Genomic DNA, 241,163 nt, shown 5'->3' with positions numbered 1-241,163 from the left:
ATCACGATTCCATCCTATCCTATATCGAACCTACTGCCCATTACTCAACCCACACATCCCTTTCAACAACTGCAGGTATAATGCTCTCTGCGAGCTTTTCGCCCCATAGCATAAACACATATTTCATTTTGACGATATGAAGAATATTTCCGCCATATTAAGGAAACCCGTAGGGCGCCATGCATGCTGTTCAACATCGCTCTTGAGGGGGTGATCCGACGAGCGGGCATCGAAACGAGAGGCACGATTTTTACCCAGAGTAGCCAACTTCTAGGCTTTGCAGATGACTTCGATATCATAGCCAGGAACTTTGCGACGGCGGAGGTAATCTACGCCAGACTGAAAGCGGAGTCTAGGAGAATTGGGCTAAAAATAAATGCGTCGAAGACCAAATACATGAAAGGAAGAGGCTCAAAGGAAACAAATGCGCACCTCCCACGGACGGTAACCGTTGACGGCGACGAACTAGAAGTGGTAGAGGAGTTCGTGTATTTGGGATCACTGGTGACCGCGGAGAACAACACTAGTAAGGAGATCCAGCGGCGCATCCAAGCGGGAAATCGGGCCTACTTTGCCCTTCGTAAAACGCTACGACCAGGAAGCATACGCCGCCGCACGAAGCTAACAATGTACAAAACCATTATTAGACCGGTAGTTCTTTATGGACTTGAAGCCGTGACGATGCTTACGGAGGACATACGCGCCCTTGCTGTGTTTGAGCGGAAAGTGCTGCGGACGATATTTGGCGGAGTACAAACTGAAAGCGGAGAGTGGCGGAGGCGTATAAATCACGAGCTACAGGCACTGCTTGGGGAGACTCCCATCGTACATCTAGCGAAAGTTAGCAGGCTACGGTGGGCCGGACACGTCGTAAGGATGCCGGACGACAGTGCGACGAAAATAGTACTCTTCAACAACCCCACCGGCACCAGGAACAGGGGGGCCCAACGTGCACGATGGCTCGACCAGGTCGAAAGCGATTTGCGACTTCTGAGACGACTAGGGAATTGGCGACGAGTGGCCCAAGACCGAGTTGAATGGAGACGAGTGCTTGAAACAGCACGAGCCACCCCGGCTCTATGCTGCTGAAGAAGTAGTAGGACGCCATCGCCTAGACTATTAATTCTGAAGTGGACTGTGAGCGAGTCAACACGTACCCTAAAGTACGGAAATAAATATGTCCGTTCTTTTTATAAAGGTGCCGTAAGTGCCAAAGTGCCGAAGGGATGCTACACTGGTCGTCGTTGACCGCATCCGTCATTCCAGTCACCCAAAATAACCCGTGGGAGAAAGGCCACGGATAACCGCCAAAGAGCCGCGTTACCCAGGAACCGGAGCAGTGTCCATCGCGAGGTGTCCTGAGCCGACGGGATTGGTGGAGAAAGTGAGTCTGACCCGTTCTGCGATCCAGTCTTTGCGGAAGGTGTGAAAGGTCGCCGGATACACCCATTAGGGGTGCATTATTGGGTGCACATAGCTTCACCGATCCCTTTTTTGTTTCTTTACAGACCCGCCCTAACCTCGTAGCTCTGCCGACGCCATCGAGTGCTAAACAAAAGAGGGGGGATTCACAATACCCTGGATAAGACGAAGCTACTGGTGTTAAATAATGTTTTATTCCCGTAAGCGGGCCAATTCACAAAAATCCAGTTACACTGAGCTATAAACCAAACAGAGCAGCAAACTTTGTTTCTCTCGAAATCAGAATTTTATCACTTTGTTCGGTCTAACTTGGCGCCCTCCCAGTTGGCCTCGTGATAAGACGCTGGTCTAATAAGCCAGTCGTCGTATGTTCGAATCTCGGCTGGGAAAGGCTGTTAGAATCATTAGGATCGTAGCACTGACCCCGCACTGTCCTGTATTCTAACAGCTGTTTGCGTATTCTGTCGTATAAAAAACAGGAGGTCAAATTTCGATAACGGAATTAGCACCCAGGCTTTGCTTTGTTTCGGTCTGACTTAACACCGACCAATTTGAAGTCCAATGCAATTTTAAGTGCAATTTAAATCCAATTATTATCCCGGTCTAATCTCATGATTTTAGGTTCAACTTCAAGTACAATTTCAAGTCCGATTTCATTTTAAATCCTTTCAAGTTCAACTTCGCGCTCGATTACACGACCAGTTGCAAGTCCAATTTAAAACCAGTTTTACCTTTGTTATACTATAACAAAGGTTTAGGAATTGGTCGAAAAACACGAAATTGATCCGAGGCCCGGAGGGCCGAGCCACATATACCAATCGACAGGGTTCGACGAACTGAGCAATGTCTGTGTGTGTGTGTGTGTGTGTATGTGTGTATGTATGTGCGGAGCGCAACTTTTCTATCGCCTGTTTCTCGGAGATGGCTGAACCGATTTGTTCGCTATTACTTTTGTTTGAAAGGTATTATTGCCTAGTATATCACTATTGAATTGTTTCGAGGTCCGACATTTCGTTTAAAAGTTATAAGTAAAAAAGTAAAAATTACGTGACACGATTTTCTCCGTACCCAAATGACCGATTTCAACGATCTTGGTATCGAATGAAAGCTCTTGTTAACACTAAATTTTTCGGATAAATTTTATTGAAAACAAACAATCAGTTTAAAAGTTATGCTTAAAAAACCTGTTTTGACAAGGTAATAATTATCGCCTGTTTCTTAGAAATGACTAAAGCGATTTAGACGCTATTAGTCTCATTTGACAGGTAACATAACCTAATAGATCACTATTGATTTGTTTTTTGATTGGACGTTTAATTTGAGAGTTATGATCAATTGAATACAACACATTAAAATTTACAATAATTTATAACGATTTCATCTAAGATGATTTATCTAGTTTGAATTATTTTGGCATCAAATTAGAGATTTTAATGCTACAAATATATCTGCAAAATTTCAGAAGAATCGGTTTTGCCGATCAAAAGATATTAACCCTCCAACACTCGCGCCGACTTTTGTAATTCGGTTACTCGTGCGCACAATGGTCCAAAGCCAAAAAGACATGCGCATTAGAATTTTGACTGGGAAAACTTGGTTTTAGGTTTATGGAACCTTCGGAAGAATTTCTTGAAATTGAAAGTTCTATCGTCTGGTGCAATTTAAATTTTGATTAATCCCCTTATAAGTGAAATAAAAAAATTATTTTTCTTCAGTTTCAATATAACACATTGATGTGTTCTGCAAAGTTTTAGAACATATTATTACAAGAAATTTTGTTGAACACAGTAACCTTCTATCTATTAAGCGAAGAGAGAAAAATCTTATTCATTGTATATGAATTTGTAAGATCAGTTTTTTCTATTTTAGCTCTTTTTGTAATTGTTGCATTCCTTTTTCATGTATTACAAAATTGTATAAATAGTAAAAATACACAACTTTGATTAATATAGTATACCTCCATGTTTGTTTGTTTAGGTACTGTAGAACTTTGATTAAAAAAAGCCTTAATTTTGACCCAGAATGACTCGACTACCAACAGATACATTTTAAACATTTTATATTTGCTAATTATGTTGCTGCATACAGACACCATTTTTACATATGAAGAAACGAGAGAAACTTCCAGGGCCAATCGCGATACAACTCACATGCTGATTGCTTCGTTTCTGTGATGTCAGTTTATGCTGATCTATTTGCCCAACAATTTAAAGTATTAATGCATAATTATGACATTTTGCTCATAACAAGGTAATTGAAGAACATACGTTAGTTAAGCAGAGATTTGTAACTTTATAACAATATGGCATTCAAAAACCTACACGTGTTGTACAAAATGCAACAGCGTGAGTAATCGAAGGTTAATAGAAATTGATGAAATTTATTCAAGAAAACTTTATTGATATCAATCAAAAATAATGGCGTTACAGAAATTTATGCGTAGTTCAAAAACCTATGAACTAGACGTTTACTACGCAATGTATATGTTAAAGAATAATATTTCCTCTTATAACTTGCTTTTACTTGCACTTACTCAAATTAGAAACAACCAGCTTACCCTTACTCAGTAATTTCATGAAAAAAGGATCTATCAAAATTTATAGGTGCTGCTATTTTGTTCAAATTTTGTAAATTTCCAAAAATTCCTTATTAAATTTCCAAAAATTTAATGAAAACCAACGCACCACGCAACGTTAACCAATAGATGAATTATGTTTCGAAGACGTGTCGATTTCTATCTCAAATAGCAAGTAAGACCGTATAACAAAGGTTCCTTTCACCACTAGGTGGATTAAATCGGGTTTTTTTTTTCATTTCCAATTTTAAGTAAAGTGATTGGTAGAAAACTCCAACATGGAAATTTTTAGAAATATGTTTTCTTGTTTGTCAATTTCCAATCATTTAGTTATAAATTTTTATGACATTTTTTCCTGTGTGGACTCATCACTGCGACCAATATAGTTGATTTATTGTGATACCACCCGGGTGTTTGCTGTATGACCTGCACCTGCATTTTTGCTATAATCGCTATTGAATGAGCGACATGCTTATTAAATTTTATGCGTGCTTGTGTGCAGAAATGATTCCTCCTCAGAAGAAAAAATGAGAAGAGAAATATTCAAACTGTGCTCAGTCTTCAACGCGATTTATTCTTCTCCGTTTCATTTTGACTCTTCTCTTTCTTGCTGAACGCGGTTGTATGAGCAACCGCACATTGCGCTACTCATTGAGGAGCAACATAATGTTAATACACTTTGAATACGTTGATGCGTTGCGCTGACGTATGACAACTACGGGTAGTTTTAACATAGGTAGTGCGTTGAGAAAAAACGACGATTGTAAATAGCGGCCATTGCCATCAGAAAAAATATTAATCCATTAATGCAGTTGAATCATGATTTAGTATATTCAGTTGAGTTTGGCTGCCCAAACTTTGAACACAACTGCATCATATGGTTAGGCATGTCACAACGGCAACAGTGCGAAAAATGTTATGTAGAAATGACAACATTGGAATTCCCATGCACTTGCTTCTTGACGCGCACCTACAGGAAAGTCACCTACAGGAAACAAAGGTAATTCTCTGCTAAGATTCAAAATTTACCGACGTTTGATTGCCTTGACGCCTCTGAGTCAATAGTTTCTGTACGCGCACCGGTTGTTTCGTTTTCACGCTTACTGCTGTAGCTACCGAGAGGACCGAGAGCGAAACCGACAGTTTCTCATTTAAAGAGCGCAATAAGAAGTTTTTCTGCGCGTCAGTTTTTCTCTTTATGTTTAGTCTGTTTCTCATTGTGTGGATTTATTTCTCATTTCTGGAAGCATTTCTGCTCATTGGGGATACTTGCAACACTTTTGAACTTTGACTTAGTATAACTTTCGAAGTATACCGTTTAGGTCCAAGTGTAGGTAGCCAAAACTTGTATAGTGGTAAGTACTTTTGATTTATGATTATGAAAAAAATATAAACTAAATAAATCTTTAGTATGAACCAAAAATAGGGGCGTTGCAAGTTACCCAGTAAACGGGGTTACTTGCAACATTTTTCTGATTTTGCGCTTCTTATAATTTTAAATCTGATTTCAAACCGCGAATGACTGTTTGTAGTTATTTTGGATGTATTTGTAGTAAAACAAGAGATACTGGAGGCGTTTTTTGTTTCCCAATTTTGTTTATCGTTTTTTTTAAGATATTCGATGAAAATGCAGCATGTCGGCGAACTCCAAATGGCCGTTTCAAGGCACGTGGATTTTTTCACAATTTTAACCATCTGGAGATGGTGGTAGACAAATTAACATCATACAGATGCAAACTTACTTTGTACATACTGTCTATTACGATACTTTTCTTTTTTACAAGTGCTGCAAGCCGCGCCATATTGGAAGTAACAACACGAATTCATCGTTTCTTCTCCAAGTTCAAAATATAAACAAAGCTCAAAGTTGCTATTTGTTAGCTTATATGATGCACTTATTGTGCACAGGAACCAAACAATAAAAAATAATTCCATGTCAATGAGCTGAAGCAACTTTGTACATCCATTTTTCCTACTCTGAAAGTGAAATTACTTTTCAATCGTATAAAAACAAGCAAAACAAAGATGTAATGGATTAAACTTAACTAAACAATAGGTAAACGTCCCTTCTTTAAAATGGCATTGGGTACAAATGGTTATGTTAACAAACAAATGCGTTAGAGCTGTCAAAAGCGCGATGCGCCAAAGTGTTGCAAATAATTCCGGTGTTGCAAGTATCCCCGGATGCCGGTACTTCCCAGGCAAGGACATCAAAATGGTCTAGGTTTAATCGCGGTGTTAAGAAATCTTGTTGAAATGAGGAAACTTTGTCACTTGTTTTGGCTTACTTTCCAAGCACAGATATCATATTGGTATAGGTTTAGATCATCAAAAAAAACCTTCTAACCAATCAAGAAGCGAGAATTCTGGTAAACATAGGTTCATTATTTTCAGTTTTTCAATAGTTCAACATCAAGAATCCATACTTTTCTTCATTTCGGCCAATTCTTAGAAGATTTTCCAATCGATTATTGTAACAATATTGAAAATCGGTCGGGAAACCACTAAGCTATTAGCGTTCAAAACCTGACCACTTTTCGAAAAAGATTTTTTGGAATTACCCCCTATACCAGCTACCTTCCTGAAAGACGTAGTCCTACATCAAAAAGACGGGAGATAAAAAGGAAAACCGGATTGAAAGGGAAATGTGAAGCCAAAAACAGAATAAATTTAAAAGAAGAAAAAAGGATCACACGAATACAAAAAACAGTTCAATTTGAAATAAAGTTTTAAGCCCAAATTAGTCCAAATTCAAGTCTAATTTAATGCCCTATGTCAGGTTCAATTTCAAGTCCAAACTAAACTCTAATTTGTGGTCCAGTTCCAAGTTTGATTTCTAGTCCTATTTCAACTTTACTTTTAAATCCAATTGCACCCGAAAGTATGGAGTTTTCAAGCTAACCGGTCGGTAACATCACAAGGAAAACAATATCTTTTCTATTTACAGTTTTGACTGAGAATAGAAAAAAATATTTTACGACTAGCAACGGATCCTATTTCCACCATCCCAATAATACTCGTAATTTTCCATGATCCATGATCGATTGTCGTCGAAAGTATCGTCTTGCAATGAAACCGAAAGTTCCATTATAAAGTGGAACAACAGATGCCTGGTAGCGGAGGTCATCGGCACTACCACCGCACCGGGACCAATCCTAACGATCGATGGCTAACTTGGTTCAGGGACAGCTTTTCTCCTTCTGCCATTTGCAACGAATTTCAATGAACACTGAGGTGAAGCAAAAACTTGTCCAGCGTCATCATTGTGTATTAGGGCTTCGATAGGCTTTATGATCATTGCTTCATCATGGACCAATGTTGGTTTCACAAGCATACGTTTGTTTTGTCCAGAAACATAAATGAACCGATCGCTCTGTGGCTTTTTGTTATACAACTATTGAAGAAAGGTACGGATTCTAATGCTCTATATATATTTTGCACAACCAATGTGTCAAACTCGAAGATGTGAAATTAAATTCAAACATCAAGCATCGGGAATGTAACCAAAATAGGACAAGATACCCCACCAGCCTGCCTGCGTCGGCCAACCGCTTTGAAACTCTCGAACATAATCGCCCAGCTTTTAATGTGCCTACTCGGCTGCCTGCAAAACATAGAGCTTTGCGACATGTTTGTAAGGTTTTCTATTTATCTTTCACCACATCTTGCATCTCTGACCGCATCCAAACGAAAGTGTTGATGTGTTGTGAATATTTAACTTAGTTGCGAGCGGCTTCTCGTTTTGAACATATTGGGATTAGAGCTTCGGCGGTTGCGTTGCACCGTTTACGACATTTCTGCTAGATCAGTACATATTTAGGTGGTTAACGCCAAATGGTATATGTTGTATCATTTCAAATATTTACCGCAAATAATGTTGTAATGTATTCTTGCCAGATAGTAGGTTAGCTTTATACGGGTATATTATTTTTGGAAAAATGACTCTGATCTGTAACACTGCTCATTTTTTAACATTTTTATTTTGAACTGAATCTTAAACTCTCATTCAACGTGTTATAAATCGTGTCGAACCAGCTTCATTTCATTCATGAATGCGTTTTTAAACGCACTGACAAATTTCCGCACTACCAGACACCCAAAGCTATTACACAACGCAGCCAGCCGATGTCGATCGAATCGGGCACATTTGTACTCGATCGGCATCGGGCCAGCAGAACCGTAAATTCGCGGTCAATTAGGCAAACGCGGCCAGCGGCGACGCCTCGAACGCCACCTCATTGAAGTTGCGGTCGTTGCGTTGTAAAATGAAAATAATCCGTTACTTTGGTGACGACTGTTTGCTTCTTCGTGTTTTGCCAGCAGGGATTCGAGAGTGGTAGGTGTTTTGCTTTTCTTCCGTCATTTAGTTCCACGCTGGACAGATTTTTTGAACAGTGACACGTGTTTGTACCGGTAGCAGGCAGTAAACCGATCAACCTGACCGATCATGACCGGTGACAGTTTTTCACTTTTCATCCACATCACGTGTCTACCTCTAACCATTTTTTTAAACACTCATGTTTGTTATGCTACTATCAGATATTGCGTACAAAAGTGTGAAATTTCTCTCTTGGCTAATGTAATACGTTGGTTACCATTCGGTTTCGCCATTCCAGCTATGAACCGGTTAATTTAAAATCTCGATACTATAGGTAAATCCATGAATATCTGCCTGCAGTTGCAAAACCGAAGCCTGTGGGTTACGAAACAACGTTTAATTGAGATGACAATGAAAAAAATATTGGATTCGCCCTCTCAGAGCTCTGTTCCTTGCAGGGTAGGTGGTTTTCCGATATGTCAAACACGTGAAGCAGCCATGCTGGATGTAACCCTTGACAATAAAATAATTTATTTATAAACAAAGTATGAAAAATTTAGTTTTATTTTCACCAAATTATGTCTCTCGATTCGTATGCTCGAATCTGGACTGGAAGAGACTGTTAGAGTTAATGGAATCGTAACACTAGCTCCACTAGTTCAACTACGGCTAAATAAAATAGACCCTACAATGGTCTTCAGCCGCTTGTTACGGAATACGAGCAACCTTAGTAAAGATCGAGTAATCAATCCCGGTGGTAACTAAAGTAGGGGCAGGGAAGCAGACACTCATGCCAATGCTGAGTGTCAGCACGGGGAGTAGGCTTGCCACCCAGGAGCGTCTGTCTCCAAGGCAGGAGCGGATCTTGACGGCTTTACATTCCTCAAGTGAGTGCTTAGGAGCGGCATTTCCATCACGAGACCTGGTAGCGTGGTCCTAGTAAGGCAAGCCTCCATAAGCAACGATTTTTTTCCTTGTTGGGAATCGTAACGATTACTACGAACATTGAAACAAACAAGGATCGGATCTTCAATTACAGCATCATCAACGTGCACTACCAGCACGAAGGTAGACCTGATGGTGAGAAAGAAGCGTTCTACGCGTAGCTGAAGACAACGTAATGTTACCACGGAACGTCAATATCGTTATCGGAGAAATAAACGTCCAGGTCGATAGGACGGCCAAAACTTCGCGGCTTCCCGAGGCCTGTTGATTCGAAGCTTTTTCTTCCCACGCAAAGATAAAGCTTGCTTCAGATAATATTGGAACAAAAACAATTACGTGTATTTCAGTTATTTATTGTTGAATTCAAGATCTTTTCTTACACAAATGTAGCATTTTCTTCATACTTTGAAGAAAAAATACAGATAAAATTATTCGTCACAGTTTCGAAGGAATTCTCGAATTTTTCCTGTAATATGGCTTATTAGGCTGCGCACACTTGCTTCGGCTTCGGCTTCGGCGTTTTGGCTATCTTGTTCCACCAGGCCTTCATCTGATTGATGTCTTTGACAACTTTTCCCTTTGGAGTCTCCTCTCCATGATTGCCCAGTATTTCTCAATAGGGCGGAACTGGGGGCAATCGGATGGGTTAATGTCTTTCGGAACAAACTGGACCCGTTTTTCTACATACCATTCTTGGACGACTTTGCCGTAGTGACAACTCGCCAAATCTGGCCAAAATATCACGGAATGATGGTAGGATCGAATGAACAGCAAAATACGTTTTTGGAGACACTCCTTTTGGTACAGTTCCGACGTCATTTTCTTATTTGTAACGAAAACTTTCGTTTTTCTGCCACAGCTGCAAATGCCCGGCCAAATCATAAATTTTGGTGCAAATTTGTAGGCAAACACCAATTTAAATTTACCTGGAACATCCCCCCGAGCCGTTGCCAAGTAAAATTTTTGACCTGACATTTACCCGCAGTCAGCCTTGACATAGGTTTCATCGTCCATCAGAAGACACCCGTCGAATTTGGTTAGCATCCGGTCGTATAGCGTTCGAGCATGGATTTTGGCCACACTATCCTGTTTAATAATTCAGTTTGGCTGTTTGCTAGCTCGATATGACTTGATTCCTTCCCGGAGTCGAATTCTCCTCACGGCACTATGGGCAGCACCGAATTTTCTGGCCAAATCACGGTCCGACAGATTGGAATTCTTCGTGATGGTCTTCAAAATCTTACCACGCAGTTTCCTGTCCGGCAGTTCCACTCCGATGATTAGCTTGAGGCTTCCGAATCGTCGACAATGTTTCCTTATACCATTTGATAACACGCCATACGGTATTTCTGGGCAATTTCGACTGTTTAGCTAACCTAGATGCAGACCACAGTGGATTTTCCAAATAACTGTGCCCAATTTTTTCCCTTCTTTCGGCTTCCATGTTGTTTGTTTACAAAATATTGTCGTTTTGCAGAATGTCAAAAATACATAGGTGAAGCTAACAAAATTTCCGACCCGTGGGTTCCAAGAACTTCCAAATCCGTCCACCAAGAGCGCCACAATATGAGCAAAAGTTTGTTCCAATTCTAAATGAAGCTTTATCCACAAAGCACCCTCCCAGATAACACAAAATCGTAATAGAAAGTTCATAATAAATCGTTTTCATGTCAATTTCACATTGGAATTGTATAATAATTAGAGTATGTCAAATCGAAGTGAACCAATAAGTTGTTTTGCAGTCGTCCGTGCCTTCATATACAATTCATGACTGTGAATTATAAAGCTGTATAGACGATTGTAATATTTGATTATATCTTAATCATATATTCAGGAGTATTTAGTTGCGTGTTATAAAAACTACGCAAAATAGAATTACAAATAATTGTCAAAGCTTTCGCACGTATATCGCCTCCACTTTGGTACATATATGTTCTTATATGACGTGAAATATAACTTTTTCGTTCAGATACGATTTCGTAAATCTCAGTTGCAATTGGGTCCTAAAGCCCTATGTCGTTTTTAGCTTGAATCGATGAGGTTAGGGTTAGGAACACATATTTTGATATTCAATTTTATATTTTTAGGCTATTGCCGTTAAAAACCTTTTTTTTTTTAATTTTGTGAAATTTTGAACAAAAAATAAACATTTGGACAACCTTATATAGACAAACTATAGTTGTGCATGGTTGTGTCAAGCGGTGTCTAGACAACACGAATTATAAAAAGAAACCATAGTATGTCTTGAAATGTCACGGAAAACTTTTTGTTTACCTTCACGCTCATGTGTGTCAAAAAGTCAAAAGTTGCAAAGTCAGGAAATGGCTTGGCAATCGCGACCTAAAACATTTTCTGAGTTTACAGCTCATTTTCCGGTTCCGGTCATCTCAGTTTAATTAAGGCCTTTATCAAAATCAGCAATAAGCGTAGTGACTGCACTTGGCCACAGCGTGGATGGCTTCAGTTTTCGGATGCAACACCCGCCATCGAGATGCGACCGTGTTTAGTTAGAAACGCACAGAAATTTTTGGTCTGCCGTTCTCCCTACTGCTGATTCACATCGGAGTAGCAGAACATACCAATCTGATTGATAATACGGTGCCAGTTTCGGTTGGCGTTTTTTTTCATACTGTTCTGCGGGGTCGATTGTACCGAGATTATACTGTTGGCCATCAGTTTGACATCGTTTAGTCATTCTTAACGCAAACTAGATTTGGACAAAGTCTAGCACCGTGAATCGATGGATTGGAATACATTGCCCGAATCAAAACTTTTATCCGATAACTAGTAGGGTAGTTGATCCAGTAGTTGTGGTAGTACCAATAGTTGCGCTACTATTCATTATTAATGCATATTTTCGTCACCGTAGCATTTTAGGTAAAACAATTACATTCATTATATAAAACAGGTTTTTAGAAGTATTGGTAGTTAGACTACACAATTTAAAATTAAAGCATTATTTGCTAAAATGCCAATTTTCCAAAATCCAACGCGCAGTTGGAGCGCACAACTATAGGCGCTCATCTATAGTTTTGCTACGATGTTTTTTCACTTAGCAACCTAGCAATGTATATGGAATAACACAATTAAAGGAACATCAAACTTAATTAAGGAAACATTAGCGCAACTGTTGGTACAATATAATTGAATCGGAAAATTCATTTTTTCTTTATAAAACTTCTCGTACAACGAAAGCAACTGTCTTGCCTTGTGACAAATACCTTGTATTTGATAAATTTATATCCCACAAGCATTAATTGAAGCATATACCTCAATAAACAAGCAAAATGAAGGTATATTGTGCTTAGTGGCGCAACTAATGGATCATCTACCCTACAAATTTGATGTTCCACTTCCTTACGACCAGCAAAACGCAGACAAGCACAAGAGACAACTGCGAAGCTGTAAGCTGTAACTGTCAAAACGATCAGCTGCTCTAATGTCAAACCAGAGTTGCCAGTGAGAAAAAGTTATCATTGTTGCCAGAAACGTGTTATTTTCGTTATGTCAAGGAAGATTTCTAATGTCAAGGGAGAATAAATTACAATATTTTTGTTTTTTAATTTTTTAGTGCTCTGCATCTTTTTAAAAAAGAAAAAACTATACTCTGGTAGTCATAATGGGAAGCTTTATCGTTCCTTCTAAAAAAATCATCTTTTTATCACAAATTTTAGGACCCAATTGAGATATACAAACCAAATGGTTTAATGGGCTGGAGATCACTTAACCAACATACAATGCACCTGATTGGTCACGTTTTCATAAAGAGCCGGTTCTTCTCTGACATTAGGAACATTACGGGAACATTACATATTCTTTACGGGGTCCGGAAATTGGCTCTGACCATCACCTAGAATCAGTATACCTATGTGCGCTCAAAACTGTCAACCGTAGACCAGAAATGTCAAAGCCGTCCTTCTCGAGTGAACATTAGGCAGCTAGATAACCCGCAATCTTCCGAGAACTACGCAGCACTAAGGTAGTAGGTAGTAGTAGGGGAAAGCCACCATCATTTCAAGGACTTGCCAATGTATGTGGGTAGAATTACAGTAGATCCAAATTTGATTATCAAATGAATTTCACACTAATGTTGTTACAGAAGGGCCAAAAGGGATTGGGCGGACCCACAAGCAGAGGCACTTGTGCGCATTCCGGGGTTATAAGAGTCGCCTTCCAGCATTAGGATCCTTCCATGTAATAATCAATTTCGCTGTACCAACTTTAACCCACGTGATGATTTGTTTGTTTTGAATTGAGAAGTGCCATATTTGCTTCAGACCTTAAGGATTCAGGTTGGCAATCCACTCCGTCATCCAGCTATATAGCAGGAGATGCTTCATAAGCTAAAACGAAAAAAATAATTAAAATAACTTATTAGGCTTACCTGTTAGCTAGGCCGTGTGGCTTCGCCGTCTGCCCAAAACCGCGGTTTTGAGACCAGGCAGCCGGGAACCTCCCAGCAACGCACCTCCTAGCTTGGCTACTCAATACAGCATTACCAGGTATGACCACGTGGAGGCGCTAGGTAGGGGCTTGGGATGGCTAGAGCTATATTGGACGCTCTTCATTTGCCTTCCCCATTGCATACCCCGAGAACTACGCAGCACTAAGATGAAGAAACCCGGGGTATACGAAATGATTGGCTTGACAGGGAACCAACAAGCGGTGGCAAGAAAATAATGGTTTGAAAAAATTATCCGAGCATTGTCACTAGGGAGAACTTGGTTAGATATCAACAAACAAGAAACCAATTAACCCCGACCCTGAAGAGTAAAAACACCAGAAGAAGGGTAGAAATCATGAAACTGGGAGCTCGCGGCACAGCGGATCGAGTTTGGCAGAAATCCTAACAGGGTCTGTGCTGCTTCATCGTAATTGCCTAATCCTGTTCTATCCAATACAAATTATTACAAATATTCACATTTTTTTGACACATAATGTAAAATTATTAAGTTATTCGCTGAGATTTTAGTTTGTTGGCTATCATACGGCCAAATTTCCTTCCAGAACGAGACAGGGCGCTATATCTCTGCATATTAGTGTTGATAGGAGGAAATGCTTATCAACTTAAGGACTATACTGGGCCGTATGAATAAAACAGTTTATACTTTTATTCATACGGCCTATTGGCACACTTCATTGTGCCTGATTTTTAATTTCAGGTATAATAAATTTAAGTTTGTCACTAGGTTTTCAACCCACCGTAAATCTCGCATGCGGATATTTCTCGACATAAATTTTCAAACTATGGTTCATTATGTAGTACCATTACCATTATATTTCATTTATAAAAAAGTTGTATTTTTGATCTTAATTTTCTTAATTACTGGCTTTACACGAAAATTTCCGAATATCCAGGTTAGTCTCATATAACCGGTGCTTACATACTGAGAATCTTTTCGTATGGAAATTTGGCATCGTTTGCTTTCGTGTCTCGCTCGTTGCATTTTTCCGACAGCGGTTGTTTTAGAACGCCATTTTGAATTCATTTGATCACACTTAGCAATGGTGCGTTTACAAACCGGAACTTTTATTGAAATCTCATAAACGTGCATTTTAATCGTAGAATCGGTTACCTAGGAACACCGCGCGTTATTTCTATCATATGATTATCAAATATTAAAAGTTTGATAGCTTTTACACAGCTTCCTAATAAAGTAGTCAGAGTTTTTAAACAAGTTCTATGATCGAAGGATGCCAAAAGGTATATCGCGCAGTCAATGTTTTCGATTTAATTGCCAAAATAAACCCGTTTCTCTCAGGACAGCTTTCGTGCATAGCAACAAATGTCTATCGGTATTTGATAACTGACCGCGCGCGATTTCGAACGAATCGAATATGTTGATAGCACATAACTTTCGGTGCGGTAAACTGATTTCTCGTAGTTTTTTCCTCTATCGGTATGTCGGATCTCCACTAGCTGTTTCGCAATAACCACGTAACCAAAATCCTCCTCAAATCGTACGCGAAGTTCGAATGACAGTGATATCGCACCACCTGCCTCGGTGGATCCAGATCAATTCCTTTCTACTAACAGCAACTCCTTCCTGTGACACTTGTGGATGATGCAGAGGATTCCTCGGTCTCTAGTAGCAGCAAGTGTCGGACTAACATTCCTTCCCCTCCCAAATTGACCTGCATAGGCATGGCCAGCTTTGCTATTGATCATCACAAAGAATTAGATCACCAGAAAATGCACACTGAGAATGATCTGCTACTCCCAAGCATCATTCTGATGGTTCTTTGTGCAATCTCAGCTGATCTAGATCAATCGCGGGCAACTCACGGGCGGTCAAACTATGCTATGCTATGCAATCATACGGCCAAATTTCCTACCTTTTTCGTGTAAAAAAGAAAAAATGTCAATAAATCGTTTCAATTCCCGTCATTCATAAAACGAAAGTAATTCACGTAACCATTTGTCGTCATTCTGCCGCCGAAAACTTTGCAATACTGTAGAATTATATTTCTCTAGCCATCCCAAGTCCCTACCTAGCGCCTCCACGTGGCCATACCTGGAAATACTTCAATTTGTATACCATTGAGTAGCCAAGCTAGGAGCTGCGGGGTCGGCCGGTTTTCAATTCCTAACCTTGCAAATGTAGTTTTAGGCAACCATTAAACCACACGACTTTTATTCAAGTATTATATGATTTAAACTAATATTTTTGACAAACTAAGCTATTTTCAGAGAGTAAAATAAGGCACTATATCCTTGGTCAATTGCAGCATGGCTTCTGGTCTAAATGCCATTAGTTCATCCCCGAGGGTCCGGAGTATCACCTAACATTTATTAGCAAAAATACTCCCAACGACTGTATCATCTATGTATATGGGAAGCGTTTGGTACGGGAGGTCCACGCTTTCTTCCTTGATTTCAAGGAGTTTAATGGAATTAGGTATTTTTTCTGGTTCCACTTGATTCTTTGGAATTCTCTCTGTGCTACATGCTGCGCAGTTGGCCTGACCGTCGACAAGAAAAATGATTGATTCAAGTAATCATCATTTTCCAGGATGCCTTCAAGAATTGGCTGCGTTATTGTGAGATTAGATTAGATTAGATTAGAATTGCATTTCTCGTGCCGTCCTCAAATACATACGCGTTATTCTCTTATTATGATTGTGGGTTCAGACAAAGGAAAATTTGGATGGACGGTTTTAAGAATTGTACGACGAATTTAAAAAATGAAGTCAGTGGCGTAATTTCAATAAAATGCTTATAATATCGTTTTTTGGGGAAATTAAAGTACTCGGATCGGAAAGTAAGTGTGTTTGAGACTCAAATCAGCACGAGAACTTTTGGATTATTCGTTAAAATCCATCCAAAAAATGATTAAAATTAAGGTGGCTTTCTTGATTTCGACGAGAATTATCACTAAACCCTATAACGTGCCACAACTTTATTGATTTTAAAGCAGTGTACGATACAGCCCGTCCAGAAAAGAACAGTACGTCGAAAAGAGAGGTACATTTACAACCAAAGATAGCCAGCTCCTAGACTTCGCAGAAACTTTACGACGGCGAAGGTAATCTACGCCTGAAAGACGGAGTCTAGAAGGACTGGGCTAAAAATAGGTGCGTTGAAAATCAAATACATGAGCAGAAGAGGCACAAAGAAGAAAAACGCGTGCCGAAATTGTCCAGTACTCTAACAGCTAACAGCGACGTCTATTGAACAAGAACAGAACTTCAAGTTTCGACATTTCCCTCCCCGCTTTCTTTATCAACAAACAACTATCTTTTCAAAAGATTTATTTCAAGAACGACCTCAAATCCGTTCAGTGGTTGTTGAGTGAATAGATTGACAAATTTAGGTAACGGTCTCGGTCCCATAAGGTAGTGGCTTTACCAGTACTGGTTGTCAAACCAGTATCTTTCAGTATCAAACCAGTAAACTAATATCTTTTTGAAAATAATACAAACAATGATTCTGTAAGGAAGAAGTAACAATATTTGCTCTCATATTTTACAAAACGATTATTTCCCTTCGTTTTTACTACCACCGGCAATACACATACTCGATGCCATTGGCCCCAGAGGTCCACAACGGTAGATGTGAGAAGACCAACGCATCATGAAAATAGGACAGCATCCACCCACCAAACCCACCACGCGCAATTATATGTTTAATGTCAGAAATATTACCAAATCATCTACCGATCGCCAGAGTAAAGCAACCGAGCTGGCTTCCATTTACCTGATAATTTTATAATGTACAACATTGTGTAATGTTAATTATCAGGAAAATAACGAGATCTGATTGCTGCCAAACTGCGAACAACTCTACAAGCACTCGGATGATTCGGATCGATCCGCTATGAGCCTGGCATTTTATATTTGATTAAAAACTTTGACTTTGTAAACACAATTCGCTCAGAGTGATTGAATTGTGCGTCGTCCTTACTCCTTAGCTCCTTATGAACAGTTTTATCAAAACTGATCTACAGCATTCCACTGATACCAATCATCGCCGAACATAATTGCATATACCCACGAAATACATCCGGTAATCATAATTCACTTACTCGTCCATCCGGGGGTCAATCGTATTCAGCTTTGTCTAGTCCGCAAGTGTTACGCCAATACACTACAGATCTCCGCCACCTTTCCGGCGGCCTCTCTTCTTCTCCACTCAACAGACAACATTCCAATGGACCAAACAATTCAACTTGGAGCCAATTAACACAGTGTCGAAGTCGAAACTGCTGCTTTTAGCAAGGAATGCACGGTAGGATGTCTAAGCATCAACAGTTATTATAAATTTTTCAACTTTTAATAGCCAGCCAGCGAATTTTTACTTGTCTTGTAATTTATTTTATTTCCAAACTTTATTCAACAATAAGTGCTTTTATTCAATCTTTCTTGGTCACCCTATAACATAACATCTGAGGTGGCAGTCATCGGTTTTGGAAACTTGTTTCTTTTTGGTGTTTGAGCATACATAACGTACCTGCATCACATTTACATACTTCATTTCACTTTCAATCGATAGGATAGGTTTCGCGTCACTCTTTTTTTTACTTCCTTTCCATCAATGAATATGCTCTCCTCTCCATATCGAATGCATCATACATCATAAGAGAGTCCATAGGTTTCTCTTGTTGACGTTGAACATTTTGAAACAATTGATTCGAATTGGTAGTGTCCAGGTGTTCTCATCTGCGACATACCAATGCGGTTTGCATTGCAGACACATGCTGCTTGCACAACAATAACGAACTAATCCACCAAGGCCAGGCGCAATTTTCGATGGCGTACTCCCAAATGCAAACCGTGTGAAGTTCCGGTGGTTAATGAAAGTTGAATGTGACAACCTGGTGTGATGGAATGTTGCTGGTCGACGATGGTGGCCGTTGAATGTTTAGTTGCGAAATCGGTGATATTGTTTCGTCGATAGGCGCATCGATTGAATTTTGTTAGAGATTTTGCGGCAAGCAATAAAAAGTTTTTCTGTCGCGCTTCCTGAATAATGATGTAGGGGTAAGTGTTGGATTTGGATTTCGCAGAGTACCATGCCTTAATCGTCGTACGTTAGAAACCTTCGACCTGTTGGGATGAGGAGATTTTGTCATTTTTTCTGGTGTATTTCCCAAGGACAGTCGTCAAATTGATTTTCTTCGACCTGTTGGGACAGGGAGATTCCATCACTTTTTTTCTAAAAGGAAAGTAATCAAAATCACTGTAAACAGATGATGTATTTATGTAATTATCATAAATGTATGGGAGAATTTGAACTTGGAACTTTTTGTTAACTTTCACTATTTAGTGATTGAAAAAGATAACATTTATAAGAGCCACATAATTGCTACATTTATTAAGAATCGATCGGAGACCATCAAAATTTATTCATAATTGGCAGTACTACAGGGAACGTGACGAATTTTTGCAGTAGGGTAGTTTGCCAATTGTTGCTCACCTCCCAATTGTTGCCCACTTCTCGGTTTTTGAATAATATCTGAGAATATCTATATTATCGCAGCACTCCAAACAATCAAAACACAAATATATTTCATTACCTTCAAATATGTGTAAACATGATTGTTAGCAAACAAATATTTGGAATAGTAAAATTACCTCATAAAATCCAACTCTTAGTAGAGCCAAAACACGTCGAATGCTTACAGTGTGAATTAAGAAATCACTCATCAAATTTAAGCTTATAGATTTCAACAAAAAGCAAATTTACCCCATATTACTTCGTATGCCTTTCAAAATACCCACATTCATAATGTTTGATTAATTAAATAACTAAATGTTACTATTTTTGTGTTCTAATGCATAGTGGTTAATATTTGGAAAAAAATTAGGATTTTGTCCATTTCTTGCACACCATCCGCAAATGCCGCTAAGCTAGGCCCTACTGTACCATTCTTACTTGATCCAACTCTTATTGAAAATTTACCACTATTTGGATGTCGGATTAAAACAATACCAATAATTTTCGATTTCTCTGGAGACTAAATCAGCAAAAGCCTAATGATATTACCAGCGTGTAACAATTTTCGTGAATAGAAAATAATGTTCGTATCCGTAATCCACAGTCGATTAACGGAACAATGTGTGCGGACGTTTATTATGAGAAATTCTGGAGAAATGAACATAATAATGCAAAACAATGCTTCAGCTTCTATTAAACAGAGAAAAAAGTTATGTTGTTGCTAAAAAAAACTTAAAAGTCGAGGTTTTTCTTATACGCTCGAATGTAAAAAATCGAAAAATTTTGCATTTGAAAAAAACCAAATCCCAGCCAAAAACGTATACTGCATTTAAATTTGAAAAAGGAAAGATACCGGAAAACAAAATTATATTAATTAATTTTAATTTTGTTTATAGGACAAATTTCGATTTTAGTAACGAAATAGTATCCCTGAGACATAAGATAAACTGAACGTTCCTGCCTTAGGTGTGCAGCAATTGGCAAATTATCCTAAATCACATGTTTTAGAAATTTAACACCAGTTAGTCATATAAGCGAGGAATGCTTTGTGGTTTATTTACTTTCGTAATATATGGGAATTGTAAATTATTTTATTCAAAAGAATCGCCTTGATTTTCAATGACTGTTGATAGACGCTTCTGGAAACTGCCGCATGTACGTTTTACCATGTTTCGATCCATAGTCATCACCTCGATGATCTTAGCTTTGAGCGACCTAAGCGTGGCGTGAGGCGTCCTATTGGTATCCCGCTCGACGAAGCCCGACACAAAATAATTCAAAGGATTGATATTGGGACTGCTAGTCAGCCAAATTTTCTACTCCAAAAACACCGGAACATTTTCAGCAAACCATTTTTGTGTTTTGTTGGCATTATGAGCAGATGCTCTGTCTTGCTAGAAGATGAAATTACGACCAGCAGCAACCTCTCTTATCGACAACAGCATCCTTCAAAGCTTTCAGGTATGCATCGGCTGTTACCTTGTTCAACGAAATACGGAGGCATTACATCCCCCTCGCTGGAGATTACGCCTAGAACCATCACAATCACCATCGGAAACTTTATTTACATGACGATAGGAACCTGACTACTGAGCCACCTGTCATTCTTTCGATTCGCCTTTTGGTCCTGATTAAAGTCGTTTTCATCAGAGAAAAGGATCAGCATCATTATGATGTGGATGTCTCAACCGACTCGAAAGTTTTTTAGTTTTCGCCAATCGCCGTGATTTGGTCGCAGAGCATCTATAAATTGACCTATGCGTAGCGCATACGACTTATAACAAAGGTTGACCATTACACGCCGGATTGAGAAGTAAAAAACCCGATTTTCCGAGCCATAGACCTCGCTGGATTCTTTTTAATCATTCTTTTCCTTTTTCTGACCCTGTTCCGTTCAGTAGTAATGGAACGGCACTTGTATGCCTTCCGGGTAGGTGTGTAGGATAGCTTATCACTTTCCCAAGCCTTCTTTATATAGTACAGGGTGTTCAATAAGTTCGAATACAACTTTCGATTTGTTTGTACTGATCTAGCGTGTTTAATCTGTTTCACATTGCGTTTTCCCAACGATTATGGTAGAAATCCGATCGGAGAATGAAATATTTGCTGCTTGCAACTGCCAACTGAATCAAACCACCAAAACAATAACAAAGAGCAGGGCAGCCAGTGCACACAAGCTCCAACATATTTAAGGTTTCCAGTTCAAATTAAAAACTAACCCCGTTAGTTTGCATGAGGAATCGTTCAAACGAACGGGGATCCACTGTATTGGTGTCGCCTTTAGGTGTCGACTGAATGTCACATGTTATTTGTTTACCGCGCAATGAAGGAGTACCGCAACGTCGGAGTAAAGTTGTTAGCGAGAAGTGAGTGACCTGGCGACATATTTCGGCGGTTGAAATCCCACGGGGTGAAGCGGAATTTCATCTATAACACCATCCGTCGGTACCGGGAGACGGGCTCGGCCAAGGACCGTGTTAGATCCGGGACGCCAGCAGCCATCAAAGTGGTGAAAAAGCGGGTTCGTTGAAAAATGAACCGCTCGATCCGGAAGACCGCTGTTGACCTGAATGTGTCGATCGGGACTGCCCACGCCATCATGGCGAAGGACAAGGGATGCAAGAAACGCAAGGCTCACGGGGTAATGGAGGCTACAACGAAGAGGCTGGACACAGCAAAACTGACTTTCACGGCACATTGGTCAGGAGTTCGTGTTTTCTAATGAGAAACTCTTCATCAACTCTTGCAACAGCCGCACAATGTTCAAAATGATCGGCTGTGGGCGCCGACGTTGGCCAGCATCACCATGTCCCACATAAACATCCCGCGGTTCCAGCGCGCCGCGTCGGTGATGGTTTGGGGGCCGTATCTAAGCGTGGGAAGCTTCCACTGCTGTTTATCGAGAAAAACGTGAAAATCAACGCCGCGTACTACAAGACCGAGGTTCTGGAGAAGGTTGTCTCGATAAGACTTTGTGGCCTCCCAGCTTCCCGGATTTTAATCCCCTGGACTTTTATGTATGGTCGTATATGCTGGCCAAACAGAGCGAACATAAAGTGAGCACTATGGACCAATTTAAGAAGCGCATTTCCAAGATCTGGGACGAGATGCCCACGGACCAGGTGCGTGCCGCGTGTGATTCTTTTGAGAAACGTCTCAAGCTCGTCATAAAGCACAAAGGGGGGGAGGGGGAGTGCATCCATCGTAAAGTTCGTAAAGGTTCTCAATGAACACTGCTTCAATAAACATTGACTCAGAAAAGAATATCTTGTATTTTCATTTTTTAAACACATTCTTAAAGTGTATTCGAACTTATTGAACACCCTGTACACTGTTCTTTTCGACACTTTTACCAACCGAACTATCTCCTTTACGCTTGCTCTGGCGCGCCACAAATCGTTCTTAACAGTGGAAACTACAATCTGGCACAAGCGGCTCGGACACTAACATGAAGTTACAGAGCATGCAAAAACCATGGTTGAGGGACTCGATTTCAAGAAGAAAGCAGTGCTGAACAGCGTGATGTGTATCAAGGGCAAAAGAAAGAGGCAGCTCGTTTACCAAAGAAGTTTTGGGCAGAAACTTTTCCACGGAGGCTTATCTGGTCAACAGATGTCCGACGAGGTCTCTGGAGTCAGTTACGCCAGAAGAGGCGTGGTCCAAACGGAAACCCAACCTGCAGCATTTCAAGCTCTTCGGGACGAAAGCGATGTGTTTTATTCCGAAACAGAAGCGCAAGAAATTCGATGCGAAGTCCGAGGAAGCTATTCTCGTTGGATATACGGAAAACTGGAAGGGTACAGGATTTATAATCCAGTGATGAAAGACGTATTCATCTATGTGAAACAGCCCGACGGCAGAGCTTGGAATAACCAGCTCAGCGAGGTGTTGCGACTAGTGATGGGCAAAACAGTAGTTTATCGTTATCGCGATATCGTTTTGTATCTAATATCGGTATCGCTCGATATCGGATTTTAAATTATCGATATCGTACCGATAACCGATATTTTAATGAAAAACAATTTTCCACAAGTTTTTTAACGGTAAGTAGAAATTTGCCCATATTTAGCAAAATATGGAATCATCTGCTGTTACATTCAAATTAAACTAAATTTAATATGCACATTTGACTACATGCATCCTTATAGTTCCGAGTCCTTGAAAAATGCTCCGAAGCTTTCGTAAAATGCGACTTTTTTTTTTGATTTTCGAGTCTTCGAGTTGTTTTTTATCTAACTGGATACTTTTCCAAATAAACTTTTAAATTTACTGTGTTACCTTTCAAAAGAACATGCACCTTTTTTACGTCGTAGTACTTGTTCTAACAAAGTACGACACCAAACCTCCGGCATTTGATTTTTTAGTTCACGAGTAAAACTTTTTAACAATGGCTTAAATAGAATGCGTCGGTTACTTCTCTAAGATGCAAACACACGTTTTGCTTAAGCAAAACGAATGAGAGTTCATTTTCCTTCGCCTACAAAGTATAACTCTCATTCACACACTCAAAATAATCCACACGTCCTTTCCACGTGAAAAATCACGTAGATTTCTCCACAGGGAGTTACGTGATTTTCAGCTGATTGTTATTAGGAAAAATAATAAAAGCTAAAAAAAAAAAACTAGATGGAAAATATTCACAAAACTTTTCCTATAATTTCGACGTGAAAATTATTTTGAGTGCAGCATACAAGATTTATTATCGATATCCGATATATTTCTGACGCTGCGTATCGGATATCGTATCGATAAAATATGCGCGATAATATCGATATTATCGGATTTATCGATATCGTCCCAACCCTAGTTGCGACGTTGCGAGTCTTTGACCTGAGCAAGTTGAAGCTTGAAGCAGAACCCTTGCCTGTATTTCTTTATCCAACGAAGAAAAATGACGTTCGTGACTGTAGATGTGGATGATTTTCAGATGTTCACTAAAGATGCAGCAATGAAAGTCCTGAACAATCGCATCAAGACGAAAAATCTAGGAGAAGCATATAAAAAAATCGCACCGATGCTGTAGTAAAAAGGCAAAGCATAAGGTTAACTTTCGAAAACGTAATGTTGCACCTAGGCTTTGCTTTACGCACGGACGAAGCAACGAAGTGTAAATGGAATGACGAAGACGCATGACTTATAAACTGCATGCGATTCTGAACAATCAATTGGAACGTGCAGCTAATTTACTGCTTTACATCTTTATTGAGATTAGTTTGATTTACTATCAAAATGACATACAAAAACTGGTTCAGAAATTATCAGGCTTTCAGGATAGTGTCCTAGAATTGAATAGTTTGCATGTCGGCCCTTAAACTTTAATCTTTCTCTTTCCTTCCGCACAATAACAAAGACTTACCACAGCACGAATCAGTCCGTCCGATCACGATTGTTGTTTAAACTGGCAGGCTTTAACTGCGATCAACTGCAGCAGCACGAAAATCGGCGAAAAAACTTCACTGTATTCCAATCCACTCTGACCGGACAGTTTCATGCACACCAGATACTTAAAACCGGCGGTCAGCAGCAGAAAGTGCACACTCCAGGATAGCCGATGCATCGCCTGGCGATGTTTATTGCCCAGATACATTCGGATGCCGACGATAACACAAAAGTAGGCATTACAAAAATCTCCACAAAACAGCGGCGAAAACATGACCAACCATTCGCTGGTACTGGTTGGACCGGCCAGCGCACCACTGGTCACCTTCACCGTTAAGATAATGCTAAACACCAGAAAGGCGAGCAAATTCACCAGGATCTCGAACTGCGTTATACCTATCCACTTGACCACATCCACCAGCTTGAAGTAGGTTTTGATCTCCACCTCATCGGACATCTTGCGGCGGGAGGGTGCTATTTTCGCAATGGTGGCGGGACTGAGGAAGGCCGCTAAATCAATCTGCTGATTGAGCGCAATGATGGCTAGCTTTGTTTTGTCGGTGATAAATTAGAGCTGACTCCAGAGAGACAAAGGTTGTTACGCAGAGGAATTTGATTGTTTTTGTCTCACAGTTCGATACAGACGTATGTGTAAACAAGAATTCATTCGACGTTGTTCACTAAAATCATCGTCGTCCCTCAGCGGGTGTAAATCGTCTAAAAACCATCTCTTATTAATATTTTAAACCAATAGAATCAACATTCATTTATTACCAGTTACTGTGATCGTTGAAGTGTTCACCTCGTAGTTGAAGGCGTCAGGATATTCTGCCTTGATTTTCAAAGCCAAATTAATCCCTCGATTGATGGCCCTTCCCGTGCAGTGAAGAAAAACTTCCCCGATGGGGGAATTCAATATTTCTAAGCTCTTTTTGAATTGAAACTGTAATAACAGAAAAAACACTTTAGCTTACACTTAATATCAATTTAACTAGAATTTACCGTAAAATCCGACTTGTAGGTTACGTAGATGTCGTTCTCTCTAGTGTAATATTTAGGTAGAACACGCTTCTTCAGAACGTGTCGATCGCTAAACTTCCGTCCTGATCCCGGATTGGACGAATTACCAATACGTTCGGTTTTATCGTCCAAATGCACCTTACAGTTGCTCGGCTTGAGCTTTCTCCGGTTGTTGCTCCTGTCACTGCAGGCAGGTGTTGATTTTAGGGAAGTGCTTTCTTCGCCATAACTTATTTCGTCGGACATTCTACGTAACGGCACGGGGGAAATTCCATTCGAGGTATATCGGATCAAACCGTTCCCTGATGTATGAGATGAATCAAAAATTCACTAAGTCGAAGTCTTCACTTTACACTTTGCAAAATAATAATTTTATGTGCGCAGGCTAATAATAATGTTTTCTCGACCTTCTCAGCAGCAGAACAACAGGAAGAAAAAGAAAACTGTTTTTGCTTTTGTTTTATAAATCTGACAGTTTATTTTATGGATTTTTACCTCTTACACTCTGATGAAAATATACCCAAGAACGTCAAGTAACAATTTCAGGCTGGTTATCCAGCTTTTTACGAGCCATAATGGCGGACGTGTTCGTAATATTTGAACAGCATTTTTGACATTTCCCTAATACATCGCACGTTTTCTTTTCGCACGTTCACTGTAAAACTAAAGGAATGTACGGAAAGAAAACGTGCGATGTATTAGGGAAACGTCAAAAATGCTGTTCAAATATTACGAACACGTGCGCCATTATGGCTCGTAAAAACCTGGATATAGCTGGACATCAAATCTGGCACTCTTCTCTTGCAACACTACCGTGCTCTTTCTTTCGTTTACGCCAAAGAAGGAGAGCAAAAATGTGCGAAATGTAAACAAAACTATTACTCCTTCTTTTGCGTAAACGAAGGAAAGAGCAACACTGCCGTACAGTAGAGTGACTATATACAGAGTGGCGACAATGTCAAAATTGGAATGATAATTATCTGTCAGTGTCATTCCAATCGAGCAGACGACGTATCCAACGCGTATGCAGGAAAGAGAAAGAAAAACCTTGGAAAACCGCATTGCATACATTTGGGATGACTTGTCGCCACTCTGTATATACCCAACAAACATTTTAGTTGAAGAGCAGTTTATTCAACCATTATACAGCTAATTTCCAGTAAACAAGCGCTTGATAAGCTATTATACAACAAAAATGTTTGTTGGGAAGTCACTCTACCGTACAGGAGAAGAGTGCCCAGTTTTGATGTATGCATAGTTGTCAAAAAATCAGAGGGGTTGTGTACAAGACACGACCGCATATATAGGTGACGTAGGACTACGTAAGTCTCTTTGTAGTGATAGTAGCATGTATTCATGCTTGTAATCATTCTATTCTTCATATATACATGCTATATGCAACATATATACATGCTACATGCGTTGTATGTAACATTTATCAAAGTAGTAACATTGCATACGTTCAATTCTCAAAAGATTGTGCATTTGAAAACAATTTAACAAAATCAAGAACACAAACTATTGCTTTCCTGCTACCTTACTGAAATTAAAGATTGATTTTATTATCCATGGTTTCCCACGTTGAAGGGATTTTACCAATTCAATCCTATTTTATCAACAGCACATCTTTTCACTAATTCACTTCTAATGAAACGGCAAGCATGCGTATTCATACAGAGTCGTATTATAACCGAATACTACAGCTGTAGCACATTTTTCCAACACAGATATCAAATTCGCCGAGGTTTAATAGTCTCACAGTAAAGAATTTGCGAACTGTTGGGACAACGAACTTGTGTCATTTTTCTGGCACACTTCCCTAACACAGACATCAAATTGGACTAGGTTTAATCGCATTCGTAAGAAATCTGTTGTCACGAGGGGGCTTTGTCACTCTCTCTGGCGTACTTCCCAAGCAAGGACATCAAAATGGTCTAGGTTGAACCGCATTGTTAAGAAATCTTGTTAAAATGAGGAAATTTTGTCACTTGTTTTGGCTTGCTTCCCAAGCACGGATATCAAATTGGTATAGGTTTAGATCATCGTAAAAAATCTTCCAACCAATCACGAAGCGAGAATTCTGGTAAAACATAGGTTCATTATTTTCAATTTTTCAATAGTTCAACATCAAGAATCCATACTTTTCTTCATTTGGGTCAATTCTTAGAAGATTTTCCGATCGATTGGTATAAGAATATTGAAAATCGATTGGAAAACCGCTGAGCTATTAGCGCTCAAAACCTTTCATTTTTCGTGACGCTAGCATTTTTCGATTTTTTGGAATGACACCCTATCTCAAAACTTGCCGTAAGACGTAGTCCTACGTCAAAAGATTGTTCGCATATTACGAACACAATTTATAGCGTCCTCCATTATCCAGCTTTTTACGAACCATAATGGGGGACGTGTTCGTAATATTTGAACAGGATTTTTGACATTTCCCTAATACATCGCACGTTTTCTTTCCGCGCGGCCACGGTAAAACTAAAGGAATGTGCGGAAAGAAAACGTGCGATGTATTAGGGAAATGTCAAAAAGCCTGTTCAAATATTACGAACACGTCCCCCATTATGGTTCGTAAAAAGCTGGATAGCGCGTAAAAAGCTGGATAAAAGCGTTTGATCAGCCTGAAATTATTACTTGGGATATTTAAGCGTGTGTAACCGTTTTGCATACTCATACTATTGCTAAAAATAGATAAGCGTACAGAAAAACGGTGAAACATGGCAGAATCCATCTCCTGAAGGTAAACAGTCTGTGCGTGTGCCGCTCGAAAACGAGTTTTCTGATTGTTCTTTTGCTTCGACGCGTTTCTGTCTGTTTTTGCCAGTATAAATTCTTATTTCCGATTACAATCAACGAAAATACTAGTATAATTGGTATGTTTCTTTTCAAAACTAAATGAGAAACGTTGGCGATTGTGATTTTGAATTAATCATTGCTCAAAATTATCTATCGCGCTTTTAGGTTACGCCATGGATTTCAGTGCTCTTCTACAGCAGGCTCAGAAGCTAACCCATGAGACCCAGGTTGCTGACGACCTGCCACGGGTAGAGCGCACCCTGCCGCAAGTCCTACAAGCAACACAGGAGCTGCACTCCCGAGTATCCCAAACTGGAGCACAGGACATGCAAGCGTAAGTATTTTCCTAACTTGCCGGTGATTAGTTTTTTTTACATACTCCGTTCTGCACAGACATATCCTGCTGGGACACAAAGGAATAGATTTGCCGAAAATTTCCCAAAAGCTGGAAACATTGAGTTCGAGAAAAACGTTTGAGCCGCTAGATCCGATCGCAACGACCGATATTCAAAGTTTCCTGCGGAACGAGAAAGAGAACGCAATTTTGTCTGTTATAGAAGAGGTGCACAAGAACTCTTACCAGGCGGCGCAGAACCAGAAATGGGAGCATACCATGAACGATTGGAAGCTAGAGAAGGTAAAGCTGATGAATGCCCTGATCGGTCCGTCCCAGAACTGGATTGACATTCGTAAAGGGCCGGAGCCGACTATTTTGAACGAGAGTACTTTCGGAGGTCGTTCGTCGATGAATAATCAAGAGGTTGCGTACGCCCGAGAAGTTTACGAGTATAACAAACTGGTCAACGAAGGAGCAATGCGACCGTCGCTTGTGCAGCGGTTTGCTGTTGTTGCGGAAAACTTTAACGACTCCAAGGTGAACGACATTTGGGAGATTATGAAATACATGACGAATGTAACTCCGAGCCCAAGAACGCAGGATCCACTGAGAACACGTAGCACTCAGACGCAGTTTATCGAACAAGCGAAACGCTATCTAGAGAATCGATACAAACTGTTTATGGAGACGGTCATTTCCGAACATTTGAGGGAAGCCCAGCGTGGTGGTGTTCCGAGTATATTAAATTTGGTCGGTTCATTTGTGGGACTAAAGTTTGCCAATCAGAACAATTCGAGCTTCATTGGACTCCAGGATGGACACGTCGATGGGAAACCGTTATGGCCCATGGTTTACTATTGTTTACGATGCGGGGACATCGCTTCGGCTCTCAAGTGCATGCAGATGGCCGGACCAGGGCATGATGATTTTATCGCTGTTTTGGAAGAGAAAAGTCGAAATCCGGGCCAGAAAATTAACCCGAAACTCGAACTGCAGATTCGTATGCAGTACAAGAGGCAAATCAGGAATGCCATTGATCCGTACAAGCGAGCCGTTTACTGCATTATCGGTTGCTGTGACATTCAGGAGCAGCATCCGGAAGTCGCCAAAAGTTCGGACGATTTCCTGTGGATTCAGCTGTCGCTAATTCGCCCCGAGTCTGATGACAATTCGGAACACCTAACCTATTCCGGATTGCAAGCGATGATACTGGAACAGTACGGAGAGAAACACTTCAACGCTAACGAGCAGCCACATCTGTTCTATCAGGTTTTGGCGTTGACCGGTCAGTTCGAGGCGGGAATCGAGTTTTTGTCACGATTCGAAAAGTTTCGTGCCCATGCAGTGCACATCGCCCTGGCTCTGAATGAGCTGCATATGATTGGTGGACCAAGGAACTTACAGGAGCCGCTACGTAAGTTGATTGATTTTAATAATTCCGGTAGTTCGTTTCTAAGCAGTTTTTTCTCGGTATTTTTCTACAGTGTCCGTTGATATCGAAGATCCTCAGCCGATGCGGCGACTCAACATCGCGCGTCTTATAATGCTCTACGTGAAAAAGTTCGAAATAACCGATCCAGCTGAAGCACTGCAGTATTTCTTCTTCCTGCGTAGTCTGAAAGATACCGAAGGACGCAATCTCTTTCTGGTGTGCGTGTCCGACTTGGCTATCGAATGTCGGGACTTTGATTTGCTGTTTGGCAAAATGCAACGCGACGGAATCCGCTCTCGGGGGTTAATCGATCAATTCGAGAGCAGCCATATCGATGCTGCCATGGCGTGCGAACTGATTGCGGAAGAGTTCATCAAGAAGGGAATGTTCGAGGACGCTATCAAATTGTTCGATTTAGCAGGTAATCACGAACAAGCTTTGCGCTATACTTCCATCATCCTTTCGCAAGTGGTTCATCAGCCGAATAAGCCTGGCTCTTTGCGGGAGCGTATGCAGCGCGTCGCGCTGGAATTCACCGAACGATATGTGGGTGCCGAGAAGCACTGCGATCCACAAACCTGGTCTTCGTTTGCTTTGCTGAAAGAGTTGGTTATTTTCTTTGATAACTTCCACAACAAAAATTACCAGCCTGCACTAGAAGTTCTAGAGAGAATCAAACTAGTTCCGCTGAAGATGTCCGATCTGGAGGCATGCGTACACAACTTCAGGCGACTAGGCGGTGTAGTATGCAAAGTGATTCCCGATTTGCTGCTTGCAACTATGGATATCGCCTATAACAAGTACAAAATGCTGAAGGGCAAAGATGTCGCTAAGTTTGACGATGCCGGAAAGGAGAAGGTGAGTGGAAAAGCCAAATATAGCTACAAAAAAAACTTACGTTTTGGTATATTTTCTAGCAACTGACCTATCTTCGCGAGCAAGCGAAGGCTTTGACTAACATGGCAGCGACCGTTCCTTATCGAATGCCGGGCGATACCAACAACCGTCTGGTCCAAACGGAAATTCTCATGCACTAATAAAGTTTTTGAACACAAATGTTTCTTTATTAACGTAGAATATATTATTAATAATTTACTTCTGAAGACTAGTCACGCTAAAGCCCTCGTTTAGCCCATTGTAGCGCCCCTCCTTGAAAGCCTTGTAATCGAGCATCATGTCCTTGAAGGCAAGAAAATCGGTCAGCGTATAGAGCAGCTCGAAGATTTCCCCATCCAGTTGCGCCTTTTTGTTTTCCAGCTCAACCGCGAACAGATCCATATCGAAATAGCTCATTCTGCGGTTCAGATTCTCCACTATGAACGATTCGACAAGATTGGTGTATTTCTGGTAGACCTCGGTATAGACAATTTTATTTTCCTCGCCCGTTTCGAACAAATGATAGTAGCAATCCATGAACTGGTTTACCATATCCTACAAAAGGGTAAATTGCGACTAATCATAAAACATAAATTTTAGAAAATCTCATTACTGCTAACCTGAAACTCCCCTCCGATTACGACATCTTCGATGTGACCAATCACGGTGTCGAAGTACTCGGTGGAATTTTGAACCCTTGGAAAATTTTCTTCAAAATCCATTGTTTTAAGGGTTTAATTTTTTCTGATGATGGCAGGAATCGTCACGTTTCACTGAAGATTGGTTGTCAAAGCAAACAAGTCTTTGATTGCTTAACCCTGAGGTAACCAAGGAAACTTCCCCCATCGTCGAGTCGGTTGGCGTTCAACAAGTCGCCGCTTGTGGGTGGCACGCACGTGGAAATCAGTGCTGCCAAACAGCCGTAACATTTCTGGTGGCTGAATAATGACAAATTAATTGGCGGATTGCAGAATAGTAAAAATTGAAATCAAACTATTTTAATATAATTTTTAGTGCTAGGCAATGATCCTTAAATTAAGAATAAACATAGGATACCGCCCGTGTGCTGCTCTTTCGTTATTGACCATGGGAATAATGAAAAAGCATACTTGAGACAGCACACTATTCCTCATTGTGTAACCTCCTCAGGTCCCTGCATGCTGATCAATACCGACCCCGGCCGCATCCGAATGCAAGTTTTGGTGGGATAGAAAGGAATGTTAGTTCAATACTTGTTGCCTCTAAAAAGCGGGGTATCCTCTGCATCTTTACAAGCATTTTGCGAAAGGAATTGTTGTAAGTAGAAGGTGGAGTTAGATAAAGATCCAGAAGTTTCTTAGCACCGACTAACTCGGATATTCGATTATTTCAATCGAGTAATGCTAGATGCTACAGATATTGTAAATGAGTTATCTATTCATGGCGGCACACGATGTGGCGTCTTAAAATGTCATCGAGACATATTAGAATACCTGACTCTTCTTCTATAAACCCAATTATTGCTGATTGCAAAGAAAATTATCTAATCAATAAGTGCGTAATCGCTCATAATAGTGCCATTTTGGCTTAAACCGTTTCGGTCTCTTCGGCGCACGTATTGATTGGAATAAATATAACGAAAAAGTGCGCCGAAGATACCGAAACGATTTAGTGCAGGATCGCACTTTTGTGCGTTCAGACGTGTACACGTTCAAAGAATGTTACCCCACCGCATCGAAAACGGAGATCGTGCGGCACTTTGTGGACGCTGGATACGCCCGTTCCGGCATCTACAACATCTTGGCACTATTGGACAACAATCAGAGCATCGAAAGAAAGCCCGATTCCAGACGGCCGACGACCCTGAGCGACAAGAAGCTCCAAGGGATGCTGAAGAGGAAGACCGAGGGAAAAGTGGCTACATCGCCAAGTGCGCTTGGCCGAGAGATCGGTCCAACCGACCAAACAGTGAAAAAGTGTTTTTTTTTTAATCCGAATCCGAAGTTCGAATCCGGTTATAATCTCAGATTACAGCTTGGTTCGACTCATGCACCTTCTTGCATTGGACAAAAGGTAGGAGTCACAATGACTAGTTGTCAAGCATAGCTACCAAAACCCGCCTCCCCCCTTCCTTCCGCCTTCCCCAAAAAATTTTCATTTCTTTCCCCTACCATCCCTTCATCAATTGTAGAACCATCGTTTCAAAAAAATATTAATATATGTATGACCTCATTTCAAGGTCAAGACTAAAAACTTGAGATTAGTGAAAAAGTACCTGGTGAAAACGGACATACATGTCAGGAAGCGGCAGTCCCGTCCACTGGTCACTGGTTTACAGGCAATAACACAGCGGCCGAATAAGACGGTCAAGACGATTTTCCCGGCCAATCGCGACGGGGCCGTGGTGATGGATGGCAACAACTGGCAGGGCACTCCGTATTCTACTTCCCTCATGAAGGAAGTGAGTTCCGAGGTGAAGTTCATTTCACACACCATCAAGTTCCTCAAGAAGGTGCTGCTGTGGCTAACCGTCACCGAGAAGGGGATGCCAAAGCTGCTATTCTTTCGCTCCGGATTGGCCGTGAACAGGAAAATTTAGAGTACAAAGTGCCTGCCGGAAGTTGCGTCGTTAATCAAGAAATACCATAAGGGCGAAGACGCAGTGTTCTGGCCGGATCTGACGTCGGCCCACTACTCGAAACGATCGTTGGAGCAGCTGAATATCGAAGTCGGCGAACCCGCCCAACGTCCCAGCAGCGTCCCATCGAAAATTTCTGGGCAAACCTGAAGCGTAAGATCTACTCTAACAATTTTGTCGCGAAAACTTAGGAGTTGATAAATAAAACGAAGAAAGAACTCAAAAACATGCCAACACGCAAGGTTTCGTCCGCCATGGCGAATGTTCCGATTAACTGCCGGAAGGCACCTCGGAAGGACGTAGATTTTTTTGCAAGTAAGCTAATATAATTACCTTCCATGGGAAATCAAACTCAATTATGTAGCTGTCTTAGTTTTTTTATCACCATCCGAAAAAAGTCCATTTATTTAATGAATACGTTAGTACCACTAAATTACGCGCGCAAGTTTAATGCATCGACAACGAGAACTACCCGAGAACGAGAACGATCGCACGAAACACAATCGTGTCCTCCAATTTTAGGACTGCAATCCTGCTGCAGCTCTCCAGCTACGATGTCCACGTATTGTTTCGAGTAGGGCCCTAGCGCCCTAGCATTCCAAGTACCAAGTCTCTTTAATACCTGTTGTTCTCTTTCGTTCGCGTGGGTCCATGGGGTTTGTAAGAAGTAACGCCAACAAACCAGTCCTTACTTAAGCGCCAAACAGAATGCTGTGTCAACGCATCCGTCAGCGTCAATTTGACAGTAACCCCATAGGAAAACTGTCAGAATTACGCTGAAGGACGCGTTGACGAAGCATTCTGTTTGGCCATTTACTCCCTGATGTATCCATGTCCGCCGGTTCGGCAGAACAAAGGGATAAAATAAGATATCTCCACTGCCGATGGTTACCCACCAATGGCTTTTTTCTATCTTTCGTTAGGCCAAGTTCTCGTGAATAGCCCGGATGTTGTTGGCTAAGCTGCGTTGCCAGTGTGCCTCTGGATCTACCTCTAATACGCTGTCCTTACGGATTTCAGTCGAGTGCTTCTCTGTAGATCTCGTTCGCTCCTTTCCTCAAAGTGTGTTTAATCAACTTCCACCTATGTTCAAGAATTTCTGTTGTTAATGACTGTTGATGACATCGTTCCTCGTTGGATAGCCAGTTGTCTATAGACCTATACCTGCAGTGGTGAAAAGCTCCACGTTTTGCACGCGTACTGCAACGACTGCAATACAGATTCAACGTTAGAGTTTAAAATTTTGGTTTTGGCATATAATGCTCTGGTTTGAGTCCCATGTTTCGCAGACCTTCCCTGACACCCTGGCCTTCCTGAGCCATGTGGCTATATCCTTCTTGGTACCACCATCGGGCATTGTCTGGCTACCAAGATATTGGAAAGCGTCCAAGTGCACAACTTGTTGTCCCGCTACTATGAAATTGGTGGGATTGTCAGTGTTCACTACAATAGACTTAGTTTTTGCTACTTGACTGTGAGACCTGCTGCGTGGGAGCTTTCGGAGAGGTCATCTAACTTGCAAGACAATGTCATTCGTCGGCTAGGTCGAAGGCAATCTTCCATTTCTTCTACTGTCAATCGCTTCAACTGAAATATCATCCATAACGATCAGAAACAGAAGCGGTGATAAAATGCAGCCCTTTCTCGTATCAGCAGTAACCCTCATACTAAGCCTCGATAAGATTGACTACCCAGGTAACCAATAAGCATTAAAATAAGCAGTAAATCAGCCGTTTATCAGCATCCCTGGCGTTTTATACTGCAGGTTGTTGTTTATCAGCTTTTTGACTGCATAACGGTTGTAAATTGGCATCCACAATTCTATTTAAATTCTTCTTGTTGGTAACTAGCTGCAAATAAGCATTGTCAGCACTATAAGAGGGCTAGCAGTGAAGTAGCCGCATATTTTGCCAAAATAGCATTTAAGGCAACTTAAATGCGTATTGGCTTGCTTTTAAATTGCATTGGAAATGCTTATTGGTTACCTGGGTAGCTTCTTTGGAACTCATTTACATCCAAGTGCGCCCCAGATGTTTTCGTGGTTGATTCGGTCGAATGCCTTTTCGAACAGGAACAGTTGTGGTCTCCCATATTGCTATTTGCTGAATAGGTAATGCATTATTTGGGCTGACAAATATGGGTCATGCGCTGATGATTTTGTAGGTCACTGATATTTGACGCTCGAAAGAGTTGTTCAAAGTGTTCAGTTCATTGCTTAAGCTCTTGTGTGCGATCAGTCAGTAACTGAGCAGCTCTGTCCTTGAGCGGCATCTTTGTATTCATCCTGGCACCACTAAGGCGGCGAGAAATATCGTACAACAAACGGATATCACCATTGGCGGCGGCGGTTTCTCTTTGTTCGGCTAGGGAGTAGTGCAGGCTAGCTTGTCCCGCGCCCGCCTACGAGCACGTTTAACAGCCCTCTCCAGTTTGGCGTATCGTTGACGGGCAGCTGTCTTAGCCGATCTGGTCCGCGCTCGCTCAATGCCGGCTTTTGACTGTCTCTCCATTCGTCGATCATCCTCCAAGTTTCATCCGATATCCACTCTCTTCACTCGCTGCGCAATAACAAGGTGACAGTCGGATGCGAAATCCTTCTCCTCTTTCAGCTGATGCAAATGTGGTAAATTTGGTTATTTGTTCTGCCGTTGCGGGAAACCCACGTTACCTTTGGTGCTGGTCTATGAGGGATGAGCGTTCCACCATGTTGTTATTACTACAAAATTCTGTAGACAGCTCACCGTTTTCGCTCATGTCTCCTAGGCCATGGCGTCCCATGACGCGTTCGAAGTCGCCCAAGAGGATTTGAATGTTTCCCTTCGAGATTTTCACAACCAAGCTGTTCAGCTGGCTCTAAAAACTCTCTCTTTCTCCTGCTGGTCGGCAGTATTCAGAAATCTGGCTACGATTATTCTCAGGCTCAGGCAGATTGTTCTTCATCAGGCTCAGTAGGAATTTAACTCCTTTCTCTCGAGTAGCATCAATACCTTCAATACCCAGTAGAAGTCATGCAAATGTGTTTAAATTATTAAAAAAAAATTGGGAAGCAGAAAACGGATATTAAACTCGGTCTCAAGAAACAATGATTACAGTGCTTTTTTTATTCTCAATTTCTGTTTCTTAGCATAACTATTCTATGTTTAGAAGTTTACTTTTTCTTGCGCTTTGTGCTTTCTGAATCTGCAAACAAAAAAAAGACAGTCGTAAATCACAAAAACATAAAACAAATTAAAACTTAAACCGTACCTTTTTTACTTTTTTTATGTAGTTTCCCTTCTGGCTCCTGCGTTGTTGACAGTGCACTCTTCCGTTTAGTCTTGCCATCACCCCCGGCTTGTTCTGCACTTTCCAGGGCCGCTACACTGAATCCTTCGATGTACGGGTCGACCAGCTCGAACACCAACCGCTGGTGCTGCACGTTAGTCGAGTCCAAGCTCAAGCGTACCGTAACCGGATCAAACGCGTGAAACTCTACATTGCCGCAGCGCTGCGTCTGCGATTCTTCGCTGTACACGAAACTGGGACCGTTTTTCAACTGTTCGCCGTTTTTACCTGCCACATAAATGGTACCCTCCAAACCGTACTTGGGAACGATGACCTGGATAGCGTTCTTTTTTACGAACAGAATGTAGCCTTGCTCGTCTTCGGTTTTGTTTCGGAAGAACAGATGAGTGTGTAGGGCCACCGATGCACGACCCGCATACTGTGCCATACGGTTGCGATAGTTAAGGTTGTTGCACAGTTGCGAACTGGCTTGTTTGTCCAAAAGGGCCGGGTAAGTGCTATCCGCTCCAATGCAAGCTGCTAGCAAGCGATGAACAATTACATCCGCATAACGACGAATTGGCGATGTGAAGTGCGTATAAATTGGTGAAGCTAATCCATAGTGGAAGTATTCCGATTGCTGAATGGTTCCACTGATGAAATAGACCGCTTGCATCATGCAACGTGTGGTCAGAATGCGTAGCAACGTATTGAAATAGGGATTGTCCGGTTTGACGGCATTGTCCAAGCTAGTCGCCAGCTCTTTTCCGCTGGAGGTGATTATTTCGAAGCCCTGGTATGAAGCAGCCTTTTTCAGTGGGTCGAAATTAGCGTCCGGTGGGCAGGGATGACGACGAAGCATAGCGCATTCGGGGAATTCCTGCTCGATCTTTTCTGCAACCGAAACGTTTGCTAGCAACATAAATTCTTCGACCATAGAGTTGGTTTCGAGCATTTTCTTGGCGACTACGTCGATTGGATCGTGTGTTTCACTGTCGATACTGAAGCGAATTTCCGGCGACGCCAGGACCAGGGCGCCGTTATCGATACGGCGCTGCTTCAGCAGCTTAGCCAGTTTGTTCAGAAGTCGCAGAGACTTGGCCGTTTGGTTTGTCTGTGTTGGATCGTCTATAATTAGCTGCGCTTCCTGGTAGGTTAGCGCTGCCTTCGATTTAATTACCGATTTGTGGAACTTCGTGTGCAATATTTTCGCGTTATCATCCAACTCCCACACACATGAAAATGCCAAACGTTCTTCGTTGCCTCGTAGAGAGCAGAGATTCGAACTCAGAACGTCCGGCACCATATCAATGCGCTTATCCACCAAATAAACAGTCGTAGCTCTGAGACCGGCTTCCTTATCCAGAGGCGTTCCCGGTTTAATGAAATGCGTAACATCAGCGATGTGCACACCGACTTCTATATTTCCATTATCAAGTCTTCGCGCGTGAAGTGCGTCATCAATGTCTGTACAACCGGGCGGATCCACTGAACAAATGGTAATGTCCCTGAGATCAACCCGTTTCTTGTATTCGTCGGGATCTACGCTCCAGGGTAATTTTGGTAGCTGGTTTTGAATTTCGACCGAGAAACTTCCGTGAGGTACGTCGTGTTCCAGCAGAATTACTTCATTTTCGGTGTCTTTTTCTCCAATTTCTCCCAGTGCGCGAACGAAGTGTCCAATAGGGTACTTTGAGTGCCTCGGCCAATAGTCGATAGCAACGACTATGCGTTGGGAAATCAACGTCGCCGATTGACGTGTTTCAATACGAATCCTTGGTACATTCCTATCGGACGGTACAAACAAATGTCTAGTGGTTTTTGCTAGAGGATTTGCTGCTAAAATGCCACAGTATTGACGCCATTTACGTTTGATAATGCCAACGACCACAGCGGTAGGTGTTCTTTCGCCGGCAGAACCTTGCTTGAATTCCGGATCCGCCGTTTCCACCTCATCGTCATCCACATTTTGTTCATCCACCAGAACCACTCCGCTGGGGCATTTCCACTCCTTTTTCGGCAGCATTCGAATAGCCACCACGTCCCCATCTACCGCTCGGTTTAGATTCAACCGACCCTGAATCAGAACTGGTTCTTCGTAGCTTTCCACCCGCACATTACCTTCCAAGAAATTATCACGAGATGCAAAGAAAGTTCCCTGCATGAGTTCACCCTTCTTGATACCCTCATGAATCTGCGATACGGTTAAATGCGACGGAAAAATAATTTTTGATTCATCCTGCCACTTCTCAGTGTTGAACACTTTATCTCTCAGCTCCGGATGTGCGGTCAACGATCCGACGTAGTCAGCCACCGACGAAACCAGCAAACGTTCCTTCTGTGCCCGATTCCTGTTTTCGGCATCATCGCTCAATATTACAACCTTCAACTTACTCTTCAAGTCCGCCTGCCGGATGTGTTGACCGTACCAGAGCGCAGCTCTGCGAATCATCCGATCGTTCCGATCATTGGCTGACTCACCGACATCCTTGCTGAGATAAGTATCCCGATGATGTTCGTTCACAAACGTAAAAAATTTTCGCCCAGGATCGGCCAAAATCTTCTTCAGCCGCTTGAAAATTACCGGACTCCGATGTCGGACCTCATCCAGCACCGTGCTCAGCACGATCACGTTCCGGATGGCATCCGACTCGAGAAAATCGATCTGATACAGAATGATGTTCGTGTCCAACATCAGATAGTGCGGACAATCGTACAGGCTGCTTTCCCTACTGGGGGTCGCATCCAAGCTGGTTCGATCCGCCGACAACGTACACAGTCCACAGGAAGCGATTCCGCACGCTATGTCATCCCGAAGATAGTGCTCGCGTACCACCTTGATGATGCCGCCTGTCGAAATGAAACACTGCACGATAAGAAAAATAATCGGACAATGTACCGAAACGCACCTTTTCTAGTTTTCTTCATAAAAACCCTGTTGGTCAACATAATGCAAGCCTAAAGGCAAATATATGCCAGTAAAAAACGCAAGGCTCCGGTCGCGTGGCCGCAACAACAGCTTCGAAAATTGAAAACAAAATAAACTGTAAGTTGATGATGTATTTTGACAGCTACACCGTTATTCAGAACTTCACGAATATCATCCTTAAAATTATGTTGGTAATTTTAACTCTTTCGATTGTTAATTTTATTAACAATTTTGGTATTTTGATAGAATTACAGTTGAACGATAAACAAAAATTTAATAAACACGCATATTGTTATGAAAATGAAATTTGTTTAAATATTTCTTCAAATTTTTAAATTAAAATTACCAAAATTATCAAAAGAAAAATGCTGTAACCTATACACGATATTGACAGCACAGCATGGAGATACAATAACCCGTCAGCACCAGCCATTGCGCCCGACCGGCCGCAACACGCGCAACCACCCACTCACAGCACTTCCAGCACAAAAGTGAAACGTCAAAGCCTGGATTCATGTTTTTGTTTTGATTTGCGTGTGATGTAGGTACGTGTAAGGGAATGTAAAAAAGTTTTGCTAAAAAATACAAAAAATATTGCCGTATTTTCGACCGAAAGTAATTCGTCGCAATTTTGTGTGCTGCTGCCGGCTACCGACTTGTGTTTGCCTGTCGTGCTGTTGAGTGTGATGTTGAAAAATTTCGCTAGGTTTTGTTGAAGACAAGAAGAAGTGTTGCGCAAAACAGTGCGGTGTTCCGCAGGATTTGAGCAAGAAAACAGCTAACTACGAAAGAATCTATGTACTAATGTCGTGGCTTAAGCTCAACGATAGTTTGAGTAAGGTGAAGGGCCAAATCACGAGCTTCGCGCAGGAAGTGTTAGCCGAAGGTATCGTGAATGAATCGGAACAGCAGGACGAAGCTGCTGGGCGGTTCAATCCGATTGTGGAGCTCGACCAAGCCCAGGAGAAAGTTAAACAGCTAACGGGACTTTGTGCGACTCAGGATCAGGAGGTAATGTTTTATTCACCAGCACACTTGTTTTTTTGTTTTAGGTGATAATCATTGCAATTAAATTTTCTCTGTATTAGAAACAACAAAAAATCCCTGAATCATAATATCGGGTAGCTACTACTCTCTTAATCCACTACCTAAATAAAATTGTATATATGTAACTGCATGTTTTGACCGAGTCTTGCTGAGGTGCCCCTGATGGCGCTCGTCTAAATCGGTGTGCTTAGGGAGCATGGAGCAGCCAACTTTCTAAGATTAACCTTGGTTCTAGGTTAGCAAGACATCGTGGATAACGAGCGGGCTCTTCTCCACAACTGTTAGGGTCATTCTGATTAACCGACTAGCTCATCTGATCTACTAGTCCTTGGAAGGAAATTCTCAATATTCCCGGTACGTGTAAGTGATGTTGCTTACCGACCAATTCCTTTTTGGCCCTTCATAAAACTGACCTGGAGAATCACGACTTCAATTGATGTAACTTTACCGATTTTTTTAGTTAAATTGCAACTAGGTATCGGTCTTCTGAAAACCCTATCAATGCTGCAGTATGTCTGCTTCACGTTCTTTCGTTCTGTATTGAGCAACGATGAATTGCCACAGCGTAATCTTACCTAAGGTTCAAACAGTCGTCATTGAGTTTTTGGAATTCAAATGCAGATTTTGTGCTACAAGTAATAATTTTGTTCATGAAAATGCATCCATCTATGTAATCAAAAGAATTTAGTGAATACATTTTCATGGACAGAACTACTACTAGGTATTTGTAGTATAAAAACTGTCTGAAAGACAATAATTCAATAACGATTGGTTGAATTTCAAGCAGTCTCTTTAAAAATTGTGCGTAATTCAAGTAATTCAAGTTTCTTCGAGCATATTCTTTAACAAATCGCTCAGAGATAGAATCTTCCTCATTTATAGGAAAAACGACACGATAGCACTTGTTCATAAGATAGCAAGAATTCATTTTACCGTACAACAATTATCAATGTGATGTGCTCACTTATACACACTGTTGAAAAACAAATGAAACAAATGATGATATGTAAACTTCTCGAAGGCCTTCGAACGTGGACTTTTGGGTTCTATCAGGGTAGTCACCTAAGACCGCTGTTCTTCTTGCTATACATGATTGGTAATGATTTATTTCTGCTTGAATCCCCGAAACCTTGCTCGCTGATGTTCTCAAGTTTTTCTGTTCGATAACTTCCTCTATTGACTGTTTGTATTGCGCTCCAAGAAGACATTGATCTATTTCTGGAATGATTTAAAACAATTGGAATAGAATACTAACGTTAAAAAAAATGTCACATCATAACGTTCACCCAACAGTACAACCCAAATCGTCATTGATTGTTCGATGCTATCGACTGACCAGGACACTTTCAAAGATCTGGACCTTTGCCAAAATGAAACATTATCGGTTCGTACAGATTACCCTGTCTATAGAACCACCCAGGTAATCAGTAAGCATTAACATAAGCAGTAAATCAGCTGCTTATTACCATATCTGGTATTTTAAGCTGCACGTTGTTGTTTATTAGCTTTTTGACAGCCTATTCGCATTAATTTGGCATTCAAAATTGCTTATTGGTTTGCATTTGAATAGCATTGGTAATGCTTATTGGTTACCTGGGTAGATAACTCGGTAAAAGAATCTTGGGTTTTTTGAAAAATTCGATTTTCAAGGTTATTTAGGGGTCATCCCCTCTCAAGAGATCGTATCCGTTGTAATCGACCACCTCCGATTTCAACCAAATTTGGTATAATTGCCTATTCCGACCCCATATTTAATTTCTCAAAGTTTTGTATGGATTGAACAATCCCCCTTGCAGTGACATGCAGTGAAAAATGAGTATTTTCAAAAATCTGGGAAAAATGGAGAAGCGTCACTGCAAGGGGGATTGATTAATCCGTACAAAACTTTGGGTAAATGAAGGTGGGGTCGGAATGAGCAATTACACCAAATTTGGTTGAAATCGGATGTGGTCAACTACAACGGATATGATCACTTGAGAGGGAATGACCCCTAAATAACCTTGAAAATTGAATTTTTCAAAAAACCCAAGATAGAATATTTTAAGACCTGCGCTAAATTAATTGTTTTGATTAATACTAACATCCTGTGAAGAGAAATCTGAGGTGCATGTAAGTTAAATAATAAGTGCCTTCAGACATAGCCAGATAACCAATAAGCATTTCCAATGCAATTTGAATGCAAGCCTATAAGCATTTAATTTGCCTTAAATGCTACTTATATGCTATTTTGGCAAAATCTGCGGCTACTTTACTGCCAGCCCTCTTATATTGCAGGCAATGCTTATTTGCAGTTAGTTACCGACAAGAAGAATTTAAATAGAATTGTGGATGCCAATTTACAACAGTTATGCAGTCAAAAGACTGATAAACAGCATCCTGCAGTATAAAGTGCCAGGGATGCTAATAAACGATTGATTTACTGCTTATACTAATGCTTACTGGTTACCTGGGTAGTAATACACTTGCTATAAAACAATTTAGCTAACTATTATGTGACTAATTTGAGTTATTAGTAAGTTAATATAACTAAAAGTATCGTAAGTACGCTACATGGGCAACAGTCAGACATCAACAGGCAACAGTTCATCGTATCTCTACCTACATTTAGCGCTGTGCCGCCGGGATTAAATGACTTCGGTATTACGGTAGTCTTCGACTTCCTCACCACAGTCGAGTCATTCCTGCCAGCGAACAACAGCTGTCCCGGTCCTGCGTCTGGCAATACTGATCAAGTACGTGCGATAATTCCTATAACAACTCTTTCGGTGACGCCGTCCCCGTTTCGAGTTCTGTGTCTGATGCGCAACTGAATTCCTCCAATCCGATGCTGATTTACTGTCAGAACGTAAGTGGACTTCGAACCAAAATCGATATATTTTTTATTGATGTAACAGAGTCGAACTTCGATATAATTGTTTTTCGAAGTTTTTAGACATCATCATAACCAGCAGAACAGCGAAAAATCTCGTGGTGGAGGTATGTTGATCGTCATCTCTAACAAGCTGAGTTGCTCCATTGACTTATCCCCGATTTATGAAACACTTCAGCAGCTGTAGGCTCTAAAAGTCCTAATGGCCAATCGTTCTCCAAGCATCGGTGTATTATTTACCTTGCAGTCGCAAGGACTGATAAGGAGTATCAGCGGACGTATCGATTTAGCTGGAAATGTGTATTCTAGCGTCATCTAGCGTCGAATGACTTAGCACCAACGCTCTCACGCTTCCGCGGCTTGTACCGCACTCTTAGACAATTTCTGTTTCCACTGGCTGACACTGATTAAACTGATGTTAAACAGGAATTTGTTTATTTGTCGGTATAAAAATCATCGGACATGTGGTCTTAATGATAAAAGACACGTTACGCTGCGATAAGAATAATAGATTCCTGGACCGTAATGATCCTTCTGGTGCATATAAGTTAAGCTGTTGCAAAATATTCAGAACATTGATATCACCGGTTAAAATTTTCCCAATGAATACGGCTTGTACTTCGAAACTTTTTTGCTCCAATGTTTGTATTCCGAGTAGCCGGCAGCGATCTGTGTATTCTGGCAACAGGAGTTCGATACGCCATAGATGAAAGCGTAAAGCATGCCGTACATATCTTCGTTGCACGGCTTCAATTTTTGCAATCCAATTAGCGTTGAATGGACACTAAACCACTGAGTTAGACTCAAGAATAGAACGCACCAATACACAATACAGTGATCGAAGACAATTAGGATCCCGACATTCTCCAGTTATCTTGTAAATAAAACCGAACTGTCTTTTAGCCTCGGCAACTATTTCGTTGTAGTGTGGCCTGAAGGTGAGTGGCGTATCCAGAGTTGCACCCAAATCACGAATCGTATTTCCTCTAGCTACAATCTGACCACACATGGTATAGCTGAATGTAACCGGGTTGGACTTGCGATGGAATAAAATCGCACAACACTTCGCGATAGTGACCGTTAGAAGATTATTGGAATACCATTGCAGAAAAACGTCAACTAAGCGCTGGAGCGCTAAACAATCAGCACTATTTCTGACAATTTTAAATAGTTTGATAGCGTTTGCAAAAAGCATGCGGCAATTTTCTGGAAGCAGAAGCAATATGTCATTGATAAATAACATAAAGATCAGTGGTCCTAAATTGCTGCCCTGTGGAATGCCGGAGAGGTTCGAAAAATACTCGGATTGCACTTTCCCCAACTTCACGTAGAATATTCGTTCCAATAGATAGGATCGAAACCATTGTACAAGACTGGAGCCTACGCCAAGTTTATCCAGTTTGTCCAGTAATATGCTGTGGTGAACACGGTCAAATGCAGCTTTTAGGTCAGTATAGACAGCATCAATTTGGGCACCTACACTCATGTTTTGTAAACATTTTGCTGTGAACTGCACAAGGTTTGTTGCAGTGGAACGTTTTGGATAAAACCCATGTTGATCCAATGAGACGTAATGCCTACAGCTGGCGAAGGGGGCATCATGCATAATTGTTTCAAATACTTTTGGACATGCGCAAAGAGATGTGATAACATTTTTTACATTTTGTTTGTCACCCTTTTTGTGCACTGGAAACATAACTGAAAGCTTCCAACTTGTAGGAAATAGGTTCTGTTGAAGTGACAAATTAAACAGCAGACATAGTGGACGGATAAATATTGCAGCACATTTTTTCAAACTACATTATGGAATTCCATCGGGTTCGGGTTCGGCGAAAAACGAACATTTAAGTTTGTTAATAGCAGCTTCAACGTGACGATCAGTAATCGCGAGTAGACTGAATTCCAAGACGTTCCCATAAAGTGTTGCATAATTCTGTATTGATTTGCGCAGTTGTAGCAACAGAATCACGGAAATAATCGTTAACTAGATCTGATACTTCAGCATCTTTGGCTCGAGCAGCACGTTCCTCACAATCATGTAAAAGATTGTGATCTGATACTTCTCTTGCCAGTGAGCCCACCATACAACTTTGTTCAATCACCGAGGTGAGTGAACCTCTCCTCACGCACGATGCCAATGCGCAAGTTCTATGAGAAGGTTAACTAACTTCGTAAAGGACCGCAACCTGATATGTGCCGGGAAGCGGAGGTAAACCTGGTCACAAATGAGCGCGAGGTGGCCGACAGCTGGAAGCAGTTCTTCGATAAGCATCTAAACGGCGACATAACAGAAGGAGACGGAACGTTAACCTAGGAGTGGCTACAAACGATAACAGCGTGCTAGCTCCCGATCTCGAAGAGGTCCGGCGAGAAATAGAGCAGGTGAAACATAATAGAAGCTCCGGAAAAGACTAACTCCCGGTAGAACTCTACAAAAATGGCCAGGAATCGCTAGAAACAGCACTTTACTGGATAATTTCAAGGATTTGGGAAGAAGAGAAACTACGGGAGGAGTAGTTTGTCTCAGTTACAAAAAAGACGATCGGCCCGATAGCTGTAATTACCGCGGCATAATGCTGATCAACGCTGCCTACAAGGTGTTCTCCTAGATTTTATTACGCCGACTATATCCAATGTCCCAAACCCAAAGAGATTTCGTTGGGCGGTATCAGGGTTTTACGGAGGTCTGTGCTACTACGGATCAAATATTCACTCTCCGACAAATCCTCGAGAAATATGGGGAGCACAACGTACTCACGCATCATATTTTCGCGGATTTCAGGGCAGCATACGATACAGTTAAGCGCGAACAGCTATGGCAGATGATGCAGCTACCCTGGAACGTGTGATGTGCTACGTGCGTGTTTCGGGGGCACTCTCGAATCGCGCAGAGGGTTGTAGCACGGGGATGGACTGTCCTGTACGTTATTTAATATCGCTGTTGAAGGTGTGATCCGGCAAGCAGGTATCGAAACGAGAGAACGATCCTCGGCAAATGTAGTCAATTCCTAGCCTTCGCAGACGACATAACTCATAACAGCGAATGGAGCGTCGGTCGACGCTCGTTCCGCCAGCCAGCATATAGGTATTTTGTTTTGGCCGTATTTATTTCCAACTTCTCTGCTTCGCGCTCTAGTCTGCTAAGTCAGCGCTATTGATGTTCTTTCGACAATATCCATGTCATCGGCAGACGAATAGATTTAATTGGTTGAAGGTTGTGTCCGCGTTTTGATATCCGCTTAGTTTATAACGCCCGGTAGCACTTTGCTGAATCTCATGCACAAGAGACCATTGATTGACAAAACCCCCTTCGGGATTCGAATAATCGCGGCGATCCACCCCAGATCTTCGTAGCTCTTATTAGTTTGATCAGCTTTATGCAAAAGTCGTTCTCGTGATTTACCATAGCGTTTTACGGTCATTGATATCATACGCAGCTTCAAAATCAATGGAAAAATTGTGTGTGTTAACCCTGTATTCAGAGACTTTTAGAAGGACAGCCATATATTTAGTGAATATTTAGTCCAAACAGCTGATTATCCTTCAACGAAGCCGGAACGCAAAATACAACAAATAAATTGTATAAAAAAGGCCGTTGGCAGTTGACATTGACTACGGTGATGGCACAATTATTCTCACAGTCTAGTTTGTTGCTCTTCTTATAAATTGGGTAGATAATACCATCTTTCCACACCTTCGGTATCCAAAAGTCTTACAATCTGCCGGTGTAGTAATTGACTAGCCCTCGGGCCTCTTTAGCAGCTCCACTCCAATTCCATCCTTCCCAATTGATTTATTGTTCTTCGCCTGCTTTTTGGTTCCCCATAACTGTACCTATCTTTGAAATTGCTATTGCGGGATGCGCTAAATTTCTGATAGAACTGTTACTTTGGAAAAATGGCGTTCAATTTTCAATTAATTAGATGATTGCGTAAATCACGGGACCCCAACTGTTTAATATTTATAAGCAGGATTTAAAGGATGTTTTTTGCGACCGTGGTCAACCACGGAGTATAACTGCAACTGAAGTTATATTAAATAAATTTTATTCTAGTTCATATCAAATATATCTTTTTTTTAGGTCTGGGTACTAGAGCTGGAACTTAACTGGCACAGTAGAAAACATGAAATTGGTAGCCGCTTGGTCAATTGAGGATTTCGCCTTGAATGCTTGTCAAAATCAAGATACATTGAATAGTGAATACCCTCAGGTCATTTTTTACATGGTTTGTTTTTGCAATATAAAGAACGGTGCCCAGCATAGTTAGCTTTGCGATACGATGTTGGTCTCACAAGACAGTCGTCGTATGTTCAAATCACGGCCGGGCGTTGCTGCTAGAGCCAGTAGGATCGTTGCACTAGCCCCGTAATTGTCCTGCACGCTAAAGACCGGTTGTGACGTCTGTCGGTGAAGAAGGGTAATTTCTAAAGACGGTTATGCCCAAGGCTTTTTAAGAAGCGGTGCAACTTGGGAGATCAAGACCGGACGTAAAAAACAAACTGTAAGAGCAAAAATCTTTGCATGACGGCTTTTAATACCATCTACTTGATAGTCTCTAAGTAGACTGATTTGTAAGCCTGATAATTTTAAAGTAGTTTGGAAAGCCCAGCTGAAAGGTACAAATTCCAGGTTTTGGTATTCAGTAAATAATGCCTGCTGTAAAAATTAATTCTGCGGTATAGAAGTAAACAATATGTGTCCCATTCTAGCAATACTTTTATTAAGCTCAGAAGCTAAACAAAAAACACATGTAGCCGCAAATATGATCGAGAATAATATTCGCTTCTCGTTAAGGTCAATTGTATGCCTTTGCTGCTGACACGGTTAACATGACACATATCATCACAGTGCGGGTGGCCCTCGGAACCCTAGCCTCCAAGTATTTATTCTTCAACCCGCCGATCCGCGCTTCCTCAGGTGGTAGGAAAGGCAGATTAGTGGAACGAATCGGTGGTTTTGCCGCGCAGCCAGCAGCGGCACGGGATAATTGCCTTTTGCGCAAGCTTAAACGCAGTAATGACAGCGTATTATATCGGTACGATATGGCACCGAAACTGGCTGTGTTTTGTGCCCGTACGGTTGTGTAACCGACTGTCCAACGGGTATTTACCATCCGCTGATTGCTCCAGCACTTCCGGCTGTGACACATTCCGGATGTTGTTTCGTTGTTGCCCGGATCGGATACGATTGTAGTCCATCCGCTCTACAACATGACGATCTGATATCTGCCACAAATTATTGATCTTCGTTTTGTGTCCACTCTCGATAATTTCTCGTGAAATGAGGTTACCCGATGATACCGTTTGTGACATATTCTAGATCCAAGCCAGTTTGAAATCTTTACACAAGTGTCACGAAATACAAACAAACTAACACACGCGCGGATAAATGGAAAACCTCCTGGTATGAATCCCTCCTCCTATGTTCGTATTTAGGTTTTCAATTGATTCAGGTGCCTGCCGGTTCAATATGAAGCAACTGGCTGCTTCTTTAAAGGAAATTGATCGGGATCTAATCCACCATTTAGGTGCGACTAAATTGATATTGAAACATCACTAAAATACCAAAATACAATGAATCCACAAAATGTTTTACAATCGTTGCCCCAACATACATATATGCTAGACTTTCCAATAGGGTCTAAAAACTTGGCACGGTTAACGACTGTGCAGCGGGCTTGTGGGGAGTAAAATTATTCGTTATCACAAAAAGCGTTTTTATTATAACTATATTTGTGACTTTGTGTTCCGTTGGTTTCCTCCGCCATTCTACTGCCATCCACGGCCCAAGCGCAGTTCAATTGAATGGCGTCTGTGTTCGCATATGTGTAATTCCCACGTCCCTGGTTCCGTTTACGAAGCACCGAAGCCTCATACATGCCCAGCCACGGCCGGCGGACAGGTAGACCGACCTATCGCCAGTATCGCGCAATGGTAAATTTGTACAGGTGAACCGACCCCGGGCACCTTCTCGCGGTTCGCCGCGCGAGATAGCCATACAATGCTTCGATACGCGCAGCCAATGTCTCGCTGGGCGTCCCCATTTCAACCTGCAAACCGCACCGAATTAAAATTATGAACAGCTTGGTTCTCGGGAAACTATGCAGAATAGCAATTATTGCACAATATAATCGGAAAATTGTTGCGCTTTTTACTAACGCGTTGCTCACCGCAACTAACCACCATGCGTCGCCATGTTGAATCATTGCCCTGGTTGGAACAATATCCACTTTTTAGTATTATTTTTTTATATTTTTGACTCCGCTAGGTTCATCTGACGAACCACTCTGCTAGGTGAATAGAGCTAGATTTAATCTGACGTTCACGGTTACGATAACGAAGCTTATGCCATGTTCTTTCTTCTTCTCTCACCGCAACCTTTCGTTCACAGATTGCAACACTGCGCAAGCAAATTGCTGAATATCAACAACAACTACAGTGCCAACGTCAATCGCCGAAGCCGCCAACCGAACTTCCTGCGTCGGGTTCCAAGTTGGTAAGTTTTAAACACACATTCTGTTATCAGTTTTCCCGCAAGGAGCAACCGTTCCGTAAGGTGTTGATGGGTGGGAACCTTACCGAATAAGTCACGACGCGTATGCTTTAGCTACCGCAACGTGGAGTGAAAAATTGTCGCGATCATAAATTGAACATTGCTTTCAACTGTCATTTTTATCTACGCTTACCCGACCCGAACACACCTAGCGAACTATCGTGACCGTTCCGAAACATGCCTACCATCATCGCGGCACGCCATGACAGTTTTCCGCGGGGTACGCGCATCGTCTTATCAGTGTGAGAGCGTCGCCCTGCAGTTCTGTAGCATGATGGCACTTTGAAACGATTTTTTTCCTTCAGAATTTGTTCAGGAGCCCTGAATCGCACGGGAATTGCGAAAAAGTCTTTTTTTTGTGTGCGTTGTTATCTGTACCGCGAGTTCAAATTGATTATCAAAATGGGTTTGATTCTCATGGTTTAGTCTACAGTAGTAGTACAGTAACTGTTCAGGAGTTATTACACAGTAAGGAGGTCCAAAATTATGATTTTAGAAGATTTTTTTCTAAAATCTTTTCCAATAGTCTGTACAAATTTTGACACATATTATGGTAACTTTTAATTGCACCAAACTTTTAGAACTTTTAAAATGATAATCTTTTTAGGGCCGCATGTTTTTCATCTGTGGATATTTGGAGATTTTTTAGTTAGCGATGTGAATATTTGTTGACGTTTGACTTTTGGTTGGCGCAATTTGTTTTGAAAGATTGTTTGTTTTTGTGCCACTGCAATGATAGACGCATGCAAGAACTGTATTGGAAGAAAATATCAGACTTCGTCAAATTTGACGATCAATGGCTGAATTGATCAGGAATTTTTATCCAGCATATTTTGAAGTTATCGCTTCGATTCTAAGCTATCGATTAGATTATTTCCCAGTCTTTGTTTCTTTGGATTCAAGTTGATACCTCAAACATAATTGTCCCTACCCAAGTAGCACACGTTGTCACAATTGAGTCGCAGCGGCTGATATGCGACAAATTTAAATGTAAAACTTCGGTTACAGTAACCTAAAATATAACAGTTGTGTAACCGAAATAGCGCAACTTATGTAACTAAATCTGGTTGCATTAACAGTTACTCAATAACCAATATGTAACATGTATAGTTACAAAATGGTTACTATTGAAGTTACACATAAACTGTAAATTGACTTTCAATTAGTGGCAAATTAGTTATCTTGTAACTTTTATTGCATAGCGAAAATGTAGCAGGTTTATTATTTCAATCTATGGCTGTCAACGTCAAGCAGTAAATTTAACTGTTGAATATAGAAGAGTGTATAAATTATTATTTCAACACAAATTTTAATGCAGTTTCAAATTTATGGTGAAATGCATGATTCTAGCTTTGAAAAATTCACGCGCTCTTATTTAATATAGCTTTTCGTTACTTACTTCTTTGAAAAATTGATGTTTTGTAAATCAAATATAAAAATTTAAATTTTAATTTTTTGATTTTTTAAATTTATTCTTAGCAATAATGAATTAGTGGAGCATTCACCTAGAAACCATTAAAAATCAAGTTGTTTTCGCTATCACTTCTATCACAGTAAAATTCATAGCCATTTTGCCTTTGGTTCTAACTACTACACCATCGTCCTTGAAGTTTTGTATCGTTTTCGGCATATTGCATGAAATGATTTTAAGCAGCCATTGTTCATTGTTCACATTGTTGATATCGGGAAAAGGTATTTTTTAGTGATTGTTGTGAAAAGAAAGTGTTAATTTAATATCAAAGAATAGTTTCAGTTTGAATAAAACAGTTACCACCAGTGTTAATCATAGAAGGTTACATTTCAGTTACATTCTAGTTGTACGTCACCTTAGCCTTCGACCTGGTTACGGTATCGGTTATACGGTAACCAATATTAAATCTGTTGTAGTCACTTATTTCTTATGTCGTCATTTCTAAGTTACACTGTAACCTATTTTCATTGCCGGTTTCGTTTCGATGTAACTTGATCGTTTTGACGTTTGAGAATAATCATCATTTGTTTACTTAATACCAATGTCTGGGCGGAGACGATTCCAAGTACCATCAATTAAGTAAATAAACGCATTTACAAGAGCATTTCACAACCCGTGTACCAATTGTTTATCTTTACCATTAGCAATATTCTTCAGGTCTAGTTTTTCCTTAATCCGTTGTGTTTACAAGGAACAGTGAACAAATTGTTGCGAAAATGTTACTAGCCGACTTTTTTTGACTTCGTAACTGCTCGTAACGGAAAATTAACTGTTTTGCGACCAGCAAGTTGATGACAGTTTGGAAAAAGGTTTCATTTGTGTCACTTGATAACTATTTGGTAACTCGTAACTGAAAGGTGACTGTTTTGCGACGACCAAGTTGTTGACAGTTCGAAAAAAAGGTTTCAATTTGGTCATTTGGTAACTACCTGGTAACTTTGTGAGATTTTTGTCACTAGAAAACTAAAAAGTAACTATTTTTAATTTTATGTAACCTAACTCGTTACAAGTATCCTAAATGTAACTACTGTGCAACCTTTTTGTATTTTTTTATTTTTATTATTAGTTACAAGTGCTACTTGGGATATAGAATCGCTAGAAGAGTGCGTTGCGTTTTCGAAACGCTGGTAAGAAATAGGTTAAGAATCTTCGATATGTGTTCTTAAAACACGAAGAAATCTTGCTTTAGTTTTCAGCAGGTCGCATAAGCCATGCTAAAGGGTTAAAAACTTAAGCCAGAAATTACCCAAATAAGCTTTATACTCGAGTTTTGAGGGTCAGGCATCAACGTTTGATGCATCAGGGAAAATCAGGGAAAGTCAGGGAATTTTATTTATGGATTTGAGTCGACACCCTGCATGGGTTTATACCGTCTTTAGACATTACCCTTCTTTATCGACAGACTTCGCAGTCGGCTGTTAGAGCACAGGAAAATTACGGGGCCAGTGCAACAATCCTACTGACTCTAACTAGCAAGCACCGCCTAGCCGAGATTCGAACATAAGACGACTGGCTTCTTAGACCAGCATCGTACGTCGTACCTCGAAGCTAACTGGGTGGCATTCCAATCCCGCAGAAGTCACGAATGACCTAAGCTTTTAAAGTAGGTGTGAACGAAACAAAAAAAATACTTTCAATAGGATTCTTAAAAGTAACTCGAGAGTGGTGTCGTCCAAATTTACCCTATTCCATATCGTTACCGGATCTCAATTCCTTGGATTATTTTGCCTGGAGATACATACTCAGTGTAGGATATAGAATGAGTAATGATTAAAACGATTGTTCCTATTAACTCGCATTTTGAATTATTATTCAAAATTACCCAAAAGTAATTGTTGGGGACAGTTTTCGGGCCACTCTTTTAGCAACGTCGCAGATTTGATTGGACAGAGCTCTATAGCTATAATTTATTTTTGTGAATTAGAATTTAACGATTTATAAATGTTAAGGCAACTTACAATTTTGGTCTCCTACGTCTATTATTCTGCCTACCAACAAATAACTATTGAATCGCTAAATTAGCGCTGAATAATTCGTGAGGTTAACTCTTCCTTTTTTGCGTGGTGTATAAGAATGGATTGAGGTAACAAAACGGGGTATAATGATTGTGGTATAATTGTGACGTTCGGCTGTGTGACGACCGACGTGAAATGAGCAGGAGTGTTTCTCAGTTAGGCAGAGGCGTAGTGCCCCTAAAATCCCCCGACCCATAACGCGGGTCACAAGGCTTCTGCGTCCAGCGTTATCCAACTTCTCCTCGCTTGAGTTGGTATCCTCGATGCCCAACACAGCTATCTTCACGGCAGGTCTTCGCTCCGAGTTTTGACGATAGCTTTTCTTCTCGTCCGTCGAGTCCCTTCGTAGCAGACAATATTTTTCCTCGTAACCACTCATTGCGCGTCGACTCGTCCACGACGAAAACCAAGTCACCTTCTTTCAGCTGCTCCGAATCTTCTACCCATTTACTGCGATTGGCTATTGTAGGAAGATACTCCTTTACTCAGCGGTACCAGAATTCATCCACCAGACACGTCATTTGCCTCCAATTGCTCCTCGTCGGTTCTGCGCGTTCTGCTAATAGCTGTGGTCGCTGTGTTACTCCCTTTGAGCTTAGTTGGAGAAAGTGGTTGGAAGTCAGTGATTCTTGCTCCTCGTTATCCAATGGAACCACTGTGAGCGGCCGCGAGTTGACTATTTCTTCTGCTTCCATCAAAAGCGTTTCCTCATCAGGGTTTTTGGTGATCAATAGGCTGGCAAAAGCAGTTTTTATTGAACGGACTAACCGCTCCCATGACTCGCCCATATGTGCCGCGGAGGGCGGATTGAAAATCCATTTTGTGTTGGCGTTAGTGAAAACTTCCGACAGCAGTTCGTTGATATGTTTTATCTGTTCCTCGAGTTCTCGGCTGGCGCCGACGAAATTCGTACCGTTGTCGCTCCAGATTTCCAATGGGGATCCCCTTCTTACCAGGAAGCGTGAGTACACTATTTCTAGGTGCACTGCTCGTATGGTGAGACACGTGAACAATGCGACCCATCATTTCACGAGTAAACGTCCCACCTTGGCTTGCATAGGGCCGAAGCAATCAAGGCCGACGAACGAAAACGGTCTGACGAACGGGCTTAATCTCGCTTCCGGAAGTGGTGCCATCCGCGGAGTACATGGCTTCGCCTTCTTCACCTTGCAATACTTGCACAATCTCACCATCTTACGAAGCTGGGTGCGCAGAAACGGTATATGGAACCGCTGCTTTATCTCGTTGATCACTGTTTCTGTATTACGGTGAAGATACGCACTGTGATACCAGTCTAGCAGTAGGATCGTTAGCGGATGTGTTTTTGGCAGAATGATTGGGAACTTTGCCTCAAAAGGTATGAAACTAGCAGCACATAGTCGAGAATCCATACGAATCACTCCACGATCATCCATAAAAGGGGGTAACTTGTAGATTCGGCTTGATTTTTCGATCTTTGCAGACAAACCTTGACCAGCGACTGTTTTCAACGGTTTAACTTCTTCCGGAAAAGCATATTCTTGCACGAGACTCCAAACCGTGTCCCGGGTTTTATTCAGCTCGTCCTGCGTTAAATGGTCGCGTTGCAGTTGCTCTCCCTGTCGCTTTCGTCGCATGTTTCCTATTACTCGATGCACATATGCTAGTGCACGCCAAACTCGCTCGAATTTAGAGAAACGATTCCACTCGAACAACTCATCTTGCGATACGATGTTCTGCACCATACATCATTTTAGTTCTTCTGGAGTTTCCGCGGTTGCGTATTGTTGTGGCCACGACGCTTCGGGCTCTCGCAAAAACTTTGGACCGGTAAACTAGCGGCTATTTATTTAGGATGATTGGCCCGCTGGGAGGCATTTTGTAAACGGTTTCGAATGGTGATTACAGAAAAATTCGTAGTTTTGCTAGTATGATTCAAAATTCATCTCTAGGACATCCAGGATAGCAAGCTTATGCATCTCGCTCGTTCTCGTCCAGGGTGGTAGGTTCAGGATCATCTTTAAGCATTTGTGCTAAATATCTGAAGCGTTACCCTGTGTGACTGGCCTCAGCCCGACCAGACCGAGACCGCGTACTCTCTCGCAGCTTAGACGATATGTTTGTAGCCAGCCAGCTGATTCGTCAAGCTCAGTTTGGATGTTTTGCATATCATTGAGTACAACGATCGGATAAGTATGCAACATTTGTTGATAATTTTGGTAATATGAAACCACTGGGTGATAGAGTCGCCGAACCGGACACTTACGTTTCCAGCCAGAACCAGTTTTGGAGACTTCGAGTTTGGGAAAAGTATGGGCTGAGTTTTAGCCGCATTGATCAGAGTTCTCCAGCTCGTAAAGTATTCGGTCAGAGCATCCAGACCTCTCTAAAGTTTGCTGGTGAGGACACGTTTGACACGACCCGCGTACATGATTGCAGCTTCGTCCGCTACCTGAGAAAGGAGGTTTCACGGATCTATACGAATCTGTGACTTTACAATGTCTCGGCGTAGACTTAAGCATTACTTCAAGTCAATACGTAATGGTAGCGCATAGCGAACGCAACAAAAGAATAAGTACACCTTTTAATCTTCATTTTAACTAAATATGTGTTATACAGAATGGGCCCAGGATACTTCCTTGAGGCACACCTGCATGCAGGAATGTTACTGTTAAAGGATAGATAACTTTTTGACGATTTTGATAAAATACATCGGAAAATCGTGAGTCGACGCACAGCTTGAGCACCAGGCCGCCGTGACACACCTTGTCGAATACCTTTTCGATGTCCAAGAACGCCATTACTGTCGTCTTGGATACAGACTTGTTTCGCTAGACTTCTCAAACAGTTTGAAAAGGGGCCAAGGAGCAAGCTGATGGGCCAATAAACCCTTAGAAACAGCAAGATCTTTTCCCGGTTTCAGTAGGGGGATGACTAGCAAATTTTCACATCGAAGGGAAGTAGCCAAGCTCCCAGCATCTGTTGAAGAGGTTTGCTACAAAAGTAAATGTTGAATGTGCTATCGAAACTGGGGGCTTTTAAGTTACTAGGTCCCTTGGCATGGCCCATCAGCTGGTCAGCAACGATTTTTTCTTCTTCAGGTACCAAGTTGTCTGATGGATCAACTTCGGTGACTTCCTCGGCAACAGAGTACTCTTACTTGCTTACTTAACCTGGTGCGATGTCCCTCAGTATTTGACCTACATAATATTGTTCCGCTAACAAACTCGGTTCATGGCTGCCCATCTCCAATTTCTCGACTGTCCCACACTTTCCAGGTCATGCTCCACTTGGTCTAAACATCGAGCATGCTGCGCACCTCTGCGTTTGGTACCAATCGGATTCGAGGTGATAATCATTTTTGCGGGGTTGTTGTCAAGCATTCTCACAACATGTCCCGCCCATTATATCCTTCCAGCTTTAGTTTTTTGGGTACTGGATTCGCCGAAGAAATGCGCCAGATGACGTTCAAAAACTGCCATTGCTTTCAATTTGCCGTCGAGCATTGTCCATGTTTCGTGCCTGTAGAGGACTACGGATCTTATTAGCATTTCGTACATGGTCCATTTGGAACAAGGATGAAGTTTACCAGACCTTAGGGTCTTGTGAAGTCCGTAGTAAGCACGACTTCCGCCAAGAATACGTCTGCATATTTCTCTGCTACCGTTGCTATCCGACGTCATCAACGACCCGAAATATACAAATTCGTCTACCACCTCGAACTCGTCTACGTCTACTATCACACTATTGCCTATGCGAGCTGGATCGCGCCAGGTTCCTCCTGCTAACAGATACTTAGTTTTAGACGTATTCACCACTAATCCAACCTTTACTGCTTCACATTTCAGCAACCGCCTGGAACGTCTTTCTGACAATGTCCACGTCGTTAGCGAAACCGATAAATTAGCTAGATTTGTTAAAGATCGTACCCCGTGTTTAAAAACCCGCACGTTTCATAACAGCTTTTAACGCGATGTTGAACAGGAGACAGGAAATATCATCATCTTGTCGAAGTCCCTGTGCGTTTCAAATGTCGATAGTATCGTACGCGGCCTTGAAGTCTATGAATAGTAGAGTACTCGTGTAGGCTGAAAATATTCTATACCAGATTGTGAAACATTAAAAACGTCGTCCGCTTTTTCACTTGAAGTGATCAGTAACATCCCTTCGCCTGAGCCCCCAGGCATGACAGGACGAGGGCTTTGGCTTTTTTTTTGAGAATCTTAGTCATAGACCAGAATGGTTTCGAATGCGGTGGAATTTGTTGGAGATTCTGTTGGGATCCTCAATGTTTCTTAACTCTCAAATCCGCTCCTGGATAACTCTAGAAAGATTCTTTGTCATAGATTTTTTTCCGCCGGTCTCCAGTACGCTGGTATTGACATTGCACAACCTCATCAGATGTTTGCTGTTGGAATCTTTATGAAGAAAGATTTACATCTGCTGTTGTTGAACTGGGTTCGCACTTGCCCGGACAACGGCAATTGCTCGCTGGAGGGATTCCAGCGCCTGGTTGATTAGCTCTGGTTTATCTAGACAATGTTCGGAATCGATGTTGTCGTCGACGATACGTTGAAACTCAATCCAGTTGGTACGATGACAGTTTACCATATCGGTAGCGACAGCAAGCTTCAGCATCACAGGTCGTGGTCGGAGGATAGTTCTTCGAAAACCTCTGGTACTGCGGATATGACCACGATCGTTAAAAATATGCCCAAAATAGAGTGGATCCCCGATCTGGAGGTTCTAGTCGAATTGTCCGGCGCCAAGATGTTGTAGTGGCCGGCCTCAAAACCTTCCGTCGAGATGGTGTCATTCTGATTTGTTCTTCGAGAATCACTTCATGCCGAACTATGAGGTCACCGGCAATCATGTACATACTTCTCCCGCCGCTGACTCAGTTTGCCCAAATCGGATCATAAATGAGCGACAGTACCGTCCGGGCACTGGTTTTTTGGGGCAGTATACCGGTATTATGTTGATTGGGCCCAACGTCATGCTGATCTTCACTCCTATGGCTTGGATGACTTTTAGATTGAAGCTCGGCAGTTGGCGGAATTTTACGTTGCGCCTCACAGCAACCTCTTGCACTTGTTCGCGATCGAGTCTCAAAAGTCGAAAAACGGTAAGGTGGCCACTAACCTCTAGCTTGAGGTATTTTTCCATGACCACGGTAGTGATGAGCGACGTCGATCTTCTTCACGTTGAGAAAGTCGAGCAGTTCGATATGCTTGCTCTTCAGAGAGCAAGGTGAAATTGAAATTAGCTAAAAATGTGCTCTTCGATAAGCACCTTAATGGTCATATAACGGAAAGAGACGGAAGGGAAGTTAACCAGGGAGTAGCCAGTAGCTATCACGACATCGGCGTCCGGTCTTGAGGAAATCCGGCGAGAAAACGAAAAGTTAAAGGCTAATAGAACAGTCATAAAACCAGGCTTCATTCTCGGTTTGTTGCTCAGTAGATGCTCATTTGACTGCAGCACCACAGCGAAACAAAAGTCGAAAAAGTAGTGTAAAGGACAATTGTAGAGCTAATTATTATCTGCATTATTGTTGAAGAAAGTATAGTTTTATCTTTTGTATTTACGAAGCTATGTGAATGCTACCCCGTTGGTAGCCAAATGAGCGCTCTTTTTGCTACCAACGGAGTAGCAGCCACATAGCGCCGTAAATACAAAAGATGGAACTACACTTTCTTCAACAATAATGTAGATAATAATTAACTCTACAATTGCCTTTTACACTACTTTTTCGAATTCTGTTGTGTTGAGGCGCTGCAGTCAAATGAGCATTTACTGAGCAAAAAACTGAAACTGAAGCCTGCATAAAACCGACTCCCGGCAGAACTTTGCAAATATTGCAAAACAACGACTCCGACAAATCAATCTACAATGTAATGGCTCGAAGAAGGAACTAAGAAAAATCAATTGGAAGTAAATTAAGTCCCTCGAATGTTCATTTTCTTTATGGATCGAAAACCAACCGGAACAGAACCACTCCAAAACGTGTGATAGTAATAGATAAGACATTGTACGAACGCAACTGACAGTGAAACATAGCATAACATTCAATTTGTTTCTTCTGCTACTCGGTCGAGGAATATCGAAGTCGTTTTCAGGAGAACTCGCTGGAAACAGTATCTAAAAATTTTTGGTGGCAAAGATAAAACGTGTGGTCCAAAACAAACCAACTGTCGATGATGGGCTTGCTCCGGGCTACGTTCCGTGCTTATCATCATCGAACGTATGTAGAGTGTTCTGTTATCTGTGCCTTTCACCAGGCGGCGCGCGTTTTGCTGTCCTTTTCGCTCTTGCTTGCCCGGTTGGGATTGGGATCGTTTAGCCCACTGAAGATGTTTATTGCGCTTCGTATGCTCAGTTGTTTGCACAATGATAGCGCGCGTACCAAACAGCGAACGTCGTGGATAGCTGATGTAAGTTTCCGTTTTTTTTTTGAAGCTCTGAATAAAATTCACATTTTCTAGGGGTGATTCCTTTAATTCCCAGGTAATGTTGTCTAAATATTTATCCTGCACTGCGTAATGCTTCGAGTATGTTGGTATTGTCCGGGAGGAATACTTCAAGTCTTGATTAGTGTGCTGGTAGAATTTATTTTTCTGTGCATGGTTGTGGAGTTTACATACAAAGAGTATTACGTTACTACCCAGTACATATGAGGTATGGTTATCGTAGATTTACCCGGCTTTTACGCAATTTTTAACGCTCTGAACCCTGAACCAAACGCAAATATTGACTTGAAATTGATAAGGTAAAAAAAGTAACACTACCCATACGAGTAAGGTACAATATTAACTCAAAACTGCATCACCACATTATTGCAAGTCGTTTGGAAATTGCAGGAATTACATGCTAGGTATCAGCTCGAACTTACGTTGCTTACCGTAAGAATCACGAGCTCGGTTTCATATTGCATTTTATTATATTTGCAACAACATCCGACCAACTCTCAAAATGGCGGCCATCAGCATTATTATTAGCACCTGCTGTTAGCATGATAAAACTATCGATTTTTTCCGTTATCAGCTCACGATCGCTTTCCCCAAAACAATAATTTTCCTCTACCTTTAGTGGAACATTCTCCCCCAAAGACCATACATACGAGCGAGGGTGTTGCCTTACATCCGAGGGCTGTTATCTCGTAAAACCTGGTAGCAGGATCAGCAAAACTGTCCTCTGATTGGCCCGTTAGCTACAATTTTCCGTACCCTGCTGACATTCGTCACCGTAGGGCATCCACTCCAGTCCAGGTATAAATAGCCAAAACAGCTGCCCTCATTACGCATTCAAGTGACGGTTGATCTGGAAAATGTGCTGGTTTATATTACCTGTGTAGTGCAAAGTACCGGTTCGGGTTGAGTTCATGATTCGGGATTGTTTCCCGCTAAAGTGCCCCATAGGAAGTTGAGCATTTAGCCATCCGTGTCATCATCATTACCAGCGTCGAAGGCAAATGCAAGTGACAAATCGCGTATCCGGACTGCCGCAGAAGCAGCTAGCCATATCGCACACGCGGTGGGTAACAACACAACTTTTTTGCTTGTATATTTTCAATTTCGAAACGGTCTCTAACAGTCAGGGACGGCGGCGGTAGCCTAAGTGCTCGAAGGCCGTGGGTTCTTTAACTATTCAACGTTTTGCTAAATGTATGTGCACTATGTTATTGTGTTTAATGACTATTGTCGCCTTATGCCACTGCTGCTGTGCTGCTGTTTTGCCGCCCCCATCTTAAGGTACCGCCAGCATGGCAGCGCATGCTTTGTTTATTAACGTACGTGTAAAAACCCCCAAATGGCTACCACTCTGCTACAGCCGACTTCGCTGAATGCTGCATGTCACACTGAATAGATAAAATTTATGCGCGTGGCTTTGCGTGTTAAATATTGTGCTCGAAGGTATGGGGAAGCAAAAAAAATACTCCTGGCGCTGGTTCCAAGGGTCCAACGCGTATAAATGTTCATTCCGTTTTAAAAAGGTAGCAGAAAATTACATCCGTTCGTACAAGTAGACAGGAGGAAGCTTCACTTGACGTTTGTGCGTAAATAACTTGGGCTGAAATATGTAGTCTTAAATCGTTACCTGTCGGAGATTTGCAGCCCGAACGGGATTTATAGGACTAAGCTATTATTCTGAAGCAACCCGATCGTTCGAAGTCCGTCCAAAAAGTTGTGCGGGATGTGTCCACCCCGTTAGCTTCGAGGTACGATGCTGGGCTAACAAGCCAGTCGTCGTATGTTCGGATCACGGCTGGACGGTGCTGGCAGAGTTAGTAGGTTCGTTGCAATGGCCCCGTAATTGTCCTGTACACTAATAACCGGCAACGGAGTCAGTCGAAAAACAAGAGTCAAGTCTTAAAGACGTTTATACCCAAGGCTTTGCTTTTTACATAAAGCCCTGGTATAGCATGTGTCTATCACTACCCCACAAATTTAAAAATAATCAATCTAATCATTTCCTATTGCCTTTAGAAATCCGGTTCATTCAAACCAGTGATCAAATAAAATTCTATCGAAATTAAAGTTATTATCATCGATGCCTTCGATCATCGATCTGCTTCGAATGTGCTAATGTCGGCTAAGGAAATATTGAGTTTTATAATGGTCAGTAACAATATATAATTTTTAATAGCAATCTCTCGTTCTAACTGTGCGACATCGGCATGTCAAACTTTTACATGAAAAGATTCGCCGCTAGACGTGGGGTAACATGATATATCTTCTGCGACAACGCTACGAATTTTGAATGGGTTCTTGGTACTGTTTCGTTCATAGCTAAATAGATATCACACAATGCGTCAGTAGTCGGTATTGTTTCATACTTTCAAAATCACTGTATTTTTGCGGTTTGTGGGAGCCTGCTGCACAGACTCTCATATTCAAAACTCAAGTCCAGCTGAGTTCTATAAGTGCTTGCAAAGGCACAAAACCTAGTTACCTGGATATACTATAAAAAACGAGCGTCGCTTCAGAGCTTGAACAATTGTGGGTGAACATTTGTTATCGTTATACTGATATCTGGGTGGGTACTGTATACTTGCCTCCAGACTTCTCCTCTGATGTCACCGTTATGCAGAAACCGCAAATCGCAGTCCATCTGCTATTTGGGAACAATAATCAACCTGGGCTAGTTTGGAACAGCACAACCTATGGCCATGCGATACCCGATCGCTTCGAATGTACCTACACATGGTCTAGTACTACGTTGCTGGACGGAATGTCTTTGTTAAACATGCTTCTGATGTCTACAGTTAAAAATTACTGGTATTGAACAGTCGACCGGTTCATCGCAATATACTTGTTTTGAAGCCTACGACCCGCTTATCGATATCTACAAGCAACATGCACCGCTTTCAGTAGCCCTTATTTGAGGTAAAGTAGTTTATTTTCAAAAAACGGATTTCTCTGGGTTTCAAGAATCGCTTTTAATCATTGACTAGAATTATCTGTTAGAAGTTAGACGACATTAGTTCTTTCCCCCCGTCCTCGACCGAAGAAGAACTAATGTCCTCGACGATCTGCAGGGCCTGATGGAATCCCATCGATAGTACTAATATAATGTGCGAACGTCCTAGGTGCTTCATTGAAAATATTTTTTAATCAGTCACTGGTGCAGGAAATATTCCCAACCTGTCTCAACCCGTTAAAATATAGTAAATTATCGAGGAATTACGTCCTCGATTTGATTGGTGGAGTCCCATTCCGAGAGACCAAAGCATACATCCAGGCCGTTTTCCATGGACCAACATGGATTTTCCAGGCAGATCAATTCCGACAAATATAGCACAGTTTACTTCACACTGCATAAGGGCTATGGAAAACGGAGCGCAAGTAAATGCCGTTTAGAATTTGATCGCGTAGAATACCTCAACCTATTGGCGAAAATCAAGCGCCTTGGAGCCTTTTCCAACCTATTTGAGCATGAATTACAATGCGTCACGAACTTGTCGGACATACCACAAGGGAGTAATCCGGGACCATTGCTTTTTTATTATTATTTTTTAACGACGTCTGTAAGATAATACCGTCAGACCGATATTTAATTACATTATTGTACGTTCGACAGCTGATTACATCGATTTTCAGCGACATTTGAACGACCAACAATTGGTGTGCTCGGAACTTGCTTATCTTGAGTGTGTCGAAGTGCTCTGTGATCTCTTTCTTACGTATAAAGAAACCAATTCACTGGAATTATTTTCTACCTGGAGAACCACTCAGTAGATTGACGGTAGTCAAGGATCTAGGTGTACTTCTGCAGATTACATGCCCTTCAGGAATCATTGTTCCCATGTCGTTGTAAAGGCAAAAAAATTGGGGTTTATTGTAAGACTTGCCAATGAATTCACTGATGCATACTGTTTACGAGCATTGTATTACTCCCTTGTTCGTTCCGTACTAGAAGCTTCAGTTCCAATTTGAAGCCCAACCCCAGCTATTTGGTCAAACAGTATCGAAGCTATTTAAACAAGGTTCCTGTGCTATACGAAAAAATCTACCTTGGAGAAGCCTAATGGAATTACCATAATATATTGAGCGCTGAATTATATGTAGAGCCGTTTTTGTGGCATAGCTGCACACGAAGCCATGTGGAAACATATAGCAGCGATAGGCAGCGAACGTTCTGCTTATATTGCTGTTATTCCTTTCTATGCGAAAACCTTCCCAAAGAAAAATGAAAGCAAAAAAGACTCTTACCAGTTTTGATCGCCGCATCGTTCGGACTTCCAGTTCTGTTCTGTGACATAAGTCTAGATTGTGTGTGGTCAAAAATATATTGTAAACTTTGCAAACATGTATTATGTGTGTAGCCTTCCAGTTGGCTTCGAGGTATGACGCTGGCCTAATAAGCCTGTTGTCGTATGTTCGAATCTCGGGTGGGTGAGGCTGTTAGAGTCGATAGGATCGTAGCTACTGGTCCTGCAATTGTCCTGTACTCTAACAGCTGGCTGCGAAGTCTGTCGCATAAAAACAGAAGGTCAAGTTTCGATATCGGAATGTAGCACCTAGGCTTTGCTTTTCTTTGCTTTGCTATTAGGGTAAATGATTTTGAAATGGACCTAGTCGAATTCTGATCTTGAATGGACCTATTTTTAAATAAGAATTTTAGGATATAATTATCAAGTCTTTGTACTGTATTTAGCTTTTATGTTTATCTTTAATCATTTCTGAACGTAAATATACTAAAATTAAATTAAAATTATAGCCAAAACTACTTTATTGCCGCGTATTTAAAAGTAGCTGTTTTTCAGCGTTTTGGCAGTCACCATAGAGTATTTTCAAACTGTTACTACCCGGAACCCTTCTGGTTTGAAATAAAACAATACTCTTAAAATCATGCTAAAATATGTGTAATTTCAATTTAGGTATTTAAAAGTTCAGTAAAACCAGTAAAATCTTCAAATTCTTGAAAAATGTTAACCCCCTTTTTTGATCTTGAATGGACCTAGTATTGATTTTAGAATGGACCTAGTTTTGCGCTCCGAGACATCACTGCCGGTAGCTATCATTGCCTACCACCAACGAACACGCCGTTGTATATTCCATAAAACTGTTTGTTGTCACTATAGTATCTCCGTTTATAATTAATCTATAAGCACGGGATATTGAAAGTAGGCTTGATTTATAGCCTAAATAAAAACTTAATTATATTGATAAAACTAACTATCACTCATCCTTTTTCGTAGTTGCTTCATAGTGTTTGTATATTGTAGCCTCTAGTTTTGAAACTAAAAAGTCTTCCTAATTAGTTAGCTAACATATGTCATGTTATGCCTAAAATAATATAAACTTAATTTGTACAAAATCGGTATTGTACAAAAATTTTAACCATCATTGATTAAAAGATAATATGGATCAAAAGATAAGAGGGATACTAACTGCCTTCTGTTAAGGGGGCATAGTACCTTTTCAATTTTTTAAAACCTATATTTTTTGATTGATTATTTCGAAAGATTAACATTTTGACCATATGTGTTTGAAGTCGTTTGCATGAATTCCAAATATTGACAAAGTTACAGCTATTTGTACCACGCATGTCTGGAGCGATTAAACAACGAGTAAAAACTTCAACGTCGTTTTTCTCGAAACCAGATTTTGAAAGTCGGTACCATAAATATCTCAAGAACGGCTCAAGCAATTCTTATGATTCTTTTTTTGTTTGAAAGCCAACAAAATTATCTAGTGTTTGACCCATCCTTTTCTTGATATTGTAATTTTTGTATTTTTTAGAAATGCTTAAAGTCAATTTTTTCGCTTAAAAGCCATACTTTTATGTATTAATTGTCGCCATTTTGTTATTTGTTCGGATTCTAAAAAAGAATGGATCAAACACGAGATAATTAAATGTTCTTTCATGTCGTTTTGGAATTTTTCAATTCGGATAAGCCCCCAGCGCCAATCCATGGTACCGCAATTCATGATTTTTTTGAACGACTATCTTCAAGGAGCCGTAGGGGCAAGGGCCAAATCTGTTCTTGCTTTTAATATATACGTTATTATTTTCCATGCAAAAAGGTACGAAAAGAAGACAAAAACGAGAGAATTTTTTTGGACGATTTTCGGAAACTACGAATTCGAATTTTCATTTCTGTTTCGTGCTAGAAGTGTTAAGTACACTCATTTTTCGAGTTTTTCAGGCTGTAGAGCATACTGACAATTGATTTTATACTCATAGCCTACAAATTTTTTTTAGCCCCCCGATTTTTCAAGCCAATTTCCAAAGGGGGGGTGACAAAAACTTAAAAAATATTTGGCAAAGACCTTATATTCCGCCGATAAGTAAGCAGGTTGACTTCACATCACCTTTTGATCGATTGACAGATCGATTAAAAATCAGTTTAGTAAAATATTCAAAATCATGCAACTCGACTAACGTTGTACTACGTCATCCGCGGTCGCATCTTATACACAACCCCTCTGATTTTTTTCTTGGGGATGTAAAGTTTTCTTTAAGCACCTCTCCCCTCTGACTTTTGACAAAATTAATACCTCCTTGTCCACCGAAATTGAGTGACCCTGAGATCTAAAATATTCAACTGTACCAGATAGAAAATAGGAAGGTTCACCTATTTTATATCTGGTACAGTTCTTCATCGACTATCATTTAAAATTAAAACCTTGTATCTAACCTTACGTTTAAACCTAGTAGAATTACCAAGTCTAATTTTTTCAAGCACCATTTACAGTATGATTTCGAATTTGACAACAAATGCGTGTCGCCTATGTTGCCAAAATCGAAACCGTGGCAAAATCTAGACCATTTTTTAACTGAAAAAATTGCATATAAATGTGTCAAAAATTGAATAATTACCACTAATTAACGAATTTTTCACGATTGCAACGGTTTTATATTCAAAATGTTCGACAGGGGCTGTCGCAAACCTTTAGATACTTTGCAGTAAGACGTAGTCCTACGTCAGTAAAAGTCTGACCTTTCGAAATATGTAGTCACTAAATAAAAACTCGAACCCCACTGTACTTAATAAACTACGTTTAATACAAGTTATATTACATATTTTTAATGAATGGTTTAAATTTTTGAAACTAATAGGCGACATAATTTTTTTATGACGTAGAAATCGTTTCAACCATATCTGAACAACAGGTAATAATAAATTTCCAATATACAAATGTCACACACAGATACATACATAACGCATATCAAGTCACTGAAACATTGTTCAATTGTTGGGCTGACATAAAAACAAGACCCTCGGCGACTGTGACTGATTTCAAATTTTTCAACCGACTTTCATACCTTTCTAACAGAGTATAAGAAAGGTAAAAGCTGTTCAACCTTGTGTCCTATTAATAAATAGCAGTAGTATAGTTGTACTATTAAAAAAAAGTTCTTTGTTATTATTTTGTTCATTTACATGGAAGAAACTATGACAATCCAAATTTAGGTCCATTTCAAAATCAAAAATAGGTCCAATTCAAGATCATGTTGGGTCCATTCAAGATCAAAAATAGGCTTTGGCTAAAAACGATATATTTAATAAAAGTTTCATCAATTATACATTTTTAAAGTACTGATAATGTAGAAAAAAGGTGATACTTTCCAACAAATAGTAATATCACCACATATTATTTATAAATGACGAGTAAACTGAGCAGGAGTGCGAGTGGTGGTGTTAAAAAGCGCTAAATAGGTCCATTCAAGATCAATTACCCTATGTGTTGATTATTAATAAAGATGATGGGGTTTTTAGCCTCCTTGAGTATGGTCGATGAATGATCACCTCAACGAGGTTTTTCCCTTTAGGTCAAAAGATTACGAAATTTGTCTATTCGGGCATTTTTTGTCGATGCATTGTTTTTTAGCATCACATCTTCACTCTTCAAAATACTCAATATAAGGCCCTATTATGCAAGTCATGTCGAGCAACTCGACTCGACTCAGTCACTATCGAGCATCTAGTGCGGGGAGAATGGGCAGCATAGCAGCTTGATGCAGGTTGATAAAACAAACTCGTCATTTGCTGACAACTGAGTCCCTTTTGGCGGTCGACTCAGTCAAGTTATTCGACAAAATTGTGTCGCAAATGACTTATGAAATACAAAAAATTAGCCAGTCGAGAAAAGTGACACTCGACGTGGCTTACATAACAGGTCCCATACCCAAATAACAATTTGAAGTTTTATTACGTTCCACTAGTCGTTTTCATGGCCAGTTTCATAAAACCGCTAATAAAACTATGAGTTCCACCAGAACTTTCTGATGAGCGCTATAAAACTGCCTTCTGACCTGAGTGGGCCACTTCTTCAGAAGGTTTTCATAACCTCTATAAGAATCAGGTCATAAGCTGAAGTAGGCTTATCACGCTCTGCTGAAAGCAGCAACCGACTATGCTTTTCGCTGCTTGACAGCTACTACCATAATTTAAAGCATACAGCTTGCTCTGGTGAAAAGCTCAATCCGTCCGCCAAGTTTGTTAACTTGAAAATATAGCCGTGAGCAGAAAAGTTAAAATTTACTGTCAGATCATCCTAATTAATTTGGTTTGCAGCGATCATAATAAAATATCCCATAGAATAATTAATAAATTTTAGCAGTTTACATTGGTTTGCAGCAAATGCGCATAAAATTTTATCGTGCATATTGACATGATAGGTGGATAAAACCAACGCGCCATCGAAATTACGCAATTTTCGAAAACTGTGACAGGAAACCGAGTGATAATCACTTTCTTTCTACAAAACATTGTGTCTTGATAAAGTTTTCTTTGATTTGATTTCGGTGATTTTGCCATATTGTATTGTATCGCCACACGTATGGTAAGTGTATAAGAGACGTGGTGCAGCCCATTAGTTTTATCGTGGTAATATAAGCAACCACATTAAATTGGCTTATTAACAGTTTGATTATGGTTTTATAGCTAGCTACAACAGTATTTTGACTCGTATCCTCTGGGTATTGCGCAATACCATAATAAAACCAGAGGTAATGATTAACCCTCAATTGATCAGCCAAAAAATCAACGCTATCTGATTAACCGAGTACAGTAATTCCATGACAAAAAGTGCTCCGATTTGGCTTAAATTTTGCATGTTTGTTTTTTTTTTCAAAATTTATGACCTATATTTTTTATTTGACGCTCAGGGATCCCCCTTCTGACTTAGGGTGGCTCCAAAAAACATCACCCTTACCATGAGACCTTTTTTTTTAAAAAAAATCATAACTTTTGATGCACTCGACCGATTTCAATAATTTTGATAGCAAATGAAAGATATGATGATGAGCTTATAAAAAAATTAAATGAACTTTATGTGAAAAATATTGGATCGAAACGCAAATTTTTGCTTACTTATAAAATCATAGAATTTTTTTTATATTTTTTATGAAAGTCTGAGTTTTTTTATATAACATATGAAAATTTTAGCAACGTATCTTTTTTTTTGTTTCGGAGATACAAATTTTTAAAAAAATAGCTTCAATTATTTTTGACACCACCCTAACCCCGTAAGCGCAAAATAAATTATTATGATATAAAATTTTAAGAAAAGGAACAAGTACACCAAGTTTGAACTAAATTGAAGCAGTTTTTATCGTGGAATTGCCAAGTGGGTACACCTGTACCCGGTTGATCAAAATCTAGTAGAGGCATTCATTTCCGGTTTTTTGCTCAGTAGATGTTCATTTAACTACAACGCCTCAATGAAACAGAATTCGAAAGAGTAGTGTAAAGAGCAATTGTAGCGTAAATTATTATCTACAATATTGCTGAAGAAAGTACAAAGGGTCTAGCCGGTTTTCAATACAAAAAATGCCTCCGAAACTAATTAAATTATGCAATGATTCAAACAAAGTACTTGACCTGAGGAGCATTTTGGCAAATTTTCAAATCATTAGACGCCATCTTAAATCAGTAATGGCGGCTAGAGTGAATTTCATTTTTCGCAGTTTGCTCCGAAACCAATTGTCATAAAAATTTGAAAAAAATCACAGATGTTATACTCACTGCAGGACACATTTCCATTGTTTTTTGGAAATTTTCCGATGCGAATATCACAGTAAAAAAAAAATCAAAAAAGTTTTCAAGAGCATTTTTTCAGCGTTCCGAAGATGGCGCCGCTTATTTTTTTCTATCAAAAAATTGTTCAATCAAATGTATAAATAATAGGCTTTTTTTAAATTTTTAGAAAATGTGGAAGGCGGTCAAATTTTCTTTTGAAAAGTTCAATATTAAAATTGCTCTTACATGTAGTTCAGGAATACGGCAATAGGTTACTAAACCAATACACTGCTTACACTACTGGTAATTTATGATGGCTGGCAGTGCTTTTGAAATAAGAATTGTGTTTGTAATTGAAACTTTATGTAATTTTTACAATTTCACAGTAAAAAAAATTGAAAAAATTACAAAAATATTAATGAACATTTCTTTCAGTGTTTCAAACATGGCGCCGCAGATTTTTTCATCAATAGATTACGAAATCGATTGTGAGAATCATATATTTTTCGATTTTTATTGTAAAATAAATAATAACGTGAAAGATTATATATTCTAAACTTTTAGCGAGCATGCGAGTACTGTAGTATATCAGTGTCCATTTGCAAATTCGCAATGTTTCTTAATGCTCTAATAACCATTTGAATGTAGTGTGAGTTGATTTTTGGTGCAAAATGCTTCTCAGGTCAAGTACTTTGTTTGAATCATTGCGTAATTTAATTAGGTTCGGGGGCATTTTTTGTATGGAAAACCGGCTAGTCCCTTTATCTTTTGTATTTACCTATGGGGCTGCTACCCCGTTGGTAGCAAAAAACCGTTCATTTGGATACTAACGGGCTAGCAGCCCCATAGCGCCGTAAAAACAAAAGATAAAACTATAATTTTTCCAACAATGTTATAGATAACTAACTGACCCGACAAACTTCGTATTGCCAAAAATGAAACTGTGCTGTACATAAATTCTGTGGGCTACCCTCCACAGTGGCCGGCGCCTCCGACGGCAGCTCGCTGACAACAGGGGAGGGGAGGAGAGGGGTCTCAACTCACCATAGAAAAAAAATTTGCTTCCAAAAAACACCCACATGACAAATTTGTTTCTATTTGATTGATTAGTTCTCGAGTTAAGAGGAAATTTGTAATTCAGTTGTATAGGACCGCCACCCCCCCCCCCCTCTTCAAGAGGAGAGGGGTCATAATTCCTCTCCTAAAGAGGGGAGGGGTCACAAATCATCATACAAAAAAAATTTGCCTCCCAAACACCCACATGCCAAATTTGGTTCCATTTACTTGATATTTTTTGAAACGATGGTTCTACAATTGATGAAGGGACGGTAGGGGAAAGAAATGAAAATTTCTTTTTGGAGAAGGAGGGGAAGAGCGGTAAGAAAGGGGGGGGGGGGTATTGGTAGCTATGCTTGACAAGTAGTCATTTTGACTCCTACCTTTGGTCCAATGCTGGAAGGTGCATGAGTCGAACCAAGCTACCAAACCCCCCTCCCCCTTCCTTTCCGCTCTTCCCCTCCTTCACCAAAAAAAATTCATTTCTTTCCCCTACCGTCCCTTTATCAATTGTAGAACCATCGTTTCAAAAAATATTAATATATATGTATGACCGCATTTCAAGGTCAAGACTAAAAAACTTGAGATTAGCCATTTACTTGATTAGTTCTGGAGTTATGAGGAAATTAGTACCGTGAACGTACCATATTTTGCGCAGCTCCTAATTCTGCGCATTTTTCTTTATATATGTATTTTTCAACATTGTGCATAACTATGGCCATTATGTTATTTTTTTATAAATCTCTGTTGAATATTACGCCATTATTCACAAAAGGGCCATTATATTTGACAGCGAAATAAATTAAAGTGAAACTGAAAGTATTTTATATGTCAGAAAACAACATCGTTAGCGCCAACGCTAAAACTGTCCTTCTAGAAAATTAACAAAATTATGATCGAAATTCTTTGCAATGATGAAATTACCCAGCATAATTAGAAAGAATAATTAGTTTTAGTCATGTTTTAGGCAAAAAGAGTGATTGCATGCCTTGTTTTCGTTGGAAAAATGCGATGCAGTAGTGCGCAGATTTAGGCACAGATTTTTTATTCATGTTCCAAATTCTGCGCAGTAATGTATCCTATAAAGAAATCGCGAAAAAATACGCAACTTCTCCCAAATGGCTGAGGTGTAGAGGCATAGAAATTCAAGTAGAACCTTTAACTTGCATTGATTGGAATCCTGTGTTACGGCTCGGGGTCCGAACCTACGAACGCCAATTCATGGAACCATGTCTTCTGATTTTTTTGATAGTCGAACTTCATTGAGCTGTCAGGGAGTGGGGAAGTAGTTTCTATATGAAAACACAATTGTTAATATTAGTCTAAAGTATAATGTTCAGTATAGAGAAAACCCGAATGAACTCGCCCTTCACGTTATCGACAATAAAATATTTAAAATAAGCCAATCCAAATGATAATAATGTTCCTGTGCCACCTGGACAGCACAAGAAGGCCAGATCATGGATTTAATCATGGTAATGGCTAATGTCGGATTTTAGATGTGCTTTCAGCGTATAAAGACATAAACTACATGGTATGAATGTTTATTGTTACTTTTTAGGTGCGCAGAATTAGGAACAAACATGCGCAGAATTAGGAACATGGGCAAGAGAGTGCGCAGAATTAGGCACCGTGGATAAGTTTACAAAACGAAAGATATACTCAATTGTTGGTCGACTTTTAATTCCCATGTTTTTTACCATATATTATAGACCGTAGCACTACATGTTGCTGCTATCAACGTTATCAATTTAACTCTAGAATACTTATAATAGCGGAGGAATCATAAAAATGTCTTAACTGCGCAGAATACGGTACGTTCACGGTATTTCATTTGTATGGGAGCCTCCGTCCTAAAAAAAGGAAGGGCCCTAATTCATCATAGAAAAAAGTCTTACCTCCAAATACTCCCACATGCCAAATTTGGTTCCATTTGCTTGATTCATAATTCGAGAACTAAAATTATGAGGAAATTTGTATTTCAATTGTATGGCAGCCCCGCTCTTATAGGTGGGAGGGGTCATAATTCCCTTCCTAAAAAGGGGAGGGGTCTCAACTCACCATAAAAAAATGCCTTCAAAGCCACCCACATGCCAAATTTGGTTTTATTTGCTTGATTAGTTCTAGAGTTATGAGGAAATTTGTGTTTCATTTATATGGCAGCCCCCTCTTAGTGGGGGGAGGGGTCTCTAATCATCATAATAACCTTCCCTGGCTCCAAAAACCCCTACATTCATGTCGATCGGTTCGGTAGTTTTCGATTCATAAGGAACATACGGACAGACAGACAGAAATCCATTTTTATAGGTATAGATAATGAACTCTATAATTGCCCTTTAGACCACTTTTTCGAATTCTGTTTCGCTGGGGCGCTGTAGTCAAATGAGCATCTACTGAACCAAAAATCGAAAATAAAGCCTGTATTAGGCTTTGACGGTCCAAAACTCATTTTTTTTTCAATATGTTTCTAAATAAATAATTGACTTTATTCAAAACCCTCGAAATAGTGAGGAACAGGAGCCCTTAGACATTGTTTCAAAAAGAACATGCCGAAATCGGAGTATCAAATATGAAAAGGGTACAGGTGTACCCGGTTGATCAATGGAGGGTTAATACCGCAATAAAACCCATATAAAAAACTAGTAAAAACAAGTGGCTTTAGAATTGTTACCTGGGGAGTCTAAACAACAGGAAAATAAACTCAGTACTATCAGTACCAAGCTTTGTAACATCTTTAAACAAACCAAAGAAAAACCCATGGGAAATCTTCTCTCAGTTTTTCTATCTGAGCTTGTCATGTAAAGTTCATGTAGAGTTCAAAATTGTAAACAGTTTGTTTCTAACTAGTATTTCCGGAGACATACGAAAAGAATATATAAGAGGTAACAGACCCATTTTTCAAACAAAAAGCCGATTACACGTGGTTTTATTCTTTAGAGTTTTCCGTCACCAGGTAATGGAAATAATTTTTTTCCTGGCTTGCTGAAAAATTAACTTACGTCTTTACAAAGAAAAACCTTCGTTTTACGATGGTCCAAGAGATATAAATTTTTTAAACAGGTAATGGTCAGAAGAATTTATATGACAAAAATTCAGGAGCGTAAAGACACTTTATCGTGATTTTTTTATTAAAAGCTTAAGAATTAACATTTCAACGACTGAGAACTCTAATCGTGCACTTTAAAGCATACACATAATTCACTATGGATAAGCATTATGCATTATAACCGAATGAAAAAGTCCCTGCGCGTCACTTGAAGAGCTAGAAAAAAACACCTTTGAAACTAATTTTATTACCGACTCGTGATTTGAATAAATTTAATTCGGTGTCACCGGACCAGGAGGAGGCCGTACTCTTTGCGTTCCCCCTACCGACCGGGTGAGTCTGCAATTAATAGAGACAGCCGCTAATGGCCGTATGCGCGAAGGTGCATACGCCGGCGCTACGCTGCTTGGCGCTCGGTCACTCGGCAATCACTGCAATCTGACGCAACGTACCGTTGACAGTTGGTTGGTTGATTGCAACCGGCAGACCGGTCCAAAGGGTAATCATAATTTCTGGTCTAGAATGTACCTAAACTGAATTTAGGCTTCATGGAAGCGGAAAATAAGCGCGCGGCCTAGCGTCCATTGTGTTTATGTGCCATGCGCAACCGGCACTGCTTCAATTGGCCGAACTTTTCCCGCGGATTTTCCTCAATCAACTGAGCGTGGTTGAAAGTGTGTAGTGAACTATATGTCACACCGTAACGATAATCGTTTCTCGGCGACCCTCGAAAATCACTCGGGCATGAGCAGAACAATCCGGCCGCACCGTTTGGTTGCCTTTTTTTTTTCAAGTAAGAACTTCCTGAAGCAATTTGTTCTCCGGGTGTCAAATTCCGAACGGAATCACTGTTTAGTGCCTATGCCTAGTTCTGCGCCATGGTTTGCCATGCAGGTCGAACAGACCCACGTCATAAGACCGCAAAGAGACTGCCAACAATTAGCATGTTAATATTAATTATTATCGCTCCGAAGGCTAATGTGTGCAGCAAGCGCGTGAAATCTTACGTTAGGTCAATACATATAATGTGTAGGTACATACGGTTTGTCCGGTTCAGCTGGATATACTGCTATCTGTTGCCCATATTCTACAATTTTATGTTTATTTGTTGGTTACAAAAGTAGCTGGCAGCTAGTTTTTAAATTTAGAAAATAATTCTAGTTCCTAGTTACTTCGTACGTTATCACGTTACTATTTTCAACATTCCGAGCGCCATTGAACCGTCTCCGGGAGGCATTCATAAATCATCAGCGCCTTCGGTTTCTTGTCAAGTCCCATTTCGCACGCCATTATACCACCTAATTGTGGTGTGCGATCGGAGGGGTAGCTTGATTCCTCGCGCTGTCAACGATTTCGACACCAAATTGCATCGCCACCTGCGTCTCCTTCTGTAAATAATGCTAGCCATCAGCATGGTCTTCTATGATGCAGCTGAGCTGCCTGCAACTGAGTATGTTCGCTCCTTTGGGGGGAGGGGCAGAGCCGAGCACATCCTCCAGTGACATACCCGATAGGAACGGTGCACGCCGTAATTGACTGTTGTGTCGAGTGATTTTGATTTAATTTGCACCCCTGAACAAGCAACACCATCCGCGCGCGCCTGTGGAGCGAATTAAGCCGTTCACTTTACGCCGATAAGTCGGCTCCTCGGATGGTTGCAACGCTTCACTGACAGCCCCACAAGGCGTCTGATATGATTATGGGATGTTTCCACTTCCATGACATAGCGCACAAGGTCTTGCTTATTCAAATCAACGATATACAGCGACGAGTGCCGAGAGTTGTTTGTCAATTAGCTGTTATTGATGGTAAGGCATTTTTCAACCCAACTCGCAGCTCGAATCTCCTCCTGTGTCGGTTAGGCATCCTTCATCCTATTCATTCTGCTTCTTACCGGCTTATATCCAAGAGATTATGTGCGGATAAATGCAGTACATATCAGTCAATTAGTACAGTGGAGCCTTACTAATTCGACACATTGTTCCGATGTAAAGAACAAGCGTAAGATATATACAATACAATATACAATATACAAATACATATACAATATACAAATATACAATAAAAAATCATCTAATTACTATGGTATTACATGAACTAATAACGTGATTTGTAAGCATTTCAATGATACTGCAATTGACTCATTGAGATTGCTGTGGGTAAGTTGAATTTAAAATCTGGTCATGTTTACGATCTGAAAATATTAAATGGCCACAATTAATTTTCATCTGCGAGTCGTTCAGTTGCAGATCAGTACTGACACCTCAATCAGAACTTTATGACCGTCGTCAGCATCGTCATCATTACTATAGTGCTGGCTGCCGGTAGGTAGCCCTGATCGTTCGAAGTTACCTGAACAATATTCTAACCGCAAGACCTCAAGAATGCACTTTGTTTTAACTTCTATTCTTTTCAAACATGATAGATTAACTCGCTTGGGCTGAACAAACATTTTGCCCGTGTGCTGTGTTGACGTGCTGCCCTACTGGACGAGGCTCTCGCAGCTCGCATATTGCTTGCTGTTATCCACAATAGCTAAATGACTTAACTATAAACAGCATCGACATACTTTTCCAATAATGATTGTCGTCATCCTCTTCGGCAGCCGCTGCTTGCTTGCTACCTGCTGCGTCTCGTCAAGCCATGTGGATGTTTGAACAAGTGTTTCACGTGACGGGAAAAAACGCAACAGACTGGATGTAAAACCTCATGAAACGTTTGCACTGCTCGACAATACCTATACGATTTCATCATGCCCCACCGTTGAAGCATCCCACAATCGGGTCAGTTAAATTGAACATTATTGCGCAAAGATTGTTTCCTTTTTACCATATACATAAATATGTTTTTAAAGCGACGTGTACTGGCCGCCCTAATCGACTTGACATTTTTTACGCGTTTGTTTAGCATCAACCACTGCACTGTCAGCGGGTCGGGATGAGTGAGATTTTTGTTCGTCATTCATGGTCACAATTCAAAACCAGCGATTGAAATGGGCCTAAGTTCAAAAAGTAGACAAGTAGCTAGTCCAGCAAAGAATATCTCTCGCTTGCTTTGATTACATTTTGCACTTAAGCTCTTTTCAATTGTTGGTCTTGGATTAACAATTACCTCACCTGCATTTTCTTTAAGCATTGAAGAATTTCTGGGGTCAGTCCCCGTGTAGTAATTGGCATTCACGTCGGCTCCTAGCTTAGAGATTTTGGCCAAGAACAAATCGCGAACGATTCTATCAAATGCTGCTTTTGAATCCGTGTAGATAGTGTCAATTTGTTGGTGGCGTTAAGGCATTTTGAGGTAAACTATAGTAGAAACCGTCCTGATCGACCGAGATATATCGCGTACACTTAAAGAACAGGTAGTCATAGACAATCAGCTCTAACAATTTAGAAGCACCACATAGTGACGTAATTCCTCGATAATTTGCCAAGTTTTGCTTTTCGCCTTTTTTTGAATACAAAGAAACCGATAAGATTGTTTCCAAAGAGTAGGAAAAACTCCACTGAACACCGACTTGTTAACCTTCCGTTACTCGCGCTGTTGTATTTTGTACAACACTGGTAGATTTTTGGATGCCATTTTGTTTTAAAGTAACAGAACGATGTCAAACCAAAATGTATTCTTCAATAAACTTATTATGAACAAAATGACCTAATTATTTAATACATTAATGCTTTAAACTGTTCAGCAAAATAGATGAGCTTGAACCGAAATCACAGAAACGATGCAAGCGGCGTGTGAGGGGTACCGCACTTGGTCCGTACTGGAATTTTCTCTTATTTTTTCAAAAGGGAAAATGGTTTCTATATACAGCAAAGTTATTTAGCAATTCATGGTCATTCCGCAGGTGTGCAAAAGTTCATAATTTCGTGACTTCACGGCGCTAGTGTATGGGCTAGTTTTCTGAATGTGTTTTATCTACGGAATCTGTTTATTTGTATGATCCTGTTTTCAGAAAATGTTTTAGTGGACCAAAAATGCTAGGCTGATGAACGGAAGTATCCAATTTTCACACTATGTATCATCAATGTGCAAAAAAACTTTCTGACCATCCTGCCCAAGTAAATCAAAACACCACATCAGCCCTACTTCCTAACCACGGATCCTCACTTTCTGCCACCTGCAGAAATGGTATCATGTGGTGAGATGATTTATGTGAAAAATATCTAAGAAAACATGATAACTACTAGAAAAAAAATGAATCAATAGAATGCTACATCTTTTAGGAACGATAAAAGGATATTTCTGAATGCAGCAACTTGTATATGGCCGCAATTGTAAGATGTACAATTTACAGCGGGTTTTGGCGCCACCTGGTGACAAACTTATAAAATTTTATCCCCCAAACGATAAGTCTTAACCTACTGATTAACTTTGCTGAAGACAGTAACTTTCTAAATAGCCAGGATTCCGAGATATTCCGAGATAAAAAGTGTTGTACAAAATACAACGCGCGAGTATCCGTGTTACAAAAGTTGGCGCGAGTAACGGAAGGTTAAAAATCACGGAAAGCGGTTTTGACAACTCGGAACAACACTTTCAAGTTTACAGATTATATGCAATCTGGGCCTGCTGCATACGACGATTTAAGATTCTTTAAGATTTAAGATTCGACAATGTCTTCTGTTATGGTAAAAATTCCTAAATCGTGCCTTTCGGTACAAGCGACGTTGCTATTGCTGTTTCCAGATGAGAGGGAGATACAGCTGAATCAAACACACTTTCGAAATGAGTGGCGAAGAGGTTGACTAGGTATGTCCACCGGAGTGGACGCAACAGTTTCACGCAAATACATGGATAAAGGATAACCGTAGCTTTTACGTTTTGAGTTCACGAAATTCCAGAACGATTTTGGGCTTTTCCGTAGGTTTTCTTCCTATAGATATTGGGTTTACCTGCTGACAAGCCCGTTCGGCGCAGTCGTCTGCCCAAAGTGGCAGTTTTGAAATCAGGTAGCCGGGAATCACGCAACATCGCACCTGTTAGCCTAGCTACTCAATAGAGCATTACCAGGTATGGTCGCGTGGAGGCGCTAGGTAGGAGCTTGAGATGGCAAGAGCTATGTTGGTCGCTTTCTTGTTTACCTTCTCCATTTCATACCCCGTAATGCTAGAGTGTGTATCAATCTACAAAGAAGGAATTACAAACATGCAAATATCGGTATTTGCTCAGTCAAGCAGCACACACAAAACACAGCCATTTAAACCATCTTTTTTCTACTTTTCCTTTTTTCTCATGCTGTATTTCGTCAACAAAGCTCAATAGGTTTAAAAGTATTTTCGCACTGCTAACTGCTACGACATAGCATAAAATAAAAGAGGGCACACCACAATAGACCAAACTAATGGCCGCGGTGGTCTTTAGTCCCCAACACGAGAAAAAACGGGAAGCTTTCTGAACTCGCCTGGTGCTACCAGCGGTAGAACGTATTTCCCAATTCTTTTTAACATCATGGTTTGCAAGGTCGTATACTGAAAATGCTTTGCCTCGGAGTAAGAACGAATCACTTTGTCTTCAATTAATCAGCACTTTCGAATCGTCCATGCAAGCCCAGCATGGTTTCAACATGGCCGATACACGAAGCAATTATGCCGCCACAAATACTGCAACGAAGCACTTCAGTGGCAGCTGGTGGCTGCCAAACGTTTGGTTTCCAATGTTAACCAGTATGTCGGGATGTTTGGAGATCTTCGAACGTACGTGTACAAGATTTAGATAGCTCAGTCGATCGTCGAAACAGATTTTGTCCCAGTGCAGATGCGGATCAGCTCATTTTCCTTGGACATTTCACCAACTGACATACATAGGAAAGAAAAGCCTTCTATGCACAGCTGAGGGTAACGTACGACAGCTGGTCGCCACGCGATGTTAAGATCGTCATCAGGAATACAGTGGACCCCGTTCGTTTGAACGATTCCTCATGCAAACTAACGGGGTTAGTTTTTAATTTGAACAACTAGTAACCCTAAATATGGTGGAACTTGTGTGAACTGGCTGCCCTGCTCTTTGTTATTGTTTTGGTGATTTGGTTCAGTTGGCAGTTGCAAGCAGCGAATATTCATTCTCCGATCGGATTTCTACCATAATCGTTAGGAAAACGCAATGTGAAACAGATTAAACACGCTAGATCAGCACAAACAAATCGTGTTTATGTGCATTGTCTGCATAAGCAAATGATGTCACATTGAGTATAACGTTTGAACCATTTTTAATTTGCACGTCGTGCAAACCAACGGGGTTCAAATTAAAAAGTGTTCAGATTCAAAACGGTCAAACGAACGGGGGTTCACGGTACAAACATCCTTGGTTAAACATTCGGCAATTAGAACCCCGCGAGTTTCCGACAACTACGCGCATGTACTGGATGAAGCTCTACCTTTCTCTGTGGAGCTAGGTATTTTGCAACCGCAGTGCCAGGTGAAGAAAACTCGAGTGCACGAAATGATTGGTTTGACGGGGAATGCTAACAAGCGACAGAGAGGAAAACAGAGCTTGAGGAAACTGTCTAAGCATTATTATCACGAGGGAAAATTTGGCTAAGTATCGACGAGCGCGGAATGGGTTGACTGTAATCCTGAGCAGGGAAAAACGCCAGAAGGAGGACAGCTATCATGAAGAGCTAGAACAACTATTTCGGGCGAATGAGACGCGCAAGTTCTATAAGAAAGTGACCTAATCTGTGTAGTGTACTAATACTAATCTGTGTACTAATCTAATAGTGTAGCGACGCGGAAGGAAATCTGGTCACAAACGAGGTGGTCGATAAGTGGAACCAGTTCTTCGAAGAGCATCTCAATGGCGATATAACAGAAGTTAATCTAGGAATGCCTACAAACTATGACAGCGTACCGGCTCTCGATCTCAAAGAGATCCGGCAAGAAGTTGGTCAGCTGAAAAACAACGGAACCGCCGGAAAGGACCGACTTCCGGCAGAACTCTATAAAAATGGACAAGAACCGCTAGCGACAGCAGTTCACTGGATAATTTCAAACATTTGGGAGCAGATAAAACTACCGGAGGAATGTATGGAAGGTGTGGATTGTCCCAATACGCTGGTCAACGACGCCTACTAAGTACTCGCCCAGATTTTGTTACGTCGTCTATCCCCAAGATAGTCTCCAGAATTGTCGGGAGTACGACGTGCCCACAATACATATTTTCGTGGATTTCAAGGCAGTATACGATACAGTCGATCGCGAACAGCTGTAGCAGATAGTGCATGAGAAACAGTGAGGATGAACTGTCCTGTATATTGTTCAACATCGCTATTGAAGCTGTGATCCGGCGAGCAGGCATCGAAACGAGAGAAACGATCTTCAGCAAACGTAGCCAATTGCAGGTCTTTGCAGACCACCTCCATATCATTACTAGAAACCTTGGGACGGCGGAGGCAACTTACGCCAGACTAAAAACGGAGGCTAGGAGGATTGGACCACAGATCAACGCGTCGAAAACCGAATACATGCTAGGAAGAGGCTCCAGGAAGTGGTTAATGAGTTCATATATTTGGGATCTCTGGTCACAGTCGACAATAATACGAGTAAGGAGATTAAACGACGCATTCAAACTGGAAGTAGGGCCTACTTTTCCCTTCGCTAGGCGCTTCGATCAAGGAGCATAAGCCGTTGCACAAAGCTGACGATGTACAAAACGCTAGTCAAACCGGTAGTCCTCTACGGATTAGTAACTAGTAACTTTACTAAGGGAGAACACACGTGAACTTGCCGTGTTTGAACAATATGTATTGCGGACTAGTTTTGGCGCAGCGGAGAGTGGCCTAGATGTATGAATCACGAGTTCCCATCATACAGCTGGCGAAAGCTGTGAGACTACGGTGGTCCAATCACGTCGCAGGGATGCCGGACGACTGTGCAGTGAAATCCGTTCTCTTCACGAACCCCACCGGCACCATGAATAAAACTAGATGACTAGAGCAGGTTGAAGCCGATTTGCGTGTGTCGAGTCGATTCACGAATTGGCGACCCAAGTAACCCAGAATCGAGTGCAGTAGAGGGAAATTCTTGATACGGCAAGAGCCACTCCGACTCTATGCTGCTAAAAGTAAAGTATCAAATGTTAATCACATCAAGCAAAAATTTGCAACAAAATTGATAGTGAACGGAAAAACAACATATTTTTTACGCAAAATGGTTGCCAATGCTTCAATCCTCATCCACGGCCTTATGCATGGTTGATCCCGTTATCTGCAAAAGACAAGTGCGGGACTTACGGGACGTAACAATAACCCCTCTAAGGTCTACATCATTTTAAGCACCCGAAAATTTGCTAAAATGGCCGTAACATTTTTATTTTTCAATATTTTTTCATCAAATTTGGAAATTTTCACGTAAATCTTTTCTATTTTTATAATATCTACAAATCATGGCCATATGTCACATAGTTTCGGAGATATTCCGGTGTTCCTTGGAGGACCGCGTCATGGCTTTTAACGTGACGTCTTACGGCACGTAAAAAGATTTTGAGCGCTAATAGCTTAGCGGTTTCCCGATCGATTTTCTATATTTTTGCGCCAATCGATCGTAAAATCTTCTACGCATCCATACAAATAAAGAAAACTATCAATTTTTAGGCGCGCACTATTGAAAAATTGGAAATAATGAAGTACTGTCCGACTGGAAATCCTTGCTTCGTGATTGGTTGGAAAAGACGCCATCATAGTTCTCAGCACTCGACAAACTAGCGCTTAGTGACTATCCCATGTCTCTCAGAAACTATATGGCCAATTCCGGACCCGAGGAGATTTTCTTCTCTGATCCAAGCACGGTACGGATTTCGAAGGAACTTGTCCCGGACACGAAATTGGCCTCTGAGTGACCTAAGATGGTCGTTAATCGTTATTTTATCAAGTGCTGATTTTTTTATATGGGATATGACATATTTTACTGATGCTGAAATGCCCCTCTATCGGAACCGGTTCCGGATTCATAGTATCCCTCCGGATTCAGATGGCGCTCACCATAGCTTATAACTGCAGCAAAGTAACTGAGATGGCCACAGTCGATAAGTTGTTAGAAAAATCAACATGTTTCAAACTAATTTCAAATATTTAGCAACATTTGCTAAAAAAGTCATGTCGCGGTCCCCCAAGGAATACAGGAATTACTCCGGAACTATGTGACATATGGCCATGATTTGTAGATATTTTGAAAATAGAAAATATTTTCGGGGAAATTCCTAAATTTTGTGAAAAAATATTACAAGATAAAAAAATTACGGTCATTTTAGTAAATTTTTGGGTGCTAAAACTGATGTAGACCTTAAAGGAAAGGATAATGGTGCAGTTTCTTAGTACATTTCGTATTTAGTATTGCACCTTCAAGTGTAGATACAATTAAGTTTGCATTCCTTCGCGACTGAGTACCCTTTTGCTGTTCGTACCCAACCCACGTCGATCATCACCGTCATTGGTATCAGGTCAATCAGTTTCGTTGGAAAATTGTGCATTATCTGTCACAGCTAATTTCGCTTAACTGAATCGTACGCCATTTAGAAATCTACAAGCGGATGATGAGTGTTCGGGTTTTAGTCCCGGAACCTATCTAGGACACAGAGTACACAATTGATCCATCGTGAGGAGATTGCTTTTCTGACTCTCGAAAAGCAATTTGGCCTCATTAAATTGTTATCTGACAATCAAATTCAACGATATTGAAATATTGTAAATTCATGGTTATTCAATTGTAGAACCAACCATTGAGCCATATATGTGTTTGCAAAACTGTGTTTTTTGTTTACTAAGTCTTTATTTTGATGAGAATTGCCAAAAAATAACCCTTGAAAAATTATACCAAAATGTTATTTCTGATTAAACAGATATTCTTGCGTCTAACGAGTAATCAATTTTAAGCATGACATTCTATTGCATTATCATAAGCGGTACTTTTATTTTTACAGATGCGGGTATTTCGCTCCTCTGTGCTACTAGTACTTTTCAGTGTTCATGTAGTTTTTTTCAACTACTTTTTTTCAACAGAGTTTTTCAGTTGGAGTACTGTTATGGATCAAACTTCGAGCAATCGTATTCAAAAGTTTTCTAATTGAATTAAAATATGTGATTGTTATGGGGGGCATTTACCGGTGATGTATAATTAACACACTGAAAAATTAAAAATTACCGTCCATTCCGCGGTGACGAAATCGAAGTAATCGGGATTTTATGCTGGTTTACTGGCGGTTCGAACTGTCTGTCCGGGCCATACCGATTCCTTCATTTACATAATTCACAGATTAAGAACGTAACGAAATTAATAATGTCTTCATGTGGCTGCAACAATACGCACCAGACACTTGACAGCCAGCTCGTTTCTGTGTGTCATTTTAAGAGTCATTTTAATTTCCTCGGTCGGTCTTGGCTGCATTCATGCGTCCGCATGTACCCTAGCCTATGTAGGTACGACTCGTCACCGTTTGTGGTGAACTTAATTTTCCATATTTTTCCTCGATCTGCCCTGTTGCCCGGTGCCGCCGGATAGGCCGGTGTCTGCATTTTATTTGTTTCTGTTTCGTTCAAGGTGTTTCTCTACGGTTTTATGTTTGAACAGTGCAGTGTGTTAACTAAGCAGAACGAAGCGAAACGAATTGAAAGCGACAACTCGGCACTCCATCAGTAAGTGAGTGAGTGAGTGAATGAGTGAGTGAGTAAGTAGGAAAATCTGTGTGTTACTTTATGCCTTGTGGTAGGTCTCTCATCAACTTTTAGGATGCGAATGATGATGAATTAGATTCATGGTAACACTTTCAGGGTGGATATGACATGACATAGGTTAGCATGCTTATGAGCCACGCGGAGAACGAGGTGACTTATCGGTTCAGATTGCATGCGTCGTACTGAAGAAAAACACACAATCCGCAATTCATCGTAACTTATGACTATGAGATTAAACGTGTAATTAAATGCAAACTTAGTGCATTGTGGTGGTTTTCTGAGTTAAAATTAAAAGCGATGATTATAACGAATAGCAACCATTCTCGTATCGTTGGTTGGTTCAAAATGTATATGAAGAAAATTCATATTAAGATTCTCATATTATTAATTCTCCGGTGCAACTGGCCCTAGGTGCTGAGTCAGCTGTAGCATGTGTTCGAAAGGACGGAAGTGACGCATATGGGAGGGGGATAACATGCTCCCTGAATCGGTGGCGGTTAAACTGATGACCCCGTTATTTGAAAAAGCACGCGTTCACTGCACTGGCGGGCTGCGGGTTTTACGGGCTACGACGCTCGAATCTCGGGTGTCGCCCTGGAAGCCCTGAACCATCGGCACTGTTCAAACAGTTCACAACAAAATTCCACACTTAATTTAACCACTTTTCTGCTTCTAATTGTATACACGGTACGATGGCCCTCAGCGACACGGTATCAGACAAAAATGCCCGTTCTCGTGGTTTCGACTTACGCTCGGCCATGCGCTATCGGTCGTCGAAAGGAAACGTAAAAGCAATATGTTTCTTAATAAACATGATTTTAGTGTTTTACGAACTTTGTTTGCTCACACCGAAAGATAAAGTAGACTGAACACCAGCCAGCCTACCTGTGTGTCCGGGCAGTGCGTGTACCGTTTGCTTAGTTTGAAAGAATCCATTTTTCTTACTATAGTGAGTGATAAAAACTCAACTACAGAGAGAAAAAAGCAGCAAACAGTCGAGGAAAGTTAAGCAGCTCTGGTTCGAACGCTGGATTTCCGTTGCAAACCGCGCCCCATCCGCCAAAAGCGGAAAAGGAGCCGCCCGTGAAAGGCGCTGTAACAAGCGTTGTGTTGTTCGTTTCTAAATTTTCATATAGTTTTACAAATTCCTCCGAAGAGTGCCAGTTTCGTTTAACTTTTTCAACAAAGACAATCGATTTATAGTTTTAGTCCACATAGCCCCAAAAACCACCTCGATTCTAGCAACATGTGTTTGAGCTAAGTGAGACACAGACAGGTGACAAATATAGTGTGCCCGGTTCGATTACTGATCCATATAAGAGCAGTATAGAGTGGCAAATAGAAAACAATTTGCATACCTAATGATCCACAACCGACACAGCTTGAAAGTCCGTTTGCAGTCGGAACGAGCGTCTGCTTGCCAAAATCGAGAATATAGTCTATTTCTTCAAGTGGGATTTTTTTACATGACTCACACTTTCCGCCGAAACGAACTAGTTTTGTAGTGAAATATTTAGTCGGACACAATAGTATCTTACTTTTGTTGGGTATTGTGTTCACTTGACTTCCTTCTAATAGGTATGAGATAGCTTAGGACGTCTGTAAATTGTTCGGCAAAGACAAGTATGTTACACTTTGTTAATATTTGTTAAAATACGAAAAAAAACACCGCAGGAAGTTTTAATCAATCGATGCAAAAACCTTGTTAATCTGTCCAAAAACTTTTTCACTTTTTAAATTTTGATTTTACGTTTTTACTTGCCTCTAAGACGTAGTCCTACGTCAAAAACGCTTGTAAGGTGGCTTTTTTCATGACTTTAAACTATAACTAATAACATAAGAAAGAAAACAAAAATTAATGTTATCCTTTAATTCTGCTACCATGTCTTACTGTCAACGGGAGAGATCAAAATAAGGCTTTGTTTAATTTTCGCTCTAGGGATTTTCGGAAGGTAAACGGATGTACATTGTTTTAAAATCAACTACAGTACCCCCCCGCGAATCTTACACCCAATAATCCGACGACTGGATAACCCGGATCTCGCTAATCCGGAAAATTCCAAATTAAAAAGCATTGCACTTAGCTTCATTCAACCGAACACTGCCTTTAATGGGGTCTTCATTTGGGTCAAGATGTTACGCATTCCAACTAAATGGAAAGGGTAGGGTAAGACGGGATAAAAAGGCCCAGCGGGCTTAGACGGACCACATCGATTTCGAATAGAAATCCTTAAATTTTTTGCAATTACGCTACCGTACCTTCTTTGTTAACGTATTTGAATACTTTCGAAACACTCTGTGGTGATCGACCACACGAAACGTCAAAATTAGAAAACGAAGTATTCGCTCGTCGTGATTTTGTGTGATCTAATTTTAGCAGCAACAAATTTAAGGGGCTTTTGCAACGGAGTATTTCGACGTTTCTCCGTAGTGCTGACGTTTTTAAAACGATTCCTGTTTTGTGTGTGTCGAAATAAGCCTATAAAATAGTACGGCTTAAGTGAAAAATGCAAAATGGTAAGGATTGTAAACTAGGGGTAAGACTAGGGCTGTCGGTATTGAGTGCTTTTGGTGAAAACCGGTATTTCGGTATTGGCGTAGAAAATACCGGTAGTACCGGTAAAAAACCGGTATTGGCAGATTATTCGGAATCAATAGAAATGCCGATGTTTTTCAGTAAATGTCTCTATTTTCAATCTTTAGTTTCAGTATTGTTCCTTAGCAAAGTAGAATTTAAGCAGATATAATACGTTTAGTGATTTATTTCCCTTGCTAGATTTTATTGCCAGCGCTTCCAACGAAAATTTCTGCTTTCATCGAAGTCTGACAAACGGTTCTAAGCGCATCAGGAATTTTTCTTTCATTTATTCAAATTTATAGTAGGGAAACCTGCTTTTAACTATTTTTAAATGCCCCGGACTCCTATTGTCTCTTCACGAAGAGCAGAACCCTTGCATAGCGTCATCCTCTTCATCATCATTCACAGATATCTTATCTTCTCTATTATCAATCTCACTATTCGCAGAGCTTGGAAATTTTATCTGCTTTTTTGATCAATGTATCACTCGAAATACTTGAAAAATATTCCAAAGTCTTTTCTGGCAGATCCTTTAATGGCAAGAATGCCCGAAAAGCGGAAATATTCTCGTATTCTGACTAGGGCTCGGCATCCTCGAAACAAATAAAGGAAGCTGACTTTCACTTACCTTCGCTTTATAGGTACACTAGCTGACCCGACAAACTTCGTATTGCCACAAATTAACCTGTGTTGTACATAAATCATGAATCTCGGATGATCTTTGTCACTATCTCGAGTTTTGCAAGCCCCCCAGTGGGCGGCGCTTCCGACGGCGGATCACCGGCAACACTCGCGACCGGCTCGTCCTGAATGATCTAGTGTTACTATAGATAGTTTTTGTGGTCTTGTTATTGATTAATGTTTTATGGAAGAGTCTCGAATTTCTCGAGTTGGATTAGTTTTTGAGTTTCGCAAAAATTTCTGTTTTATTTGTATGAGAGTCCATATCCCCCTACCACAGGGGTAAGAGGTCTCTAACTATCATAAAATAAATTCAAGACTCAAAAATCTCCTACATGCTAAATTTGGTTCCATTTGCTTGATTAGTACTCAAATTATAAGGAAATTTGTATTTCATTTGTATGGGAGCCCACCCTCTTAAAAGGGAAAGGGGTCGTAATACACCACAGAAAAAAAATTCTGCCATCTAAAACTCTCACATGCCAAATTTGGTTCCATTTGCTTGATTAGTTCTAAAGTTATGAGCAAATTTGTATTTCGTTTGAATGGGAGCCCCTACCCCTCCTAAAAAGGTAAGAAGTCCTAATTCATAATGGGAAAAATGGTTGCCTCCAAAAACACCCACATGCCAAATATGGTTCCATTTGCTTGATTAGTTCTCGAATTATGAGGAAATTTGTATTTCATTTGTGTAGAAGCCCCCCTCTTGAAGTGTGGAAGGATCCTAATTCACCGTAGAAAATATTTTTGCCTCCAAAAACCTCCACATGCCGAATTTGGTTCTATTTGCTTGATTAGTTCTCGAGTTATGGGGAAATTTGTATTTCATTTGTATTGGAGCCCCCCCTCCTAATGTGGGAAGAGGTCCTAATTCATCACAGAAAAAATTCTTGCCTCCAAAAACACCTACACGCCAAATTTGGTTCCATTTGCTGGATTAGTTCTCGAGTTATGAGGAAATTTGTATTTCGTTTGTATAGGACCCCCCCTCCTAAAGTGGGGAGGGGTCCCAATTCATCATTGAAAAAAAAATTGTCTCCAAAAACACACATATGCCAAATTTGGTTCAATTCGCTTGATTAGTTCTCGAGTTATGAGGAAATTTGTATTTCATTTGTACAGGAGCCCCTCCTCTTAAAGTGGGGAGGGGTCCTAATTCACCATAGAAAATTTTCTTGCTCACGAAAACCTTCACATGCCAAATTTGGTTGCATTTGCTTGATTAGTTCTCGAGTTATGAGGAAATTTGTATGGAAGCCCCCCCTCTTAAAGGGGAGAGAAGTTATAATTCCTCTTATAAAAAGGGGAGGGGTCTCAATTCACCATAGAATAAATTCTTGTCACCAAAAAAAAACACCCACATGCCAAATGTTGTTCTATTTGCTTGATTAGTTCTCGAGTTAGGAGGAAATTTGTATTTCATTTGTACAGGAGCCCCCCCTCTTAGAGTGGGGAGGGGTCCTAATTCAGCGTAGAAAATTTTCCTGTCCTCGATAACCTTCACATGCCAAATTTGGTTCCATTTGCTTGATTAGTTCTCGAGTTATGAGGAAATTTGTATGGAAGCCCCCCCTCTTAAACGGGAGAGGAGTTACAATTCCCCTTATAAAGAGGGAGGGGTCCCAATTCATCATAGAAAACAATTTTGTCTCCAAAAACACACACATGCCAAATTTGGTTCCATTTGCTTGATTAGTTCTCGAGTTATGAGGAAATTGGTATTTCATTTGTACAGGAGCCCCCCCTCTTAAAGTGAGGAGGGGTCCTAATTCAACATAGAAAATTTTCTTGCCCTCGAAAACTTTCACATGCCAAATTTGGTTCCATTTGCTTGATTAGTCCTCGAGTTATGAGGAAATTTGTATGGAAATCCCCCTCTTAAAGGGGAGAGGAGTTATAATTCCCCTTATAAAGAGGGGAGGGGTCTCAAATTACCCTAGAATAAATTTTTGTCACCGAAAACACCCACATGCCAAATTTGGTTCTATTTGCTTGATTAGTTCTCGAGTTATGCAGAAATTTGTGTTTCATTTGTATGGGAGCCCCCCCTCTTAGTGGGGGGAGGGGTCTCTAACCATCACTAAAACCTTTCCTGGCCCCAAAAACCTCTACATGCAAATTTTCACGCCGATTGGTTCAGTAGTTTTCGATTCTATAAGGAACACAGGACAGACAGACAGACAGACAGACAGACAGACAGACAGACAGACAGAAATCCTTCTTTATAGGTATAGATGAAGCGATTTGTTTCAACGTTTTAAGTAAGCTTCAGCTGAAGTTAGTGACTATTTCAAATGACTATGATTGACAGTCAGGCACGATTGGTCGATGTTGAGTAGGTTAATTATAATATTCGCTAAATTGTCGGAAATGTTACTTAAATTCAATTCAATTGCATTCAAAGTTGCTAGCCTTCTACTGAATATTTGATAGACATTTGATTTGACAAATGAAACTTTAAAATCGTTCGACATTATAAAGTGAAAACCGTTTTATTGAGGCTGATTGAAGCCAGTTTTAAAACGGAGAGGCGTTGTTTCAATCGAAACTAAAGCTTCATTACTTCATTGTTGAGTAGTGATTTGAAAAATCACTTATAAGTGACGTTGCTGGGCCCTGATCTTGTTGCCTAAACTCGTTATTTGAGAACTTTTAAATGGCTTTTAAATATCAAGTTGTTCAAAAATAAATTGAAACGCGACGTCTGACTACTATGAAACTTTTTTATGGCTAAGACGTTCTACTGTGCCTTAAACGGGTTCAAGAGCTATAATTATTTGACCTACAATTTCACCTTCTTCATTGTTGGTAGTCGCAGAATGTTGGCAGCATTAACACCAGGTTGTTTTTCTATGAGTTTTACAATCTTCCATCAAACTTAGTTCTTCTTCGAATAAGGAGTTTGAAAAAACTAAGATATTAGAAAATACCGGAAATACCGGTTTTTTGCTTTGCCAAAACCGGTATTTCGGTATCCAAAAATTGGTCGGTATTACCGGTTTCGGTACTACCGGTACTACCGGTTAGACAGCCCTAGGTAAGACGTGCCATTTTTCACGGGGTAAAACGGTCATGCGTTGTATCGCTAAAAATGTTTGAAGGTTTTCCTGTGTGATGTTCGTTTTTGTTTGCGTAGATGCCTCGAAAGTATATTAGAAAAACATCGCGGATGCAGTAGACGGCGGATCAGATGAATAAGGCCAAATTAGCCATTGATAAAGGTATGTCTATCAGGACAGCATTTACCACATTCGGAATTCCCAAGATAACTCTTCGTCGACAGTTTAAAGTACGCAACGATACGCCAACAATGAGGCTCCGATGTAAAGTCCTGGTTTTTAATGCTGTTCAGAAAGAGGAACTTGTTCAGCATTTGCTAGAACTGGAGGAGCGGTTCTATGGACTCAGTATGATCAAAGAACTGGCATGCGAGTTGGCTGAGCGGTACAACTTAATTTTATGTATGTTGGTTACAAGCTAATCCTCTGCAATTTTATGAAAAATGTTGGTCATGGTCCGTCTTGCCCTTTGGTCGTCCTTTTTACCCCGCCTGAAAATTGACGCGTGATATTTAGACGGTTCAAATATTGACGAAAAAGCGTGGAAAAATGTACAAAATAAATAATTGTATAATTTTTAGTGGTAGGTAAATAAATGCTTATTCATGTGTGATACAAGAAAAAGCGAACTTTCGAACGCATTTTATGCTAGCAATTTAATTGCTTAGGGGTCTTACCCCGTCTTCCCCTAAATTGTGCTCCTTATAACTGCGTTCAATTTTGCCAGGAGCTCCATTTTTCATCACTTTTCTCAAAAGATTATCGTACTTGCGCTTATTTCTAAGCTAAACAAGAATTTGAAAGTATTTTATAGAATAAATTGAATATTTCTTAGTACAACACAAATTTATTGCGTATTTGCGACAATGTTTTCGGAACTGACGTTAGTTTGACTGCCGTATTATCGAGTTAAAATTCGTTAATCCGGCCATGAATTTGTCGGATTAGCGGGGTGGTACTGTATAATGATTTTTACTGTGAAATGCTTTGATAAAGAAATTAAACAAAATTTTGGGATGTTCGTAATCAGCAGTTCGCAACGAATCGGCTGTGTTTTTATTTACAAGCTCCGCTATTTTACATATTTTACTAGTGCTAATGCAACATTCAAATAAATATTTCCGTTTTTAACGAACACATGAGATGTATAGGCTGATTTACGTATTTTTGACCGGTCTTACGCGTATGCTATTTTGGAGCGGACATTTCCATTTGATTTAGCCGTAAATGTCCAAAATAAAGCACGCGTAACGCTTGTCCAAAATAGATAAATCACCCTAGTACAGTGTTTGGCGCCCTAATACCAAAACGTTAGCCTCATTGGGTTTCCCCCTAAAGTCAATTTAAGAATTCACAAGTTATTAATTTTTAGAGCAAGAAAGGTTGCAAAGAAGACGATTTCTCGGACCATCTCTACTCAGAAAAAGGTACCCTAAGCGTCAAATGATAAAGTACAGGTGTAAAATCTTCTACAATACTTAAATTACGTCCAGGGCCGGTGCTTCCCTTAAGCAAAACAAACAGCTGCTTGGAGCACCACTTCGAGGGAGCGCCATTTCGCTTACATTTAAAAAAACTGTAGCATTAAATGAATAAGTGGTTATCATAAAACTTTCTTTTCTATATGAGCGCCACGAATCAAGCAGGCAAAAGAAGATGTTGGGCTTGTCGCTCGACCTGAATGACCCGCCAACATTTTATTCGTTTCCAACCCAACATATGCGTACGTGTATGGGGGCACTTAAGGACGATGAAGGTCTAGAAGAACAGATTCACTGCACGGTCATCCGGTATTCTTGCGACGTGACCGACCCATAGTACTCTCCCAACTTTCGATGATTGTACTTTGAGAACTATTCCAAGTAGTGCCTGCAGAGCATGGTTCATACGCCTGCACCATTCTTCACTTTCCGTTTGCGCTCCACCTCCTCCTGATGAAAATCTATTCGCAACAAAACACAACAATCAAAACACTCAGATAAACGTTGTGGAAAAGTGGCATTGATGATATTAAATTATTTAGAAATTGTTCGGAAGAGATTTTCGAATCTCTTCAGAATCCGCAATCAGCAGATTCGTCTTCCATGAAGTAGCAAGGTATGAAGACGAAGTTTCTGAAGTAACAGGAAATATGAACCGAACTTTTTTGAAGGTTTATCATTCTAATAATGGGTTTCTAGAAACCGTCAATTATTCAAAAGAAATGACGGTTGACTGTCACCAGTGTTGCGAAACCCGCACTTGTGTGGGCAAATTTTCTCACACACATGTACTCATTCTAATGAACATGCCGGCATAAGCATCCCTTTCGAACTCCCGCTCTTGTTTATTCATACCCTGCAACGAATTTTGCAAGAAGTAATGCAAAAACTGTATCCCAGTTTGCTGCCCTCATGGGTAGCTGGCTGCTCACGAGTTGTTTGCCTCGTGACTGGTTATGCGGAAAGACGCTACGAGACTGTGCGTTTGCGAGTGTGTAGGTAGTAAAATGTCTGCACACAGCAACGCCGGCTGTTTTTCGTTTGTTCTGCCGTCGAAAGAACAGCTCGTTTGCGAAAAGATTCTGCACAAGTACATCCAGTTAATCAGAATCTGTCACATCATGCCATCGGTAAAACGTTGGGAATCCCAAATTCTACCTACTGCAAAGGATAAGTTTGATGTTCCAGAGAATCTCAGAAAACAGAAAATGTCGAACTTTGCCAAGAAATTCTTGATTTGGCAAGTAATTTATTCATGTGGAAAGCGGAGTACGCGTTTCGCGACCCCAGGTACCACAAACACGGACAGGTGTGTTTGAAAGAGTGTCTCCAAAAGCGATTTCTTCCTCTTCTGAAGTCTCACAACTGTCCTACGTCTTCTGGTAGAATTTGACTTCATGCCATTGTGCAAAGGCCGTGCCGTGCTGGAGTGGCATAAGGCAAATAATGTCGATTTCGTGCTCAAATACACCGGTGCTGCCGGCAATCGAGCAATACTAGGCTATTATGTAGCTTAATCTTCTGAAACATCCTAAAGTAGTGGAAACAGTTGAAGAAATGGAGTAACTATCGGTAAATATGCAAACCATGTCGATTTTAAGGTTGTACAAATCCAAATGGGTGGGGTTAAGGCCAAAGTACGGACATTTGGATACGGACGCAAAATTTAATAAAATAAAAATGCTAAAACTAAGTTAAATGGTTTCATTTGAGCCGTTTGGTTGGAGATGGAGAGACAGTTTGGTGACAATCGGATAAAAACTCTAATTTTGCGAATTAATTTTGTGTGTAGCTATTTTACCGTGGACACCCTTTATTGCACAATTCGTACTTTTTGTACCTCTTCTCGACGGTGACTTAAGTATGTTAAATGTAATTTAACAACAATATCGGTTAGATAATTTTATTATCCCTCAGAATGTTACTATTTTTCCTGTAAATCAACGTGATTTTTAAGCGTATAATAATAAGTTTTCTTACATGTGCCCCAGTTTCGCCTTCGTCAGACGATTTTCTTGTTACAATTTTAAAGAAAGTTGATTTACAAAATAAGCATTCACCGAATGTTAGATGCAAATACGCATGTTCTCTGGGTTTCGTAGCATTGATAGAAAGTAACTACATTCAATAAGTGTATAAAATTGGGTGTTTATAAGTTATATAAGTTATAAATTATAACACAAAATGCCGATAAATGCGTAAGTTCAATAGTTCAATAGAAACTACGAACGACACTTTTTCCAATTTCATCGCACACGTCCTAACCCCTCTATTTCTGCATCACGTATGTGATGTGACAGTTCACTTCCCTTTGGTTGGTGTTGCTTTTTGTTTATCAACGTAAGCGACAGAAACCGGAGTTTTTCGCCTCGCGATTTTTTCCGTTTATTGCGAGGTTTTCGGGTCCAATTTGAATAATGAGGAAAAGCCAATACAAAAGCTGTGAAACAGTTGGACGTGAGGTGTGCAATAAGATTTGAAGGTTATTTTGGTATGCAATAATTGGGTGGTGAGTTGCTATACAAAAGGCGTATTTAATGCGATTTTCGTAATGAATTCCACACAGATGGCACCATTTTTCAAATTCATTCGTATTTCTAATGATTTTTTCGATAATTTCTGTGTTGTTTTTTGATAGATTCAAATTTACTTTAACTGTTATTGTTGCTACTGATTGCCGATTCTACACAGTGGAAATCCACAGTGAACTGGGGAAAATCAGAAGGGTGAATGCGATCGAAATTCGATAAATTAAAGAATTTCTATTTGCAAACTCTGCACCGAAGCCTAGCGAAATGACGAAATTACCGCCCGTTCTCGGCTCTTGGAAAGTGCGCAATAAAAGGAACTCTAATCAGCTCGGAAACAACTCATTTCGATGTGCTTCACGCTCGATTACCACGCCGATTGACACCAGATTGCCTGGCAATTCTGTACGCCCTGTACGAGCCGAGCGGTGGAAATGGACGAAAAAAATACTCCCCAACCGGATATTTTTTACGCGACACATATGCGGTCGGTTCGAGATAACCCATTTTCCTAGTTACCCAATCAGTGGAACTAATTTTCCGCCGTCACCTCCTTGTTGGGTGCCGCGGCTGAACGCGCAGCCAACAAAATGGCCACAAGCACGCACACGTTGGTCGGTGGGCGGTAATTATAGCGCGCTCGAAAGCAATAATATTCGCCACCGCGCGCATATCGTGCATCGGCCGGAAAGGGCCTATTGTCGTGGCGAGCATAAATGTCAGCCACGATAGCCGATAAATGCAAGCAAGCAAGCAAGATGGCGCCGGTCGGGAGCTACTGGAAATTGAAATCGGAGCCTTAGTCAAGTGTTGAATAATTTGTCGATTTTATGGCACCCCCCGACTGCGGTCGTTTGTTTTATGGCATGATATACTAAGGTATGGTTTTGCCTTCATCAATCACTGCAAATATGTGCGCCGTACGCCGAGGGATGGATGGATGAGTTCTTAACAGACCGACCGAACAGCATGCAAGACCTTCGAGGAGAAGTGATCTTACTGCCAGCACTCTGTGACACAGAGCCTTCAGGAATGATTCATAGCTGTCTCGACTAGTTAACACATAAACGTTACATTGTAACTCTCGGATTGTTGTAACTATCCGGGTCGGAGTTGGCGTGTGCCTCTTTTTCGACCGAAGTATACACGACAACGGGTGGGGCAATATTTACGAAATCAACTATAAGGAAGTAACGTAGAAAATTTTACTCGTTGATTTTTTATTAAGAAACCATATTTTACCATGTTTTCCTTCGGTTAAGTTGGTGTTCAAAAATTTACTCAATCAGACAATTTAAAATACCAATACCGAGAGTGAAAGAAAAGGGAATGACTGAAGTCTATCACAACATTACAAGGTATTTCGAATTGATAGGTATAGCAAATCGTGGCAAAAACCTATTTGAAAAAAACTAAAAAATCCATGTCAAAACAATCGATTAGTTCACCGCGAGCGAAACGTTCCGTTTTGCAGTTGTCTTCAAACTCTATCATCTCACTATCCAAAGACAACACTGAATCTACCAGTTTTTAAGGGAACAGTCCCAACAACACAGTAATATTTAATCGAAAATGAACAACTCTTGGAATCACAAACAAAAACATTCGAAATTCGCCAAGCTCCACGCGGCACGTTAACGGGAAACAGTAAATTCTAGTGACTTAGTTTTTAGTCGTTTTGACATTTGTTTTTCCAATCAAGGTTATCTTTTCTGACGGCAAAGATACAATTTGATTGGGCTCGATGGATTTACGGGTTATTTGGTGGAATCTTCGAAACGCTCTAGAGTACTTCTCTATTAGACCCATTCCAGCGTTACGGGACACTATCCCTATTATGCAGATCGGTTCCTGTTTCATCAAATCCCTTGTATTCTAGTGGAAGATAAAGTACTCTTTGAACAATTATTTTACTAGGTATTTACCAAAAAATTGGTGAAACAGGAGGTGATTCACACGGTAACAAAGGGTGCTAATTGTGTCCCGTAACGCTGGAATGTGTCATTAGCAATTTCGGAAGAGGATTTGTAAAGTTTAATCTGGGCAGTGCACACTCACACAACTTGCAAAATGAAATTGTTAGATTATATTGCAGTTCTGTTTGATTGCTTGGTTCCGTTCAAAGCAAAATATTGACGCAAAAAAATGCTCATGGCAGTTCGGCTACTAAATCCTGGTTCGAAACCCGGGAAATCGTGGAAGATCGTAGGATCGGCAAAATTCACTTTTGGTAGCACTCCTTCTTATAAAGTTCCGATTTCATCGTCTTTTCTGCAATGAATATCTAAGTTTTAAGAATTACCGATCGTCGGTCAATTCCAACATGTTCGAACAAGAGGATTGCTGTTTCGCTTAAATACCTTCAGCTGTACATACAAATGTTTATATGTGGACGATTCTTGTGCTTAATCGGAAAAAAAATTTATAAAACAAAATTGACATAGCATAACCTTAAGGAGTTTATTCAGGAATTATTTTCAATCATCATAAGATATTTTGGTTTATACTCCGGGTCCGGGTTCTTCATTTGACAAAAAAAAACGTCCCTTCCAGGCGCGGCAAAAGTCGAGACAAGTTGACAGCTTAACATGCTTTTTAACATCGCCTTTGAGAAGATGATCCGGCGGAGCAAAATCGAAACGAGAGACTTAATTTTCAGTGAAGATATAAAACTTCCTGGCTACGCAGATGACTTTGATATTGTAGGCCGAAACTTCGCAACAGCGGAGGCCATCTGCGCCAGAATGAAAGCGGAGGCTAGTAGGATTGGGCTAAAAGTAAATGCGTCGCAGTCCAAATACATGATTGGTAGAGGCTCAAAGACGAACGTGCACTTTTCGTGGACGGTTATGGTTGGGATCGCTGGTGGCAACGGTAAACACGCATTTCAGCAGAAAATCGAGTCTACTTTGCCCTTCGCAAAACGCTTCCATCCGCTAGCAAACGATAGCCACCGTACGATGCTGACAAAGTACATAGCCCTTGAACCGGTAGTTTTTATGGATTTGACGATACTCACTGAGGACATGCCCGCACTTGCGGACAATATTTGACGGAGCAAAAGCTGAAAGCGGAGAGCGGCGGAGGTACAAATCTCTTTTTACGTCCATTTCTTTTACGTGATTTCCTTTTGCGTCAATATTTTTACGTACGGAATTTGAATTAATGTCCTCTCGTTTTACGTCTAAAATTTGAATTAACGTCTACCCTTTTTACGACCGATTGTGCTTACGTCCCATAATAGTGGACGTAAAACGAGATTTGCGTGCATATGAATCACGAGCAGCAGACACAACTTGGGGAGATTACCATCGGACATCTGGTGACGCATACGGTAAACTACGGTGGACCGTACAGTCATAAGAAAAACGGTTCTATTTAACAACCCCACGGGCACCCAGAACAGAGGGACCCTACATGCAAGATGGCCCAACTTGGTCTTGCTATTTGCGCCTTCTGAAACGCATGGGAAAGATGCGACGAGTAACCCAACATTGAGTTGCATGCAGCCTATTAGTTGTAATAACAGTACGAGATCTATGCTACTGAAGGCGACAACGAGGATCGTACAACTAGTCCCCCAAACCGTTCGCCATGACGGACGAAAACATGCGTGTAGGCATGTTTTTTAGTTCTTTGTTCGTTTTATTTATCAATTTCTCCTCACTTTTCGCGACACAATTGTTGGAATAGATGTTACACTTCAGGTTTGCCCAGAAATTCTCGATGAGACGCAGCTGGGGGACGTTGTTGCCATCCAGAGCGAGATAGGTCTCTTCGTTCGTCACCACCGCCACGTCGCGATTCGCCGGGAGAATCGTCTTGACCATCTTATTCAGCCGCTGCCGCTGCGTTATTGCCTGCAGCTCCGAGACCAGTCGATGAGACTGCCGCTTCCTGACATATATGTCCATGTTCGCCAAGTACTTTTTCACTGTTTGGACGGTTGCACCGACTTCCCAGCCAAACGCACGCAGCGATGTAACCACTTTTCCCTCGGTCTTCCTTATCAGCATCCTTTGGAGCTTTTTGTCGCTCAGGATCGTGGGTCGTTCGGAACCGGGCTTTATTTCGATGCTCTGATTGTTGCCCAATAGTGCCAAGATGTTGTAGATGCCGGAACGGGCGTATCAAAGTGTCCACAAAGTGCCGCACGATGTCCGTTTTCGATGCGGTGGGGTACCGTTCTTTGAACGGGTACACTTCTGAACGGAGTAGCTTCACTGTTTCCGCCATCACGGTTAGAGTTCGACTGCTAGAACTGTAGAATTTTTTTGCAAGTAAACTAATAGAATTACCTTCCATGGGAAATTTATCCAACTCGGTTAGCTGTCTTAGTTTTTTTCCATCACCATCCGAAAGAAGTCCATTTTTTTAATGCATACGCTACATCTGGGCGCCATTCAGGTGTTCATCGAAGTGTTGCTTCCACCTATCGGCTACTTCACGATCGTCCGTCAAAATATTCCGACACATTTCGGTGCGTAGCACAAAGTCTTTGCGGGTTCTGTTCAGTTTCTGGTAGAACTTTCGCGTTTCATGAGAAAGATGCAGCCATTCTAATTCCGCATAGTCCTGCTCTCCGGTGCAGCGCCTTTTCTCCCGGAAGATTTAGTTTCGCTGCATTTTCTTATGTTTGTATCTTTCCACATTCAAACGTGTACCACTGCGCATCATGGCCGCCCAGGTAGTGTCTTCCACATCCATCATGCTCCTACATTCATCGTCAAACCAATCGTCCCGTTGATTCCGTGCCACATGCCCGATGGAGCTCTCCGCTACAGTGCTAAAAGGTGTCCCACATCAAATTGCACCAGGGAAGAAACGCTTCCGAAAATTACCTAATTGACCGATCCTTTCCAAACTTACAGACAACAAAATATAACCCATTAGTAAGCTTTTGGCATATTTGTTTCATTCAACTTCAATACCATAACCGTATGCTCGCACCTTACGCTTAACTGACGTCGAACTTGCGGTTCTTCAATATGTCGGACAGCACTGAGTGCTCCATTAGAAGTTTAGAGATCGGTTCCAGTCCATAGTCCTTTTTCGTCGCGTGGGTCTATTCCGATGGTCCGAATTTCTTTATTTCTCGTTCATTGTTTAATAGTTTTTCGTGGTGGCGGCTCGTTTACCTCGATGTGTTTAACCTGTCACAAAATCAGGTCTGATTTTCTTCCAAAGCAAGTTTATTCTCAGTCCTCGTTTTGAGTTTATGATTACAACGGCACGAAACAATCTTACAAAAAAACGGCGTCTCTCCAATGTCGATTGATTACATTTTCAATTAAAAATATTCACATTTTTGTGAAACCAATTTTACAAAAAAGTTATCCACTGGTGAAAGACACTGACATGCAACCACTGACATGTCACCCTGTAAATACAAAGCACTAGTAGATCGGAAGAGAAGAAATACCTGTTTTGCGTGTTCTGAAAATTAAGCTCGGTAATACCTACAGTAAGTTTCAAACTCAAAGCTTGGATACTAGGTATAATCAATTTTTTAGAACTTGCAAAAAAAAAACTCAGTACTAGGGCTGTCGGTATTGGGTGCTTTTGGTGAAAACCGGTATTTCGGTATTGGCGTTGAAAATACCGGTAGTACCGGTAAAATACCGGTATTGGCAGATTATTCGAAATCAATAGAAATGTCGATGTTTTTCAGTAAATCTTTTTATTTTTAAACTTTAGCTTCAGTATTGTTGCTTATTAAAGTAGAATTTAAGCAGATATAATACTCTAGGCGATGTATTTCCGTTACTAGAACGAATTTTATTACCAACGCTTCCAACAATTGAAAAAACTTCCGCTTTCATCGATGTCTGACGAACGACTCTAAGCGCATCAGGAATTTTCCTTTCATTTCTTCAAATTTAAAGTAGGGAAACCAGCTTTTAATTATTTACAAATATCATGTATTGAAGTTTACAGCATAATTAATGCCCCGGTCTCCTACAGTCACGAATTTTTCCTCCATCTCCAAACCGGAACTCTTGCATAGCATCATCCTCTTCATAATCCTTCACAGATATCTTCTCTTCTCTGTTATCAGTCCCACTATTCGAAGATAGTGGGATGCAGATTTCATCTCCTTGTTTAATATATCACTCGAAAGACTTTAAAAATATTTCAAATTCTTTCCTGGCAGATCCTTTGATGGCAAGAATACTCAAAAGGCGCAAAGGTCTCCGTATTCTGATCAGGGCCAGGCGTTATCGAAACAAATAAATGAAGCTGCCTATTCTTACCTTCGCTTCACATATGAAGTGACTTGTTTCATTTGTTGAACAGAGCGTTTCTAGCAAACTTCACCTGAAGCTAGAGACTGTGTCAAATGACACAGTCTCAGGCACGATTTATCGATGTTGAGTAGTTTAATCATAATATGCGTTAAATGGTAGGACATGTTACTCAAAATCAATTCAATTGAATTCAAAGTGGCTGGCCTTTGATAGAGAAATACAAATGAAACATTAAAACCGGTCGTCATGATGAACTCGGTTCAATGACACTGATTGAAGCCAATTTTGAAATGAAGCGGCGCTGCTTCAGTTAAAACTGAAGCTTCATTAATTCATAGTTAAAAAACAACATACTATTGTAAGTGATGTTTCTGGGCCCTGAACTTGTTTCCTAAATTCTTTATTTGAGAGCTTCGAATAATTTTGTGGTTTTTAAATATCAAGTTGTTCAAAAATAAATTGAAACGCGACGTCTGGCTCATACAATAAAACATTTTTACAGCAAAGATGCTCTCCTGTGCCTTAAACGGGTTTAAGAACTATAGTTATTTGACTCACAATTTCACTCTCTTCATTGTTAGTAGTCAAAGAATCTCGTTTGCATTAACACCAATTTGTTTTCCTAGGAGTTTTATAATCTTTTATCAAATTTAGTTCAGATTAGAAAATACCGGAAATACCGGTTTTTTGCCTTTCCAAAACCGGTATTTCGGTATACAAAAATTGGCCGGTATTACCGGTTTCGGTACTACCGGTACTACCGGTTAGACAGCCCTACTCAGTACGCATACGACTGGGTACTTTGATTGTTTTTAAGCTGTCATTCAAATTACGTCTGTTTCGAACACACAGGCAGATATCGATTGATCCAGCGTACAGGTATAGTAAGCAAAGTTATGTGATTGTTCACAAATGACCGACAAAAGTGTGTTCCGGTGGTGTGTATAGGTGCCATCGCTGGTAGTCTTCAACAAAATGTTTACCTTGCCCGATCGTATGAAGATTCTTGATCAAGTCTAAAACGCTTCGTAGAACAGCACTGCTCAGCACAGTACGGGTCTGCAGGATAGGTCTTGTGCATGGGACAGAATCACGATTAATGCTAAACCATTTTTCTTACTATCGCACTTTTATCTTTTCTTCCAATCCACAAACGATGGCTGCAACGACCGATGCATTCGTCATTTCGTTTTCTTGTGTGTTGGTTTATAGCTAACCAAAAAAAACGCATTTTTTATTGCTCGAAAAATTTCGGGGCAAGTTCCGCTGTGGTTACAGAACGCATGGCGGGGTTCGGTCGTTTGTCAAAAATATAGCACCGCAAAGTCGCCCGACCGAGAGCCAAGCCAACCTAAGAGTCGTGCGTGAAACGACTAAAGGAGGAATGATGTTTGCACAGATATAAGGAAAGTAAACAGAAAAAAACTGTGTGGATGTTGTTTATGAGAATTCATTACGCCAACTCTGTGTCGCATTGTATGATGGAATGAAATGACGAAAGAGAAGATATGCCGATGCTGATGCTGGTTGTATCCGGAATGATGAAGAATTATGTTTTAACTTAGAGCGAGACATCGGGCGAACAACAACTTTCTATCGAGGTTATGGAAAAAAAGTTTTATTCTCCCGGTTAGAACGAAACGAGTTTGAAGCATCCCTAGGTCGACAGTCAACACATAGAACCGTTTGATCTGGCCACATACTGCAACAGTATCCACTGTATTCATATTTCCTGTAGTTGATCTTCAAAGTTTATAAAGTGCAGTCGTTGCCATTACAATCTAATGGGAGTTCAGTTCGTTTCCCGGACTCGGTCATATTTTACGATTCGTGCCAGTATGTATTACATAGTTCTCGGTGTTTTTTTTTATCAAAACTATCCATTCAGCACGAACAGCGGTGCACACACAGTCGCGCACACACATACAGAGACACACGTGCATGCGCGGATGCCGGGGTTCCAGGCCGCGTAACCTACGGGTCGCCGTGAGGTCCCCTTATGCGGCACCGCGCGCCAACAAACAACCGCTTGCGATAATGATATACACAAACACACCGTGTGGCTCGTCAGTCAGAACACATTCAACGACCGTTGAGGTAAAAACACACTCGATCGTGCGGTGTCGGATATGTCTATATATGCGCGGTATTGTTGTTTAGTATCGAAGTTTGTCACTCGGCGGCGCCTTCCGTCACAACCAACCGCGCGCGCCCGCTCTCGCACACACCTGGCCAGCTCGGAATCGGAATCGTCGGTGGCAGCGGCTGTCGCGCATCGACCAACCGAGCAGGAGACTTAGTAGCCATTTCAGCGCTTGTCGACTCATTAGTGAGCGAACGTACGTGTAGGGCAACGGATGTGTCTTCTCCGGGAACCCTCGGAATCGTTTCGTGATTTGTCACTCGCGGACACTCGGTGGTACTAGCGCAGTAAATATCGCACAAGTCAAAGAATGATTTATGATAATTGAATTTTCGAGTACTGCCTTGTGAAACGTTTTGGTTAGATCATCAAAGTTGGCGAGTTCCTCGATCGTAGCTAAGCGGTTTTTTCTGACAGAAAAAAAGAAGAAAAACAGAACGGAACTAGGCGGTAAAACAGACAGTGTCGTCCACAAACATGACTTACTAATAAAGATAAGTTAAACGTGAAAACCAAGCTGATATCGTCCGGTGATAACAGTGCTACAAGCTCAATCACGAACCATTGCAAGCTGTCGAAAGTTAAAAGTTTAATTGTTCCGATAAAATCAAAATGAAAAAAAAACTGTAGCTCAGTGACAAACAATAGCTGGAGCTCGTTCTCTGAGTCCACCGAAATGTGCTGAACGAACCAGTTACCGAAGCCCGGCGATAAGTGGTTTCAAGTGCAAGGCGGTGTCGTCCCCCTCGACCGACAGGTAATTAGCTTTTTACATGTTCCTGCACTAACTTCTCCGTAGCCGTGAAAAGTCGCAAAGATCGCATTCGGAGAACTGAACTCCATGATTACTTACGTGTTTAGCGAACTGTGCGAATGGTTGAAGGGGGGGCTATATGAAATTTGAAACCTGCAACCGATTCGTATGGCTGTACGGGTTGTTTGCTGGTTGCTCGGTTTGTTGGTTGGTTGGTTGGTTGGTTGGTGGACGTCGCCGTCGTCGTCATCGCCGGTCGATCATTCCGCTCGATTTCCCATCTTAGCAGGCATGTCATTCGGTCGGTCGCCGAGAGTCATGTGCACAGGCTGCAAAACTGACAGCCGATAAGAACGCAAGGCATGCGGTTTTTCGCAAACTGCTCACGAGTTGAGTTGAGACTGCAGGCGCGGATTTCAGGCGCTCTGCCTGCGCCACGTGGGTCAGGGTGGAATTTTCTAATCGAGCACGGTTTCACGGTTCGACTCGCAGCACCACCGGATCTGGACGGGTGAGTCAACCGTGAACTTCTGGTCAGTGTTCTGGTCTGATTTTACGAGCTGAAATCCGCAGGCTTTTTCTCCAAATATAATTTGGAAAGTGCATATCAGTTAGTAAAAGTGAGCAAAGAAAATGATGGGTTCTGCAAAGTTTTACAGCATATTATTACTAGAAATTTTGCTGAAGACAGTGACCTTCTATCTCTTCAGCAAAGATAGAAAAATCCTATTTCTCATAAATGAAAAATCGTTAAAATAAGTTTTTCTATTTTAGCTGTTTTTGTAGTTATTGTATGACTTTTTCCTGTTTTACAAAGTTGTATAAATAGTAAAAATACACATAATTGCTGAATATAGTATACCTCTATCTTTGCTTGTTTAGGAACTATAGATCTTTTACTATAAAAATAACCTAATTAACTATAATAGCGCTATAAAAATAACCCCGAATTACTCTCAAGAAGTAATCATTTTATTCAAAAACTCTCCCCAGAGAATCAGAATAGTTTCAAGCAGGCTGAAAAGTATTATAAATCATGTTTAAAAGCACAAAAGTTAAACAAAATTTATAGGCTGACAAAATCGGGGGTAGACAAAATCGGGAGCTGACAAAATCGGAACATTAATGTATATGTCTTCTAGAAGATTTTGATAATATCAAGAAATTTCTAATACTTATCAAACCAGTTAAATACAGGTTTTGAGATAAAAAAGTATGGTTTCAAAGATGGGATATATGAAAGAAACATCCTCCTTTCCTATATGCTGGAAACATACCAAGATATTGCCATTACGAAAAAAGCCGCATTTAAATGCTCTGTCTACCCGTAGACCTATCAGTATTCTATGTGCCTTGTCAAAGGTGCTTAAAAAACTTCTGGAGCAACAAATGTCTACGTTTATCGGGGAGAACAACTTGCTATCCGAGTATCAGGCTGATTTTCGCGAAAGGCAAAGCATTCAAACAGAACCGGTTCGCGTTTTCGATGATCTAGCAAAAACGATCGACAGGGAGGGTTCTGCCATATTGCCACTACTGAATTTTTCTAAAGCTATCGACACCATCCAGCGTCGCAAACTTTGTTCGAAGCTGGAAACTCAGTTTAATTTTGGCCATTTCTGCTGTTAACCTAGTAGAGTCGTATCTGAAGGAACGAGTCCAAACCGTGTTCTGTAGAGATCAACAGTCCGAAGTGGTGTTTTCAACATCTGGAGTTCCCCAAGGCTCAGTGCTCGGACCTCTGCTTTTTTGTTGTTATGTCAACGATTTACCCTCCGTACTAAGATGTTGGTTAATACAGATGTATGCGGATGACGTTCAGCTGCCTTGGTTCCTGTTCTCATGAATTGATGAGGATGATGAACGAAGATCTAGCGAGAATAATGGAATGGTCTCTCAACGTAACCAGTTGTTCGTCAACCCATCGAAGAGTACAGCAATGTTTTTGAAGAGTCGTCGTAGAAACACAGATCCAACCAACTTTTTACCTTCTGTCACTATGGACGGACAAACTATTGAGTGGACAGAGAGTGCGAAGAATCTTGGATTCATTTTCCAGACGGATCTGAAATGGGACAGCCAAGTAAATCAGCAATGCGGGAAAATCTACGCAAGCCTTCGTTCGCTCTACGGTTCTGCTTCTGTTGCTCCAACCAGCACACGCCTAAAATCGTTCAAAGCGTTGATTTTACTCCACTTCGCATTTGGCGAGCTCCTTCACGTTAGCCTAAGTGCGGGCTCCATGGACGGGCCAAAAGTCGCGCTGAATTCATGTGTACGTTTTGTTTACGGGTTGAACCGCTACGCGCGATGTCTTTCTTATTATTCATAGTAGATAATTATTCACAGTGATCGAACAAAAATTAGCTTTATAGATGATGTACTTTCGGGATATGTTTTATACAGAGGCTTAAGGATGATTATTCATATTTAATATGACCATCTTTAGCTTCAGTCACGGCGCCTGCAAGTGGTACACTTTCAACGAGATTTTTGATATGTTGAGGGTTTATATTCATCAAAGACTTTTCCAGAGCTTCGAATAGTTTATCGCGGTTGGTAACATCTCCTTTATAAATATTTTGATCCAACATGGTCCATAAGTTTTCTATGAGATTCAATTGTGGGCTTTTGAGAGGCCACTTCTTTTTCTTCTTCAGCAAAGAGCCGGGGTGGCTCGTGCTGTTTCAAGCACTCGTCTACATTCAACTCGGTCTTAGGCCGCTCGTCGCCAATTTCCTAGTCGTCTCAGAAGTTCCAAATCGCTTGCGACCTCCACCACTCTCCGCTTTCAGTTTGTACTCCGCCAAATATCGTCCGCAGCACTTTCCGCTCGAACACAGCAAGGGCGCGTATGTCCTCCGTGAGCAGCGTCACGGTCTAATAAGAGTTTTGTACATTGTCTGCTTTGTGCGGCGGCGTATACTTCCGATTTCCCGATTGGATGCGCTGCTGGATCTCCTTATTACTGTTGTTGTCCGCGGTCACCAGCGATCCCCAATACACGAACTCCTCTACCACTTCTAGTTCGTCGCCGTCAACGGTTACCGTCCGTGGGAGACGCGCGTTTGTTTTCTTTGAGGCTCTTCCTTTCATGTATTTGGTCTTTAGACTCCGCTTTCAGTCTGGCGTAGATTCCCTTCGCCGTCGCAAAGTTCCTGGCTATGATATCGAAGTCATCTGCAAAGCCTAGAAGTTGGCTACTCTTGGTAAAAATCGTGCCTCTCGTTTGGATGCCCGCTCGTCGGATCACCCCCTCAAGAGGGATGTTGAACATGGCATGCAGGATACACCGTCATATTGTCTCAACTCTCGCCGCGTCTCGGAGGGACTCGAGAGTGTCCCAGAGATGCGTACGTGTTCGTGTTCGTCCATTGGCAGGCCACTCCAGAGGGTTAATACGTGAAGCACGGAAGTATGCGGTGGTTTTGTGGGCGGTATGTTTTGGGTCGTTGTCCTGCTGAAAAATAAACTTCTTCGAATGGCCACAATCTTACGCGAATGCTTATGTACGAATCTGCTTGTCAATATTCTCGATCTATTTTCTTGAGATTTTCAATACTAGACCACCCAAAGCACCCCCACACCATAATACGGCCTCCTCCGTGCTTCGTTGTCTTTTGTATGTTTTTGTTGGCAAGCTTCTCTTCAGGTTTTGCCCAAACTCGGGCACGCTGTTTATACCTAAAGAGCTCAAATTTGCTCTCATCACTCCAGAGAATCTGTTTCCAAAACTTCGACGGTTTGTCGATATATTTTTGAGCAAATTTAAGCAAGTTAATGTATGCAAATTAATATTAGTTAAAAATAAATATTGAATATGAAACACAAACAAACAAACCTGTTAACATTTCGAATAAATGGTTTTCGCTGGGCCAACCCATTTTTAAAATCCATTTCCTGCAATCTTCTACGTACAGTTCGTTCGAAAATGTTTAAGTTCGTATTTACTCGGATTACAGGGCTGGTGGAGAACGAATCTTTAGCCACTTCTCGAGGAATTCGGCGATCATCACTGGTTGTAGTCCGTCGCTTTCTTTCTCTTCCGGTCCGGTCTTTCACATTTCCAAGTTCTTCATATTATTTGCATATTTTTCGTACTCTTGCCTCACTAATTTCATATCTTCGAGCAGTTTCTCTATTTACGATTATTTTCACAAATTTGCTTTTTTGCCATCCTACCAGATTAAAATGCGCACCAGAACCTAATGAAAAATCAATAACAAAAAATTTGTTTTGACACTTCAGCAGCAGTTTGATGGCGAGGAATCTATTCGTATGCAGTAGGCGGTGGGGTGCAATCATGATATTAGTAATTTTTTTTTTTTTTTTTTTTTTTTCTAATTAACCCTCCGCTCTCCCCCACACCAAAAAGCTCTCTTGAGCCCCCTGGTAATGGACACTCAACACTCAACCATACACTAAACAAAAAAACAAAATTTAATTGGTTGAGAGCAGATCAAAATATTAAGATTAAATTTAATATTAACTAAAAAACAAAAAAAATTAACATAGAAATAATATATGTGCTTCTAGTGGATTTAGTATCCTTTTAAAGAAGCACAGCATATTGAACTATTTACGAATTATATTTAAATGACGATTATAACAAAATTACTCAAAGCAAAAACATATTGAACAATAATACTAAAGGAAATAACAAATAGAAAGAGAAAGAAAAGAAAGAAAAAGCATTTCAACTTATTACATATATATATTTATTTTTAAATTATTAATTGCGCCATTTGATCTTTCAAGTATTGTTTGACATTAGTTTTGAAAGATGAAGCATTAGTCATTCTTCGAAGATGCATAGGTAGCCTATTATATTTGGTAGGACCTATGAAAGAAATCCGTTTTTGACTGAAGCTGGAATGCGTATGAGATCTCGAAAGGTAATTAATTTGCCTTGTGTTGTGAATCCGAGGTGCTATATCTATTGCTAGATTGTGTAACCGCTTTGGGTCATGTAAAATGTTGCGGACCATTAGCAACGTTTGTTCTTCACACAGCCCAAGAATTGGTAGTATTGTGTGAGGAAGATTAGTGTATAATTGAATTGACGGATATAAGAACGGTAACTTAAAGATTATTTTAAGGCATCGGTTTTGTAATATTTGAAGTTTTTTCAATTTTGACTTACAAGCTCTACCCCATGAAATGATCAAGTAACTCAGATGAGAGTGGATGTGTGCAAAATAGAAATGAAGCATAGCTTTTCGAGGAAGAAAATAGCTAACACGTCTCAATACTCCGCACATGCGTACTTTATTCTGACAAAATAAAAATTAACTTTGTATAGTTTTAGTACTATACAAGAGTTTAATCAAAATAGATAATGTTTATATTTAACGATACATAAATCGTCAAAAGCATTGAAAATACTACAATTTGTCCAGATATACCGAGTTCATATATTTGACAATAGAAAAGATCCCGCTTGTTAAATAGTATGAGAGCGGGTGCGTACTTTATGCGCTGCTGTCCGAATATTTATTTAGCTGACTGGTGAACAAAGCTTCATAAAGATCACACAAAATCTGAGTGGATTCGGTTCTGTTTATATGACCTGAAACTCCTCTAGTCTAGTGACCAGAATGTTGTTATTTAAAAAGCTGCATTGCATTGACGTTTGTTTCAGTCAGATTTTGCATTATAAAATTAAAAAAAAAAAGATTTTTAACCCCGTCCCTATTTTAAACAAAAATTCAGTCAAACGTACGAGTACCTACTAGCGGAACTCGAAACTCGAACCACTGGCACTGCCCCGAACAAACCGACGAAAAGGGTAGTGCACCTCACAGTGCTCATAACCGCACATTAAAACATGAACAAGCAGAATTGACAGACAAATTAAATTAGCATGCATATTTGTTGCACTCTGGCAGCAGCAGCAGCAGCAGCGGTTGAGTTGAATCGTGGCGAACCTGGCCGTGCCTGATGCAATTATATAAGATTACCTCTTTTCACAACGCGAAGGAGCAGCCGGTTGGAGTGCGTCTTTTTCTGCCTATTGTTTGAAAGATGTTTGGCATCAATGTCTGCATCCGTAACCAAACCACAACCGATGGCAAAAAGAATATTGCCCAGATACGAGTGATGATTTGACGCTCTCCGGTGCGGTTTTTTTTTCTTCTTGCACATAAACCACCGAATCATCGTTAAGTAGCTTCCCTTTTGTTATGTGCAACAGTGATAACCGATTAGTCAATGCGGCAAAAAGACTGCACTGTCGGATAGGAGGTCAACGGTGTGCCCAGTTCCTCTTTGCGTGACGTCACATTCCTCCATTGTTGCCCGATGAATCGCACACAATGCTGTATGTATCGTGGTAGCCCTCGCGGACCGTGGCATACGTGGAGCAATTCATGAAATTGCTGCCATCATATTAAACAAAAGTACAAATTGAAGTCATGTTCGCATGCCAGCCCGGCTGCGTACAAGCGACAGATTGTTCGTGCTTTTGTCGTGGATATGAATTTAATTTTCGGTTTCCAACAAAGTACCTATCATAAATAGTTGCAGGTAATGGAGGAATGCGCAAGCCATGAACTGCTTTATGCTCAGGCTCTGGCTCGAGTCCGTAAAATGCAAAAACAGGGAAAAAACGACACCCGCCACGGCCAGAATGTGCGCAGATATGCAGTCTTTGAAATATGGGCATTGTATTTCGTGCTCAGACGGGCTGGTCGCGTTTTGCACTGATAAAACCCTCTCTGGTTTGTCGTATCTAAAACAATAAGCGCTAACGTGCACATGTAACAATACTGCACAAAGCGTCAATGTTATTCCCTCTCCCCGTCCATCCTTCTGGTAACCTTGGAACCGCGTATTATTAGGCTCCTTCATTGCATACACGCTAAACTCGTTGATTGTCAATCAACGACCACCATTTTTTCGAATATATGTATGTTCACGTTAGCTTGACAAGCCAAATTGCTGTCATTACTATCATCATCAATTCTTTTTATAAGCAGAAAGTCTAGGGCTCTTTTGCGATGTACTAGATTGAAAGGAAAACGTGTGCTCATCCACCTTCCCACGTGGCACAAGAGTGGTGACACTCATAAATTACCAGCGCATGTGTGTGATCATCAGCAGGCTTGAGAAAGACATTAAATCGAATACAAAAAAAACTAGCAACCACCATTTAATCGACAATTTTTCCCCCCCGAGGGATGAAGTCTTTATCGAAAAGGGCCTCGTTTAGTAAAAGGATGATTATTGTAAACGACGATGTTTTATGTTTATGTTCAATCATTAGCGCACTAACTAGCGACTAACCTGTCCTGTTAATGTAAACGCCGTATCGCCACTGCAAAACAATGGATAATTAGATTGGTCGTACGACGACTCGGCAATTGGCAATTGGAGTTAAATTGAAAGCAGTGAAGTTCCACCAAATAGCGGTGCAACTAGAAATAATATTACTTTAGAGAGAAACTATTTACTTTTGATACAGAAAGTTTGTATTTCGCTTCAGTTCTGTTTGAAGAGTTTCTTTTTTTTTAATAGTACTATTGTAATTTCTACTCGCTGCTTTTATAGCCAGTATCACTCTACTATACAGAGTTACGGATACAAGAAATATATACACTCCAAATTTGAACAAAATCGGAGCACTTTTAAATGTGGGCCTTTTTCCTATCCATACTATCTCAGATTTCAATCTCAGTCATTCAGTCTACTAACCTTATCACCTGTAGTACAAAATTCTTAAGTAAAATGGAGCAAATCAGATAGATGATATTGAATGCAATTTTTTACATTGCTTTTTCGTAAAATTCTTCTAGTTGTCTTACCATAGAATCTGAAATTAGAGAGAGTTTGTACATGATTATTTAAAAAAAAAGAATAGGGATTAATGGTGCAAAATGGGTCACTCCTCGTTATTTCCGCGCGTTGAGACCCTCATCAATGGATTTCTCTTGATTTTTTACATAAGAAAAAGTTCAATCGTTGTTGTATTGTAAAGTCTTACAGTTGGCACGCATGATATCCTGTGAGTGGCAGACCACTCTTTAGACGAAAAGAAATCCAGAAAATTGTCCTCACACCAAGCCTGTATAGCTTTCGCCTGGTGAAACGGTGCAGAATCTTGCTGAAAGCAGTATAGTGCTTTCTTATAATGTTTTTGGGCGTTGGAAAGCAAACAGTTTAAAACCTTATCGATGTAATATTTAGTGTTGGTTCAATGAATACCATACCCTGCGAACCTTATGGAACCTTTGAACAGCCAGTTTGTTTCGAGGAATATGCACACGAAGAATAAAATTGTAGTTTCAACCATATTTATGGTTGTTTTACGCACAAACAGAAATTTCATTTTGTTTGCAACTGAAATGTATGATTGAAATAAAAATATTTATTGTTATATCAATGTTGAATCCAAATTTGAAAATGCTTTACATTTAATTCAAAACTGTTATTTTCTTGATTTAAATAGAATTTCGTTTTGAAGCAACAATATTTTCAGGCAGTTTAAAAATATTTTATTAAGGCTTACAGCAACAATCGTTTTGTTTGAAACAAACTGTAACTTTTTCGCTCCGTGTATTTCTATATATTATTGGCTGTGATATTCTGGTAATAAGAACATTTTTTCGTCCGAAAACAGAATTTCACAATCACCGATTGACATCTTTCGACACTTGCAACCTTTTGCTTTCCAATCGAACCGTGCTCCCGTTATTTTTTGTATATAATAAATCGAAGATTATCTTTCAAAATATTCTTCATGATTGACTGCGAAATTCCCAATTACGGCCATCTTACGTTCAGACTGATCTGGTTTCCGTCAAATTCGCTCTCTTACCTGTTTGATGGCTTCCGGTGTCCCTACAGTGCATTTAGGGCCAGGTTTGAGGAGTATTTTCCAAGAACCGGTTTGCTTGTATGATTTTATGGTATCAAACAATGAATCTTTCGTTTATTTCGAGTGGCTTCAGCTGCTCTAAAATATCTCGCGATCGTAAATTTTTCAAATACAGACTTATCACAAGTTACCTTTTTGCAACTCTTAACGAACGAAACAAACGAAATTTTAAAACAAACTTGCAAATTGGGTTTAAATTTGAATACATTTTAAACGAAAAATATGCAGACACTTATGTGATTAACCCATTTTTAATTAAACACATCCAAAAAACACTGACGGATTCTGTACAGTCGCATCACTCGCTTGAGGGGAATCCTGTCTAATGGTAACCTAACGCTTTTCCAATTCCGCATTATTTATGGAAGGGTCGCTGAATCGGAGGCTTTCCGTTAAGTGAATACCATACCATCACTTCCTTTCTATTTGGCCAACCCACGGTAAAGTAGGGTGTGGTCAGCAATAATAACTCACAAATAATGTTCCAACTTTAACTGGTACAGAGTTATTCCCAAATATTGTTTCTTAACCTATGCCTTACCTTACGTATGAAATATTCCGTACTTATGCTGTGCTATGCTACTTGCAGTTCTTTGAGGAAAAATACGCTTCATAACTGATTTCCATGAAAGGATACAGGTCAGGTGTCTTTGACAAAAATGTTTGTATTGACATTTCCAATATGTCAGAAAAAAAATCGTATCTTACTTTTAGCGGGATCAATCACCCAACGACTACTATTTAAATAAGTGGCTTTTCATACCAAGAAACTTTCCCAAAGTCAAACGTTTCGACTAAAACGCCTAAATGTACCTCTAACGTTAGAACTAACGCTGCAACTACGTTATTCATGCTTGTCTGCTTTGCGGCTATCTGACAAGTACTTGGTTTGAGTCTTCCTTTACACCACGCTGGAGTTATAGTGAGGGCATTGACATCTGTACATCATTTTGTCAAGAATGTGGTTATGTTCATAACAGCAACTAGAATAAAAAATCCTTTTGGTGGACCCTTTAGTGTTTGAGTTGTCTTCAATGAATTATTTAGAACAACGCTAAACACCCAATCGATGGTACTTACAATATTAGTAACTTTCGATTAAGCCGTAAAAAATATCAATTTGTATATTTAATATATTTTACTTAGGCCATTACAAATATTTAAAAAAAATTTTGTCCTTCAAAGAGAAACAAAGAGAATTTTTTAATCGAGTACGAAAAATATGGATTTTAGGCATTTTGACTTAAAGTTTAAATGTGAAAACCAAATCTATTCTTGCTTTTGATAAATACGTTGTTATTTTTCATGCAAAAATCCACGAACAAAAAGACAAAAACAAAAGAAAATATTTTTGGCCGTGTTTCCACTGTATGAATTTCTATTTTTATTTCGTGCTAGAAGCGTTTTCTCAACTCGTATACTCATTTTTCGAATTTTTCAGGCTGTAGAGCCCACAGACAATTGATTTAAAAAAAAATTAACTCATATCCTACAAATTATTTTTTTGCCACCCGATTTTTCAAGCCAATTTCCAAGGGGGGGGGGGGGAGTGACAAAAAATTTGAAAATGATTTGCGATGGAATTACTTACTTACTTTACTTTACTTTTTTGGCGACAACCCGTTTATTGAATCTTTGCCCAATTCAGGAGCCGTCTCCACATTACTCGGTCTTGGGCTGCCGCTCTCCAGTCGCCCCTAACACCCGCATCCTAACCCTAACCCCGTTTGAGCATCCTCGTCAACAGCGCTCATCAAACGGATACGGGGTCTGCCTCGAAGTCGTCGGCCTCTGTCGGGTTCTCTGCTAAATATTGTTTTCGCTGGTCTCTCATTCGGCATCCTTCCTACGTGTCCAGCCCATTGTAGCTTGTCGTATTTAATCGCTTCACAATATCCGCATCTTTGTATACCTACTTGGTATATTTCATGATTCATGCGCCTGCGCCACACTCCTTCGTCCAATATGGTGGCAAGAATTGATCGCAAGATCTAACGCTCGAAAACTCCAAGAGCTCGTCGGTTACTCTCTTTCAACGTCCACGCTTCGTGGTCGTAGAATATCACCGGGAGAATTAGCGTCTTATATAGCGCGAATTTTGTACGGAGTTGTAGGCTACGGGTCCTCAGCTGGCTACGTAATCCGTAGAAGGCCCTATTGGCAGCCGCTATATGCTTTTTTACTTCACGGCTCACATCGTTGTCACGTGTCACTAACGTACCAAGCTAAACAAATTCGTCGACCACTTTAAAAGTATCGCCATCTACCACCATCGCAGCTTCAACACCCGAAGGACTACCACGCTCTCTACCAGCTACCATATACTTTGTTTTGCTAGAATTTATGATTCGTTAAGATGCGTGTACGCTTCTTTCACAGCTCCACGGTTAACAAACACCGATGATATCGATGTCGTTTCGTTTCGATGAGATTTCGTGAAGATGATACCGCTTCTCTGCGCGCCCGCTCTTCGAATAGCACCTTCCAATGCAATGTTGAACAGCAAATTCGATAGTGTGTCACCTTGCTTCATACCATCTAACGTCACAAACGAGTCCGATGTCTCACCCGCTATCCTGACGCTTGATTTGGAACCATCAAGGGTAGCACGTACCAGCCTAATCAGTTTTGTGGGAAAACCATGTTCAAGCATAATCTGCCACAGTTCGTTTCGTTTAACCGAATCGTACGCCGCCTTGAAGTCTATAAACAAATGGTGAGTCTGCAAGTTGAATTCCCGGAATTTGTCGAAGATCTGTCGCAAGGTGAACAAAGGAGCGTCCCTCTCGAAAACCGCGCTGGTAATCGGCCTCAGTCCGAGAAACAGGATGCGGAAGAGAATTTACATTGTTGAATAAAATTAGTGTACATTTGAAAACGGTCCGTAATCGGCTGTTCGGCGAAACTTTCGTTTGACGTCGAAACAGGAGCGTTGTACGGCCGTCATGTCAACTTTGCGAATGCATCTCTTGATTCTACCAATGAACTGTTTGCAATTCATAGTTCTCCAGTTACTTTAGTACACCAAGGAACTCAAAATCCCTAAGAAATCTTCGATTGGGTGCTCTGAGACCGATTTTTCGGGTCGTGGTCTTTGGGTACAAATGGGATCGGGTGTTTGTGTTTTTGGCGTAATCCGATGATGCTCTATCCGGCCAAAATACGTATTGTCCATCTGCATGATGATTTGTAGAAACGGGATCAAAATTTTCTTCAAACATTCGTCTGGTGCACACCTTAATTGATAGCCAAACAAGAGGGCTTGTTGTTGAAGGCACGAGAAAGAGACCGATGTCCTTCTGCGTCCATAATTTTTCCTAATCTTTCACTACCTTGCTTCCAAATAATTGTTGGGCATCTTAGGATATGGTAAACAGTCGAAGCCGCAATATATGCGCTTTTTAAATTTTGTACTGTATACTTTTTGCCGAGATTTCTGTGGCAGTTCTTAGAATTGTACAGCGCGCTCCCGAAATGCTTCTTTCGACGTCATTTTAAGCAAAACTGGACAAGCATAAACAAAACAAAAAATATTGACAAAAAGAGGAGAGAGAGGTAACACATGCATACTCTCATTTCCCTCTGAGCTTGTTATTGAGTATAGGGGTCGCGAAAAAATTCCACAATTTTAGTTGCCACCCATTAGTGTATTTTATATGGAGAGCGTCCACTAATGGCGATATTTTTTGCATTATTAACTGTATAATAGACCCTCACTTGTTGAAAATGTCGATTTTAAGGCATTAAGGTTTAAATTTTATAAACTAAAATGTGTGTTATGTTCAGTACTTCCTGCTTACATGTCATATCCTCAGAAATAAGGGGCCATCCACATACCACGTGGACAGCTTAGAGGGGGGTGGGGAGTATGAAAATGTCCACGCTTGGCCACGGAAGGGGGGGAGGGGGTACGGAAAATGTCCACGTGGACAAGTTTTTTTTCCATGCAATAGAAATTAGAAACAACTCAATAGAACTGCAATAGAAATTTCTATTTCCAAAAGGCTTCGCCTTCAAAAAAAATTTGCGAATCACATTGCGTCGAAAAGGTCTTGTGTTGCGTTGAAGTAGACGGCCAAGCTGAGATGTTCTGGATAAAGATACTCTAGACAAAGATACTCTGAACAGAGAAGAATCGTCAAGCGAAAGTCACGCTATCAGCTTTCTTGCAGTCGATAATAATTTGCAGTAGATAAGATCATAAGAATTAAGGTCCTAACACCTTGCATACGGATTTTAATACGGTGCGGAAAGTTGACGGAAAATCCATGGGAAAACCTAAATTTCCGCAACGCCTAAAAAGCCGTATGCATTTTGCTTTGATAAATTGCGTTTTGATAAATACTGCATAAATCAAGTTGAAAACAATATTTAGAACAATGCATTTCTGTTTTGTTAAATTTGACATAAGAAAAAAATGTCCACGTGGACAAACAGGGGACGGGGGTGGGGGTTGAGGGAATGTGTACGCTTGTCCACGGAGGGGGACGGGGGGGTTGAAAATTGGTATTTTTCTATCCACGTGGTATCTGGATGGCCCCTAAGTACAAGCTAATAAACGCCGAAATTGTATCCGAGCTCCATTGGGGTCCACTGTAGGTTAACTTACCCTACTTTTTCCGACCCACAACGCCACAGCAAATCCTGCGCAGATGAGCGTGTTCATGAGGCACTCGCATCAGCTATAGTTTAGGTGGCACATTAGTTTCAGATTTGTACAGAGCTCGTGTGATTCTTACCACGAAAATATGGCGTCCTGTTAGGGGCCTGGTTTTGGTTACAGACGAAATAAGACGCTTATAATATCAGACTGTGTAAAAAAAAGCATGAACGACGAGTTGGCATAACTCTACGGGAAATCTAGCAATCTAGTAGGAAGTCTCACTAAAACTGGAAGGAAGGGCGAGGGATATGCTGTGGTTGTGACTGTGAGAATCCCGATTGACAACAACCGCTCAAAAATGGTGTTTGCCACGGATCCGGCTGGTACCAGAGGCAGGGTGCCAGCTGCAAGACCAAGCGCAGCAAGATCCACTTTCTTTGGAATTTTCCACCACTTTTGCACCACCAAAATCCCGTAAAGTATTGTTTCAATTGTAAGTCAAAAATAGGTTTTTAACATTATTTTGGAGTTCAAAATGACGTAATATCCTTGAGCAAAATGTTTGAAAGGATCACTAGCTTTCGTGATATTCGAAATGGAATAAAACACTGATTTTTAAAAGCCACACATTTAGCTTAATTTTTCATGCATGCGTCCACCATCTTAGATGTTAAAATGGTGTCAAACATTGATTTTTGAATTCTAACAGCACACTCCTGTTTTAAAGCAACACATTGTAGGGATTTTCATGCAATATGGCAAACCATGGAAAATGATGGAAAATGGAACGAACGCAATCAGATTCATGCCAAATTTTCACGAAAGATTTCAATGATTCTTAAGAGACAAACTGCATCTTTTCATTGCTTATGTTATCTAAACGTCAGTGCGAGCAAGTATTGTTAAAGTCGATCTGCAAGCGTGAGTTCTACGTGTCGAGTCGGGTTATTTGCGCTATTTATCGGTTAAATGGTTCCGTAAAAAAATACGGTCAGTACCGAAAAGCAATGCTGACCACAGTTTTAACTTTACTCAATCAAACAAATTAAGCAGAAGAATAAACCACCCATCTGGCAGGAAATTGCACCATAGTGATTATGATTATACACAGTTATAAGAATAAAATAGTATTAATAGGTACCGCCATCCGGGGTGACATTGGGCCACGGGGGTGAGATTGGGCCAAAAACCAAAAATGTTTATTTGTGAAAATTTATTATATCTGTAGAAACTGGTGACTTAAATTCAAAATGATGATGAACATAACATATTTATTCATAACTTAGAATGGAACACAGATAATATTAGCAAACTATTTAGCCTAAACAGGGTTTCAAAGTTCGCGATCAAAAATACGCGGAAATAACGCTTGTAAAAAATGTCCCGCATAAACCAACCCAAACAAGAAATCGCATCAACTTGCTATCTTGAAGGTATATAAACTAATCATTTACAATGTTTTTGAAAGTTATTATGCGTTGGATAAGTTTTGATTACGAAAATAATATTTTTCGAAACTTTGTACTTTTCGAGCTTCACGGGGGTGAGATTGTGCCAAGCCATAATGATCGATCCAATTTGTGGATTTCACATACACAACAAAAATACGTCAGTATACACCAGCACACTCACATTCGTTACTATTGAGCACAATATTTCGACAGATTAGATTGCATCATCCATTTTGGAGCAAACTGCATCATAGGTCTGCTAAATAATTTAAACTAATTTTTACTTTTTCTCTGGAAATTTCAGATACTTTGAATATACACTCTAATATAAGACGAATATATTATACCGTGTATAAACTGCCAGTTTTAAGGAGGGGGGGGGGGAGGGGGGTAGGATAGGCCACATGTTCTGCGGCCGCGGGTTCTTGAACGAAGTAATGGTTACTTTTGTTAAATAATCAAATAGGTATGCTTCCTTAGGATACACCCCTTCATATATCTCCCCCTTGTTAACCCTAGAAACGCTACTGGCTATATAAAGGCTCTCCATTGACTACGAACTCATTTTTAGTTATTTCAGACCACTCCGGGTTATTTTCGTTCATCTTTTTTATATGATGCGTTGTTTTTGGCCGGCCCCCTGCCCCTAATAGTCCACTTAGTTCATGGACGGCCCCATGTGAACTACTTTATACTGATCTTTATGTGTATTGTTTATAAACATGCTAATGTTCACTGTTTAGGTTTTTAGCCTAACTTTATGTTTTTGGCACAATGTCACCCCCTAGAAGGGGTGAGATTGTGCCAAAGTTGAAGCACTTCCAGTAAAATTAGGTTTCATTGTAACTAGACCATCTCTACGGTAGTTGTTAATTGAACAATTTAATATATATTGACAGCTTCGAAATCAACTTAGTTCTTAAATTGTGTGTATACTGAGCTAAAGAACAAAAATATATACTTTTTTGGCACAATCTCGCCCCGGATGACGGTATATGTAATTCATTTCGAATCCTAGTGTACTACTGGAAATTGGCTACAAAGAGCCGATCTGTGGAAAACGTTCACTTAACCGCTGCAAAACATCACTGGTGATGGTGGCGAGCAAGACCAGGAATAAATAATCGACTGGAAAATCCTTGATTAGTGCGGCCCTCCGGTCGGCGGAGCGGTGCTTCTCCAATAAAAGTGAAATCACGGAAGAATCGGAATGTGAGTGCAGAGGTAAATAGGCACAGATAGAATCAACGGGTGCCCGATTAGAAGGCCTCCAACAGGCACCAACACCGATAGATAATCACTTGACTTCGCGATCACTGCGATCACAGCGATCATTTAGTGTGGTGATGCATTACCATATAGAAGATTAACACCGGCACATACCTCCCGGACGACTCCGGTGCCAGATGTTTGCCCGACGTGTCGATTCAATCTGGTTATATAATAAACTACTAACATGGATTCCAGTTCCAGCGAAGCACTTGGTTTATGATACCGAGAGAATTGCTCAGAACAGGGGTTTTTGCCGTAATCGATTGTTTAACTGCTGTAAATTGCACCGCGGGGCTTCTTACGCTGGGTGCAGTTTCCCCAGTGATATAATATTTTTGACTGCATAATTTTTTTCGTTATTGAACTTTAGTTCACGGAATATTTACTTCATGCGAGCTAGGTTTTTGTTCATTTTTTTCTCTCTCCCTCTGTGTGTAATATACTGAGAACAATTTCAGTTAGACGCTTCATGTTAATCTGATTGGTGTGAATCAAGCAAGTTGATTCTGACTGGTGGCTGTGCGCCAGCAAACCAAGGTCAAATAATCACGCACGACAGCTGGTTGTGTTTTTTTGCGGTACCGAAACGCTTTTTATACTCTTTAAAATTAGTTTGCATGAAAAAGCAATCTCAGTTCAATTCTATTTCAAAAATATTCAAACAATTGCACTGAAAAGTTTCTATCAAGCATGGATTGAAATTTTTCTGCAAATTGACGTTCGGTTCTTTACCACTGACGAAAATGTTTCGGACGCAAATCGTGACCGAAGCAAAGTTTCATTAGAATGAAATTTTCTCGACCGCACAACCCGGGCGGTGAATGGCAACTTCCAACCGCAGCTCAGGCGAAGGCGCAGGCGCAGGCAGTAAGCTTCGACGTCGACGATAATAAATCCCTCTGGAGCGCAGCCCTACGGCGAATGTGAAAATCAGTGGACAAACACAGTGCTCTCCCCGGTGGCCGTAGCATTCGCTTCGCGTACGTGCCTCTGCAGAGTCGCTGGCTGCGGTTCACCGAGCGATCCAGTTCAATTTACACATTTTAAGTGTCGGTATGAACAGTCTAAGCCTCCACCTAATTGAGCACGACTTTCGAGGGAACTGCCGAGATCTTTATGAATTATTAAAATCCGTCCGACTGACGATCGCCGAGAGGGCCACTGGTTCGTCTCGTAAAAGTGTGACTTCTTGTGTTTGGCCTTCCTCCGCCTCCACTTTCATGTGGGCCATGTGTGGAAACGACTCAGCTAGGGAAACATATAAAAATGTATGTTTATTAAAATGTCTATACCCGTATGAACTCGTGATGCATTTTAATTAACATGTACTTACTAAAAAAAGCGGTCTGCGCTAAGAACGAATCCAAGGATTACCCACACGCAGACTCTAGCGTCGAACAACACGACGATTTGTACAGCTTATACGTTTGCTTTGGTCCGGTCATCTCGATGGGAAGAGTTGTGGGCCACTTCACCTATAGCAGGAAAGGTTTAACATAAATTTGCACTCGGTCGCCTCTGTGCTCCTCGGAATACCATTGTAATTGAAATTTGAATCGCGTGCGTGTTGAAGTCCGATTCGGCAACACATCGAAGACGCAGAAATAAAGTAGGTTAATGCATCCAGCAGAACAGGCGTTGATCCTCGCTCGACCGCGACCGGCTGCTTTACCTATACCACGATCGGTATTCAAACAAACCTGCTTATTTGACAGTCTAATTGCGTTGAGATCTCAATCGATCTGCGCCGGGAAACTTTTGCAACAGCTGTCAGGCAAAAAGCGGTCTTGTTCTGTTGTCCGGCGACAGGAGGAAGTCGTTTAATAACTGGATATGACGAGCCAATCCCGTTCGCAGTCGGAACCACTTAGCCATTTTGCTAGTAACGCTAGTGCATGAATCACGACTTTGAAAGGGACAAATTTGTGCTGGTAAGTCATCAGCTCAATCTAAATAGTTCACTTGGCAACACAAGGCGCCACTTTGCAGTCTCTGTGAACGACTCTGTGATGATGATGATGATGATGATAATGATGATGATGATGATGATGATAAAAAAACATCATTGCCAACACACGGATGACATAATCGTTAAGTGAATGTGCAGTGTATACAACGAAGTGACCAGAACACACGCACGTTGTGGCGGGGAATCTTATTTATCATTGGACAGATCAAATCAAAACTGCATTAAACTGTCTGCTGCAGGACACTTTTGTGATTGATCTGAACATTTTGTAACCGTTGGATGTCTTTGCTTAGAACGTTCTTGTGATTTCGTGTTGTAATTCGCATACATTTAATGTCCCCTCCCCCCCGTAAAATCTTCGTAAGATTTTTTTTAAACATTTAAACATCAAAATTCAAGTTCAAACAAATTCATAAAAAAAACAAAATCAATTATCTGTTGTAAATTCCTTCATAGCCCGCTCACGAACAGAACGTATTTCGGCATTGCGGTTGTCAATAGAGGTTGGTATATGCTTAGAAACTCACTAGCGTGTACATAATTCGCATTGATCCACTTTACATCCTCTGAATACGTGTCCTCGCCAAGTATCATACAAAGAACTTCTTTGCCTCTTCTAGGTAACACAAAGTTGAAGCAAAATACTGACCCCACTCTGGGCACACGCGGTAGGTAAGATCTTTGGGTACAGAAGAACAATACATCCCATAAGAAGCGCTTGTTTCATTAGCATAGCTTAGTTGAATAAGCTACTTTTATACAAAAATGTTTCTCGTGATGTCATAAGGGATTTTGCGGCTGCCGTGCGGGATTGGGATAGGCAATTACAACGAAATATGTTGCAATAATAGCATAAACCGAAGACATGAGACGGCTCTGGAACAAGTAGGCCGGCTGCTGTTTCCCTGATAGGGCAAGGCTAAAATATTCAGCAGGTTGCTACGTATTTCCTTGCAGTATGAAGGATTTCGACACTTCACAACTTAACTCATCAATTTAAAAAAAACATGTAACAAGTAACATGAGTTGCATTAGAAAAATGAGAATCTTGCATAATTTGTTTGTGCATGAAAATCTTACTTAAAAAATCATTTACAGACTGGCCCCAGCCAAGGGCGCTAGCTCTAGAGAGCGCCAAATACGGGCTGAACAACCTCAGTAAGGCACACTCAAGTGTATCGAAGTGCAGGATATAGGGAGTTGTACGAATCATATATGACAGTCTAATTTAAAAAAATAATAAACTTCAAAGGAACAATGATTTGGGAAACAAGGGGCGCTAAATCGGATCTTCGCCAAGGACGCCATAACGTCACGCTACCGTACTGAAACCAGGTCTAGAATCTGAATCTGGGTCTGTCTGATATGAAATCTGATTTAAAAAAAGTGTTTCATAATCTATAAAACTGTTCCAATATCAGGAACAAAATATGATAAAATATAGTCCAGATCCAAAACTATTAGGTCCAGAATTAGACCTGCCCAGTTAGCTTCGGGGTAGGGTGCTGGCCTAACAAGCTAGTTGTCATATGTTTGAATCTCGACTGAGCGGTGCCTCTACAGAGTTAATAGGATCTTTGCACTAGCCCCGTAATTTTCCTGTACCTGCTCTAATAACCGGCTGCGAACTCTGTCGATAAAGAAGGGTCAAGTTCTGAAGGACATTTATACCCATGGTTTTGCATAGGTCCAGAATTTCGTTCAAAATCTGATTCAAAGTCTGGTTGCTGGTTTCAAATCTGATTAGAAATGTGACCTAAAATCTGCTCCAGGTCTAAAATTAGACAAAAAATGTAGTCCAAAATCTGGGTTATAATCGCTCAGTTTGAGTAATTGGTTCAAAAATTACTCCAAAGTCTGGTCCAAAACCTGATAAAAATGTGGTCCAGAATCCAGTCCAGACGTAAAACCTGGTCTTGGATAAAAATGTAGTCCAAAATGTGGAATCTGATAGAGGTCCATAATCTGGTCCAAAATATGGCCAAAGTCTAATAAAAAATGTAGCCTGGTTCAAAATCTTGTTCAAATCTGTTCCAACAATTGTCAAAAAATTTGGAACGAAATTTGATAGAAAAATATGATTCGCAATCTAGTCCAGGTCTAAAATGCGATCCAGGTCCAAAATCAGGCTCAAATCGTGATCCAAAATCCGTGGTCTAAAATTTGATCAAAAATGTGGCCTAAAATATGATTTATATTCTGCTCCATTGCCCGCGTCTAGACCCGAATTTGATTCAAAATCTTATCGTCGATAAAAATGTGGTCCAAAATCGAGGCAAGGGCCGCAACCTGGGTCAGGTCTAGAATCTGGGTACAAAATCTAATCCAAAATCTGATCAAAAATGTGGTCCAGAATTCGGTCCAGAATCTAGCCCAAATCTGTTCTAAAGTTTGGAACAAAAGTTGATAAAAATGTGGTCCACGATATAGTCCAGGTCCAAAATATGGTCTAGGTTCGGAATCTGGTTCAAAACCTGATCCAAAATCCGGTTGGTAGTTAAAACAGCTGACCAGAAAACGATGGCCCAAGCACCAGATCCAAAAAATGTGGTCCAAAATGTGATTTATAACCTGGTCCAGCTACAGAATCTGGTTCAAAATTTGACCCAACAACTAGTCCGAAGTCTGATATAAGTGTGGTTCAGGTCCGAAATCTAGTTTTGGTCCAGAATGTGATCCGATATTTGGTCCAAAATTTGAACTAAAATCTGGTCCAAAATCTAGTCTAAACTGGTTCCAAAATTTGTTACAGAATTTGAAACCAATGTTGCGAATGGTGTTTGCCTTAAATCCGGTAGTAACAAGACCTCCTGGTCGTCTTGTCGCTCACATAAGAAAGATGACAGGGGATTCTCCATTGGGGCTCCCTCCATTTACTTTTAAAAGTTGCCTTTAAATTCGAAATATTTGTCCCCCATACAAAGTTGGGTCAATCTAAAGTAACCCTTAACCTTTGTTCCCGCTCATTTCGGCTACGTTGTGAAATGAAATGTATTTTCTAAAAGTTTTACGGTTTCAATTACCCGAACACTAAATCTCCTGTGCTCTTAACTGATCGGCATGGAAATGTCTCGATATAGCTTACTCTTTCACTAGCCACTTTATAACTTTTTCGGTTGGAGATCCCACAGCAGAAATAAGTTCCCTTTTTTCGTTGCCACTTTTGTGGACTTTTATGAGACCTTTTCTATATCGGACACACAAAAAGAAATTTTGTAATCCGATTTCAGAAGCATGCTTCAGTAGTAACAACAAGAACTACAGGAGAAAGAATTTTACCATTTCAAATCCAAAGTAGCTTTGATCAGCTGCATTAGTTTGACTGGAAAACCGTTCTCGTGCATTATCTGCCATAGCTGTTCGCGCTCGACTGTATCGTATGCTGCCTTGAAATTCACGAAAATATGATGCGTGTGCACGTTGTACTTCTGACATTTCTGGAGGATTGGTCGGAGGGTGAAAATTTGATCCGTAGTAGCATGGGCCTCCATAAAGCCCGGGGAGAGCACTTTGTAGGCGCCTACCTTTTAGGCCTCGAAGACCATCGTAATGCAGCGGCAATTAAAGGAATCTAGCCGATCGTCATTTTGGTCATTTTTATAGAGTTCGCCTGGAAGTAGGTCCTTTCAACGGCTCTATTATTCTTCAGCTAACCGATTTCTCGCCGGTACTCTTCGAGATCGGGAGGTCGTTTGTAAAAATTCCTAGTTTAACCGAGCCAACTAACGCCTTCGATGTTTTTCGAATTCTCCAGAATCCTGGAGTGTTTTATTGTAAACCATTTCTGCTGCTAATGATTATTTTGCGGATCGGCAAGGGCCGTGTACCGAGACGTGACAGTTATCATTCATCCAGTGACACGTCACATGTAACGGTGATTGTTTGAGAAGGCGAAAGGTGGTGCAGGTTGTGTGTTTATGAGAAAAGTGGCTTTAAGTAGCAACTTAAAAGTGAGAATTAAATTGTGAAAAGCTAAACCTTCTAGAGTTTTCCATCGGTTCAGACCCTGCATTTCAGGCATTTTCTTGCTTTTCCGCGAAAACTCGGGACAAGCGTACCGACCCTGAGGCTTGCTTAGGACGTCTCAGTTACGGTCGCGACGCTGTTTTTGTACTTTCTTCTATCGTCCCTCCATGATATGTAAAAACTACTGTTATATTCCATTCAGGGCTAAGCAAAGGCTAAGCAATTCTACCGTTATATTCCATTTTTGGATCCAGTTTCTCCCAATCGATCTGGCTTGTTGACCAGTGTCGTAACTCGAAACTAACTGGACGGCAAAACCTATAATGGACTAACAACGTCCAGGGCTAATAACGGTCAGTACCATCACTAGCATTAGACGATTCTTGTCAAGTTTTCAATTTTGTAAATCAAAATTCATTTTTTCGTTCATTTTTTTCTTTTTCCTTTTTAGGTTATGTTTTGGTTAGAAAACTCGAAAGTCATAAAACTCTTCAGTAAACGTCAACCAACAGAACAAAGACTTTTTTATGTTTAACTTCGCGAGCTACTGGAATACTTAGGTGTATAATTTTGTTCATCTACTATCTTTGGTCAGATCGTTAAAAAGCTAATATCAAAATAAGCGGAAAAGCCTATAGCACAGTTTTCAAAATTTTTCGACGGCCAAGTCCCCAGCGAAAACAAAGTGCGGATCTACTACAATAAAAGCAGCTTTATATATCATATCGCGTTTACTCTGTAAGCCCCTTAGGACACGCCCTTTGAAGACAGGCGTTTTCTGTCAGTATCATCAGCAAACATTGTGAGCTAGAGTTCATCGTCATCCACTACGATAGTAAAATAATATCATGACTCAATTCTAATTAAACGGAAAAGCAGAATAAGCAAAGCCCACATCATCATCGCTGGGACAGCTTTCGCGTGGCGACAGAGTCTCCGACACAGCTCTTGCCCGCCCAGGCTATAAAAAGAAACCTAACCTAAAGCTACAAGCAATCGCCAGCCCAGGGCTGGCCGCATCAATCAGTAATTTGTCATTTCACCGTACAGCAGCGGGCATCTTGGTTGGGCCCGGACGGATGATGATATAAAAGTTTCGCGTGCATTCGGAAGTTTCCGACCTAACCGCTCAAACGACAAAATTGCACGTTTAGCCGCCATCGTTCCGGTCTAGGGTAGCGATCTAGCTTTCGCTAGCACTGGGGCACTGAAAACGCTGCTCGGATATGATTTATGACCGTCTATTTGAAAATTGAATAAATGCGACGAGCATCTGATTTGATAGCGTAGGGACTTTAATCCTCTCCCTCTCGAAGGGTATAATCAGCGGAATACGCCAACCATTACGGCAATCTGTTACGTTGTCGAACGGTCGAGCTGGCCGTCACGGATTTCATAAATCACGACCTGAATCGCCAAGGCAAAGTATGGTAACACTACGACTGTGCTTATACAGCGTATGAATTAGGGCCTGGTGACATACTCGGACGCACGCAATCGGTGGCGACCAGCTTCTCCCCTATCTCGGCATTTAGAATGACTGCTGCGGCACAACGCGGGGAGCATCACATGACATCTTGTCTGGCCCCCCGTCACACCACACTGTACCGTGCGCCAGCCAGTGGACGCGATCTCACTCGTCGATCCCATACGCGTCGTAGCTCTGTGTCGCGTCGCGACGATCAACACAGATAAATTGTTTGTCAAAGTTTATGCGATTCTAGCATTTGATTTGCCACATTGCATAATCCCGTTTATTCAAGCGCAAAGCAAGCGCCGAGAACGCTGCTGATTGACCCTTGCTATTGCGGGGCTCCTTTTCAGTGTACACAGCGCGATACTAAGCATTGACTGAAAGAAATGTCTGTACTGTAGTTTAGGAAGCAATTACACATTTAAAAGCCTGCTTTCCACCGCCGAACCACCCCACCCGCACGCACCACACAACCCAAGCTTCTGATTTGTAGCTTTGCGCATGCACGTGGTTCGCTTTCAGCCCACAGCAGCAGCAGCATGTAGGACGTGATGGCAGCTTTGATTGTCACCACCGGTTCGGGACTCTCGGTGACATACAAGTGCATCAAGATTGCTATTATATGCGCCCGCGCTTTACCACTGTGCTGTGTGCTGTGATGTTCGCCGCCTGCTTGGTTGTGATAGTACGGCGGTTTTCGCTCCGCCTCCACGCAGGACCAGGCACTGCACTGTATGGACACCCTTTTGGTAGTGCTGCTTTCCTCACCTGATAGGGCTGTCATGTGCTGCCACTGTGTGGAAGATATCATTGGTTTGTGTCCTGGATTGATGGTAACCATGTTTATTAAAATATTTCTGTTTTTTAGTTTTATCTTGTGTAATTTTTCTGGTACATTTTTTTACTGTACTATACTACAAGTTCATTTAACAATCAATTTACAAATTCATTGGCATTGGGATTGGGATTGAGATGGGGGAAGAGGCTAAGGGAGAACTCCCCAAGAAAAAAATAAAGAAAAGCTACACAAATCTCGATTATGGAAATTTGATGAACGTCATATTTGAATAATCTCTTAGCTCCATGCTTTGCATGAAAATTTATTTTAAAAAACCGTGCGTCTCCTTTTTCCGGAATCGATGGAAGCGTTTTGTCATCGGAGATTTCAATGCTTAGGTAGGCCAGGAGGAGGAAAAAACAGGTATTTGAGGGGTTCACCCCGATTACCAGGAGTCTATGCATAGACTCCTCATGAGTACACTTGGAGGTCACCAAACCAAACAGAATCACAGATCGACCATGATCGACTGTCGGCACTTCTCAGACAGCATTTTGACGTCAGATCCTATAGAAGCGCAAACATTAACTCGAACCGCTACCTAGTGATGGTAAAGATGCGCCCAAAACTCTCTTAAATCTTGCGCGGCTGAAGTAACCATAAACGTCGCCATAAACTACGCGTATTTACTCAAAGCTGCGCTCCCGGAAGAGGACGAGCTATACGAAGCCCCTCTCTAGGACTGTTGAAAGACCGTCAAAACAGCAGCGTCAAATTAGCAGTGTAGCGGAAAGTTCATTTGGGCACGTAGCATGGAATCAGCGGAACGATTGGTTTGCCGATGAATGTAGGGAGATGATGGATGAGGTGAGTGCTGTGCGGGCGGCCAAGATGCACACTGCCACACGTCAGAACGTGAAAAGACAGAAACAGAAGAAGTTGCAGCGAACCCAAATCTTCCGGGAGTAAAAGCGCTGCCTGAAAGAGCAGGAGTACGAGGAGTTGGAGCGTCTCCATCGTTTTCAGGAAACGCCAAAGCTCTACCAGAAACTGAACGGATCCCGTAAAGGCTTTGTACCGCGTGCCGAAATGTGTCCAGATAAGAAATGGGAGGTGAAAATAATAATAATAAATGGCGCCCAGGCGCAGAACCATGGCGCCGAGGAAAGCAGTTTCGGTGGTGCGACAAACGGAGGAGAGGTGCCAGCCCCAATGATAAGCGAGGTAATGAGGCCATCACGCAACTAAAGAACAATAAATCGGCATCGGCTTATTAAAATGGGACCAGAAAAGGTGGACAACAGCTACCAGAGGAGTGAAAAGAATGGGTTATCCACCTGATTTACAAGAAGGCTGACAAGTTGGACTGTGAGAACTATCGAGCGATCATCGTTCTCAAATCCGCCTACAAAGTGCTGTTTCAAATCATTTTCCGCCGTCTATCACTAATTGCGAACAGATGGTGGCGGTTTGTCAACCCGGTTTTGATAAAAATCGGCCAACAGCGGATCAAATATTTACACTGCGACAATTCCTTCAAAAGGGCCGTGAATAAAGTGTTCCCACGAACCATCTGTTCGTTGACTTCAAAGCTGCATATGATACCATTGACCGAAAAGTGCTATGGAAAATCATGTACCCAGGAAGCCAACCTCAAACTGATTCAATCTACGACGGATGGTATACCTGTGCTGTGTTCGGATTTCGAATGGATTGTCGAGTTCATTCGAATCACACAGGGGGCTTCGTCAACATGATAGTCTCTCATGCCTGCTGTTCAACATAGCGCTACAAGGTGTAATGAATCAACTGGATATCAACACGCAATGGACGATAGGCACAATGGACCTTAGGCATAATTTTAGGGATGGGAACTATAATTAAAAATCGTTACTGATAACTATCAGTAATTTCAGTACGTTACTGATAACTATCAGTTACCTCAGCAAAGCAATAAAGAAAAAATAAGAAATTGTAATATTTTAACTGCGTTCTTCATTGTAAGTTTACTTTGTAATTTACCAAGCGGGCTTTATGGAGGCTCGCGCAACTACGGACCAGATTTTTACCACCCAGCAGATATGTTGAGAGCACATCGTGCCTACGCCTACACGAACCAGTCGATCAAGACCAGCAATTGCACTTATTGGATGAACACGGTTTCCCAGATAAACTGACGCTACTGATCAGAGCTATTGGATCGTGTGGTGTGTCTCATGCGCATCTTGGGGACACACCCTTCGAGACGCGGTGAGAAATGAGACAAGGTGACAAGATGACTGATATCATAACTAGGAACCTTGCGATGGTGGAGGCAACCTACGCCAGGTTGAAAGCAGTAGTCTAGGAAGATCAGATTAATAATAAATACGTCAAAGATCACATACATGAAAGGAAGAGGCTCCAAGGAAGCAAACACGTGCCTCTCACGGATGGTAACCCTTGACGGCGACGAACTAGAATTAGTAGATAAATTCGTGTATTTTGGATTACTGGTGACCGCGGACAACATTATTAAGGAAATCCAGCGGCGCATTCAAGCGGGAAATCGAGCCTACTCTGCCCTTCGCTATACGCTACGATCAAGAAGCATACGCTACCGTACGAAGCTGATAATGCGCAAATCTTTTATATGGTCAGTAGTTCTTTATGGAGTTGTAAGGTCGCTCACGGAGGATATACGCGCCCTTGCCGTGTCCGAACGAAAGGGTACTGCGGATATTTGACGGAGTACAAACTGAAAGCGAAGAGTGGTGGAGACGTATGAATCACGAGCTACAGGCATTGTTTAGAGAGAATCCCATCGTACATTTGACGAAAGCCAGTAGGCTACGGTGGGCCAGACACGTCGTAAGAATGCTGGACGATAGTGCGACGGAAACAGTTGCCTTCAACAACTTCACTGGCACCAGGAACAGGGGGCTCAACGTGCAAGATGGCACGATCACGTCGAAAGTGATTTGTGACTTTTGAGACGACTGGAAAATTGGCGACGAGTGACCAAAATTCGAGTTAAATGGAGCCGACTGCTTGAATCAGCACGAGCTACCCTGGCTTTAGGCTACTGACATTGACTACGATATATTGTGTCATCCACGTTTATCGTACGCCTTCGGAAATCAACGGAGGAAATCACAACCGTCTAGTTTATTCGTTTTCTTGGGACTACCGGCTTATTTGTTATTCGACCATTCGGTACCCACCCGGTGAGTCGATGCGAGGACTACACTTGGTTAGATTTAGGTAAAACTTGGTTAAAACTACTCAAAATGCCCTTGAAGTGTTTTAACTCAGATTTTGAGTAATTTTTTAACCAAAAAATTGGTAGTAGTAACTTAAAAGAGCTTTATTTGTCACAGAGAATAATTCATTATCGGTAGCTTTGGCTACTTGCTTCAGTCGATTTTTTTACCCAAAATTACAAATGTCAAAATGTACAATCTCAACACTTTAAGGGCATTTGAAAAGTTTCAACCAAATTTTAGTTAAATCCGACCGTTAAAACTTAAAGCGAGTTCATAACTTAACCTGGGTCCATGCTATTGCTAACTCGTATCCGAAATTTATTAACCATACGGGCAGTTTGACAGATCGACCCGTAAACTGTAATACAGCCCGGACTCGATTATGCGGGTGACAATTTTTATTTTCAGCCCGGGTAATCGAATCACCCGGATAATCGAATCATCATTTTTGGTACAAAAAATTTTTAGGCGTGTCAAGTTTTTTGACTTTCAGGTATCAGAAATGTTTTATTTATTATTGATCTATCTTCCCAAAAGTCAGAAAATTCCTTCTTATGATTTTTTCAACTGATAATTTTTTTTGGTACCATATTATTTTTTGTATGTTATGTTTTTCAATATTTAGGTATTATAAACGTTTTTTTATTATTGATCAATCTCCCCTAAAGTCATAAAATTCCTTTTTTGCAATTTTTTTATATTGATGATTACGATGATGATGATGATCATGGTAATGTTGATGATGATGATGATTTTTAAGTAAAAAAAATGATTCCATCATCGCAGGATTTATTTTTGTTTTGTTCGCCGATAAAAGGAATATAAGAAAGGAATTTTGTAGCTTTAGGGAGGTGTATCAATACTTGTCAAGTTGGAATCATCATGTAGTTGAAAACTATAACATTAAGGTTTAAAATAAATCATTGAAAAAAAAATAATTTTTTTTCACCCGGATAATCGAATCCCCGGATAATCGAGTCCGGCCTGTACTAGACAATTTAAACCGGCGCTTCAAACAGAATGCTGTCAGCTTAACCGAGATACACTTACTTAGTTAATTGGTCTAACGTCTTAAGATAAGGCCTGCGCAGTATAATTTCTCCATCTATTGCGGTCCACGGCATGGCATATCTCGCTCCACCTGGTCTTGCCATCTCGCCTGCTGTGCTCCTCTTCGGTTTGTTCCTGCCGGATTCGATGCGAAAACCATTTTTGCAGGATTGTTGTCCTGCATTCTAGCCGCATGTCCTGCCCAGCGTATCCGTCCACCTTTAACCACTTTCTGAATACTTGGTTCGCCGCAGAGACGCGCGAGCTCGTGATTCATTTTTCGTCTCCATACACCGTTCTCTTGCACTCCGCCAAAGATGGTTCTTGGCACCCGCCGTTCGAAAACTCCGATCCGCTGATAATACGCCTACGAAGGTACGAACTCGTCGACTACCTCCAACTCATCCCCGTCGATTACCACGGTACTGCCCAAGCGGGCCTTGACGCGCTCGATCCCGCCCGCCAGTATATACTTCATTTTAGACGTATTTATCTTCAATCCAATCTTCTCTGCTTCGCATTTTAGTCTGGTGTACTGATCTTCCACCGCCTCAAATGTTCTGCCACCAGCATCCACGTCGCCAGCAAAGCAGATAAATTGACTGGATTTATTGAAAATCGCGCCCCGCATTTCGATCGCCGCTCGTCTTATAACACCTTCAAGCGCAATGTAGGATAGCGGGCAGGTAGCCATGATAAGTCTAGTAAGCTTACCCGGAAGGCCGTTTTCCTCCAAAATTTTCCATAGCTCTTGTCGGTTTACGCTAGCATATGCGATTTTGAAATCGATGAACAGGTGATGCGTCGGGACTCGAAATTCGCGACACTTCACATTTTTGTGCGTTTTAGAAAAATATCAAATAATCAAGGAAAAAAGCATCTCGTAAAAATCTAGCACCTTAGTCTCAGCAAAACAAGACACACTCTGCATTCTATTTTTCTTTTATTAATTATTTGTAGTAAACACAAAACAGTAGAATATAGATGATTGTTACTTCTTTCTTTCCTTTGAGCGCAAATGAGTTATGCTCAATATAAGGTGCGAGACCTATTTACCGTGTCAGTAGCAAACGTTGCCTAGATGATTCAGGGCGAAACGGCCGCATGTCGTGACTCGTGAGTGTTTGCCGGCAACCCGTCGTCGGAAGCGCCGGCCACTGCATAGGAGAGCTTCCTCCCTCGCAGAAATCGTCTCTCTTTAGATTTTCCTTGGTTTACTGACTAACAGAGATTATTCCTTAGTTGAGTCGAAAGAACTTCAGCGAGTAAGGAGTTCCTATTTGCATTCAGCAGTTCGAAGGCCGCGAACATTTTCCGTAACATTTGGCTATTCGTGATTCAGCCTTGTGTGTTTCGGCCAGTCATGTCTCAGGCAATTGTAGTTTGTCCATTCGTAATCCGACTCACATGACTTTTAAACTGAATCCATTGGACCTTTTGCAAGCTAACGGCGGATTGACAAGTGTCAATTATGCATGCCATACATTATGTCTTCCGCACGTTATGCTTATCGTCCATTTATGCCTATCGTCCATTATGCCTAACGTGTTTATCCCTAAAATCCCTAATGAGCTATCGAGCAAGAAACCTTGTTAGTTTAAGAAATCATACACTATTTGTACACACATTATACTCACATTACCCTAAAAGACCATGTCGATATTCGACGCCATTTTTGGCTGGCAAACGTTCGTGCAAACATTTAACTTAAAATGAGTCCATTGCCTCTGCAGCTCTGAAATGAATAAATTGAAAGTTGGCTACCATAAAATAAAACAAATATTGACACATATTATACTTCACATTTTTTCGTTTAATTACGGGATGGATCATCAATAAACATTAATATGTTGCCTGCAGTCAGAAATACTACCTCGAAATGTAGTTGACTACGACGCCATAAAAATCAGCATATATATTCCAAACACATCTTCTATATTTTTCTTCCTTCCGATGTGGATGTCATACGAGTAAATCTGAATCATGCATTGTCATTTCGTTATCTAACTGGGTAGATGACAAGTTCAGCTTAAACATTACAAAGCAAAAATAATTGGAACGGGATTTAGCGAGATATCGCACTCAAAAAAAACATTCATTTTATGACGTGACTCATATGCCTCTAGTCAGTGGTATCCGAAAAAAAAACTCCAGTAGATAAAACAAAACATAAATGTTAAATTTATATTTTTTATAGGTATGTTGAATTTCAAAAAACTTTACAAATAATTTTTGAAAAAAAAAAACCGTCTACTTTGTAGAACCACCTCGAATTGATCTATACCGCTACCAGCAATCAACAACTAAACTGCAACTTCCTTTCTCTCTGTCTACTTTCAGCTCGACCAGCATGGCGCATCATCGTCCGCCGCGGTTGGTGGCTCTGCTGCTGCTGCGTCCGCCCTAGAGGACAGTTGGTTCTGGGATCCCGAACAAAATGTCTCATCCACATCATCTTCGTCGAAGAAGGGTGACGAAAACGATTCGCCCCATTCGGGAGCCGATTTGACGCTGACCACCATTCCGCTGGAGGCACCGGCCACCGAAGGGGAAATCATCGAGCGGCTGCACCGGCAGTTGGCCGACCGGCGCCAGCAGTTGAAGAAACAACAGCTGGAGAATGCACTGCTCGCGGAGAAGCTGACACAGGTGACCAATGAAAATCGCGAACTAAACGAGAACATCGAGGAACTCGATCGGCAGCACGAGCTGGTAGTGGAAAATCTGCTGACGGTTAAAAAAGGACTGCAGGAGAAATGTATACAGCTAGAGGAGGAGTTGCGGGTGAAACAGGGCGAGGCAAGCGTGGCCCAGGAGTTGGATGAACTGAGAAAGAAACATAAACTGCTAGAGCAGAGCTACGGTCAGTCATGCCACGAAGGTGTTCGGATGAAAACCGAACTGGAAAGGATTGTTGTCGATAACGTGGATACGGTTGGTGCGTTAGAAAATGAGATTGACCAACTTAAAAAAAGCCTTCAAGTGGTAGAGGACAGACTGCATGATTCCATCGATGCAGCAGATCAAAAAATCAACACCCTCACAGTGGAAAAATCCGACCTGGAAGAGCGGTTTTCAATGCTACGTGATGAAGCTGACACCTTCAAAAATAAACTCCAAGAGGCGGAAAACAAATGTGAAAATTTCCACAAATTGGAAGCCGATTATGACAACCTAAAGGATGAGTTGGATGAGTTGAGGCAAAAAGCGGAGAACGATGCTTTCGTTGCTCTGCAGAAGGAAGATCAAGCAGACCTGGAAGAGTTGCGCAAAAACTTCCAAGAGCAGCAGAACGAGGTCGAGCGATGGAAATCTGACTGCGACCGTTTGCAGGAAGATAATCTGATTCTGCAGAGAAACGAGGAAGGTTTGCAAACGAAACTTGCCCTGCTGCAGTCTCGATTGAGAGAACAGGAGGAACGGCAATCAACGGACGAGCAGCAGATAAAGCAGCTACAGCGCGAAGTCAACGAGTTACAGAATGAACTGCGAAGCGTGATTATAGACAATTCCGTTCAACTGGATGCCAAGGAGAAGGAATGGCAGGAGAGATTAAACTTTTTGAAAGAGGAAAACTGTCGAATTCTGCACAGTAAGGACACTCTGGAGGCCGATCTGATGCAGTACGAAAAAGAATGCGCCAATTTGATGAAGAACAACGATTTGCTGATTGCCGAAATTGACAATCTCAAAAGTAAGAAGTTGGAAACAATCAACGAAAATGCCGAGGATAGTATTGTGATTCTGGAGAAACAGTTAGAAGATTGCAGTATGCTAAACAAAAACCTAGAAGATGAGTATCAAGAAGTCAACAAAAAGCTGGAGGAAGTTCTGGAGGAAAGAGAAGAACTAGATTCCAAAGTCGAGAGCCTACAAAAAACGTTGAAAGAACGAACTCAAACCATCAACGATCTACGGTTGAACGTGGAATCACTTGAAAACGAAAAATCCAACCTGAGATTTGAGATTACCGAAGCGCAAACCAGGTCTACTCAACTGGATGTTGGCGAGCAACTTGCAGCTTCCAGAGCCGAAGCGGAGTCTCTCCAAGCTCAGTTGACAACCATCAACGAAGATCATGCTAGTCTTGTACTGAAATTACAGCAATTGCAGCAAACATCGGTAGAGAATGTTAAATTATGGGAAACGAAAGTATCCGAAATGGAAGCTGCGCTTCTAGCAAAAGAATCTGTGATTAAACAGCTACGGGAAGAATTGCAAAATAAGGTAGAGGAAATAATGGAAATTAAAGATTCGAGTGAAAAGTCGTCGGAGGATAGGATAAAGTTGATTCAAGATCGATTATCAGCCGAGTCACAAAAGTCTACCATTTTGGCCACCGAAAAAGATGAAATTGAAAACCGGTTGAAATTAAAGTTGGATGAAATAAATCAACTACGAATCGATTATGAACAACTGTCACAAACCACTAGTGACAAGTTGGCAGAACAACAGTCTAGCATCGATACCCTAACGCAGCAGAAGGATGACCTGGTTCAGCTGATAACCGTAAAGCACAACGAAAGCGTCCAGTATCACGCGGAAATCCAACGGCTAAGCCAGCTGTTGCAAAAGGAACCGGCAGTGCCGTCCGAGTGCCAACAGTGTGCCACGCTACGCGAACGTATCGTCTCACTGGAAGCCCAAACCGGAAAACTGGAGGACTTTGATCGAATGACCGATCAGATTCAGTTTTTGCGGGAGAAATCCGACATTCTGACGAACAATCTTCTGATCGAACAGAACAATCAAAAGCTGGTACAGCAGGAAAAGCACGATTTGATCGAGCAGAAGAATAGCCTGGCGCGCGATTTGGAACGATTGCGGCACCATCTGTTGGAGATCGAGGAAGCACACACACAGGAAACGGTCGAACTGCAGCAGCGGTATGACGAAACGCGCCTCAAACTGCAGACCCTGGAGGAAGAGGTTAAAAACTCGACTAACGCACTGACGTCGGCGAGGTTAGTTGGACTGCATTGTCTGCAAACTGTATTGTATAATTTTTTGAATTGTTGGTTTAATTCACAGCATCCGGGCAAGTCAGCACGCTGAAACACTCCAGACCCAGTATCACCTGCTGCAGCAGCAACGGGACGAACTGGTTGCCAAGTTGAACGCTGCCGACGATCGAGATCAGCGGAATTTGGCTTCGCTGACGAACTTGCAGTGCGCGTTGGAGCAGTTCCAGATAAGTAAGTAGCTCGGCACCGGTTCAACAAATCAGCAGAAGAAATAGGGATGCTAAGTTTGCACCTTTGCAGATAAGGATCGTGATATCGAATTGGCAACCACTGCCATTCGCAGGGAGGTGGAACAAGCACAAGCGCGGGAAAATGCCCTCAAAGCGGACATCCGACAGCTGCAGCATCAGTTAGGTGATGCAAAGAATGGTCTGCTAGCCGCTGCTAGAATATCCGATCAGTTGGAAATTGCCCAAGTCACCGTTGCGACGCTGAAAGACGAGTGTAAGTATTCGACCAATATGTCTAACCTTCAAATGCCTTGTCAGTGTGTGTTTCACGCTTCCTATACCTACGCAAACAATGTTGTTACTAATCTTCTGTTTACGATTTTAAGCTCATTAGCACTATCTAAAACAATCAAGCTTATTCTTGAGTAACACCGCCATTGAGCATGTGCGTTTTGCCTTTTCATATCAACATTTCTTTCTGATAGCTTCCTGTCTGTCTGTCTGCCCTTACATCAGGCTATCCTGTTGGCGAATGTGTTGCTTGATTCTATCATCATTTCTACCGATCATATCACCTGCCCAGTACTACACTTATCAATTATTTCCTAAGCCTCTTATCACCCTTTCTGTGTATCTGTCGTCAAATTAAATTACTTTAACAATCACCCAACCCATTCAAAGCTAGTGACTGAAATCTGCTAGTTGGTAACTGATAGTCTCGGAAAGTACGAGCAGGTATAGTTTCGGAGGATTTATCTGGTCGAAAAGGCGGATTTTCTACTAACAAATTCATTGTAACCAGAGCACGAACTCGGTATAAACGCACATCACACGCACCACCACTTTCGACAGAGGGGATACTCATCATAATCACGCCAGCAACGCAAAACTCCTACGCCCACTAGTACTATTCCCGCTACCACTTCAGTAAACATTACACATCGGACTCACGGTTCGGCTGAAAGGTCAATATCAGCTGGTAATTCTGGGGGCTATCCGATTCAATCCCGGAATTCCTGCTGATATCCACTTTTTAGTCGAGATGATCAAAATTGCATCATACAGCGCACGATAAAAAAAAGCCAACTTGGGAAGACGCATGGTATAATTAACTTATCACAAACCAACAGAAATGGGGTGTATCAATGGAACGAAGTGTGTGAACTAGTGAAACAAGGATTCGGTTCTAGTGTGAGTGTTTGTTATTTTTTGTGTGTGTTTTATTACTGTATAATTGCATCACGGTACTGATTTATGCACCCAATTTGCATCATCTTTCATCGTCACTTTTCTCGTACGATTTACTGCACCGTCACCAGAGAGCACTTAACGATCAGGTAATTGGCCAGCGATGGTACATTGTGGTACATTTATGTAATGCTAGCTATAGCATTAGGAGGAATAGTGGAGGAAAGAAACGCGTCATTATCAATTCACACCTACGCACATCCATAGCCGCAGTCACGCACGTCGTTGATGACCACCAAAACGGTCGTCCAGCATTGCGGAGCTTGGGGCAGCCTATGTTTGATTAGTTTGTTTTACTACACTCCGTAACGGGCAGAACGCTGTGTAATTTTTGTGGCGCGATGATTTGTGTTTATGCGTCAGCCAAAAGGTTGTTGTAAATATTCAAACGTTTTGTGAAATACAAGAACGCTGTTTATTTCAAGGGATTTTTCCTTTGTTTTAGTCTCGAGAAAAACTCCTTACAAAGATTAGCTTGCTTGCTTATCGGCAGCTTATGTTGTACTTCAATTAATTTTTTAAGTGTTGATACTATAATGTACTGAAAATGGAATAGGTTTTCTCAATAATCAGGCACCCTGATTGAGGGGTTTTAATCCGGAATTGTACAAAGAAATCATCTTTTATGTATGTGCCCTAAAAGCTGCTTTGCTCCATCGACTTAAATAAACTTGGAATGATAGTGGCAAATCTTTCTAAGTTCAATACGAAAGGCAATCAAATCAATCTTTGAATTGCATTTTACAGTCCTCAGCATGCTCTTGTCATCGACCAAATGGCCAGTATTATAACAATAATCGAGTGCTATCCGAACTAGTTCAGCCTGATGATAACTCGTATGAAGTAGATCTAATCTAACCTAACCTGATTGATAGTTAATAGTTGCTGGTTATTTTTTTCGCTAACTACCTACATCTCTTGTTAAACCAGCGTCGTATCTCGAGGCCTACTAGAAGGTCTCTTTCACTATAAAAAAAATAAAAAATAAATTTCAATAATTGACAGTTGTTGTCAGTTTCTTGACGGTTGCTGTATATGATTATGTAAGAAAGTAAAACATTTCTGCAATATTTATTGAAACAACAAAACATTGTTGAAATCTTTTTTTGGAATCGTAAAAAATCCCAGTAAAATCAATATTATCATCCACCTGCAACACAACCGATTGCTTTCATAATCCGGTAGAGTACCGCCGGAAACAATGACTCAATGTTGATGAGTTCACTAATTACGATGAGCCAAGTACCTACACTACAGAGCTTCCAATACCGACACTAGCGTGCCCAGACATAAAGAAAAGATGGGGGCACCCGAACTTATTGGTCTGGATAAACGGAGTAATCGTAGGATAGCGAATCTTTTACTACTTATCACAAAAATACCGGCCGATTAGGTTGAAAACTCCGGATTTTTGGGTGCAATTGCGTTCAATATTGGACTAGAACTGGACTTGGAACTGGACTAGAAATTGGTGTCGAAATTAGAATTGATATCGGACTTGACATAGGACACTAAATAAGACTTGAATTTGAACTAATTTGGGCTTGAAGCTTTACTTCATAGTACCTAAACTTCAACTGGAAATGGGGTTTGAAATTAAATTTCAAACTAAAGTTTAATTTAGAGTAATTTGGACTGGAAGTTTTCCTTAGAATTAGACATGAATCTGACTTAAAACAGAATTTGAAAGTTTTGTTTGAAATTGAACTTGAAATTTTATTTGATATTAGAATTGAACAGCCGGTTTTGATCTCTTTTCTGTTCCATTTTTTTCTTTCCAGTTCTGTTTCTTCACTTTTTGTTCCGTTTTTCTCCTTTTCTGTACCGAATTCTTGGTTTTCGCTTTTACGTTTCATCCGTTTTTCCTCTTTTTTCCCGTTTTCCTTTTTTTCCTGTACCGCGTTTTTTCTTTCATTGTCCCATTTTTGATTCGTTTTCTATCCAATTTTTTCATTTTCAGTCCTATTCTTCATCATGTTTTTCGCTTGTTCTTTTGCTATTTTTCCCGTTTTTCGTCTTTTTACTCTTTTTTTCCTTTTTTTGTTTCCAGTTTTCATCTTTTTATCTTCTTTCTTTCTCGTATTTCGTTTTCATCTGCTTCATTTATCCGCTTTTTGATCTCCCGTTTTTTCTGTCTCGTATAGAATACTTTTGGTTCCCTTTTCTCTTTTTCCTCACCGGGTTTCTTTTTTTGATCCCCCGTTTTAAAGATTTTTCTCTTTCGTTTTAAAATTTTCTTCAGTCCGTTTTCCTGGTTTTCTTTTCTTTTTTTTTGTGCTATCTTTCTCCTTTTATATCACGTTTGACCCCTTTTTTCCGTTTTCCTCCTAACATCTATCGGTAATATTTTTCCTCTTTCGCTATTCTCCTTTCCTTTTTGATTTCTCTTGTTTGCTTATTCGCAGTTCCTTTCTTGTCCCGTTTTTCCTTTTTCTGTCCGCTCTTTTCTCTTTCTGTCTCTTTTTTTTCTTTTCCTGTCATGTTTTTTTGCCTTTTTCGTAAGTCTTGATTTTCATTTTTCATCATTATCTTTCAGTTTTTCTCATTTAAGGGGCCGTTTTTTCCTCGTTTCCTGACTCCTTTTTGGTTGTTTTCTTCTCCGTTTCGAATTTTTTTCCTCTTTTCGATTCCGCTTTTGCCGTTTTTGGTTTTTCTAACCCATTTTTTCGTTTTCGTCTGTTCCGTACTTCCACTTGCTGTGTCCTGCTCTTTCCCAGTTTCTGTCACGTTCTGTTTTTCTTTCCCGTTTTCGCCCGATTCCTGAGTCGTGATTTTCCTTTCTCGGTTTTCGTATTTTTCTTCCATTTTTTATCGTTTTCGGGCCTGTTTATCCTCTTTTCCCGCCTGCTTTTTTGTTGTTTTCTGCCCAGTTATTTGTCTTACTAAAATCCACGTTTTAGTGAAACATCATTATAGGCTATTTCCAAATTTTCCGCATTTTCGGTGAAAAATAGTACTTCTTTGAGGTCAAATATTTCTCAAGGTGGTAAATGATGGCAGATCAAATAACTCACACATAAAAGTACAACAAAAAACCTGTAAAAGCAAGTATCAGTTGCCTGAATCTGATTGTATTCTCAACAGTTACAGTTATTTTAAAAAGTGCTTTTTCAGTCCTTTTTACAAACAAACCATTATGTTTCGACAACCATAAGTTACTTATTTTATTATGTTCTACAACTTTTGCATAGACATCGTATTTTGGTACGCATTTAAAACTATTTTTTTTAATCACCCTAAAGTATAGACGTGACCACCCTAATAATGCAAGTAAAAGAACATAATTCATTAGTAAACTTGGCATACTTTGAGCAAAAACAATTTTTTTCCGATTTTATCAGTTTTTTAATTATCAGCCTAAAATTCACGGAGGAATAATGCTGTACCTCTAAATCCATCGGTTATGTGCAAATATGCCGTCTGTGAATATGCTAACAAAAGCAAACTGCTTGCCCTACGCTCTTTAGTTCTTGAGATATGAATTTTTAACTCACTGCGGCTGAAGTGGTGTAGCTTGACAGGACAGACACCAAAAACTAGTAAAATGCATTAGTTATGCATTGTATTTTGATTCTTAAATTTAACAGTGTTTTCCTGACTTATATCTGCGGTTTTATTAAATTCAATAGATTGCTAAATATACATTCTCAATTCTAAAATAATTAAAATTTGAAAACGTATAATACATTAATATTTATTATTGAGTTAAGTGCAGACTTCCACGTCAGCAGAATCGTTAAGATTAGGGCACGTCAGCCGCAGAAGGGTTATATTAGGTAAATATTCGGGCAAATTGAGTTTTTCAGTCATAACTCAGGAACAACAAAAAATGTTATCATGAAAACGATAATTTCGTCATTAAAAAGATTCGAAATTAACAAACAAGAAAAATAATACTTCAAAAAATTTCCATGTGCAGAACATAATTTTGCGGTTTTTCTTGGGAGCTTTCCACCACATCTAACTTAAAACGCACTTGAAATTGCATGTTTGTTAGGTTTGGATTTGAAACTAGATTTAAAATTGAAATGAAATTACAATTTTATTTGATCTTAAATTTGTGCTTAAATTGGCCTTGAAATTTAATCTATAACTGGACTTGAAAATGAAACTATTTTTGCGCAATTAATTTACTTATCGCAAAAATAGTGGCCGATTAAATCAAAAACTGCGTTTTTTGTTTTACATTGAATTTTACAGAGAAGGTTGGGAACGTGCCCCTGTGTGGCTAACCTAGGCACGCCTGTGAACACCAACAACAACCCACGGTGTGCAGTGAGTGCAGGTTACCATAGAAATATCCGCGAAAAGCTCAACATGCAACTTCTGCAGCTTAAAAACAAGAACAATATAAAAGGGGTTCCTTTGATCGATTTCGAAAGCTAAAGCATCCGCTTCGAAAAACCCTATGAAGAAGACTGTACCTACTGGAATGACATTTATATTTTCTGCAAACGCACAAGCTATCTATCGTGACACCAAAAATTACAAAAGCGTCAGAGATAACACATTTCGAACACCTGCCCGTTACACTGCCCGTAGCTGTGATCATTCCTAACCAAGCTGCACATGTGAATCGATTGATTTCCCGCCTAGCTAGAACCCGACCCAACCAAGTGTTCCCCCGAATCCGATCCAAACAACAGTTCCAAATCCGCGTGACCCGCGCCACGAACAGCAGCCGGCCGTAAGTAAGTAGATCGTGTTTGTGTGAAGCAATAAAAAATAAACTGCAACAGAAAACCCTGTAACCGGCGCGGAATGTTGCCGCCAGCATCGCACGCTTCCAGGGTAATCTCAAATTGTAACAGTGGGTTTTTACTAATTGTAAGCCGTTCGATTTTCCGCTCCTCCGCCAGAGGGGTACGCGGGAGCGGGCGTGGTTTCACCTAACCCACGTTACAGATTGGGGTTTCCCCGGGACGGGCTGTAGTCATCGTTGTGCTTGTGTTTTATTTTTTTTAAGTTCCAGTTTTATTTGATTTTGAACGTGCTTATCGTTGTGTATAGTTTGTTGTTTCACCTCGTGCTGGATGTTAGTACCGATGTTTTATATCTATTTGTATGCATTTTTTAGTGATTTGTAATACGTTTTCTTGTTGTTTCCCCTAAGTCCTTACTGAGAATGTGAATGAAAAGCTAAAACGGTTTAGTAACCAACGAGCATGAAGTCAGATGCGTCGAATGTCAAGAACGTGCACGAAAAATAATTTCTGTCCGACGGATTGAGTATTACATCAGGTACTGGTGTCGATAATCGAGACGGAAAGCGACGGTTTCCTGTAGCAACTTACCAGTACTTATGTTATGCTCTCTTCGCGGACAGTGCATGCAGCAAGCGTGTTTGACGAACCGCGTACTAACTGAATACATACCATGATGACACGGAACAGTACCGTAAGATATTTCTAATGAGCATTCTTTCTCATCCCATAATCCATACTGTAATCACGGGACGTCTTCTAACTATTTCGTTCCGATTATTCCATTTTAGTGGCCAGAAATAACGAAAAGTATCAAACCCTTGAGGGTCGACTGCTGGCTACGGAAGCCAGCCAAGCAGACAAGGTGGAAAAGACACTGGTGAAAAACTTGGTTATCGGTTACATCGTAGCACCCAACCAGAATGACAAGCATCAAATTTTGAAGCTCATATCGGCCGTACTCACCATGGACCAAACCGAGTGCGTCAAAATCGGCCTCAACCGTACCGGTGGTGGATGGTTTAACAGCATTCTTGGCAGTGGCCCCTCTCCACAGTCTGGTAACTTTTATTCTCTATTAAACTCACTCGAACATTGTGATCACCAAACATTACTTTTAGTCAACAACTACAATAAAGAAAGTCTGACGGAGGCCTTCGTCAAATTTCTCGAGAAAGAGTCCACACCCCGGCAGACGCACTCGGCCGGTTCCGGTTTGCTCAACATAATGACCCACGAGCGCCAACCGACGGCGACTTCGTCCAGCAGGATCAATACGCCCGTGCCGCAGCAACCGTCACTGCAACAGACTACAGATCAGAACCTAAATCCGGTGCCGGTGACAACCAGCGCCACCGTGGTGCAGCCAGTGCAACCGATTCTGCTGGGAGAAGCTTCTCTTTTGCAGCAGGCAGGCTTTCAGCCTGCGCGAAGTTCCAGTTCCATCCTGAAGGACATACTCAGCGATTCCTGATGCGAGCTTTGAGCAACGTGTTAGATATAAATAGTAAGGTACGTTTACAATGCACGTTCTGCCGCCGTTCGCTAGTCGCCACCGTTTGTACATACAAACTAATCCATGCCATGCCATGCTGTGCTGTATGGTTGGTGTATTGATAATTTAGACTGGTTTTGTCGGAGTTATCAAATGACTCGTTTTAACATTGTTTTTTTTACGTTTTTTTTTGTGCAATCAAGCGAAACGCCACACAGAAAGCAAAAGTATAAGTACTACATGTCTATTGTAAATTTTACTGGACGATAAAAACCGGCGAACATGACCTATATGATGTTTCGACCCCTAAATTATACCGCATGAAGAAGATTATTATGATTAAAATCGCTAAGCTGTTTCGAACAATATCACTCTGAAACAATCCGACTCCCCGTGAAAGGATAGAAGCCTTCTGCAGAATGTTACGACACACCTCCTTCACTTTTCAGCGTGATTGATGGTTGACAACACTACCATTCTTCGCATAACAGTCCCATGGCTATTTTTGGTGATTTTGAGTTTATTGCGAAAATTAGTTTAAGAAAACTTATAAAATAGTAGGCTTTGTTCGCGAATAATAGAAAAACAAAACCCACTTGTGTTGTCCCATTTCAAAAATGTTCGCATAACAGTCACATCCATTTCTGCCCCTTATAAAATTGAAATAATTTCTCATAAATGCAGTATATTCAATCATCTAATCTTATTGTTTCTAGATATACAGTACTAACTGCCCATAAATGAAAAATTGGCATAAATACCATTTTTTCCAAAATTAAGATCATAATATCACATGATAGTATACATCCCAACCAACGTCCCCGCGGAAGCCGATTGTAAAAAACTGCCTTTTCAGAGGCACACGACCTGAAACAATCCAAATAATTGGCTAATATCCAAAATAAATGAGAAATTGGCTAATATCCGTAATGATATCAAACCGCATGCGCAGCAACCGATGTGTGCTTAGTTCGCACATCACATATCCAAGCGGATCATTTGGTGTGGTGATTTCAGGCGTAGGCCTAGCAATCGCTATGTTTTTGGATCGAATCTCGTTATTTATTTATTTTTTTCATTGCCACGACAGCCTGCACGGCAGGATTCGCAGCTCCCATTAACGACGGCATGATGAAGCTGCTTCTACCTTCTAGTTTCAAGCACTTGAACCTCACGCTTCATTGGCAACTTCTTCGAGAGCACGGATTAAATGTTTCATCATCCATTTCGTAGTCACTTGTGCTTCCCTACTATTTCAAATAGTTTAAAACCATTTTGAAGACTCGCCAGCATAAGATAATTGACAACGTATGCACGTTAGTCACATTTTTCATCAACTCTCCTTGTGTATATAAATGGAAAAATGGCTACTGTGTTAAAAATGTTCACCGGAGGGAATTTGGCCACAGGTGTCGTTGTCTCAGCACACACCCCCCGGGTGCGGGGTCTGCCTCAGAATGTACGGTCTTTTCCTGGTTCCCTGCTGAAAATAGTTTTGGCTACTCTTTCGTCGGGCATTCTGGTCACGTGTCCAGCCCACCGCGGCCTGCCACATTGCACTACCTTCACTATATCAGCATATTTGTATACTTGGTACAGCTCATGATTCATACGTCTGCGCCACACTTCATTTTTTGCCACCAGGTATAGATCAGCAGAATTTTACGCTCAAAAACCCTAAGCACTCGCCGATCAGCTTCCTTCTAGTGTCCATAATTCGTATCCGTAAAGGACCACCGGGAGGATTAATGTTCTGTAGAGCGCCAGTTTTGAGCGAATTTGCAAACTACGGGACTTCAGCTGGCTACGTTATAGCAGGTTAGAGAGTGCATCCTCTTGCTACAGTCCATCCAATGTCACGAAAGCAGCTGAGGCCTCACCTGCTATTCTAAAGCATGATTTGGATCCGTCCAGCGTCGCACGAATCAGCGTAACTAGTTTCGTCGGAAAACCATGTTCTAGCATTATCTGCCACAGCTCATTTCGTTTAATTGAATCGTACGCCGCTTTAAAGTCCACAAACAGATGGTGTGTCTGCAAGTTGTACTCCTGGAACTTGTCTAGCAACTGACGCAGGGTCAACATCTGATCCGTCGTGAAGCGACCGTCACGAAAACCAGCTTGGTACTCGCCGACAAAGGACTCCGCTAACGGTCTCAGTCTGCAGAACAGGATACGGGAAAGCTCCTTGTAGGCAGAATTGAGCAATGTAATTCCTCGATAGTTTTTACACTCCAGTCGATGTCCCTTTTTGAAAATTGGGCAAATGAAGCCATCCAACCACTCCTCCGGCATTTGTTCTTCCTCCCAGATCCTGACAATAATCCGGTGGATTACTTCGTACAGCCGCTCACTCAACGCTTTTAAAAGTTCAGCCGGGATACCGTCCTTCCCAGCAGCCTTACCGTTTTTCAGCTCACTTATTGCCTTTTTAAGCTCCTCCTGTGTTGGTAGCTCCACAGTTTGACCATCGCTTTACAATTCCTATCCTGTCCCTGCCTGTCTCCGCATTTACCTCTCCATTCAACAGTGTCTGGAAGTGCTCCTTCCACCTGGCTGCTACCACCGTTTTGTTGGTAAGCTGGTTGCCAGTACTATCATTGCACATCACTGGCATGGCAAAAATCCTGCATCTCACCGTCTTATAGAAACTCCGTGTGGCATTGCTGGCGTATCGCTCCTCTGTGCCGGCGAGCAGTGCTCCTCGTACTCGCGTTTGTTTAGACGATGGATTCTTTTTTCCACAGCTCTAGTCTCTCTGTACCTCTCTCTGTTTCATACTCAACCGCCCGTTTCGAGACAGACACTGTGTGAGCCGCCCCTCACCTGGAGAACAGGCGCTCTAGTTCGCAGCTTCTAGCTTAGCTGCTTCAGTAAGTACATGGAGCATTTCCGGGCCATCGATCGTCATCATCATCATATTGAATGTATTAACAAGTTACACCTGAAAACTAGTTGTATAATTTGACAAACGGCATTAAATATATGGGTCGAAAAAAGGGCGGCACTTCAAAACACCCGGGGCAAGTGGGACTTAACATTTACGTCCCCGACATCAAAAATGAAAGTGCAGTTGGACTTCGAATTTGGCAACAAATGCGTGTCGCCTATGTTGCCAAAATCGAGACCCTTTTTTAATATGAAAAAATTGAATATAAGTGCGTTAGAAATTAACTAAATGTTATTAATTAACGATTGCAACCTTTTTATGGTTACAAAATCTGCCAAGAGCTATCCGTGAGGTACAAGCAAGTTTTTGGCGACCTGCACACACTTGGGCAATATTTTTTCGTCATTTAAAGTATGTATGCGGAAACTGACTGATATTTAACACTAGATATACCAGCATTTTAAATATACCTATTTATACCAAAACCAGTCAAAATGACTGGTGGATAAGAAACGGTTGGCGAACAACTGGTCCTTAGCCTCTTATCCAGCAACTTCTATCTCCACCTCCTCGTGGTAGGGTAACCAACCTGTTTTGAACCCCATCTGCAGCTGTACATAATTTAGACACTTCCATTTGATTTTGCTGTAAGTGTTTAAATTATGTACAGCTACACTGCCCATATATGCATAACAGTCCCATCTGACTTTTCACCACTTTTGAGATAAACCTGGGAATCATCTTTAAATTAACTTTAAATTAACTGCTCTGCTATTTCAAACAAAAAAGTTATGTTTGTTCCCAAGATGTTGAAAAAAATCAAACTATGTCAGTCCCATATTACAAATAAACGCATAACAGTCACAGTAGTAAAAATATATCAATAAGCATCTGTTTTTGGGAAATGCCTGGACCGATTCGCCTGCAGCAACTACCAAACAGAAGATTTTATGGCCTAGAAGAACACTATTGAGGGGACTTTGGATCGGATGTACGATTCCGAAGTTACAGTAGGAACAAGTTCCGGAATATATGGGACTTGAACATAGTAGCACCATGAATCACAACAAACCCATCATGTGACATCTATAAATACACGCATATGCAATTCTAGACTATTGGTAGTCGTATAAAGTGTTCAAGACGTCATTGGCCACATCTAAACCTGTCCGTGAATGTTCCAGATACCTCTACGGGGATCAGTTTCTGAATTTAACTAAAATACAACATGTGACATCTCTAAGTCGGTACTCGAAATTGCAAAACTAGTTTGAAATAGTTTATTTGTTGTCACATATAGTGTCCAGGATCACATTGGTCATACTCGGACACGTTCCGGGAGTGTTCCGGACACACAGGAAAGCGACCAGCTTCTGAGATCTCAAGATAACAAATTACAATACAATAAAACAACAACGACACGTGGTCTTGAAGTCACCGACAACGCAAGGATCAGGGCTTGCTGTGCCTGTGACTGTTATGCGTTTATTCTTGCTTATTCAAGCACAAATAAACGCATATCAGTAACTTCGGCAGTTTTTCTAAGTTTTGGAACAAATTTTAGGTCATTTGTGAACAAATTACTTGTAAAAGTATTCTGTTATGTACATTCTAGTGATTTTATGACGATTTGTTTCCAAAATCGATTCAATGTTAAACAAAAATTGTCGTGGCTTCAACAGCGTTTTTCGCAGTTGCACCTTTTTGCAGATGTGACTGTCTTCCATTTATGGGCAGTACAGATGGGGTCTAAAATAGTTGATTACCCTACCAGCCGGAATACGAGCAACCTTAGCGGAGATGTGGTAACCAACCCTGGTGGAAGCTAAGGTCGTATACCGACAGGCAAGGAGCAGGGCTTGTTCGTTCACTTTGGCTCAATGTTGGTTCATTTGACAGTACCGTCTCAGTCGAACAAAATTTTTCAAAGTTATGTATGGGACATTTGTAGAACCAGTTATTATCTACAATTTTGCTGAATGAAGTTTTATTGTATCTTTTGTATTTACGGTGCTACAATGCTAGTACCTTATTAGTGACTAAATGAATGCTCATTTAGTTGCTAATGACGTACTAGCATTGTAGCATCGTAACTACAACAGATATAGCAAAACTTCATTCAGCAAAATTGAAGATGATAACTAGTTCTACAAATGTTTTATACACAACCTGGTCAAATTTTGCTCGGCTGAGACGGTACTGTCAAATGAATCAAAATTGAGTCAAAGTGAACGAACAAGCCCTGGAGGCACTGTCTTGTCTCAGCACTATACGATAGCGGCCCCATCATGAGACTCGGTAGCATATCCCTACTAAGGCAAGCTTTTTAAATCTAAAATATTACGAAAAATGAAGAATATTCAACTCGGAACATTTAGCTTGGACAAAGGCGATGAAACAAGGAATTGAAATGGATGCTTCCTACCTGGAAGCTGGAACTGTAAATCACTAAATTTCGTGGATGGCGACAGGATGTTGCTCGTTCAGTTAGAACCGCAAAAGTTCGGCATTGTGGCACTATAGGAGATCTGTCGCAAAGGCGGGAAGGTGTGGTGGATCCGTGGCGGCAAGGCCCAATTTTGCCAGAACGGTAGAGCAACCAACGAGCTGGGAACAGGCTTCGTAGTAATGGGCAGAATACAGGATCGGGTGAGGATATGTGTGTTGAGGATAACAGGCCGCTTCTTCAACTACACCATCATTGCACGTGCACTGGCCACACGAAGGTAGATCCGACAACGAGAAAAAAGCGTTCGATGTCCAGCTGGAGGCAATATACTATAGCTGCTCGCCACGGGATATCATCGTCATTGGGGACGTATACCATCGACAGGGAAGCAATGTATAGTGATAACGGCCAGCGATGCATCAACTTTGCAGCTTCCCGAGGCATGAGGATCAGAAACACATTCTTTCCCCGCAGAGATCTACAAAACCACCAAGAGATCATGTGACCAACTAATATTGAACCTAATCGACCATATTCTCATCGAAGGCTGGGTTTTCTCGAACATCGCCAACGTACGCTCCCTACGGGGTACGGATATCGACTCAGATCGTTACCTAGTAGCAGTACACGTGCGCTCAAAATTATCGACGGTATATACCTTGCGACAAAGCCACTCTCCTCGGTTAAACATTCGGTAATTAGTCAATCCGCAAGGTGCTGAGAATTACGCGCATACTATGCGCCTTCCTTTGTGACCAGGTGCTTCGACCCTCGAAGATAAATGGAGCAGGGTACGTTCGGCCATCAGTGAGGCCGCAAAACGCCTGAAGGAGAGCTAGCACCACTATTTCAGGCTAGTGAGATGCGCAAGTTCTATAAGAAGGTGAACTGATCTCGTAAAGGATATACACCGAGGCCTGACATGTGTAAGAACGAGCAGGGAAACCTGACCACAAACGAGCGCGAGGTGGTTGGTGAGTGGAGGCAGTTCTTTGATAAGGATCTCAATTGCGATATAGCAAAAAGAAATGGATCAAAAGTCAACGTAGGAGAGCCTATAGGCGTTTCGACTTCGACTCTTTCGTCATAAAATCTTGCACCAGTCATTTTGACTGGTGCTGGTATAAATGGCAATAGCAAAAATTATATTTGCTACTAACTTTGTCACAGCACCAGAGACTACAGTTCGTCACTTTTCGTTAGAGGCATTGTCCATTGGAACTCACTACCAACTTCGATAAAATCTAGCTCAAGCACGAGTTTTTAAGCGTCAGTTGCTTGCACGGCTCAACAGCACATAGTTATTCCTTTAATTCAATGTAGAGGAAACAGTTAGAATAAATATTAATTTAGAATTAAGTATGGTAGTCCAACTAAATTCACGATCGAATCTTATTGTAGCAATTCAAAAGGCTTTGGCTTACGTTACATATGTCAATAAATAAATAAATAATATATATAAAGTAACATTAAGTTCATAAAATGTATTCTCTACTTCTAGCTACAACAGTCATAACATCGTTTCTAAAAGCAAATGTTATATGTTGTAGAAATTTCAAATTCAAATTGCACGACCAGTCAAAATGACTGGTCTGGTATATCTAGTGTTAAGCATATTTTTGGAAGTAAAATATTTTGTGTTGCCAAAAACGGATACTTTTGTTGCCAAAATCGAACCATGCCAAATTCGAAATCCCACTGTATTAGAGATTCAACGACGCATTCAAGCTGGAAGTCGGGCGAAGTTTAATAGAAGAAGTTGTTCAATAACCCTCCGCGTTGATCATCCGATTCGGAAACATTTCAATCCGATTGATTTAGAGAACTGAAATATGAACTAAACGTGTCGCTTCGTATATTCAAGCTTCTTTATTCGACACAATTGTTCGACTGAGCCGTCGCGCACATTTACAGCGCGTTTTTCTCTCAGAATATCAAATTCAAACTAAACCAACAATTCCCTGTATGTTCTGTTATGATTAACTTTTTTCTGAAATCGAAATTAGGACGCAAAAACGCATAATATGTTGGATTTCAGTAATAAACTCTCCATAATCTATCAATATGTTGAACAAGTCGCAGGAAAATTTTTGACCGATTCTTGCAACTATCTTGCGGTTCAAAACCTGACCCATGTTCGCGACCAGAAAAATAAAAAAAAGTAAATCAAACGGATGCAACTTTCTTAAACACACTCTGATTAAGTGCAGCATAAGAGTCGAACCGAATGCAAGTTGCACATAATAGCGCTCAGCATTGCAGCTTAACGGTCTAATCTAGCCAATCTAGCTACAACTGTCTGGCAGCCCTCAGCGGATATGTCAATACTACCAGCAGAAACTGCGAACATAAATTACTTTAACCAGATCTCCATTCAAATGACCACCAGCAGCAGCAGCAGCAGTAGCAAGAGCGGACAGCAGATTAGTATATTACAACCACCAATTTATCCAATTTCTCCTACGAGTACCCAGCGATTTAGTTTACGCAGCTGCTCAACGGAGCAGCCGGGCAACGTCGAGACGGCGGCGGTAAGCGTAAACGTATTTACCACACACATCCTGCCAGCTCCAGGGTTATCAAGCTCTGTAGAGACTCTTTGTATGGTTTGCCGCTCATAGAGAGGGCCTTGTGCGCGGTGTTGTAACAGTCGCTTTGAGGTCGTTCAGCGGTGGTTGCGGCGGCGACGGATATCGCAAGAAAGCAGCGCCGCAAGTAGGTACGCACCAAACTTCCAAGCAGAGTGCAAACGGCGGCCCTCTTTTTGCTTGCTCACCGGGCGAGTTAAAAGGTGCTGGTAACAGTCATGAGGGGGACGGTCAAGCCAAGAGGGTCGTTGCGATAATTGCGATTCTCCCTACCACAGTGATTGCCCGCGTCGTATCGACACCACCACCCGTCCTCTCGGAACTGCAGGCGCTAACGACAAAGAGAAGAGAGTGTTTAAGGCCAAAACACTAACGCTAATTGCTAACGAGAAGATTAGATACGTTTTGATTTGTTTAAGTTATAATCTTTGTTTGATTTGGTCATCTTCTTCGGCAAAGAGGAATAAAACACGTGTAGGTTTGGTGTGTTATTGAATTCATACTATAAATTATTTATAAAAGTACAATACAAAAAAAAACAAACATATACCAGCACTAAGTTAAATCTAATTCGCTTATTTGTAACCAGATATTTAATAATTATAAAGATTCACACTCAGTTTTCACTTGACCACTCGTTCTTGTTCTTCTCTGTAAAGAGCTCACTAGCACACAAAGGCGCGCACAATTTCGCACTTTTTGGGTTAGACGTGTTGAATGGATGGGATATGCGTTTCCGTTGCCGAAACATTGTACGGCAGTCTATTCGGACAGACGGCCAAAGTATTGCACCTTCCGGGTGATGCCCTCGCTGGCCAGCCCGGGCCACTGCACCACAAACAGATCGGTTATCCAGAGTAGAATTCGTCCACTAAGCGAAAGACTTTTCACACGGCAGAAACTCTCAACGAACACAATCTTACAGTTACGGTTGATGAAAAGCACCTTGGCCAGAAAGGCCACCAGACAAATGGGAACGCAAGTTCCGGGTCCGTTGGTTAGAATCAGATCTGGCCGGGAACGGAAAACCAACGGGACACTATTCGCAATTGCCGTTAAGGTGGTGAACACTGAGGTAAGATAGCTCTGTTGGACATGACGGCTTCGAGTTATTGTAAGGATTTCGTATTCCTGTTTGGCTATATCGGGTTGCCGGCGGACTTCCACATCAATGACCTTCACGACACTAGTTTTATCCGCAGCGGCAAGTACGTACTGTCTGGGGGCATACTTTGCGAAATCCAGCTGTTGCACAATCTGCAACATTTCCGCAGTATGTCCACCAGATCCCATCACAATCATTGTCCTGGTAGGACCTTTTCGTTTACCAGTTATATGACTCACATCACGCTTCGAATTGTTTCGTATGACCACTATCAAATACAGTACACGGAGCAGAACGAAACCAACCAAAAGCAGCAACAAGTGCGGAAACATGTTTTCGTATTTTTCCGTTCAATCCTTACACTAACAGAAGCACACAAGTCGATAATCCACTAACGTCTTGCCCACCTCATCACTTTTGTTTACATACGCCGCTTCATCTTCTTTCTGCTGCTTTTCACGCTAGAATATTGCTCCCCCTGAGGCGTAATACCCTCGATGAGTTTGGTCAGCAGCCACCTTCGCGCTCGTGTCACTGATTGATGAATGAAATTCCACAGCGTCACGTTACGAGTTACGAACCGTTCGAAAACGCACTGTTGGTTACTTGCTTCGCACCATCATCTGAAGCAGCAATCAGCAAGTATCACCACTACCATCATCAGCAAAGACTCGCTTTACTTATGTCGCTGTTAAGTTCGCAAAACTTAAACGGTCCCCAACTATTACATACAGTGCACAAGGTAATTAACGCAGTGATCCACTTGGAGATAAAACTTTACGCACTTTACAACCGCAGATGAAACTAATTTTGCTGACGAATAGAAGGAGAAATTGCTGCTCTCAGTTGACGCGCAGATGGTTTGTTGACAACCTTCTTGACAACGCACCACACGCGATGACAGCTAGCCAAAAGACGTGATGAAATGGGCCGCACTCAGGGGCGGAGAATCATTCGAACAACCCGCTTCACAGACAAATTCACAGTCGCTGATGGGTAACTGGAAATGACAGGAGTAGGAATCCGCGAATCGCGACTGCGAAGCAGAGCTGCCACAAATACAGATATTTGTGCATACATAAATTTGGGACCCATCAATTATTTCAGTTGCTGTGATTTCTGGCTCTACTAATGTTCCTGAATTTTAAAGTAGTCCATAAACTATATATGTTATTTAAAAGATTAGATCGAGAAAATTAAATACTCCGGAGAAAACGGTAGGGTCCCAAATTTATGGCTGCACAAACATCTGTATTTATGGCAGCTCTGCTGCGAAGTTAAATATTTAGGGACATACTGATATTTTTGTTGTATGAGAAAAAAGTATTTTTGCTTTTATTTTCACGCAAGTTTTGATAATTATTCGGCGTGGTACGGCTCATGGCGATGCAGCTAAGCCAACCCCTACTAGCACAGTTGTTAGAAAACTGTTGAAGCAACCGAAATATGACTAATTTCAGTTATAAATAAGTTGTTGCAACTAAAAGGGCCAGAAGTGTGCTACTTGGGACCTGTCCTGGCGACAGGTAATAGCTATGGCGGGCAGTGGAGATCTCTGATTTCATTCCTTTGTTCTGCCGGACCGGCAGTCATGAACACATATAAGTAAGTAAGTGAATCGTTTGTTTCAGAAACCCCACATGTGCTTTTGGCATAATTATAGAACAACGACAAAAAACTGATTTCCTCGAAGTATTTTCAACCCCAGCTAAACAAGGGTTCCTTCGAGCTATACGTTGGCCCTCCGGCGATACTGTGGGATTGGTTGCGGGCTTTGCAGGCCTGAACCACTAAAACATCAACGCAATGAACTCCGGGCTGGCAAAGGGTGAACATGTGCATTCCATAACCTCTGTTCATTAACTCCTACTCCTACCTCCACGAGGTGCCGGCTGGGGAACGCAACTTCGGTTGTCGTATGCTAACAGGAAAGGGGGCCCAGTGGCTCCCGCCCGCATTAAGATGGCAGCCCCTTCAGCCGGATAAGGACCTTAGGTTAACAGCCTACTGTACCGGAATACAAAAAAGTTACCGAAAATGAAAGGAGAAATCTCTCTGGATTATTGGCAACGACCTTTAGCATGAAAACACGGACACGAATCGGAACATGGAATACACTGACCCTTGCCCAGCAGGACAAACTGGCTTAACTTGCAAGGGAAGCTAGCCGCCTGAAGCTTGAAATCCTGTGGCTGAGCGGGGTCCGCTGGCTGGGTACTGGCGAACACAGCACATCATCCGGGCAAGTCTCGCTCTGCTCTGGCATACGAGGTGAAAATGCTACTCGAGAAAGAGGAGTTGAATTCCTACTGAGCCCAGGGACACATGCGGCTGTGATGAAGTGGGAACCGATAAATGAACGAACAATCGTTGCCGGATTCAGAACACGGGTTAGGAACCTTACAGCAATCCAGTGCTATGCGCCTACAGATGCTGCCGACCTGCAGGAGAAAGAGAATTTTTACAGCCAGCTGAACAGTGTGGTTTAGAAAATCCCGAAGGGGGATATCCAAATCCACATGGGCAACTTCAACGCGAAGATTGGCTCAAACAACGCGGACCTTGAACGCGGCATGGGACTCCTAGGAGAGATGAGCGAAAACGGGGAGCTGTTTACAGAATTCTGTGGTAATAACGACATGGTCATTGGTGGATCGCTCTTCCCCCATAGACCAGTACATAAAGTCACGTGAGTTTCCCGCGTCGGACGAACAGAAAACCAAATCGACCACGTGTGCGACGGTAGGGGAAAATTGGGCGCCGCTACGACGTCCGCCGATTGGAGAATCCTGAGGTGGAAAGGGCCTTTGTCGAACAACTTGAATCTCGAGCCTCGGAGCTGCCACCTGGTGGAACCGTCGAAGAGCAATGGACCGGCATCAAGAACGTCTCGGCAAAGCGCGCAGCGGGCAGAGGGAGTGGATTTCGGATGAAACTTGGAGGAAGATCGACGGGCGGAGAGAAGCGAAAGCCGGCATTGAGCGAGTGCGGACCAGATCGGCTAAGACAGCTGCCCGTCAACGATACGCCGAACTGGAGAGGGCTGTTAAAGTCCTTATAGGCGGAACAAGAGAGCCTGGACTAACTCCCTAGCCGAACAAGGAGAAACCGCCGCCGCCAATGGTGATATCTGTTTGTTGTACGATATTTCTCGCCGCCTTAGTGGTGCCAGGATGAATACAAAAATGCCGCTAAAGGACAGAGCTGGTCAGCTACTGTACAGAACAGCTTAAGCGATGGACTGAACATTTTGAACAACTCTTCCGAGTTTCAAATGTCAGAGACCGACGAAACCAGCAGCGTATGACGCCTACAGCTCGTCGAATTAATCGCGTCAACTCGGAGGCGCCATCGCTGGATGAAATTGTAGCAGCTATCAAGAGTATGAAATCCAATAGAGCACCAGGGACAGACTGTATTTCAGCCGAAATGCTCAAAGCTGACCCATCTCTGTCAGCCCAAATAATGCATCAGCTTTTCAGCAATATATGGGAAACCGCAACTTTTCCGGTGGACTGGATGCAGGGCATATTGGTCAAAGTCCCTAACAAAGGGGACCTAACTGAATGCGGTAACTGGCGTGGCATCACTGTGTCTTGTCCGACCCCATAAGGGTTACTGCTGGCGTGAGACAGAACTGCATTTTATCACCGCTTCTGTTTCTCATCGTTATGGATGAGATGTTAGTTGGAGCAATTGACAGTAGACCAAATCGAGGATTGCCTTGGAATTCTCTAACGCTGGAGCCGCTAAATGACTCGACCTAGCCGATGACATTGTTTTGCTCGCACAACGCCGAAACGATATGCAGAGCAAGTTAGATGACCTCTCCGAGAGCTCTCAGGCAGCAGGTCTCACAGTCAATGTAGCGAAAATTAAGTCTATGGTAGTGAACACTGACAATTCCACCAACTTCACAGTAGCGGGACAACAAGTTGAGTAGGTAGACGCCTTTCAATATCTTAGTAGCCAAACAACGCCCGATGGTCCCGATGGTGGTACCAAGACTGATATAGCCACACGGATCAAGAAGGCCAGGGGTGCCTTTGCAGGTCTGCGAAACATTTGGCGCTCAAACCAGATCACTCTACGTACGAAAACCCGAATCTTCAATTCAAACGTTAAATCCGTACTGCTGTAGGCCTGCGAAACGTGGTGCGTCTCAGCGGAGACAACGCAAAAACTGCAGGTATTCATTAACCGGTGCCTGCGATACATCATTCGTGCCTGGTGGCCTGATAACTGGATATCCAATGAGGAACTCCATCGTCGGTGTCATCAACGGCCGATAGCCACAGAAATTCGTGAACGTAGGTGGAAGTAGATCGGACACACCTTGAGGAAAGGAGCGAACTAGGTTTGCAGAGAAGCACTCGACTGGAATCCACAAGGACAGCGTAGAAGAGGTAGACCCAGAGGCTCATGGCGACGGAGCTTAGCCAACGGCATCCGGGCTGTAGACGAGAACCTGTCCTGGCGACAAGTAAAAGCCATGGCGAGTAACCGTCAGCAGTGGAGATCTCTGATTTCATCCCGTTGTTCTGCAGGACCGGCGGACATGGACACATAAGTAAGTAAGTAAGCATAATCTACCATAGCTGATCTCGATCGATTGTGTCATACGCCGATTTGAAGTCGCTGAATAAATGATGCGTGGTTGTATTCGCGACATTTCTGCAACACTTGCTGAAGCGCGAAAATCTGAAGCCCTATTCTCACAGTTACCTCACCTAAAATTTTTGGGTGAGAGCACTATTTGCGATTCTCAGTCACCCTATCTACGAGAAAAGCGATAAGCTGGGTTATGAGAACTACCGAGCGATCACTATTCGGAATGCCACCTACAAAGTGCTATCACAAGCCATCTTTCATCGACTATCGCCAATAGCCAATAGATTTGTGGGAAGTTACCAGGCCGAATTCATGGAGGGTCGGTCTACAACGGACCAAATCTTCACCATGCGGCAGATCCTTCAGAAGTGCCGCGAATTCCGAGTCCCCACGCATCACCTGTTCATCGATTTCAAAACCGCATATGATAGCGTAAGCCGACAATAGCTATGGAAAAATTTTGACGAAAACGGCTTTCCGGGTAAGTTTATTACACTTATCATGACTACGATGGATGGAATCCAGTGCTGTGTGAGAATCTCGTAGGGAACTTCGACAAGGAGATGGTCTTTCCTGCCTGCTATTCAACATTGCGCTTGAAGGTGTTATAAGACCAGCGGCGATCGAAATGCGGGGCACGATTTTCAATAAATCCAGTCAATTTATCTGCTTTGCTGATGACGTGGATGCAGTCGGCAGAACATCTGCGTCGGTGGAAGATCAGTACACCAGACTAAAACGCGAAGCAGAGAAGATTGGATTGAACATTGATACGTCTAAAACAAAGTATATCCTGGCGGGCGGACCGAGCGCGACAGGGCCCGCTTGGGCAATACCGTGGTAATCGACGGAGATGAATAATCGGAGGTAGTCGACGAGTTCATATACCTTGATTCACTGGCAACAGAGGACAACAATATCAGCCGTGAGTTTAAAAGGCGTTTTACCAGCGGAAGTCGTGCCTACTACGGACTCCACAAACACTTGAAGTCGAACAATCTGAGCCCCCGTACAAAGTGCACACTGTACAAAACGCCAATTAGACCGGTTGTCCTCTACGGGTACGAAACGTGGACACTGCTAGAAGAGGACCTACGAGCACTCGGAGTTTTCGAACGGCGGGTGCTAAGAACCATCTTTGGCGGAGTGCAAGAGAACGGTGTATGGAGGCGAAGAATGAACCACGAGCTCGCGCGTCTACGGCGAACCGAGTATTTAGAAAGTGGTTAAAGCTGGACGGATACGCTGGGCAAGATATATGTTGCTAGAATGCCGGCCAACTATTCTGCAAAAATGGATTTTGCATCAAATCCGTTTGGAACAAGACGAAGAGGGGCACAGCGAGCGAGGTGGCAAGACTAGGTGGAACGAAATCTGGCGAGCACTGGATGCCCGCGGAACTGGAGACCAGCTGCCATGGACCGAAATAGATGGGGAAATTATACTGCGCAGGCCTTGTCGTAAGACGTTAGGCTGAGTAAGTAAACAGAGGGGTTTGTGGAACCAACCTTTTTCCAGAATTCGAGAGAAGATGTAAAATTCCCCGAGTATTTGAAACTGTCAAAAACTCATGAAAATTGACTAATGTCAAATGGCACTTGTGGAGTTTCTCAAAATGTGGGGTTTCGTCACAGAGAATTGTTGAATTGTTGAAAGAGGAGTACAGAAATTCCCCTCTGATATGAAATCAATTTTCATTCACTAGCTGACAATAATTGAATTATTCATCTTGTTGTTAATTCCAGCGTAAACAAACTGTGGAGAATCATTTACACCAGTGGTTGGAGAATTCGCGAAAAAGTGATCATTTGAATCGATTAACATCCCTCATGAACATACACTATTCGCCTGCCTCGCCGATAATGCACGCATCAGCTTTGAATTTTATCACGAACAGAACCTCAATGTGAACATCAGAATTCGTTCAAAAATTGAATATTGAACATTGAGTGTGTTCGATTTTTCGCATATAGAATGCCCGGGGACGTCGGAAATTATTCAACATAATATTACCACGAAAAGGGAATAGTTTAAAGTAGTGTTAGTGGCTTTACAAGCAGCAGTAAGCGTCAATTTGCACTTTTGCTTTGCTCACGATATTCGTATATTCAGCGATGCTACGAAGCGTGAGTGTATGTTGCTCATTGTTATAGGCGAATTGAACCACTCGCGTAGCTGTTTTATCATGATAAAAACCGTTTGCCGATGCTCGGCGTATCTATTCATTTTGCAAGTTTTCCAACCTCTGATTTACACTACTACAAAAAAAATGCGAGCAAGGGCGCCAACAATGCTTCTAGCATATTGAGTAAGTAAGAATCTATACTAAAATAATAATATTGCTGGTAGGTTTCTTCAAATAGATATTGCTGATTTTTGGAAGGTGATAATCCTTTGATAAGTCCCAACAATATGCCAAAAATCAGCTTTATTATTAATCGAGCAACTAAGAAATTACGGTGGGCGCATGCGCAGTCAATCCATTGAGTTATTCGGGGGATGGCTTTATAACTATTACGCGTTCGGCCTGCTAGAAATTCAAACCAGACAGACACCACAATAGTGTCACAGGCCTAAAATAGCCGCAACAACCTCATCATTTCTTGCGACTATAATTCAAATTTGAAAACGTTTTGTTAAGACTAAAATGCACAGATTTTCAGTAAATTTTACCCAACCAATTTGTATGAAAATCTTATTTCGAATGAATAAAGTTTCAACGTAATCATGAATTATTACCGCTCAACAGGTTGAAAATACCCACACGTACCTTAGGGCACGGGAGGGTATTTTCAGCCCATTAAGCGACGGCATCTTTTTTGTCGGTCTATGGCCTAGTTCTAGTGGAAGAACATGTGGTTTTGACGTTCTTTGAATAAAAAATAGTAGAACACTTACAGTTTTGAGAAAATAGTTATAACATATTAAAATTGTATGTCGGCAAAGTATTTTTACTGGCGAAAGAAGAGGCAAATAGGCCGAATTAAGGAACCTGCTAAAAATACCCTCCCGTACCTTATTTGTTTATTTGTAATTTTGTTAAATTTTCCCTAATGCAACTTATAAAGAATCACCGTGGGACAGAACCTTAATTTAAAAAAAAAGTATTATCCGCTAAGCAAAATTTTATCTCAATAATATCATCGCATCGCAAACAAGATTGAGCAAAATAAAGAAAAAAAGAGCAAAAATCATTCATTTTAAGAATATTTTCGGATATTACACCCTCGTTTGAGCTACGTTTGCTAATTGGATGTCAGAGACGCGTTGAAATAAATAATGAGGAAATCGTGTAGTAATACAATAAACCAAAGTTCTTACTGACTACAACAGCCTTGTCTTGTTTGTTCTAAATATTGAATATACCATCTTTGTAGGTGGTACAGCCAAACAACACTAAATCGTAATAGTAAACATATGAAAGAAAAACACAGTTCTTATACTACAAACATAGGACATTCAACGTATGGTAAAGACTTGCAAAAATTATACTTATCTACCAAATTGCTGACGGTAAGTCAGCTGGTGGTAGGTCAACCGGCAATTTGGGCTGGTCTTCTGCAGCCTCTGCAGTGTGCTGAACGCAATTTTTCTTCGCGTGCTGATGAAAAACTCCTCAAGGTTGGGGTTACGCAGCAAAATCTCGCGAATGCTGTCCGCCCGCAGCTGTAAGAGAATCAAGTGTTAGTCATATAAGTTTTAGTTTAACAATATTGTCTCCAAACCTCATCAACAGTGATTAACAATTTTTCGATTTTCAATTCTGGCCAATCCTCAAAGGTAAATTTCATGGAATGGGATGGTCCGTCCAACGACAATGAAAGCTTCTTAAGCTTTTTCAACCAATGAATGTAACGAAACGCATTTTGGCTTATAGTATTATGTATAGACGATATGGAGAGTTCAACCAAATTCTTACACTTCCTAGAAACCTGATAAAGGCAGTTATCATCAAATAAAAAATCATCTACTATTTCTAGTTTGTTGAGCTGGGGAAAGGCATTTCTTAACCCATAGTAGAACGACAAACCGGTTGTCGTGCCATGCACTGCCAAACTCTTCAGCAAAGGGCAATCGGCCATTATGATCGCACCAGCTCCGTAGATTCGTAGTTCTGTTAAATATTTCATTTCAACACCTTCGTAAAGCAATATACTCGTTCGTGCATCCCACATATTTCGCAGTGGTTTTATCAATAACGTCTTCAGGCGAAAACAATGTCGATATACAAATGGCACAAACACTTCCTCGATCTGGCGAAAATTCGGAGTCGTTCCTCCAGCAGCAGTACACTTTTGAAATTCGTCCTTAACAAAATCTATCACTGTCAAACAGCGATCGTAACTGTCCACTTCCTGCTCCCATAACATTTGATCGTACTCTTCCAAACCCATTTCTAGCTCCTTCATTCGTTCGAAGTGCAGCTGGAAAAAGCTCGGATAGCAGTGCTGATTCAGCGTTAGTTTTAGATCGAACAAATACTGACCAAACCGGCGCAATGCCAGCACCGCCACTAGAAACGATTGTTGATCACGAATCGTAACTTCTGCTTTCCTGTATTTTCGTTCGGATCGACTCAAGAAATGTCCATACTCCACGCATTCAGTTTTGTGTGGATCGGGAATAATTCGTAAAATAAACCTATCCAGCAGGTGGCTTGCGTTGATGACAATGCTCCAGCGGTGACAGACCAGACTTGCCGACAGGATATCGCACTGTGGTAGTTTGTCTAGTATCAGAAGTAAAAGCTGTAACAGAATAAAATAAACCTATATTGTTACAGCCAATGGTCTAACGATAGCATCTTACGTTATCGGAAAGCTGGTCGATTGAAATCTGTGGATAGATTTTGCGTTGGGCGCTCGTTCTTTTCGGCATATTTGACTTTGTTTCGGTTTGCGCTTATTGATAATGGTTAACCTTTTTATTTTCATTCTCTAATAATAATGATAATGATAAATAATAGTTATTGATAATAAAAGAGAACAAAACTCCTACTTCCGCGACTTCTGAATATAATATATTCAGTATATTCGGTATATTATACCGTATTGTCTATTTACTATTACTTCTGTGGAGTGGACACCGAAGCGAAGCCGCTAGTTTTTGTGTAGATTTTTTTGGTTTTGTGGGTGGGTTTTGTGCGTTTTGTGTGAATGCTAGAAATCTTCAGAATAGAGATGAGCGGAAACAAAATCTGTCTCTGCGGCAAGCTCTGCGGTTTGTCGCACCCCATCGGCAGGCAACCATGTTTTCGCCGCCAACATCTCGTGTATGCGAAAATGAGATAGCCACGGGAATGACACTTCCAATACCAACCTGTACAAAAAAACGTAGCCAACATAGAGCGGGCCCAAGCTGACAGCTTCATAGATGGGCTCAAGCTGACAACCGAGTCGGATGTGTAAATTGTTAAATTTTCTTAGTTTAGTTTGATTTTAGCCAAGGTTTTAGCATCACATGGCTAATGTTAGGCAGGCAATTGATGCGAAATACATGTAACTGTGAAAATGGTTAGTTAATTTCGTTTTGTGAGGTCGCTTTGCGTTTGCCGCCTTTTTCATGTGAGCAACGAAAATGTGACGTCATATCAGCCCCCTGGAGATAGCATGTCAGCACTGCGTTTCACTCAACTGCCAGCAGCAGAGATGCCATATTTTCTAAAAATATGTCTGCAACTGCTCGAAAACCGAAAAAATCGAGCAGTTTTCCGGCCACTCGAATTTTCTGGTTTATAAATAATCTGCGAAAATCTGCACACTTTTTCAGGAAGTCTGTGAAAGTTTAAAGAGCTTCGAACAAAAATCTGCACCAAAACAATAAAAGTCAGGAAAACTGCAAATATCTGCAAATTTATAATGATCTGCAAGACCGTTCCAAAAATCTGGAATTTGCAGACAAATCTGCAAGTCTGGTATCCCTGGCCAGCAGTCTGATTTGGGCCCGCATGCACAGGGATACCAGACTTGCAGATTTGTCTGCAAATTCCAGATTTTTGGAACGGTCTTGCAGATCATTATAAATTTGCAGATATTTGCAGTTTTTATGACTTTTATTGTTCTGGTGCAGATTTTTCTTCGAAGCTCTTTAAACTTTCACAGACTTCCTAAAAAAGTGTGCAGATTTTCGCAGATTATTTTCAAGCCAGAAAATTTGAGTAGCAGGAAAACTGCTCGATTTTACCGGTTTTCGAGCAGTTCCAGACTTTTGTTTAGAAAATATGGCATCTCTGCACATGCAGGACAAGCTGTCGCTGACGTTCACTGCAGCTCGATATAGAGATGTCGATGGGGTGACGGGTGGTTTGTCGTCAGTATGCACTGCCAGCATTTGCCGCATGCAAGCAGAGCTGCCACAAATCAAAAACATCCCATCAAGAAGACTGGCAACTCTGCCAAAAGTAACAGCAATGCTATCTGCCGAGCTAAAGTTAAACTTTCGCATACTAGTGTGTGTATATTAGAATATGGATGTACACAAACACGTATGCAATGCATTGCCACGCTCGCACACATCTTTTCTCACCAATACATGTACAGACAGCTTCAACTTTTGTCGGGAGGGGTGCGCTGTTGCTTCTGTTGCTCGAAAGTTTGTATGGGCGCTAGGAAGAGATGCCAGTTTTCTTGATGGAATGTTTTTGCACAATTCCATCAATTATTTCAGTTGCAGTGATTTCTGGCTCTACTATTGTCAATTGCAAGGAAAATTGTACCATCCAAAGTGCGATATCGCTCATAAAAGTACTAGGGTAAACAACCTATTTTGGACCCCATCAGCAGCTGTCCATAATTTGGACACTTCCATTTGATTTTGCTGTAAGTGTCCAAATTATGTACAGCTGCTAAAGGGGTCCAAAATACGTTGGTTACCCTATTTTGCATTAAATCGTTTCGGTATCTTCGGCGCACTTATTGCTTGAAAGATAACGAAAAAGTGCGCCGAAGATACCGAAACGATTTAATGCAAAATAGCACTTTTATGGGCGATATCGCACTTTGGATGGTACAATTTTCTTTGCAATAGAGCTTGCTAAGCCCAGTGCAAAAGGCTTCAAAAACTTATCGTTTATCACTCAAACGTATGTTTTTTACCGGGGTATAACTGAGGGAAAACAAAAACAAACGTGTAAAATCTAACAACAGCAACAACAAATCGCGCGTCGATGTGTGCGTACGATAAACGTCAGCAAGCTCAATTCACAATACCGCTTGAAGAATAATCTTTCAAAGGTGGTGACAGCACAGTACGTCGTCTACGAGATGCGCTTCTCTCACTAACGATCTCTACAAGCAAAAGCATTGAACGTACACTCTGCTGTCAAATATTGCTTTCCCATCAGATTCATGCGCGAAACAGCGACGGCTGTCAAATTTTCCAATAGGAATCAGTGTCTTCTAGCTGTGCGATGTCTTGTTGCCTTGGCAACCAGAAAGTGAAAAACGAAAAACAAAATAAAGGAGGCCTACTAGATTTGATCCTCGCAAACCAGAGCATCGGTTTTCCTGTAAATTTTGCCGTGCGATGGCAATTGCTTAACCGGAAGAATCGGATTTCGGTCGACAAAACTTTGCTGAATTGTGTTTTTACTGATCCAGCATGAGACAGTACTAATCAGTGCAGTGCAATAATTTTCTCCATGGTCTATTTTGCCACAACAGCTAACATTACTTTTGTTCAATTTGATTATGCAATATTGAAGTTTGGAACCAACCGTACTAAAAATTGCAATTTACAGTGAAAAGTTATCCGCGTTATAAGTTTCATTCTGGAAGATTATGCTGCAATCTAAATAGTAATTTGTGCCATCTAATACGATTTGTAAGTGTTTACATTGTTCGTGTTCTATGTTGTCACAGAAGGAGGTGTCCTAGTGTAAAATTCGATACAAGTGAGAACAGATTCCTCGGTGATATGAAGATGTTGGTAACATTTGGCAAGGAAGAACCGAACCAGCTAGTCAGACCTCAGGTAATTATGAGATAGACGAATAAATTGATTACAGACCTCTTTATTTTATCTTCAACAATGTTAGCATAAACGTACATTGGCTACTGGCTACTGGGCTACTGGGAAGTATTGGGTTCATTAGGCAGAACTGGAATCGCTTTTGTCGTACGAAATTCGGTTCAAAAATACTAAATCGATCTGGAACCAGGAACCTATGTTATATATCAATTAATTCTGTTCAACGAATTGAGCATTAAATTGAGCATGCCGATTATATACACTCAAGTCGCTTTTTACGCGAGTCTAATCTCTTGTAGTTTTCTTATTTCCTATATTTAATTTGTTAGAGAAACTTCTTTTGGCCGAAGTGAAGCGTAAAAGCCGTTTTTTTTCTTTATATATCTCCTTTCGTGTTTATTGCTCATAAATCACGTCTTCAGATCACCTGTCACAGTTTCTAGTCAACAACTCGAATGTCGTTGGCTAAGCTGCGTCGCCATGCGTTTCTGGATTTACCTCTTCGTTGTCCTTGCGGATTCCAGTCAAGTGCTGCAGAGAGATCTCACTCACTCCTTTTCTCAAGGTGTGTCTTATCCTCTTCTACCTACATTCTCGAATGTCTGTTTTTATCGGCCGACCCACGATAGAGTTCCTCGTTGTATCTAGTTGTCAAACCACCAAAGACGAATGATATATCGCAGACAGCGATTGATAAATACCAGTATTGTTTGCGTTATCCCCGCTGAGACGCACCACGTTTCGCAGGTACAACAATAGGTTTCAAGTGTTTCGCAGATCTGCAAAGGCACCCTAAGCCGTTCTGAGACCTGCTGCCTAGGAGCTCTCGGAGAAGTAATCTTACTTGCTCTGCATATCGATTCGGCGTTGTGGAAGCAAGACAATGTCGTCGGCCGCTGCTCCGTCGTTGGAGGATGCCAAACAACCCTCGATTTGGTCTACTGTCAATCGCTCCAACTAATATCTCATCCATAACGATGGTAAGATGCAGCCCTGTCTTACACCGGCAGTAACCCTTATAGGATCGGACAAGACACCATTGTAGAACACCTTACAAGGGAACTCCTCTTACTGCTCCTGGATGAGGTGGACTAGCTGATCTAGAGAACTAGAGGAGTTCTATTCTACGCCTAAGTGCGCCTCAGATGTTTTCGTGGTTGAGTTGGTCAAACACTTTCGAGGTCAACGAACACCATCAGAAGAGAGTTCTGGAATTCGTTGATCTGCTCCAATATAATGCGGAGCGTTGTGATGTGGTCTACACATGATATGCCAGTACGGAATCCAGCTTGCGTCGATATTCTCCAGGATGCGATTGAGGATTACCTTACAGAGTACTTTGAGAGAACAATGTGATGTCACGCCAGTCACCACATTCAGTTAGATCTCCTTTTTTAGGGACTTTGACCAATATGCCTTGCATCTAGTCCACCGGCAAAGTTGCGGTTTGGTCTCTAATATTTGAGATTCGAAATAGTTGTTCAAATATTCTGTTCATCGCTTAAGCGGTTCTGTACTGTCCTTCAGTAAGCTTTGTCCTTTAGTGGCATTTTAGTATTCATCCTGGCGGTAACTCCGCACTCGAGATGCAAGTTGTTCGAGAAAGGTCCTTTTCACCTCGGAATTCTCCAATCGTCGGAGATCGTAACGTTGGGTGTCGTTCTACTCTCATGGCTTGACATGCACGACGCGCAAGCATGTCTCAACGATAACAAGGTGATGGTCGGATCGTCGGATGCATCATCGGCGTTACGTTCTAAATGTCCCCTTCAACCACATGGGATTTTCTCAACCACACGAAACTCTCTTTTTCCTGCAGGTCGGCAGTATCTGTGGGTGCATAGCACTGGATTGCAGTGACTCGTGTTCTAAATCTGGCCAGTCTTAACCAGTGTACTAAATCTGGCTACGATTATTCTTTCGTTTATCGGTTTCCACTTCTTCAGAGCAGGCTCCAGAGAAAGCAACGTTTGCTTCCTACCCCTCCCACGGACAGTGACTATTGATGGCGATGAACCGGAAGTGGTTGATGAGTTCGTATATTTGGGATCTCTGGTCACCGCCGACAAAAATACTAGTAAGGAGATTCAACGACGCATTCAAACTGGAAGTCGAGTTTACTTTCCCTTCCGCAAGACCTTTCGATCAAGGACCATAAGTTGCCGCACAAAGCGAAAGCTGACGATATACAAAACGCTAATCAGACCGGTAGTCCCCGACGGACTTGAGACAGTAACTTTGCTTACGGAAGACATACGTGCGCTAGCCGTATTTGAACGAAAGGTGTTGCGGACTATTTGTGGCGGAGTTCAAACCGAAAGCGGAGATTGGCGTAGATGTATGAACACGAGTTGCAGTCACTACTTGGAGAAACTCCCATCGTACACCTGGCGAAAGTTGGGAGACTACGGTGGGCCGACCACGTCGCAAGGACGGCGGACGACTATGCAGTGAAATCCGTTCTCTTCAAGAACCCTACTGATACCAGGAATAGAGGGGCTCAGCGTGCCAGATGGCTCGACCAGGTTGAAGCCGACTTGTACTGTACAATGGAGAGGAATTTTTGATACGGCAAGAGCCACCCTGACTCTCGGTTGGTAAAGATAAGAACAGAAGAACTTTATCAATTCAACGTTCAGAAATATTGCTCTATTGTTGGTAAAAACATTTGCAACTGTACGCTACTTCAAATTTTCTCGATTCTCTTTGTTTTAAATGGTTGAGCCTTTGACAGTTCTCATTTATTTTTTAAAACAAAGATGTTATAATTGGGACACCATGACATCTTGCAATTAACTATTGATCCATTCTTTCCAAACATGGGGGCCAGAGAGAACTTCTCCCTAATATATTCTAGCATTTTTGCTTAACCACAAAACAAAAAAATCCGTTATTTAACCAACATGTAGTGCGAGCTGCAGAAACGAAGTTAAAGTTTAAGCCATTTAATAATATCTGGATGCAAATATGGATCTATTCCGAAACCATGTTAATGAAATAAGAATGGAAGTTTTTGAAGCGTCTTAGTAGAATATGAAGCCTGTAAATTAAATAAAAAGAAAACCTATTCAATTTAATTCTGCTATGTATATTTTATTCTTGACAGATACGTATTTCGCCTACGACTTACAGGCTTCCTCAGTGTCTGTTTTCGAACAGAGTTCGTCGAGCGTCAGTGTCTGTACCGAAAACCAGATCTCTGACAGGACGTCATGCTTTCGTAGTAATGGGTTGTATTCTCAGTCACCTCACTGGTCGACTGCTGGACTGCTCGATTGCTCAACTGGTTGACTAGACTGATCGACTGGACTGGTCGATTAGACTACTCGATTTGATTGCTCGACTGGACTGCTTAACTGAACTGCTCGACTGAACTGTCCGATTCGACTGCTCGACTCAACTGCTTGATTGGACAGATCGACTTGACTGCTTGACTGAACAGCTTGATTTTACTACCCGACTTAACTACTCGATTCGACTGCTTGACACATTTGCTTGAATTACTACTCGACCCGACTGCTCGGCTGGACTGTTCGATTCGACTGCTAGACTGGACAGCACGATTCATCTGCTCGACTAGACTGCTCGACTCAACTGTTCGATTCAACGCTCGACTCAACTGCTCGGTTCAACTGCTTGATTCCACTGCTCGACTGGACTACTCGACTCAACTGCCCGAATGAATTACTTGACTAAACTACTCGATTGGACTATTCGAATCGGTTGCTCGACTCAACTGCTTAACCCGATTGCTCGACTCAACTGCTCAGCCCGATTGCTCGACCAGACTACTCGATTTGACTGCTTAACTCAACTGACAGCTTGATTTAACAGCTCGACTAGACTGCTCGACTTAGCCACTCAATCCGACTGCTCGACTCAACTGCTTGATTTCTGCTCAACTGGACTACTCGACTCAACTGCTCCACTAATTGCTCGATTCAACTGCTCGACTGGACTACTCGACTCAATTGCTCGACCGGACTGCTTGACTGAACAGCTTGATTTAACTGCTCGACTGACTGCTCGACTTGACTGTTCGACTCGACTGCTCGATCCAATTGCTTGACTCGGTTGCTTGATTCGACTGCTCGACTCGCCTGCTCAACTCGATTGCTTGTCGCGATATCATGGCCGGTGTTAAATCAGACCGTACCAAGTCGCAAAATTTAAAAAAAAAGGTAATGATAGCAAGCGATTAAGAATTTTCTAAGCAACATTTTACTCTAATCAGACTACATAAATGTTGCAAACAGCCAGAGAAGATGATGTCGAATGCAGTAAGCTTTGAATGCTTTTTCTCGAAGTCAGAATTTTGCCACTCGGTTCTGTCTGACTTAACACCGACCATATGAATCGGTTTGCGGCAAACAATAGACGGTTCAGAGCCACTCACACAAAAGAGCCATATTGCCCGCCTTTAGAATCAGCACAGTGAAGATAATGTTTTTATTCAGCTGAATAAAATCCAATACGACCATAAAAACTATTTGTTTCAGTTTTCGGTTATGACTCTTATGTACATCTTAGAGCTATATTATGCAATATAACTCAAAGAACTAATACAAAGATTAAACATCTTCGCAAACACTAGCCAATGGAATGTATCCGCAGTTTTCTAAATTCTGAACAGACATTTATATTTTCCGGATCGTAAGATTCGGGCTCAACTAGTCATATGTATTATAAATGAGCTAAAACTTATTTCCCCAAAAATATTCACTAAACAAAGCATGTTTTATTTTACATAAATTTGTACAAAAAGTGAACACTTTGCTATGTCGTTTTTTCTAACAAACCTAACGTGTCTTTCTTTGGACTTAGTTCCAAATCAATCAAAACAACAGGGCATTCAGAGCTAAGCACATGGTATTATGATAAATAACCGCCGCAGTAAGAAAAATCCAAAACTAACGTACTGCTTTGAGCCTACCAGCTAGTAGTGTTAGTGACAGATGATATAGTCAAACGTGTGCCTATGAGACCACTTTACGAACACTATGGCACTACGAACACTATGGCACTAAACCATCTAGCCGTCAGGAGTCACTGCTGATACTGACGATTGGCGTATCTTTATACTGTAGCCATTTATTCAAGACAACGTTTATTCCTGAACTGTTCGAATATTAATGATCTATTTTACAGTTAATATCACTCTTTTATATACTAATCCTCTACGCTATGCCTACTATATCTCCTACAGTTCGGGCATCCTGATAAATTACATCGTCCTCGATGTACATTTTCTGCGGAAGTTTAACAACCGTCCTGCCATACTAGAAGCTCCACAATTCACAATCTTATTTGTTGAATCACATCCAACTGCTCCAACAGTTATGTTAATTCCACTAGACGCTGATCCAACAGCGCTTCTGACTGCTCCAACAGTCATACCAGTAGTCGCACCAACGACTCTGGGTTCATCACAAAAAAAGGCTTCGTAGTTTTAATTGACATAACGACGGATAACTACTTCAACAGTTGCAGTGATTTCAATAGTTACTGCTCCAACAGCACTAGTCTTCAAGAGTTGCACCAGTAGCTTCAAGAGTTGCACCAACGACTCTGATTGTTTCATAAAATCTATTGCTTGTCTAATCTAATCTAATCTCACACTAACACAGCCAATTCTGGAAGGCATCCTGGAAAATGACGATTACTTGAATCAATCATTTTTCTTGTCAACGGCCAGGCCAACTGCGCAGCATGTACCGCAGAGAGAATTCCAAGGAATCAAGTGGAACTAGAAAAAATACCTAATTCCATCAAACTCCTTGAAATCAAGGGAAGGAAGAAAGCGTGGACCTCCCGTACCAAACGCTTCCCATATACATAGATAATGATTTATTTACAGTCGTTGGGAGTATCTTTGCTAATAAGGGTTAAGTGATACTCCGGACCCTCAGGGATGAACTAATGGCATTTAGACCAGAAGCCAGGCTGCAATTGGCCAAGGATATAGCGCCTTATTTCGCTCTCTGAAAATAGATTAGTTTACCAAAAAATTAGTATAAATCATATAATACTTGAAATTAAAGTCGTGTGGTTTAATGGTTGCCTAAAACGACATTTGTAAGGTTAGGAACTGAAAACCGCACGACCCCGCACCTCCTAGCTTGGCTACTCAATTATACCAATTGAAGTATTTCCAGGTATGGCCACGTGGAGGCGCTAGGTAGGGGCTTGGGATGGCTAGAGCTATGTTGGGCGCTTCTTCCTAGTTGCCTTCCCCATTTCATACCCATTCATAAAATCTATTGCTTGTATATTTAAACTGATAATTTTGATCCGAAGTTCACTCAAGTCCACTAATCATGATGACGTCGTAGGCAAAATATTCGTGGGATTCGCTTAAAAGTTTACATCTGTTTTTCAGAAGACAACGAACGTCGGCTTCATCTAATCTGGCTGGAAACGCTTGTTCTATTCTTGAATTCGAAGTCTGTCCAATCCCATCGCTTCTTTCACTTGTCCTACCAGCAATCGCACCAACAGTCCTGGTTTCAACACAAAAAAGAGTTTGTAGTTCCATGCTGACGGCCTAGCTCCGAATCTAAAACTTCCTCCATAGTTGAATGGATCCACGATCGTTCGGGCGTTTACTTAGTATCATCCCACTTCTGATTATTGTAGCCATTTATTCAAGACAACGTTATTAAACGAATATTAATGATCTATTTTACAGTTAATGTCACTCATATATACTAATCCTCTACGCTATACCTACTATATCTCCTACAATACTTTAATAATCTACGCTTTTCCGTACGGAATATTATCTGATGCAATTATTACCACAAGAAAGTTGTCAAATTTTTTTCTCGAGCTATTTCTTTTCTAGTCGATACTAGGCTTTAAAATGGAGATTGAACGCAAAAGAATTGTTGATATTTTTTTCAATGGTAGTAGTCGCTGTGACGTGTTAAAGGGACTGAAGAAAAAAATAGGAATCTGTGTGGCGAGCAGTTTAATGCGCGCTTGGCTAAATGTAAACGAGTTCGAAGATGTTTTTGAAGGATACCGAAAAATGGCTTCAGCAAATTCTTGTGTTTGCAGTATAAGCTAAGCCTAGCGGACGACATTATAAACAATTTTTCTGGTTGTGGACATAGAACGAAGAAAATTCAACAAATAACAGGTAATTTTTCGATTGAAGAACTCATTTTCGCAGCAACTTCTAGTGCTACTTCAACTGGATGTCGTCCAACAGGAAAGTCGATGCAAAACATATCGAAAAAGTGTGTTGCGAGTACCAGTTTAGCGGGAAAAAATCTGCTAATTCTTTAACTGCGGAGGAAGCAGTTGGACTGCTTTGCGGAAATGGTGTTTCTTCGGCCCAGTCTAATGACATATGCTAAACAACGCTTGAGAGAGGAATCCATATATATGCAGCTTATAATTATTTAGTCATTACGAAAAATCTCTATTGTTTTAGTAATTTTGATGTTATTTGATGGTATATTTTGCACGAATTTCAGTATCGCCTTCTGAAGCAAACGTTGCTTTACAAAATCTGTTAGATCATACGATAAGTAGATTGATCGAATATTTAAAACCTTTCCAATTTCTAATTTAACTTTACCTTACACAGTGTTGAAAATATTCACGTAGCATAAATGCATTTACACGCCGTAAAAGTTCGGAACAGCTGTGAATCAACTTATTCAAACGAATCTAATACCCAAACCATTGTTGCTAGCGTCACTGTATCTGAATATGACCAGATCACCAGATCCGTATCTATAGGGACCCTCTTGCAGTTCGGCGGTTTGGATCCATTAGCATTGATACGCTCGCACGAGCACGAGTCACTACCGGCTGAGTGGGTCCTAAACGCGCATATGGCACCGAGCATAAGGAGCATTGGCCCGAAAAACGCCTAGCGCGTAGGCACTGGAGTGTGACGCGCTCCTTGCGCTACGTGCATATATGCACCCTTTAACAACATACAGTGTATGTCATATTGCGCCGCAACGCCAGCTCGATCCCGTAACACGTACTCAGCGGCAGGCTGTTGTCCTGAATCCATCGGTTCGTTGCTGTTTGATCAATAATATTTCTCCATCTCCGGCTGACCAACAGTCTGTCAGTAGATCGCCGTCCCTATGGTAATGCGACACCGCAGAGTTCAGTTGTGTTAAGCATCGAAAACAGCAGAGTGAAGCATTGGTTACTCCGAAGGAGTTCTGTTTATAGCGACCGTCTAGACATCCCGCAGAATAAGATTTCCACCATTGGAGACGCACTCTGATAGTTCAGTGGAAGTACTTTCAAGAGCCTGAATCATTATCACGATTAATACCAATAATGTGAGTGTAAAAGTATACTAAAGTGAGAAACGGAATCCAAGTGCGAAAAAGAAAATGGCCTTCGCGAAAGGGATTTGTTTTTTTTTTTGTTTAAAAAACGAAGGCACCGGAAATTCATTAGACTAAGTCTCAGTAATGAAAAGATTATGTGATGGATGACGAAGCAATTCCTCACCTTTACACCCTCCGTCGAGTATGCAGGTTCCTTCGCCACTCCACACGGCTCAGACCAGTCGCGCTTCTTCACGGTTGTCCTGGGTAACACCTGCCGTTTGCGTTTCAACGAATTGTAGGTACAAATAGATGCGGGTGGTAGGTACAGTACAGTGATGCATGCCCCCGAAGAGCCACACGAGCGTTCAACAACAAATCATCAGCAAATACATTCATAGGAACGGAAAGCAGGTGCAGCTCCATCGTAGAAATACGCCGAAAGGCATTGTCCACCATTAGCGCGCAACGAACAACACTTTTCGTAGGGACATCACGGAGAAAGGGGCTCTTGCCGGCAGGGCTATATAGCGAAACCAGCCTGCAATAAAGAAAAAATCTCACAGCGTAAAAGTTGTTATCTTCTACGTTAGAATTGTTCAGTTAAAGTTGGTTCTTCAAGCTTACTGATTCTAGCTGCTGCTATAGACTTAGCTGTCAAATGTCCAACTGGTTCGTGCCTGATGGAAGTATCTCGACATGTGCTTATGGAACGATGGAACAGATTTACGACAGTCGACGATAAAGAGTTAAGCAGAGAAAACCAGTAGCCGGGCTCGTTTCCCCGTTGCTGCTGAGTGCGCTGGACTTTAGTCACATCCCTTTTTCTGCAATTAATGCAATGCAATTAATTAACGTGATATCTTCGCGGTGCGTTTTTCAAAAAGGTTTTATCCGTTTATTAGTGCAAGCTCGTTTTAGCGTACCCTCGCAACTTATCAGAGCGAACAATAATAAGGTGCAGCAGCTCTTAGCAAATTATAGAAATCCGTGGTTACGGAATGACTTGTTTTTTTCCAGCTCGATATTTGCTATTTTTAATGATGATTTGGGCAGTTTTTAAAAAATATTTTTCTTAATTATGTTTCTGTTCTTTACTATAATCTCACAATGAGTTAAATAGTCTGTGTAGATTTCTTTTGAACGTCGTTTTTCATACCCGCCCGGATCGTAGTTGCAGTACCTTATAGCATAAATTCCAAAAGGATACTTTCATTTACAATCACATAATTTTGTGACGATAAAACTGGTGATTGTGTTAATCTTACAAATCTTGAAATATAAATGTCAATTCTGACACTGGAGCTTCCAAACAGCTTGCTCGCGATTAAGGTGTAATAAATGGATATCTTTGAAAACCTAGTTTTTTGTTTTTAAATTAAAATAGCGGGTAGTTTTCAGAACTGAATGGAAATAGCACGTCAAGCCAATTTTTGATACTTTGCTCGGAAGTGAAGCGAATTCCGGTGAGTGCGTTTAGTATTTAGTTCGATAAATGGCATCAAGTCAGAGTTTGAAATTAAAATTTTACGATCAGCTTGATCTTTTCGAACGACGTAAACTTTCATCACGGTGACCGTATTAATAAGTAAATTTATCGTTATTTTGCTCAACCAGATATTGAGGACATCAACTCAATCGTTTGATATGTCATGTTTATTGTTCATTAAACAATCTGTTGCACACTTAACTTATTCGAAAGTTATTTCAATTGTTTCAATGTCTATGGTTGGTTCTAACTTGTTTATTTTTCTGTTTTCCAGATTACCATCCCTATTTTATCTACCAGGAAGCCTTAAATAACCCTAGAGTTTCATCTTACACCGTATACCAAAACAAACCAACAAACCACCATATAATCCAAACCATATCACCTTAGTAATTGATTCGTACTAATAATAATCAACCGATACAGGGTTCCAAAAGTAATATACCTATAATTGAGTTGTATTGCAACAACGAATTTTGACTATAAGTTTGCGATAAAACCCTAAAAACCATAACCACAGCATGGCCACCAGGTTAGCGACACAGCGAAGCTTCATAACGGTGACACCGATCGCTAGTTCACCGGCAGCGACAACTCCCGCGGCAACCTCACCGGTTCAGGTTTCCGCCGCTGCCGTTGGAGCGCTACAGGAACCGGACACCTCCTCGGAAGGTGTGGTTTCATCCCCCGCTGCCCCAGTTCCAACTACGGGCGCGATTACGGTTTCGCCCAGTACAGCTAACGGGTCAAGTACGCTCAAAAATGGTTCCGGCAAAATGGTTGCAATCGCTGCCAGTGCTACCGCGGCAGCCAATCAACCGGCAGCCGCTCCGGTCATACCGACCAGTCTAATAGCAAGTAATCTAAATTTGGCCAATCTTCTAGGCACGCAGAATGGAGCACTGACGTTGCAGCAGATCATCCAACAGGTACCTATCTGCCATGCCCTCGCAGTACTAGTTTGCAGTTATTTACTGAACGTTTAATTTAGCTCAATTTGCAGAAAAAGATCGTCATCCATCCGAACGGAACAGTCATCGACATTGTACCGATTGAAGACTCCGAATCGCCAACAGAAGATAGCAAAATTGGCCTTCAACTGACCGCCTCTGACGGTGAATCCGGTGCGACCACTGCAAATGGCAACGGTCAACAGCATGTCACAGCACAGGTTGCTGTCGTTCAAGCTCAAAGCCCAAACGATGGAGCACCGCAGTATATCACAGTGACGGGTAAGTGTAGGGGCAAGATGTTGTTTTTATTTTTTCCAATCTGACTGTTGGGTTCTAATTCCACTTAATGTATGTTTTAATGAGGAAATGTATTGTTCGACGAATCGAAAAACCAAAAAAAAAAAACTCGCAATCAGTTTGAAATGTCAGCGAATGCTCTAGGATTTGTTTTTTTATTCGGCTGTAGATAATTGCTTGGTAATTCGTTTTTGAGCCAATTCATGCCTTCTGCTCCCACTCATCAGTTAAAATGCCGCCTAATTTCATGCATCGCTTTTGCTAATTTCATGTCCGTTAATTGCTTTCTGTTTTGTTGGCCCAATTATAATTAATCATCCACCCACGTGCCACATCGCACAAACCCACACCTACGACATTAAATACTACGGTTCCTCCGATACGGGATCACCGACAGCAACTGGAGATCCGGAAGCGGACGACGATGATGTTCGCTCCTACACCTCACTGACGGCGGTCGATGGTAAGTAGCGCCGCGAAAGATTTCCGCACGTGTCGTCTGCACTTTCTTCGGAATCGAAATGCGAAAAGTAATGCTGTGATAGAAATTTTGTAGAATTGTAATGATACATACTGTGGCATACGTACATAGCTTTCATCTTTTCATTCTTTTATGGTTCTTTCTATTTGTGTCTTTCTTCAAATACCTGGTATATTTTAAATTCATCTCCGAACGTTATAAACTTTGCTATCTAGCGAAGAGTCATTGCATGCGTGAAAATAGTACTCAATATTTAATGTATAGTACACGGTATAGTTTTGTGCAATATTGGAATCGAGAGAAGGCGATTCTGACTGGGTCTATCTTTTCTATCTTGTATCTAATCATAATTTGCGCCAAATTTTGAATTACACTCAACCCGAATCAACCCGATATGGCATCACTTGACTTATTTTATGCTTCCCACCATAAACTAAAAGCAAATTAATATTTTCATCATTCAGTTACACTTTTCTGAAGGCAAATACATCATATGGTTTGAAAATATCATATTAAGTATTGAGCTTTGTATATCAATACATTGACATCTCGAAATTGAAATCTGAATTGATTTTACAGGCTAATAGGTAGGATTTTGAGCCAAATCCATATTAAAATCTTTTTTCCAGGAAGAATATGAATATTAATGATATAAAATTTCCGGTAGTGGGTACTATGCAGCGCTGGGGACTTCTCCCTATAAAGTCACAATAGATAATTTGAAAAAAATGGGTCCTTACAGTTATCAAAACTTTCTACCATTATACAGGGACTTGATAAGTTTGCACAGTCAGGAATAACGTGCTGTCCCAGGTATGCTTTTTCCTCTCATTACGTTGCAACTTTTACTTTCGAAATCTTCTACTGTTCGATATTGTAGGGACTACTTTGGACATTCGTTAAACAAATTTTCAATTAGATTTACGTCATTTTCGTTTACAGTAAATTTTGTTCACAATTATATGACTGAAGTTTTTATATGGTTTTTCAATTAGCATTTCTTCAACTAAAAAAATGTAAAGATACTTATTTAAGCTTCAACCTTGCAGGTTATAAAAATTCTAGTCCGTCTTTGAACAAATTTTCACTTGTTTTTAGCATCTTTAAAAGCCCGATTTAATCCACTCCATTCATTGGTAAAACAAACCTCTTTATTTGTCATTTAAAATAGAAATTATGTTTATGTTTATTGTTCAGTAATTTTTAACACGTTTTCAGAACGTAAATAAATTGTCTGTTAACGCTGTGCTAGTCGGTTCTCATCACTTCAACTGACAGAAACTCAACGATAACATAAATTGAATAACTTGCCGGGAAACTTTATTCCGTACCTTAACGTAGTTCAGCAGTCATTCAAAAACTGGCTACTCGTCGTCAATTTGCCAGTCATCGCCGAGGTCGTTAGTCACTTTCGAGCCATCTCGATGTTGCTGAAGAGAACTGCTTCCGTCGTTCTGTCGTCCAGCACGACCTTAAGACGCAATTTGCACTCCGCCGAATATCGTCCGCAGTACACGGCAAGGGCGCGTATTTGCCTGTTGGACGTAGCGTTTAAGCCCGATTTCCCCCCTGAATGCGCTGCTGGATCTCCTTACTCTAGTGTTGTCCGCTATCACCAGCGATCCCAGATACACGAGCTCATCATCCAGGATAAGCCGTCATCTTGTCTCAACCCTCGCCGCGTCCCGAAGGAACACGAGAGTGTCCCAGAGATGCGCTCGAAATACATTACTGTATCCAAAGTAACTCTGATCAGTCGCGTCAGTTTATCCGGGAAACCGTGTTCGTGCATTATCTCCCATAGCTGGTTTCGATCGACTGTATTATATGCTGCTTTGAAATCAAATAGAGATATGATACTTGGGGTGCAAGATCTGTCGGATGCGTAAAATTTGGTCCGTAGCTGCGCGAGCCCCCATGAAGCCCGCCTACAGCATCCTATCCTATAGCTTTGTTTCTTCAAAATAAAAAAATGAAATGAATTTTTGCTGTTTCGAACCCACGACATCCGCCAGGGCATGTGGCTCGCTGGTATTTGGTCTATTTCATAGGAACGGAGCCTTTCTCCAAAAACTTGCGCTGAGAATCGCGGCAAACACGCTGACAGATGAACAGTGTCACACGCAGTACCTTGTAAGTCGCAAAGGCCTGCATAGTGCCGTCGTCCCGCCAGTAAAAACAAGGTTAGATTAAAACTTCTCGGTCGGTGGTTTCTACAGATGACGGAGGAAGAGGAACAATTTGTATCTAAAAATAACCCAGCCCATGTCACTAACTTAATAAGGGGGGTTGCGCAATCTTCTTTTGTCCAGCGCCTCTATGGTTCAAAGGGTCACCAGCGAGTCACATGTCTTGGCGGGTGTTGTGGGTTCGAATCCGGTTATAATCTTAGATTAGAGGTTGGTTTGACCCATGCACCTTCCAGCGTTGGGCAAAAGGTAGGAGTCATAACGACAACTTGTTAAGCGTAGCTACCAATAACCCCCCCCCCCCCCCCCTACCTTCCTGCTTTTTCCCCACCACTTCAAAAAAAATTTCATTACTTTCCCCTACCGTCCTCCCATCAATTGTAGAACTACCGTTTCAAAAAATATTAATATTAATGCCTGACCGCATTTCAAGGTCAAAGACTAAAAACACGAGTTTGGTCTAAATACTGTTCACGCAGACCTGAAGGCGGCATTTGAACATGTGGATCATGATTTGCTGTTGGTCAAAGTAAAGCACATGGGCGCGGTGTCTAACTTTCTAGACTGGCTAAGGTCATATCTATCTAACCGGCGTCTTTCTGTGACGCTAGGAAACGCACATTCAAGTCCATTTTGTGATCGATCTGGTGTCCCACAAGGGAGCAATCTGGGACCTTTGCTCTTTCCAGAGGTGGGTACCGCTAACCGAAATTTTAGTTTCGCTAACAGCTAATCCGCCAAATAAAAACGTTAGCTTCGATAACCGCTAACCGCTAGATCAACCAAAAACTTAGCGGAAGCTAACGCACACCGCTAACCGCTAAATTTGCTAGCACTGTAGATTTGGCATTATTTGATCAGAGCTAATTTTGGCAATAAAAGAAAATCATTGTTGCAAAAGTCTAAGAAAAAGTACATGAATTAATTCCGTGAAAAAACTGCAGACAAAATTTTTAATGAGCATTATCGCTTACCATGTTATAGCACATTAAAAAGGATAAATAAATATCTCCATGTCGCAAGACATAGATTTCTCGATTTTTCATTGGAGTTTTCCATCGCTGTGAAAATTTTTGTGAAAGCTTTCCAAATAACATTTTCTCTGGATTGCTTATAAAAAGTTACATACATTAATTTTCCTTGGTTTTGTGAAAACTTTATTGCACTGATACTTGCGCCAATACTTTATTAATAAAACAAGTCATTTCCGAGAAATCGAAAAATCTCCCTTGAAGTTTTCTGTGAATGTCGAAGGCCTCGAATTTTTAAATATTGATTTATTTGAGTCCGCGTACCAAAGAGGCCCTCTACGGACTTGATACAGTAACTTTGCTTACAGAAGTGCACTTGCCGTATTTGAACGAAAGGTGTTGTGGACTATTTTTGGCGGAGCACAAACGGATAGCAGAGAGTGACACTACTTGGAGAGATTCCCACCGTACACCTGGCGAAAGTTGGGAGACTACGGTGGACCGTAAGGATACCGGACGTCTGTGCAGTGAAATCCGTTCTCCTCAAGAGCCCCACCGGCACCAGGAATAGAGGGGCCCAACGTGCTAGATGGCTTGACCAGGTTGAAGCCAACTTGCGTGTGCCGAGACGCGTTACCAATTGTGACGAGTAGCCCAGGACCCAGGAGTACAATGGAGAGCAATTCTTGATACGGCAAGCGCCAACCCGGCTCTCAGCTGGTAAAGTACGTACAAAAGTTTGGAATTTGGAATCCTTTGGCCTAAGCCTGTGCGATATTTCTGAAAAATTTTCCTTTTACCAAAAAAGTTTGCGGTTTATTTAGCGGTACATAAATTTAGCGGAAGCTAACAAATACGCTGACAATTGTACCAACTTCACAGTAGCAGGACAACAAGTTCAGCAGGTAGACGCCTTTCAATATCTTGGTAGCCAGACAAAACCCGATGGTGGTACCAAGATTGATATAACCACACGGATCAGGAAAGCCAGGGTGCCTTTGCAGGTCAATTCAAGCGTTAAATCCGTACTGCTGTATGCCTGCGAAACGTGGTGCGTCTCAGTGGAAATAACGCAAAAACTGCAGGTATTCATTAACCGGTTCGTGCCTGGTGGTCTGACAACTGGATATCCAACGAGGAACTCCATCGTCGATGTCATCAACGAGCGATAGCAACAGAAATTCGTGAACGTAGGTGGAAGTGGATCGGACACACCTTGAGGAAAGGAGCGAACGAGATCTGCAGAGAAGCACTCGACTGGAATCCACAAAAACAGCGTAGAAGAGGCAGACCTAGAGACTCATAGCGACGGAGCTTAGCCAACGACATCCGTCCGGGCTGTAGACGAGAACATGGCGAGTAACCGTCAGCAGTGGAAATCTCTGATTTCATCCCTTTGTTCTGCCGGACCGGCGGGCATGGACACAAAATTTGCTGCTAGTTTATAGTTCTCAACCGTTTGAAATCATCTCATAGCTCTGGCTGTTTGCAACATTTATGTATTCTGATTAGAGTAAAATGTAGCTTAGAAATTTCTTGATCGTTTACTGTCACTCACTGTAACTCATTTTTTTTTTTTCAAATTTTGCGACTTGGTCCGGTCTGATTCAACATCGACCAATTGTTGTAACTAAGAATACTGATATCAAAAATCGTATTATTTTTCCGAATGATTGCTGTATGTAACGACATATTCCGGCAAACATTGCAGCAGAAGGGTTTGCAAATAAAATTGCACATTTCCTCTGTTCCATAGAAATGCATTCTTAGGATTGCCAAAAAAATCGCATCTATGAAAAGCCAGAAATGTTGTCATTTCTTTCTTTGATGTTGAGACAACAAAGCGCGCAGAAGCATGAAATTCACAATGCATTCGCAAAATTGGTTGAATACAGAGGAAATGTGAAGCAAACGCAGATCTATTCTCTTTGTAAGAGAACAATCGAACGGAAAAAGTCTTATCAATTCAGTGCTTTGAATCAATCAAGATTGCCGCTATATCAAGCTACGTCGTCTATCTGCTTCAGTAAGAACATTTTTCGGCATTGGGAAAATCGAACACCTGTTCTGGTTCCCTCTGTTTCTGCGGTAGGATGGTCCGTTGCACAATTTTGGCATGCTTTTCCGGCCGAAGACTGTTTTTGATATCAAAGGGACAGATATGGAGTAAACTTTAAATTTAGGAAAGATTACTCGATCCTTTCGCTTTGATGTGTACTTGCACAAAGAAAAAGACCTAAATTTCTCAACCGTAGAAATTACAATGCAGCGCAGGAGATTTTTCACATAATAAAAATTTTATTTTTGGAAGGTGCGATTTGTAATGTTTCTCAGATTGAAGCAACAAAACACGTGCCCTATTAGTCAGCCTGCTGCTCGGGCACGTGCTGTCTTGGAAAATGTATCATCTGCCTATCAAATATCACATCAGGTGAGAACAAGATTTGATACGGATATGCCAAACCGGCTGACAACAACAGTATGAATACTGGTCGTTCAGTGTGAGGACTTGGCAGTAGTCAGCAGCATCCCCCTTCTTCTCGCCGAAGATAGCAATGTGTAAATTTGCCCAATATCTTTTGCCCTACATGAAGGTACCTGTCCGCTTGCCGCAGCGTGGGCTCGAACTTAATCATCTCGTCAAACATTTTCAATTATAATGATCAACTCGGTCATCTATACCGTAGCTGGTCTATTGGGAAATATCGAGCAGGGAGAGGGAGGAAATCGTGCAATTTTCGGTACCTGGATGCACCACTGCTACTACTATGATGATGAATGGGACATAATCCTAATTAATTGATGCGAAACATTTAGCAGGCTCACCCCTACCGCTACGGCGCGCTGTTGTCCTGATGCGGGGACCGGTGGTACATTTTTCCATGCGTGTGCTATGCTGGCAGATCAAAAATTTAATCGGGAATTAGGGCAGAGTGAAACAAGCATGTTGCGCACCTTCCATACGGTTACATTCAACACCGGTCTACAACTGTGGATTTATTATTTAATAATATGGAAAAAATGAGGATTTTGGTTTTGTAGTTGGGATGTTGTATGTCAGCAGATGTTTAGTGTGCCAAAATGGGGGCCCTGAAAATTAGAGGTACTAAATTAGTAATCACCCCATACCTAATAATCTCTGTCTTCTGTCACGCAGTTATGACTTCCTTGAATTCATCAACAATTTTTCGCTATAAGGGTATTATAAAATGTTTTAAGTTTAGCCCCATAATGAACATTTTCTTTTTGTTAGCTTTTTTAGCCCCTCATTTCCCATCGTTTCTAAAATATTTTTTTCTAAAATTTCTGAAATATTTTTTTCCTTATTTGTTAATTTTTAGTCTTTTATTGATAAAAATTTCAGGATACGATTTTGTTGTGAAAAAATTAGATTATTCTCAACCTTTCATATCTTACAAGCCGCTGAACGTAATCCGAATATATTGAAAACAACTCTCTTTGAAAATTCAACCATTCTATAAAATTTCAATCGAGTTGCAGAGCAGTGTAATAACTGTAGGTACTCGGGCAAATCTTGTCCTCTGAAATGGGGTAACCAAATTAAAGATTATATGCGCAGCCGTACATCCACCTAAATTGAGGGTAATTATTTTCGGATTAAGTTCGCTTCGATTCATTCAGTTGGTTGCATTTTACAATGCAAGAATTTGTCTGCATCTCTTATGCCGCCCCGTATAAATGGTCGTCAGAAATAAAAACATTTAATACTTCAATTAGGCCTTGCCTTGACTTGACGGCAGGATAAAATGTGAACAATAGAGAGGTTTTATTATTGTTTGTAGTTAATGTTTTGATGTTTTATACTTAAGCCTCTTTCTACTATGATAGTGATGGTAAATTCAGCAATCTTGCTTGGATGCTCAAAAACTAATTTATGCTTATTCCTTCGATTTATTTATTTTGATTTGTTTTGTGGAAGTGTATATCCCAAAAGTTGATCCAGTACGGCTTGATCTTTATCTCGATTGAACTTATAATTGCAGGCGAATCAAAGCCACACGACGACCTTGGCGGAACGGAACATTTTGAGGCAAACTTTTTCGATTACAATCCCCGATAAAAATTCGTTCAATTTAAGGTTTCCCAATCTTGCTTCCTGTCGAGGTGAACGATGAAAATCTGAGCGCAAATTTGACTCACCCGCCCAGCGCTAGCTCCCTAGCTAGCTAACAAGTTTTAATTAGTTGCCCCCTCACCTTCGTCACACTTCGCAGATTGATAGAGAAACCCCTGCCAAGAAAAAAGCATATCCGTTCCGGCAGAAAGGTGAAATCGTATCAATTTCACCCCTGAAATGTCCGAAAACCCTCTATTTAAGATGACGATACCATACAAAAGTCGAAGAGATTATTTGTAGCTCTATTGCTCTATGAAGTGTACGCACAGTGGCGCGTTCGGTTGTACCGTTACCAGCTGTAATCCTTTCGAGCAGCACAACATCCGTGCAAACGACCAAAGTACTGTGTGTGGCACACGTGCGCATTCAGGAGGTAGGAAACTGCCGACGCTCTGGCCGCATCCGAGTGAAAGTGAGTACATCCTACACAAAGGCCGTCGAATCTGAATATGTTTGACGGCGAGATGATGAGATAATGAATGAATGACACCGTCCCGGTTTGTTGTTGCTGGAGAGGGATTTGCCATAAACAACCTACTTGTTAGCCCGAATTCGGTACCGTTCGATTGGGTGAATCGAAGTGCGGTAATTATGTTGGCCGCTGAGTGATTGTTTTGTGTTGATGATGACTGATTACAGTTGTTGTTTTAAAGCCGTGATCATTCTCATAGAAGTTTAATGTTACCACGCGGGTTGGGAGAAACGAATTTCGTACGCAATTGGTGCAATGTTGCAATTCTCGCCAATTGACGGTAGTGGTTGTACACGAAGTAGGGCGAAATATGCTACAAGAAAGAAAATGATTGGTGTCTGTTACATTTAATTGAGGCTTGAATGTCCTTAGACGTACATATGTTTTGACAGCTTGCTGATGCTCTTGTTGATTATAATCAAGATCGAGAAGCAAGTTCTGCTAGCAACCTGTTGATGCTTGTTGAGGTTTTAAATGCTTCTTATTTGTTTCTTTAAATGACTTTTCACAAGCTAAAATCAGATTTCCATACGGATGGGATTTTCCTTTGGTAGAGATTTCTCTTGGATTCTGATTTCTCTCGACACCGCACTGCGTGCCGGCACTGCGTACCATTTACCATATATCATAACCTTAATGTGTCTGATTTTCTTCCACGATTTTCCATAGCTTTTTACGATAGTAACTTTGCAGATGGTGCGTGGAGGCTCTGTATTCACAGATTTTTGCAAGAGCAGAGTCAGCGTCGAATAAATGAAAAAGAATAAAATAAACAAAAGTGGTCCCAAGTTACTGCCTTGGGGTACACCAGATTTATTTGTGAACGGAGACGATAGTGTTGGCCCGACTTTCACTTGCAGAACCCTGTCGGACAAATACGAGCGTAGCCATGTGACAAAGTATTGAAAGGCGCCTAGTTGTAAGATGTTTTTCGATGCGGTTAATGCGGCACTCACAATTATTTCGAATAATTTGGGTGCAGCAGATAAATTAGATTCAGTGGTTGACTCAGTACCATCACAGTAGACTTCCAGGGGAATCCAAAAGCATTTTCGTTTCGAATTCACAAACGTTCCAAACTCTTTCATTTCTATGTAGGTCTGTTTGATTGAACGCCCAATGACTGTAATCTTCACTGGCGCGCTTAAATTCGTGTTTAGTTTGAAAAGTACGTCATCGACGATGCTTACGTTGTAATTTATTATGCACACGCTTCAAACGACGTAACAAATGTGTGCTCCACCCCACGCAGGAGAGGAAGCGGGTCTCACAAAAGGCAAATTGAAATTTATCCATAAGCACGGTATCTTAAAAGCATACGGTCATGGTATCAACAGATTCAGCTTCGAATAATCTGGACCAATCAATATTGCAAAGATGTGCAGAAAAAGCGTCAAAATTAATTTAACTCACCTATTACAGGAACAACACTCTTGAACGACTGAAGTTTTCGGAGCGTCTTAGTAGAATACGAAACCTGGAAATTAAATAAAAAGAAAACTTATCCAATTTAATTCTACTATGTATATTTTATCATTGACAGATACGTATTTCGCCTACAACTTGAAGGCTTCCTAGTTCGAAAACAGACACTGAGGAAGCCTGCAAGTCGTAGGCGAAATACGTATCTGCCAAGAATAAAATATAGTAGAATTAAATTGGATACGTTTTCTTTTCATTTAATTTCCAGACTCTTGAACGGCCTTTTGGCAGTCAGTTGCTGGGAGCGAAACAAGCAGGGGAGGGTGGTGCAAGTCCGGTTGTGTTAATGGTACGACGGACCTTTCAACTAGCAAATTGATATCACTAGTAAACAGCAAATCAAGCAGACGACCGAGATGATTGTGCGGTGTATTGACCTGATATGGGTTCAAATAGTCCATGCCGTCGATCAATGCTGCATTGGCGACTGAAAGTTGCGCAGAATTATGACTGTATCACACCGTTTTCCATGGTCCAAGCGAACCGAACTATTCCCCAAAGGTTCTCGCACAGAGGCTGTGTACGCTTGAATAATTGCCACATCGTTACTTTTGTCCGGCGGTATATATACAGCGAAAAGTAGTCTAGGCATGTTTGGGTTAGAATTATAACGTCATACATGCAGTCAGCTGTGCTTAGGAAGATTTCGTCGATTTTTGTTTGTACTTCATACGTTCGTACGTTCGAACTTGCCCGCGCAAGTTCTGGTAGCTGATCCAGTGTGACAGCAGTGCACAATAGTCCAAAAGGGCGAAAAGTGGAACTTTTTTCGTAGTGTTTTTTGTTTTCATTTTATTATTTATGGTCTTCAGCACTTTTGTTCGTATGAATATCCCCCTTAATCTAAAACTGTCAAAAGTTAGTCATTGCTCACTATAATGAAAATAAAAAAAAATAACTTTTTTGTGTTAGGAAATATATACATAGTTTCTTCGGCAAAGTTGTAAATAGTGTAAAAACAAGCAACTTTGCTGAAGAAATAAAATTTCTATCTTTATCGAGTGCTGAACTATAGGGCATATTCTTTAAAATTTCTTTAAAAATTGGTTTTTCATGCTTGATTTTTTTTTTATTTGCGTTTTACAAAAATACAATGTTGTAGGCAAAGCATGTAAAGCTCCTAGAGATTTGCAATCTTCTGCAAAAACGTGAATTTTGAGTGCTTCAATAATCGCCTAGAACCATAGATTCCTCGGTAATCTTTGACATCTTTCCGATCCCCTTTTTTATACTCAGAAATCATGTGGGCGGCTTTCCATGCAAGCGGAAATACCCCGCTTGAGATAGATAGACCAAACACGAAGCGGAGAGGCCCATCTAGGTCGGCCTAGTATTTCCAGTCATTAGTGGAATATTGAAAGCAGACTGAGTAACCTGGACGTCCGGGAAGGTTTTGTTGCAAAAGCTTTGTGCGAATTTATCGACAAAGAGATGGCAGACATACTGGGGTTCCGAAGCAACCTCTCGGTTGATGGTTATACATCCAGAAAGTTTTTGGTTTCGTCTTCAAATTACGCTGGATTTTCTGCAGGTGTCGTCTAATAAGCATTCCCGTTCGGTTCTCTTGTATACAGCGTTCAATCTTTTGTAATGCCCATGCAGCGAAAGGGAGTTTTGATTCGTGGCGTCTTTAGCTTCTCGTATTGTTACTAGGTTCCTGTTTCAGATTTGTCACATCAACAGAATGGGTTTCTTCGTCGCCATGATTCTCTGATTGGGCCTGCATACCTGCATCAGCGATACGGCGTCGAACCAGTGACTTTTCAATAAGCATTTGAGCATGCGAGTGTTCCCTAAGAATTTCAGAAATCGGTACTTCCGTGTCCCGACTTTCATTTTCGTCACGTTGGTTGGTCTATTCTGAAGGTTTCAGTCCGCATTTCTTTGTTCTTCATTGCGTATTGTTTTGATGGTGTCGACTTGCAAGACTTGCGGCACCAACTCCCTGTCTCGTCGGAGGATCCTCATTCCGCACTGGTACGAGGACGATGATCGGTCGTTTCTATAATGGAGTTTAGACGCCAGAGTTCGAAGCAGCCCCCTCCTTCGTAAGCATGCTATCAGGTTCCCTCCTGGGTTAGTTACCATCCCTTTGTTACTCATCTATGTAATGAGATAGCATCTGTGACCTGTATTAGTTCTTGAGTCCCAGCAGCATAAGCCGGATATTAGCTAGTAAAAACCTAAAACAAAAATTCCTATGATTTTAGCTATTTCATCAAGCCTTCCAATTGTCTGTGTTCTTTTTTTATAATGCTCAGTTTATAATGGCCTGTTGGCATTGAAGTGCAATGCTGGTCTCATAAGCCAGTCGTCGTATGTTCGAATCCCAGCTGGGAGAGGCTGTTAGAGTCAATAGGATCGTAGCACTAGTCCCGCAGTTGTCCTGTACTTTAACAGCACCTAGCATGTAATGTAGCATCTAGGCTTTTCTTTGCTTATAATGCTTAACTATTGCTTTTACAGTTCTTTTTTATTCGGGCTCAAACAGGAATAGATTAGTAGTTTATGGGTTGGAAAAAGCATGCAGAAGTAGTTTTTTGTATGCAAAAGTATGAAAAAAGAAAAATATCGATACTGGTCGAAATTGTCATGGACAAGTATCAGACAAGTTGCTTGGGAAAGCATCCATCATTGAGTATTGAACGCAAATTAGGCACATTGTGATCCGTTTGCTAGCAGCCACAAAAAATGGTTGTTCTAATCGATTTCATGCAAATGATGTTTGACGAATCATCTGTCGAAGGTACTCGCCAGTAGGGATAATTACGTACCTAATGTAGATCCCTTGATTCACTCGAGCTTGTATCGTTTTTGCCTGATCGGATTCGGGGAATGCTGGCTGACGTAGTCGATAGCATACCGGTTGTGAATAATATCATGAAGTATGATTTTGTTCTGAAATCGGTGAGCGAGTTCTCTCTCACCTTTGAGGAGAAACCAGTCGCACACGGCTTCTCTACAGTTTGATTAGGGACATCATACTTTCATTTTCTTAGTTTCTTAAAATTCGCATGTAAATAATACGATATGTGATAGTACGGTTCCACCAAGAATTTGCGTTCAGTTCAGTTATAGCTCAAAAATTACTGAATTCTTCTGCGGAAAAGGTTGATATACGCTATGTGGGTTCATGTTTTGCAAACAATCTATCTTTTGTGTTGGTAGATTTTGCTAGTCAAAGTTGAACTTCAAATCTGGAGTAATATGGCTCATAATTTGATTTGATGCTATTATTTAATTCGAAACAAAGAATCACACAAAAAACACTCGGTCTTTCAAGATTCAAGTGTTTCCAACTGGTTAGTCTTTCAGAGCATTTCATTACAGTATTACACTTACATATTATATAATTTTTATGTAATAATTCAATACATTTCAATTGATATCAACTGATACTCAATATGTATACCTAAAATAACCAAAACGTTAATTCAAAAATATGGCATCACTTCTTTAGTTGGGAACGATGTTCCAATTCCATACTTTATTGACATGCGTTTACCTATTCATTGACGAAATCAGCCCAAGAGAATATTTGTCCGACGTTCTCTCTAGCGTTTCCTTTTCTCTCGTTCGCGCGAGCATCCTAGCGAATCCTGTCGGAAGGGCGTTACCCGAAAACAGACATAATAAATGACACCACCGAGAGAACACGAGAGGATACGCCCATCAGTGCGGATCCGGTTTCCCTAATGCTGCAGCATCAATATGGCCATTATGTCGCAGTTGCTGTTCATTGGTCCGATAGCAAAGGTTGGCTGGATGCTGGCTGTTTGTGACTGCAGCAGCTTCCGAAACTACGGGTGGGATGCGTTTTTTTTTTCTTACAACCAAGGTCGCGTAGAAAGAACGCAAAAAAAACGAGCCCCTCCAGAAGATGATCAGCCTAATAAACCGTTTGGCTGTAATCAATCGGAGAAAAAGGGAAAGTCCACAATTGCGATTATTTCTTCAATCATGAGTACGTGAATGTGTATTGGTTGTTTCTAAAACAATCGCACTTTGTATCGCTTTTCTTCTTCTTTGCGTTTCTTGTTTTTGTGGATTCGAATAAAATTAGCTGCATCTTCGGGATAGCAACAGGAGCTTTTTATCGAAAGTTTGTTTAGAATCTCGGTATAAATAATATTTTTTTGCTGGCCCACCTTCCAGAGGAAATACTATAATTGACTTCCAAGAAAAGGGCTTTTGCCTAGTGCTTGCATGACAAAGTTTCGTAATGGCTTCAGAACGGCGTTCATGTGCCGTTGTTAATCGTTAGATGTTTGGCCGTAATACAGGAACAAAAGAAAAATTTTTGTGAAGTTTCCTCCATCAAAAGACTGAAAATCGGTGAACACGGAAAAAATGTTTTAAGCATATTTTATAAGGTAAAATGTAGTTTTTGCGATTTTTTAAAGTTTTCATCTCTGCGGAAAATTTTGTGGAATTTTTCATAACAAAAATGTTTGCCGTACGATGCCTGATTCATGAGATGTGAAAATTTTTGAAGTACGCTGAACGTCAAATTCTCTTATATTCTTTGCTAATGTATCCGGAAATATTAGGTTTGAAATTATTTTCCCATTTTCAAAGAAAATTGCCCAAAAAACCCGTCTTTTTCCTATTCAAATTTTTTATCAAAGCGCTGTTATATTTTGAAAGTATTTTTTATCGAATTGCTGATGTATTGGAAATTTTTCGTACTATTGTTTTGTGAAATTACATTTTCAAAAATATATTACGTCGTGTTTATTACTTGTTCTTACATCTAACGGGTGGCAACTAAAATTTTGGAATTTATTTCTAAAGACAAGGATATTTGAAGTATATCTGATTTCCTGAAATTAAAGATGCATTGTCCATTGTGTGTTGTTGTGCATTGGGCCCTCGAAAAAAATCCAAAATTTTAGTTGCCACCTGTTAACTTCTAATATTATAAGCGCCTTATTTCGTCTGTGGCCAAAACCAGGTCCCTGACAGGATGCCATATTTTCGTGGTAAGAATCGCAATACGCGAAGACTCAAACTAATTATGCCAGATTGCAGTCACGACACGCATTAGTAACATAGTTGCGTCTCATGCAGTTACGTAGCGTTAGACGTACATTTAGGCGTTTTTGGTCATACATTCCGGTTATCTCCGTAATAGTGACGCTAGATTATCTCATCAAAAAAGTGTTTTTCACCGAAATTAGAGAAAACTAGGTTGGGACAGCCCTAGTCAACACTCATTATGTATAATTTCTGCATTAAATCAATTTATAAAGCAATTTATGTACATGTATACCCTATTTCTGTGCATAATTTCTGAATCAAAACCTAAACTAGTCTTAATAAAATTTGCAAAACTGCTTTGAAGTAATAAGGTGTTTCGGTTGAGTCCTAATCCATATTTGAATTGGTTATATTCTTCTTTTAGGTAGTTGTTTTTTCAATTTGATTTCTCGTTTAGTCTGATTTTATCAGTCTAACAATGAGCACTCGAGGAAGCCTTCATTAAAATTACTTCACTTACTGCAGTTTAAAAAGATGCTTTATTTACCTTAACATCGTTTTGCAAATTGCTCGATATTCGAAATAGTTTAATAGGTCCGTTTGTGTTGCCTGCAAATTACTTCTTCTTGAAAATTCTTACTTAAAATGTCTATAAAACTGCAATATCTATTATTATGAAAATGAAAATTTTACGACAGCGTTTTTCTGTTCCTGTGTTATAGCTCAACTACTATGATTATCGACGGCGTGAAGCGTAGACTACAGAATCGAGGTTTTGAGATTGATCCACAAGATTCACAACATGCTAATTATGTGACTACAATACTTTTTTGCAACTATTTAAAAATATTCGCATCATTACTTAATTATATTTAGTAAGACTTTTGAAACTTACTGCGAAGAACACTTATTACGTTACTAGCTGACCCGACAAACTTCGTATTGCCATAAACTAAACTGTGTTGTACATAAATCACGGATCTCGGATGATCTTTGTCACAATCTCGAGTTTTGCAAGTTACTGAGGAGTTCAACCTTAGATGGCAGTTAGATTCATTTTGGCAATTACGTAACTATGAAAGCATCCCAGGTAACCAATAAGCATCACCAATGCTATTCAAATGCATGCCAGTAAGCATTTAAGTCTCCTTAAATGCTACTTAAATGCTATTTTGGCAAAATATACAGCTACTTTACTGCTAACCTTCTTATACTGGTGACAATGCTAATTTGCAGCTAAAAAAAATAAATAAAAAGCTAATATACAACAACGTGCAGTATAAAATGCCAGATATGCTGATTTGCTGCTTATGTTAATGCTTATTGGTTACCTGGGATGGGTAGTTTAATATACAAATTTGCAATTTTTCCTCACTGTAAAGTAGAAAACAACTCTCCTAATTGCTTAGTCAGAAAGCGGAAGAGCAATATTCGCCGTGATTGTACAACATTTCGCCGAATACCATTTCGCGAAAAACCGGAATGTACCATTTCACGGAAAACTTTTTAGTGGAAAGTACCGTTTCGCAGGGGTGATCCGCTCGTTCGGACCCAACTGAAGGAAAGTAATAGAGGTCAGTAGACCTAGGAAAACAAATAAACCTAGACGGTGGTGATTTCTGCGGGGGGGGGGGGGGTCAGTGGCCGGTGCTTCCGACGGCAGATCGCCGGCAACACTCGCGGCCGTCGCACCCTGAATGATCTAGTGTTACTATAGATAGTTTTTGTGGTCTTGTTATTGACTAATATTTTATGAAAGAGTCTCGAATTTCTCGAGTTCAATTAGTTTTTGAGTTACAACAAATTTCTGTTTTGTTTGGGGTATGAAATGGGGAAGGCAACTAGGAAGAAGCGCCCAACATAGCTCTAGCCATCCCAAGCCCCTACCTAGCGCCTCCACGTGGCCATACCTGGAAATACTTCAATTTGTGTAATTGAGTAGCCAAGCTAGGAGGTGCGGGGTCGTGCGGTTTTCAGTTCCTAACCTTACAAATGTAGTTTTAGGCAACCATTAAACCACACGACTTTAATTTCAAGTATTATATGATTTATACTAATTTTTTGGTAAACTAATCTATTTTCAGAGAGCGAAATAAGGCGCTATATCCTTGGCCAATTGCAGCCTGGCTTCTGGTCTAAATGCCATTAGTTCATCCCTGAGGGTCCGGAGTATCACTTAACCCTTATTAGCAAAGATACTCCCAACGACTGTAAATAAATCATTATCTATGTATATGGGAAGCGTTTGGTACGGGAGGTCCACGCTTTCTTCCTTCCCTTGATTTCAAGGAGTTTGATGGAATTAGGTATTTTTTCTAGTTCCACTTGATTCCTTGGAATTCTCTCTGCGGTACATGCTGCGCAGTTGGCCTGGCCGTTGACAAGAAAAATGATTGATTCAAGTAATCGTCATTTTCCAGGATGCCTTCCAGAATTGGCTGCGTTAGTGTGAGATTAGATTAGATTAGATTAGACAACAAATTTCTGTTTTGTTTGTATGAGTCCTTATCCTGCTACCACAGGGGTGAGGTGCCTCAAACCATCATAAAATAAATTCAAGATTCCAAAATCCCCCACATGCCAAATTTGGTTCCATTTGCTTGATTAGTTCTCAAGTTATGAGGAAATTTGTATTTCATTTGTATGGGAGCCCCCCCCCTCCTAAACAGGGGAGGGGTCCTAATTCATAAAAAAAATTCTTGCCTTCTAAAACCCCCACATGCCAAATTTGGTTCCATTTGTTTGATTAGTTCTCGAGATAAGAGGAAATTTGTATTTCATTTGTATGGAAGCCCCCCTCTTAAAGGGGAGAGGGGTCACAATTCCCTTTCTAAAGAGGGGTTTTAATTCACCATAGAAAAAATTCTTGTCTCCATTGCGCTGTGCTAATAATGATGTGCTAATAATGATTTGCTTAAATCTGTCTTCTTTGCTGAAACTTCATTGGAAGTAACCACTGTTCAATCATAAGTTCCATAATAAAAATAGGACCTCTAGGATAAATCGAATAATTCAAAAATCTTAATTTTTGCACGAATCACAATTATGCATTCTGAAAAAAGTACTAAAATTAAGTCCTATATTCTTCCTACTATTTGGCAAACTAAACGCTTCACCTCACGACATTCAGCAAATAGTTGTTGAGCCACACGAATGGCATGTCTCCGCGGGATAGTCACCGGAAAGCGTACGAATAAAAGGTGCGGTGCACCCTCGCAGCAGCAACGAGATTGGTACGCACGCCGTAAAAATCCGACCACCATCGGTCCGGTCGCAGCAAAGCATAAGGACGACTCGTGGAGGAGGAAGGCAGATAAATGCGTACGTACCTACGTATACGAACGAAATCTCTCTTTGCACCAACCGATTCAGAGCATCGGGACATCATCCCCTGATGCAGGAAAATGTCCGGCGTTGGATGGCTGGTAGCAGTCAGCCAGACAGCCGACTGGGATAGAGAAAGATGGCAACAACCGTATCAGGATTCCTGGCCCGATTGCTTCGCAAGCTATTACGCTAGAGCGAGGACGATGAGCGTGTGCGGAAAAGCCAGCCAGCAGCAGCCGCATATTGCACAGATATATTTCGGTATCGAATTCAGTTCATTCTACACCATCGCGTCGTTCCGTCGTCATCATAACGGTAGCGTTGTCTGAGTTAAACCCAGTTCTTTGCTCGTGCATGTTGGCCAGAAACAGTACGATATTCATCTCTGTTAAAGATTTTGGACTGATACTGTGGAAGGGTTGATGTCACTGGCAGTTTGGAGCGACAACCTAGTAAATAGGGAAGGAAAGTTTTCCTCGAACAAGAAAAGCCTTCCGTTCAGTACATAAGCAGTGATTGGTTTCACTTTTCCTTGCTTCGCACTCTGCATCTACAATCATTGACGCGCGGAAGAAGGAAAAGATCCCTGAGCTAAGCTTCCTCCGGCTACCGTCGAAGTATCGATTTTAGCTGTGACGATCTAATTTCACTTTCACTGTTACTGCCATAAAAGGTACCGCAGAATTTCAACAAGCCATGATGCATGGCAGGGCTTAGTTAATCGACGTGGATCCACTCTGTGATAAATTTCATTCATCGTGGCATCAAGTAAACACCTTTCCTGTAAACGCTCTGGATCGAACAAAAGCCACTCGTACTAACCTATATAGAAGGCTGTGAATGGACTCCCCGGTAGCTATTGGTAACCTATTGATTGATGCTGCATTCGACGAACCCAGTTGTCAAGACGCCGCTACACATCTCCGGCTTTTAGTTGCCTTTCTCCTGATCCGAGGTTCGACTGGGAAATGCACAGATTTTATGCAGCTGCAATGATATAGTGATATTCGCTAACCAACACATATACGTGTAAAACGTGGTTCAATAAATCAGACACTTTCCGAAGTCGAATACGAAGAACAGAAGAAGCACGTGCCTATCTAGAACATTTAATCCTCCATCCGTATTCAGACCGAGAAAACCACCCACACTACATACATACACAGTCAACGCTTTCGATTTTCCTGGGATCCCTAAACGGGAGTCAAGTTCGTTGCTCGGATCAACCGGGGTCAACCGATTGATTGTAGTGCCCGGTATTCATTGTCTCACCTGGATATTGACACAGATCGCGAATCGAATGGAAGTGGTACACCGCAGTGTAGTAAATTTGGATTTGAAAAGTAGTGAATTGTGAATACTTCAAACCCAAGTGTGGAATGTCGATGGGTATAGTTGAAAATCGCGGTGCAGTTAATTAACTGCTAGACTAATTAAGAGAATCTGTGGTGCGGATAACTAGTGCTTTTTATTCGCTTGTTTTTGGAAAATCACACACTGTTATCGAACGGAATCGAGTGCTCGTCGAACCATAATGATGTATAATCGTAGGCACAATAATATGCACTATTGTGGTAAATTTAATTATGGTCAACGTAGGTATCCTTTCGTATGTAAATTTCGGTCATGTTTTAATTGTGTTGTTTTATATTTTCTCCTTTTTTGCACTATTGTTTAATCCGTAACAAAACTTACAAAATACAAGTTGCCTGCTGGTCAGAAAGATCAGCGACGGCATCCTAGGTTGAGGAGCGGCACGTATTTTGTTGACTCACTTCAAATATTTTTCTCGATAATCTAATCTAATCTAATCAAAGCTCACACTAACGCAGCCAATTCTTGAAGGCATCCTGGAAAATGACGATTACTTGAATCAATCATTTTTCTTGTCAACGGCCAGGCCAAATGTACCGCAGAAAGAATTCCAAGGGATCAAGTGGAACCAGAAAAAATACCTAATTCCATTAAACTCCTTGAAATCAAGGGGAAGGAGAAAAGCGTGGACCTCCCGTACCAGACGCTTCCCATATACATAGATAATGAATTATTTACAGACGTTGGGAGTATCTTTGCTAGTAAAGGCTAAGTGATACTCCGGACCCTCGGGGATGAACTAATGGCATTTAGACCAGAAACCAGGCTGTAATTGGCCAACGATACAGCGCCTTATTTCGCTCTCTGAAAACAGATTAGTTTGTCAAAAATATTAGTTTAAAGCATATAATACTTGAAAATAAAGTCGTGTGGTTTAATGGTTGCCCAAAACTACATTTGAAAGGTTAGGAACTGAAACCTCGCACCTCCTAGCTTGGCAACTCAATTTTACAAATTGAAGTATTTCCAGGTATGGCCACGTGGAGGCACTAGGTAGGGGCTTGGGATGGCTAGAGCTATGTTGGGCGCTTTTTCCTAGTTGCCTTTCCCATTTCATACCCCTTCAAATATTTTTCTCGATAACATAAAAAACAAATTTATAGGGTGACGGAACCACCTCGTCATACGTAATCACGTTTCACACATTATTTCGAGTTCTTAAAGGAATTATATCCACAAGTACTCAAATTTTTGGAACGAGATTAATCTTTCACTTCTTGCCTGTACTTGTACACTTACTTAGACAGATAAAATATTTCGGAACTTACATTTTTACAAAAACAAATTTTCTTGTTTAGCGGCAGTTTCGTCATACGGAAACTGCACTTCGTCATAAACAATATTTCGCTTTCGTCAACCATGAACAAACACGATTGTTTACAAAAATCTATGCGAGTATTCGTTATGGTGTGTGCACGGGCTATCTAACTTGCACAAAAAAGTGCAAATAGTTTTAATCAAAGCTCATATTTCGATATTTCTTACTCCGAGTTACCTGCTGATCTGCTGCTGATGCTCTCCGTCATATTCAAAGCGAATTGAAAAACCAGGACGATTTTTATTTTTGGACGATTATTTTGGCTATGAATAGCCATCAAACTTAAATGCTTAAAAAATGATTCTTTTTTGCTACGATCCAAAACCATGCGGGGCATAATGGGCCACCATATGGAGCAATATGGGCACTTTAGTTACCATTTCAGCCAGTGTTAGCATAAAATCTCATGTAATCTAGAAAAACAAGAGAAATAGCGACTATTATCATTTCATTTAGCGATTATTTCGTAATTTTTTCTATTTAACGAATGTTATTCAGTTGAACAACTTAGGCAACATGGCGGCCAAAGGGTCAGATAGATGAAAGATACAACTTTGGCTCTGTGGCCGCTGTTTTCGAGTTGATTTTCGCTTACAATTACGCAACATTATACTCGGCTGTGTTATTTTATTGTTTATATTACTTTTGAGCTTTTATTGGTTATGCACAAATACATTGCCAGCTATGGTTTATGTCCCTTGCAGCTATGCTAACCAAAAGTAATTATTATAATACGACAAAACAAAAGATTTACCCCAAGTAACCAAAATAATTATTCATAGATAGTAATAGTTACCATAAATGGAGTGGGAAAGCCCGTAGCATATAACAAATGGCAATAAACCTTATTTTATGGGTTGCAATTCTTATAATATTTTTGCTATATTCAGTCTGGGTAAGTTTTTTCCCAATATCTCAGACATGGCAATGAATTTGGATGCGGTTTTCACGGGGATGCATAATAAGAACATTTTTAATAAGTTCATTGAAGAAATTTGTGGAATTGATTAATATGCCCAAACTAACGGTGGCCCACGCTATGTCCGAAGGTAGTTATTAGTTAACTCAAATGCACCTCAGATTTTTCTTCACAGGATGTTAGTATTAATCAAAACAATTAATTTAGAGAAGGTCTTAAAATATTCTATCTTGAGTTTTTTGAAAAATTCAATTTTCAAGGTTATTTAGGGGTCATCCCCTCTCAAGAGATCATATTCCTTGTAATCGACCACCTCCGATTTCAACCAAATTCGGTATAATTGCCTATTCCGACCCCACATTTAATTTCTCTAAGTTTTGTATGGATTGAACAATCCCCCTTGCAGTGACATGCAGTGAAAAATGAGTATTTTCGAAAATCTGGGAAAAATGGAGAAGCGTCACTGCAAGGGGGATTGATCAACCCGTAGCAATTATACCAAATTTGGTTGAAATCGGATGTGGTCAACTACAACGGATATGATCACTTGAGAGGGAATGACCCCAAAATAACCTTGAAAATTGAATTTTTCAAAAAACCCAAGATAGAATATTTTAAGACCTGCTCTAAATTAATTGTTTTGATTAATACTAACATCCTGTGAAGAGAAATCTGAGGTGCATGTAAGCTAAATAATAAGTGCCTTTAGACATAGCGTGTGGCCCATCTTGCCCCGTATGCTCATTACGCCCCTATCACCCCTATTAGTTGAATGTAATTCGCATCAAAGTTGGCTATAACGCTGGTTTTCCGTGCCTTTGTCGGGAAAATAGACGAAGTCATCCAGCACTCTACTCACTGCAGAAAACTTTTACATTATTTTTTGGAAATTTTACAATTAGGCCTTCACAAATATTTTATAAAGTTTTTATCCATTCGGTGTAGGGCAACTGCAGGGGAGCGAAAAAAAACAAGAGATTTATTTTAAACGAGCGAAGAAATATGCGTTAGAGCGTAAAAAACCCCGTTAATTTAAAAACTGTTGAAACAAAACCCGCGTTAACGGGAAACTAGCAGTCATTAACTTTTTGTCGGAGAGCCCAATTCCGTAAGCAGGTTTTGGGCCCAAAAGCGGGATTCTGTTCATGAAAATGTAAATACTGCATTCTTCTTGCCAATCTGAACACAGAGAATATATTTTCATGGACAGAATTTTTGCCAAAAACTGCTTTTGGAATTGGCAGAATCGATGACGACTAATTTCACCTTAATTCAAAAATAACCGAAAAAGTCACTCGAGTTTAAAAATCCCTGATAAAACCGCATTAATTCGACAAATTATGTAAAAAAAACGTATTAATTTAAAAATCCGCATAAAAAACCGCGCTAATTCAAAAATCATAAAAAAACGTGTAAAATGAGACTTGAGTGTTACGTACGTTATTACTTACGAAGAGAAAAAAACAAATCGAAATTATTTTGCGGATTTTCGAAAGTTCCACTGTTCGAATTTCCTCTCCTATTTCATACTTCTTCTTCTTCTTCAGCAGCATAGAGCCGGGGTGGCTCGTGCTGTTTTAAGCACTCGTCTCCATTCAACTCGGTCTTGGGCCACTCGTCGTCGTCTTGGGCCACTCGTCACGTCAGTCGTCTCAGAAGTCGCAAATCGCTTTCGACCTGGTCGAGCCATCGTGCACGTTGGGCCCCCTGTTCCTGGTGCCGGTGGGGTTGTTGAAGAGGACTATTTTCGTCGCACTGTCGTCCGGCATCCTTACGACGTGTCCGGCCCACCGTAGCCTGCTAACTTTCGCTAGATGTACGATGGGAGTCTCCCCAAGCAGTGCCTGTAGCTCGTGATTCATACGCCTCCGCCACTCTCCGCTTTCAGTTTGTACTCCGCCAAATATCGTCCGCAGCACTTTCCGCTCAAACACGGCAAGGGCGCGTATGTCCTCCGTCCATAAAGAACCACCGGTCTACCGGTCTCTACCTATTTCATACTAGAAGCGTTAAAATTCTGTGCACTTATTTTTCGAGTTCTTTAAGTATTTATTTAGTGAAAGAAAAGGAAAATAGGCTGAATTCAGAAGTAGGCTGAAAATATCCTCCCGTACTCTACGCAGTGCAGGAATAGGGAATACGGCTGGGAAAATGATTATAAGATTTTTTTGATCCAATAGTTGTGATAGTACCCATAGTTGCGCTAATATTTATGATTAACTAGCTAACCCGACAAACTTCGTATTGCCACAAATTAACCTGTGTTGTACATAAATCATGAATCTCGGATGATCTTTGTCACAATCTCGAGTTTTGCAAGCCCCCCAGTGGGCGGCGCTTCCGACGGCGGGTCACCGGCAACACTCGCGACCGTCTCGTCCTGAATGATCTAGTGTTACTATAGATAGTTTTTGTGGTCTTGTATTGACTAATGTTTTATGGAAGAGTCTCGAATTTCTCGAGTTCGATTAGTTTTTGAGTTTCGCAAAAATTTCTGTTTTATTTGTATGAGAGTTCATATCCCCATACCACAGGGGTGAGAGGTCTCTAACTATCGTAAAATAAATTCAAGACTCCAAAATCTCCCACCTGCCAAATTTGGTTCCATTTGCTTGATTAGTTCTCAAGTTATAAGGAAATTTGAATTTCATTTGTATGGGAGCTCCCCTCTTAAAAGGAGAAGGGGTCGTAATTCACCATAGAAAACATTTCTGCCATCTAAAACTCCCACATGCCAAATTTGATTGATTAGTTCTCGAGATAACAGGAAATTTGCATTTCATTTGTATGGAAGCCCACCCTCTTAAAGGGGAGATGGGCCATAACTCGCTTTCTAAAGAAGAGAGGGGTCTCAATTCACCATAGAAAAAAATCTTGCGTCCAAAACCACTTGCATGTCAAATTTGGTTCCATTTACTTGATTAGTTCTCAAGTTAGGAAATTTGTTTTTCATTTGTATAGGAGCCCCCCCCCCTCTTAAAGTGGGGAAATCCATAGAAAATATACCATAGAAAATATTCTTGCCTACAAAAACACCCACATGATAAATTTGGTTCCATTTGCTTGATTAGTTCTAGAGTTATGAGGAAATTTGTATTTCGTTTGTATGAGAGCCCCCCCTCTTAAAAAGGTAAGGGGTCCTAATTCATCATAGAAAAAATGGTTGCCTCCAAAAACACCCACATGCCAAATATGGTTCCATTTGCTTGATTAGTTCTCGAATTATGAGGAAATTTGTATTTCATTTGTGTAGAAGCACCCCCTCTTGAAGTTGGGAGGGGTCCTAATTCACCATAGAAAATATTTTTGCCTCCAGAAACCTCCACATGCCAAATTTGGTTCTATTTGCTTGATTAGTTCTCGAGTTATGAGGAAATTTCAATTTTATTTGTGTAGGAGCCCCCCCTCCTAAAGTGGGTAGGGGTCCCAATTCATCATAGAAAAAAAATTTGTCTCCAAAAACACCCACGTGCCAAATTTGGTTCCATTTGCTTGATTAGTTCTCGAGTTATGAGGAAATTTGTATTTCGTTTGTGTAGGAGCCCCCCCTCTTAAAGTTGGGAGGGGTCCTAATTCACCATAGGAAATATTCTTGCCCTCGAAAACTTTCACATGCCAAATTTGGTTTCATTTGCTTGATTAGCTCTCGAGTTATGAGGAAATTTGTATTTCATTTGTATAGGAGCCCCCCCCCCTCCTAAAGTGGGTAGGGGTCCCAATTCATCATAGAAAAAATTTTTGTCTCCAAAAACACCCACGTGTCAAATTTGGTTCCATTTGCTTGATTAGTTCTCGAGTTATGAGGAAATTTGTATTTCGTTTGTATAGGAGCCCCCCCCTCTTAAAGTGGGGAGGGGTCCTTATTTACCATAGAAAATATTCTTGCCCTCGAAAACTTTCACATGCCAAATTTTGTTCCATTTGCTTGATTAGTTCTTCAGTTATGAAGAAATTTGTATTTCATGTGTATAGGATCCCCCCCTCTCAAAACCGGGAAGGGGTCCCAATTCATCGTAGAAAAAATTTTTGTCTCCAAAAACACCCACATGCCAAATTTGGTTCCATTTGCTTAATTACTTCTCGAGTTATGAGGAAAATTGTGTTTCTTTGGTACAGGAGCCCCCCCCTCTTAAAGTGGGGAGGGGTCCTAATTTACTATCGAAAATATTCTTGCCCTCGAAAACCTTCACATGCCAAATTTGGTTCCATTTGCTTGATTAGTTCTCGAGTTATGAGGAAATTTGTATGGAAGCCCCCGCCTTTTAAGGAAGAGAGAAGTTATAATTCCCCTTATAAAGAGGGGAGGGGTCTTAATTTACCATAGAATAAATTCTTGTCACCGAAAACACCCAATTGCCAAATTTTGTTCTCTTTGCTTGATTAGTTGTCGAGTTATGCAGAAATTTGTGTTTCATTTGTATGGGAGCCCCCCCTCTTAGTGGGGGGAGGGTTTTCTAACCATCACTAAAACCTTTCCTGGCCCCAAAAAACCTCTACATGCATATTTTCATGCCGATTGGTTCAGTAGTTTTCGATTCTATAAGGAACATGTCCGTATGACAGACAGACAGACAGACAGAAATCCTTCTTTATAGGTATAGATGTATATTTTACGTTCATTATATAAAACAAGTTCTTGGAAGACGCAGCTGGAAAACGCTCATTTCTATACAGTTTCCCCTCGCTAATCCGACGACTCAATAGTTCGGATCTCGCCAATCCGGAACATTCCGAATAAAAAAGTATTCTACTTAACTTCTTTCATTTGAACGCTACCTTGATTCGGCATCTCGGTTAGAGTCAGGATGGTAGTCTTTCTAACTAAATGGAAATAGTAAATTGTGCTGCATCTAACCACGTTCAGTTTTGCCATAACCATAATATTTTCATTGACATTCTCAATAGTCTGATGTGCTTGCGCTTATTTTGACCCTAACTAAGAATTTCAAAGTATTTTGTTGACGACATTGAGCATTACTGAGTATAAAACAAAGTTATTGCGTGCTTACGACAAATATTTTCAAAAATTTCCGGAGTTTACGTATGGATGTAAACAAAACCACATTTCAAACTCACACTGACGTCAGTTTGGCTGCCGGATTATCGAGTCAAAATTACGAATAACACAATTAGAAGAACACCAAAAACAATTATAGTTCGTTTAATTGAATCGGAAAATTCATTGTTTTCGTAATAAAGCTCCTCCTACACCGAATGCAATTGTCTTGCCTAGTGACTAATAGCTTGTGTTTGATTAACCCTCTGGTGCCCAAATTTTTTTTTCGGCCTGAAAAAAATTTGATAGCTTTCTTTTGTGATCCGTTATCCGAACTAGCTGATAAAAACCCCAATTTTGAAAAATATAATTTATTTGCTTAAACGAAGAGAGACCGCTAACGGCGGTCTTGGGCATCTGATCCAAAAAAAAAAATTTTTTTCAAGAGTAACTTTATGTACATTTTTCTCAGGAACTATTAAACGTGTCGAAACAAACTTTTTATTATTTTCTTGGTAAATGTTTAAAGAACATTTTTATGATTTTTGAGCTTTTTAAACAAAACACGACCTGAGAAAAAAGAAAAACATTGCATTTTTTGAACATGTTTTCTTTTTCTTCTTTGTAACCCAGGTTGTGGTTTGTCCGCAAATCTCAAAATCTATAGAATACATTGCCCTAAAATTTATCGTGGCCGTGGGCTCCAGAGGGTATACATCGCAATTGGCCTCGAGGTAAGACGCTGGTCTAATAAGCCAGTCGTCGTATGTTCGAATCTCGGCTGGGAGAGGCTGTTAGAGTCAATAGGATCGTAGCACTGAGCCCGCATTGTCCTATATTCTAACAGCTGGTTGCGAAGTCTGTCGTATAAAAACAGAAGGTCAAATTTCGATTACGGAATTAGCACTCAGGCTTTGTTTTGCTTTGGGCTCCACAGGGTTAATCAATATCCCTTGCGCAGGGCCATGCTAATCTACCCTGCATCGTTCCAATTTTAGTATATGTCCAGCCGAAGCTAGGAGCGTGTCTCTTCTGTAACCTAGAAAGTGAAAATGTGGAACATCTACTATGCAATTGCGTGGCACTTCTTCATAAAAAAAACTTTCGTTGGCATGGCTTTAATACAACTCGCAGATGTATGGATTAATTCTCCCAATAAGGCAATAAACTTTATTCGTTGTATTATACCTTATTGGGACAATGGCGTCGATCAGCAAGTGGAAATCACTCATACTAATAGTGATACGACACCCTGATGTGGATTACAATAAACAGGGACCTGCCACAATAGATCAAATAACTGGTCGCAGTGGAAAATGCATCTAAAAAAAATCAATATCCCATAAACTTTAATTGAAGATAAGCAAGAAAAAAGAAATTACATTGTGCTTAGCTGTGCGACTAATGGAGCGTCTACCCCAGTGTTTAGTTTTACAAGTTTACATGATTTTTACAATGTCACAATAATAACCCGATTCAATCCACGTATTAATGAAATGAACCTTTGTTATACAATCGTTTTAGTAACGTCTTCGGAACATAATTCAATAGTTTGTTAACACTGTGTTAATTGGTTCTACAGGCTGAGTAGTAATAACCGTCAGTAAAGTAAATGTGTAGCTTTCGCCTAGTGAGACGGTGCGGAATCTTGTTAGACGCAACATAGTGCACTCTTGTAGTGTTTTTTGACGATGGGAAGCAAATGGTTTTTCAAAATATTATCGATATAATATTTAGTGTTGATTTTAACCTCAGGTTCAATGAATAGCAATGGAACCTACAAAATTTTTTGGAGTAACCCTGAAAACAATTTGGAACCTTTGAACAGCCAGTTTGTCCAGACGCATATCAAAAAGATGTGCTGCTTGTATCCGATCAGTTTGTTGGTTGTGGTTATCCTGTAGCAGGAACATTTTTACGTCCGAAGATCATCTTTCAAAATATTCGTCATGGTTGAGACTGCCCAGACTGATCTGCTTTCTGTCAAATTCGCTCTCGTTTGATGGCTTTCGGTGTTGTTACACTGTGTTTACGGCCAGCTTAGGGAAGTATTTTCCAAGAACCGGTTGCGTTGTATCGCTTGATGGTACGAAAGATGAATCTTTCGTTTATTCCGAGTGGCTTTAGCTTCTTTCAAATATCACCCGGAAGAAAAATTTTCAAAAACAGGAATCAGTTATTACTGCTCACCGTGCAAACTAAACACCAACTTTTATGTTTACTACTGTTTTGTCCAGTTAAATGTTTGAAGTGGATTTGTGGTCATTCATTAACATGTGATCAAACAAACAAAATGGCTCATCCCATCACCCCCGATAGGAGAATCCATTTTAACTGCAAAGACTATTTTTATGTTTTTTTTTTCAAAACGGCATCTTGCAATTTTCATCTAGCTCAATTCTAGAATTTCGATGTGCGTTAATTTTACAAACAGAAAAAGTCTGGACATTTTATTTTCGCGGGATAATCGACATCCTGAAAATTAAGGGGGCATTGTACTTTTTACACCATATTTTTTGCCTTTTTTTAAAATATTCTTTTCTCGATAACGCGAAAAGCGAATCGATTCGGGTTTTTTGCATTCTAAACATTTCATTTTATACTAATATTTACAATTTTGTTTTCATATGTGAACCTCTTCCCCTCTCCCCTGCGGCTCCTTGAACATGCATGATCATTCGAAAAAAACTTGAATTGCGGTACCATGGATTGCCGCTCGGGGGCTTATCCGAAATGAAAAATTCCAAAACGACATGAAAGCTAACTAAATTATCTCGTGTTTGACCCATCCTTTTTTGAAATTCGAACGCATAACAAAATGGCGGACATTCAAACATAAAAGTCAGGTTTTTAGTCGAAAAAATTGACTTTAAACATTTCTATAAAAAAAAATTACAATATCAAAAAAAGGATGGGAAACACTAGATAATTTTATTAGCTTTGAAACAAAAACAGAATCAACAGAATTGAAATGAGCCGTTCTTGAAATATTTATGGTACTGACTTTGAAAACCTGGTTTCGAGAAAAACGACGTTGAAGTTTTTATTCGCTGTGTAATCGCTCCAGACATGCGCGGTACAAATAGCTATAACTTTCTCAATTTTTGTAATTCATCCAAACGGCTTCAACTACATATGCTTAAATGTTAATCTTTCGAATTAATTAATAAAAAAAACTCGATTTTTTGGAATTGAAAAAGTACTATGCCCCCTTAACAATACAACATTAAACTCATTTTGTGGAATAATGAATTTGTCTGGATCAGTAAATAAATAGTTTTTTCTTTTGAGAATAAGTTTTCTTTTGGATAATTTTTATCAATCAAATTATGGATCAAAAAAAAATAAAAATCTAATAACTATTGACATCGATTACATATCAGAATATGGAATTAGCTTTATTGGCTAAAATTATTGAGGAATTCAAAGCGAACCTTCGATTGTGATGTAGAAAATATACTTGTTTGTCAAAAAAATTGTTGGCTAACTTAAAAACCAGCACACAGAATTGCAAGATTTGGTTCTCAGAAAATTTTTAACGTATAGATATTGCACATCGTTAGACGATCAGCTGCAGCTGGACGATAGGTGTTGGGTAGTGGCAGACCAACTTTTACATCGGCATGTTTCCAACGTGTAGCGGACAATAAATTTTGAGATTTTGTCAGATTGTCATTCAATTCTAATGGCTTAATGGGAGACCCTACTCTGAAAGGTCACAAAATAATGAACCTTCGAAAAAAAAATTCGGATGCTAGAATTAAAGTTGTTGGGGTCTGGTTATGGGTTAACGTATATATGAAGATGTATTTTGTATTTGTTGGATGCTATAATAAAGATTATTATGCTGATGATGGCAACTGGGCGCGTGGATGCTCTAGAAAACTGACGGTACGTAACGGAAACCAATTGAGTATCCGAGAACGGATTTTAAGGATGATTTTCAACTCCTATTGAAGAGAACTCATAAAAAGTTCAAAAAATGAGATATCAAAAAACGACTACGTTACAATTTAAATGGTTTAAAAATAACTGCTGAAAAAAATCCAAATCGGACCACTCTAGCTGTTAGTAACTTATTTTAACAAAATCTGCATTCCCCCGAGTTTCAGTGGATTTTGAGAGAGTGCTGGTAATCCGATAGGGCTGTTACCATAAAATCCATATCAAACTTGTAGCTTCCTTCCATGTGCCACATCAAAATATATTTCATTACTATAATTCGTAATCCAATGTGTACCCATGCAACGTACACCGAATCCCTTTATTTTCACCTGTCAAACGACTGCGTTTGATGGTCTTGCCGTGAGCGATAAGGTTTTTTTTGCGAATTACCGATATCAGACAGCACTTTTGAACGTTCACAGTTCTATAATCTTGTTTGCATTAATGTTCAAAAAGATTCAACTCTTAACCCTTTATAAGGCCGTGGCAATTATTTTGCCACTAACGAAAAATATTTGTTTTGCGTCTATAATGACATCAATATAATTATAGAAGCAAAATAAATCTATTTTTTGTTGGTGGCAATATAGTTGCCACTGCCTTATAAAGGGTTAAAGAGACAATTTTGGAGTGGTCGACAGTCCTTAATTTTTTATATTTTTGTTTTTTTTTTTGCGGAATTCGTCTGACATAAAAATTATTTATTTATGCAGTTGTTACTGATCATGGACGCTAAATTGTTAAAAGTTGTTATGCTCTGTTTTAAACGGCTTAATTTGTATGAAAAACTATTTTCATACTGGAGTGTATCGCACCGTCTGAAAAATTACTTCACTTTGAAGAAACCCTTCACTGAGTTAAATTTAAAATTTCGTCAAAAACGATTGAAACAAAATCTCGTTCAAATGTAGAAGCTCCGTTAATTCGAACAAAAATTGATGCTCGTATCATATTTTTATTTAATGTGTTCTATTTTGTAATAATGAGATACACATTTGCTTACCTATTAAGTAAACTTTTTGCTGGATAATGAAGTATATACGGTCACTGAGACTGTTCGGCCTCGAGCTACTAAATAATGAAATTTGCCATATAGACTAAAACTAGGAAACTAGGAAAACTTGCACAATTAATGCTTAAGTATATATGAAATTTTAACGAGACAATACGAGATTCCATTAGTAAGTTCCAAATTTCTCTCCGCCATAGTTGTGAACTACAGTTTTCCTGGTCGGCAGGCGACGAACCGGGCACCACTGCGTCTCGGTTACTGGCCCTCCGGCATATGCCATAAACAATTCGGGAAAACTCATCTAATCCAACATCAATTATGAACAAAACTAATTTCAACAACAAATAATGCTCGTAAAAAGTTACAACACACTTTATGCATGGGACCACGCCATTATATTCCGGAGGCACTCGAAGCCGAAAGCCATTTGCAAAGTTACCAACGGTGGACATCTTGAGTGATGATAAAAAGATTTATGCTCGATCAGGTCATCCGAGAGACGCATAAAGAGACGCCGATAGGGGTGGAAATTCGATCAGCTACGTTCCTGCCGCGCGCCGCAGAATGGCGACCGGGGGTTGCTCATCTCGGAAAGAACTTTTATGGAGATTGACTGACGGGGTTTACGGTTATAGCCCCGCGTATGGCCTCTCGGTTGGGTCATAAGAAAATGCTTTTTCCCTGTACAAGCACATATCGCGAATCACTTGAGCGGTGACGGAAATGGAAAAGTTTTTCGCAAACGCCGCCCTTGTTTATGTGTATTCGATTTCGGTTTAGGGCGGCAGGAGCCATATAGCGATAAAAGTAGAATTATATTAATATTCCTCTCTCGGTGCAGAAAACGCGCTGGCATATGTGTATGTGTGAGTAGAAGATGAAGCTGCAAGGAAATGAATCGAACAAAAAAGCGTATTTCAAGGAACGTGATGTTCTGCGCACAAGCGATGGGGTTGGAGGAGGGAACTGAACACTTCGCTTGTAGATTGGATTTTTATATGGAATGTTGTAAAAGTTTTATCTTTATTGTTTTACCACGCGTGCCGAATGATGTACGGTTTGGCTGTTATTGCGGTTGTGAGTGGGATCGAAATTTAATAACAATAAAGATTACTGTTATTATTGTTTACGGAAGTGCTGAGGAAGCACTTGTCTCCGAAAAGATGACGACTCTCTGCCGAGAGTCTAGTCTAAATTTTATGTTAGAAACTGTACAGCTCGTCTTTATCCAAACTTTTCAACAGTAATGCATGTATAATAACAACAGTCATCAAATATTAAAATCTAGGGCAGATAATTCCTTGACACAACAATATACTTTGCAGGATAAGAACTTTTTTTATTATTATTTTCGTGTGCTATCTATAAGCAAATTTCAGTGAAAATAATTTGGCTTTTCGATGTTCAGTAAACCTTCCATTTTTAGAATAATTTCGTATAATAAATCAAAGTTTCCTGCAATATACGCTACGTTTCAAAAATTTTCTACCCCATAGTCTTGGACAAAGTTAAAATTCAGTATTGTTTTCTTTTTTTTGCCATCATGCCTTCTCAGAAGTGTTTCGCTCAGTGGGAAAACAAAAACAATAAAAAATGTGTTATGCCCCAGAGGCACGCTCGGCATTCCTATTGCAATCAATCCGTGAAACTGCAAGTTTTCTAAACACGGCGTCATAAATTCCAGCCACTTTTATTGTACCACTTTTGAACCGTTTCAAAATTGCGTAACATCTCGCCTTTCAGATATCTGGATCTGTGAATAGAGGCAGGCTCAACCAAAACTGCTTCCCCGTTGTTTCGTCAGCCTGAACAGGATGAACGCGCTCTAATTTTTATCCTTGGCAAGCGGTTTTATGGTTTCTTTTTTAACTGACTTCCTTCAGTAGGAAGGGGTGCTATAAAGTCATAAATCAATCTGCAGTGCTGCACTGTGTGCGCTTATCGAAGCAGAACGTAGACAGCGGCGACAAGATGCATCCTTTTTCAACTAGATTTTGTATACTCATAAAAAATCCTCACGATCTGCGGCTGAAATTCCGCATTCGCTTACCTTGAAGGCCGTACTATTCCTACGAACGTACACAAAATCTACAATAGAATGAAATCTTTCCTCGTATAAGGCTTACCCAACAGATGCAAACATCCTCTTTGATCAACTCGAGTTTGGCATCCTTCCCACTGTCAACCAGCATCCCGCAAACCAACAGCAAGCACCGTCAAGGGGAAGATATTTTTGTCTACCATTTTGATTTTTCCATCTTTTCATTCTCCCCTGTACAGAAATATATGCGCTGGGAGGAAACAATAAAACCCTGGAAGCAATAAAAATTCATCATATTTGACTCTGGCGAAGTCGAAAACATCATGGCACATCGTATTGCTTTTATGTTCTCAGTTTTCCCTATGTACAACCAATTCCTCCCGTCCGGCTCTGGAGTCTGCTGCACTACGTACGTTTCTCCTGGTCCAGCGAGGTGGTTTTGTTTGCCTTATTTTCCCACTCTGACTATGGGGATGCGTGCATGCTTTTTCGAACCATAAATTTTATCCCAATTGACGGAAATTGAATTAGAAATGTGCTGTATGTTATTTTCTGTCCCTTATCTGGTAGTTATTCATTCTTAGAATTTTAATACTTATGTGGGTTGTTGCCTATGAGAAGGATCGATGGTTTGACATTTTCCCCCTAAGCTTCTATGGATGGAATTCATCTTTTGTAAACAGTTCGCTCAATCTCACAAGCAGTCGTCAGCTTTAGTGGACACTTGTATTGGAATAACCAGGGGGCCTGGAGCGGGACACGTTGGAGAGTTGGAGAGTTGGTAGAAAATTTGTATCTATTATGAAATACATGTAACATGGATACCCGATCAGGACGCCATAATGAGAAAATATCAAATTTATGTAACACATTCTGATCTTTAGATATATAAAAAACATTTTGAAAATTTTTTCTTTTAAATTTTTGACCGTCGGTGGAAAATGCTATGAACAATTTTTCCCAGATTATATTTGCCTTTATTGCTATCGAATGACTGTTCTAAAATGCTTTGTTCAAGAGTGAGAAATTTTTGAATTAAACGATATCCGAAAATCAATATAATCTTCATTGAAGTTTTCTGGTAAAATAGGAGACTTCAAACTTCTTAAATATTGTTTTCATATTGTATTCTGTTAGTTGCTTCTTAGACATTAGATTCAATTTTATCAGTTTTTCCCGATATTATTTTCCTGTAGTTGTAAGAATACTAATTATTGTATATTATTTACTAACTAATATTATAACTTCCTTTTTTAGAAAGGTAATGCAACTGGTGAAGGTTGAATGTGTCACTAAACTTAAGCTTTTTTCTCTCATTTCATTTTCAGTATCTTCGCCGGAAAATGTTCAAAATCACCAGGCCTATGTGCAATATGTTGATTCTGATATGTACACAGCAAGCAGTCAAAATCAAACCCAAATGTAAGTATGCATTAGTTATACATTAACACAAAAAATAAGCAACATTTTTTCTTATAACCACGAGTTAGACAACAAAATTAATAAGTTTAAAATAATGGTTGTTTCACCCTCTGTCTTAAAATAAACCTGACTAAAGATAAAACTCAGATTTAACTCACCTAATGCTGAAAGGTACTTGTGTCATGCCATCACATTTATCGTTTAAAATCAAAATCACTGCCGAACTGAATTTAACTGTATATTCTTTGAAAATATTTGGTAAAAATGCAATTAGGTGTTTTTTTAATCTAACTACTATGTCTTGATTTTTTAAGTTAATTTTAAACGTTTATTTTGTGCCAAATTAAAAAAAAACATGTGAGATCAGAAAAAAAACTTGCGCGCTAGAGGGTTAATTATTATATTACTATAAGTATGCATAGTTTCCTGTAATGCCATTCTTTCTATATATATAAAAGTGAGCGTGAGTATGTTTCTATGTTCCACCATAACTCCAGAACGCCTTAACCCATCTCCACCAAACTTGGCACACATATTCCTTGATATAAGGGAACCAGCACTGGGGGATTGATAAGAGGGGGGAAGTCGTAACAAGGGGCGGAGGCCATAACTGCGAAATACCTGGTCGGTTCTTCATTAAACTTGGCATACATGTTCCTTGGCAAAAGGGAATCAGAACTCAGGGTGTTGACCAAAGCGGAGGGAGGGGGGGGGGGCTAACTCCTAAATGCTTGGACAATCCTTCATTAAACTTCGCACAAATGTTCCTTGACATTACGGAATCAGCACTGGCAAGTTGACAAAAAGGAAGGTGCTGTTTCTTGAAATCAATAGAGAAGCAATTTTTAGTATGAATTAAAACAAAATAAAACGTATTTATGTCTAAGTTTAGTAGAGATATGTACAAACATCATCTAATAAATAAATTATTTGAGACTTCTGCTTTGAGAAAAGGGGAAGGTTCCATCGAGGAGGAATATGTATGGTAAATAAACCTTTGTTTCGTTTCCATTATAGCGATTTTCATTGAGCAAACCGACGTGACAGAAGGGGGAGCTGACTGGGAAGGAATCGACATGTAGGGAGACGAGGAATGTGAGTATGAATGCATGTTCCACCATAGCTCCGGAACTTCTGGACTGTTCTTCATCAAACGGCGTTTGTCAACACATGTTTTTGGCATGATTCAAAGCTTGGGGTTGACAAAATAAGAAGACGGTCTCTGACAAGAGAAGAGAAAGGTTCAAATGGGTAAAGGTGTGCGTTTCTCTTGCATTTGGAACGATAGCAGTTATACAAGTTGTTTTATTTCTGAAAGGGGGAGAACAGCGGCCATTTAAAAGGGGGAGATTCAAAAGCGTAAAAAAGCCTTTGTGTCGATTTATAGGGATTACCGAGAAGAAGACAGATTTACAAGTGGTTGGGGGACATCGTGACAGGAACTGACAGAGAAAAAAAACGGGCTTTGTTACTTGCGTAATGAGAGTTTTCGTTACAAAAACAGATGTACAGGGGCCCCAACTGAGATCGGGCAATCAGCTAGTTTTTTCAAATGTTAAGCGTAGCTACCAATACACCCCCTCCTCCTCACCTTTCCGCTCTTTCCCCTCCTTCATCAAAAAATTTTCATTTCTTTCGCCTACTCCTCCTTCATCAATTGTAGAACCACCGTTTCAAAAAATAATATCATAACTTCTGTTTCAAAATGCAATCTAGGGGTTGATAATCTTATTTTTGATAATTTGATTGTAATAATTTTTTTTTTTTTCAGGCATCTTTTCTTCTTCTTTTTCGTTTTTCTCAAGTTGTGCTTTGTTTACGAAACTCAAAAGTTATAAAAGTCTAAGTTTGAAAATCGTGGTTTTCCAGGAGCCGCGTTTATTTCCACCGAAGTTGTTCCACGCCGCACTGGAATACTTATATGTATGATCGTTTTTCGGCCACTGCCCGTGGTTGGATCATTACAAATTTAGTATCAAAATAAGCGAAAAAGATTGCAGAATCGAAATCTGAAACAAAAAAAAAATGATTTTTTCAAGATTTTTGGTCGTTCCATGTCCCCTTAACCGTTCCCGTAGTGATGAAACTTTTGCTTGGTCGACCACAGCTGCATATGGCCTGCCATACTAAATATTTTTTGGGGAACTTGGTCTTCCTCTTCGTCGTAAAATGCTCTGCAACGTCATTGCGTTTCATGGCAGTGTAAAAAGACATACCTACCAGGAAGCTTTTTAAAGTCTTCTAGGGCATACGTTTCATCTTCCAATGAAACAGAAATGAAGACTTCGTACAATATTCGCGATAAAGCTTACGAGCGTGTGTTTGGACGTCGTATTCGTCGTCTTCACACCTTGAAAGACATCATGCCTTGTCGTTGCCTAGAAGTGTGCACGAATGTTGGCGACATTTTGATTTTACGGGCAATGGTACGTACAGAAAGATCCTGGTTATTTTACCTTCGCATGCTTGTGGTGGTTCCTCAGATCATCCCTTTTTGTTCCACTTCCCTTCTTTCTAGCTGTTGCCAAGCGAGTATCGAACGATCATAATAAAGCACTGTGAACCGTACTTGAAGGAAATCCAAGCTTTTGGCAATTTTCCTATCGAAGAGATCCGGATTTTGATTGCGATCGCACACGATTGCTTTTCGCACTGGTCTTCTTTGGACGCCATTTTACAGTGAGCGCTTATGTAATATCAACAAATGTTATATTTTCAGAAAGAACAGACATACGTCCATCAGTCTGTCCAAATTTTGTCGCGAATAAGCTTTAATATAAGTATGAGTTTTTGAAGTTTTAGACAGAAATGTTCAATGTGGGAATGCAACCTACGGATCAGAACATTATACCGTTGATAAAGGAACGCTAGATCGTAATATTAATGAAAGGACATTCACGGACGAAATGGAGAGTTCTAAAGCTACTAATTTGGTCTTGGAAGATTCAATGAAATGTTTTGCATAATCCAGACCAGACTGTGAAACGATAACGATCTTCCGCTTGTAGTGTTGAGGCAAAGAATGAGAGCTATCTCGAAAAAAAAATCTGCAGTTTGGATAATGTGAAAATCATGGAGATCAAATTACTGAAAGACGGTGAAGAATCGCTTCTGAAAAACATTAATTTCTGACGAAACTGCGCTAAATGAGACGGACATTCTGATTAAATAATCAAGGAAAAATGACTGGCTATCCGAGAAACAATTTGGGATTTATTTTGCGTTTATGATGGCTTTTGTAACCAAAATTGGTAATAAAAATCATAATAAGAGTGCAATAAAACTCACGTTGTTACTCTCAGGAATACTAGACAAAACAGCGAAACCCTGCTTACTTGTTTTTGCTTATTGGTTTCGCATTCCGTATAATAAACACAAAATATTAACATAACTTTTCACGTAATATCGATTTGATGAAAATTCAATTTTGAGTGGCCGTCCATCTGATGTGCTTAACCAAAAATACATCCGTAAATTACACGATTTTGCTGAAGATTCCAAGAACTTTTTAATGATTTAAGTAAAAATAATGTGTTATACGGATTTGTTTGAATCCTAGCGTATTTTATGCTATCACGAATTAATACTAGTCAGTCACCACTAGTCTTTTTTCATGCAAGTAATCATTTTATGGAATCATTTTCCGCCTGATATTAAGAACTGTCAATCCCGTAGAAGGTTCCATTGCAAGTGTATGAATTGGTTATGAAAGGAATTATATATAAATTAAATTAGAATAAATGAATACCTATTAGTCAGTGGCGAAAGTGGTTTGTAGATATATGTGGTTAAGTGAATTCCAATTGTAGAATTTCAGAAGAATGAGTCCTTATCCTACAAGAATGTGTGAAATAAATATCAAAATATCTAAATATTTTAGTACAGTTTAGTTTTCATTATTACAATCTTAAACATTGTAATTAATTAATCTATACCTATAAAGAAGGATTTCTGTCTGTCTGTCTGTCTGTCTGTCCGTATGTTCCTTATAGAATCGAAAACTACTGAACCAATCGGCATGAAAATATGCATGTAGAGGTTTTTTGGGGCCAGGAAAGGTTTTAGTGATGGTTAGAAACCCCTCCCTCCACTAAGAGGGGGGGCTCCCATACAAATGAAACACAAATTTCTGCATAACTCGACAACTAATCAAGCAAATAGAACAAAATATGGCATGTGGGTGTTTTCGGTGACAAGAATTTATTCTATGGTAAATTGAGACCCCTCCTCTCTTTATAAGGGGAATTATAACTCCTCTCCTCTTTAAAAGGGGGGGGGCTTCCATTCAAATTTCCTCATAACTCAAGAACTAATCAAGCAAATGGAACCAAATTTTGCATGTGAAGGTTTTCGAGGGCAAGAATATTTTCTATAGTAAATTAGGACCCCTCCCCACTTTAAGAGGGGGGGGGGGGGGCTCCTGTACCAAAGAAACACAATTTTCCTCATAACTCGAGCAGTAATTAAGCAAATGGAACCAAATTTGGCATGTGGGTGTTTTTGGAGACAAAATTTTTTTCTATGATGAATTGGGACCCCTGCCCGTTTTAGGAGGGGGGGGATCCTATACACATGAAATACAAATTTCCTCATAACTGAAGAACTAATCAAGCAAATGGAACAAAATTTGGCATGTGAAAGTTTTCTTAGGCATGAATATTTTCTATGGTGAATAAGGACCCCTCCCCACTTTAAGAGGGAGGGCTCCTATACAAACGAAATACAAATTTCCTCATAACTTCAAGAACTAATCAAGCAAATGGAACAAAATTTGGCACGTGGGTGTTTTTGGAGACAAAAATTTTTTTTATGATGAACTGGGACCCCTCCTCACTTTAGGAGGGGGGCTCCTATACAAATGAAATACAAATTTTGCTCATAACTCGAGAGCTAATCAAGCAAATGAAACCAAATTTGGCATGTGAAAGTTTTCGAGGGCAAGAATATTTTGTATGGTGAATTAGGACCCCTCCCAACTTTAGGAGGGGGGGGCTCCTATACAAACGAAATACAAATTTCCTCATAACTCGAGAACTAATCAAGCAAATGGAACCAAATTTGGCACGTGGGTGTTTTTGGAGACAAATTTTTTTTCTATGATGAATTGGGACCCCTACCCACTTTAGGAGGGGGGGCTCCTATTCAAATTAAATTCAAATTTCCTCATAACTCGAGAACTAATCAAGCAAATGGATCCAAATTTGACATGTAAGTGGTTTTGGACGCAAGATTTTTTTCTATGGTGAATTGAGACCCCTCTCTTCTTTAGAAAGCGAGTTATGGCCCATCTCCCCTTTAAGAGGGTGGGCTTCCTTACAAATGAAATGCAAATTTCCTCTTATCTCGAGAACTAATCAATCAAATGGAACCAAATTTGGCATGTGGGAGTTTTAGATGGCAGAAATTTTTTCTATGGTGAATTACGACCCCTTCCCCTTTTAAGAGGGGAGCTCCCATACAAATGAATTTCAAATTTCCTTATAACTTGAGAACTAATCAAGCAAATGGAACCAAATTTGGCATGTGGGAGATTTTGGAGTCTTGAATTTATTTTACGATAGTTAGAGACCTCTCACCCCTGTGGTAGGGGGATATGGACTCTCACACAAATAAAACAGAAATTTTTGCGAAACTCAAAAACTAATCGAACTCGAGAAATTCGAGACTCTTCCATAAAACATTAGTCATTACAAGACCACAAAAACTATCTATAGTAACACTAGATCATTCAGGACGAGACGGTCGCGAGTGTTGCCGGTGACCCGCCGTCGGAAGCGCCGCCCACTGGGGGGCTTGCAAAACTCGAGATTGTGACAAAGATCATTCGAGATTCATGATTTATGTACAACACAGGTTAATTTGTGGCAATACGAAGTTTGTCGGGTCAGCTAGTCATTAATAAATAAACACAAATGTACAAATGAAACACAAATTTCTGCATAACCCGAGAACTAATTAAGCAAATGGAAGCAAACTTGGCATGTTTGCTTCTGGCAAAACTCCAGATCGTGACAAACGGCGTTTGAGATTTACAATTTATGTACAGCACAGTTTAATTTTGTGGCAGTACGAATTTTGCTAGGACAGCTAATATCTTATAAAGTTTTTGTCTTTCCGGTGAAGGGAAACGGAGGGGGGGGGGGGGGGGTCGAAAAAACAAAGGTTTTTTTAAATGACCAAAACGGTAATAAGAAAATTGAAATTAGTTAAGCTGTGTCACATGGTTTTCACATTCTCTGACGATTTTTGTACGATCGTTGATTGAGATTACATTAAGCTTGACAGTCGTCGTCCGTTGAATGTCTACGATTGATGCAAAAAGGTTTTATTAGACGAGTGTGAGAAGTATTGAAGTGAAAAAATCATCTTCAGTCTATGTCTTAGGACGGAAATAATAATCGTACCGAAAAAACTTATTGTTAGTCAAAAAATTGGAGATGGTTCTTGTACGATGAGAAGCGACATTATCATGCAACAATATGCCACTGTCTGAATCGAGTTTTTTAGTTCGAGTTCGATTTCAACATGACGCCTAATAATTTTCAACGACGACTCTCTCGTAGACGATAAATTTGTAATTGTACTATTGTATGTATTTACTGTCATATGTGTTTATATCATGAAGACCACCTTGTGTCCGATGATTTTTTTTACAAATAAACAAATAAACAGACGGCCACTCAAAATTGAATTTTTCATCACGTCGATATTACGTGGAAAGTTATGTTAATATTTTCCATTTACGTGCATGTTTGAGGAGCACAGTTAAAAAGTAACAATATAACATTCAATCATATTATGAACCTACCGAAACTTTCTGAATGGTTGTAGAGAGTCAACAATTTAATGTTTTCGACTAATTGCTTTCAATCTATTTATGAATCAAATAAATTTGACGACAAATAACAGCATGTCGTATCTAGGCTTCGGAAACTCATGAAATCAAATTAAAGCTTTGATTGTGTTAGAGGAAATGTGCTCGAATGTGCCAAACAAATATTGGGATTAATTGGACGAATGTACAAAGGCAAATATAAAGTGTGTCAGAGCGTTGAATAGCACAATGATTTCAGCGGCCAGGAAAATATGGTTTAGTGGTTTCGCAAAAATTTCGACATATATTGCATATCATTATCCGATCAATTGCAGCAGACGAAATTGGATGTTGTCACTCATCGAATTTATTTTGAAAACTAGTACAACTGTTGGATATTGGATATTGGTGGAAATCTTGTGAAAATCTGATAATCAACTGACTGCAAAGGTTGAACTCCTTAAAAACATGCAAAAGTTCAGATCCTGAAAAAGCTCATCCGAGATTCACAATTTATGTACAGCATAGTTTTATTTGTGGCAACTCGAAGTTTGCCCGGTCAGTTAGTATTAGATAAATGGTTTGTTTCATAGAAATGTCTTCAGCAAAGTTATAGATTCTCCTCTGCATCCTTACATGCACAAAAACAAACGTTTTAAAATTGATAAAATAAAGCAAACGAGATAGCAGCTTTTGCACGAAACGCTGAAAGTAAGCGAATCATTTGAAAAACTGATTTCTCATTCAATAGGTTTTCAATAGAATGGATGAATACAAAGGTATTGAACATAACAAATCTATAAAAACGCTGGTTTTATAAAAATAACATAACCTACGTGTGAGAAACATTTGTCTGAACAAACAGTTCAGGAATAAGTTAAATCTTTGGCGGCTAAAAATAATAAAATAAAAATTTAAAAAATCTCACCCTCAACTAATTTTTCTTTTGAATTCTCTTGGACTTGAAAAAAATTCAAATCATGTTCTGCTTGATATAGATCTGTTCTAAATTAAAGCTCGCCTGCCAGTAATTCGCTACATTATAAACCATAATATAATTGAACTTAGTGTTAAACGAAAGCAGCGAAAAACATTACTCTTACTATGTAAATTCGCCATTTTCCAATTTTCTGCCTTTTCAGGGCCTATCCAGTGTATGCCGTCGGTGATTACAGCGCTGGAGCTGGGCAGCAATACTACGGCGGTGCTAGCGGTGGGACCGGCGGCGGTGGTGGCAGTGCAGGAGGCAACGCTGCTGCCACAGGAAACGCCAATTACAGTGCCTCTTCCGGTGGTAACAGCTCACATTCATCGGGAGGCGGTAGCGCCGGAAATGGTACGGCCAATAATGGCAACGCTGCTGCCGGTACCGGGGGCACCGGCAACAACCAGCAGTTTATTGTTCCGGTAGACGAAGCCACTCTGCTGGGAACCGCAACGGCCAATGGAACGCACCACCGCGAATCGCCGCAAACCATGACGGTGAGTGAACGGTAAACCTTATTCCGGACTAGCGGCTCGATCTGCGGTCGACCGCAGGAGCTCTTCTGATCGGAATATGTAACCACATAATGCCCAACCATCGATAACGACAGTTGGTTATTGCGTACGCAAATTACCGTGCTCATCCACGTGAATGTCGGACGATGTATTGATTTTGGTTGCTGGAGTTTTTTTTATCTTTTTGATATTGATGCATCCCTCAATTAATTATACGCTGTTACCAGGGAACGGGCGCTATTTTTTCCCTTTTTTCACAGGCTTCCGGTGGTGGTTAACATGGAAGTCGCTATATTCACACTCCTCTTTTTGAAAACATTTTTAATCATCTCACGTGCAACGCAGTTCATTACATGTTGGTTTAAAAACCTGTGTCTCTTCTGTTCAATTCATTATGCTGCTTTTAATTTATTTAATACCGATTTTGCAATGAGTCAATTAATTGCTTACACTTTGTTTAATCAGAAACTTCAACTGATTGATTGAAACCTCGTCACTAATCGTTTTGTATACTAACATGGTTTTCTCCATTTGTATCCTCTTTTGTTGTTTTGTTGTCTATCCTGCAAAACATGTCTAACACGACTAATACTGAAACGAAGGATGTGGCTTCCTACCTTCAATCGCATCAGGCATCGCATCATTCGAACTCGACAACGCCGACGCCGGAAATGGATCCGACACCGAACCTTAGTCACGCAACGCGCGTATCGCCAGCAACGGTAAGGAGTTTGTTTACACTTTACCGTTCATAACCCTCAAAAGTCCAAACCTTAATCTGACGTAAGGTCCCTGTTGTCAAGGAAATACAAGAAACACACTTCAGGGTTGTGGTAGTCAAGGTTATCTCCAATGGAGTTGTTGATATCGTACGAACCATGTGTAACCCAGAGCAATCAACACAACTTGTGGATTTATTCTCCTACGTCTTGTGCAAAATTCTAAACCAGCTTTTTCGTATCGTTCTATACTCTGCAAAACAGGTCGCTTGGTTGGTGGAGAACTACGAGAACGCTGAAGGTGTTAGCCTTCCGAGGTCTACGCTGTACAACCATTACATGCGACATTGCAACGAAAACAAACTGGACGCAGTCAATGCTGCTAGCTTTGGAAAGCTGATTCGTTCGGTTTTCACGGGATTGAGAACGCGTCGTTTGGGTACGCGGGGTAACAGCAAGTATCATTACTACGGAATTAGGATCAAACCCGGATCGGCTTTGAATAACGCGATGGATGACGGCAAACACATCAATACTAGTCACATGAATAATAACAATAATAGTCACATTCATAATCATAATGCCATTGGTGGTGGGCCCAATGGTAGTGGGGGTGGTGCAGGTGGCATGGGTGGTAGCCATGCCATGAATCATCGTGGTTCTAAGAAGGGCATCATGAAAAACGAAATTCCAGAATCGTGCGCGCAGGTAAGGACTCGTGAGAAAACCTCCCATACCTTTTGGTCTAACAATCGCTCAATATTTCAGTACCTGGGCGATGCCAGCGGTGCCATTCCACAGTTTCCGGTGATTGACATGAGTCACCCGTTTCCGGAAGAAATCACCCTGGAGGATGTGGATACGATGCGATCCATCTATCGCGAACATTGTGAAGCTTTTCTAGATGCGATTTTGAGCTTGGATTTCAACACTATCGAATCACTGTGGCGTGAATTTTGGCGAGCCGAAAACAACAACAACGGTGACGAATGCGAGGAGGAAAAATATCTCAGCAAATCAAAACTGTACGTGCTGACACAATGCGAAGCGGTTCAGGACTTCATCAAACAGGTATGGACAAGCTATTAGCTAAAAAATGATTTTAAGTAATAGTAACCTTCTGATTGAAAACCAGATCGATTTTATGTTCTACCAAAACATGGTCGAAGTGCTTATACCGGATGTGCTGCGTCCTATTCCGACCGGCCTAACGCAAGCGATTCGAAACTTTGCCAAAAATTTGGAAAACTGGCTATCGTCGGCGATGAGTGGCTGCCCGGAGCAGATTGTAACCATCAAGCTCTCGGCGGTAGCCGCATTTGGACAGACGCTTCGCCGTTATACTTCCTTGAACCACCTGGCACAGGCTGCGCGGGCCGTGCTGCAAAACAGTACTCAAATTGCTCAGATGCTAAATGATCTCAATCGGGTCGATTTCCGAAACGTACAGGAGCAGGCCTCCTGGATTTGCCAATGTGATACGGCAACCGTTCAGCGCTTGGAGAACGATTTCAAAGCTGCCCTGCAGCAGCAGAACACTCTCGAGCAGTGGGCCGGTTGGCTGCGAGCCGTAGTGGACGATGCCCTGGAGGAGTACCGGGGAAAGCCGACGTTCGTGAACGCGGCACGGCAGTTTCTGCTGAAGTGGAGCTTCTACAGCTCGATGGTGATTCGCGATCTGACGCTTCGATCGGCCGGCAGCTTCGGCAGCTTTCACCTGATCCGGCTGCTGTACGATGAGTACATGTTCTTCATCATCGAACACAAGGTAGCGGAGGCAACGCAGACCACGCCGATTGCCGTCATGGGCGAGGTAAGTAAAATGTAGCGTTGAAGTTATAGGAAATGTATACATTGATATTGAATGTCGTTGTGCTACCGAGCTTTGATCGTTTTTGATTTCGAGTTATTATTTTTGTGCTTTTCAGTACGTGAACACTATTGATTGATTGTTATGCCACAGCAAGCTAACAATCGCTCGTTTTAGAGCCGTTAAAGTAAGTTGGTTTTGTTTTTGTTTTGCCGATCACCCTGATGTAGTTAGAGTGATGTTATTTTCTACTTTACTGCTTGGTTTAGTCCAGTTGGCTACTAGATTTGTATCAGGGATTTTTATCAGGGATGATTTGTTTTTTATCTATTCTTTATTTTAGTAAAATCTTGGTACTTTTATTGTACTGTAGTTTAAACTATTTGAGTAACGTAAGAAAAACAGGACTGGTTTTTACTACTAACATGAAATTTTTTCTTGAAGTTTTGCAAAAAGTTGTAGGGTTTAATACATTAGACCTTCATTTCACTAAAAAGGTAATGTTCCTTGTGGTAAAGGGATATTTTAATGCGGAAAATTTGTGCGTTGAAAAGTATCGCATTTTTTTACAGTACAATATGCGTGATATTTAATTAAATAATTTTAAATTTAAAAGTCATAACGAAATATTGACTTCAACAGCACTTCAGCAAGAAGTCAAGTGATTCATTTTATTTCAGTACAACTTACACCTAATACTTAATAGGTTCAAGTCATTTATAAACTCCTGTAAGCATGCGTGATTGTTAATTTTACGCTTGTAAAGCACACTCGCGAATGTGTTGATTAGTGGGTGAAGTCTCTTGAGAGATGTTTCCGCCAAAACTTTGTTCTGTTAATCGGAAATTATCATACACTAGAGGAACAGAATCTGGCGATCCGGAAAATATAAATGTCTGTTCAGAATTCCGAAAACTGCAGATACATTCCATTGGCCAATGTTTACGAAGATGTTTAATCTTTGTATAAGTTCTTTGAGTTATTATAATGCATAATATAGCTCTAAGATGTTGAAAATAAAACTGAAACAAATAGTTTTTATTGTCGTATTGGATTTTATTATACTGAATAAAAACTTCTGGCTGTTTGCAACATTTAGGTAGTCTGATTAGAGAAAAATGTTGCTTAGAAAATTCTTGATCGTTTGCTATCATTAGCTCATTTTTTAAAATTATGCGACTTGGTCCGGCCTGATTTAACACCGACCATATATCGTGACAAGCAATCGAGTTGAGCAGGCGAGTCGAGCAGTCGAATCAAGCAATCGAGTCAAGTAATCCAGTCAAGCAGTTGGGTCGAACAGTCGAGTCGAACAGTCAAGTCCAGCAGTTAAATCGAGCAGTCCAGTCGAGCAGTCGAATCGAATGGTTTAGTCAAGCTGTCGCGTCAAGCGGTTAAGTCGAACAGTTGAGTCGAGCAGTTCATTCGTGCAGTCGATTCGAACAGTTCATTCGAGCAGTCGAGTCGAGCAATTGAGTCGAATAGTCCAGTCGAGCGGTTGAATCGAGCAGTTAAGTCGAGCTGTCGAATCAAATAGAAGTCGAGCAGTCAAATCGAGCAGTTTAATCAAGCTGTTCATTCAAGTCCAGCCAGGTAGTTGAGTCGAGCAGTCGAGTTGTGAAGTTGAACCGAGCAGTCGAGTCGAGCAGTTTAATCGAGCAGTTAAGTCGAGTAGTTCAATCGAGCAGTTGAATCGAGTAGTCTAGTCGCTCAGTTGAGTCGAGCAGTCGGGTTAAGCGGTTCAGTCGAGCAGTTAAGTCGAACAGTTGACTAGAGAAATTCAGTCGAGTAGTCCAGTCGAGCAGATAAGTCGAACAGTTGAGTCGAGCAGTTCAGTCGAGTAGTCTAGTCGAGCAGTTAAGTCGAACAGTTGACTAGAGAAATTCAGTCGAGTAGTCCAGTCGAGCAGATAAGTCGAACAGTTGAGTCGAGCAGTTCAGTCGAGTAGTCTAGTCGAGCAGTTAAGTCGTGCTGTCGAATCAAACAGTTAAGTCAAGCAGTTGAGTCGAGCAGTCGGGTTGAGTGGTTAAGTCGAGCTGTTGAATCAAGCTGTCAGTTGAGTCGAGCAATCAAATCGAGTAGTCTAGTCGAGCAGTTGAATTGAGCAACCGATTCGAATAGTCTAATCGAGTAGTTGAGTCAAGCAGTTCATTCGAGCAGTCGAGTCGAGTAGTCCAGTCCAGTGGAATCAAGCCGTTGAACCGAGCAGATAAATCATGCTGTCCAGTCAAGCAGTCCAGCCGAGCAGCCGAATCAAACAGTCCAGTCGAGCAGTTCAATCGTGCAGTTAAGTCGAGCAGTCGGGTCGAGAAGTAAGTCAAGCAAATGTGTCAAGTAGTCGAATCGAGTAGTCCACTTTAGCAGTTAAATCGAGCTGTTCAGTCAAGCAGTCAAGTCGATCTGTCCAATCAAGACACATTCCAGCGTTACGGGACACTATCCCTACTATGCAGATCGGTTCCTGTTTCATCAAATCCCTGGTATTGTAGTGGAAGATAATGTAGGGGAATGTCCCCGATTATGAAACAGGTTTTGTTTTTTGGCCATAGCTTTTGATCGGATCATCCAATTTTCAATCTTTTTGAAGCATTGGAAAGTTTCAACATATACCTATCTTTTTGCCAAAGGAAGTATAAGGTTTTTGTTTAAAACACAAAAGTTATAGCAAAATTTTAAAACATAGTTTTTTGTGGCTAAAAGAAAAGAAGTGTCTCCGGTTGTGAAACCCCTCGGGAAATCATTAGAAAAGAAAAGAAAATATAGAAATATCGAAGGAAAATCAAAAAATAAAATCATTTATTCATGGAAAATACTAAAAATACAAAATAATTAATTTCTTCGTTTAATCATTTAACTCTGAATCGCAATGAATGCATGTAAAAAAGCAAGCAATCATATTGGCGTATTTCAAATGCACTGGCCTGTTACATGTGTTATAAGGAATTGAGTTTTTGTTAAAGCTAAATGAATCCTGCTGCCATAAAAACTCATAATGCCCCAATTGAAGTAATGTACGATCATTGAAGTATAAAATATTTGATTTTCTAGATGTTTCACAACCGGGGAACTCGACTGGTTCATAACCGGGGCGGTGGCCATATTGCAAAAAAATTATATTTTAATTTTTGAGTCAATTATTTCACCTAAAATTTGTCTGTGTGATGAAATGGAGGTCCAAAACTTAGCTTATATGCCTTTACCTGAGCTTTTTTATTCCATTTGGTACTCAAAATAATCAATTGCAAAACATGCGGAAAAGCTTTTTTGGGTGTTTTTTGAAACACTTTTCCTGCAAAGCATCGTAGCTGTTGAAATTTGACCGTTGTTTGCTCAAAAGTTATATTACTATATAACTAGACGTTGGTCGTAACTTGACTGCACTAAGGATAATAAAAACGTTAAAAATTATGGGTGTTTCACAACCGGGGCCGTTTCACAACCGGGGACAATCCCGTATTTGCTAAAAAATTGGTGAAACAGGAGGCGATTCACACGTCAACAATGGGTGCTGTTTGTGTCTCGTAACGCTGGAATGTGTCTCAAGCAGTTGAGTCGAGCAGTCGAATCGAACAGTTCAGTCGAGCAGTTCAGTTAAGCAGTCCAATTGAGCAATCAAATCGAGCAGTCTAATCGACCAGTCCAGTCGAACAATCTAGACAACCAGTTGAGCAATCAAGCAGTCCAGCAGTCGACCAGTGAGGCGACTGAGAATACATTCCATTGCTACGAAAGCATGACGTCCTGTCAGGGACCTGTTTTTAGTTACCGATAAACCTCTTATGGTGTCCTGTCAGAGACCTGGTTTTCGGTACAGACCGTCCAGACATAAGCCTCTTATATAAACAGAAGAAGAAGATTGCTTTAACCCTTTATAAGGCAGTGGCAACTATATTGCCACCAACAAAAAATTTTTATTTTGCTTCTATAATTATATTAATGTCATTATAGACGCAAAACAAATATTTTTCGTAGGTGGCATAATAATTGCCACGGCCTTATAAAGGGTTAAACTGCGTTTCAGCAATTGCGTCATAAAAAATTTTAAACATTCTGGAGTATATTTTTACCGTGTGCTAAATGTTAATAGGAAAATTCAACGAAAATTTGTCAAGAATTGTTAATTTGTAATGAGGCTTACCTTTATTGAGTAGAAGTAGCAAAAGTGTACCCACGCATGAATGACTGGAAAACTTTCTAATGGCGATTACTTGGGGGTTCATTCCCTGCATGGTATGAAACTCTAATCCTTCGTAGAATCCTCAAACAAGTACACACTCTGCTATCAGGAAGGACCCCATTCATAGTTTTATACTGAGTCATTTCCTCATATTTCAGAAAGATCATGGCCGCCAGCAAAACACGCACGCGATTCAGCAACAGCACTCCAACCAACCGCAGCCAGAGGATTTAACCAGCATGCTGTACACGTCCGATTTTGAGGTGGTCAACGTAAAAATGGAACCGAACGCCAAACGTATGCGCAGTTAGTCAATTTTCTCCTACCATTATGATACTGCCAACAGCCAGCAGTACCGTTGGTCCCAACAACAATTACCACAACAGGAACACCAGCAGCAGCAGCAACATCAACGGTTCCTGCCGCATCATGGCTCAACACCAAATACCCACAGTAATACATGGTACTTGACGCCATCGTCGTCTTCGTCTCCTGCTTCGACCTACAGCGGTGGAAGTGGCGGAGCCAGTGGAGACGCGGAATTGAGTAACACAATTGTCTCTTTCACCGGCGGTCAATGATTAGGTCTGATTTGATGGTAGAATTAACCGTTACTCTTGTTTTGTCTAGTGTGATTCTTTACTTTGGTTTTAACTCGTTAGGGAACTTCAAAACTTTTCATTTTTCTTTCTATGTTAGGTACTAAGTTGCGATTTATTTCGTTCGTCACAAATATTTATTTATTTCAAGTTGATTTTGCACCAATATGCTAAATTGTAAATAGCTCAGCTGCTGGAAGAGAGAGATTTTATTTATTCAAGTACTTGGCAGCCACATGCATGTGCTCAAGAGAACAAAAGAAAAAAAAACTATTCCTAAAATTTAACGAAACTAAAACAAAGTCTATTTTCAACGTTTTAATCTACTCTAATACTAGATATCTACAACCAAACTTGAACTTTTCGTGAAATCTTGTAAGCTTGGAGTTAGTTACTCCAAATAAACTAATATATAGTCTAAGTTATGATTTACTATGCTAATAATCAAAAAAATACTGTACACCTAACCTAGTAAACTCGAGCCATTTTCACTCGCAAATATTTAACCGTTCGTTAACGGTACGTGGATTGCGTTCGCGAAACGAAGATGTAACGAAAAAGGATGGACAGAATTTTTCATCTGATAGTATGTAAAACAAAGAATATATAATCAAAATCGCACCGTAAAAGGGAGAGATTATTTTTGTGAGATTTTCTGTTTAATTATTATAACGTAAACACGTTTTTGTTGGGGCACAATGCGGCGCCAACCGAACACAAGCAGCGAGAAGAAGAAGAAGAAAAGACTAGTGTGTTTAACCTGAGAATCCATTATTAGATGTAGGCTCTTGTGGTTCTTTTGTACGGCGGTTTTTCGAAAAACGAAATGCTCTAAATGGGCATCGGTTGAAGTGTGCGCAACAGCGATGGTTGCATCGAATGGCGGCTAACGTCTAATGTACCGCATTAAGAATTAGAAAAATTGGTTGTGAATTATAATTCGAATAGAAAATAGATATAAGGGCATACATTTCTTAGCGTAAAATTCAGATTTTTTATACCAATTTTAACAGAAACATGAAAAATTGCTATCTCCGAGTGCAGGTTATTGGGCGATTGAAGTTGGATTCCGAGCACGCCTCAAAAATTATACGATTACAGCTAAGGCCTTCGTTACAGTAGGATTCTTGATAAGAACCACCAACGCATTTCTGCTGAATATCTACGCACTCAAATCGTTATGTTGTGCGGTGCACTCGTCCACAACATTCGTGAGTTCGTATGAATCACGCTGTACATCCCATCAGAGTTCTCGAAAAACGTTGCAGGATAATTAATCTGGACTTGTTGGTAGCCAGAAGAAAACGACTCGACGGCTTTAGACCAGCAAAACTGCTGGTAACGACCGCCTATCGGCAAAACTTTATGAACACAGCCGAGAAACGCTGGCAACGACTCTATAGGTTATATCCAAGATTTGGGAGGAGGAGAAGCTACCGTAGGGTTAGGCCCATCTACAAAAACAAACTTTCGCGGCATAACGCTGGTAAACGCCGTCTGCAAGGTACTTTATCCCCAGATTTTGTTACGCCGGCGCTGTCACCGATAGCACAGGGTTTCGTAGGAAATTACCAGACGGGCTTCATGAGGGCTCGTACAACTGCGAATCAAATTGTTACCATCCGACAGATCTTGCAGAAATGTCGAGAGTACAACGTGCCCACGCATCCCACCTTCATTGATTTCAAAGCAGCATACTATACAGTCGGTCGAGATCAGTTATGGCAGATAATGCACGAATACGGTTTTCCGGATAAACTGACGTGACTGATCAGAGCTACATTGGATAGAGTAATATGTTTCGCGCGCATCTCGGGGACACTCTCAAGTCCCCCTGAGACGCACCGAGGGTTGAGACAAGGTGACGGCTTATCCTGCAGGCATCGAGACGAGAGGCACGATTTTCACCAAGGGTAACCAACTCCCTGGTTTTGCAGATGACTATTTACAAAACCCTTGTTAGACCAGTATGAACTAAACTAAACTGAAAGCGGAGAGCGGCGGAAGTATATGAATCTATAATGTAGGAAAGTGTAAGCTACAGACACCGCTTGGAGAGATTACCACCGTACGTCTTACGAACATCGGTAGGCTACGGTCAGCCGGCATCCTTACAACATCCTGTGCGACGAAAACAGTTCTTTCCAACAACCCACCAATACCATGAGAAACAGAAGAGCTCAACGTGCAAGATGGCTCGACCAGGTGATCCCGGACGAGTCTTAGGACCACCTTCTTCCCATAATCTGCGATCGGTTTCAATTACTTTGAAGGGTATATCGAAGTTTGTCCTAGCTTCCATCCAGTCTTCGTTCATGATTACCAGGGTGTTCAGTTGAAAATCTCGGAGGATTCGTAGGTGTCCATTGAGATCTCCATCTTAAAAATATTTAACACGCTCAAGTCTAAGAGCACCTTTTTCTGCTTCAAATTGTACGAATTGGTGCAACAGTAGAGAATATAAGAGAGCATTTAGAGCTTTGGAAGATGTGCTGGTCATTGCTCCAGTTAATGAAGAACACGCCATACGTTGTGGCTTTACAAGCATTTTTTGAGCTGTTATTTGTGTAGTTTTAGGCCACCACTATAGCGAAGTATATGTTAGTCTTGGTCTCATAATTGCCGAATAGTTTCAGGGAATCATCCTCGGCTTAAGTTTCCACTTTTTGCCAAATGTATTGCTGGAAGCCCAAAGATCATTGTTTGCTTTTGAGATTGCATACTCTAGATGATCGTTCCAATTTAGCTTATGGTCAAGTATAACATCCAAGTATATTGTACGTTTGGATAGCTGCAATTGGACTCCCCTCAGCTGTAGAGCTGCAATACTGTATTTCCTTCTTCTTGTAAATGGTATTATGACTGTTTTAGAAGGGTTAATACTTAGTCCTTCCAAGTCACACCATTTAAGTGTGTAGTTCAGGGCAGATTGCATTCTATTGGAAACAGTATGTTCATACTTTCCCCTTACTAAAATTGTTATATCGCCAGCGAATCCTATGACTTCATAGCCTTTTTCAACCAATTTATTTAGAAGATCATCGACTACTGGGGACCACAGCATAGGAGATAGGACTCCCCCTTGAGGGCAACCTCTAGTTGGTTTTATCGTTAAAGTAGATCCTCTTAGTTTTGTAGTTATGCGATTGGTAAGCATAGCATGTATCCAGTTGGAAATACATTTGTCAAAACCCCGTTTCTCCATGGCTTTATTTATTGAATTGTGGGCGGCATTATCAAATGCTCCCTCAATATCAAGAAAAGCTGCAAGTGAGATTTCTTTATTGTCAAAAGACTTTTCTATTTTTGAAATCAACATATGAAGTGCTGTTTTCATGTGATTTTCCTGCTTGGTAGGCAAACTGGAATTTGTTCAAAGATCTTCTTTTCAAATATGTTAATTTGATATGAAGATCCATGATTTTTTCAAACGTTTTTAAAATCACAGATGTGGGACTGATTGGTCTGTATGCCTAGGGGTTTGTCCTGTCACGTTTTCCCGCTTTAGGACCCAAGTAACCAAAAGTTCCGATAAAAGGGGATTTTTGGCTTAATCAGCCAACGAAATGATCATGAATAGAACTCTATTCAACTTCATTTTTAAGTAATTAACCGTACTTTTAAGTTCGTATTTGATGTTTAAACTTCGAAGGGAATACAAAGTAACTTCTAACAGAACTAGAAAGTTCGCAAAAAGTTCACTTAAGTCGCTATATAGAACACTGTTCAGCCCAAAAAGAAACTCCAATAATTTTCAAAATAAAAAAGATTGAGGGAATATTTTCCCACTTCTTCCTGTTTTGCAGATTCATGACATTTCTCATTATAACTAAGGTATTTAATTTCGGTTAATAATCGACTGTTTTTTTATAAATATTAATTTATTGTAACTTACCACACACCACCAACATAAACCTCGGGGATTTGAACTCGAGTACTTTTTTTCGGTAACTTAAACGCATACCACTGCTCCGTTGCTGGAATATGCGATTTGCATCGTTTTTACTCGATGTGCTATTTTCTCATTTATCACAGCCCCGAAACGAACTTACACTTAAGAACAACTCATCGGCAAAATTCATGTCACTAGCGGCGTCAGAGATGGCGCAATGCATCAGGATAGGCATGCAACGAGGAACGCTCGGGTTCAAATCCAGTAGCGGTCGGTGTTAGTTAGGCTTTTTTTAAATGGTCTATCTTAATCGCATGAACCGACTTTACAAAAATTAGGAGGAGGCGGAGGTAGAAAATGGAAAAGTATAAAAATAGAACTACAAGTGCTGTTTTATAAACTTTTGCCAAAGTTTCTTCAGATGCTGCTTAGCGCTCTATGCAGCGAGCTCAAGGCAACTTTTAAGTTCGGTTAATTACCAGTAAAGCTGCTTAGCAAGCTATACCTCCATAGACATAAAGCTTGTTAACCTTCCTTAGACACCATTATCCGAACTCTAAGTTACTTTCGAGTTGCATGTTGAACTTTCAAGCTGCATGTTGGACTTTCAAGTTGCAACAGATATTAACGGTACTTTAATGAGAATGAAGTTCGGTTTACAAATGTAGTGTCTGGTTGATCAGCAAGAAAGTTCTGCGGAACTAAATTTGAACCAAATATGAACTTTCAAGTTTATTCCTTAAGTGAAATTCGAACTTTTAGTTGCTTGGGGAATGAATGGATAAATTTCATCTACTCCTGGAGGGAACTTGAGGGAAACTTGAAGGGACTTGAAGGGACTTATAGAATCCACTGCCCACTCAACTCTCGACTCCGTGAAAATAGCACTAGCTAATTCTTGAACTCTATCTTCGTCCGTTAATTGAACTAGACTGAGCTGCGTTGAAGCCCTGGAAGGTTGGTCGCAATATGAAAAATTGATCTGTAGTAGCACGCGTTCCCCCGCTAAACCCTGCTTAGTATTGTCCTACAAAGTCTCTTGCTATTGGAGATAGACGACGTAACAAGGGGCCCTATTCTCACAGTCACCTCACCTAATTTTTTTAGGCGACGTGACAATTTGCGATCCTCACAGTCACCTGGGTGACTGTACAAATCAAATAGGGCCTGTACACACTTAAATTTTTTTTACCGAACTCTGAGCAGCCGAACGTTCGGTAAAATTCGATGGTGCCAATCGACGTTTACGGATCATTAGTAATGTTTGGCATCATAAAAATTTTTTACCGAACGTTCTGCTGCTCAGAGTTCGGTAAAATTGACGATAATTTACCGAACTCGGTCCTTTTTTTTAAGTGTGTAAGGTGAGGTGACTTTAGGTGAGGTGACAGGAAAGTGAAAGAAGTGAGGTGAGGTGAAGTGACTGTGAGAATAGGCCCCAAGATCTTGTAGGTGGCGTTGATCAGCGAAATGTCGCGATAATTACAGCAATTCAGCCACCGATCACCCTTATTGTAGATGAGACACACCACACCTTTTATCCATTCCTCCGGTAGTTTCTTTGCCTATCAAATACCCTATACTCTAGAGTTCTGCCGGAAGTCGGTCCTTTCCGGCGGCCGATTTAGTCTTCAGCTGTCACATTTCTCGTCGCATCTCTTCGAAATCCTAACCTTCAGGGGCTCACTGCGTTGAGCAAACGTCAAGCCGTCAAATTTTGACTTTTAAAGTCGTCCCTGGCATGGGAACAGCGGCTCAGGACCAACAAAACTATCGCTAGTTTTCGCAGCAAAGCATCGGAATCTATGCTGGCTCTTGATCTGTTTACTATTCTTTAAATCCCGCTACCTAATAAGTAATTTTCATCTAAAAAAGAATGACCAGAAAAACCAGGACACTTTTTGCTACTCGTTAAATCCACCTTTTTAGTGCTCCGCAGAACCTGACAGATAATTTGTTTAATTGTGAGAAAAACTGTGACATTTGAAAAATACAGAAAAACATCAATTGTGCTTGGGCCTTACATAAAAAAAACTGCTATTTTTCGAAAAAACGCCGTATCAAAAAAACTGAGTATCGAAACCAAAAAATTAAAAAAAAAACAAAATAAATCTAAATAAATGAGTAAGAACAGAGATACTACATTAAAGAAATAACCAGTACTAAACTAGAGTACTTGAGAAAATTGAAAAACGAAAACAGCTAAATGTATGTGCCTGTGGAAAGAACAATTGAACAAAAACAAAGAAAAAAAACAACCTTACAAACTAGAACAGAAGTTACACACAACCGGTCTAAGTATCGCATAGTAGAGAGACACGCCGGAACGTGGAACGGCGCGTTCAACAGTTCAACGAAAGTAGTAGCAGCAGCCAGCCGGAAAAGAAACTAGTCCTATTAGTTAAAGATAAGCACATTTGTGACGATAAAAAAAGAACATTCCTCAACGAAATGCCATTGTTTGCACCATGATTGGTGGTGACGCAAAGCTAACCTGAAAAGCAGTGGTCGCCATTTTTTTGTAGATGCTATTATCATAGTTTGCGATAACACACTCACTCAAACACAACACACACACACATTGACAGACACACACTCAAACAATTTATTGATAAACAAGCTTTGTTGAAACGCGCACAATGGCTCACCATATACCAAACAGGGGAAACACAAAACTTGTAGATGTTGTTCAGATTGAAAAAAAAAACAAGAAAACCATTCGGATAGAATTGGATTTGTGATTCGATAGAAAACGCGACAAGTTTATATATATTTTATAACGAACGACTTGGTGTTTGACGCGCTTACAACTACATATATAGGTATTACCGGTAGACGAGCACGGAAATTTGTGCATGTAGTTTTTACTCTGGGTGTATTAATTATCGCAGTGAAAAAAGAAGAACAAGTTGAGCATTTCAACCATTTTACCAATAGCGGGGAAAACTCGACCGACGGTAAACATGCCGATCATAGCAGATAAGTGTAACACAACTTTCAAAGTACGAAAGCAACAAATAGAGTGAGTTGAAGTAAAACTAGGACTGCCCTTTACTCGTATGTCGTATGTTAACTCTAAAAAAACAACAGCACATCGAATCAAATTAAAATTTAAAATAAGCTTTATTACTATTTCGTTTTTAGGAAGGGTAAAATAATTCATTTCTATTAAGTTAGGCATTGCAATATTTTTTTTTCTTAATTTAATTTAATTTTTATCACACACACTCACAAATACTTTCGGGCACTCTTCTAGTACTGCAGCAGGTGCACCGTGTTGACGTGACGTCGTAAGGTGGCTTTATGTTTGAACTGTGACAGACACTCCTGGCATTGGTAGGGAAAATCGACGGCATGAATCTTGATGTGCTCCACCCAATGACCCTGCTCTAGGAAACTTTCCGCGCACACTCGACAGCGATATTTGGTGAAGGTGAAACAGGTCCTGTTGCGTACGTGTCTCGCCAGCGACGGTGCGTGCTGGAACTGTTCCAGACAGTTGGGACACTGGTGCGGACGGTTATGCAGACGAGCGTGCTCCGCCAACCCGTTGGATGTGTGGAACGATTTCGGGCAGTAGCGGCATTTATGCTTACCTCCGTTTGCGACCGCAACCAGAAACGGTTTTAAAATCTTTGTTCGAGGACGCGGTTTTATGGTACCATTCGTGGGCGAGTAGTTCCGTTTCGATAGTAACTTATGACTAATTGCGCTTTCGCTGGGTGAACTATTATCTACAGGCAATTGTGGTTTGAGGTCATCAGTCTTATCGGTTTCATTCACGTTTCCAGTTGGCTTGAAAGAATTCTCCACCAGACGAGATTTGATAAGTTCGTCCACGCGTTTCGCCTGCGATCGGAAGCGATGAAACTCGGCCAGCGCTCGTTGGCAACCACCGCAGATGGCACAATCCGGCTCGTCGACAAGCGAAAGCTGCAAAGTAAAGAATGGAAGCAAATCAAAAAACTATATGGAACCCCACTGAAAAAGCCACGTGTTTATAAGCGACGACATACATTCTAAATAGCCTAAAATAACATCCTCGTCGGATGAGACCTGAAATCGCAGAACCACGGTGATGCTTTCGTCAAGCTCGTAACTTTCCGAATTGTCCAGTAGGACGGATTGAATCAGAGTGAGTAGGCATAGGGTTTGCTAAAGTAACGACCGTTATGTGTGCGGATATAAATGAGCAAGCGGAATGAAGCAAATGTCGCGCTCGACATCGCGCTATCTGATCAAAGCGCATTCGAAAGTAAACTGGAACACTAAACAGGCTGTAATGCTGTCATGGCAAATCTACTGCCGTGAATCGCATAACAGCCCCAATTATATAGAAAACTCCATAGAAAATGGGACTGCTATGCGATTCATGGCAGTCTAGGAGTGTTACAAAACGTCATTAAAGCTATCTAGCCAGAACGAGGTTGATGATTCCCAAAACAATGCTCGGCTCGGCATCTTCGCATCCTCCGTTGAATGTTTTAACTATTGCTAAAAACCTGAAGATAAGTTTAGAGAAAAGCTAAGAATATAAATCTAATGGCAACACAATAGAAAAGGTAATCTGCAACACATGAAGGTTGAAATTCTGGAATGGAACAAATTTTGTTGGGCCATCGTTGAAGAACACAAGCTACCGTTGGGACAGGTATTACATTCTGGCATTTGAGGTAAAAACGTTCCACGGCGCCACTCAATATAACCTTATCATAACTCATTTATAGTTCAAACCTCAGTACAAGGCGACTGAATACCAAGATAACAGAAAAATCAACTCCGGTGACTTCAGTAAGAAAATTAGATCGGTTACGTATGTATCAAGGAAAGGTGGAACCTGCAGAGGATAGTACCGAAATATCGCCTAAGCACAGAATGTTTTTTTGTGGAGCAGGTGGAAGCCTTCAATATCTTGGTAGCCAGACAACGCCCAATGGTGGTACCAAGAAAGGGATCAGGAAGGCCAGGGGTGCCTTTGCAGGTCTGCAAAACATTTGGCACTTGACCCAGATCACTCTACATACGAAAATCTGAATTCTCAATTTAAACATTAAATCCGTACTGGTGTACACCTGCGAAATATGGTGCGTTTCAGTGGAGACAACGCAAAAACTGCAGGTATTTATCAGTCGCTGCCTGCGATATGTCATTCGTGCCTGGTGGCCTGACAACAGGATATCCAATGAGGAACTTCATCATCGGTGTCATCAACAGTCGATAGCCATAGAAATTCATGAACGTAGATGGAAGTGGATCGGAGATTTCTGATTTCATCCGTTTGTTCTGGCGGACTGGCGCGGACATGGCCACACAAGTACGTAAAAGTAAGTCAAGAATGTTTATACAATACAATATACCATACAATTTTGAATACAGTGGACCCCCGTTCGTTTGAACGATTTCTCATGCAAACTAACGGGGTTACTTTTTAATTTGAATAACTGGTAACCCGAAATATGCTGAAACCTGTGTGAACTGGCCGCCCTGCTCTTTGTTATTGTTTTGGTGGTTTGTTTTAGTTGGCAGTTGCAAGTGCGAATATTGCATTTTCCGATCAGATTTCTATCTTAATCGTTAGGAAAACGAAATGTGAAACCGATTAAACACGCTAGGTCAGTACAAACAAATCGTGTTTATGTGCATTGTCTGCATAAACAAATGATGTCATGTTGAGAATGACGTTTGAACCATTTTTAATTTGCACGTCGTGCAAACCAACGGGGTTCAAATTAAAGTGTTCAGATTAAAAACGGTCAAACGAAGGGGGGTCCACGGTATAGGGTGTGGCACTAGTTTTCTCAGTATACTTCTATTTTGGGCCTACCCTTAGTTTCCCACGCCCCAGGGCGGGGAAACTATCACTAATTCTGATTAGTATACAGTGTGACACATATATATTCGAACAAAAACAAAGTCATATATTTTTGTAAATAAGGGCTTTATTTCGAATTTTAGTTTCAGAAGTTGTTTACTCATAGATACAGAATGCAACAAACAATCATTGCTCTATTGAATCGCCTTTTAACATGCTTCAAACGCTTTATGAAATCGTTACATGCGGCACGCACTACTTCCATCGGAATGTCATCCCACATCTCGATGATAGCTAACTTAAATTCATTTAAATTATGGTATTCATAGTCCTTGAGCTTCTGTTGTATGTACCCCATTTACAAAAACCCAGTGGGTTCAAATTACAAGAACCTGAGGGTAATTACTATTCGATATGAAATCCGTCAGATTAGCTTTGCACCACGTTTGCACAAGAATTACAGTGTGGGCTTTAGCTCCATCCTGTTGCAAGCAGTAATATTCCTCGCCATACATTCTCCGAACGTGAGGCATCAAATTTTGTTCTAAGACCATTTCTAGATAAGGAAGTTTCTCTTTCTTTAAAATGCCTCCCCATACCATGACCGCTGATGAATTTTGCTATTGTGGTGGTACACTCGCTTTGTGCTTTGGAACGTCAATGATCGAAACCGACCACAACCGATCATTTTGAGCATGATGCGGGGTTTGAAGAATGCACAACTTCTCGTCAGAAAAGATTACTCCGGCATCACCGTGCCGACGGAGCAGCAGTTTGCTTCTTTTCTGCCGTTTTTGTTTTGTTGCTTCCGGTAATCCATGAATTTTACGTGTTTTAAATGCTTTCACATCCAGATCCATTTTCAAAATTCGTCGAAGAGATTCCCTGTTGATATTCAGCTCAACCGCCATTTTCCTTGCGGACAACCTTTTTCACCTCTGCAGTTCTAACGCATCGTTTTCTTTCGGTTTTTTACGGTTTGCAACAGATCCCGTCTCGACAAAATTTTTTACTGTATAGCATGCAAATCCTCTTTTTAGGCCGAGATTTTTTATACGGTTTTTGTGCATAGATGGGATCGAATTCAGGAACGATTGTGTTTTTTGGCGATATGCGATAATGCTTTATCCGCCCTCCCATGGGTAGGTGGTTTGTCGCGCACTTCGGCAGACTCCTAAACTTAATTCCGCATGTAGAATGTAATACAGTTTAAGTTAGATATATGTGTAGTATGTAGTATAGTATTGCATAATTTAGCTTTATGTGTAGCATGTGGCTCGTAAAGCGGAATGGAGCGAAATCGAACGGATTTGATTTTAAATCCAATCCGTTTGGGCCGAAGCACCGGGAGGGCTTACTCAGTTCCCTAGATGAATTGCTGGTATGCACAGAAATTTCTCTAGAAAACTGAAACCAAATCCTACCCACCATTCATGAGATTTTGACTTACTCATGAAAATTAAAATTTATCGCTAGTTAGAATGAACGGGTGTTCAAAAATGATGTGATGTCTTTATTTGCGTAATCGAGACATTTTCTATGAGATTGCCATAGAATTTGTGGCTGTTATGCGATTATGGACAGCACAGCACTGAAAAATACACACACACGTACATGTATACATGTGTATGCATGTATGAGTGTGCATGGGTGTATAGGTACGAATGAATATATGTTTGAGTGTTCTATGATGAGTCGGAAATTCTTCTTATACCTATGCTACCAAATTACAATTATTAATAGGCAGGAAGTTATAGTCAGTAGCTGTGTTTCCTGTGTCAGTTTCCTATGTTATTACTATTATTACTAATATTGCCATCGTTGCTGTTACGTCACCTCTATTGTATTGTTTTGGATGTAATTAATTATAATTATTATTTTCGTATTTCCCTCCTTTATTAGAATGATTTGCATGTCTTGTGACTAACCGCGTTAACGGTATTCAACTAACAACATAAAATGATCATGAATGACGCTGTTTGTCTCCCAAGGGCCCTCCTAATGCTGATGAGCCTCTGTCGGAGAGTGCATCAAGTCGGACGGTGGCAACTCACCGGCGGTCTGCTCCTCTCCATTCTTGCTGCTGTCGTCGCGGTCGGACTTAGTGGATCTCTCGAAAAGCTTTATAGCCTCGATATATATTTTGTTCTGTCCATTGCCCAATCCTGGCAGACTTCAACTGGAATTCCATTTCTAACTAAATATTTTTAGAGTATAGCTCTTCAAGTAAAAACAGGTATTCGATTCTCTGGCTGATTGCAGCCGATTGAAGCGATAGTGAAGGGCTGTCCTCAATATA

General features: G+C 40.7%; 10 protein-coding genes across 11 annotated transcripts in view; 3 read left to right on the top strand and 7 right to left on the bottom strand.

The window, feature by feature from the left end:
* Nucleotides 1-24,474: 24,474 nt before the first annotated feature.
* LOC128732858 (transmembrane protein 203) lies at nt 24,475-25,036 on the bottom strand. Its single transcript, XM_053826275.1, has one exon. The coding sequence runs from the start codon at nt 25,031-25,033 to the stop codon at nt 24,578-24,580; it is 456 nt and encodes a 151-aa protein (XP_053682250.1). The 5' UTR covers nt 25,034-25,036; the 3' UTR covers nt 24,475-24,577.
* An 8-nt stretch (nt 25,037-25,044) lies between these two features.
* On the bottom strand, nt 25,045-25,999 carry LOC128732857 (ribonuclease P protein subunit p20). The gene is made up of 3 exons (XM_053826274.1): nt 25,579-25,999; nt 25,351-25,519; nt 25,045-25,293 (listed from the first exon to the last, which is right to left on the bottom strand). Exons 1-3 carry the CDS (start codon nt 25,840-25,842, stop codon nt 25,175-25,177), a joined length of 552 nt encoding a protein of 183 aa, XP_053682249.1. The 5' UTR covers nt 25,843-25,999; the 3' UTR covers nt 25,045-25,174.
* A 2,376-nt stretch (nt 26,000-28,375) lies between these two features.
* On the top strand, nt 28,376-31,212 carry LOC128732855 (nuclear pore complex protein Nup93-1-like). Its single transcript, XM_053826271.1, has 5 exons — nt 28,376-28,475; nt 28,564-28,732; nt 28,792-30,149; nt 30,220-31,025; nt 31,085-31,212. Exons 2-5 carry the CDS (start codon nt 28,572-28,574, stop codon nt 31,202-31,204), a joined length of 2,445 nt encoding a protein of 814 aa, XP_053682246.1. The 5' UTR covers nt 28,376-28,475; nt 28,564-28,571; the 3' UTR covers nt 31,205-31,212.
* A 47-nt stretch (nt 31,213-31,259) lies between these two features.
* On the bottom strand, nt 31,260-31,765 carry LOC128732859 (ADP-ribosylation factor-like protein 2-binding protein). The gene is made up of 2 exons (XM_053826276.1): nt 31,664-31,765; nt 31,260-31,598 (listed from the first exon to the last, which is right to left on the bottom strand). The coding sequence occupies exons 1-2, from the start codon at nt 31,763-31,765 to the stop codon at nt 31,260-31,262; spliced, it is 441 nt and encodes a 146-aa protein (XP_053682251.1).
* Nucleotides 31,766-36,731: 4,966 nt separating this feature from the next.
* On the bottom strand, nt 36,732-39,944 carry LOC128732854 (exosome complex exonuclease RRP44). The gene is made up of 3 exons (XM_053826270.1): nt 39,834-39,944; nt 36,907-39,774; nt 36,732-36,840 (listed from the first exon to the last, which is right to left on the bottom strand). The coding sequence occupies exons 1-3, from the start codon at nt 39,871-39,873 to the stop codon at nt 36,809-36,811; spliced, it is 2,940 nt and encodes a 979-aa protein (XP_053682245.1). The 5' UTR covers nt 39,874-39,944; the 3' UTR covers nt 36,732-36,808.
* A 468-nt stretch (nt 39,945-40,412) lies between these two features.
* LOC128732853 (thyroid receptor-interacting protein 11) lies at nt 40,413-146,189 on the top strand. The gene is made up of 7 exons (XM_053826269.1): nt 40,413-40,864; nt 50,161-50,265; nt 135,522-138,145; nt 138,213-138,376; nt 138,446-138,649; nt 145,118-145,387; nt 145,448-146,189. The coding sequence occupies exons 1-7, from the start codon at nt 40,658-40,660 to the stop codon at nt 145,798-145,800; spliced, it is 3,927 nt and encodes a 1,308-aa protein (XP_053682244.1). The 5' UTR covers nt 40,413-40,657; the 3' UTR covers nt 145,801-146,189.
* An 8,044-nt stretch (nt 146,190-154,233) lies between these two features.
* LOC128744591 (UDP-N-acetylglucosamine transferase subunit ALG14 homolog) lies at nt 154,234-155,711 on the bottom strand. The gene has a single exon (XM_053841722.1). It carries the CDS (start codon nt 155,183-155,185, stop codon nt 154,511-154,513), a length of 675 nt encoding a protein of 224 aa, XP_053697697.1. The 5' UTR covers nt 155,186-155,711; the 3' UTR covers nt 154,234-154,510.
* Nucleotides 155,712-162,956: 7,245 nt separating this feature from the next.
* Nucleotides 162,957-164,342, bottom strand: LOC128745418 (uncharacterized). The gene is made up of 3 exons (XM_053842493.1): nt 164,274-164,342; nt 163,190-164,212; nt 162,957-163,130 (listed from the first exon to the last, which is right to left on the bottom strand). The coding sequence occupies exons 1-3, from the start codon at nt 164,340-164,342 to the stop codon at nt 162,957-162,959; spliced, it is 1,266 nt and encodes a 421-aa protein (XP_053698468.1).
* Nucleotides 164,343-166,953: 2,611 nt separating this feature from the next.
* Nucleotides 166,954-230,116, top strand: LOC128745606 (DNA-binding protein RFX2). The gene is made up of 9 exons (XM_053842685.1): nt 166,954-167,435; nt 177,499-178,153; nt 178,228-178,456; nt 213,448-213,541; nt 221,498-221,837; nt 222,839-223,282; nt 223,343-223,645; nt 223,710-224,387; nt 228,720-230,116. The coding sequence occupies exons 2-9, from the start codon at nt 177,746-177,748 to the stop codon at nt 228,870-228,872; spliced, it is 2,649 nt and encodes an 882-aa protein (XP_053698660.1). The 5' UTR covers nt 166,954-167,435; nt 177,499-177,745; the 3' UTR covers nt 228,873-230,116.
* A 6,063-nt stretch (nt 230,117-236,179) lies between these two features.
* LOC128745345 (zinc finger protein Xfin-like) overlaps nt 236,180-241,163 on the bottom strand; it is an 8,272-nt gene continuing 3,288 nt past the window's right edge. For both annotated transcript variants that reach the window (XM_053842391.1, XM_053842390.1), the window contains one exon: nt 236,180-236,985. In XM_053842391.1, the coding sequence (XP_053698366.1) occupies nt 236,305-236,985 (681 nt within the window). In that variant the 3' untranslated portion in view covers nt 236,180-236,304. The remainder of the gene's footprint in view (nt 236,986-241,163) is intronic.

This window comes from Sabethes cyaneus, chromosome 1 (assembly GCF_943734655.1).
Source record: "Sabethes cyaneus chromosome 1, idSabCyanKW18_F2, whole genome shotgun sequence".
In the NCBI taxonomy this organism is placed as follows: Eukaryota; Metazoa; Arthropoda; class Insecta; order Diptera; family Culicidae; genus Sabethes; species Sabethes cyaneus.
The sequence above is the reverse complement of the archived record's forward strand: the minus strand, read 5'-3'. Positions and strand labels throughout refer to the sequence as shown.

What these genes read in the sequence shown, in the direction of transcription:
- LOC128745606 (XM_053842685.1), top strand. Translation starts at nt 177,746, where the DNA reads ATGGCCACCAGGTTAGCGACACAGCGAAGCTTCATAACGGTGACACCG. An exon ending in TTCCAGAATCGTGCGCGCAG is followed by an intron (nt 223,283 to 223,342) that starts GTAAGGACTCGT and finishes TCAATATTTCAG; the next exon opens with TACCTGGGCGATGCCAGCGG. An exon ending in CGATTGCCGTCATGGGCGAG is followed by an intron (nt 224,388 to 228,719) that starts GTAAGTAAAATG and finishes CTCATATTTCAG; the next exon opens with AAAGATCATGGCCGCCAGCA.
- LOC128732859 (XM_053826276.1), bottom strand. Translation starts at nt 31,765, where the DNA reads ATGGATTTTGAAGAAAATTTTCCAAGGGTTCAAAATTCCACCGAGTAC. An exon ending in TAATCGGAGGGGAGTTTCAG is followed by an intron (nt 31,599 to 31,663) that starts GTTAGCAGTAAT and finishes ACCCTTTTGTAG; the next exon opens with GATATGGTAAACCAGTTCAT.
- LOC128732857 (XM_053826274.1), bottom strand. Translation starts at nt 25,842, where the DNA reads ATGTCCGACGAAATAAGTTATGGCGAAGAAAGCACTTCCCTAAAATCA. An exon ending in CCTACAAGTCGGATTTTACG is followed by an intron (nt 25,520 to 25,578) that starts GTAAATTCTAGT and finishes CTGTTATTACAG; the next exon opens with TTTCAATTCAAAAAGAGCTT. An exon ending in TTCAACGATCACAGTAACTG is followed by an intron (nt 25,294 to 25,350) that starts GTAATAAATGAA and finishes GATGGTTTTTAG; the next exon opens with ACGATTTACACCCGCTGAGG.
- LOC128732858 (XM_053826275.1), bottom strand. Translation starts at nt 25,033, where the DNA reads ATGTCCGATGAGGTGGAGATCAAAACCTACTTCAAGCTGGTGGATGTG.
- LOC128732853 (XM_053826269.1), top strand. Translation starts at nt 40,658, where the DNA reads ATGTCGTGGCTTAAGCTCAACGATAGTTTGAGTAAGGTGAAGGGCCAA. An exon ending in GTGCGACTCAGGATCAGGAG is followed by an intron (nt 40,865 to 50,160) that starts GTAATGTTTTAT and finishes TTTCGTTCACAG; the next exon opens with ATTGCAACACTGCGCAAGCA. An exon ending in GTTGGAGCAGTTCCAGATAA is followed by an intron (nt 138,377 to 138,445) that starts GTAAGTAGCTCG and finishes GCACCTTTGCAG; the next exon opens with ATAAGGATCGTGATATCGAA.
- LOC128732854 (XM_053826270.1), bottom strand. Translation starts at nt 39,873, where the DNA reads ATGTTGACCAACAGGGTTTTTATGAAGAAAACTAGAAAAG. An exon ending in TATGAAGAAAACTAGAAAAG is followed by an intron (nt 39,775 to 39,833) that starts GTGCGTTTCGGT and finishes TCATTTCGACAG; the next exon opens with GCGGCATCATCAAGGTGGTA. An exon ending in ACATAAAAAAAGTAAAAAAG is followed by an intron (nt 36,841 to 36,906) that starts GTACGGTTTAAG and finishes TTTTGTTTGCAG; the next exon opens with ATTCAGAAAGCACAAAGCGC.
- LOC128732855 (XM_053826271.1), top strand. Translation starts at nt 28,572, where the DNA reads ATGGATTTCAGTGCTCTTCTACAGCAGGCTCAGAAGCTAACCCATGAG. An exon ending in GAACTTACAGGAGCCGCTAC is followed by an intron (nt 30,150 to 30,219) that starts GTAAGTTGATTG and finishes ATTTTTCTACAG; the next exon opens with TGTCCGTTGATATCGAAGAT. An exon ending in ACGATGCCGGAAAGGAGAAG is followed by an intron (nt 31,026 to 31,084) that starts GTGAGTGGAAAA and finishes TATATTTTCTAG; the next exon opens with CAACTGACCTATCTTCGCGA.
- LOC128744591 (XM_053841722.1), bottom strand. Translation starts at nt 155,185, where the DNA reads ATGTTTCCGCACTTGTTGCTGCTTTTGGTTGGTTTCGTTCTGCTCCGT.
- LOC128745418 (XM_053842493.1), bottom strand. Translation starts at nt 164,342, where the DNA reads ATGCCGAAAAGAACGAGCGCCCAACGCAAAATCTATCCACAGATTTCA. An exon ending in TCGACCAGCTTTCCGATAAC is followed by an intron (nt 164,213 to 164,273) that starts GTAAGATGCTAT and finishes ATTCTGTTACAG; the next exon opens with CTTTTACTTCTGATACTAGA. An exon ending in TGTTAATCACTGTTGATGAG is followed by an intron (nt 163,131 to 163,189) that starts GTTTGGAGACAA and finishes ATTCTCTTACAG; the next exon opens with CTGCGGGCGGACAGCATTCG.